The sequence below is a fragment of the Mastigoproctus giganteus genome, chromosome 14 (assembly GCF_048544385.1).
Source record: "Mastigoproctus giganteus isolate SK-2022 chromosome 14, ASM4854438v1, whole genome shotgun sequence".
In the NCBI taxonomy this organism is placed as follows: domain Eukaryota; kingdom Metazoa; phylum Arthropoda; class Arachnida; order Uropygi; family Thelyphonidae; genus Mastigoproctus; species Mastigoproctus giganteus.
Genome location: NC_143588.1, coordinates 48,664,075 through 48,952,432, shown reverse-complemented (window position 1 = coordinate 48,952,432; position 288,358 = coordinate 48,664,075). Strand labels below are relative to the sequence as shown.

Here is a 288,358-nt window from a genome sequence, read left to right as displayed (position 1 = left end):
TAATTTTGCTTTAAACTTGGTGAGATTCACTACCTCCAATACTTTTGATGGCGACGTTCGACAACCACTGCCCATAAGTGAACTGCATGAGATCCAATATTCTGTTATTCCCTGATATATTTTTGTCCCCTGATTCGTACCTCACCCACGAAGAAGAACAGATCTTCCTCATTCATTTTACTGAATCCCTGCAGTGCGTTATACTGTACACCTCAGATCTCTCCTTAGATGTTGTCCGGTTGTCAAACTTTGCAGTTCACACTTTCTAAACTATTCTTCATATGCGCATCGCTTTGCATTCATTACCAATCTGGTCATCCTTCTCTGACGCCTATCCAGAAGTTCCATATTTCTTTTTAGGTGCTGTCTCCACACCTGGGTACAATATTCCAGGAATCCGGAATCAGGGCTTCCAATTGAAACTTACAAAAATGGACAGTAGAATAAAAGTTAACGCTTATACTTAATATTAGCCTCCTTTCATCCTCCGTTTGTCACTCTGTCAACTGAAGAGCGAATTACCATTAATGTCAATTGTACTGATGTAATACCAGCGACGCATTTAGATCAATCAGGGACCTAAAATACTGTGAGATTTCGGAGCTTCCCCTGTTAGAAAATTTAGTGTACTTATTTAAAATTTAAACTTATTCCAAATATATTATTATTATTATTATTATTGGCCATATGGTGCAAGAAAGCCTGAGGCTTATGCTGCACCAGCCAAAAAAAATTCCCGAGTTACCTTGAGCGAGAGAGAGAGAGAGAGAAGTAGAAAGGAATCACCAAGAAGAGAAGAACGATGATATCCAGCTCAGGACCCTGGGTGTGTCAAGCCCATGCTCACCAGATGTGAGCCCCTGGGGTTATATACTAAGTTTAAACCAATTTAAACTTAGTGTACTTTTTTAACTTATTTAAAATTTAAATAATAAATATAGAGTATTTAAAATTATATTTCAGATTAATGCTTTACTGCACATAACTATGGATTACGAAAAAAGGTGTCGTTTTGATATTTAGATTAGATCGTAGTGCTGGGTCAATAAAATTCTGAAAAAAATATTTCAACCTTTTTGGGGTGGGACTCAAAATTCTTCACTAATTCACTTGTTCGTACGTTTTGAACCTTGAAATGATGTATGTGCCTGGACATTTTACTGCAGTACTGGTGTATCGGCTGTCAATATCGTTTCAGTGACATGTAGTTACAACTCTGATCAATGACTCGAGCCACTCACGCACAAGCCATCAGTATGCCATTTAATTTGCGATTAAACTTTTCATCGAAAATTAAAATAAATGAATTTTTAATATGGTATAACTTTATTCAGCAGCACAGTGGATATAATCAACCTCCTACTCGTCCTGAGTATGAAAGGCTCGAATTTAAAGCTCGTCATTGAAGTGAAGATTTTTTTCCCCTTTTTTTTTTTTTTTTTTTTACAGCGTCCTCAGTTTCGAAAACTCGGGTTTTTGGTCCAGCAAACTGCAAGTCGACTGAAGATTACACAGAGAATAGTATTCAAACACAATATACTGACGCCTCATAGCCTTAGTTGCTTTCGCGCTAACCAACGACTTTATTCAGCTTTTTCGTTTTCTTTTTTTTTTCCCCTTTGGGACACCTAACTTTACTGTGCGGGTGGCGTTAAGAATTTTATTCACTTAAAAAAATAAATTAAATAAAGTAACGAATAAATAAAACATTTAAAATAAAATCATTGTCTGGATTACTACAAGATTTAATTACACCAATAATAAAATACATGGAATGATTATCATACACAAATAAAATATGAAATCATTAATTAGTAGTTTAATTTTGCGCTATAGAAAAAATATCTACCAAGTAAAAAAAAAAAAAAAAAGAAAGAAAAAAGAAAGAAAGAAAAAGTAGCGTGTTAATTTGGTGGGTACCAGGACCCGGAAGTTCAGCTCCCAGGAGGAGCTAAATTACTTTTATTTCGTTATTTATTTTTAAGCAATCTTCTGAATACGAGGTCAATTATAGGCAGGAAACTCCTTTTTTCATTTCAGCTACACCCACGTGACGTCAGCCATTTCCAGCTAAAGCAGCATCATATATGAAATAAGCAATATTGGTGAACGATTAAATAAAACTTAGTTTTCAATAACTTTAAATTTTAAAAAATTCTCGTAAATAAGCTGGAATAAAAAAAAAAACCCTTGTTAATCTAGAAAATAGAGTTTAATTGTGAAATTAATCGAATAAAATTGAATAAAAACCTATTTACAGTAGAAATAAAATTATTTTCTTAACAGGCGAAACCTTTTCTTTGGTTTTTTCGAGTAGTTGCTCGGTTCGTTACTCTCAGTAATGAGAGTTAAGTTTTTCCACCAGTAAACAGAAAAGAAACACTAAATATTATGATGAGGTTTTTATATATATGGTCTTTCATAACATGTAGACCGTACTTTCAGGATCGACTCAGGACCTGAAAACAATGGAAAACGTTTATAGAGATGTGTATAAATCTGAAGGGTTACAAAGCTACTGCTGGCTGTTTGAATTTCAAAAAAGTGGCTATGGAACTTTCAATAGTAGTAGTCGTAGTGGCAAATGATGCAAGAAAGTAAGCGCATTTAGTATCATCCAAAAAAAAAAAAAAAACAACTGTACACTTTTCCATCCATATCCTCCAAGAATTTGATAAGTTCTTCCTTCAATTTATTAAAACCATCCACTTCCACAACAACAGATGGAAGCCTGTACCAGCAATCAACCACCTGCTGGCTGAAGGCAAACTTCAGCGCATCTGTTCTGCAACCATCCTTCCTCAACTTGAATTTATGCCCTCTCATGTGTGTAATCTCAGCAAGAGGAAGAATGCCATTCAAGGCCTTAAACACCCCAGTCAGCTCATCCTGTAGGTGCCTAGTCTCCAGAAGCTGCAATTTGCAGACCTTTCTAGGTAAGAGCACCCTTTTGTTCCATTCATCAATTCTGCACCAGTTCCAGCAGATCTAAAGTGAGGCCTCCAAATATGCTAGAATGAAACATTTTAACGTTTAAAATGTATTTAATTTATTTTTATATACTCACCTGACACAGCATTATTGTCACCGGCTTTGAAACCTGCGCACGCGCAATTTCTCACTCAGTGACCTTGAATTGGTTGGCCATTCTCACTTCTACCTGTCTCTTGCCATAACAAAACTGTTGTTAGCGTGAAATTGCCCATGCAATAAAACACTGAATGCCATTTTCCATTCCTCGTCTGTAATTTGGGTAGACAGTAGGCACTCGTTATAACCTTTCCTACCCCAGAGATTCATGGAATCGAATGGAAATCGAACTAATTCTTTTATAAATACAACGAGACATCGATTATCCGAATATCGATCAACCAGAACTTCCATTTTCTGAATTAAACAAGGAACTAGAAGATGGTGGCACCCACACACACACCCAGGGGCTCACATCTGGTGAGTATGGGCTTGGTACACACAGGGTCCTGAGCTGGATATCATCATTCTTTTCTTTCTTGGTGATTCCCTTCTCTCTCTCTCTCTCTCTCTCTCTCTCTCTCTCTCTCTCTCTCTCTCTCTCTCTCTCTCTCTCTCTCTCTCTCTCAGGGTAACTCAGAAATATTTTTTTGCCTGGTGTAGCAAAAGCCTCAGGCTTCCTTGCACCATATGGCCAATAATGATAATATCCCGCTACTTACAAGTGTATCAGTCTGTTTTTCATCAGTTAAATTATTTTATCAATAAACCGCATTCAACTTACAGCTACACTATTTTATTTAGTAATATGAGGTGTCCACTTTGCTTGTGAAGTGTTTTTATTTTAAGTCCATTGACATCACTGTTTTTTAAATACCGTAGAAATCGTGTTGGCAGTTTCTTCTTCTGTGCTGTAGTTGAATTATGGCATGAAAAAGTGTCTGTTGATCTTCGGCATTTTCCTTGCGTGAAACTCGAAGTAAACCGGAAATTTCATTCTCCTAGTGACTTTTGCTGCACTTGTTGGTATTGTAGTAGGATTTTAGGAGCATCAGTGACTAAGGCCGCATTGTTCCGTGTATTCTGTCTGTAAATAGCATATGTTATGGTCAATTTCTGTTTGCTGGATGAAAAACCCAAACTTTCCCGGCGATAAAACCATGCTACTCTCGCCTGAGACTGACTAACTCAACCACGTTGTGAAAAGACCCATAAAAATTCCTCACGATAACGACGGGACTTGAACTCAGGTCTCTTCCATTCTGCGTGGGGAGAATGGAGATTCTACCAACTGTGCTGCCCACGAGGGCTTAATTTTCGATAATGTATGTGTTAAATTTATGGCCAAATGAACTCGATCACGTTGCATTAGCTGCTGTTTTGAAAAATTTATGAAACGTAGATATATAATACTGTTCCTCAATGACGAAACTGATATTATTGATAAATAATTTTAATGGTACCAGTTGGGGCACCAAATATATAGTAGGGAAATCAAGAATTTCGGACGTTAAAGTGAAATGTGGAATTAGTACACTTTCGTTATTTTTTCTTGATTATCCATAATGATCAATTCCCAGTTAGTACGAATAATCGACTTCCTGCTGTACTACAAACACATTACAATATTTGGATGTATAGTCAGGTTCATCGAAACAAATATGACGCAGCAGGTATGTGTATTTAATTATTCGAATTTCTTGCTGCAACACCCTGATTATAGTTTTTCACAATAATATTGCGTTTCGTGATACCTATTCGAAAAGATTACACGAAAGATAACCTTTGACATTGGTAAGAATTAGAGATATGATGCTGATAACACAAAATTATGTTCATTACTGTCGAGAACGACAGAAAACTGAACTAATGGATCTAAATTATGACTAAAGAGCTACCATGTTTCGTGAATTATTCTCTTTAGCTGCGTTTAATTTTCGATAATGGGTTGTTGCGTAATCTAAGTGATCTTTTGTTCATTACTTCCTGTCTGAAACTTTACATGTATATAATGGAAATTAATGGCAGCGCAATCTTTCCTTGTAAAAGTCTTTCATGTAGAAATGATTTTGTAAGACAGTTGTTACTACTACACGATCTATTTTCATAGACCTACTGGATAACTTTTTCCCTTTTAATTTTATTATTGGGATGGATGGTGCACTTCAGTAAGCAGTTCTCTGAACATTCTCTAACCTTCTTACATTGTGGGGCGCGAAGACTTTTCAAGGGAGCTGCAGTGTGGTGAGAATCACCATCACCATACTAACCACACAATTAGGCATTAGAAAGATGTCTGAATGAGACGTCAGTTTCATTCAGACATCTGAATATACTCCTTTCATAATATGATGTCTGAATATGAAAAGTTGGTCTTTAGGAGTATAAAAGTTATGGTCGAGTGTTGATCTTTAGGAGTATAAAAGTTATGGTCGAGTGTTAGTCTTCAGGAGTATATTCAGTTTCATATTTTTATAATTCATATGAATTATTTATTTATTATTATTTTTTCATATTAGGTCACCTGAATATTTTTATTCATCTGCCGTACATTGTATATTATGTCTGTAAATTGCATGTATTCTATAGTCGATTTACCTGTTTTGCTGGACGAAAAAACCTTGCTATCTACGCCTGAGACCGACTAACTCAGCCACAGAGTGAAAAATGCTCATAAAAATTCATCGCGTCAGTGCCAGGATTCGAACCCGGGCCTTTTCCACACAGTGTGGGGAGGACGGCGACGGTACCACTGTGCTACATGCGCAGACTAATTCATATGAAGTATGAAACTGAATATACTCCTGATGATCAACACTCGACCATAACCAGAACAGAATACACTGGATGACTATTTTATTCTTGAAAATAGTAGGCTATTTTCAAGAAATTGAGCACTCCTTCAATAACAGCATCACATGTTCATACTATGCAGTATGAAACAGGTGTTATATCGAGATACTATATGTGTGCAACTCATTGCGAAGATGGGCAAGATAAAAGACTTAAGTGACTGAACTTGGCATGTTAGTCTGTGCCAGATGTGCCGGTATGGGTATTTTTTAAAACTGGTTTCACGTACGACTGTGTCTTGGTATATTGAGATTGATCCCATAACCAAATAATATCCAGCCAATGGCGATTCTATAGTGTGAAACAGCTGCTCGTTGATGCGAGAGACCAAAGAAGTGTGATAATGCTTGTTCGGGGTAACAAAGAGACTACAGTTCTGCAAGAGTCAAATAGCAATCCAGTACAACAGTGATAACCCATTTCGGAACGCACAGCTCGTTTTTCCTTGCAGTCGATAACCGAATGGGGTTTCACTGATATGAACAAAATACAAGAAGGTACGATTATTGTAGACTCTAAAACACCGGTTCTGGATAGGGGAGGATTAGAAAATGTTGCTTGGTTACAAATCCCGGTTCCTGCTGTTTCACGCTGGTGGTAGAACCAGGATATGCAAAAACAGCACGAGTCCATGGACCCATTCCACCAAGTATCAACGATGCAGGCTGGTGGTGGTGGTGGTGGCGGTGTAATAATGCAACATATCACAAGGTCAGAATTGTACAGAACTGAATCCAGGAGCATAAGAGTAAATTTAGCCTACTGTGGTGGTCTCTCCATTCACCAGATTTCAGTACAACTGAGTGCTTGTGGAACGAGCTCTTTGGAATTATATTTGAAATTATATTCACATGCAAATCGGCCAGTGAACAGACACACCTTTTTATACAAACATAACATATGACTCAATGGCTCATGCAGCCTAAGATGATGATGAACTGTAAAACTAACTAGCAACGAAAACAAAAGAAAATCTGCAAATATACAATTTCTAATAACCGTGGGAAGCAGTTCATTCAGTATGGCCCAGCATATCTAAAATGCCACTCAGTGAATAGTATGTGACGCGTCTCTCAATAGGATCTATTTTCATTCTTTTCGAATCGAATAACGGTAAACAGCCAATCACTCTAGGCTACATTTGTTGTTCGTTCATTCGGTTATGTCGAGTTGTGAAGTTATAGCTCCTTTATGGAAACCAAATTTGTGTTCTCGCTACAGATGCTAAGCACGCTTAAATCTTCTTTTGAAGTTGGAGTTTTTTTTTTTTTTTAAACTGTCCTATTAGGGCTACCCAAATCCGAACTTATAAGCCGTGTATTATGTCAATAAATTGTGTGTTCTATTGTCGATTTGCCTGCTTTGCTGGAACAGAAAACCTGAGTTTCTGTGAAAAGGGACCTTGCTGTCCACTCCTGAAACCTACTCAGCCTATAAAAGTTCCTCCCGTCATTGATGGGTTTTGAATCCGGTGTGAGGAGGACGGCGATTATAATCACTGTTACCTGCTCAGACTGAAGTTTGAGATTGAAGTAACTCTTGACACTCGAATCTCCATTTAATGTTTGTAGATGTGGTTGTTGGGATGACGTAATTTTCCTCTTTAAGGATCACCATCTCCCTTCGTATGTGTTCTTGGTATACCAGGACGTTTCTAGACATATACCTGCATTATTATTTTGTCTTTTGTCTTTGATTCTTTTGTCCTTGTCTGCAGTTGACTTTACTAAGTTCAAAGGGAATGAAGTTTCACATAATGACAAATGACTATATGGTATCAGAAAATCAAATTATTTCTTACTCCACGGTTCTGGAGGTTCCTGTGAAAGCGATGTTTCTGAGATCGGATGCTAAGCTCTTGATAGTGTTATGAAGTTTTCATTCATTCATTGATAGTGATATCTGGTGTCAAATGATAGTTGGGGGGCTCCAATCAGTTCTTTCAAGAAGGTGCAGTATTACTTTTTTTATGAATTTGGTTGAGAAATTATCTTTAGACGATGTGGGGTACTGTTCAGAACAGCCCGTGCTTGTGGGAAATTGTTCGGTGTGGAATGCTGTTCGGTCATAATCCGAAAGATTGAGAAAGATTGGGGGAGAGAGGTTGACTTGAGGAAGGTTTTGAAAAACTACATTCAATTTCTGTTGACTTCTTGTAGGAGCGTCTCGAGTTGGTTCAGGCCTAAATCCCCATGGTTGTTGTCCGTTTCTAATTTAGATTCCGTATCTTTCTTTAATATCCAGATTTCACGTCCATTAAAATCTGACCTATCTAACATTACATTACCTGAGTTGGAAGTCTACTTTTCTCTTGCATATTAGATCCCTCCCTTAATTCGTAGTGTTGCGTTTACTTTCTCAATTGCGCATTTCATTTCTTTTGTGTGATTAATATCAACATGGAAGCGCTTCCACACCTCGATCCAAAACTATAGCGTATTTACATTTTCCTGGCTTCTGCACATGGTCTTTGTCTTCCTGACATTTTACCGCGAGTTCTCTGACTTTACTGCGTTCTTTTCGATTTTTAATAAATTCTTGTCATCTGTTATAGCATAATGGTTTCGCCACTTGGCCCTCGTTTTGAGAGCGTTGGGTTCGAAATCCTGTCATAGACTGCAGAAAATTTTAAAGACTTCTTTAATTGGGAGAAAACTTTTAAAGACCTCTGAGGCTGCGCGAGTAAGATTTACATAAATAATTACCAGTTTTTTTAGCTCGCATAACATGCAAATCGGCCAGTGGACATACACACTTTTATACAGACATAACATATGGCTCATTGTAGCCTAAGATGATGATGAACTGTGAAAGTGACTAGCAACGAAAACAAAATAAGTTTGTAGACCTTATTTTTCTGTGGATTTAAGGTTATTGTTTATTTTTATGTTTACAGGTATCCCTCCAGTTTTTGTAATTAATGTTTTCTTAAAAACTGTCAAAAATACTTATCTCGGAAATGAATTTTTCTATAGAAAATGAGGTAACGTGGTTGAGTTACATTCCGCATCAGACTCATGGATTTTTATTCGCACATTTACTTATTTATTTGCAATTTTCACTTGGATTCTAAACCTGTTTTCCAGTCCATTGCATAACACTTTTCTCTGCCATTCTCACAACTTTTGGTTTATGAAATGCGACCTTACTCTCCCATTTATAATCAGAAATACTTTGTCATTTTTATTCTACCTCACTTTCTCTACTCTTCACTAATCTGTTCTTTGATCTAATATTCGCCCTTATAGCTGTGATATTAGCTGAATACTTTCTCTCCAGGTGGTTAAATGTTAAATCACACGCTTGAACTCTTTATTGCATCATCTTGACAAGAACTTTACGAACAAATTGAAATCATGTCTCTTACTGTTCGCTAGCAATTCAGAGCTCTCCAGTATTTTGTGTTCCCTTGAACGTTGGCCAAAGTGACTTCTGCATCTGCATTTCAAGGGCGACTTCAACTCAAGACTGCCAGAACCGCTCCGTTTCTCCAATCTAAACTTTACAGAATTAGTATGTTTGATTCTTCATTCGTCAGTATCTAAGTCAAGCTAGCCACTATTTTTGATTTGACTGTAATGTCTGACTTCGTGACAAGGCATACAGAAAAAAGAATTTTTTTAGACCCGCTTATATTAAACATAACTTCAGCAATTGTTTTTTCACAATACAGTAAACTCTCTAAAATCTGGCAATCGGGTATTGAGAGCAACCGGATTTTAGGGGTATACTTAGTGATTGAGCAGTTTTAAGGAAGCATATTTCAATGAATATTAATCACTAACAACTGAACTTATTTAACTGTAAACACTTATAATGAATATCTTGTCCTTTCAACATTTTTATGACTATTAGGATTTAAACAGCATGCATAATGTAAAATAATAGTCTTAATTGTCCTAACGGAACAAACAAAATAAAGTTATTCTTTGAAAGTAGTAGTGTACTAGTTGCCCTGATACTGCACTACGTTTACATCGAACTTCTTTACAACTGCTTTGCCTGCTATCTAATGAGGGACCAGCTAGTCCTGAAACAGGCTGTCATATGCAGTTTCATGTTTCAAATGTAAGCCAATTAGACCATCTCGAAAAAAGGTTAACTGCACTGCTTTCAAATCTGTTTGAGAGTAGTGCAATACCAGAGTAACTCGTTGCAAAGGCAGGTTTGTTCTGCTCTGAGAATTTAAGCTGCATTATCTTTGCATATTAAATCCTGCTGGCTACAAAAACAGATTAAAAGACAAGATAGTCCTGCAAGCGTCTTATAAAGACAGAAATGTCATCTTTTTTTCACAGCTTTTTAAAGACGAATGCAATCGTTGATACGAGTGATGCGATCTGGCACTATTTTAAAATCGGAAAGATTCTGAACAGTGCCTGTTTTATATGTTACTAGAATTCCCGTGGCGAATATTTCGCCAGAACTGTTTCTGAGAAATAAAGATTAATATCTAAGTAAATACAAAAACCTTTCCCTTGGTTCACTTCGCAGCTAGCTAAAGTGTCAGTGGGACGGACTCTGGTAAAAATGCAATTTGATAATCTTTTACATGTATGACTATATAGTCTTTTAAAAAATTACAATTATTGCACAAAAGTTATCTGGACCTGGAAACTGCCACATAAAGTCGTCCATGAGCAAAAACGCCAACTTTGTTGAAAGTCTGGCCCTGAGATTTGATGATTGTGATGACAAAAGCTGAGAAATTGTATTCTCTTTAAAGTAAACGTCAACTTAGTTTCACTGGGAAATAAACCAATTCTCGGGATTTGAAAATCCTTCGGAAAATTTCTTAGATTTTTTTTCCCTCTCAATTTTACTGCTAATATAAGCTATTACAAAAGGAATCAGGTCAAAAGCTTGTTTAGAATTTGAGTTATTTAAGTTCAAAGAGCGTTTTGGACAGAGGGACATAAGAAAATTATTATACAGATTGCTTGTTCTAATACGAAATAAATCCCTCCCCCCTAGCTTGTCTGTGCCAGGGTATTGCCCCCATCTTGCTTGGTTGGCAGTAAATGGTTTTATTATAAGGTTTTAAATTGGAACACACTTATAATCAAATCATTTAATATGTTATGTACATGTTGTATGTATTATATACGAGGAAGTATTAAAAAGTTCGTACCCTTACCTAGAAATAATAGCCCTAGAAAGGTGAAACTTCACAGGAACTTTAATCCTTTTCTATGTACTTTACATGTGTAGTAACACATTTCTCCCATCTATGAATCAGTTGTTAATGCCTTGATCATAGAAGTCCGCACATTTTGCCGGAAACCACTGTAAACGATTCCCCTTCATTGATGACTTCCTGAGACGAATCAAAGCGGTGTCCACGCAACGGTTTCTTCATTTATAGAAACAAGAAGTCTGACGGTGCTAGGTCAAAAGAATAGGGTGCTGCAGTAGTTCGAAGCCGCACTGAGCAACAAAGTCGGTGGTGGCAACGGCCGTGTGAGCCGGTGCATTGTCTGACAGAAGACAGACACCTTTAGTTAACATTCCACGCATTTTCTCCTTCAAAGCATCGCGTAACCTTTTCAAAAGATTTCTGTAGTATTCTCCGGTAAGTGTGGAACCACGAGATAGGTAATCTGTCAGGATAACCTTTTTTCTCTCCCAAAACACGAACAACATCACCTTCTTCGCAGATAGAGTGATCTCTGCCTTTTTGGGAAGTGGGAAGGAGGTGTGCTTCCACTGCTTTTACATGTCTTTAGTCTCTGGATTATATTGGTACATCCAACAGTCGTCATTTGTCACCAACCGATAAAAAGTTCTCAACATCTGCATTACACAAATCTAACAGTTGGCGATAACATTGCATTCCACATTGCTTCTGCAAAGGCGTCAGCAATAGACCTTAGACATGTGCAGATGGTCATGTAAAATGAGCCTGCGCGAGTAGCACAGTGGTATCGTCATCGTCCTCCCCACACCGGGTGGAAAAGGCCCGTGTTCGAATCTTGTTGATGACGCGAGGAACTTTAATGAGCTTTTTTCACTCCGTGGCTGAGTTAGTCGGTCTCAGGAATAGATAGCCAAGGTTTCCCCCAGGAACTGGGGTTTTTTGTTCAGCAAAACAGACAAATCAACCAAAGAACATACGCAATTAACAGACATAAGACACACAGCACGGCACATGAATTTCATTATTCGGGTGGCCTAAAAATAAAAGTTTTTGGTCATGTAAAAATGCTGTGGGCAGACCCATAACTAATTCCCACTGCATTTACGATGAAATGAATTGTCACACGTCTGTCAATCAGCACCAACTGCTCAACCTTTGCAACCGTCTCACTGTCTGTGGATGTTGATGGCCTCCCTTCTCTTGGCTCGTCAAAGACACTTGTATGATCGCACTGGAACTCCCGTTTCCACTTTTTTAAAGTGTCATAGGACAGACAATTCTGCCCATACACAGCTTTCATTTCTTCGTCAATTTCCTGAGCTTTCTTGCCCTGCAAATGCAGGACCTTGATCACTGCTCGATACTCCACTTTGTCAACCATAGCGTCCTTCCTCAGATTCTGGGCTCCACCTCTGGTGTGCGATCACCTATGGGAATGAAATTTCACATGTTAGTTACTAAATATGTAGACAACTTATATTAAAAACGGCATCTTCCTACTGATGTTTTATCTAGGTCAGGTTACAAACTTTTTGATGTCCCCTCATACAGTAATAACTAATGCTGCGAAAATAATAGTTGCATTTTCAATAGTAATGACTGGAAACTCAACGCACTTAAATATCATAATTAATATAAATACAGATTAATAACTGAAAAAATGGATAAAATCGCAGTGTGTGCGCGCACGCGCACTTCATTATGTCGAAATCCCACTGATGCTTGAACTTTGAGCAGATGCTGACTATCCTGTGGATGCGCAGCTGATCACACCGTTTCTTATTACTATTAATGCTGTGGGCAGTTTAATTTTTTTTAAACCTACTGTTCTATGCAAAATGTGCAATTTCTAACATTTTTATTAGATTGCGTACAGCATAATTATACGAGAGAGGTTCAAAAAAGATTTGTATTCATCCAGAAGTAGTGATAGAAAGATGAAATTTTTTTTTTTTTTTTTTTTTTTTTGATACCTTTAAACCTACATAGCAACCACACAAATTTTGGTTTCGATCTGACAATTCATTTTTTTTTTATTTGCGTGAATGAAGTGAAGTGTCACAATGGATAAAGTGGAATACAGATCAGTGATTCGGTTTCCTCTTTCTGCAAAGGGAAAACACCCAAAACAATCCAAGAAGAAATGGTCGCTGTTTGTGGAGAAGACAATGGCCAATGACTTTTACCCTCGTTAAAATGTTGTTGCTCATTGGTATAAACAACTGAAATGTGGAAGAACCTCGGTGCATGATGAACAAATCCCAGGACGCCAAGCAATCGCTGTAACAGAAAAGAGAATGAAAAATTTAGGCATTGATCCTGGAAAATCGCCGTATTATCGTCGAAGAACTAATTGCAGAGCTCCAAACTAGTGTAGTGTTTGTGGAGAACATCATCTATCAATGGTTGTATGTGTATAATGTCTGCTAGATGGGTTTCCAGACTTCTTACCCCTTACCAGAAGAAGGAAAGGGTAAATGTGCACACGAAGTGTGTCGATGTGCCAGGAAATATTGCCACATCCTACTTATTCCACCGACCTTTCACCCTTAGATTTCTTCTTTTTTCGTGGAAAACACTTTGCTGCTGATGATGAGGTGATTTCTGCTGCCGAGTCATGGTCTGAAGGGCATTCAAAGTGCTTCTACAAAACCGGCCTATGGAAGTATGTTGAGAGGTGGCAAAAATATGTCGTTTTGTCTGGTGATTACGTTGAAAAATAGGCTCGCTAATTGTCACTCGTTTGGAGAGATCTGAATTCGAATCCCACTATGGGCTGGTAGGATTCTTCATTCGATCTGAAGGAATATGATTTCCTCCCATAATTCTGAGTTATTCAGCCCGTACAATGTACAAATCGACCGAAGAACACACTTATACAAACATAAATGAACAATGGTACCCTGTCAACTGGCGTACTATGAAGAAAGTATTGGGTTTCAAAAAATCAATAAACAATTTTTGCAGCTCTATCGATACCTTTAAAGGTCCTGGTGCCAGTTCGATCACAGATTTGCTTAACTCGGAAACCTTTAATCGACGATGATTATAACAAAAATGTTCATAATCGTTATCTTTGTTCTTCATCTTTATATCTTATTGTATGTTAACTACGAAGCTTATTTTTTTTTCATCCCTAAATGCTTCCAGGAATGCTGACGTTTGTTGCATTCAACCTTGAGGATTCACCAATCCTAAGTAAGAAGGAATACTAAGTAGAAAATCAGCAGAAGGAAAATTACTGTTATCTCTAGCCTGAGCAATTGTCTTACAAATGGAATAATGACTTACTAACGATATGGCTCATTGAGAATAGTATCAGCGGTAATTTACATGCGTGACCATTTACGAGTAATATCAAACATGCTTTGCAAACTCCCATTGGAGGAATAAAAATCTTCGGGGTGTATTTATTCGTGTTTTTGCCTGACTAAATTCTTCATATTTAGTGTGTATAGAATTGATTGTGTAGATGTCTAATTTCAGAAACGTGAACAGCTCTTCTAATACATAATTTTCAGATGGCATTGATCACTCCGGTAAGTTGTTCAACTCGAAATTCGTGTCCGTATATTTTTTGTACTATTCAGTCTTTATTACTTTACACTCTTTTCTTACCCTTGCTGACATGCAAGGTGATTTCATATAAAATCGTTTTTTATGGCACATTAGATAGCGATTCTCTTCTCTTACATCGTTGAAAAGGCTGTAGTTCGATTCCCATTGTCAACCAAGATCGAGAAATCTTTCCTGTGTTTCAACCTGGTTAGTCTTTGTCAGGTTATCTTTTTTTTTCTTTTCTCAGGATTTTCGTACTACTGTATAAAGGAGGCAAACCGACCATAGAATGAACGCTTTTTACAGACATAATATACCGATGCTTTCGGGTCTTAGGCGCCTTTGCCAACCTTCTAGAAAACTGAACCCAATCTTATTAAATTGCTGTTGCATAGGGAAGCCTCGTTTGATTTCCAATAGTTCATCGAAATGAAGTTTATCATAGAATGCGTACACAATATGGTAAAGTTGTTTATCTTCGAAACGGGTTTAAATATGAACAGTTGAGAAATGTTTTTTTCAAGTGTAGCCGAGGAAAATCGGCCTAGTATATTGGCTGGAAAGACAAACCATAATGTAATTCAATGTGTGTTATGTCAATTTATTCAGAAACAACCCGTGAACTTGGATGAAATTTGTGAAAAACAGAATTAGCCAGCAATTCGAAAAGGCGTGGTTCTCTAAAAACAGAAATTATTTTCTAGAGGAACAACGCTCGCCATTTACAGAACGACAACAGAATGCTACCGCGAGTTGAAATTCGATGCGTTTCCTTCCTCATCCTTTTTACAGATCTTGTACCTTTTGATTTTCACAGGTATGAGCCATAAGAGCCCTTTTCAGAAGTGAGGAATGAAATACAATGAATATTTTTGTTCCTGCATAATAGAAAAAGGAATATTCTTTTTGCTACAGAATAGACAACACCAGAATACTACAGGGAGTTGAAATTCGAGTTTCCTTCCTCATACTTTTTACAATTTTGATATTGCACGTTTTGATTTTCACAAGCTTGAGCCATAAGAACCCTTTTCAGAAGTCATGAAGAATAAAATACGATGTAAAAGGAGCATCAGCAACCTTGGTTGCTGATGCTCCTTTTAGTTATATTTCCTGTGTAGTTTGCAGCAACAAGAATATTCATCAAAGTTTGAGATACAATTAAGGGAATAAAGTTCAAGAATGATTGGAGAATCTTTTTATACACTGAAAATTGTGGTCATATTTCTACGACAGTACATATTTACCAACCTTTCTGGTAAATTCAGGGCTTTAACGAGTTTTATAGATTTTGATTATATATATTACACCCATACTAATAAGAATAATTAGACAGATGATTTGTTATACGTCTATTCCGCTGTGTTAGCCACATCTGGTATTTTAATTTTGTGTTTATCTAATCGAATCTGTTTATTGTGTTACTGGGATATAACTAATTTAGTGTATTTTAATTAATTATAAAGTTAATTCATTAACAGTATTTATGTAAATTTGCTAACAAAAGGCTATGGCAAAAGAAAGTGTGTTCTTATAAAAAATATTTTTAACAATAATATCTCATATCCTGAGGTAGTTACAGTGAATTGTTTTGGTGGTTCAGTACAAATAAGCACCAAAGCAATTCATGAAAGCAATTCAGCTACTTAATTATAATGCGTGCCACTACCCAAACAGCCATATCGATAGTTATCATCCTATCATAGAGTTCGATTTTGTGTTATACTGGAAGAATTCTCTATAAATGTACCTTCATTGGATACGTTGCCTGTGCACTTACCATAAACAACCTATACCAAACCTCTCATCAGTTGGTAATTGGACATTTCATCAGTGTAGCACTTGAAAAGCCGTAAATGGATTATTTAAATAGTAAATTAAATAATCCATTTACGAAGTCTGTTCAAAAGGAGTATTTGGTATATACTCAATGTTCTAGATTGAGACAACAGAGCGTACTACCACAAAGTGTATAACGTGTTTAAACATGTCTCATCCTTACCTCCACGCCGTAAGTCTGTTATTGTGAAGCAATAATGAATATGTATTTTCGGAACTCGTGTTTCTAAATGTCGGAGTGCACTGAGAGTGTGAGTTAAATTCTACTTTAAAATTGGAAAAACTGCAATATAAAAAATTTAATCTTCATTATAAAAATTTGAATATATGAATTTTTATATGAACATTATATGAACATATATGAACATTTGCGCAGGCTTCTGTGGGACAATTTGATTTTTCAAAATTGTAAGTAAATAACCTCTCCAGTAGCTTCAGCAGAGTGGGTGCGATAAAGGTAGGTCTTAAATGGCTTAGGAGTTTTGGTTGCTTTGTTTTTGGTAGTTGCCTCAGAGAGTACCTATTCCACAGTGGTGGAAAATAACTGTGAGAGAGAACTGCAGTAAAGATGGAGCAGCGAGTCCAAAATAAATTGGCTAAGGCACTTGACAATGAACTGTGGTACTTTACCCACTCCTGCTGTATCATTAGCCCTGGTGATATTAATAGCCGCAGTTAAGTGTTTCCTAGGGCTAAGTACTGAGGAAAGGGAATCTGTTAAAAAGCCATTTTCAGGGAATATCAGTTCCCCCTTCTGTTGCGGATAGGCGAGAGAATCTATTCATTCAGGAGGATATATTTGAACAGCCAGGTCCATGCCAGATTTGGAGCAGGGCGGTTTCCCTCTTATGAAGATCTCGTTAAGATGTCGCTTATTGGCCAGTGATTTTTGCCTGAGATGCCTGTTGAATATAGCACGAGCTCTTGAACAGAGCCAGATCGCCTCCATTGTTCATGCAGTTCTCGCTTGAGCTATAAACTCTTATTCAGTGTTGGAGTCCACCAGGCTCGTGAACGTGAGGTGATTTTAGATGTTTTGGACTCGACATACTCAGCAACCGATCAGCCAACTGGCCATTAAAAAATGTCACGTTCCACGTCACACTGCTCCAACACTATCTAGGAGATAATCAGATCATCTGTGCATTTGTTGATATTCAGAAACTTTGGTGAGATAACCACATTACTTAGTTATTTCTGGGTTGGGAAGTTGAAGTCTGGAGTCTGTAGCTGAAGAAGAGGGACTGAGATTGGCTGATGGTCTGACTACAATAGAATAGAATCTTTAATTCTAGTATGACCTACATACAATTATTCCCGTCACGGCATGGTGGTGCCAGGGGTTTACAATATATATATACATCATACAGACAACAGAGATACATACATAAGAGATACACATACAAAAGCGATACACATACAAAGAGATCTATATGAGAGAACATCGAAACTATTGCAGGCAAAAGTACAGTTCTAAATTTTTAGTTCAGCGAGGATTCCTTTTCTGTATTTTGTGTTGTTGGCCACTTCTTGGAGGTCACCGTCGATCGCTTGCAGGGAGGGCAGCATTTTCTTTGGCAGGAATCTGTCGGTTAGTGCTAGCCAGTTATGGTTTGCTAGTAGATGTACTGAAGACCGGAGATAAGAGGGAGGAATGCGCCAAGAGCAGTGATCCCAGAAATTCGGCTCTGTAATTTTACCCGTGGCCATTTTGTCTGTGAATAGCAGCCTTCTTTCTCCGATCGGAGCCTGCGCAGTTGAAGGGTATCAGCTAACTCTGTTGCGCTGACAGCTGGAGGAAGGCAGTATCAGGAGGGCTGTCAAATGCAGACGGTACTGATGCAAGAATGACGTCAAGTGTTTTCACCTCTGGTTGGGTTATCATTCATAAGCTCGACTCCCAGGGGATCAATGTTTTTTTTTTAGCAAGGTTGACAGGAGGTTGGTTAAATGGGGAGAGAGGTTAAAATCACTAGATTGAAATGAAATGCAAATAGATGAAGCTGGTTGATGAGTCAGTTATGTTATTGTACATTCGTATGAATTTCTTTATTCTGAATTTCTGCACACGCTTGAATTACTTTTATCAGTGCATTGTATGTGTTACATCAAATAAAGATAAAGATTATACGTACTGTATTCTGTTTTGCCGATTTTAATTTCACAATAACAAAATTTTAATTTTAATTTTGAATATGAAACGCTTCAACATGGATTGTTTTGATTATTTTTTCTGTTTATTTTCTAGATATTTCTGGTAGGATGCTTATTTTTGCAAAGTTCTGCAGAAACGGAAGATAACTTCGAGGGAATTGGAAATTTAGGATCAAAGCACCAAAACATTGCCCTTTATAGCAATGGTTATTACAGATATGGTGGCGGCGGTGGTGGTGGTGGTGGCCGTAGTGGGGTAAGAAGTAGAGATAGAGACTTTGCAGGAAATAATGGTGGTGGTGGATTTCAAGGAAACTTCGGAGGAGGCGAAGACTTTCCAGTAAGGTCCTTCTTAACAGAGAACAATAATGGAGGTAGAGCAGTACATCTTCGGCCCCTTGCTGGAAGTGAACCAGGTGGCAGTGTTAATTTTGGAAACTTTGGTAGTGGAGTAGGAGGTGGAAGACCAGTTACAGACGGACTAGATGTCAGTGGTAGAAGAGGAAGTGCAGGATTCAGTGGCAGTAGTGCAGGATTTGGTGGCAGTAGTGGTGGATTTGATAGAGGTAATGGCGGAGGATTTGCTTGGGGCAGTCGTGGCGGATTTGATAGAGGTAATGGCGGAGGATTTGATGGGGGCAGTCGTGGTGGATTTGATAGAGTTAATGGCGGAGGATTTGGAGGAGGCAGGCGTAGTAGATTTGGAGGAGGTGGTAACGGGGGATTCGATGATTTTGGAGGTGATAATGGGGGGTTCGATGATTTTGGAGGTGGAGGAGGAGGAGGGGGAGGGTATGGCCGCTAATTTCAAATGCAATTTTATCACAAAATATTAAAAAAGTAGTTACCGAAAACGTAACCAGCAGCTTCCTATAGCAGTAAGCTAACTAAGCATCTCTTGGTGTTTTATAATTTGAAGATATGTAATCACGCCACAGTTATTTTTAATGAACTTCATTCAGCACATTGAAGGTTAAGCGAAAGTCACATCGTGCTCAGCAACAAAGGGAATTTAATCGCCGATTCGAATCAGATTAAGGGACTTAATTCTATTGGAATTGCAGTCATGCCCAAGTCAAACATTAACATATTGTTATATGTGAGAAATTTTAATATTCCATTCAAAAATAAAAATAAAATCCAAGAAGCAAAGAAAGAAACAAATAAATAATAAAAGTCCAAACCTTCATTAGGTTTATTTAAAGTATATAAGTGTGTTATTTTTATTTTTAAAAAAAATCCATTTCATCGTGCAGTTTTAACCGTAGAGGATATCCAGAAACAAATGAATTGCTATAAAAAAGGACATAAATATATGAATATTGTTTTATGTTAATAAATTAAGATTATTTTTCTTTTTGTTAACTCATTCTTCATTTGCGAAGCCATTTTCATTGTAAATTACGGTATAGGGCAAAAGCCGACCACGCAAATTTTCAAAATTTTCTGAATTTTTTTTTTTTTTTTTTGAAACATGGAAAAATTTTACTTCTAAGTAAATTTGAGCCCTAATTTATTTATTTCGCATCAGATTTTTATTTATTTATTTCGCACCAGGTTACTCAAATACCTCAGATTTAACTAACCATTCCTTAAATTTGAACACACTCCCAACCACCTAAAAGTTTGGAATCACAGCGTATGACAACAGTTGTAATTTTTTTTTTAATTAGCTATGACAATATAAAGATTAATATATATATATAAAAACGCACTACAAAGTATTTTAAGATTTTATATTAAGTGTTAAAATGTTTACAGGAAAAAAAAATTAATAAAAAAGTTTTAACATTAATATTAACAACTATACTAATTTTTCATAAAAATATTCTCCACGAGATTTTCTCACTGCTTTATAAAATCGTGGCATTCTGACGATTAATTTTATAATAGTGTCATGACTAACATTATTCCAAGCGATCTGCAAGGTTAGTATAATTTTTATGAAGATGGGAAGACGACGTTCTAGATCAGGGGTCGGCAACCTTTTATGGGCGAAGAGCCATTTTTGATTTAATTAAAAAAAAAGGAAAACAGTCCGAAGAGCTGCACAGGTGCAGCTCTTCGGACTGCTTTTAAATAATATTTAAAAAAATATATATTTTTTTAAATATTATTTATTAATACTGAAAAAAAAATGTAAAAAACATCCAATTAAGTACGAATTAATGTGAATTTTGCTGATGAACTTCTTGAGAGAGTCAACATCAGGCGAGTATGCCGTAATTTTCATCTTTAAACATGCTGAGAGACTTGCATTGTTCAGACGGTTTCTTGATTTATTTTTACTATAGTTCATGTTCGAAAATATTTGCTTGCGGAAATATATAGCTTGTCGTACATATAGGCTAAAAGTTGAAGAGCCGCAGGTTGCCGACCCCTGGTCTAGATAATCCCATAAAAACCCTAATGGGTTTAAGTCAGGCGATTGGGGTGGCCACACCATAATTTGCAATACCCCTCCTGTTGTTTAGTTGCTAGAAAGCAGTAGTAATAATAGTAATGGCAAATGATGCAAGAAAGCAAGCGTATATAGCATCGGCCAGAAAAAAAAAAAAAAAAAAAAAAAGCACAGTTCACAATCCGCACCCTCCAAGAATTTAACAGATGGAAGCCTGTTCCAACAATCAACCACCCGCTGGCTGAAGGCAAACTTCCGCACATCTATCCTGCAACAACCATCCTTCCTCAACTTGAATTTATGCTCTCTCATGTGTGTAGTCTCAACAAATGGAAGAATATCATTAACATTTAGCTTCGGGAGTTACTTTCAAACAGACACGGGACATAGACACCCAATCTATTCAAGGCTTTAAACAACTCAGTCAGATCTCCCTGCCGGTGCTTAGTCTCGAGATGCTGAAATTTGCATAACTTAAGCCTTTCTAGGGACGATCCACTCACCAATCTGGTTGCCCTTCTCTGCACCCGTTCCATCAGATCTACATCTTTTCTAAATTGAGGGCTCCAAACTTGCATACAGTACTCAAGGTGTGGCCTACCCACGGCCTTATACAAATGGATAATCACCTCTCTGCTAGCAAAGTTTCTATATATCATTGGCAAAACCTCATGGCAACATGTCCCTGCACAGGTTAGAGCTGTGCTTCGGGTCATTGTCTTGTGGTAATATCAAATTTCTTCCACAAAGTCGAAGGATATTGCATTATGTTCAACAATGTTTTTATAACCGTCTTTTCTTAAAATTCCTTCAATTCTGATGGTCATCCACTCTACAAAAACAGAATCAACCTCAGCTCATGATGGAACCACAACCCTGCTTGATTGTAGCTACTAATAAAACTATTACTACTAATACTGCTAATTAGCCACTAAACAATGTGGCATTAATCAGTTGATCGTCTCACATAAACTCTACGCTTCGTCCCAGAAATTTCAAATTTGGTTCATCCGTCCACAGTAGTTTTTCCACCCTTCAACTGTTCAATGTTGATGGATCTTAGGCCAAACCAACAGTTGTTTTCAGACCGCTACATGACCATGAAGTCCTGCTTGTTTAAGACGAGGTGAGATTCATTTTCAATTTTTAGTGGATGTAGACGCGGGAGTTTCTCTGTTCCTGTTGAACTTATCTCGGATTTCAGTTGCGGCAAGTTTTTTTTTTTTTTTTTCCCGATTATTCATAATGAAAAATCCCCGGTTAGCTCGAATAATTGGTTTCTTGATGTATTACAAACACATTACAATATTTCGACTTATAGTCATCGAAATAGGTACCAGTAAATTGAAAATGAATCTTCCTTTAATTTCGCAATTTTCAGTAATTTTTACTTTTTTCTAAAAAACTTCTAACATCGGATTAACTCAAAAGCACTGAAATGGCAGGTCTCTATGATTCTTATCCTCAACAGATGAATGCAGTCATTTATTTCTAAGCAACGAACAGCACAAAGTTGAATTTTTTAAATTTTACTTTATATCGTCTGCAATTGCTGCAACTAATCACAAAAATCAGATGGCGTTAGTAGGTATTCCATCCGATAGGCTTCACCGAATGCTTTAGCTTTACTGTTATTGTCGATGCCTTCACATAAAAAAAAAAAGTTTTAATATCTGTTACTCTATGTCTCTTAGGCTTTTTTCCTTTTAATATTGAGTTGTTTAGTAGTGTAATATATTCACAGGCGAGGGAACATCTAAATGACGTTTAATCTTCAGTATTTCAGGTGATTATTTTTTCTTTATCATTTCAGTGGCTGTTGATATTGATTTTGTTAAACGACGTTGTTATACTAAGTGGCATAAAACATGATAGCAATATTTTATTGCTGGCATGCATGCTAGCAGTAAAATATCGCCTTCATTTATGCCAGTTCTCATTACAGCATGCCATTTCTTCATTAGTGATAGTTTTTTAATTACAGTTTTTTAAAACCATTATGGAGTTTAAAAATGTGACTAACCAGGCATTCAATTTATTTTGGAGAAATTTGAGACGCTTGAAGTTCTTGGTAGTTTCGTATGATAGATATTGCATATCGTATACTATATTGATATGTGGATAATATCCATTTTAACAGTTTATAACGATGGTCTGTTGCTAAAAATACATAATTATTAACGTGTAATGCATAGCAATTATTTTTAAAAATATTTTTTATGTTCTAAATCCAATACCTTTAAAATCTATACCCCCCACCTATTAGCATTGCATTACGATCTAGTTGCATTTAGATTTTAATGAAAAAATAAAATATAAAATAAACGTACAATATTCAGTACGCCCTAGTTTGAACAACTAACTTGTGCCTTTCTGTTATACTATGCAGCAAATGTGCTGATTGAAAGGCAGATTATAATGGTACCGTTAATCGTGAGATCTCAACTTAGTAATTTAATAGAGTTTTTTTTAAAACGAATTATTAGAACTGCACACATTGAAACAAAACTTTTTAAAATTATAGATTTTGGAAACTATACTTCAAACTATATAATGTTTTATCTATGTATTCCATATTGTCTTAAAAGTTTAGTCTCTAGAGCAAAGTTTCCGTTATCCCCCCCCCCCTATATTTCTCCTTCAACCCATGCACGGTACTAAGTACTATAGGTTTTGATACCTTTCGTGTTTGGGGTTTTCATAAAAAAAAAAAAACTAGTACAATACCAAGAACTCGTTACGAAAGTCTAAAATCAGTCATAAAAATGGTGGGTTAATATCAAACATTTTATAGTAAAGAAAAAACAACGGACCGCCCAAGTTCACTTTGTGTTTCTATCTAATTATTCACTCCATAATGTGAATAACCGTGAGCCGCCTATTGTTTTCTCCTTAATAAAAGGTAATAAAGTAGGAGGTAAAGATATTTTAGCAACTTTATAACAAACTGACTTCCTTTAGTCCTTTGGGGAATAGCAGCAAGGGCAGATATCACGCATACAAGAATATGTTTTTGGGGTAATTTTAATGGGTAGATACCACCATTCCCTTCCATGCCAGATCCATCCTTTGTGATCCCTGTTTTTTCATACCTAAAATGCAATGCATACTATTTATTACATTTAACAGATAAATTCTCATATCGTATGGTTTTAGATTTTTTACTTTCGTGTATTGTCGTTGACTTTTATTAATTTGGTAAGCAGCGATATCTATGACTATCCGCTCTCTTCTGCCGACAGAAATACGCTGCTCTATAAGATACACCTGTGAGCCAAAACATTGTGACCCCCTACCTAATACCCTGTTGGGTAGCCTTTCGCCGTGATAACCGCTTGCCCCCGACATGGCATCGACTCCACGAGACCGCGGAAGCTATCCTCGGGTATCCTGGGCCAGCTGGGCAGAAAGACGTCCTGGAATTCAGCAACGGAGCGAGGCACTGGTGTGAAACTGGTGAATGCTGTGTATGCTTGTTCATGATCCTCGAATCATTCCTGCACAGTGCGGACCATGTGACACGGGGTGTTGTCTTCTTGAAAGAGTCCAGTGTCATCTGGATACACGGTCACCACGTAGCGCAAAATTTCCGAAACAGTGCCGAAGGAGGATCTGGAGGTGGGATTATGTTCAATAGAGATGAGGAGGGGACATCCATGACCCAGTGATATCCATGAAAATATTCCCTAAACCATGATGCCATCCCCACCGTTCACCTGTCGCCGTTGAATACGCTCTCCTCCATCGGCATGATGGAGCTGGAAACTCGATTTATCAGACTAGGCGACTCTTTTCCAGTTATCCGGTGTCCAGGAACAATGCTCCCGTACCCACTGCAGGCCGAGTTGTCGATGACAGTCGGCCAACATGGGCACACGATCGGGTCGCCTATTCCGTAGTCCTATTCGTAAGATCGTCTGCGGTTGGTGTACTCAGAAACGTTTCCCTGTGATCCGTGGTGGTAGTCTGCAGTTAATTGAGAATCGTGTCTGTTGTACTGGACAGCACATGGCAACTGCTTTCATCTTAACTGTCAACCAGTGTCCTTCCATCCCAGCATGTTGAGTGATTGTGTGGTCTTCTTGGACAATTCCGTTACACTTTCATTATGGCGGCCCTTGAACAGCCGACAATGTCTTCGGTTGCTGAGATTCTGGCCCCCCGCCTTCCTAGCGCCGCAAATCATTACCCGTTCAAACTCTATCAGCGCCTTCTTTTTCCACATCGCTTCGTGCGGAATTGACAGGCACTGCTGTGCCGTCACTATATATGCTGCACCCGTCGGTGACGGCACTCAGGTGCTGTGAAATGCATCCGCCGGTGGAGACAGGGGTAGTCATAATGTTTTGGCTCATGTGTGTATATGTGTGTGTGTGTGTGCAGGGCCTAAATTGAGGATATGAGGTCCCTAGGCAAAAGTGTTTAATGTTTTTGGATTAATAACAATAATGATAACTGGATAGGTTTTGGTGCCGTTTTGTGAAGTCATGGCGCCAATGGCGCATTCAAAAAGTCATCTTGTCAATAATTCTTGCTTGAAACTGCTTTTTAAATTACTGATTCATACTATTCTGCTCTAAAATGAGGCGGCTGTTTGTTCAATACCATACAGTTGAATACTTGTTATTTGATAATTAATATTTCACAAAACAAAAATTAACTTGCGAAAAATCAAACAGAGAAAGGTGACTAATTAGGAGAATATATTAGTTACTTAGAGACTCAGTTATATTGCAAAATAAGATGTTTATTCAATTATTCCCAATGATTTGAAACAACTAATACTCTAGAAAACATAAAATATAAAAATTCAACGCAAAAAAATGACAAAAACGAAAATATACCATCTTTGTAAAACAGGTTCCCAACCCGTGGGTTCCGACCCCATTAGGTGTCGCAGAAGAAGTTTGAGGGGTCGCGAGAAAGTGAGAAATAAGACATACTTTTTTATCATATCACTCGACATTGTAGTTACTAAAATGTCGACAATGTAATTGGCAAAATACCTTCGAGACCCCATTGTAGCTTTTAAAATGACACGCGTTACGATTTTGGCTGTGTCCATTGCCATTTACGCCCCCCCCCTTCAAAGTACTGGCCGTAGGCACATGCATAGTTTGTATAGGCCTAAGATAGGCCATTGTGTGTGTGTGTGTGTGTGTGTGTGTGTGTGTGTGTGTGTGTGTGTGTGTGTGTGTGTGTGTGTGTGTTTTAAGCAACTGTGGCTATGAGGCGTCAGTATATCGTTTTTAAATTATCGTTTTTATTATGCTGTTGATTCACCTGTTTGCTGGACGAATAACCCGAGCTTCTGGAAGATAAAACCATGCGACCCTCTTTTGAGACTAACTAACTCAGCCACATTGTGAAAAAAGGCCCATAAAAATTTCTCGCATTATTGACAGAATCCATTCCCCGCCTTTTCTGGCGCCTCCGTAGCCAGGTGGGAAGGAGCAGCAGTGCGTAGCCCACGCTTCTTGATTAGACCGGGGTTCGAGCCAGTCACCACCAAATACGGAGGATGCGGAAAGGTCATACATACAAGTGTATTTGTAAGTTATTGGCGGCTTCCAGGGTTTCCCCTATATCCGCCGTTTGTTAGGCTTTTCGCCAAGTTGGTACAGGTCAGTGAATGACCACCGCATATCCCGGAGCAATATGGCCTTAGTTGCTAATGCTCCTAAAAACCAAAACAACAACAACCGCCTTTTCCGCCTGTTGTAGGGAAGATGGTGATTATTTCCCCTGTGGTACCGCGAGATTTCTGCTCTGAGATCTCTTTTTCGAACGCAATGGATCCGTTATGCAAGAAAATATCACGGGAATTTGAAAAGTCCGTGGCCTGAGTACGAAGAATTTATTTGAGGAGTCTGATAATATGTTACGTTTCAACGTAGTCCCCTTTGGCGTCAGTACACTTTGCTACCAATGCTGCAATGCGTTGATCCCAACTGCAAGCTTAGGAAAATGGATGCCAGCCAGGTAATTTTTCAAATTAGGAAATAGGTGAAAGTGCGATGGTGCTAGATCTGGTAAATCTAAAGGAGGGGATGAATTAAGGTTTCAAAGTCACACTCATGCAGTGCGGTCATGGCAGTGATAAACTTGTCAGCAAGCGCCTGGTCCTCATGGAACAAAACCAGGCGACTTTGCTGTTTTTCCAACGTTTGTCTTTGCTGTAGCAACTGATACTACAGCTGACTGAAGACAAATTGGGATAACCTGACCCAGCCAAACAACGATGGTGGATGCAGCGCCTGGCTGACAGTGATTAGCCACCAGCTGAGACAAATAAGGAACCAATCTCCCCAAAGAAAACACCCGAAGCAGGAATAAGAAAATACAAGGACGAGGCTAGCCCCATAAATGTATCCAACTAGAAATGTCCAAACAAAGTGCAGCTTAGCTGCCAAATGCCATATGGCGACCTGAGGAGGGCACCCTAGCCCCCTTTATCTTTGAATTACATTTCCGTGGGGGTGGGAGGGGACTTTATTTTTTCCCTTCTGGTGGGGCATGCCCACTGAAACCTGGGTCAGTCTTCTTTATTGGCCCCATACTTCTGCCTTTCTTCCCCCCCCCCAGTCTTCAGTCTCCCTCTCGTTTCCATCTATACGCTAGCGAAAGCCCCACACACCTAAATTTAAGCATGCCCAAATCAAATTAAAAAGAAATTTAATTTTTTTTTTTTTTTGGGTCCTAACCACCAAAATCTCAGGAAATTACGCGGCAGGACCTGCCAGAGTAACCAAGTCTACTGGGTACCTGGTCTGCCTCCACGGGGCGAAAGTGGGGCAACGTTGGGCCTCAGCAGGGGTCCAGCGTCTAAACGACCAGATGAACAATGGTACACGACATCACAAAAATACAAATCCCACACACTTAAATCTCTAGCATTCCCAGCAAACTGGTACACCCACAATGAAAGCAACGCGGAGATGGGGGAAATCCCTGGTGCCACTAGACATTAATACACTGTCACTTTCACCCCAGGTGCCTTTCTTATGTTTAACTTCAACAATTTCTCCTCCATTTTGCTCTCAGTTATTACAAAATCATTAAGCACCCTGTTACAGTTTGATAAACTTCTGGCATTTTCCTCCCTTAATAACTCCTCATGTGTGAATGTAGATGCAAAATACACATTCAGATTATCAGCTATCTGAGCAGGATCATTGCAAGAAATTTGCAATTTTTTTTCGGCCGTGTTTACACTTTGAAACCACCGGAATATTGTTACTTATCTTAACGCATCACCGAATGCTGTTTCCAAAATTGCATTTCTGAAGACGTTTTTCTGAGTTTAATCCAAAACTACAAATACGCCTTGTTCTTCGGAATGTGACATTTCATACTGTGAAACAAGGCTACGTACACCGATGAGCCAAAATATTATGACCACCTACTTAATATGATGTTGGTCCTCCAGTGCAGCCAAAACAGCTCGTACCCGGCGAGGCATGGACGCTACAAGATTTCTGAATGTGTCTTGTGTTATCTGGTACCAACACGTAACCAGCAGATCCTTTAACTCCTGTAGGGTCTGTGGTTGAGATGCCGCAGATCGGAATTACTGTTCCAACACAAACCACAGATGCTCGATGGGATTGATGTTTGCGGAATTTGGAGGCCAGGGCAATACCTGGAAGTCTTTCTCATGTTCCGCGAACCAGTCTCGAACAATCCGGGCGGTATGGCATGGCGCATTATCCTACTGAAAGACGGCACCGCCAGAGGGAAAGATCGTTGCCATGAAATGGTGTACCTGGTCAGCAATGATGTTTAGCTATGTATGTATGTACAGGGTTGTTAAAATTAAAGTATCCCTATGTAGAGGGCTCTGGAGCGAGTTCTAAGGCTCGTACTGAAGAGAAATTTGGACAAGAGGTACAATAAAGAATGCGCTCGCCATTTATTGGGAAAAAAAGTAGCTATAAAATTTGTCACTGTATGGCGCTAACTATCTTAGTTACGATTATACAAATAACTTACGTTATTTGCATAATCGTAAGTTATTGCCACAGCGCCACTACTCAGCTCTACTGTACTGTATAAAAGCAAAGCAGTCTCTTCAAAATCATACAGTAGATGCTTGCCTGCACTACAGCAGCAATGCCAACAGCGTTGCACGAAAAGGCGCTATTAGTGAAGCTGTACTATCAGAAAAGCAACAATTCAGCTGCGGCTATCAGAGAATTCCGGCGTCAGAAGCGCATAAGGCCCACGTGGACCTATGACTGTGCTGTCCGCAAAATGATTGCGAAATTTTAAGCGACAGGACATCTTGGTGTTCAACCAGGTAGAGGTCGAAAACGAGTAGACTCCTCTCCTCTCATGTTGAAGATGTGGCTATGGCTGTCGTGGATTTATCAAGTCAATCTCCATGTGGTAGCGCAAGTGTACCAGCTGCTTCTGCAGGGCTAGTAATGCGTCAGGTGTTGCGGTACTATCCTCACAAGATGCACATGCTACAGCAGTTAAAGCATGATGATGCAGATATTCGTTTCACATACGCACTTCAGATTCTGGCGCGAATGGCAGTGGATATCACTTAGCCATGGAAAATCCTTTGGAGTGATGAAGCCCACTTCTGCTTAAATGGACAAGTCAATACGCACAGCTGTCGGATTTCGGCAACAGAAAACCCTCGAGTTATCCAAGAGGTCCCGTTGAATTCTCCAAAAGTGACAGTGTGGTGTAGATTTAAGGCCACGTTCATGATTGGCCATATTTTTTTGAACAGGTAACACCGACTGAAACCCGCACCTGTTCCATCACTGGACAGCGATATTATAAAATTTTGGCAAATTTCGCAATACCAGAGCTGCAACAACGTGGGTGCTTTCAGGATACCATATTCATGCAAGATGGTGCGCCACCCCACATCCACCGTTGTATCCAAAGATTGCTAAGGCAATACTTTACAGACGAACGGGTCACCAGCCATTGTTTCCAGACACCTTCGCTACCCCGACCACCGGACCTCACCCCATACGACTTCTGGTTGTGCGGTTTTTTGAAGAACCAGGAGTATCGGGAAGGATGTCAAACACTGGCAGATCTGAAGGACAGCATTGGACTTCATGTGCTGGCTATTCCAGGTGACATGTTACGTTCTACTGTAGAAAATGCTGTTCTTCGAATGGAAACTGTTGTTGGCCAAAATGGAGGACACATTGAACAATTGTAGCGCTGTTCAAGTGATTTGTATTGTCACAACGCTATATAGTGACAAATTTTGTAACTATTTTTTTTTCAATAAATGGGGAGTGCATTCTTTATTGTACCTGTTTTCCAAATTTCTCTTCAGTACGAGCCTTAGAACTCGCTCCAGAGCCCTCTATATAGAGATACTTTAATTTTAACAACCTGTATATTCGTGTCGTTGGGTGGCTCCCAGACTTTCGTCTATCTACACTTGTTTAATCTGTGGGGAAAAGAAATCGCAATATATCGGCCTGAATGTGTAGGTGTATGTATGTTAGTGAAGTGTAGTGTAGTGAAGTGTGTTGTTATGTCAGGAGACTCTACCACCAGGGAGCAGCCAGCCGATTAGCAAATGCTCCCTGGTACCCATCCCTAACATATAAAGTCAGGCCTCGGTCTATTAGTTCTATCAGTGGAATCATGAACTATAATCCCGCACCCACCAGAGGTAGTGCAAGACTGGTGGGTGCCAGCAATCCTGCTCCCAGGCTGCCCTGACCTGGAAGCCAGAAAAAAAAAAATACATAAATAAATAATAAATAAATAAAATAAAATAAAACAAAAATAGAGAAAAAAATAATAAAATAAAAAAAAATACATACAATGAAAATAAAGAAAAAATAGAGAAAAAAATAATAATAAAATAAAAAAAATAAATACAATGAAAATAAAGAAAAACTAGAGAAAAAAATAATAATAAAATTTAAAAAAATAAATACAATGAAAATTAAAAATAAATATAATATAAAAAATAATAAAAAAATAAAAATATATAAAATAAATGAATAAAAAAATAATAAATAATAATAATAAATCCTGCACCAGGCAAGGGAGGTCAAGTCAAAGTATTTTATTATTTTTTGGCGGCCTCCAGGGTTTCCCCATTAGGGAGGTAGGTGGTAGATGTCAGAGTGCCTGGCACATGGATGACTGGACTCAGGATATCCCGGCAGAACATCACCCAAAGCATGACACCACTGCCACCAGCTTGTTTTCGTCTTACAGTGCATCCAGGCACCATAACTTCCCCAGGTAAATGACGCACACGTACCCGGCCGTCCACATGGTACAACAGGAAACGTGATTCATCGGACCAGACGACCTTCTTTCAATCACTCAAGGTCCAGTTTCGATGCTTGCGTACCCATTGTAGGCGCTGTCGCCGGTGAACCGTGGTTAGCATGGGCACTCGGAGCGGCCTGCGTTTACGCAGCTCCATTTTCAGTAGGGTTCGATGTACTGTGTGTTGTGACACATTACTCCCGTCACCAGCATTCCAATTACCCTCGAGTTGCGCCACAGTCGCCTTTCTGTTGCCACGTGCCATCCGGGAGCACCTTCGCTCACCTCGAGCATCGATGAGCCGTGGTCTTCCAACACCTCGCCGGCGGTTTGTGGGTTTTCCCTCCTCGGACCACTTTCGGTAGGTACTAACCACGGCTGACCGCAAGCATCCCACCAGCCGTGCTGTTTCGGATATGCTCTGACCCAGTCATCTGGCCATTAAAATTTGACCTTTGTCAAACTTGCTTAAGTCCGCTGCCTTTCTCATCTGAAGAACAAGAATAACACTGATTAACGGAGCTCGGTATCAGGTGTTTTTTTTTTTTTTTAAATACCGTGTCCCGACCCGCGCATGCCCCGTAGTTCACCTGCAGTTGCTTCGATTTGCATAACGACGCGCTGGTCATAATGTTTTGGCTCATCGGTGTATATCGTTTTACTAAACGCGTATAACAGATGACTGAAACAGGTGGCGCAAAGGCGTTTCTATCCCACTCGCTTGAATAAATACACCAGTGTCAGAACGTTTGATAGGCATTCGTATATTAAAACGTTGACCCGGTTTTCGTTTGAAATAAATATGGCAACTTTCTTAACGAACTGTCGACTTCATAAATCGTTCATTGCTCTCCAGTGGCTCGTGGTATTGGGAAATAAAGATGTGGAAAGCGTCTTATGCTTAATGCAGTGCATTACGAGCGTCGATCACAAAACGATTTCGACATTTTTAATGTAACTTATAATCCACCAATAAGAAAGAACGCAGCAAAAGTGTTTTTATGCGTTGCGGTAATTTAATTTTCCTCAGTGACCATCATTAATACAAAAATTTATCACACAGTGATTTAAAATATATTCCAAACATATAAATAATTTGTAAATACGTTATACAGATCCGTAATGAAATTATTAAAACTAAGGCAGGAATAGTACATAATCTGGATACATTGCCAACATTTCATCTCCCCACCTGCAAAAAAAGCAAAGAAAATTATTAGCGGTCTTCATCATGATAGTCTTTTAATTAAAGTTTTTATTTTAAAAAAAAAATCTAATCGTTTCAGTGCTTCGTGCATTCTAACTTTAAATTACAGGGTGATCAAAAAGTTACTGTGTACTCTTATCTCAAACGATAAAATTGCCTCATTCTAGGGATTATTACAACTGGCCTAGATGACTTTTGATGTGTGCAGTGTCCTTTTGCCGCATACAGATTTGCAAACAAGATAAGACGTGTACATGGTTGTCTACGAGCAAGTGGGATTCATTTTCAATATCTCTTTTAACTAAGTATGGGAATATATTTGTTAAGATTTTAGTAAGTGCACAGTGACTTTTCGATTATCGTTTACAATCGAAGTGCACTGCTGTGAGAAAAATCAAACAAGTATAGACGAAAATTATTGGCTAATCAGGTTGGCTATCTATGGCTAATCTAGAGAAATTAAATAGAAATAAAAAAAAATTTAGTGCGAATTTATTGAACTGATTATTTCGAAATTTCTTTCCGTCTTTTTATTATTTGGAAAGTTATTAAAATATTTATTTTATTTTATTATTAACTACCACCGTGCTTGACTTTAGGCACTAAGCAAGGTGACACCATTTATTTATTTTTTTCAGTTGATCATCTCACATAAAATCTGCGCTTGGATTCAGAAATTTCAAATTTCTATTCGTCCGTCCGCATCAATATTGGACATCTTTCAGTTGTCCAATGTTGATGGCTCTTACTCCAAGCCAACGGTTTCTTTCGATTTTTTGGTTTTAATATGGGTTTTCGGACTGCTATACGACCATGAAGTCCTGCTTGTTTAATAAGAAGTTTTACAGTGGATGTAGAAACGGGAGTTTCTCTGTTTCTATTGAACTCAGTCCGGATTTCAGGTGCAGTAAGTCGTCGATTGCGTTTAGAAATCAATGTTATGGTCTTATCTTGTGCTTCCATGGTTACGTGCGGTCGTCCTGATCGTGCACTCTCCTTGTGTCGTCGAATGGTAGTTTTTACTACTTGAAATGCAACACCTCGTTTTTTTGCCAATACTTCTCATGGAATATCTTTCTTTATACAGAGTTATAACAGCACTCCTTTTTTTTCAACGCTCACTTCCATATTTCTTGCCATGTTTATCACGAAACACACCCAAAACATGCACCAAACACTCTTTCTGAATGACGGGTGTTCGATTTTATAAGTTACAGCTCTTATTCCTCAATTTATATTATAGCAAAATACTCTAGAATCACATACAATCTTCTATAATATTGAAACAATATCCCACTTTCTAAAATGTTCTAGAATAATCATGGCTACGTTCGGAAATCTTCTATAATGCTCCCCCACATTTAGCAGTCTTCTACACCTTTCTGGAATATTCTCGAATAATCTAGAAATGTTTTAAATATTATTTCAGGTTTTTGATTTTCATTCATGGAAGAAAATATTTTAATAAAAATTGGTAAGCAAGTTTACCAATTTTTTACCAATTGCCTTAAAATTACTCGAAATAAAAGCATTTCAAACATTCCTTGACTATGTTGGCTTACTCATGGTGGGTGGGCAGGTACCCTGTTGTTGTTGCAATAGTGACAACCCGGTTATGAAGTATAACTCCACAATATGAGAGATGCTCGATGGTGTGCGTGGTTTAATCTAAAAATATTTATTGATTAAATGTCAAGAAATATCACCGATGAGTAAAGCCAACAATACCACCGGTGAGTAAGCCAACAAGCTTCGAAACGGTGCACCTGGGTGGTGGTATCCGCCGAGAATAAGTAACATTAGTCTTCACTGGTGAAGCGTTGCTTATTCAAAGCAATGCATTACCTCGGCAACTCGTTTATCTTCCGTAGCATTAGTACGTAGTGGGAAGGCAAATGAGCCACCTGTGTTTTTCTCCCGACTTTAATTGTAAACTCCTCTGACTTAGGGGTTGTGCCGGATTATAAACAGAACTTTTAATTTTAAATTCATTTCTTTGGTTGGTATTAATATTGAATGGCATTTATTTAAATATAGGTCTGAAAGCTCTCAGTGCGTCTTGTTAATTTTTTACTTGCAATGGTCTTACCCCAACCATATCATGTAAAAAAAAAGTCAATACAAACAAGAAGAAAATGAACACCTTATCTTCCTTTGTAAGACTCCGTAAGTCGGCTAAATCTCATTGAAATACAGTACATGTTGAAGACCCAGCTCTTTCGTGAGGTTATGGAGAAAATCTTTTAGTGTTTTCTGTTCTTATAATTTGTGAATTATGGACCAACGTTGAAGAGACATATCAGTATTTTACAAGAATAGTGATTCATTTACAAATTGTTTTCAATGCGACTTTCATTTATTAAAATCTGTCTTTATACGCATGAAGATTTAGTTCAGAACTAAATAGTAGTTTTAGTTATTTAGTTCAAACGAAAGACGAACTTGTATCTGAAAAGATATTGTTCAGACTACTATTTATTATTCATTTGTTCATTTGAGGTTATAAACTGGACTGAGTGACTTTATTTTCGCCATTAATTAATGTATCCTGGAAATCACAAGATGAAACTTTAACCAGAATAACGCATGCATTTAAAAATTAAGCGTGTTGGGTTAATTAACCACAATACAATGTAATGTTATTTTGAAAAAGAATTTTTTTAAACTAATTAAAATGGTCATTTAAAGAATATCAGAAAAAAAAAAAGTATACGTTCTTGTTTATACTCCCGTTCGACCACTAGGTCAGTAGAGTTTACAATAAATCATCGATACAAACATTAATCGTATTTAGCAGTCACGGGCTTCAACCCCGGTTCACTCAAAAAATGCTCCTGATTTTTTTTATTGTATATACTTACACAAAAACTTTTAAAAATCAAATAAATATAAAAAACGTACTGACAATATATTCATGGAATAATATATTAAATTTTTGAAATTATTGTGATAAATTACTTACGTTCAAAAAACTGAAACCGTAACTTGACCTGCGAACCGCTATCTGTGACTCTACTCGCGTGTTTCCGTGGGTACTCGACCAGGTGAAGGACCCTAAACCGAGTCGTCTTAGTACAGCTGGTATTTACTGGCGTAAGACACAACACATGTCCACACGTCCACATCTCGTATTTACTGACGATGACAAGAGCCTTTGTTCTCAGTATGTGAATGTATCTCCTAAATACTATCCATCCCAAATTTATTCTTCTCTTGCCTTCAAAAAATTTTTTTGAAGAATTTATTCTTCTATTGACTTTAAAGAGCCTTTAATTTTCAAGAAAAATATCTTCAGGTAAAACGTCAGGAGAAGTATCTCGAAGGCAATTTCAAAGTCAGCAAAGAGTTTACAACTTTCCAGGATAACACTGTAGGGAGATGACAGTCAGCCTACTTGCTCTTTCTCAAACTCCCAGGGGCCGCAGAATGTCAACATCAAAGCAATGTGTATATGGAAAGCTTCCGGAAAGGGGAATCTATGCAAAAAGAGCCCATGGTTTTCTTTTTTTCTCCTGTGAAAGAGAGGACGAAAGAAACTGACTTGGCACAGGCAGCACTATTTTTAGAACCAGAAGTTTTCTTACCTGGTGAGAATGCAAAGCACTCTCTTATATCGGAGAAAATAGACACTATTTGTAGTAGTGGTCCTGTGAGGCATCGTGATGAATGGCTGCGCTGATCACATCTCTGATGATACAAGGCGCAGTTTAACTGCTCACCGATAAGATCCGTTAGCCTTATGTGAGACTTTTCAGAAGTGCCATCACCCAGAATTCATTTTTTAATGGACGATAATGCTCTTCCTGTGAAAGCGAAGCTTTCAGAGTGAAGGTGTTCTTCATTCCAGCCAGATCTTCTGAATCTGATTGACCACGTCTGGGGTACTTTAGTGGGACTAATTAGTTCATATTGACCCCGACCCCCGAATCCTCCCTGCACTAAGATCTACTCTTGTAGCGAAGTGGAATTTATTACCACAAAATATTTGCATCAACCATGTAAACACACGAGAGCTCGTTGTGAAAATTGTTTGTCTTTCCGGTGTTTTATATTTAATCCCTGAATTATGCTGGGTTGGAAATCAGTTTGGGCAGCCATGAAAATAGATTTTTTTTTTCTTTTAAACTCAGTATATAGTGGAGTCTAATTATACTCTTCCTACCAGAGATAATACAATTTCATCAAGTAAACAGGTTTCTTGATATCTCAGATTCTGTGGCTACGATTTAACTTTTGGACCGCAGTGTAGGGTGTGTCGTACATATTTACGTTACGTGCAACCTTAAAATCTTACAGTAATGTGCAGTGTCGTATGGAGCTGATCGTTGCACCAGCTTTCATAACGTTCTCGACATAAACAACATAAATTTGAATATTAATTTCAACTAGTTTAACATTTACGGTCCACAGAAATCGAACTCCTTGCGCCTTTTGCTGCGAAGGACTAGTAGTTAGTTGCTTTATATGTCAGGTCGCAGCCTGAATAGTGCTTTCACCTAAATCGCCATTTTTTAAATTTTTTTATTATATTTATTATATAATAAATAAATTAATAATGCATAATAAATACAGTATTAATAAATAATAAATTATTTATTATATTATTATTACTTATTATATTAAAAGACGCTAGCCAAACGAACTGCTTGTAAAAAGTATCTGTTATCTGTACTTAATAAACTTAATAATCTATCTTAATACATAACATTCTACTCTAGTGTAGTAGTAATAGAGGCAATGTGATGCAAGAAAGCAACCTATTCAAGGCCTTATACACCTCAATCAGATCACCTCGTAGATGCCTTGTCTCCAGCCGCTGCAATTTGCAGAACTTAAGCCTCCCTTGGTAAGAGGACCCCTTCGTTCCCCTCACCAATCTTGTTGCCCTTCTCTGTACACGCTCAAGCAAATCTGCATCCTTCCTAAAATGAGGCCTCCAGACCTGTACGCAGTACTCAAGGCCTAGCTTGACCATTGCCTTATACAAAGAGATAATCACCTCCTTTTCCCTGCTAGCAAAATTCCTGTATATGATTGACAATACCCAATGACCTGCTCTTTTGCCACCTGTCTGCATTGCTCAGAAAACTTCCTAGCTGACTGCACAATTACTTCCAGGTATTTTTCATTTTCTACCACCCTAAGTGTAGTACCACACAGTTGGTACGTATCTCTGGGGTTACTTCTACCCATATGCAGTACTTTGCATTTGTCAAGGTTAAACTTCAGTTGCCACTTCTCAGCCCATCTACCCAAAATTTCTAGACCATGTGGCAGTAGCACACTGCCATTACTGTCATTAACAACCCTGCCAACCTTTGTATCATCTGCAAACTTTGACATTAAGCCTGATATACCTTCATCAATATCATTGATAAATATACAAAACAGCAGTGGGCCCAACACCGAACCCTGTGGGACTCCAAGAATAACATTAATCCACGAAGAGCAAGTGTCCATTGATTACCACTCAAGCACCCTTTTATCCATTGTAGCAATTTACCCTTAATACCATTCTGCTCCAATTTGTACAGTAGTCTTCCATGCGCAACAGTGTAAAAAGCTTTCCTTAACGCTGATCCCAAAAGTTAAATTTTTTTTCTTTTGAAGATTAAAGTAAAAAAATGATAATTAAACAAGTTTTAGTATTGAAAGTTAGGATCGTGTTATAAGCATTTCCCATTGCTTTTCAAAAGTTAATGTCAGTCATCGAGACCAATTGTTTCGACTATCTTTTAACAGATCCTGCGCTATATTTTGCTATTTTTAACAAGCTGATAGCTTCCTTTTTTTTTTTTTTTTTTTTGTTTGCTGACCATAACCTCAAACACGCAAAAGCTCTATGAGCGGTTTGGCTTATCTCGAATGAGTCATACGCAGTTTCACTGACATTTTGTTTACATTGCATAAAATGAATGGTTCTTGTTTGATTCTCTCAGCTTTCTGAACATTAGCGTCAGTATTGTATCACGCACTAGAATGTGATCAACAAACTGTAGTCTAGTCTAACAACATTTAAATGTTTACTAGTCGAGAATTACATTTAATGGCATTGTCTGCTTAATTGCCTACTGGGCAATGTTTATCAAGAGCTGATTTCCGATGCAGGAAAGAGAATATCTTATCCTCCATCTAGAGAGTGTCTACATCTTTTTGGTCCCGGTCACGAAACACAAGGTCGGAATGGTTCTTGTAAAGGTCTATTTTTGGAGCAGTGAATTACTTTCTGATATAACGTTTATGGCTAAAAAAGAGGTTAATATCGACGAATATGAATTATTCCTTCAGTAGCATGGTAAACTAAATTAAGTGGAATTGGCTCACTGTACCCAGCGTGGGGACAAAGTCTACCTTATTTCTTTCAAGAAATAATTACAGATACTACTCATGCATTTCGTGGTATTTTCTGTACCCACTTTATCAGGAATTGGGTTGTTAAAATGGAATATTATTGAGCATTATGATGAAGTCTTATTATCATTTCGGAAACCGAAATGATAATGAGAATTCATAAGTCCGACTCTATTATTTTGGTTGGAAAGTATAACAAGAGAATTAACACTACTGTGCCTTAATTACAATGACATTTAGAAAAGATGTACTTATTTTAGAGTAATTGGGTAACGCAATATTTCGAAAACAGAGATACCTACCTACTCATTTCCGACCATATCATGGGGTGTTTTGGACCCTTAGCCCAAGGAGTAGTTAGATTCTCTTTACCCAAGTACTTACGATATCTACCATATACTTGATTTTCAGATACCGGATATTGAAATATATCGTAAATTTCTGAAAAGATAAAAAACATACTTATAAAAAGATCTATATGCATTTAATATTTAATTTATTTTTTCTTCAAATACAATTAACCAAAAACATTTTTATGGTTCCTTTAAGTTTTACTAAATAAACTTCGCGACTTTTTTTTTCCCTCGTACATGTTCGTATTCTATTGATACATCCACTGTCCTTTCTTTCCACGATCCATAACCAAGTCGACCTTTATCACTTTCAACCATTGTTCTAAATGGAGGACTGTTATGAAGAGTCCATGCATATAGTGTTTTATAATGTGCAGCTGGTATGCCCAGTGGAAGGCTCGCGGAGCACGGGAAACACACCATCAGTTCATTTGTGTTCCGTGAAAATGTTACCCATGTATTCGAACTACAGAAGGACATGCATACGCAGTTCTCTTCAAAGTATGTAGACTGCAGTGTGCAGCTTTGGAATGTATGCGAACATAAATATTGGCGAATTCTGTATATATCAGAAAATTGTAGGAATACCATTTTGGTAATCCTTACTCCACTAACCCCCAGTGTTGTCAACCCTTGACAACCCTTGACAACCCCCAGTGTTGTCAAGGGTTGTGCTTTTGGCAATAAATTGAAATTAATAATAGACTTGCCTTGCTATTCCACTACTTTCAAACAACCTCTTTGAAAGGTTAACTGGCCATTTTTTTTTTTTTTTTTTAATGTGAAACTGCTATGACTACTTATTTCAGGATTAACTGGTCCCTGATTGTAGGCCACCTGCTATATGCAGGTGGTCACTGACAGAGCTGGGCCAAGGCTTGTGTGATATGCCCATATTGCACTGCAATATGAGCGCGGAGCATGATAGGGGCGCGCTAGACTTAGACGTCCGCGCCTGCTGCCGGCACCGCTAAGCTGGTAACGCAACATTATATTTATAGAACTTTTAAAAAAGATAATACGTTTTTAGCTGGACATGCCTGGACATATATTCAAAGTAAATATCATGTCTTAATAGGTATTAAATTTTAACATCATGTAAAATTTTAAATGAAGTACCCTATTTTAAATAGATATCCAAGGAAAGATTATGTGATTTGGCCCTATGGTCTATCGAACACGAAGTATTAGATGAAATTGATGTAGATAAAATAATAAGAATGTTTGCTTCTGCATAAACCAGAAAAGTGTAAATTTTTTTATAATTTTGTATTTTGTTGATTTTATTGCACTGTGTTTTTCTTATCGTTAGTAATACATACGTTAGTAATACTTTGTAGTAAAAATGTAATTTGCATGTTCTTCCTTACAGTGAAGTCAGTATACAAAATTTTTATTGGAGAATTAGGTGTTGGGAGCCGATTTTTTTTTTTTTTTTTGTACACGAATGCCAAATACCACGGATCTGTCCTGTGTACTGACAATACGCAGAAAAAACAGGTGTAAAGAATCATTCTATGTTTCGTCTGTATACGAAATCAGTTTCAAAGTTGTAATATAGTTAAAACTATCTGTTGAAAGTAGTGCAATGCCAGGGCAGCTCGTTACAAAGGCAAGTTTGTTCTGCTGTGATAGCTAAGATAATAAATAAATAAATTTTCTGTTTATACTCCAGGACGACCAAACGGTCAGAGGAGTTCACAAGATAGACATATCACAAGAAACAGCACCGTATTCAGCAGTCACGGGCTTGAACCCCGGTCACTCAAGGCACGTGTACTTATGCACCTGCACGCCTGACCACTAGGCTACGGCAGCCTATCATTGCATTATCCACGCAGCAGTCGCGCGTTATATGGGTCCAAGGCAAAATGGAATTTGGGGGCCCCATCTAAAGAAAAAGGGGGGTCCCATCAACATTAAATATTGAGTGACAGAAGAACACTGAGTTCTGTCACTCAGTGTTTCAATATTATTTCTGCCACGGTTCAGCTCTCCGTGTTCTTCTGTCACTCATTAAATAATGTTCTTACACTCGTTCATTTAGGTTTCTTACACTCATTAAAATCAAAAACTGCCAAATTATTCCGCTGCACCTCAGTTCTACTTGGGCATTCACTCAAGACTGGTTGATAAGATCGTGGCTACCTGCTACTGTACTGCTTTAAGCATAATGGCGCCGGTTACATACAAGGCAGTCTTTTTTTTTTTTTTTTTTTTTCAATTAACTCAACTATTTAAGGAAGAACTAAATATAAAATTTCATCAAAATAGGTAAAACCATTTTTGAAAAAAACGTAATTGTCAAATTAATCTTCAAGTAAAGTTCACTGACCTTGGCAGGTAGAAGGTTCAGTTTCCGATAAAAAAAAACACTCAAAAATATTAGTAAAATACAGCAATGAGTTTTTAAAACAGTGATTTTGCACCCTCTCTGATCTGGGCCCTAGGCAGATGTTTTTTTTTTTTTTTTTTTTTTTTTTTGCCTATAGGATAATGCGCTACTACTACGCAGTTTAAATCCTGCTCCTAAAAACAAATGAAAGGACATGATAGTTGTCATAAAGATTTTACTGATGTAAATAATCTGTAGTGCCTTATTTCTAGATGTAAAAGTCTAGTAAAATATTACTATAGAGTTGAAGAATTATTCAAGCTGGTCACCTACCTTTCCGTTCACTCACAAGTCTTCTTCTCTCATAAGTGAAAGATCTTGGGTAATATTTGTTGAGCCGACTGACTTTACAATATTGAGGAAGGGTATCCTCTGGATCCGGATAATCAAGAACTCTCGGTTCTTCGTCTTTGTAAACATTTTTGGTCAGTGCATTCTGCTTGAAAATATTTTGATAACCAGCATATGTGAGACCGAAAAACGTCATTTTTCAAATAGATCCTTACAAGTTTTCTCGCGACTGTGGATTATACGTTTTCGTTGACCCATTCAAACAGCTGCCACGAATCAAGTAACGGTTTTCAGGGACTATCTGGGGAACTTAAACAATGGCTTGCGTGTGATGCAGTATTGACTAGTTGTAAGTATAACAGTGATAAAAGTGCTGTGCGTGTCACGTGTGCGTGTTTCCTCTTGACATATCGTGAGGGGGGGGGGGGTAGTAGATGAAAAATTTCTCTTCCAGCTGCTATTTTTATTTGGCGCTTGACAGTAAAGCCTAATGTAGCTTATATATTGTGTGTTTAGCAGTAATCAGAAAGAGAGAGGATTTTGAATATTTCTGGCCTGACGTAGCCCAGTGGTCAGGAGCGAGAGTGCATAGCACGCGTTCCTTGAGTGGACCGGGGTTCAAGCCCGTGACTACTAAATACGATAAATATTTGTATTGACGATTTATTGTAAACTCTACTGACTTGGTTTTCGTGCCGGAGTATAAACAGAAAATTTATTTTAATCACATTTTACAAATTGAATAAGAAGTATCGGAAAGTGTTTAGCTAAATATATATGCATGTAAATAAATCTACGAATTACATAATTTACACATAAATGACATTCAGAATATATAGAAGCAAAAATGTCTTGTGTTGGATCACCTGTTTATTTATAGTGAGAGTTGAGGAAGGGAGCCAAATGTAATCTATAAACACAGACCGTACGAGAAACTGTCCATTTTCGAACCCACTCATCGCCCCCAGTAGTTGGTAGGGTCCTGACTGACAAATTTTGGTGGCTCCCAAAAATTTTGGACCCATCTGAATTATTTGTCATGTGATGGCTATCGTTTTCGATGACGAAAATTTGCTGTTGGCCCCGGGCAACAATTGCCTCTCGGCTGCCTGAGCAAGTCCGTCCCTGGTAGTTTGCGTCTGTGGTTCCCATCACAATATCGAAGTTATTGGGTTACACTATTACTAATTGCTATTATAAATTTCTGACGTAAACAGGATAGAGTAATTCTTCCCTGGATATTTTGAACAGTTTCCTTTCAATCCAGTTCAGTCAGCTCATAAACCAATATTTTAAACTTAGGTGGTGCTTCAGATGCGAGGTGGACAGTGTATGACATAATGACCGAAGCATATACCTTGCATCCGAAGTAAAGGCATACACCTTTGTAATCACTGGAATGAATAGTAAATCAGGATTATTAACACAATTTTGAGATATTAAATAGCGTACTATTTCTGCAGCACACACCAAACAGAAACGAAACAAAGATCTAAATTAACGAAGAAAAGACAGTAAGATTGCCGGCAAGGTATGATTTACATATTTTTGACCAATCAGTGCTCGTAAGGAATTTTTTGATCCAATGATTTAATTGACCATTTTGGCGTTTTATTAGTCAATAGCTACTTGTGACAATCTTCAAGTCCAGTCTGTGTGAGATACGACAATTTCTTTTTTGAAAAAAAATTACAAACATAATTTTTCAGACAAAAAATTGCGTAATATCTTTGTAATTAGGGTGTACACTAAATACCCTAAACTCACCTAGCTTTACACCAAGGATATCAGTGTTCTGCAGTGTAATTAATTGTATGCACTGTAATTAATTAAACCGTATATACAAATAATTATTTTCATTTCGCTGTACGTGCCCCACAATGTACAGAAATGTTTTGCATATTTATCCAGACCGTGCAGGCAGCACAGTATAAGAAGACTGGGTTCAAACCATATACAGCTAGAATGAATTTGTATGAGGTTTTTTTTTTTCCTTTTCACGCCGAGGTCAAAGTTAGAGACACGTGTATAGAACTTTGTTGTGTTCTGTTAGCAGGTTCCATAAGTGACATATTTTTTTTAAAAAAATTATTAAATTCCCCTTGGGGAGACACGGTATGCTAAAAACAAAACAAAACAAAACAAAAAAAGGCTTCTGTAATAGCAGTATATGGTGTAATTTCACGTCATGCGTGATGAGGTGAAAATATTGGCGTTTACTTTGCGTGTTAACCTTCAAAAGTAGCCAATATCAAACCAACTTCATGCTATGATATTGGATAATCCACTGATAATTAAGTCCTGTAAAAATTAAATTATTTGAAATTTCTTTAAGTAAAAAATAAATAACTTATTTGTAACTTTAATTAACTGCTACTAGCATATCGAAGTAACACAAATGAAAAAAAAAAAAAAACACAAAGTCCTTTTTATTTTTAGTTGATCAAATAAAAAGGATCAAGTTCGCCATATTGATGTTGATTAAGAAACTAATTACGAAATGCCGTTCAGGTAATTTTAATTTTCGCTCTGTCAGTAATGACAGCCAAAATGGTTGGTTGAACTATTACTTTTAGTCTGTTGCCTCAGCTAATAGAGTTCGTTTCGTAACACAGTATAATGTTGGCAGTAGTTTGCTTCTGTAGTAAGAGGCCATCGTACTGTACCTTTGTTGAAGTTGCCCTTCCTTGCAAAATACAGACCGCAGCAATCACAAAACAACAAACTGGTAGTTCAGTCTCATAAGCCACAGATGGATTTCTTAGTTGCTCTGGCGACCGTGTGTGTTAAGCCCTAGTTATTTCGGTCGAAAAACGCAGCATAAAAAAAAAAAATGCTTTCTGAATTTTAATAAACACTGAAATTTCCAAAAATTTCACGGAACTTCTATAATAACAGAATGAACATTAATAATTCGTTTTTATAAATTAAACAAATTAACAATAAAAATAAACACAAAATTTTTCAAAAAGCAATCACCAATTTTTTTGATAGTTAACGTACAGCCTATAAAATTTCGACTGGTCCTCCACTGGCTGAAAGAACAATCAGAAGTTCAGACCTTTTGTTGTGTATTATACTTTTACACATGTGTTTCATTTTTCAGAACTAGGTGGACGTTTTGTTAAGATAGAGCCAATTCCCAGTAATAGCAATATAAGCGGTCACAATAGTTCTAGATCCAGGAGGGCGGCGTGCATTTCTGGCTTCTCTTATCTTTCGCTTCCGGCCCTGTACACAATGAACCGCACAGATTTATACTTTTTACGGAACGAAAAAAGCTCTGCTACCTTTGTTTTTCTGCCTCCATAGCCGAGTGGTTTAGGATCAGGAGTGCAGTAGTACACGCTCTTTGAGTAGACCGGGGTGCAAGCCTCTGACTGCTAAATACGGTCGATCTGCCAACCCACACTGGACCAGCGTGACAGATCATGGTCCATTTCCCTCAACATGAATTGTTTAAACAAGCTTGCATCCTGCAGTGGATTGATAATGGCTGCTGCTTACCTTACCTCTGTTTTGAGTCGGCTAGCTACAGCCGAACAACCGAAATTCAAGAGGCCTCTAAGAATTCCTCACGTGGTAAAAGGCTTTACATTGATTCATTGAATATTTAACTTTCGACAAGAGTCTTTCCTTTCGAAACTTCATTCATAATTCAATATGTACGTGGTTACGGTGAATTTGTAAACCCTTCTAGCATGAGCATGTAGAGAAGAAAGTTACTGTATTAACAGTGAAAATTATTTATGTATCTAACTGCACCTAGATGGCAGCACTGACTAGTCAATTTCTCCTATTGCGCAACTTCCATTTTTTACAGTACTGCATTTTCACAGTTTTCACATTTCCTGCAGTTCCGGATTATTATTATTATTATTAGCCATATGGTGCAAGGAAGCCTGAGGCTTATGCTGCACCAGCCAAAAAAAAATTTCTGAGTAACCTTGAGAGAGAGAGAGAGAGAGAAGTAGAAGGAAATCGCCAAGAAAGAGAAGAATGATGATATCCAGCTCAGGACCCTGGGTGTGCCAAGCCCATGCTCACCAGTTGTGACCCCCTGGGGTTAAATATGAGAAATTCCTAGTGTATTCCTGAAGATAAACTCGAAATATTCGCAACTGAAAAATTAATAGTGTATTTGTGGACAAAAACTAATATATATAATTAGTTTTTATGCTACATAGCGCTACATGATGCTATTTAAAGAAATGATAAAATTTAGCGTATTCAATAATCATAAATAATAATCTTCATAAATCGTCTTAATTATGAGATCGTATATTATTGTGCACATACTTATCCGGCCCAAAACTCAGAGTTTGAAACGTTTACTGAACAACCAGCGAATTGTACAAATTTTTTAAGTTAAAAATTATACTTGATGTTCTTGTTTCTGTAATGATATCAAATTATCTTATTTGTATTATATATATTTATGGAAAAAAAGATTCTTCGAATACATCTATGATGTGATTCATTACAAAATGTGATACGTCTATGCTGTGATTCATTACACAAAATGACGCGAGCGGTTCCCAAACTGTGCGCTGCAGCGTATTCACAAGGGCGCCGAGGGATATTTTAAATTTTCGAGGGAAACACAGTGATACTCGACGTCTGTCGAACACCGTTCGAACTACTAGCTCGAGGTAGTTCACAGTTTCAACGTTACTTATTAAGTTGTTTTGACCTAACTGTTCAATAAACGGAACCGTTAGGTTTCCTTTGGTCTGGGGCGCCGTGAAAAAATTACTGAGACACCAAGGGCGCTGTGAACCGAGAAAGTTTGGGAAGCTCTGTATTAGGCTGTTGTTGTTACTCTTTTTCCACTCTTTTTGAATCACCGCTGTTGACTCGCTAGTCAAAAAGAAAAAAAAAAAATTGAGAAATCCCTGTACATGTATTTTATTTTGTTGGGAAATCTCCGTGTTACGTTCTGTGCTATTGAACTCGTGCTTGTTGAAAATCTAGATTTCAAAGTTTTGGATAGCGCACCAGGCCATCCAAAAGATTTAAGTAATCCACACGTTGACGTTATGTTTCTGCCACCACAGTTGTACTGGGTTAATACAACTTCTTTCATTCAGCCATTAGATCAAGGCATTATATCCACCTTAAGACTCATTACATCAGAAAATCGTTACAAAAAAAATTGATTCCGAATCTATTGAAGTAATGGAGGCATGGAAACATTTCTCAATTGTGGGCTGTATCAGAATCGTAGCTTTATCGCTGAAAGAAGTAAAACCGTCAACGTTAAATGCGTGTGGAAAATGTATGGCCAGACTTTCGGGAAATATGGTCGAACGGGCAGTAAATGTAATCGGTGCGATAGTAGAAATTGCTACGTCGGTAGGAGGGGAAAGTCTTGATGATATGACTATTGAAGCTCTCGTGGGTAGCACAGTTGATAAAATCGCCCTCCTCCCCATACCGGGTGGAAAAGACCCGAGTTCGAATCCAGTCGATGACGGGAAAAAAATTGATGGGTTTTTTCCACAACGTGGCTGAGTTAGTCGGGCGAGGGTAGCATGGTTTTTTCTCCCGAAAACTAGGGTTTTTCGTCCAGCAAAACAGAAAATCGACTACACAACACACGCAATTTATAGACAATATACACAGAGTAACACGGCATTAGTCGCCGATGCTCCTAAAAAAATACAAAAAAGATATGATTAGCGAAGACGTTCAAGAATTACTGGTAGAAAAAGAGGCTGGCGAAGCGGATTTGGCAGAAATGGCATCGGAGGTAAAACCAAATCAATTCAGAGGATAATAGCGCAGATGAACATTCCAAATTTTACACTAAAAAGCATACGGGAAGGCATAAAGTTAGCCGGGCAATTAGAATCTTATTTTTTGAATGCAGATTCATGAACCAAAGGAGCGCAAAATTCAAAAGGGAGCTTCAAAAATGCTTAGTTCCATTCGATGAAATTCAGAAAGATTTATCAAGCAAAAGCAAACAAATCCAGATCACTGATTTTATAAAGAGAGCAGAAGATACATGAAATCTAGAATGGTGTATTTGTGTTAGTTTTGTTAACATTTTTGTAACGAAATAGTGTATTTTCGTTAGCTTTTGGAACGTAACCCCCTTTTTGTACTTTTTCTTAGTCCTGTATAACACGGTTTCGCACAACACGACATTTTATGGGAAATTAACTACCGTGTTATACGAGGGTTACTTGTATTATTAGTAATTGATAACAAGATAATGTAGTTTAGTCTAAAAGACATTTGTTGGCTAAAGTCTGAGAGTATGAAGAAATTTATTTATGCATGGGTTAATGCACACACATCATTTATACTACCCAGATAGTTTTAATGCATCATTTTAATTATATCTCATATTGTGAATACCTTCACAACGAGTTGCCATGGTATTGCAACGAAAGGAGCAACAAATAACGCTTCACCTATGGAGAAGACTATTGTTACTTATTCTCGGCGGATACCACCAATCAGACGGCATCGTTTCGAAGCTTATTGGTATTTGTGTGGGAATTTCTATTATCCACTTGTCCCTATTTGACTTAGAAAGCAAAAAGTAGAGGAAAGTAATGTAGTAGGAGAGGAGGAAGAAAAGAAACGGTGTAGAAGAATGAAAGGGATAGTAACTCCTTCAGCTCACACCACTCATAACTCCTCGGATAAGCAACGCTTTCCCAGTAGGGATGACGTTTGTTACCTATTCTCGGAAACTCCGTGCAGCAGCAGCAGCAGCATCAGGTGGCCGTTTCGAACCTTATTGTCTACTCATCGGTGGGTGGGTGGGTGGGCAAGTACCCTGTTGTTGCAATAGTGACAACCCAGTTATGAAGTATAACTCCACAGTATGAGAGATGTTTGTGGTGTGCAAGAAAATGTAGTTAATTTAAAAAATAAATTTGAATGAGCCTGTACTGTTTACATACTTAAATTGTTAAAAACCCGAACAAACAATAGCTTTGTAATGTTCAAAATTGGTTACATGCTTATGATTTTTTTTTTTTTTTTTCTTAATTTGTACCCTGGCATACACTCAAGAATTTTTGCATATACATTTGAAACACTGCATATCTTATTTTGCTATTGAGTAAAATCGACGTATGCAATTTATTTGAAATATGATTTTCAAATAAACTCACTTCAAAATTAATTTTGCTTTCTAGTAAGGTAAGGAACAACTGTCTGTATGAGCGAAAGATAAGAGTGCGAATTCATGATGTCAGTTGGATATTTTGTTTATGAGATATTAGGCGCTATTCGCGAGATTTTTAAATATAATTTTACATATTTCTTAATAATAGAAGACATTTTTTAAAGATGTGAATTTTTCAAGCCCATATTTCTCTGTGATTTCACAGTTAGGTGCAAAGATACCTGTGTTGTCAGCTTTTAGTTTAAGCGGGAAATATCGGCCGGTGATAACGTGATGCGGCCTCTTGTAGCCGGTAGAATACGTATTTTTAATGAGCACGCTAATTATTTATTTATAAAAGAAATATAGATATTATTATTATTGAAGTCAAAGCTCAGTATTCAAATTTTCTGACGATTTAATTTTTTTGTAGTATAGTGAGTCAAACTAAGACGAACGGGCACTTACCCAGGATGCATAAAAAACAGGGCTGCAAAAAAAAAATAATAATAATAATAAATAAATAAATAAATAAAATAAAAATAATTTAAAATATATATAAACCTACTATTTAAAAATAACAGATAAATAAATATATATATAAGTGAGTGAGTGACACGTATTTTATTAGTTTATATTTATTTATGGGGGGGGGGGGAGTCTAGGGATTGAAAATTTTTTATTCTGTTAAGATGCTTGAATACCTAGCTCTGTAGCCAGTGGCTGATGGTCGGATCTTTTTAACCCCTGGGGCTCACATCTGGTGAGTATGAGCTTAGCACACCCAGGGTCCTGAACTGGATATCATCATCCTTTTCTTTGTTGGCGATTCCTCTCTCTCTCTCTCTCTCTCTCTCTCTCTCTCTCTCTCTCTCTCTCAGGGTAACTCGGGAATTTTTTTTTTTTTTTTTTGGCTGGTGCAGCATAAGCCTCAGGCTTCCTTGCACCATATGGCTAATAATAATAATAATAATAATAATAATTTACACAAGTCATTGCGTGTTGTAGAACGTCAACACAGGCTTTTTTTTTAAATAACTTACCGGAAGAGGTCCTCAAGCAACAGCGCCAAACAGCCTGCACAATGTCTTGAGGTGGCAGCCGTATTTTCAAGGTCACAGACTACTGTGAAAAAATCGCCAGAAATGAAAACTACCCCCTCACTCCATAGTCTGCAAGAATTCATATACTGTACTGTATTTTACTCATATTCAGTACTGTATATAAATATGAGTTAGTATTCATACATTTTACTCATATATTTTACTATAATCCACTTCTAACAAAACTGATACGACTAAATTTTTATAAATGACAGAAATTTTGTTGTGGTCATTTGAACTACAAAAAATGTCGCTTGAAACTACAAAAAAAAATCTTTTGAAACTACAAAAACTGTCATTTGAAACTGGAAATATTGATAGTTGTCAATAAATACACAAATTGTCAATATCACAATAAAAAAAAGTGATCTTCCAATATCACCTTATTTGATAAAAAAATTTTTGTTGTATATCCTTTTCAATACGCAAAAAATTCCAAAAAAGTATTATTGTTATTACAAATTAAAATTAATTAACGCTAATATCTAACCACTTTTGAATACGCATTTCGTATGCTAAATGCAGCTGTTTCAGTTCTCTGTGAACATTTTCAGACTGTGGTAGCTACGTGTGTGGCCACGCATGTAGTTGTTAGTCTCACAAGACGCACTCAAAATCAGTTCACTGCTACTGTTTACTAGGGCCTTGATGTATTTATTCTAATATCTAGGGCCTTGAGTATTTTATCTAATATATAAGGGAATTATACCTTAGATATTTTATCTGATATCTAAGGAAATTAGAATATATCTAAGAGAATATTTTAAGTGAAAACTTAATCATATTTAGATAAGTGCTTCTTACGAATGTGAATAAAAGTTCCATTAAAAGCATATTAATATGTGGTGTGTGAAAGGAGTAATTTGGAATAACTTGTCAATAGTCAGACAGCAAAATATGGGGCAATGAAAATCCTCACGTTTTTCACGAGACTTTAACGGCACACCACACCACACTCAAACATATTCAGTTTGGGTATGGTAAAGTGTGTTTAGGATCAAACAGCACCGGGGGTTTCCTCTATATACGCGTAGTTTAAAATGTCTTGTGATACAGTTCGCTGTAAAGGCCTGAGATTTAAAAGTGTGTGCATCTTGTGGTGTGTGGTGTCGTGAACCGTTGCGGTTACGACTGCCAGGGCACCCTGCAATGAGATAAAGACGGCCCTATGTTAAATAGCGCAATAAACTGGCATGTTGAACGTAAAATCTTTGGCACCATACCAGTGGTCGACATGGTGATGGGGATGGTCGTTACTTGTTCCATATGCCACGTCTCTTGCGGTCAAGCAAGTGAAAGTTAAGAAATTCCCAGGAATGGATATGCTGGAGAGTACCTTTATTGTGCGTCTCGCGAAGATTAAGCCCCGTATATTTTACAACTTTTCAATAAATGTTTAGATGCTGGAACTTTCCCGGATTTGTGGAAGACTGCCCTTATCAAGCTGATTATGAAACCAGACAAGCCCCCCTCAGGACCCAAGGTCTTATCGGCCTATGGCCTTATTGGTAAGCAATTAGAACGTTTAATTGCCCTGCGATTAAACAACTTATTATTGGAACGGGGACTAATTGCTCCCAATCAATACGGATTCACTCCTGGAAGGTCCTGCAAGGGCGTCCCTGTTGACTTAATTTCTTCTGTTGAACACTGCAGTTTCAAGTATACTCTTGCTATCTTTATTGACTTCGAGGGGTGCTTTTGATTCCCTTTGGTGGGAAAATTCCCATCGAACATTTGCGTCATGCTGAAAGTTCCCAGCAACTTTATCTTCTAAGTAAGAGCTATTTTTCTAACAGATTTATCACCTTCAGATCTAAGTACAGGCAAATTTTGTGTCAGGGCTTTCGAGGGTGTTCTCAAGGCTCCATTTTGGGACCATTTTTCTGGAACTTTGTTTTGCAAGGTTGGATTAGCCGAACCTTTGACAACGTGAAGATCATCGCATATGTGGATGATTTTACAGACCTTGTTAGTGGCACTTCAAGATTTTCAATTGAAATATCTGCTGAGAAAGTTTTATCTGATCTTCAACAATGGACAGTTGAAAATAAGTTAAAAATTAGTCCTACCAAGACAAAAATTATGGTCATTGGCTCTAAATTGGACGTTCTTCGACCACCAAGAGTTAAAATAAACAATACACAAATACATTTAGTAACGGAAATTAAAATCTTGGGAATAGCTATTGATAGCAGGTTAAATTTTCTCCCTCATTTATCCAATCTGCAAACTAAGATTAGAAATTTCACCGCCGCTCTTGTCAGAGTTTCTAGAACTGAGTGGGGTCTTTCTAGAAGATCTTTAAGAATTTACTATTACTGTGTTTCTCGCTATGGTTGCCAATGCTGCTGGCGCTTTGTTCCATAGGGCGGTAAAATTGATGTCAATCCTGCGTACAATGTTACTTTACATTTTGAAGATTTGTCGAACGGTTTCAACACCTTCTTTGCAGGTTTTAGCTGGGACGTTACCACTCGAACTCTATGTAATTTTCAGAGGCTTATGTTATTGCCTGAAACGTCAGATTCCCACTCAGATCCTTGGAATTTTTATTAACACTCAAGTCGATGTTAAAGCTGAACAACAAAGAATTTGGCAAGAGTTGATCAATTTGTGGCAGAGTAGGTGGAATAGCACAACACTGGGCAGTGTAACACATAATTTTTTTTCCTGAAGTTGACACTCTTATGGATAAAAAAACCTACAGTCTGGTTTAGTCTTGACTTGTTTACCTCCTATTTGTTATCAGCACATGGGTCATTAAATCAGAAACTGTTTGAATTTTGCTTATCTATTACGGAACTCTGTCATTGCGGAACTCTAATTATCTATTACGGAACTCTGTCATCACTGGCTTGAATCCTGTCGATGACGCGAGGAATTTTAATAGGCTTTTTTCACTCTGTGGCTGAGTTAGTCGGTCTCAGGCGTAAATAGCAAGGTTCCCCCCAGATATTGGGGGATTTTAGTCCAGCAAAACAGGCAAATCGACCAGAGAACACACGCAATTTACGGATAACCCTAGTATAATATATATTTTTTTGTCATTAGGATTGGAACCTAATTTTGTATCAAATGCCACCAGTTACCGCTCCCTTCAGGATTTTGCTAAGGCAGCCTTCAAAAAAAAAAAAAAGGCTTGCAATTCTTTCTGCAATTATTGCACCTGCGAATGTTTCAAATTGAGCTCAAGATTCTTCGCCTTCACTGCAATGACGTCCATTTTCTCAACAAGATCTACAATTTTGGACTTGTGCTGTTTTTTTTTTTTTTTTTTTTTTTTGCAGCAAATGTCTTACAACTACAACTCGATTTAACGATGAAAATTTCTGTGCTCCTGAAATTGCTCAGCTGACTGTTAATTGATGTTGACCCTCCCTTCTGCGGGGTTTGCCTGTGTCGTCTATCCTACTTCAGTTATACAAACATTTAGGACAATAATCTGAGCCCTCGGAAATCAGGGGTTGTAGGGGCCTCGGATTTCTGCAGCTGCAGATCGCATTGTGTTTTTAATGGAAAGATCGCTTAGCATCTTTCCATCTGGCAAAAATCCACTTTCTTTATTTGTTTACCCTGGTGTGGTTTAAGATGCTGACAGAGAGAATGCGACATGCTAATAACACTTAACAAAATTTATTATAAACAAAAAAAAAGCCATGTATACAGTCTACTTTCACAGTCTGCGTGGGTAGCACAGTGGTATCATCACCACACTGGGTGGAAAAGGCCCGGGTTCGAATCCCGTCGATGACGCGAGGAACTTTAATTGGCTTTTTTCACTCTGTGGCTGAGTTAGTCGGTCTCAGGCGTAGATAGCAAAGTTTTTTTGCCCGAAAAACTGGGGTTTTTCGTCCAGCAAATAGACAAATCGACCATAGAACACATGCAATTAACAGACATAAGACACAGCACAGCAGACGAATTTAATTATTCGGATGGCCTAAATATAATAGTCTACTTTCACACAATAATAGTACAATGAGTAAAGTGTGCATCAATTCTAAGTGCAACCATATGCTAACAGTAGGACATAGTTAGAGTTACAAAATTCAATGGTCTCGCGATTTCATGCGATTGTACATTTTATCTGGCACCTCCGTAGCCAGGAGCGGCAGTGCGTAGCACACACTTCTTGATTTGACCAGGGTTCGAACCCGTGACCACCAAATATGGAGAATGAAAAAGTTGGGGAATGACCACCGCATATCCCTGGAGCAATATGACCTTAGTTGCTAATGCTTCTAAAAACTAAATAACAACAACATTTTATCTTTCGAAAGAAATCCTGTCCCTTGCTTCTAACATCCTCTAAACAATACTAGAACGTAAACTATGATACACCTTATTGAATTAGTACTAATTACCACATATAAAAGAGAATAAGAAAGGAAGCAGTGAGTTTAATGTGAATTTGGCTGTTTCACACATATTCATTGATACGTAAGAATAGTCTGCTTACCAGGTTAAGTTGGTTTGCCCTGGAGCTTGTTACAAGGCTTCCTTCTATAGTGGAGTGGACTGTGGTCTTCTCTGGCCATCCCAATCATATCTCTTCAGCCCAAACGGATGGTGCGGACAGCTACTGACGAGGCTTGGGCGAGAAGCCGGTGGTGACTTCGTCAACGACGGCGACCAGCATCGATGTCCGCAGGGATCCACTAGACGACAGTGAACTGACAGCAATTATGTTGATGGTGGTGAAGATCTTCTGAGGAACATGGGAGCGATTTGACCGGAACCAGTAGAGCCTTCGGTGGACCCCTTTTGGACTCATTTTGGGCCCTTTTTATATTCTGTGCTCTCCTTTGTCTTCTAGAGCAAAACGCTCTCATTGGCATTCCTGCCCAAGACGGTCCAGGAATGACTCATGCTTACAAAAGGGTCCCTCTGTCTCTGGTTAACTTATTTAGGCGTCTTGGTGTTGGAGGTATTAATGAATAAAAAACGCCCACCTACTTTTTCACGCTGGCTTCCCTTCTTGCCAACCTCCACGACTTCCGGTCTGTTACCCCGGTCGTAAAATCTTTTGGGTATCGCGGTTGGCGAAGGGGGCTTGACCTACTACATTCTTTCAGTGTAGATTAATTGATGCAATTCTAGATGTAACCCTAGATAACATTTTCGCTGACTCATCGTATCCCATGTTCGACATATGCTGTGAATGTACTGGCCTTTGGCTCGGGTGCCGTGATAGTCTTCGGGGAAGTTTTACATTACTTCTTATCAGATATAGGGGAAGAAACTAGTTAGAGCGAGAGGTTTTCACGTTCCCTGGGATGCAAACTTCGCCTAGCTACAATGGAAATATTTTCTTTATTCTTTCAACTTGCAATAGATACCCAATAGTTACATGACTCAGACTTCATGTTATTCTGTTACAATATTAATAACTGAGTATTAGTATAGATTGGTTATAATTACAGGGAAAGTAAAAACTCTCGGGCTAACACTGACTGTGACTTTGTTATTGGTGATTGACTGACTGTGACTTTGCTTCTGATGATTGCAGGACTTAACTGGATGTCACATTTAACCTAAGCTGTTTATAACCCCAGGGGCTCACATCTGGTGAGTATGGGCTTGGTACACCCAGGGTCCTGAGCTGGATATCATCATTCTTCTCTTTCTTGGTGATTACCTTCTACTTTTGTCTCTCTCTTAGGGTAACTCGGGAATTTTTTTTTTGGCTAGTGCAGCATAAGCCTCAGGCTTCCTTGCACCATATAGCTAATAATAATAATAATAATAATAATAATAATAATAATAATAAGGTTTGTGCCTGCTTCTGTGCTAAAATGCTTGTTTAAAGTTTTGTCGGTTAAATGGTACTGACCTGGTTTTTTTTTTTTTTTTGTTGGGGATTATTATCCTTAATTATTTTCTTTTATCTTGTATATAAACTTTAAAAAATTTAACGAGATTACTTGCTTTGTTTACTTTGAAAACCTCAGCACCGCGATGTTCATCAGGTTGGTAGTCTTTTTGAGTATTTCGATTATGGTTATCGGTTATGCTCATCACTTACCGAAAGGAAACCAAAACAAAGATTTTATTTTTGGATTTCTAAGGCACCTTAGCTTCTAATACGTTTTCTAATCTTTTATCTCTATATTCCTGGATGATCATGGAGATTAGAGGATGCTCAGGAGCTAGGTTCTCGTCCTCCATTCCATGAATAACCTAATTTTGGTGAAACGGAAGCTGCTATTAGCAAGTCAAATCCAAGTGATCCTGAGTAGAACAAAGATGTGTGCTGTACGTATTTTTCCCACACATCGTTGTACTCAATGCATTCGAAATAAAAAAAAAAAAAACGGAGATCAGAGGAGTGTACAGTTAGTCGTTTACAAGGATAATACTATAGGTGACAAACGTGAAACTGTACATAACCGTTCGTGTATGTAGGGCCGGTTCTTGGGTTCAGGACTTTATGTCAAGAATGTTGGCCCCGCTTGATTCTACCTGCCATGACTGAGGATGCTTTTGTTGCGACCCTTTTCGGTTAGGAACCGTGGTGCAGTATACCCCTAACTGCCGAGGACCGACCTGGAAAATTAAGGTAACACATTTTTTCTCTCGATGATGTTTAATAAAACAAAGTTCAAATTACACAGCAAGAAATAAATGAACATGCACTACTTCTCTACAAAGGCTCCAGTTTTATTGATGCACTTGTTCCAATGATGGATCAGTTTATCAATACCAGTACTGAAGAAGTCCGTGCCCACACGCAGTAACCAACATCACACCGCCTGATGAACTTCCTCATCCGTGGTGAAATGCGTTCCTGAAAGGTGTTTTTCCAAAGGGCCGAACAAATGGAAGTCTGAAGGCGCTAGGTCTGGTCTGTATGGGGGATGTGACCAATGGCGTATTCAGGTATCGTCGTAAGGAGGGGCATGGTGACCAGGGTTTCGAGTTTGTTTTTAGAACGCCTTCTGCCTTCTTTTTCTTTAATTTCAAAATTTTGGTTAGGGGGGAATATGTCCCTTCTGCCCGCTCCTGAATACGCCTCTGGATGTGACAGAGTTTCACAACGCTTACAGCGCAACACTCACGAGTGCTGTGGGTAGTGTGTGGAGTTGAGTTGTCGTGCAACAAAATCACGCCGCTTATCAGGAGTCCTGGTCGTTTGCATCGAATGTTGGCTTTCAATTTTTCCAACGTTGCATAGTAAAGCTGTATGTTGATTGTACCTCCCTTCGGTAAGAAATCCACCAACAGAACGCCTTGGCGATCCCAGAACACTGTGGCCATGACTTTTCAGACACTGGGAACAGTTTTAAATTTTTTTGCGCACAGGAGATTGTGGATGTTTCCAGGTTACGGAGTCTTGTTTGCTCTCCGCAGTAAAGTGATGAACCCACGTTTCGTCTGCTGTGACTATGCGAGCGAGAAAATCCTCTCCTTCGTAGCTGTATCGCAACAGGTTCTCCAGACATCCCCATACGTTTGCTTTGTCCTCCTCTGACAACTTTCGGGACACCCAGCAGCAGCACACCTTTCGAAAGCCAAGAACATCGTGAACAGTCGACTTACTCACGTTCACGTTCACTATTTGTGCAATTTCACTTGCCTGTTTTCAAGAACGATGCCTTTAATGCGCGAAATGTTGTCTTCTGTCTTGCACGATGAAGGCCTGCCCTCCCGATGTCGATCTTCAATGTCAACATGGCCCACTTTAAATTCATTGCACCAAAAACACACCTACTTCTTTGTCATCACCTTTTCGCCATACACAGCAACCAGTTCACGGTGAATGTCACCTGATGAAGAGCCTTTTGCTTGCAAAAAGCGAATAACTTCACGAACACCTGTTTTGGACACGGTAGCCGCCATTTTGCAACTGGAATCTGCTGTGAGACGCAACACTGCATTGGCAGTCTTTTTGAACGCTATTAACGGGTCGATCTGTCCACCGTGGTTCATCTCATTCCGTTTCACCATTATTAAGAAAACAAAATGTGTTACTTACTTTTGACAACATTTCGCGCATTACTGGCATCGTTCTTGAAAGATTTCAGTGCTCTGTCGAGTTTCCGGATAGCGCCAAGTAGTGTATCTGATATAGAATTATTCGAAGTACATGTAAGTAAAATTTCAGATGTCTATCTCATGGGAAAGGCTGGAAATTCCTAGATCGAATCTACCGTTGTTTTTATGGTAGTGACTAATGGTCAGTCACAAGATTGACATTAGAGAGGCTGTATTGTCACTCTCGATGATCTGCCGCCTTGAATTTCCATATTTATTTACTGGTCTGTGGACTCTCCTTGAATAAAAAGACTGTGGACTTTCTTCTGAGACCATTTTGACGATATTTCTTGAAACGTACCCCTAACGATGTACCTGCCTTTGTTCTCCGCCATATTGGACAGTGTTACGATATCGTAACTTCCAAGACCTATAACTTTGTAACCCCATCAAGATAAATCATTATTGAACACCAGTGAAACCAGCATCTAGCAGAAATCGCTTTTCTGAATCGGAATCATCAGTATTCCCAAAAAGGTCTGTCCTCCCGCCCCGTGCTACGTCAACGGAGCTTAGTATTCAACTTCAAACTCCCATAACTAATCAACTACTTAACGAATTCCAACAATAAACACCTCTAAACACTCGTCAGGACTTCCCTTAAGATAAAAGCATCCATATTTATACCAATCCGCCTTACTCTCAAAATTTCACCATGGACAATGTAATCTGACAGACCTAATCACTACCCTGGAAAAAGGGTTTTCCACATATTAATTGAGCTATAGCTTTTCACTAGGAACTGCTGGGCAAGAAATAACCATCCCAACAGGATCAGCAGCATATAAGTATACCTCCCAGTGCCATATATGCACCCAAGAGACTTTTCGTTCAATTTTCTTTCAAAAAGATTCGTTACACCAAACTCCCACACTATTCCTATGTGGATGTGTGACAGCTACAACTGCTGATTCTCTGTAACTACACCACCCACAGACTTAGGACAGGTCTCAAAAGCATCGTTTGTTACCTTTGACAGGAACCCATTTTCCTTAGAGACAAATTTATCTACAAAAATCGGATGCAAAATGTGTCAGTATCTGTGTTGCAGCAACCACCTCCAAGAGGGAGTCTTAGTTTACCCCTCACCTTCATCCAACTACTTTTCTGGACAAGAATTAAGACCTTCCAGGATCAGCTTGATCTTCTTTTTCCATTAAGACCATCTATACCCTTTTAGGACCACGCCATCAAAATTGATAATAAAAAAGACTTGTCCCTGAAACTTCATCAGTTTTTATCCCCTTTTGAGGACTTTCAAAGAACATAAAATAATAACCAAATATCTCAGCCCTAAAAGTAAACCATGGGTCCAACCATTATCCAACTCTCTTCTGGAAACCACACCTATAACAAAAACAAAATGGAACACTCAAAGTTCAGGGGCCTTGGCAATAGGCCCGCAGACAGTGCAACGTCAGATAAGGGAAGACTGATGATGCAGGTTGACAGGTTGGATCATCAGAAATTCCCAGATCTAGAAGAACTGAGGGAAATTATTGATCAAGAAAGAGAGGCAAACCATACCCCACCAGCAAATGAAACACAAGAATGCTCCCAACTGCCAGGACAAAATCTGTGTGCAGTTGATGACTCCAGCCAGGTGCACACCTGCAGTAGCAAAGCAGAAGATACAATAACCAAAAATAACAATTACATTAATAAAGAAGATATAACTGACTCCCTAACATCTATAAATGAATCCACAGCACAGCTTAAACGTGACATGGTGGCCTATATCACCCATGAGGCAAATAACAACAATGTCTGCCATAAACTTTATTATGGATAAATGGACTGAAATAGAAGCCAACAACAACAACTCTCATAATAGAAAATGAGAAATTAAAAGTAAGAGCAGAAAAACTCAGAAAACAAGTTCTCTACCAAGAATGCTATTTTCAAGCTCCATCGAACTCCTCTAAGAAGACATATGCAACTGGAACTTTGCAACAAGGGTTGAACAGTGTGAAGTGCAAAAGTTACTCTAACTCTGTTGCTTCACCACAACTTGCAGAAGACAGCTTTATTCTAAGACAACCTAGATCAAATGAACAACATCAAACTTCCCAGACAACTCCAAAGCAAAATGTGTTGATCATACGTGCCACAAATAATTGCAAAATGTAATCAAGTAATGAAATCAAAAACACAGTTGCAAAAATAGAGAGAGAAGAGTACAGAAATGTTAAAATAGGATCTTTACGCACAATTAAGAATAAAGGCATTGTTCAGGAAACCACTAGTTCTGATGATCTAGACAAAAAATTGCATCTTCTGAGACATTTATCAAACAAGGTCTCTCTCTCTCTCCCTCTCTCTAGAGCCAAGCCGGAGATGAATGATCCCATGCTACTTGTGTATGATGTTCCCAAAGAATTATCAAAAGATGATATCATATCTGACATATACCATAAGAACCTACAGAATTTTGACTTCGAATTTGATGACGTCAAAGAATCCATAAATCTCAGGTTTAACACAGGATTTAAAGCCAACTCAACAAATTGGGTCATTGGCTTTCCTGCAAGATTTCTAAAACGTCTTTTTGACAGGACATACTTTATCTTGAGTATCAAGACCATAAGTATCGTCTGTTTACAATAGTGAACAAGTGATTTAGATGTCTGGCTTTTGGTCATTCATCCCCAACTGTAATAAAAAAGTTGTGTCGTGTGGTCATTGTGCCATGGGAGGACATGTATACGCAGATTGCCCTCAAAAACAGGATAAACCAAAATGCATCAACTGCAAGAGGCGTCATAAGGATTACGATCACTCTGTAATCTCTAATATATTCTGGATCACTTCGTGTCCAGAATACATTAGAGAGCTGGAACAGGCTAAAATAAGAACCATTAATTAGTAACTTCGACCAGACCTCTGCCTTTAATGCAACTTTCCCTACCATGAGGATATTACCATACTGCAAGTGAATGCTAATCGCTCCAGGAATGTCACAGATGAATTCCGAATTGCCATCACTGGCAATTCGGAATGACTTGCTCTGCTTACAACCCTATTTCTGAATGAATTCCTATGACTTGCTCTGCTTACAACCCTATTTCTGAATGAATTCCTATGACTTGCTCTGCTTAAACCCTATTTTTCCAGAAGTCTCCACGGACACAACTCAAAATTAATGGATTTCTCAATCTCTGCCCGGATCATACATGATGACGCAGAACATCCAAAATATGTAATGGTGGCATTTAATATCTCACTTGATATAACAGCGTCATTGAAAAACTATGCCTATCACCAATCATTATAGCTACATACTACAATGCCAAGTCTCCATTATGGGTTAGTACCTCCACTGACCACGGAGGAGGACAACTGGTGAACTTCATACCGGCGCATAACCTGCACATCCTAAACAAATCCAATCAACCCAGTGCCTTCTTCACAATAAATGGCGAGTCTAACATCGACCTGACTCTCATAACTGTAAGCATCCGTCCTCCCCACACCGGGTGGAAAAGGCCTGGGTTCGAATCCCGTCGATGACGCGAGGAACTTTAATGGGCTTTTTTTCACTCCATGGCTGAGTTAGTCGGTCTCAGGCGTAGATAGCAAGGTTTTTCTCCCCAGTAACTGGGGTTTTTTCGTCCAGCAAAACAGGCAAATCGACTATAGAACATACGCAATTTACAGACACAAATACGGGTTAATGTATTTAATTACGGGCAACCCTAAAACAATAATAATAATAACTGTAAGCATCACTAACAAAATATCAAACTGGACTGTGATTGAGGGTCTAACATATAGTGACCACCGTGCAATTTCATTTAAAATAACCACAAATTTACAAAATCGGAGGTTACCTCCACAAGACTTTGCTCTAAAGCATATAAAATGGCCACTATTCTCGGAATCAGTTAAACATGACTTCCGTGATGAAATTTTAGATTCATTTAATCAGCTTAATGCCAAAGAACAAGCCTTCTATAACCAAACTACCTTACTACGAGCAAATGAATGCTCGACTGAGAGAATAGCTCCAAAGAAATCATTTGTTCCCTGGTGGAATCCCCAGCTAACAGTTTTAAGAAGACGTGTCACAGGGCAAGGAAATTGTATTAAAGACGACGCTCTTGGCCTCCCAATGAAGTACAAAGACTCAGAAATGAATACAGAACCATAAAACATGAGTATAATCTCGAAATCTCAAAGCGAAAAACGCTACCTGGCAGTCTTTCGTCTCCACTGTGTGCAACTCGAACCCGTGGGGACTACTCTATAAACTTAGCAGAGATAAAGTGCCAACCAATGATATATTCACAACTCCATACTAACTAATGACTCTGAAACCACGACCTGGCATGATACTGTCACAATGATTCTGGATAAACTTTTCCCTCACAACAGACTCTCCCACTTAATCCATAACAAGAACCCTCAAGCTTCAATACTCCTCCACTGTGGATACTGACCTGTTTACTCAACAAGAGCTTCAAACAGCTTTAAATAAAATCAATTTCCTGGACCGGAATTGCTGGAGAATACTGTCATTAAGAAGTTCGGGCAAACTTATCTTAAAATCTCTTCAACAAATGTCTTCTCTGTAGTACTTTTCCTCGTCTCCGGAAGAATGCATTAGTCAAACTACTAAGAAAACTCAACAAGCCCCCCCCCCCCCATCATACCCTAGAACCTTCCACCCCATTTCTCTCCTACTGAGTTTGGGAAAACTCTACGAACGACTATTCGCCCCAAGAATCGATGATCTCTTCCAAGCTCAAGACATCTTTTCACCTCACCAGTATGGATTCGTTAAGTCCTGTGAAGATGCCCTTCTTGCGTTAAAAAAATTACATTTACATATTTATTTCATTTTTAATTAAATTTTATTATTTTTTAAAAATTAAATTTTATTATTATTTTTTAAATCAAATTTTATTATTATTTTTTAAATCAAATTTTATTATTATTTTTTTTAATTATGATTTTATTTATTTATTGTTTCTCTATGAAGGTACCCTAATTTTGGGTAGCTGTGGGCGCGGGATTTGCTGGCACCCACTGGTATAGCACTACCTCCGTGGGTGCGGGACTTCGCCCTCTTCAGGACAGACAAAGATTGTAATGGTCTATCTCCACTTGGCTAGGGACATATCTAGTTGTGGCCCACCTCCTCGTGGTGTAGACAGGCAACGGGCACGCTTTCCAGGAGATCGCTTGCCCGGTGACAAAGAGGTCAGAAATAACTAAACATCACAACACATAATATACAACATAACACTACACGTTTCTGGCCGTTCTACAGAGTTTTGTATCATCACAGAGTAACATGGCAGAATGAACTGCCATACATGTCTTACCTTACTTTTCGGAAATTCCTCATATGTATATCGGATAAACGATATCACTACGGAATGTAAATATCACTGGATGTACAGTTAACAGAGCGCTAGTTGTATACAGGATTTATCTGTACCAGAAAGAAATTCTTGCAACATAGAATTTGTTTTTATTTGCGTTAGCATATACACTGAAAGGAGAGCATTCATGGGATACTTGGTTTTAGACAACGCAACGCTGTCGCTAGTGGACGGATCGGCCACTTGGCAGGTTGTCGTTGGTTTAGGGATTTATTAGGCGCATCGGCAACTATGGCCATAGTGCACCAGCTAGGCAGGTATATCGGTACACTGCATTCACATAGAGTCGTAGACGGTAATTCGATGTCAGAGTGGATAAACGTCGTGAGTTAATCGACTTTGAAGAGAGATGATAGTGGGTGCTCGACGCATGGGTCACTCTATCGCGGAAGTGGTATACAAATTGCACTATTCCTGTTCGACATTATCAAGAATATATCGGGAATATGCCATTTCCAGAATAACATCTCATCGTGGACAGTGCTGTGGGCAGAGAAAGGCAGTGGATGGACGTGGCTGTCGAAATCTGTCTCGAATTGTTTCAGCCAACCGGAGAGAGCGTAGTGTGTTTAGTGTCAAACCCCCATCTCCGTGTAGCTGTGGGTGTGAAACAGGACACTGTCAATGCGAGAGGTTTAAAGGTGTATGGCTTTTGTATATGTGTCGTGTACCGTTGTTCCTGTGGCCATTTAGCCGCTGGGCCCCTAATGGGACCCAACGTTGTCCACACTCTGCCCTGTGGAGGCAGACCAGGTACACCAGTATTATAATTATTTACTCTGGCAGGTCCTTCCACCTAATTTCCTGAGATTTCAGTGGCTAGGACCTAAAAAAAAAAAAAAAAAAAAAGCCGGAGAGCGACAGTGGCACAAATCACCGCCAACAGAAACTTCTCCACAAGACCATCAAGCGATCATTAGCCGCAGTAGGTTACAGGAACCATTGACCCACTAGAGTCCCATTGCTAACACCACGACGTAGTACTCTATGATTCAACTGGACGAAAGAACATCGACACTGTTCCTTGGGTGATTGGAGACAGGTTTCCTAATAGTAATAATTATTATTTATTATTATTATTTTTAATGTGTATCACAGAGGCTATTCGCATACCTTATATTGTAGCTGAAGCACTACATTTTGCATTTGTTGACTTGCATTGGATGGAGGAATGAATGAGCAGTGTGGCGGATGCGCAGAAACGAAATGTACTCAGCTTGCACAAAAAAGTGTTTATTTTTTGCTCTTTTTTGTTATAAATTATGAATTATTGCTAATTGCTAACGCGCCTGTAATGTAACGTTCTGCGTACATTAATTAACTTGTTTTGTTTTTAATTAGAAGAGAAAGTGGCTGTGTTTTCGTAACTCAAAAATTGCTAAAAAAACCACTATTTTATGGAATAGGCTACATATCTGGATTCTCTGTTGCAGCCAGTCATCAGTGGATCGAGAGATTGAACAAAACGGCTACATGAAATCAGTATTACTTTTATAGAACAAACAAATGAGTAAAAAAAATTTCCAATTTATATTTTTGCAACTTTAATGAAATTTGAAGTAGCTCAATAAATGTCTTTTTAAAGAGCCAGAAATAACATTTTGTGGGGAGGGGGGGTTATTTAATGATGATATTACTTTTATATTTTAAACCTCCTTTTTGTTTACGTTTTATTTTTAGACCTTTATTTGTTTTTATTTATTATCTTATTATTAGAGATATAGACCTTGTTTTTAATCTATCCCTTGGCTATTTCTTTCCCCCTTTTCCTTGGAACCATAAAGGCTCTTGTTGTTATTTTCTTTATTCCTTTAAACAGGGGGGTCCTCAATTTCCTTCCAAGGCCCACATGCTACCTGCTGCATAATATATATTATCCATTAATTTTATCAGAAGATCCAAGTTCTAAGGACTTTATTTTATTATTTTTCTCTTTACTCTAGCTTCCCTAGCTTGGATAGTTCGTACCACTAATTGTTAATAGTTGGTGTCAATATCACACATAAAGCTCATGATAAAAACAAACTATATTTATTTACTTATCTATTTGTACAAGAATTATTTACACCTTTATAATTATTCATAATATCAAAATTTTACAACACAGTAATTATCATCACACATGAAATGGTGTCCTCCTTTAATTACTCTCCTTAAGCCATCTATAAACTTCCACTATGTTTCAATAAAAATCTAAAATTTCTATCCTATACTCTTTTATATGATCAAATATATATATCCCCTTTCAACATATTCTGAATAACACCAATAATTTGTTTCATTCTTTCTTACATACTTTAAGGAGGAAATTTCTATCGAATACAATTAACTCCATTATTAGCAATTAGACAATTCCAGAAACCCACTGTTTTACTTTTAACACATTTCTTTAAAATTTCTCATCAATACCTCTAGTCACAGATGAGTAACATTCACTCACTCTCTCTCTATTTCTATAATATCTTTTTCCTATCTTTACAAATTAGTATTCTACACGTTACAATACTTCTAAAACTGTCCTGTCCAATTTTCTCCCATGGATTTCTTTACAACCCTGTTCTCGTTAGTAACATTCACTAAGCTGACTTACTTGGTATCATTTTTTTCTACCACCTGGGTAAGTTTCCGATCCTTTAGGTCTTCCTGCGATGTCTTCCCTGATCAGCTGGGCTTACGGCTCTTTTCTGTCTCCACGTTGACTTTCCCACACTCAGGACTTCCTCCAGGTCATTCTGCCTTTCGCTATTATCTGCACCCACTAAACTATCATGATCTAACTTTCCGTACGCGTTTCCCCGCACTCCAAAAATATCTTTCCGCCACTCTTTCGCACCTCCGGGATTCTCCTCCGGATCTTTCCCTTCCAGGCTTCGGGACTCTGACTCTCGGGCTCTCGCTCCGTCTTCTTCCTGCGTCCGAGTTTTGTTTCCAACTCTCCCTTATTTTTCGACCAATCATTAGTTCTCTATCCATCTTCATCTCTAATTTCATTCACTTATTTTTTTTTCTCATCGTCTCGACCCGCACCTGGTAGGTCAAACTCCCTTCTTTGTGTTGACAACATCCGGGCTCTAACCAATCTCAAAAACTATCTTTGGGATTGCCCGCAACCACTTACCTCTTCCTTCACGATTCCTTCCAAGACACAGTCTGTGAAATTGGTGAGAGTGCCTCCCGTGTCGGCCTGTTTGTACTTTGTTTATAGCTCGAACACGGATAACTCTCTGATCTGGGTCTTCCTTTTGGATGGAGATGGAACCACTTTAGGGGTGTGGGCGTTCTTTTGTCCCCCGTTACCGTCAGCAGCCACAGCCCTATTTTTTCTGTAGGCACGAACTGCGTCAAACTGGCCTACCCATTGTATCACAGTCTGGTCAGCGTCCCTCCTGCTGCTACGCTAATCTCTCACTTTCGAAGAGTAAACAGACCAGCAATTCTGCTGAGTGCTTGACTGTTTTTAACTTAGTTATTTATTAAAATTTGATAATCTATAAATTCTAAAAATAAATGTAAGAATAGTTCTTACAATTTGACAAAAACGTCTTCAGAAGTCGAGTTGTTACATGTTCGCGGACGGTCGTAAACGGACATGTTTGTATTTGTTCTGATTCTGATTTATGCGTTGACAAAAATGCTTAAAATGAATTGAGATAAAGAAACCCACATAGCCGCACGTGTATCTGTGTGGAGTGTAATTCAATTCTACTCCTTTCAGTGGATGTTGAAGATATGAACTTAATCAGGAATAAGTTGCATTGAAAATTCAGTAAACCAAATTTCTACAAAAAGCAACCAGACTAAAATATAGGAAATATGTGCAATATGTTGTCGGTATACAGTATACAAAACATAAGTGGAAACGATATGCTCAATAAAAAAAAAATAAATAAAAAAAAAATCGTGTTCCTTGTACAATTGGGATTCAACAAGCTTGTAAATGTGACCTTGTAAACTTGTGATTAAAAAAAAAAAACTATGGTACGAGTGTAACCTTGTTGTCAGACGTCAAATGGGTTATGCTTTGAATGTTCTGGACAGCCTTGTACTTTTTTCTTTTTTTTTGCCCTTTGGGCAATAAGAATTGCCTTCTCGAGTTCTAGCTATGAGTTACAAAAGAGATTATAGAAACGGTTTGTGTACAAGGCAAGTAATGATGTCATTCATCTTCTTATTAGCATAATACATTAATTTATTTTTATTTTTGTTTTATTTGCAAATAAAACAGTGACTCCTGGTGGCTAGAGTTGTCCGTTCACTAATCCAACACAATTGTCTTATGCGCGCAGAACAAGCATGTTTGATATGTTTTAACTTTTTTTTTTATATGCTATTCTAAGAAATGTAACTATATGCAAAATAACTAACTAAAGAATTGATTTGATTATCTTGAATTCTTCAAGGATTAAATTGAATCCTTGAAGAATTATTTCAAGAAGAATTGAATAATACTCACAGTCTTTGATATTTGTATTTTGTTAGCTGAATAATCAATTTCACACTATCTGCCTGAAGTGCACCCAGATGAGAGAATGTTAAAGAGAGAGAGAGAGAGAGAGAGAGAGAGGTCATAAAACTCTATTAGCATTCTCCTACTTATTCCTGCAAACAGGAGAATACAAAGTTCAAACGCAACATTTGTGCATTTAGCAGGGAAGGTGCGGGTAAGGAGGAAAAGCAGAGAGCATATGTTAATATAACAAAATCAACCCAGATAAGATCTGGGAATAGAAAAAGGAATTTAACCGCCCGTGGCGAGGACCTGTGTAAACTAATAGATTGACCAATGCCTAGGTAAAGTCAAACTAATGCTATTTCATGCAAACATATTGTCTACAAGCACAACCACATCAGTAGTATATGAAGTATACGTATAAAGTTTATGTAGTATATGTATATGTAGAAGTAATGAAGAGGAACGAGAGGGATTTCCATTCCCATCCCTTGGCTCGTAGAGGAAATACATTCTCTGAAATACATTCACGTTTTTGAACATGTTTTAACTCTCTAAAATTGGAATTCGATTATACGAATATTTTTCATTCCTCAGTATTAGCGGTGGATACGTTGCTGGAAATCATGGAGAATATTTAGATCAAATCTGTATGAAAAAAGGAGGTGGGAGCGATTATGTGGGCCTTTCTGACAGAAATCAAGGAAAAAAATTATGAACAACGAGAATTAACAAGTAATACTGTATATGCACTGTGCCGCCACTTTATTAGGTACACCTACCTAGTAGCTTGTTTAGCCTCCTTTAGCCTTCAAAACAGCCTGAATGGAGTACCATGCAGACATGAGTGTAGTAGTAGTGGCGTGTGATGCAAGAAAGCAAGTGTATGAGCTTATGCAGCATCAGCCAAAAAAAAAAAAAAAACACACCATTCCCTCCAAATGCCTGTCCAGTTCCTCCTTAAGTTTATTCAACCTATCAACCTCCACAACGACAGATGGAAGTTTGTTCCAAAAATTAACCACCCGCTGGCTAAAGGCAAATTTCCGCACATCTATTCTATATCTGTCCTTTCTTAATTTGAATTTGTGTCCCCCCTTAGGTTCGTAATCTGAACAAGTGGAAGGATCCCATCAGAATTCAGCGTGCTCAACCCATTAAAGGCCTTAAACACCTCAATCAGATCACCGGGCAGGTGTCTAGTCTCCAGCCACTGCAATTTGCAGAACTTAAGCCTCTCTTGGTAAGAGGATCCCTTCATTCCCCTCACCAATCTTGTTGACCTTCTCTGTACACGCTCAAGTAAATCTACATCCTTCCTAAAATGATGCCTCCAGACCTGTACACAGTACTCAAGGCGCGGCCTGACCATTGCCTTATACAGAGAGACAATCACCTCCTTCTCCCTGCTAGCAAAATTCCTATATATCATTAACAAAACCCCATGACCTGCCCTTGCAGCCTGTCTGCATTGCTCCGAAAATTTCATATCTGACTGCAAAATTACTCCCAGGTCTTTTTCATTTTCTACCACCGTAAGTGTAGTACCACTCAGTTGGCACGTTTCTCTGCGGTTACTTCTACCCCTATGCAGTACTTTGCATTTGTCAAGGTTAAACTTCAGTTGCCACTTCTTAGCCCATCTGCCCAAATTATCTAGATCCTGTTGCAGTAGCACACTGCCATTTAGGCAGTGTCCTATCATTTAGGAAGGTGACTTACAAGAGGGTTTTTTTTTTTATTTTATGGAAACTCCAAGTACGAGCGGTATTAGAACCTATAGTACTTACTACCGTGCATTGGTAGAAGGTTGAGAATATAAAAGTAGATACTAGTTGACAATACACTTGAATTTCTGTAAATTGAAATTTTTAGGAAATACGTATGACAGGGGGTTGTTCCAGAAAACAGAAATTGAAGGAATAAAAGTGGCACATGTTCGGCTTGGTTTGGAAGAAAGAGCAGGAATTGTAGAGGCAAATTCAGAAGAACAGTACCCATGGGAGTATCTATAGAATAGGCATGCAGCAGAAACAGAACATCTATGAGACAGAGTGGAGAGACTTTAGTAGAGATGAGTCATTAATTAACCTATCTGCCCTCTTATGAATGAAATCTAGAAGCCAGAGTGAGAGAGGTTTTGGAGGCATCGCCCCAGATGTGCTGGAGACGTGCAAATGTGACCTTAATTCACAAACGAGGATCAAAGGGCAACACAAGTAATTATAGATCTGTTAGTTTAACTTCTCTTCCAGGAAAATTAATGGAGGCACTGGTTAAAGAAGCACAGCAGGATCATCTAGACAAGACTTCAGTTATACCTCGGACACAGCATGGTTTTGTTAAGGGAAAGTCTTGCCTGACCAATTTGATTGGATACTATGATGGGGTCACAAAGGAACTGGATGCAGGGAATAACTTTGATATCATATATTTGGATCTTAGAAAGGTTTTTGATACTGTTGCACATGGAAGACTGCTGAACAAATTGGAGCAGTGTGGCATTGGAGGCAAATTGCTGCTACGGGTAAAGGGATGGTTGAGTGGGAGAAGACAGAGAGTGGTAATCAATGGACACTGCTCATCGTGGACTAATGTTATTAGTAGAGTCCCCCAGGATTCAGTATTGGGTTCATTGTTGTTTTCTGTATTTATAAATGATATTGAGGATGGTATATCAAGCTTAATGTCCAAGTTTGCAGACGATACGAAGGTTGGCAGGGTTATTAAGGACACTAATGACAGTACGCTGCTGCAACAGGATCTAGAAAAGTTGAGCAGATGGGCTGAGAGGTGGCAAATGAAGTTTAACATTGAGAAATGTAAAGTACTTCATATGGGAAGCAGTAACCCCAGAGTAACGTATTAACTTTGTGGTACTACACTGACAGTGATAGAGAACGAAAAGGACTTTGGGGTAATTGTGCAGTCAGATATGAAGTTTTCTGAGCAGTGCAGACGGTCTGCAAGAGTAGTTCATAGTGTCTTGTCAATGATATACAGGAATTTTTCTAGCAGGGATAAGAAGGTGATTATCCCCTTATATAAGGCAATGGTCAGACCACACCTTGAGTACTGTATACAGGTTTGGAGGCCTCATTTTAAGAATGATGTAGAGCTGTTCGAACGAGTACAGAGAAGGGCAACAAGATTAGTGAATGGAACAAAGGGTTGCTCTTACGAAGAAAGGCTTAAATTTTGCAAATTACAGTGTCTGGAGACTAGGCACCTGCGAGGTGATCTGATTGAGGTGTATAAAGCCTAGAATGGTCTGAGCATGCTGAATGATGATGGAATTCTTCTTCTTGCTCAGAATAATCATTTGAGACAGCATAAATTCAAATTGAGGAAAGACAGATGTAGGATAGATGTCCGGAAGTTTGCCTTTAGCCAGCGGGTGGTTGGTTGGTGGAACAGACTTCCATCCTTTGTTGTGGGAGTTGATAGTCTAAAGAAATTTAAGGCTAAGCTGGACAGGTACTTGGAACGAATGGAGGGGCGAAATGGGAGCGTGTTTTTTTTTTTTTTTTTTTATTTTATTGGCTGATGCTGCATAGTCTTGCTTTTTTGCATCATATGCCTCTACTAATGATAATGCTAATGTGGAAACAATATTCCATGGTAGGGTGGATTCGCAATTTGTACAGACTGAACAGCTATTTGAAGGAAAATTAACGCCGCGTGCAAAAGAGTTTTTTAGATGCAGAGGAAGCAATATACAGTATTTTTGATGTGCTTATGCAAAGAGAGATTAGAAGTCATGATTATCCCTAATAGAGATATATGATCTTGTCTAGAAATCTCATTGTCATTAAAGATAAGCATAAGAGCAGAAAGATCTTTTTTGCGAGATATAAGACAGGACTGAGTTTTAGATGGATTGAAATCAACTAAGTTATCTTTGCTTCACTGGAATATTACCTGGAGACCAGCAATTAAGGAATCGGTAGTGGATATTCGAGAAGTTGAGTCCGTTTGTGCAGGACAAGGTTTCTCAAATTGGAAGGTGGAATGCAATGTGCTATCATCAGAATAACTATGGATAGCATTTCCAGTCAATGAAAGATGGTCTTTATTATACAAGAAGAAAAGAGTGGAAGAAAGAAATGAACCTTGGGGAACACCTGCATTACTGAATAAGTTAGAAGACCGCCCGCATCACCAGTAGTGAACGGTCACAGAGCCTTTAAAATGCTTTTCAAAAGAATTTGAAATGTCAAAAGAAACTGCTAGAGTTTCACCAAGCTTTTTCATTGAAATTGTCCACAGATGGGTAACATGGCAAGTACCGGTGGATCAACATTGAGGGAATTCATACTGGTAATCATCCTTGATCAGATGGAAGAGCTCTAGATAGTTTTAGAGTTGACAATTAATAGATTTCTTTAGAAAGAGTAGAAGTAAATGCAATGGGACGATAATTAGATGGGAGGGATTTGTCACTCTCTTGAGGAACTGGTGGCTGGCTCGATAACGAAAATTTCAAAGCTGAAGGGAAAAATACCTGTGGAATAAGAAAGTGTACGCTGAGAGACAGAAATCATGGGATACCTACCTAGTAACGGGTAGGCCCACCTTCGCCGGGATAAAGGCAGTCACATGGCGAGGTATTGAGCCCACTAGTTCATGAAAGCAATCCACGGGTATTTCCATCCACGCATGTTGCACCGCTATCCATAATTCCGTCGCATTCCTGGGTGGAGGATCCAAAGCTCGAATGGACCTTTCCACAGCATCCCAAAGATGCACCACAGGGTTCATGTCCGGTGAACAGGGAGGCCATTCCATGCTAAAATCTGTGGAATGTTCTTGTCACCACAGCTCTGTGGGGAGGTGCATTTCCCTGTGGTTGCACGATGACCATGAAGGGATGCAGATGGTCTGTAAGGATGGACAAGTAACCTGTACTGTTCAGAGATGCATCTAGACGTACCGTAGGTGGTAGATGACTTTCATCAACCGGTGAAATACCACCACTTTGCTTATTGGAGGCTTGAAGTGGTGAAACCCATGTTTAGTCTCTAGAGCAAAGTTTCCGGCATTCCCCTCCCCCCATACTCTCCTTCAACCCATGCACAGTACAAAGTACTATTGGTTTTGATATCTTTCGTGTTTGGGGTTTTCATAAAAAAAAAAGAGGTCCCAACGTATGCCAATTGAGCACACTCCAGTCCATTGCCGACCATCCACATGTCGACATGACGGGTAGGTACATAGCTTCGTGCGGTTTCCACCAGATATGCACCCTCCAGCCCGCTCGAATTAACTGGAAACGGGACTCGTCTCCAATCATCCAAGGTCCAGTGTTGATGTTCTTTCGTGCAGCTGAGGCGTAGAGTCCTGTGTTGTGTTGTTAGCAATGGGACTCTGGTGGATCAGCAGTACCCATAACCTATTGTGGCTAATGATTGTCTAATGTCTTGGTGGAAATGTTTCTGACACCTCCCTCGATGAAGTCGGTGGTGATTTGTGCCACTGTCGCTCTCTGGTTGGCTGAAACAATGCGACACAGATGTCGACGATCACGTGCAGCCATCACCTTTCTCTGCTCACAGTAGTGTCCACGATGAGATATTCCTGAAATGACGTATTCCCGACAATCTCGATACTGTCGAACGGGAATAGTGCAATTTCCATATCACCACAGCAATAGAGTTACACATGCGTCGGTAACTATCATCCCTCATTCAATATCGGTTAACTCACGACATTTGTCCATACTGACATTGAATTACTGTCTACGTGAATGCAGTGATATAGTATACCTATATACTGCCAGCTAGTGAGTTCGTCCACTAGCGAGATGGGTGACAGTCTAGCGTTGCCCGGGAACCAGCTGCCCCACGAATTCTGTCCTTTCAATGTAAAATGGCAACACAGAACAGGAGTAAGCTGAAAGGCACAGATTTTGAGAACAAGTGTAAAAATATCATCAGGACCTAGCATTTTTTTTTTGGGGTCAAGACTGTTCAAAATATTTCTTTCATCCTTTTTGACTGAAAACCACTGAGACATTGAATGGAGTGTATTGAGAATGGTAGGTGTTGGTTTCCCAAGATCATCAATACACGAGTTAGAAGAACAGGAGGATGCTAGCAGGGCAGCTTTATCGCTGGCTGAAGTGACAAGAGAACAATGTCGTTTTGACAGCAACGTTAATAGAGAGGACTAAAAGTTGCAGCCAATAGCTTTGGCAAGAGACCAGAATGCCCAACTATCATTTGGATAAGAAACAAATTTTCTACTGTTATCCTGTTCGAAATCTAGTTTCGACTGATTAATAACTGCTTTCAATTTTTTTACCTTTGGCGTAGGCAGAAAATGAATTTGGAAATTTGGATACAAGCCAATTGCGATATGCAACATTCTTATCTTGAACTGTCTTAGCACATTTATTGGAAAACCAAGGTTTGGACAAAGGACGAGATTTTAAGTTGGAGTTTGGAATAAAGATTTCATCCGTACAAGAATAATTTCACTGATATAATCTGAGCAAACATTGACGCCAGAACATTTAAAACAGTAATCAATCAAGGAAAAGATGAGAAGAAATCTTGCCAACAGCCCAATTTGCATTCTTGTATTGCCAAATAACATGAGGTTGAGAATTACTATGAGAGAACTGCTCCATTGGAGAAGAGAAGGGGTTCTCAACTATTTTGAGTTGGTGCGCCTCACGGGATGGATTTCTTTGGTGTTTTTGTGTAACTTAGGTGCCAACATCGGGAACAGTTGAAGGGTTCTTCCCGTGTTGAAAGTAGGTTGTCTTTGAGTAATTAATTAATTTGGGTGGTTTGTTAATTAATTTTTTTTCTTATATGATAACAGGAATAGCTACCTAAATATATAACGTGCTGTAGTTTCAGCATTATTAAATTCTCACTGTTTAAGGGTGAATTATACAACAGACGTGTTTGTGTATTTGCTCAAACTATGCTGTTTTAATGCTAGTCAATTTTCAAATTTTATTTCTTGGAAATTTAAATTAGTAAATCAGATTAGTAATAACTCATCTGATTAGTTATTTAGTAAATCTAATCTGATTTACTGTTACTAATCTGATTTACTAACGAAATAACTGATTAGTAAATCAGTTATTTCGGTATTCTAATAATATGAGATTTCTCTGAAGAGAAATCTCTTTTACTTTTATGAAAAGTAAAAAAAAAAAAAAAAAAACTTACACTGGTTAGTTAAAAACAAATATTCTTGAATTATTGGTTGTCTCCTAGAATTGAGAGTTTTTAGTCGATTTTAAGAGTTATTATAAGATTTTCGTTATAAGATTTTCGGGATGAACAGAATGGGCAATCAACACTGTCAATGAACTTAGTAGAGGCATATGATGCAAGAAAGCAAGCTTATGCAGCATCAGCCAAAAAAAAAAACTTCCACTTCACCCCTCCGTTCGTCCGAAATACCTGTCCAGCTGAGCCTTAAATTTATTTAGGCTATCAACTTCCACAACAAGGGATGGAAGTCTGTTCCAACAACCAACTACCCACTGGCTAAAGGCAAATTTCCGCACATCTATCCTACATCTGTCTTTCCTGAATTTGAATTTATGCCCTTTGAGCAAGAGGAAGAATCCCATCAGCATTGAACATGCTCAAACCATTCAACGCTTTATACACCTCTATCAGATCACCTCGCCGGTGCCTAGTCTCCAGACACTGCAACCTGCAAAACTTAAGCCTTTCCTCGTAAGAGCAACCCTTTGTTCCATTCACCAATCTTGCCCTTCTCTGTACTCGTTCCAGCAGCTCTGCATCCTTCTTGAAATGAGGCCTCCAGACCTGTATACAGTACTCAAGGTGTGGCCTGACCATTGCTTTATTTTAGGAAGCATCCATAATATTTGTTAATAACAACAGTTGCTGTATACAATTTTTTTTATTTCATATTTATTTAACTCATGTAGTGAGTGCATAATTTGTAATAATAATTATTATCAAAATATAAAGAATGTACAGTATATCTATAGAGACACAGTGTGTCATAATTTGCCTATGTGTGTGCGCGGGCGCGTGTGTGTGGTGTTCTTCGAGCATGCGTGTTGTGTAGCAAAAGACGCTTCCCGCTTCTTTACTGAATACGCGTGCGCGGGCTTTGTGTCGGGGGTTATTGTTGTATTTTTACTTTTGTGGCGTAAATAATCAGCTATTTATTGTTTATTGTGTCAAATCGAAAACTTCGGATAATATAACCTTCATAGCACACCGTGTTATCAAGTAAGTATTCTCAGAATCTTATGAAGCTTTTTTTGATTTATAATTGTATGATATTCATCCTGATGGAAGCCTAGGCATATATATCGCATCCATTTCAGAGTTTTACGAACGACTCTTAGAACTCTTTCGAGATAGCGATATTGGGAGTGAAAAAGCACATCTTAATATTTCTTGTTTTTTTTTTTTTTTTTTTGTGGTTAGTTTGTATTATCATTTTGAGGTAGTTATTCCAAGTTTTTCTTTTGAACTTGATATACCAAATTTACACAATTTTAAGTACGAGTGAATATATATATATATTGCCCTTTCTATCGGTTTGTTTTGAATCGACATTTTCCATATATTTCTCGGGACCCAAATTATTTAGAATATATATATGCTTATGCCATTACTTTTCAGAAAGTTCAGAACGTTGTTTAATTATACATTGCAAATGAAAGGGGGTTAATTTTTCTGGGAAGCTATCCGCGAGTTGGAAATATAATCGTGTACTTTTTAAGCCTAACGTGATACTGCATTTGGCATTATTGCCATGGTGTTATGATGCGATAATACCCAATGACCAGTTTCATGCGCTGTACCTTTCTTATATTACAATTATGGGTTCGGATAAATGCTCTTACAGTACTTATAAAAGTCATATTTTTGATGGATTTCAAATTCTAAACTGATAATATGATTCTACTTTAGCCACTTTATTACCTTCGTTATCCAAGTTCATTGTCAAATTTTTTATGATCTTATCTTATAGTTTTGCATTCAAAACGCTAATTTTACCAAAATCGTTTCGATGAAAAACATTAATTAATACTGCAGGAATTGCCTTCCATCAGCTGTGCCACGTGTGTGTAATGGTACTTGTATTATATAGATGCACTTATTTATTTAGTAATTCAAAGTTAGAATATAATGAAGTCTTCACAGAGGAAACCATTTTGTGAATCATTTTCAGACGTGGTTTAGATATGACATGACATTAGTACAGAACATTTTATTTACTTGATGAAAAGATCACTTCTTTGCATTAAACATGTTTATTTTGCAAATTTAACTTAACATTAAAAGAACAAAAGTAGAATTTATTGAATTGTGATAATAAAGGACATGTGAACTGTGACTTGTTTCCATATATTGCTTTCTGAAATACAGTATTAAGCTTTTGGTTATCAGTATTCTAGCATCGTATACTAGAATTCTTCACTTATAATGATAGGCATCTGTCTTAATGCTTTCTCCATATGAAGAAAGAATGCACGAAGTAAGCATAATTTTTCCATAAGAAATAACACAAATGTTTGTGTTTGCCTTTTGTAGTATATTTTTTAATTTTCTACGTTTGAGAGGCTTATTTTAAAATGTGCATTATGTAAAAGATGAACTTACATTGTTTTTTGCTCACAGAACTGCCCATATCGTTTTCTGGATAATTATCACAGGATTGTTATTTTTTTTTGATCCAGTAAATAATTGGTGCTCTTCTGTTAATCAATGAAAAACCTGGATATGCCTCCCTCCTCCCACACCTTGAATTATCATCTGTAGTAGACTTAATCATTACTTTACAATAACAGTAATAAAAGTGACATAATAGCAATATTGTATTTGCCATACATAGTTATGAAATTGAAATGCGTAAACTTAGGATAATTTTTTAAATTTGTGTGCAAGGCTGATGTAGTGTTAACAAGAAACTGCTACACAAGAATTGAATGTAGCAGTATGGATATTGCAGAAATTAATTACATAATTCTGAATATATGAAATGACAGGATCAATTTACTTGCTGAAGACTTGCATAATAAAGTTTCTTGCATGACAAAAAGTCTTCAGACTTTTGTGGCTGCAGTTCCATAGGTGATATGTGTCAGATTTGTTTACCATTCATGGTTTTGTTGAGTGGCACAGATAAATAGTAAAGTTGGATATAATGTACATGTGATTTATACAGTAAAAAAAAAATGAAATAAGTAAAACTAGTCATTATTTTTAGTAATTACTAGTCTGATAGAAACAACTAGGTCAGTGTTTTAAATTAGTACAGAAACATCCTGGGAGAAAGAGCAGAAATTAAAGTATGCCGTATATCACACCATATGTATCCAGTGCCTTGAACCACCAAAAAATTTTCAAGAAATACATCTTTTGCTTGTTAAAAGATGTAATGGCACATCTTGCAGTCTGAAAAAACATTCCTAATAGAAAAACTTCAGAATATGAAAGTACATTTATATAAGGAATTACTGCATTATACTTAACTTTCTTATTAATCCTAAAGTTACTATACAGAACATTATTTAAATTTGAACTTGAGTTTGGCATCTTTCATATTCAGAATTTAATTGTCGTTGGATATTTAAGTGCTATCCTGATGGGTGCCTACCTGTTTACTGATGATGTCCGAGTAGTCATTTACTTCTGTAGGTAGTTACTAGGTACTGGGGCTGCTCTTCAACACTGTGGAATAGACAATGATTCAAATCATGTAAAGATGGATTTTTATGCCTTTTTTTTTTTTTTTTGGTCACGGAAGAATGTCTCAGGCAAGGGTTGCACAGTAATGGTTATGTTCAAGATAAGAAGTTAGTCGCATGTTGGGGGATGAAGAAGTATACTAAAACAGTCTTAGGGAACAGCCGTTATGCAGAAACCCATTCTCCTCTAGTCACAGGATGAGGTTAAAATACTTATGCTTTTAATTAAATTTATATGCTTCCCAAACCAGGTGATATTACTCAAGCTCATGCTGTGATATAGGATGGCCTGTTGATAATTAAACTCTTAAAATTGAGATTTTTATCTATATTTTTAATTGATTAATTAAAATATAGATAAATTATATATTATTATAAATTATATATAAATTATAAATATGAATTATTATAAATTATATATAGATTATAAATATGAATTATATATATATATATATATAGATATAGGTAAATTAATTACCAGTTTATCGAATCAACAGAAATCAGAAAAATGCAAAAGATGATGAATTACTGATTTTCTCCCTTGGTTATGAACGTCGGACTTATGACCACCATGCATGCAAACGAGAGTTTATAAGATAAACAGCTTATTTTCATTAACAAATGAATTATTTTCAATATTAATTTATTTTCCCCCATTTAAATACAGATGGATAAATTCCGTCAACACTGTGTTCTAAGTAAATCTGTAATCTGACATATCTTATGTTTGTTGAAAGTCCTGTTGATATATGGCAAGATGCAGCTCACCGTGATCCTAAAACAAAAGTCATAGTTCACCACAACTCTTACTAAATTGGCTTATAAAAACTAGTTGGCAAGTCACATTTCTTAGTCTCCAGATATGACTGGATTTGTTGAGCCTTTGTCTTGGTTGCTTTGGCACAAAAATATGTAGTGCAAAAATAAGTAGTGACATTTAAAATGACTGTCCAGTTGAAGTGGGATTTGAATTGTAATCCAATTTCTAATTCACTTGAACAGCAATTTCAACTTTTGATTCTACAGAATTCAGATTAAATTTGAAATGGGAACATAGAAATAGTTTCATATATTCAACGGTTGTTATTATTAACAGCCATATGGTGCAAGGAAGCCTGAGGCTTATGCTGCACCAGGAAAAAAAAAAAAAAAAAAAATTCTGAATTACCCAGAGAGAGAGAGAGAGAGAGAGAGAGAGAGAGAGAGATGTAGAAGGAAATCACCAAGAAGGAGAAGAATGGTGATATCCAGCTCAGGCCCTGGGTGTGCCAAGCACATACTCACCAGATGTGAGCCCCCGGGGTTAATTTTTTAACAGTTGCTGCTATGGTTACAACATAATGAATGCATATATTCTGGGACTTCATTTCTTAAGTACTAAAACTGTTGATAACTTAAAAAATTATCGACTTTCACAAAAAAATACATAGAAACAGAAATTTTACATTAAGCCGATTCAGTAACAAGGCAGTCATTAGCATGAGTAGAGGCATATGATGCAAGAAAGCAAGCTTATATAGCATCAGCCAAAAAAAACCTTCCCATTTCACCCATCCATTCACTCCAAATGTTTATCTAGTTCTGTCTTGAACTTATTTAAGTTGTTGACTACAACAGATGGAAGTTTATTCTAACTATCAACCACCCAGTGGCTAAAGGCAAATTTCTGCACATCTATTCTACAACTCTTACCTCAGTTTGAATTTATGTCCCCTCAGGTGAGTAATCTGAGCAAGAGGAAGAATCCCATCAGCATTGAGCTTGCTCAAACCATTCAAAGTCTTATACACCTCAATCAGATCACCTGGTAGATTAACTGAAGACTTGAAGGACTCTGCAAGGCTTTAGGGGGGAAATTTCTATCAGCATGTCCCACACTTGTAGGTAGAAGGAATTTGTTTTGTAGAGACGGGATACATTTAAACAAAGGTGGTGCAAAAGTTTTTGCCAGTATTATTGAGGATGCCTTAAAGGTTCAGGGAAACTGCTAGTTAGGGGGGCGGTAATACTGACACGCATTTATCTGATAATATTGGTCAAAGTAACTCTTGCGCATATCTCAAGAGTTCTTATCTGTTACCCCAACTGGACATATTATCTAGATGTTCTGGGGGCAGAAACGTTTCAAGTGAGCAGTAGCTAATGCCAGGGAAATGAGCCTAAAAAACTTCAAGGGTTGTGTTAGGGTTGTTAAATATACAAGAACAGTAAGTCTTAATTGTTTATATAGTAATGTTAGAAGTGTCGTCAATAAAATGAGCGAATTCGAACTACTGGTAAAACAAGTAACGCGGACATAATAGGGCGTACGGAGACGTGGTGCCACCCGGAAATTGGGGATGATGAGTTTCAGTATGGCTTGTATAATGTATTTAGGAAGGATAGGGTAGATAGAAGGGGTGGTGGGGTAATGCTTCTTATCAGAAGCAGTCTGAATGCGACGATAGCTTTCCCGGATTCAGACGTTTCACATGCTAGTATAGAATCTGTATGGTGCGAGATATTTGGAAACAAAGGTGTGTGTGTATGTATATATATATATATATATATATTTTTTTTTTTTTTTTTTTTATGTAAACCCCAAACACGAGAGGTATTAGAACCTATAGTACTTGTTCTCGTGCTTGAGTTGGAGGTTGAGAAGACGAAAGAAGATATTTGTTGACATTGGACTTGAGCTTCTGTAGACTAATTTTCAGGAAATATGTATAAAGGAAGGTTGTTCCAGAAAACGGCAGTTGAATGAATAAACGAGGAAGATGAAAAGTAAGTTCTGTGAGTTTGAAGTTGGACAGTAAATGGATGTTTGCTGGTGGCGGCTCGTGTTCGGACTGTTTTGAAAGAGAGAACAGGAATTATAGAAGCCAGTTCAGAAGAACAGTGCCCATGGAAGTATGTAGAAGAGGCATGTAGCAGAAACAGTACGCCTATGAGACAGCAAGTGGAGAGACTCTGTTAGAGATGAATCATTAATTAACCTAACTGCCTTCTTCTGAATGGAATCAAGAAACCCGAGAGAGATTTTGGGCACCACCCCAGATGTGGGAACAATATTCCATGGCAGGGCGGATTTGCGATTTATACAGAGTGAGCAGCTGTTTGGAAGAAAAGTAATGCCGAGAGCGAAAGAGAAAACCCAGTTTTTTAGATGCAGAGTAAGCAGTATTTGTAATGTGCTTGTACCAAGAGAGATTAGAAGTCAGAGTAATCCCCAAAAGAGATATATCATTTTGCCTAGAAATCGGTGTGTCACTAAAGATAAGCATAGCAGCAGAAGAATCCTTTTTGGGAGATATAAGACAAGGCTGAGTTTTAGAAGGGTTGAAATCAACTAAATTGTCTTTGCCCACTGGAGAATTACCTGAAGATCGGCATTTAAGGAATTGGAAGCAGATTTTCGAGAAGTTTAAGCTGATTGAGCAGGGCAAGGTTTCTCAAAATGGAAAGTAAAATGCAATGTGCTATCATCGGCAAAACTGTGGATAGGATTTCCAGTCAATGGAAGGAGGTCATTAATATACAAGAGGAAAAGAGTGGGGGAATGAACTGAACTTTGGGGGACACCGGCATTAGTAGAGAAGTTAGAAGACAGAGAACCATCACCCTCAGTGAGCGATCAGAGAGAAAACTGGATAACCAATTACTAAAAACAGTTGGCAAACCATAAGATGGAAGCTTGTTTAGAAGACCTTTATGCCAAACACGATCGAAAGCCTCTTGAGATGTCAAGAGCAACTACTTGTGTTTCACCGAATCTTTCCATTGAATTAGTCCATAAATGAGTAACATAAGCCAGAATATCACCAGTGGATCGATACTGAAGGAATCCATACTGGCGATCGTTGATCAGACGGAAAGTTTCTAGGTAGTTTAAGAGTTGGCAGTTACCGTATTTCCCTATGTATAAGACTTACCTTTTTTCGAAAAATTTGGGGTCAAAAAACTGGGTGCATCTTATACAGTGGTTTTAGATTTTTTTACTTGCATTTCGCGCTTGTTGTCTTTGCACTCATTGTTTCGCACTTGTTACCAGTATATTACGTTTTGCCACGTTCTGCTCAGAAAAGATTTTTATACAGTGCTGAATTCAAGTTATGAGGAGTTGTATGAATTTTATGATGAATAAAACTTGAGTTCAATAACTTTATGTAATACATTTCTTTTCAAATTTCGGGCCCCAAAATTAAGGTGCGTCTTATACATGGGGAAATACGGTAATCGATTTCTCCATTACTTTAGAAAGAGTAGAAGTAATTGCAATGGGACGTTAATTGGATGGGAGGGATTTGTCACCCTTTTTAGGAACTGGCTGGATATGAGCAAATTTGCAAGCAGAAGGAAAAATACCTTTGGAATAAGAAAGTGAAAAAAGACAGCAAAGAATAGGAGTAAGTTCAGGAGCACAGGTTTTGAGAACAAGTGGAGAAATACCATCGGGACCTGGAGCTTTCTTAGCATCAAGATTCATCAAAAATCCTTCTGACATTCTTTTGACGGAAGACCACAGGAGGCATTGAATGGAGCATGTTGGAAATGGTGGGAGGTGTTTTACCAAGATCATTAATACATGAGTTGGAAGGAAAATGGGATGCTAGCAGGCTGAAGTGACAACAGAACCATCTGGTTTGAGCAGAGGTGGAAGCAGAAATGGGCAAAAGTTGCGGCCAATAGCTTTGGCAAGAGGCCAGAATGCTCGGCTACCATTAGAGCAAGAAGCAAATTTTCTACTCTTAGACTGTTCAAACTCTAGTTTGGACTGATTAATAACTGTTTTGCAATTGTTGCAAGCAGTTGAAAATGAAACTGAAGCTTCAAACTGAAAATGAAACTGAAGAATTAGAAACAAGCCAATTACAATATGCAACATTCTTCTCTTGAACAGCCTTATCAGGCGCGACCATAGCCAGGTGGGAAGGAGCAGCAGTGCGTAGCATACGCTTCTTGATTAGGCCCCGGGTGCCAAGCGATTGTGATCAAGCGTTTTCTCTGTGCTTAAAGAGTCATTATCTAAAAGCAATTTAAAGTTATATTAAGTTCCTGTCCTTAAGAAATTTATTTTTTAATATCAGCTACTGTCACAAAAAGTACTTGTACAGAGCATGAAAGAAAAGCTACCTTTCTTCTTTTTTTTTCATATTTCCTTTACTAACACTTACTACTCTATGCTTGGTCACACTGGGCACTGCTCCTGCCTCCCCGTGGCGCAGCCGGAAATCTTGGCAGAAAAGCTAATCTGCCAAGGGCTAAAAGGAGCAAACGTGGATCAACATGCCTTTCCGCCTCTCGAGCCGACAAATTCTTAGCCAGAGTTAGACAATGAGCGTAAAACGTCACAACCCAAGAGGTTGAAAACCACTTCCTCAGCGACAAATTGTCCTGCATTTCTAATAATGCACTCTCTTGGAGATCAGCCTCTCAGTAAGCTCTCTCCGTTTGTTATCCAAAAACACCTGGAAAGTCTGGCAGGATCTCCTAAGACAGTCAAGAGACTGCAATCAGGTGACCTACTAGTGGAGACAATAAACCATGGTCATTCGCAGAAACTACTAAACCTTGCCAACTTTGCTGGAATTCCAGTAAAGGTTTCTCCCCATGAAACCCTAAATACATCCAAAGGGGTTATATCCAGCTGGGATCTTTTGAATGTCACGGAGGAGGAGATAATGCAAGAACTTGAAGGAGATAATGCAAGACCAAAATGTCATTGCAGTCAAAAGGATTATGACTAAAAAAGACAATACACTTACACCTACAAGGAACATTATTCTCACTTTCAGTACGCCAAATATATCAACATCGATAAAAGCAGGCTATCTACTTTGTCGCATTAGACCCTACATTCCTAATCCATTGAGATGTTTTAAGTGCCAAAAGTATGGCCACTCTCAAATGGCATGCAGAGGAAATCAAGTTTGCCCCAATTGTGGGTCCTCTGAACACACTCAAAGTGATTGCTCAGAAAAAGAAATGGCCTGCCCCAACTGTAAAGGCAATCATCCTGCTTATTCCAGGTCATGCGAAAAATGGAAAACTGAAAAGAAAATTGTGACAATATAAGATTGAAAATAAAGTAAGTTTTCAAGAAGCAAGGAAAGTAATTGCTCCCAGTATGACTAAGCTTTCAACGCCAGTATTGCGCAAAAGTATCAATCAGTGGGCACCCAAACCGATGTTACAGTACCTTCAAACACTTTAATCTCTGACTGGGCTCGGGCTGTTCTCTCTCAGCAACAGTCCAATACCCATAAGCAGTTGAACCAGGCAAATAATACAGCAATTATAGTACCAGCAACATCTCCTTCGCTCCCCCCCCCCCAGTGATTGCTTCTACATCGAATAATCGGAGCTCACACTTAAAAAAGAATATCCAAGAAACATCTGTGGATACATTCGACTCGTCTAGACAAGAACCTATCTTAGAAATACATGCGGAAGAAGAAATAGACACCGGTCGACCATTCTTCTCTAAAAAAGACAAACCAAAGCCTGAACGTCACAAGCCAGGCACATTAAAAAAACAGTCAGATACAGCTTCTACTAAACACCAGTAATGCCTTATATTCTACAATGGAATTGCAGAAGATTTCGTAGCAACCTTAATGATATTCAAGTCCTAATTAACCGCTACTCTCCAGTTGGTTTCTGTCTACAGGAAACCTATCTAACTCCACAAATTTCCACCAACATAAAGAACTATGCCATCAATCGACAAGATCGTAATACTTCAAATGCTGCCCATGGAGGTGTGGCCATCTTCATCAGCTCAAAGATCCTGATCAAACAAATAGTTTTGCAAACTGATATTGAAGTTGTTGCCGTACGTTTGATAACCCAGATTGCATTAACACTAGCATCAGTCTATCTCCCACCAAGTCATACCTTCTCTTACCGAGATCTTGAAAACCTGCTAATGCAATTACCACCCCCTGTCTGTCTGTTGGGTGATTTCAATAGCCACCATCCCTTATGGGGATCAACAAAAGTAGATACACATGGCCGCCTAATTGAAACTTTTCTAGACAAGCAAAACCTTACTGTTCTTAATACTGGTGCACCCACTCACATACAATTACCAACTGGACAAACTTCTGCAATTGATCTATCAATATGTTCCCCGATTCTGTTTCCAATCATAGAATGGTCTGGTTTAGATGACCCCTTGGGCAGTGATCATTTTCCGATTATTTGTGATCTGCTCACTGCACAACCACCATTAGTCAAACCCTGCAGGAAATGGAAGTTCTCTCAAGCCAACTGAGTCAAATTTCCATCTTTTGTCACCCTGCATGAGCAATATATACGTACACAGTCAATAGATGAAGCCACAGATTATATCATTTCACACCTACTATCTGCAGCTTAGTGTTCAATTCCATTGTTGAATCCTCGGTCCCGACAGCACCTTAACTGTTGGTGGAATGAAGACTGCACAAAAGCAAAGAAGTTAAAAAATAAAGCATGGAATTTATTTCGTAGATCACCAACCACGGCTAATCTTATCAATTACAAGAAGCTAAGAGCGCAAGCACGTCTCATCCAAAGGCAAGCCAAGAAGAATTCTTGGATTCGTTTTACATCTACCATAAACAGAAACACTAACTCCAGGTTAATATGGAAGAAAATCAGACAGATTTCTGGAAAATTCCCTACAACCTCTTCACCAATTCTTTCATGGAATGGGCAGGAACTCTCTGCTCCTGAGGACATAGCAAATGCTTTGGGCAAAACGTTTGCTAAAGTTTCAGCGGCCTCAACTTAGTCTGCAGATTTTCAGAAAATAAAGACAAAGACCAAAGAAAGAGCCATAAACTTTTGAACCTCAGTTTTCCTTCCATATAACCAGCCTCTTCAATACCACGAACTTCTACATGCCATGAAAACGACACACAACGGTGCCGCTGGGCCAGATGGAATATCTTATATCATGTTACAAAACCTTGGTGACAAAAATTTACAAATACTACTGGTCTACTATAACAGAATATTTATGGAAAACATTTATCCCAGCTCTTGGCATCATGCCACAGATCTTGCCTTTTTGAAACCTGGAAAAGACCCTACAAGGCCATACAATTACCGACCAATTTCCCTCTCCAGTTGCCTCGGTAAATTACTTGAAAAAATTATTCATAATCGACTTGTTTGGACCATCGAAACACAACACCTAATGAGTAATAATCAGCATGGCTTTCGTAAGAACAGGTCCTCCTTAGATCTCATGATCAAGGCAGAGTCTGCACGCAATGCCTTTGTAAAAAAATGAACATCTCGTTTTGGTTTCCATAGACATAGAGAAGGCATTTGACACTACCTGGCATTATGGCATTCTCAGCGACCTCCATGCCCTTGGTCTACGGGGCAACCTTCCTATATTCATCAGAAACTTTCTCCAGAATTGTTCGATTCCACAACTCGCTTTCTATGACATTTTTACAGGAAGAAGGAGTGCCACAAGGTTCTATATTGAGTGCAACCCTCTTTGTCCTTAAAATTGATTCTATAACAAAAGAACTTCCAAATGCAGTTGAGACCTATCTTTATGCGGATGATCTCTCCATTTCTTGCCATTCTCAGAATAGGAGATCCATTAGACCGGGGTTCGAGCCTGTCACCGCCAAATACGGAGGATGCGGAAAGGTCAGGGAATGACCACCACACATCCCGGAGCAATATGGCCTTAGTTGCTAATGCTCCTAAAAAAAAACCAAAATAACAATAATGAGATCCATTGAACGCCAACTGCAGTTATCCTTGAATAAGGTCCAAAGGTGGGCAGGACTCAGTGGCTATTGTCTATCTCAGCAGAAAACTGTTGCAATCCGCTTTTGTAATCAACGAAAAATGCATACAGATCCTGAACTTCAGATGTCAAATTTTACTATTTCAGTGACCAACAATATCAGATTCTTGGGATTAATCCTTGACAGAAAATTAAATTTCTTTGAGCACATTAAATCGCTGCATACTTCTTGCCTCAAAAAACTGAACATACTCAGAGCTTTATCTGCAATGTCTTGGGGAGCAGACCGTATATCTTTGCTTCTGTTATATAGAGCATTGATCAGATCCCGTTTGGATTATGGTGCTCCAATCTACGATTCTGCCCGAAAGAGTACACTACGCTGGTTGTACCCTATACAGCATAGTGCATTGCGGATTGCCCTTGGCGCATTCAGGACATCTCCTACCCATAGTTTATATATTGAAGCACATGAGCCCCCTCTTTGTCTCCGCAGGAAAATACTACTTCTTAAGTATGCAGCCCAAATACAAAGTTGCTGTCAGCATCCTATTGGGCCATATCTCTTTAATCCACCACTGCAAAACCTTTATAGAAATAAACCCAGTAAAATAAGACTGGCAGGCTTACGCCTAATTGAAATAACACAGAGTTGGAATATTCCTAATGTCAACAGGCTAGACGTAGTGAAATGCTTTCACCCACCTTGGACACCTCCACAATTAACTTGTGATACTTACCTTCAAAAATGGGGAAAGAATCTTCTACCGTCACTCAACGTGAAACAACTCCATGCAAGCCATATTCAGAAATATGCTAGTTTATTGCCAATATATACTGGTGGCTCCAAATCACATTCAGCCATTGGAGCAGCAGCAGTATTTCCCCTCTACAATCATTTCTGCTTCCTTTCCACCTGAGTATAGCAGCTTCTCTGCAGAACTTTATGCAATAAAGTTAGCTTTAGAAAACCCGAATCTCTACCCATCTCTAAAATATATTGTATACACTGACTCTCTAAGCTCAATTACAGCAATACAAAACTTTTCTTACAAGGTTCATCTTATTTTAAACCAAATCAGAAGTCTTATTAAAAATTGAGGAACGTCATCAATCAGTGACCTTTTGCTGGATCCCAGCCCATTCGGGGATAAAAGGGATGAACTTCTCTTTTATCCCCGATACTTCCCATTCAGTGAACTGTCAGCCAGTTCACTGAATGAACTGGTTGACAAAACTGCCAAAAATCCATCAACTTATGATTTAACGCTTGCTCCTATTCCAATCTACGACTATAATTATATCATACAAACAACATGTCTTGCACTGTGGAAAGAGTTATGGCACACCCAAACCAATAATAAACTTTCTCAGTTGAAACAGGATCCACAGCTTTGGCGCTCTAGCACCAAAACAGTACGAAGAGAAGAAGTAGTGCTTGCACGCGCACGGATAGGACATACATATCTGACTCACCTTAATCTACTTATAGGAGAGGATCCTCCTCAATGTCCACACTATTCCTTGCACTTATCAGTCAAACACATTCTCATTGACTGCCCTCACTTATGATCAGGACAGAATATCCATCCTCCTTTCCCTAAAAAATCTTCCGGAACCAAAGACATTAAAACATATTATTGGTGACGATGCAAACATCAATGAATTCTTCTCTTTTTTGAAAAAAAATTGGCATGTATCATAAATTCTAAAACATCACTCTAATAAAACATAAATTGATTATATCTGAAATTTGATTTTTATCATTTTCCTATGAATAGGCGCAATAGAAAACGGAAGCCAGCTGGTGTTGTGAACATTAAAATCATCAAGGAAAATTACCTCACTGTTAGGAAAGTTGGACTGGAGAAAGTCAAGTTGCAAAGAGAGGAAGTCAAAGAGGTCCAAGTGATTAGTGGAGTTGGGAGAACGGTAGAGACAACAGATGAATTTGACACAATGAGGTAGAGAGATTTTAAGTCAGAGAAGATCAAAGAGAGGAGATTCCAAATTGCCAAGTCCCTGACAGGGAATATCAGAATGGACATATGCACAAGTACCACCTTTGAGGTGAAAGGAATCATACAGCGAATAATTTGGGCATCTGAGATTCTGTCAGAAAAAGTACATGGGGTTTGGCAGACTGCAAGTGGAAATGGACATCGTTGAGATTATAATTGAGACCACGTATATTTGTGAAATGAATTAGGAAGTCCTTGGGAGGTTTAGATCTTTTGCAGATAAGCTTGCTCTATTAGTTTGACAATTAACAATTTTGACAATTTGACAATTGTTAATTCATGGTGTATTCAATAGTAAGAAAAATTGGGGGACACATGCTGTATGAAGTAATGAAATTTTTGGATATGGCATACACATGGTAAGAATATACCCAGATCCTTGACATAATGTGGCCTCGACAATGCTCCCCGCATACACACTACTCGGACCCCCTCCAATCACTATCTGGCAGAGTAGAGGTAGCAAGATTATACACTAGCTGATCAAGAAGCCTCCTAGAGATTTACCAATAGGTTCGGTCCAGTGTACTAACTAGCGGCCGGCCTGCAAACACTGTTTTAGAGCTGTACCCTCAAAATGTAAGAAATATTGGATCTAACCACGATGTTCATTATAACCTCAAGAGTCATCAATCATACTGCATGATGGAAGAGATAGGGAAGTGTTGACCGGAACTTAGCTCTAGAGACTAAACATGGGTTCCACCACTTCAAGCCTCCAATAAGTGTAGGTGGTAGATGACTTTCATCAACCGGTGAAATACCACCACTTTGCTTATTGGAGGCTTGAAGTGGTGAAACCCATGTTTAGTCTCTAGAGCAAAGTTTCCGGCATCACCCCTCCCCCCATACTTCTCCTTCAACCCATGCACGGTACTAAGTACTATAGGTTTTGATACCTTTCGTGTTTGGGGTTTTCATAAAAGAAAAAAAGAAAAAAAAAAGCAAAGTGGTGGTATTGTACCGTTTGATGAGAGTCATCTACCACCTAGTACTTCCTGGTAACACAGAGGGGCGGCATTCCTCCATGTGGTGTGAGCGCCACACCTTGACCCCTACTTACGTTGGTTCACACCTGGATGGTCACCCACCATGTACTCGTGCATGGAGGTTATATCCAGGATTGCTAACTGTCCCACCATCGTGAAGGTACAAGCAGTGGATTTGGCTATCATAGACCGTATGATAGCCAAATCCAGACTTCGCCGAAATTGGGCCCACTTGACTTGAGTGTCACCCGAATATCAGTTCCATCAGCGTTTTAGACTCCCAGGTAGCAAGTACATCTTGTCTGGCATATCTGAGAGAATGTCTGTGACAACCTCAAGGATATAATGTGAGTAGGAGTAATCTACAGACCAGGTGATTGTGAAGATTATGACGAAAGCCTCTACATGCAAATGGAATGGGCAAGTAAGCGTTAATGTCTTATTATGGGTGATTTCAATTTGCCTCTAATTGATTGGAGTAAATGGGAAGGAAACTCGACATGGGGAACAAAATTTTTAAATCAACTAGATGACTGTTATTTGTATCAACATGTCAGGGAAAGTACTAGAGAAAAGAATATCCTAGACCTCATCATCACCCATGAATCAGATGACATAACAAGGCTGACAGTAGAGGAACCAGTAGCAGGAAGTGATCATGGAGTTCTGTGGTGGATGATGATGAGAGAGGTAGCAGTAGTAAAAGGCAAAGGAATGGGTGTTAATTTCAGAAAAGGAAATTATGATGCCTTAAGGTATTACATGGCCTCTATTCACTGAATAGAGGCCATGTAATACCTTAAGTGCGATAAGTTTAGATATCGCACAGAGAATGAATACAATTGAACTGTGGTATGCTTTTAAAACATTAATCACAGATGCCTTGAATGCGTATTTACATTAAAAAAAATACTCCACGAGGAGGGTTCCAAGTTGGATGAATAGTGAAGTTGCCACATTACTTGAGCAGAAAAAGGTGGCATGGGAAGGTTACAGAGCAATAAAAAGTACTGAAGCCTATAACAGCTACAAAATGATCTGTAATACAGCCACAGAAAAGGTTCAACAGGCAAAGGCAGTTTATGAGAAATCACTAGCAAACAGAGCAAAGAGGGGGAATAAGGAATTCTTCACATATATAGAAATGCCAAGAGCAGGACAAACCAGATCAGACCTTTACGTAAGGGAAAGGGAATAGTATTAAATACACCAGCTGCCGTTGCAGATGAACTCAACAGTTATTTTGCATTGATATTTACAAATGTAAAACCTTTTGTGGCAATGGGAAATTGTGGGAGTGAAGTTGAAAAATATGTAATTAATGATATTGAAATTTCACAAGATTATTTAATGAAAAAACTTTCGAGCCCACAGGCCAGTAAGGCTCTTGGTGTTGATGGAATATACCCTATAATCTTAAGGGAGGCGGCAAGTGAGTGCATTGAACCATTGAGGCTAATTATGCGAGCATCACTAGACTCTGGGGAGATTCCCTTGGATTGGAAATGTGCTAATGTATCTCCCATACATAAGGGAGGCTCTAAGAGTGAAGTGGGAAATTATCGACCTGTCAGTCTGACTTCAGTGGTAGGAAAAATCATGGAGGCAATGATCAAGGGTGGAATTCAGGATCATTTGAATCGAATTGAAATTCTCGAGGATACTCAGCATGGTTTTGTAAAGGGAAAATCATGTTTAACAAATCTGGTTCGCTATTTTGAAAGGGTCACTCACGAGTTGGATTTAGGGAATAATTTCAAAGCTTTTGACTCAGTCCCACATGAGTGGTTGCTTTATAAGCTGGAACAGGTTGGAATCACTGGGAAAATTCTTAGATGGATAGCAGAATGGCTTCAGGGCAGGAGGCAGTGGGCTGTGATAAATGGCTATTCCTCAGATTGGGTTGATGTAAGAAGTGGGGTTCCCCAAGGATCAGTATTAGGACCACTGTTGTTTTTAATTTTCATAAACGACATCGATGAAGGGATAGAGGGCGTGATGTCTAAATTTGCAGATGATGTTAAAATTGGTAGAGTAGTTAATGATCACTGTCAAGCTAAGCTTCTTCAGAGAGACCTCGATAGACTTCAGGAATGGTCAGAAAAATGGCAGCTATGCTTTAATCCAACAAAGTGTAAGGTATTACACTTGGAAAACAGTAATCCCAAAATAACTTATTCACTTGGTGGAGTTCAACTAAACCCAGTACTGGAGGAAAGGGACTTGGGTGTTACGATACGGTCAGGCATGAAATTCTCTGAGCATTGTAAACAGGTTGCAAGGAAGGCCCATGGTGTCCTATCGATGATCTATCAAACTTTTGCAAGTAGAGTCCCTATCTCTATAGGGACGTGATAATCCCATTATATAAGGCTTTTGTTAGACCACACTTGGAATACTGTGTTCAAGTATGGAGACCACACCTAAAGAAAGACATCGAGCTTCTTGAAAGGGTGCAAATACGGGTAACTCACCTGGTGAGATCGGCAAAAGGGCGTCCTTGTGAAGAAAGACTTTGAATATGTGGGTTGCAAAGTTTGAAAATTAGACACCTTAGAGGAGATTTAATTGAGGTATTTAAGGCTCTGAGAGGCATCAGTAAAATGAATGAGGACGAAATTTTCAAGATTATAAATGATGCTAGAACTAGGAGACATAAATTCAAGTTACGGGGGGGGGGGGGGAATATTTAGATTGGACTGCAGGAAGTTTTATTTTAGCGTGCGAGTTATAAATTACTGTAATAAGTTGCCTACATGGGTGGTAGAGGCTGACAGTTTGGAGAAATTCAAAGGTTATCTGGATAGTACCTTCGGGTGAGGGAAATGCATAGGATGATAGGTTTAATTTCCTTTTCTTTTATTAATTATTATTATTATTATTTTTTTTTTATCATTGTTTTATTCAGGGTGTTTTTTTTTTTTTTTTTTTTTCTTGACTGGTGCAGCATAAGCCATAGGCTTTCTTGCACCATGCGACCATTACTAATACTAATACCAATACCTCGCAGGTGCCTAGTCAGCAGACACTCTAATTTGCAAATCTTAATCCTTTCTCCGGAAGAGCAACCCTTTGTTCCACTCGCCAATCTCTTTGCTCTTATCTGTACTTGTTCCAACAGCTCTATGTCCTTCCTAAAATGAGGCCTCCAGACTTGGATGCAGTACCCAAGGTGTGGTCCGACGACCATTGCCTTACACAAGAGAATAATCACCTCCTTATCTCTGCTAGCAAAGTTCCTGTATATGATTACAAGACACCATGAATTACTCCTGTTGCCTATCTGCACTGTTCAGAAAACTCCATATGAGATTGCACGATTACTCTCAGGTCCTTTTCATTTTCCACTACCCTGAGTGTAGTACCACCCAGTTGGTATGTTAATGCTACCCATATGTAGCACTTTACATTTGTCAATGTTAAACTTCACTTACCACCTCAGCCTATCTGCTCAACTATTCTAGATCCTGTTGCAGTGGTATACTGTCATTAACAACCCTGCCAACCTTTGCATCATCTGCAAACTTAGACATTAACCCTGATATACCTTCATCAATATCATTGATATATACAGAAAACAACATTGGGCCCGTCACCAAACCCTGGGAAATCTACTAATAACATTGGTCCACAAAGAGTAGTGTCCATTGATTACCACTCTCTGTCTTTTCCCACCCAACCATCCTTTTAACCATTGTAGCAACTTGCCCTTACTTCAATACTGCTCCAGTTTGTACAGTAGTCGTCCATGTGCAACAGTATCAAAAGCTTTCCTAAAATCCAAGTATATGATATCAAAATAATTTTTTGCATCCAGTTACTTTGTGACCATATCATGGTATCCAATCAGATTTGTTAGACAAGACTTCCTCTTAATAAACCCATGTTGTGTCTGAACTATAACTGCAGTCTTGTCTAGATGATCCTGCATTGCCTCTTTAACCAATGATTCCATTATTTTCCCCAGAACAGAAGTTAAACTAACAGGTCTGTAATTACTCATGTCACCCTTTGTAAATTGGGGACACATTTGTACATCTCCAGTCCATGGGGACCACCCCTGAATCCAAGGAAGCTTTTGCTTACTTCCTTTGCTTCCTCCTTCCCATCCACCTCAGGTATCTTTCTTATGTTCAATTTCAACAATTTATCCTCCACTTTTCTCTCAGTTATTACAAAATCATTTAGCTCCTTGCCAGAGTTTGATAAGCTTCTGGCCTCCACTTCCCTGTAGACTTCCTGATGTGTAAATGTAGATGCAGAATACTCATTCAGTTTGTCAGCTACCTCAGCAGGTTAATCAACAATCGAACCGTCAATGTCAATTGGACCAATCTGATTCATTCCCTTCTTTCTAGAGCAGCAGTTACCAATCAGTGGTTTACGAACCCTCAGGGGATTAAAAAAGTGTTCCAAAGGGATCGCACTAAAAATTCTGTAATGGTGTCTGGTTAGATTTACATAAGTATAATTTTGTAAACTACAAAATAGTAAAGAATTTCCAACAAAAGAAACCACATCTCCCACAATTCCTTATAATTATTTTACTATTTTAGAGTATATTGTGTTAATTAAATGTTTTCCAAGACCGTTGTTATGTATAGATACTTAATAATAATTTTATGTTATTGCACAATATCGCTTATAAAAATGTACTGGAAATATTTTATAATAAAAATTCAGAACTATTATATGATTTCAGAGAATATAGGCTTAGTGGTTCACAATAAAAATATTATGTTAAAAGGAGTTCCCAAAAGGTTGGGAACTGCTGTTTTTCTTTGCATCCTTTGCTAAAGATTTCTCATGATCTGCCTTTGCTTGCCTAGCCTTCTTTGTGACTTGGTTACAGACTAGCTTATACAGTATTTACCATAGATTCATTCATTCTACAACTATCTCAGTATAATCAAATATACTTACTTACTTAGCAGAATGTTTTCATAGTCTTTATCCTATATTTCCAATAAGATTTCAGTACATAGTTGTTTGTTTAATATTAAATTAAAAAAGGATAAAGGCAAAAATTTTTATATGAATGTCTTCAGGCAAGAAAGAGTAACAAACCATGGGTCTTGTTCAAGTTACACAACAGCAAAAATCTTGACCAGATTATTAAACCATATTATAACTTCAAGGACTTAGACATTGAAACAGAGAAACTGCAATGAAGAAAATGATTGTCTGCAGAAAATAAATATAATATTGTATTTATTTATTGTTGGTCGTAGCAAATGATCCAAGGAACCAAGCTTATATAGCATTAGCCAAAGAGGGAAAGATGTCAGCCTCATCCCACCCCATCTGTCCATCTCCTATAATGATATGTATAATTCTTCTTTAAAGGAAGAATAATGCCAAACTGGTTTTTCTGAAATAGGGGAGAAATAATAAGATAAAGGCATTTAATTTATCTGAAAAAATTGCAAACAATAACCTTTTTGGGAAACAGCAACAAACCTATAAAGCTCATAGCAAAAAGTTGAGATTTGAAAATTAATTTCAAATAATGTGGCAGATATAGCTATATATGCAGGAATGACTAATATGATTAATATATACACTGTGCGGCACTGATTAGCATAAATTAGAGATTTAATTAATTAAAGGAATGTAACAAGAAGTCTTGTTTTGAAACACTGGTTCCTTCAGCTGTGGGGAATTAGTGTAGATATACAATAATGAACATCTTAAGTTGCCTAAAACATAGAAGAAATATTGCATACATTGTTGTCGTTGCTGTTGTCAAGGTCTTGGACACATCAGAACAAATTATGGGGGGTAGTCCATGGGTACCTCCCCTGAGTCCAAGGAAGCTCTCATAATTATGGCTAAGGGTTTGCTTACTTCCTTTGCCGCTTCCTTTAATATAACTGGATAGATCCCATCCACCCCAGGTACCTTTTTTTATATTTATCTTCACCTCCACTTTGCTCTTAGTTATTAAAAAATCATTTAACTCGCTACCATAGTTTAATACACCTGTTATTCCCCTCCCTGAATAACTCCTCATGTGTAAATGTAGATGCAAAATACTCATTCGGTTTTTAGCTACCTGAGCAGGATCATCAACAGTTGAACCATCAATATCAAGTGGACCAAACTGATTTATCCCCTTCCTTCTAGAGTTTACATAAGAAAATAATTTTTTTGCTGTTTTTCTTTGCCAAAGATTTCTTGTAATCTGCCTTTTGCTTGCCTAACCTCCTTTATGACTTGATTACAGACCAGCTTATACACTGATGAGCCAAAACATTATGACCAGCGAGTCGTTATGCAAATCGAAGCAACTGCAGTTGAACTACAGTGTGGGTCGGAACATGGTATAAAAAAACACATGATACTGAGCTCCGTTAATCAGTGTTACTCTTTTTCTTTAGATGGGAAAGGCAGCAAACTTAAGCAAGTTTGACAAAGGCCAAATTGTAATGGCCAGAGTATATCCAAAACGGCACGGCTGGTGGGATGCTCACGGTCAGCCGTGGTTAGTACCTACTGAAAGCAGTCCGAGGACCCCCTCCTCGGACTGCTTTCAGTAGGTACTAACCTCATTTTGTGAACATAAGAAAAACCCATGAACTGCCAGTGAGGTTTTGGATGACTACGACTCATCAATGCTTGAGTTAACCGAAGGCTCTCCTGGATGGTATATGGCAACAGAAGGGCAACTGTGGCGCAACTCGAGAATAATTGGAATGCTGGTGACGGGAGTAATGTGTCACAACACACACAGTACATCGAACCCTGCTGAAAATGGGGCTGTGTAGCCGCAGGCCGCTCCAAGTTCCTATGGTTCACTGGAGACAGTGCCTACAATGGGAATGCGAGCATCGAAACTGGACCTTGAGTGATTGGAAGAAGGTCGTCTAGTCTGATGAATTGCATTTCCTATTGCACCATGTGAATGGCTGGGTACACGTGCATCGTTTACTTAGGGAAGTGATGGCACATGGATGCACTGTGAGACAAAAACAAGCCGGTGGCTGCAGTATTGTGCTTAGGGCGATGTTCTGCTGGGATACCCTGGGTCTAGTCATCCATGTGCCAGGCATTCTGATGTCTACCACCTACCTAAGCATCATTACTGACCAGGTACACCCTTCCATGGCAACGGTCTTCCCCTCTGGTGATGCCATCTTTCAGCAGGATAATGTGCCATGCTACACCGCCCGGATTGTTCGAGACTGATTCGTGGAACATGAGCAAGACTTACAGGTATTGCTCTGGCCTCCAAATTCCCCAGACATCGATCCCATTGAGCATCTATGGTTTGTGTTGGAACAGCAACTGCAATCTGCTGCGACATCTCAACTATGGATCTTACAGGAGTTAAAGGATCTGCTGGTTACGTGTTGGTACCAGATACCACAAGACACATTTAGAAACCATGCCTCGCTGGGTACGAGTTGATTTGGCTGCACGTGGAGGACCAACATCATATTAGGTAGGTCGTCATAATGTTTTGGCTCATCGGTGTATCTTACATAGCCTTCTGTGCTACCTATTAATTTATATGTATCCCATGCATTTTTCTTCTCTTCCACATGTCTGATTAGTTCATCTGACATCCGGTTATTCAGGATTGGGGAATAGTAAATCTATATCTGTGTGTTTGTTGGCAGTTTTTTCCATAGTCTTTCTGTATGCAGAAAACTTCTAGGTAGTCCCTCCTTTTTTGGTTGTGGGTGATGTGTAAGGCCTTGCCGGCAGAGATTTGGAAGGCATGGCCTTCTGGTATATAATGGAATACTGTATAACTTTGTGCTAGGTTGCCTCATTTTGTGTGATAAAGGTATTTGTAAGTTTTTTTCTCTAGTTATGAGCATTTGCAATACCTATGTAATACTTGTTAGAGTCAAGATTTTAAACTACTCTCTGAATAACCCAAAACTTCTATTAACAAAATACCCAATACCCAGAAACCACTATTAACAAAACCATTAAAAGGACCATTAATTACTTCTGAGCAACCCTACCCAAGACCCAGCCTCTTCAGATAGACCCTGATTTGTTTTTGCTTCTTATCCAGGTATAAGAGAAACCCTTAATAGAACTGATTATGTCAGATTTAGAGGTAACGAAAACATTAAGGAAATCCTTGTCTCCTTCCCTCACCTAATGAGAGATGAGTAAAAATAGCAAACTGTTTCGTAGACACCTAATGAGTAAAAATCGCAAACTGTTTCTTATGTTTCTGTTACAAATTTGTCCATTTATTGCATAATGCTTTTTTGCATACTCAAAGTGAGTAAAATTTTGTATTTTCTAACACATTTTGTAATGGTTATTTAAATATTTGTTTTTTTTATAAAAATATTTCTTTACTTAACACTTGCAGTGAACACTTTACATTCAACACAACATTCTTGCTATGTTTTCCAGTCTATATGCATGTTTACTTTTACGAAAGTAATGGCTAATTGTTTTCCTATGGATTAATAATGTTTTTAATTCTACGCTAACAAGTATTTCAGTTTTCTGTTTTTTCAAGGTGTTTCTCCACACACAGACATAAATACAGTATATCTATGTTCCCACATTACATATGCACATGTTGTACCAAGGTCATTCCTTGTGTTGTAAAGCAGTTGGGGATAGTCTGCAGTCAGTTGCATTTTTTTAAAATCAAGAATGCCAAACGCATAAGATAAAACATGTTTTAAAAATTTTATTTTTACCTAGTGATGTCACAAAAACGGACAACTCTCAGAGAACAAGTCGCTGTTGTCAAGAGCTTGGTCAGTAAGCTGTCACAAAATGGAACAGCAAAGAAGTATGGAATATCACAAGTGTCGCAAATGAAAACAAATCAGGAGGCAATCATGAATCAATTTATAAGAAATGCTAATCTGAGGGAAAAATGACAAAGAGAATTAACAGAGATGTCGACGAAGTGATATTTTATTGATATATCCAAGCCCATGCTCTTAGCACTTCAGTTTCTGGGCCACTCCTCCTCCTTGAAAAACAAAGCTTTAGCTAATCAAATAATGAAAAGCATTATTTGATAATAAAAAACATCAAATAATGAAAAGCAAAGTGCCGACAAGAAGGCACTTTTGCTTTTCAGCAGAGCATTGCATAGCCAATGGGAACTACAAAGCAAGACGACATTTATAAAGCCAAGGTGAGCAAAGAAAGAAAGAATAATAACCCTTGTTGTGTGCAAATGGACTAATGGATAAGAGAAAGCTGCTCATCATCGGTAAATCAGCCAACCCAGTATGCCTATGTGGAGTGCAGTCGGTACCCGTGAAATAGGCGTCCAACTGCAGCACCTGGATGAGCTCTTCTATAATTTTCCCAGTGTCACATTTAGCATTACATGTCTAGGGTTAACTTTTCAGGACTGACCCTAGACATGTGTTGCTAAACGTGCCACTATGAAAATTACATATATTTTGCAGCGTCACTAAATTATAGGCAATTCTCTTCCAGTTCAAACTATAGATTGTATGGAAAAGTGTTTTTTAGGTGTATTAACATATATATGTGTAAAGTGCCTATTGTCTTCACCATGTTCATCCATCTGTTTATAATAACTCAACTCTCATGGATGGATTTCCATGAAACTTTATATTTGGCTCTTTCAGAAAGATTTGTTGAATCATTCCAAATTTTAACAAAAAAAATTAAGCCTGTAATAGAAATCTGGCAATTATTATTACTTTTCATCCATATATTACATTGCAGCTGAAGTCCAGGGTTGTTTGTTATCATGGATTGATTGGAGGAATAAATGGGCAATATGGCAGAGGTGTAGAAACAAAAATGTTCTTGGTTTGTGCATAACAATTGTTTTTTCCTTGGTTTTTTTTTTTTTTTTTTTTGTTATAAATCATGAATTATTACTATTTGCTAATGTGCCTAAAATGAAAAACACTGCATATGTTAACTATTTTGTTTCCATTGTAAAAACAACAAAACCTGTTATAGATTTGACCACTATGCACTGTGTTCACTATAAAAAGGACCATCTCTGGGATTGGAGTGTTTGCTTGTTGTGATCATATTCGATATAAAAGCTTAAAACTGTAGCCCTAACTTAAGTAACCAAGACCAGTCAGATTTGTTTTAAAACCTTGCCTAAAGATAAAGTACTTTTAATTCAGCTTTCCTACAAAAATGCTGATAACATTATTGCAGCGCTTTGATTGTATAAAAGTGCTGCAGTAACACTAAAATCTCTGTCTTGTTTGAGGACACTGTTAAATATCATAAATTGCCTCAAAGGCCACCCTACTCCTTAGCCTAGAAGCAGTGGTGTATTCGGGCCGGAATGCACCAGAACGATGTTATGGTACTTTTTTCTAAATGTTTGTTTATTAAACTACACGGTCCACCATTAGAATTATGGAATCCAAATTTTTGTGTCCGAACTTGGTTGCAGTCTCATCATTCTGCTGTTGACCAACAAACAAAAAGGGCAGTCACACAAGAATATGTAATCGATCCTGTATGGGAATTTCTATGATTCTTCTGAACAGTATTTTTTATATTTTGGAGTTTTTGCTTTCATTTTTTTCTTTTCTGATTTTTAAAAATTTTTTGTCTTTGTTTTTTACTTTTGAAATTTTTATTTAATAGTTATAAATAAATACTGAACAAATATTCTAATCTTTGACTTATTTATTTTGTGAAATGAAATGAAAAGTGTAGGTAACTATTTGTAGTTAATCGACGAGCATTCCAGTACTATTTTTTTTTTAGCAGTACACCTCTGCCTAGAAGTGGTTGTCCATCAGCATTACAAGAAACAATTCAAAGATTGATAAGGTATAACAACAATCCTGATCAAATTCTAGTACTCACCATACATCTCATGTTACTGGTATTCTCTAGAGCATAGTACATAAAATCTTCAAGGTAGACCTCCACCTGTTTCCTATAAAATCAAACATTTGCATCAGTTTGAACCACAAGACTATCGAAGTCATTGTTATTTTGGCTGCTGGATTTTGGCAAGTTTACACAGGATCCAGAATGATTATTTAACATTAGATGGACAAGGGAACTGTACCTTGATGGATATTTGATAGGCATGAATCGTTGTGTTTGGGCTAGATAAAATCCTTGTGCATTTTAAGGAGTTGCTCCATGCATTAAAGGTTACAATATGGTGTGGCTTTGGCACGTCATCATTGGTCCCATTTTCTTTGAAGCCGTTAAAATCAAAACATGCTCAAGTAACAGCACGTGATCTTTTAGCCTATTGCAGGCCACAATTAATCCAGACATCAATGAACATGGTTTACATGGAAGCAAAATTTTTATCCAGGATGTTGCTAAGCCCTATCAGTAATGTCAAACAGCTCCTACAAGAAACTTTCACAGAAGAGCAAATTATCAGTTGCCAGTTCCCACATCCCTGGCCTGCTTAACCCACTAATTCCAACAAACTTTTTGTTGTGGGGATATGTGAGACTACATGTTTACAGAGATAGAGAACATTGTTAGAAAATTTTGAAGGCAGCTGTGGAGAACAGCTATTAATTTTTTAAAGTAGGGAAGGACTTCACTTTGTAATATGAAACAGAAAATAATAATGCAACAAGCAGTAAAGTGGTATAAATACAAAGGGTACTAGGAAAGTTTTGCAATATGACGCAACAATGAATCACAGGCAGCTGCTTGTTGCTGCATGTTGAGACATGTTCATACGTGCATAGTAGCCGCCGCGCCAAGTCGATGGGCTCAGTTATTCATTAGTAGTGAGAGTGTAAAGTGCTTGCGATGGCATCGTGGTCACGAAATGAGATAAGGACAGTTTTGCGGTATAATTTTGTGCGTGGTTTAACCATAGACCAGTGCTTAGAAGAAATGACTCTTGCACTAGATGATGATTGTCCACATCGTACAACGATATTCAGGTGGTATAGAGAATTCCAAAGGGGAAATTTCACTCTGGAGGATTCTGAGAGGCCAGGAAGGCCACGAACGTCAGTTACGGAGGAAAACGTTACTGCTGTGAGGAAAATGCTTGACGAAAACAGGCGAGTGACCTACCAACAGATAGAGGATACTTTGGGCCTAAATGCACCAGCAATTCATTCGATTCTGCAAGATCATTTGCACGTGAAGAAACTTTGTTCTCTCTGGGTGCCACATCAACTGACTGAAGAGCAGATGATACGACGTGTGACTTGGTGCCGGGAGATGTTAAAAAAGTTTGATAAGGGACAATCTCGGTATGTGAACAACATCGTGACAGGTGACGAGACTTGGCTGTACTATTACGATCTGCCGACCAAGGCTCAAAACAAAGTTTGGGTCTTTGATGATGACGACACACCCATAATTGTCAGAAAATCCCGATCTATAAAGAAGAAAATGATAGCTGTATTTTTCAAATTGAGTGAAATTGTGGAACGTGTCGTTTTGGACACGCAGAAGACAGTCACAGCTGAGTGGTATACTGAACAATGCCTGCCTAAAGTCATTGGATCTATGAAGAACCTGCGGCCAAAGTCAAGAATGGACACCTGGTACCTCCATCATGATAATGCTCCAGCTTACCGCGCCAAAGCCTGCACCGAATATTTGACCACGACAGGACTGAAACTTCTTGAGCACCCTCTCTACAGTCCAGACCTTGCTCCCTGCGACTTTGCACTGTTCCCGCATGTGAAAATGAAGCTAAAAGGGAGGCGGTTTTCCAGTGATGAGGACCTTCTACGGGCTTGGGACAACGAGTGTGCTTTACTCCCTAGTGAAACTTGGCAGAACTGGTTTAAAGATTAGTTTCGGAGGATGGAGAGGTGTATTGAATGTAGAGGAAATTACTTTGAAAAAATTAAATAAACAAAGCTGTATTGCAAAACTTTCCTAGTACCCTTTGTACATGTGTGTGTGCATGCATGTATAAGATAATGCTTATTTTTGGTAAATATTTAATGTTTTTTCAAGGCACTGTATACATCCTATACATCATTGTGATTTTTCTGTTGTATCTTGATGAATACATGTATTCTGTTTATTGAGAATTTAACTGTAGCCCCCCCCCCCTTTCTACTTAAAAATGTACAAAATGCTCAGCCAGCCCAAAAGGTTGGACACTACTGGTGTGGAAAATGGAGTAAGCATCCGTCATTGAATTATTATGTAGAAGACTAATAATGTATATAAAAAAATTAGAGGCACAATGATTGTAATTGACAATCGTAATTACAATTGTATACAATTGCAAGCACACTTTGAAATGCAAACAATTCATAAAAACATAATGTTATATACAAAGTAAAGATCCCAGTATCAGTTTAAATTGGGAAAAATGGCTAAAAACGCTATCTAATAAACTACCTTAACTTCATTGTACAGTGTGGTGTTACTTGCATAAGTAGATCAGTAAAAAGCTATTCCTTACTATCTGAGCACGTCGGACCAGATTTCTAAAATCCTCCGCATAAAATGCGTACAGTTTCCCTGGTAGGAGCTTACATTCTCTGGTTTCGAATGTAAGACTTCCATCGCCCCTCTCTTACATAGTGGAGTAGTATACCGCGTAACTTGCAATGATTGTGGCAGTTGCTGCTATATAGGGGAGAGCTCTAGATGCCTTCAGGATTGCCTTGCAGAATGTGGCAGATCAATCTGCCTAGGTGACACTGACCACTCGGCAATCGCAGAACATTTCTGGTCAACACATCATGACCTTAACCCCAGACCTCATTGTGAAGCTATCGACCAATCATGACACTTCCATCACTGCCTTTGGCTAGAATCGTTGAACATATCATGCTGTCCAAAAGCCTTTAATCGCTGCAAGGGTACGAGGCTACACCCTATCTTGAAACTCGACAAGCGCTGGCAGCAAACCCATACTCGTCCGTGCACCAACAACGAGTGCTAATCTAGTGAATAATGTTCAGTCACACAGCCATATGCTCATTAGAGCACACGCAACTCACTTGGTATTTATTTTATTTTAATTCTATCTCTGACATCTATATTTTGTTAGTATTTTGTATACGTATTTTGCTGAAGAAGGTGTTCGTTTACCATGAAACCTCAATACTTAGTTATTAAAAATTTTGTTACGGGATATGCTATATTGTTACTCTTTAGATCAGTAAATGTGCTTCAGTAGTAGTAGTGGCATATGATGCAAGAAATCAAGTTTATAAAGCATCAGCCAAAAAAAAAAAACCTTCCCACACTTCCCACATCACCTGTTCATCCCTACAATAATTTGTGTAGTTGTTACTTGAATTTATTTAAACTACTGACTTAACAACATATGGAAGTTTGCTCCAAGGAACAGCTACCTGCTGGCTGAAGGCAAACCTCCACAATCTTATAACCATCCGTGAATTTGAATTTATACAACTTCGTGTGTAGTATGAGCAAGAGGAGGAATGCCATCAGCATTGAGCTTGCTCTATCCATTCAAAACTTGAAACCTCAGGCAGATCTTTTGCAAGTGCCTGGTCTCCAGACGCTGCAGTTTGCAGAAATGAAACCTTTCTTATTATGACACCAAGTTGCTCTCGCCAATCTCATCTTTCTCTGCACCCATTTCAGCAGATCTATATCCTTCCTAAAATGAAGCTTCCAGACCTGTATGCAGTCCTTTTATATATGTGCTAGCCATTGCCTTGTAGAGTGGGATAATCATCTCCTTATCTTTACTAGCAAAGGTATTAAATATCATTAACAAAACCCCATGAGCTGTTCTATCAGCCTCTCTCTGCATTGCTCAGAGAAGGTCACATGACTGCACAATTCCTTCAGGTCCTTTACATTTTCCATCTACCCTGAGAGTAGTACCACCCTGTTGGTGCATTAATCTGGAATTACTGCTACCCATGTGTAGTACCTTGCATTTTTCTGTGTTCAATTTCAACTACCATTTCTCAGCCCATCTGTTAATTTTTTTTGGTCTTGTTGGCAGTAGCTTACCGTAATAACTGTCATTAACCACCCTGCCAGCACTTTATATCATCTGTAGACTTAGACATTAAGCCTGATATACCTTCATCAGTATCATTAATAAATATAGAAAACAACAGTGGACCTACCACTGAACCCTGTGGGACTTCATTAATGACCTCTCTCTCTTCCCACTGAACCATCACTTTATCTCTAGCAGCAGCTTGCCCTTAATGCCTACTGCTCCAGTTTTTCTGGCATTCGTATCGAAAGCTTTCCTGAAATCCAAATGCATGATGTCAAAATTATTTTTTGCTTCCAGTTCCTTTGTTACTGCATCATAGTGTCCAATAAGATTGGTCAGACAAGATCACCCCTTAACAAATCCATGCTGTGATTGCAGTATAATTGCATTCCTGTCTAGATGGTCTTGTATTACTTCTTTAACCAGATACTCCATTATTTCCCCTGGAATAGAAGTTAACTGCCAGATCTGTGGTTATTATCCATGCCACTAAATAGTAGAGATAATGTTTAAAAGATGAGAGACAGATGACTGGGCCTTGGATGAACTACCTGTATTTCTCATCACAATAAAGGTTGTTGTTTATAAATGGTTGCATGGGTTGGTTTTCACCACTTGATCATAAATAGATTTTTTCATCAAGCATATTATTTTTCTTAATTTCTTATGAAATCTAGTTCTGTATTATTTCAAATAAAAATAATTTAAAAAATAAAAAGAGGGGGGAAAGGGGACATTTCTGGGATCTAGGACATCTCAGTGGCAGCCATTTTTGTGCTGCCCAACTTAGCGCTAAGTGCAATATTTATTTATTAATGTAAGTTTTAACCTTAACATAAAATTTTATTCAAATTAATTTAAAATAATATAATGTAATTTTAAAAATTTATAAAAATAAGATCACATAGGAATTCAATATTTGTGAGACATAATAGATGGGGCTTAATTATAGTTAAGGTATGTAAAGATGTAGGATTAAACAAGAAAATTAGTTGTTGACATTCTTCGGTCTGATTAGGTTAAATTAACAAATTTATATATGTGTTTATTTAAAAATTATAGCATTTACACTTTAAGCCAAAAATATTAGCTCAACGTGGAAAAGTTAGCCTTGATGGTTATTAGTATGTATTTGATATAGTCGCTGTATTACTGGTTAAAGAAGGAATCAGTACTGTAAATGCCTGAATTCTCTCCCTGTTAATGCCACCTTTTGTGTATCCATCTGCCTGTTTTTCAGTTATGACTCTGAAAGGCCTTACGGGATGATTTATGCATATTTATGTTTGTATTTCAGATAATTTCCTTATACTGTTTTAAAATAATAATTATTAATTTTGTTTATATCATACTACCTTTTCTGTTAGTTCTGGCTTCCTCTGTAATGGACATGTCCTTTCATTTTTAACTGTTTTGTTGTGGTGCATTAATAATTCTTATTTGTTCTGTTCTTTTTGTTCAGAGAGGAAATTCTATTGAAAAATGTTTTTTTAAATGCTTGAGATAACAAGTTGCACAAATTTCATCAATTGGCAGTACATCATTTTCAGTTTTAAATTGAAAATGGATGGCTATAGGTTAGATGTGTATAAATTTGATTTCTGTCAGAAATTTGCTGGAATAAACTTCCATCTGGTGTTGAAGTGGATAATTTGCATAAATTTAAGGAAGCATTAGGCAAATTATTGGCTGATGCTCTGTAAGGGTTTGCTTCCTTGAATTAATCGTTAGATTAATAATAATAATAATGTTTTGTAGTATCAATTCTGTCAATTTCAGTTTAAAACCTACCAGAAGCTGTTATCAAGGAAGAAGGAATTGACATAGAGATGCAACTGACAAGTGCAGAGGAAACTTGAAATGTAATGGATTATTTCTAATTGTGCTTGGCATTTTAAACAATTCCTCACAGCAATGCTGAGTGTGAGAGAATATTCAACCAGGTCAAAGAAAAAGAAAAACTCAGTTTATATCATATCTCAGTTTAATAACTGCTGACAGCCAAGTCTAGACAGAAAGTACCTTTGTCATAAACAAAGCTTTGGCTCAATCCTTTTCAAGAGGGCAAAGTTTGTAACAATATCTTTGAAGCAATCATAATCAGTTGGTGGTGTCTAACAGAAAATCCAAACAAATCCACAGACAAAAAAATCCTAAGTATGTTAGTGTTTGAAAGCATGTGCTATACTGGCAAACAATTAAAAAATTGTGACATTAAATTTCAAAACCAAAGCGAGATTTTTAAAAAAAATCCTACTTTCTTGAGACTCAAAGGCTGGCAGCCATGCCATGGGCACTGTTCCAGCAGGCCTTTGAATTTGTCTGGGCTCTCAGTCCAACTACCCGTAGAAGCAGATTTTAAAATTAACTTGTTACCAGGTTTTGCCCATATATTCAGTCTCTTCTCATATGGGTATCCATTAGCAAATCTTTTTAGGTGCAATGCCCGTCTTTGAACCTTTGGCTTTTTGTTATTTTATTTTGTTTATTTTATTATTTATTTTTTTTTAACACTGAAAGATAATGCATATGCTTAGTAAGATTCACAATCCAAAGTGCTCAAAACTTTAAAAAATGTGCATATACAATAAAATCTCATTACAACTACTATTTTAATGAAAATTTCACTCTACAGAAAATATTTGCAGTTGCTGGGCAATTTTCCTTAACTTATTGCAGTTCAGCATTATTTTAATTATCCTTCCCATACAGTCCAGCTCTATCAACTGAAAAAATGACTAGTTGAAATGTGATGTTCAAAAATTATTTATTTTTGGGATTACGTTATATATAAAACAACATGACAAAACATAAGTTAAAAAGTGTTTAAAAGTTCTAATGCAATATTTCTTTCCGGAAGAAAATATTCCTTCCATCTAGATAATTTATAATGTTTTTAGTTTTAGAGCTCGTACTTTGAATTCTGTTTGTCCTTTTTTTTTGGTTGGTTTTGAAGAGATGCAACGTTCAAAATATTTACAAAAATTTCTTCCAGCTGAATACAGTTTTGGAGAATTTAATTTTATCTTTCTATTCTTCAGACCAATATTTCTTTATATCTGTTATTTCATTTAGTACTATATTGATAATAACTCCAGAACACACCTTTAGTTCATATAATGAAACCTAACTCAGTCATGTCATATGGAACAGTTGGAAGTCTTACTTGTAAGTTTTCTTTCCCCCCCCCCCCCCACACACACAATTTTTTCAGAAAGGTTAAATTTCTCAATTTTGCCATCAGAAAGGCTTTTACTAGGTCTTGACAGCATGTATAAATACTTCATTGTAATAGAGCGTATTAGTTACTTTGTGACTTCTAAACAAAAAAAAAAAAAAAAACCACTCTGTTTTCACAATTGAATATAAACATTAATGAAATTTAGTTTTATATATTTTGTACAAAGCATAAAGGAATGGCAGTACGGCAGAATAACAAATTTTATATTTAGAAATGTCGACAGTCGTGCTGGTTTCTATATTGGTCTTGCGGACAGGAAAATAGAAAGGAAAAACCCCACTGCCTGCTGTTAACAATTGAACGTATATATGTATACGTAGATTTAGTTTTTCAGATTCTTTATATGAAATGTAAATAGATGATAGTACAATAATTGTGCCAGCACAATTTGGGAAAAATTTTGTAGTCAGAAACTGCAACAGGCATGCTGGATGTGACATCGGACTGCCAAGGGGTTAATACACAATGTGGAAATTGGAAAACGAGACATGCTATGCTATGAGATGAGTGCTGGTGCTGCCATCTACTAGAAGTAAACATGAAATTAAAGAGCGATTCTTCTTTGAGCATTGCAGCGAAGATCAGCAGAAATTGCTGCCATTTCAAAACATATGTGAGTTGAACTGGACATCTCTCCTCTGTATTGTCGAGGGAAAATGGAACAAAGAGCAAACATCAAGTTTTGTCTTTGGCTGGGCAGAAGTGCTATGGAAGTTTTTAAAGGAGGAATCAAGTGTATGTAGAGAATTCTGTCTTGTGCACATGTTTGGGTGGCAGAAACATTTTGTCCATGGAAGAGAAACACTGGATGACAACAAAACATCTGGGCCCATCAGAAACAGTTTGAATGCCAGAGTTGATGGAAAAGGTGTGGGAAATCATTACCAATGACTGGTGTACAACGCTCTAAATGATTTCAGAGGATCAGTGCTTTAATGAAGAAACTAGTTGACAAATAGCTCAGGATGTGAAGAAAATGAAGGTCTGTGCTTGGTTTGTTCCACATTTGTTAACAGATGTTTAACGACATGCATGAGTTGAACACTGCATAGAGCTCATTGAGGGCACTGAAAGCAAACCCAACTTCCTGAATTCGATCTTTATGGGTTACTAGACATGTTTTCAGTACAACACTGTAACAAAATGCAAACTGCCATTGCTTGTTTTGTTGAGAAAATCATGACTTTGTCATGATTTTCCCTATAAAGAACTGGCAGTGACATTTTCTAAGGAAAACCCAGTGCTTTTTTTATTTTACTTAAGTTCAAATCAAAGTAAGGATAATAAATAAGGAACCATGAGGAGAGAGAAGACTTGTTTTTGCACCAAATCAGCAATGACTATCAGCCACATTCATCCCAAGCAGCATTAGAATGAACACAGTTTACAGATGGGTTATTTTGCTAAGCCACAGTTTCAGATGGAGAAACATGCAATCTCCTCCTGATGACGCTTGGCCATGGTGAAAAAAATTCTACCCATATTGATGGTTTTTTTTTTTTTTAATGAGAACCACAAGCATAAGGAGTATTGTGGAGCCTGTAGTACTTCGTACTGTGCATGGTTTGAATATTGAGAAGATGAAAGAAGATACTTGTTGACATTAGACTTGAATTTCTCTGGATTGTAATTTTCAGTAAATATATATGGAGAGGTTGTTCCAGAAAATGAAGTTGAATGAATAAATGAAGAAGAAGCAAAGTCGGTTCTGTGAGTTTGAAGTTAGACAGTAAAAGGATGTTGACTGGTTGTGGCATGGGTTCGGACTAGTTTGGAAGTGAGAACAGGATTTATAGAAGCCAATTCAGAAGAATGGTGCCCGTAGAAGTAGAAAAGGCATGCAGCAAAAACATAATCAATGAGACTTTGTTAGAGATGAGTTATTAATTAACCAAACTGCCCTCTTTTGAATGGAATCTATAAGCCTGAGAGAGGTTTTGGCGGCACCACCGTAAATCTGGGAACAATATTCCACAATAGGGCAGATTTGTGATTTGTACGAAGTGAACAGCTGTTTGGAAGAAAAGTAATGCAAAAGAGAAAACTCTTTTGCATTACTTTTTTTAGATGGCAGTGGTTGAATCAACTGATGATTGGGATTCAGTCAGAGAATATGTGTGGTTTGGCAGACTAAGTGGAAATGGATATCATTGAGATTGGAACTGAGATTGCATATATTTGTAAAATGAACAAGGAAATGTTTGTGAGGTTTAGATCTTTTTGCAGATAAGTTTGATCTGTTAATTTGACAATTCATGATGTATTCAGTAGTGAGAAAAGGTGTTCAATTGTAAGCAGAGTAGAGGTAGCAAGATTGTACACTAGCTGATCCAGAAGCCTCGTAAAGAGTTCCCAATAGGTTGAGTTCAGTGGACTATCTAGCTGCCTGCCTGCCTGAAAACACCATTTTAGAGCCTTGCCCTCCAAATGTAAGGAAGATTGGTTCTCGCCAGGATGTCCATTGTAACCTCAAAAGACAACAGTCGTACTGCATGATGGAAGAGATGGGGGGTTCAAACTCGGGCCTTTTCTGCTGAGTATGGTAGAACAGTACTTTAATTTCTGTCCACCTTGTGTTTTCAAGACCTGCTTTTGAAACATTACCTTACGTGGCCCACTTGTTTTTTTGAGGGGTAGAATTTCCTCCTTTGATTTTACTGTACTGTAATCTGAAATAGAACATTCACATTGCACTAAAGTTGAAATTTTATATGAATAATTTAATTTTTTGTAATAAAATTAAACATTAAAAATGAAAAAAAATTAACTTAAATTAATAAGTTACATTTACCATATTGTATTTCTTATAAATATTCTTTCAGTATGATGTTCCCTATACAAATATTCTTTGCTTAGTTGTTTTACTTACTTATTTATTGATTTTAAAGTTAGTAATGAGTGATCTGGAACTTATTTGAATAAATTATGGCCCCAAAAAATAATTCGGAGATTAAATAAAATTCATACACATTAATTACTGTGTTTGACTTTTGATTATATGGATCATTCTGTTCTCATTGAAGACCAAGTTTTAAGTACCCAGCACTAAGGCTTGTGCTTACATTCAACCTAAAGGTAAATACCATTATTTACAGTACAGGCAACCCCTGTATAATACTGTACTTCTAAAACACGATTTCACTCTAACACAATTTATAAATTGTGGCAATCCTCACACAGCATGGTTAGAGGATTTTGGTAAACCTCGCATAACAGGGTATTTTTGAGCTTTTGTGTGGAGAAAACTCCACTAGTATGTGGGATTTTTCAACATTTCCACTCTTTTTGAATCCCCGCTGTTAACTCACTAGTCAAAACAAAAATTATTGGGAAATTTCCGTGTTACTTTCTGTGCTATAGAACGTGTGCTTGTTGAACTTTTGGAAAAATCTAGATTTCAAAGTTGTATTACTATTGGATAGCACACCAGGCCATCCAAAAAGATTTGTCATCCAAACATTGAAGTTATGTTTCTACCACCACAGTTGTACTAGGTTAATACAACTTCTTTCATTCGGCTATAAGATCATGGCATTATATCCACCTTTAAAACTCATTACATCAGAAAATCATTACAGTGGATTTTAGAAAAAAAATTGATTCCAAATCTATTGACGTAATGGAGGCATGGAAACATTTCTCAATTGTGGACTGTATCAGAATCATAGCTTTATTGCTGAAAGAAGTAAAAGCGTCAGTGTTAAATGCGTGTGGAAAAATGTATGGCCAAAGTCAGTTCATTCAAGAAATATGGTCGAACAGGCAGAAAATGGAATTGGTATGATAGTAGAACTTGCTATCATTGGGAGGGGAAGGTTTTGATGATATGACTATTGAAGTTCTCGTGAGTAGCACAGTTGATAGAATGGCCACCACTTCACTCAAGACACGAGTTTGAATCCCGTTGATGATGGGAGGAATTTTTTATGGGTATTTTTTCACAATGTGGCTGAGTTGGTTGAGTGTAGCATGGTTTTTTTTCTCCCAGAAACTCTGGGTTTTTTGGGCAGCAAAACAGAAAATCTACCTCAGGACACGCAATTTATAGACAATAAACACAGAGTAACAGGGCCTTGGTCGCCAATGCTTCTAAAAAAATTTTAAAAAAGATATGATTACTGGTAGAAAACGAGGCTGGTGAACTGATTTGATGGAAATGGCATTGGAGGTAAAGATTCAGACCAAATCAATTCAGAGGATGATAGCAGATGAAAATTCTAAACTTCCAAGTTTTACACTAAAAAGCATACTAGAAGGCATAATGTTAGCCGAACAATTAGAATCTTATTTTTTGGATGCAGATTTTTGAATGAAAGGAGCCCAAAGTTCAAAAGGGGGTTTCAAAAATGTTTAGTTCCGTACGATGAAATTCACAAAGATTTATCAAGCAAAAGCAAACAAACCCAGGTTACTGATTTTTTAAAGAGAGCAGAAGATACACGAAATCTAGAATGGCGTATTTTTGTTAATGAAATAGTATTTCAAGTTCAAATAGCAAAGCTTAGTAAACGGTACTCACCTTAGATAATCTGCAGTTGTTACTTGAGGTTTAAGAGGTTTTGAATAATTTAGAGTTTAAATGAGTTAATTAGTAAGGATACAGAATTAAAAATTAAAAACTGAATTAAAATATGCTCAAGGAAGTAGAAAAATATATGAAACCGGTTTGGCTTCAATGGTTTCATATATTTTAATCAGTTAATTGGCTTCACCGGTTTCACATATTTTAATCAATTAATTCTTCAATGACAACCAGGGACAGAGTTGTGCACATCTACTTCCTTGAGCATATTTTAATTCTGTTTTTAATTTTTAATTCTGTATCCTTACTAATTAACTCATTTAAACTCTAATTTATTCAAAACCTCTTAAACCCCAAAATTATTCATCCATCCTACCTCAAGTAACAATTTCAGATTATCTAAGGTGAGTACCGTTTAATAAGCTTTGCTATTTGAACTTGAGTCCAATCATATCGGTACTTTAAGAAATCCTATAACTTATCTAATTGTCTTAATAGTATTTTTGTTAGCTTTTGGAATGTAACCCCCATTGTACTTTTTTCTTAGTCCCGCATAACACGGTTTTGCACAACATGACATTTTATAGGAATCTAACTACCATGTTATACGAGGATTACCTGTATTTATCCAGACCGAGTTACCAATATCTTTTTTAAGTTATATAGCGCCACCTGAACAGGTCAATCCACTATAATTTAAAAATCTGTATGCCATTGGACAATAGTTTTGAAGTTACTGGTTTCTCATCAGCTTGCAGGCACTCTGTTAGTGAATGTGTGCCAAACTCTGAATAATGTGTGTGGGTGTCCAACCTTTTTTAGCTACCAGCTAAAACGTATAAAATGAAGGTTGCAGGCCACGAGATTGAACCCTTAATGCTCATTTTGCATTTTTCTTTCAACAACATTTATATTTATTTATTATTATTTTTTTATCTACAATAATTGAATCAAAAATCCAACATTTATTTATTCTTATTGCATAGTTGTAATAATATTGTTAAATGTATGTAGGAAAACAAATAGAAGCAATACAAATAAATCGAATATTTCTAAAAATGGATATTTTCAAAAGTCATTTTTGTAACATGCTAGTTTTAACCTGGCAGTAACCGCACCTCCTTCTGTAACACAAGTGATATCTCATCACCTGAGAGGCTCAGATTTTAATTTTACATTTGTAAAAAGTTTTGAGTTTTTCAGATTGTGCTTGGAGTGTACTAATGCTGGACCAGTAGATTGTAATGCTTAGTAATCTTATTTCTTAATTTTTTAAATAAATAAAAATTTTACAAATGTTACGTTTTTTGGCCAATAAAATGCTCATTTGGTTAATGAAAAAAAAAGGTTAAATTCTACTAAATTTTCAGAAAAATGTTCCTGTCATAAAATAGAAACATGAAAAAATTAATATCTGCGAAATTAAGTTTGTGGAGGCAAAAATTGCAGAAAACTTCGGCATTACTCCAACACAACAAGTTAAGCCAATATTTATGAAAAAAATAACATGAATTTCTGTTAATGCTGCCTGTCTATGTAACAAATATTATAAACATGAAATCATTCATATACTTTTTTTTTTTTTTTTTTTTTTTTCTCCAAGGTTCCTTTCACTACATGAAAATTCCTTGGAGTTAGCTGATTTACTGTTTGTGGCTACAAACTACTGGATTTTCTCTTATTTTCCATGAGAATACCCACATAGGCAAGTGGTGAACTTTGAGAAGCTTTTGGATAGTGGAAAATGTGCAGTGTTTCATTACATAATGAAATGTACTTGGCCGGACACAGTGGAGTAACGTAAACAATATTGCGTTGCCTCACAGGACCATTCAGCTTATATAAAGTGGACAACAATATAAATGGACAAAGAATGCAGCACATATAAGACTAAAGATGCTATTCAGAAGGTATAAAAAGTAACAACTGATAATCCCCAACCAGTGAGTTACCAGGATTAAATATTTTCCCACCAGCCCTGTCAGGTGATGTGATACTACTGCTAGGTTAAATTTGTTTAGAGGGGGAGCATAAAAGTTAGAGCTGTATATATGGCTGTACCGTATACAGTATAGGGGAAATGGGCTGTATATAGTCCACAGTTTGGAACCGCCTAAGTCTCAGCAAACAGCCAATTATGGAAGTAAAACTCTCATTTAAATACAACTATTATGTATGCATTTAACCACCAGAACTGGACTAAGCAGTAATAGAATGGAATTTTACTATGGTGGAGTGATTCATGTTTCTGAGAAAGTTCATTGTAACAAGTTCTTATTATGTAACAGCAGATCACAAAATTCAAAATGTCTCTGTATGACCACATGATCTGTATGAGAAAGGTATGTAGGATAAGCTTGAAAATAAATTATCCCAAAAAACTTCTTTTTTTTTTTTTTTAATGAAGCATTTTTCACCTTCATAATGAGTTGCTTCTATATTGCAACTTCAGATAATTGACATTTTTCTGTCTCCTTGAACTAGTGCAGTAATATATTAACTTGTGATAGTGAAAAGTACAAAGTGGTTGAAAGATATATTTTTTTTTTTTAGTGTAATTTAATTTCTGAATATCTTTTTTTTTTTTCTGTAACAGTGCTGAGAATTTTGATAGACTAATATTAAAAACTAGAAATGTGTGCAGTTTTGCAGTTGCTATGTTTTCTAACTGCTTCACTAGTAGTGCAATATGATGGTGCAAGGAAGCAACACTTGTACAGTAGAAGTGGGGAGAACTCTTAATTTGCTTATTTCTTCCAATAAATTGTTCAAGCTTTCCTTGAATATATTCAGATGACCCATTTCCACAATACTAGGTGGATTACTCCCTGTCTGGGAGCAAATTTTTAAACATTTATTCACCATTGCAATTTTTCAGTTTGTTTATCCCTCTTCCCCTATATGTGTAAGCATGAGCATTTAGTTTACTTATCCTTTTAAAGCCTTATACAGCAGACTCTCGATTAACCGGGACACTTCAAAACTCCAAATAAATAAAAAAAAAATCAACCAGAAATCAAAAATTCAAGTAATAACTAGAATAGGTATAAACAGGTATTTTGCAAGTCCTAAATAAGCGACAAGCGGCATTATAAGTCGTCATTGGGAGTTTAGTGTATCTATTATCTTGCAATCTCCGCTGTCTTCACATCCACCGCTCAAAAAAAAAAAAAAAAAGAAAAGGAGAAACCAAATGTTTAGTTTGTTTTAGTACGTTGCGTCGATTGTTGTGTTCCGTTGCCAGTGCAAAAGGGCAAATTTTATTTATTTATAAGGACGTTATTTGTCAGGGATGTCGGATTTTTTTTTTTTTTTTTTTTTTTTTTTTTGTTTAGAAATCATGAAAATGATGGGTAAGTGCAAAAGAGTTGTGTTTTCAGTTAAATAAAAACTTGAAATTATTCAAAAGTTTGAAAACGGTGCATCTGTTAAATCGCTAAGGAATCATAATAAGGATGTATCAAAATGGCCAAATATTAACAAGTATCGTGCGGAATTCAAATTAGTCAATAATAATATAGTAGCAATATGTTGTTAATCATTCCTGAGTTACGTAAAACTCAATGAAGTAATAAGTCCTGGAACGTATGTTGGGGACTTTTGTATTTCTGGATTAAATGGGAAATCGATTATCCAGGATTTGTTTTTCACCATCTATCCTGGAAAATCGAGAGTCTACTGTACTTTGTAATTTATAGAACCTCAGTCTTTCTTGGTAAATATCCTTTTGTATCCTCCATCTAATCTTATTGTACTTCTCTGGATCCCTTCCAAACATTTATATCCTTGTTTCAAACCTTTTTGCAGTTTTCTAGATGTGGCCTAACCATTGCCTATAATACAAGAGCTGATTATATAATAGATTAAGTAGCTCCTTGTTCCTGCTGGCAACAGGAACAGAACCTGAGATCTGTTCTGGCAGCCTTTTTGCTCCTCTCAGATAATTTCATGTCAGACTGTACAATTCTCCTAAGTCTTTTTCAAACTGCCTTCAGTTTGGTGCTACCCAAGTGGTGTGTCATTCCAGGATCACTGCTACAAATGCAGTGCAATGCAACAGTTCTTTGACAACCATGGAGGTTATGTTCTTGCCTTGAAAAGTACCATTCTTGACAAAACAGCATTTGATCAGACTAAGATCCCATACAAAATAGGGTGACTGGGGTAGAACAATAAATATGCCAATAAAATAGATGGAAGGGGCAGGAAGCCTAGTAAACTTTACTTTCCCTTTATACAATATAAAAGATGAGGAGGTTTCTGATACGGCAAGAAAAAAAATAAAAGATAAAAACAATGTTATGGAGAAAGATGTAAGTAAATACATTCACAGAATGTCAGTTGTCCTTCTAGATTTCACTTTTATTTGGTGAGGCAAAATGTGGAAACCCATAAAACGTTACTAGAACAAGTCGAATTACTGAAACATTGAGAAATGGAAAGGTTGGTAGCGGTAATCCCAGATTAACATATCAACTGTGTGGTACTACACTCAGGATAGTGGAACATGAAAAAAGGTTTTGTATAGTTAGATATGAAGTTCTCTGAGCACTGCAAACAGGCTGCTAGAGCAACTCACTGGATTTTGTCAATGATATACAGGAATTTTGCTAGCAGGGGTGAGGAGGTGATTATCCTTTGTATAATGCAGTGGTTAAGCCACATCGTGAGTGCTGCACACAGGTCTGAAAGCCACGTTTTAGGAAGGGTGTGGATTTGTTGGAATGGATGCAGAGCAGGGTAACAAGATTGGTGACAGAACAAAAGGGGTGCTCTTACCAATCAAGCCTTCAGTTCTGCAGATTGCAGCAGTTAGAGACTAGGCACCTCTGGGGCAATCTAATTTAGATCTTCATGTTTTGGGATGGATTGAGTAAGCTCAGTGCTGATGGCATACTTCCTCTTGCCCAGATTACATGAGGGAGTATAAATTCATATTGAGCATGGTTGCAGGATAGATGTGCAGAAATTTCTTTCAGCCAATGGGTTTTTGGAACAAACTTTCATCTGTTGTTCTGGAAGTGGATAGTTTAAATAAATTCAAGGAAGAAGTGGATAAACTATTGGAGGGGATGAGCAGATGATGTGGGAAGTTTTTTTTAATGCTTTATTATAAGTTTGCTTTCTTGTGTCATTTGCTAATACTAATACCAAGTCCAATATATTTGGGGGGGGGGGGGGGGGGGGGAGAGAACATATTAGCCAAAAGATAAATCTACGGAGTGGCAAGTATTTCTCCTGGTAATATTAGGTTATTGTTTATAATTAAATCGACATATAGATAAACATTAATCACATAAATAAATTTGAAAGCTTTTAATTTGTTCATAGTTTTGAACATCAGTGGACTGTCTAATATCATAGTTTTAGTTTGTTGGCTGCTTTCAAAAAAGTGGTGCCTCCGTAGCCAGGTGGGAAGGAGCAGCAATGCGTAGCACATGCTTCTTGATTAGACCGGGGTTCGAGCCCATCACCACCAAATAGGTGGATGTGGAAAGGTCAGGGAATGACCACCGCATATTCCCGGAGAAATATGGCCTTAGTTGCTAATGCTCCTAAAAACCAAATAACAACAACAGCTTTCAAAAGTTGTTAGGTTGCACAAATTAAATGGGATATTTTTACCTCATCATGCAACTTTAGGAGAAGAGTTTACCATTAATGGATGTACCAGAATATGTTTTTTTCAGTGTGTTTTTTATTGCCTGGCAAATAATATTTTGCAAGTGGCACTTAGATCTTGAACAGATTTGTTAGGCCTCACCTAAAGGGCTGTTCATATGAAACAGACATGTTTAGGAATAAATGGCTCTGAGATCTGTTGTTTAAAAGCAAGCATCTGTGGTAACAAACCATTGAGACATCACTTGAATGAATTGACCTATAAGCTGGTGACATGTCACCAACTGAGATAGGTCATTTTGTATCTTGTCCAGTGCTTGGAACTTACTCAAAAGATTGAACTAGTTCCCACCCAGTGTTAAAAATATTAACTATTTCAAGTTCTGATTCCTCTGTAAAGAATTTTCTGATTGCTTCCTTGCATCGTTTGCTAATATTAATATGCTTGGCCCTACTTGTTTATGTGCAGCTGGATTTTTGATTTTGTTTTTTTCCCCCTAGGACACTATTTCAGATGTCTGTTATTTATTTCTCTTTGCATTGTACTCTCAGAAATTGACAGGTTTCAAACAAGGCAAGAGCTGTTTGCAGCAGTTATTGCCTTGTTTGAAATCATTTTTCAGAACCAGTTCGTTGCCAATCTCAATCACTTAGCACAGATTTTTAACCATAATTATGCTACTTATTTCTGGTTGATTTTGACTAACCATTCCTTAACCCATTCATAATCACTTCTGCGATTGTTATAAGTGTAGTGTGCCTAGGTGGAAAGGATCTGAAAAGGTGAGCCAACAGAAAACTCAGTAGCGTGCCAGCATTATGAAAATTTCATAACTTTTTTTGGTTAGTAATACTATCTAATTAGCAAAACCAGAATTTCTTATTAATGATCACAGTAGTTACTATTATTTTTTAAAGTCAGTTTATTAGATTTCGTTCTTGTCCTTTTTCAAATTGATGCTGGCATTTCAAAGTTTATTATGAAGCTTGCACTAAAATTATGTTCCTTAATTTTGTTATTAAGCCTAATACATAAACCTATTCGTTATGAATGGTTTGCACTTTTTTTTTTCTTTTTTCTTTGTCTTGTGCGTAAGATAAGGTGAATGCTGAAAGTTTTTCAGTTTGACATCATTTTTGAAAGTTTATAACACAGCAGCCAATATATAAATAAATTTTCTGTGAGGAATGCCCACTTCGGTTTTCTTTGTGCTCAAAGCCAGGTAGTGTTCCTTTTCTAAAGATTATTGTTGTGTATCTCACTCCTTGAAAATGTGAGCAATCACTGTGTTAAAATAACAATTTTTAGTAAAAATGATAATTTCTGTAACTGATTATTTGAAAGAAGAAAATGAGGATTTCTTCTGGCATCGGATGTATTGGGAATAAATGAAAATTCATTATTAATTTAAATTTTTTTTTTTTTTTCCCCCTGACTAAGAGTGCGTTTTGGATATATATGCATTACAGATGGATGTGTATAAATTGATTTTTCCAAATTGTATCACCAATTCATTCATCTATTGCCGATAACTTAGCTGAGCAGTTTGTCTACTGCTGCCACACGTTAGCTGTGGCTGGTATGCAAACCACAGACACTTGAGAAGTCTAGCAAATGAGGTAGCTCTTTCTGAAGTGAGATTTGGGGAGGGACCCACTTGTTTATGCTGAGAATAAACTAAAGGCTTGGTGCCATTTCATGTGTGAGCCAACATTTTTCCTGTTTTTGTTATAACTAACAGATTTGTGGAATTTTCAATTAAGAAATGAAAGAAAACATTTTTGTTAAAGTTATTGGGAGTTTCAGCTGTGTGGACTAAATACACAAAGAGCATGACATTGCCGAATTCCTGTTTTTGGGTCTAATGATTTAGTACCCAAAAACAGGAATGGACTACTTTTGGACTGCTTATGATTACTAGACCCCCATGGGCTACTCATGATTTAATGTAAAAACTTATTACTGTTCTTTCTGAAACACCAGCAGATTTAGCCACTTATTTAACAGGATGTGCTTCACACCCACCAAATAAATGCTATCATTCCTTTTTGCCATTCACTAACATCTTTTTTGCACCTAATCTTGTGGTGGAAACACTTGATTCCTCAATCACAGCTAGTATATTTATAAAGAGAGAGAACAGATTAATCTTATACTCTATTTCTTGCTTTTTGCATCTAGAAGATTAAGACTTGAATGCCACAAGTGACAAATTTTTTGTGTGGTCTGTGAGGTTTACTGATCATTCGTGCACTGTGCTCAGAAGTGATTAAGGCACGGTGGGTACATTATCCATACCCATGTGGTTCACGGTATGGAAACTGTAGCATGTTACCTACCTTAATCAGTTATTCATTGTCTATACTTGCCCACCAGTCATAAAGGATATCTGTTGTGCATTTATAATCATTGTTCTGTCATATACCAACTGTTTATTCCAAACATTAGTGTTTTATTTGAACTTATAATTTTGGATTGATCATTTCAAATTTTTGTTCTGACTGAAGGATATTAGAAATTCTACTTGGTAGCTGGTGTAAAAATTTATCTTAATGCAATTTATCACATTAAATAATGTTAAGAGTATATTAATAGTTAACCATTGTGAGACACTTTGTATCTGTCTTTACAGTTTAGCAGGGCTTGAGACCCACCTCACACATTGCTTACCCGTTTAAGCTCTGAGAAAGACACTTCTCGTTGTTATTGCACCACAACCTACATTTGAAATAAGTGGCCTGAGGAACTCAAATGTGATTTTACCTTGCAGCTGCCTGACAGATGATTAGACTGCTTTGTTAAACACCCCATTTTCTGTTTGCTTTGTTCCAGAGGGAGAACTATACAACAGTTATGGAAAAAAACAGTAATCTATATATTTAATACGGATGCTGTTTTCTTTACTCCATCTGTGTGAACGATAGGCTCAACCGCTTGGGCTGGAAGTGGTCTTAAATTGAAGATATTTCTTCCTAGGTGTGCACAAAGTTGTTAATATTTAAAAATTTCGAATTGTTTTATTATACGGAACGCGCCAGTTTTGTACTACAAACAAGAATAGTTCAACATTCACTTCATAGATGGAGTCACAGGAAGTTGTTATTTGGTTTTTAGGAGCATTAGCAACTAAGGCCATATTGCTCCGGGGATATGCGGTGGTCATTCCCTGACCATTCCGTATTTGGTGGTCATGGGCTCAAACCCCGGTCTAATCAAGAAGCATGTGCTACACACTGCTGCACCTGGCTATGGAGGCACCTGAATCACAGGAAGATGTTGACTGTTAAACAAACAGTTGTCTAAGTTGATAAGGCATTTTTTTCTGATTAACAATTTGCACATTCACACAATCATGTGCTTTTTTTCCGGGGAGAAAAAAATAATAATAAAACTGCTACCAATTGTGAAATTATTTACTAGTGCTGTCTACCTTAAAAGAAAGAACTAATCTTTAGGCCTCCATCACAGATCACTATATATCCCCATGTTGCACACGTGAGCTCATACACTGAGCTCACACACGTGAGCTCATACATGTTATTGTTATCAACTTCGAGTTTGTTTTTTGTTTTGAGGTTATTTAATGTAAGTAATTTAAGGATTTAGAAGTATGTCACAGTCAAAATGCTACTCTGACTGGTTGTGTTGAACGTACTTTGTGGCAAAGGAGAAACAGTCTTTTTGTATTTCTGCAGATGCATTCAGGATCATTTTGAAAGATCCTGAATGCATCAGTATATACATTTACACGTATATACTGATATTACATGGGTGCTACATTTCTTTAGGACAGCTAGAGAAAAACTGCTACCAATTGCAAAATTTTTGCAATGGGTACAGCTAACTGTAGCGATTGCGCATGATAGGCCTAACTGATTTGGTCTAAAATTGAAGATATTTCTTCCTAGGTGTGCAGAAACATGGGAAAATATAAAAATTCTGAATACTAAAAAATCCAAATAGTTTTATTTTACATTTAACAGACCAATTTTCTCTACTAGCACTGCCTACCTTAAAAGAAAGAATAGTTTTATTTTACAAAAATAAGAAATAAGAAAGGATTTGACACATACTGGCTTACCTGCTCACAACCAAACACAGACTACATTTCCTTCGGACAGCTAGAGAAAAACTCTGCTACCAGTTGCGAAATATTTTCCAGGGGTACTGCTAGTACAGATATAATAAAGCATAATTTTCGATTATTGATAAGAAAAAAAAACTTGTATAACGAATAAATTTTTAAATTTATAAAAATATTTATACTGTACTCCCAATTAAATTACTCAAATCATGCTTTTAATCTGATAAATCTTTTAAGGATATATCACAAGTGATACAGGTATTCAAATAATAACAAATGAGAACATTGGAGGTTTTTTTTTTTTTTTTAATCTAGGTTGAGAGGAGAAATGTAATGATATGGATAATAAAATTAAAAGGGGAAGGGATATAGTCAACCTTCTGAAGGTCACTTTGCCTTCTTCATCTGGGTTTGGGGTTGAATTTCAGGTTTACAAGGCATAGTCCCATCTGACCTATATGAGGTTCGTGAGTACTTTTAAATCTCATCCCCCCATCACTTTCAGTTTGACATATATCATAGCATTTTGCAGTTATTGTGAACAGGCTTAAAACTGGAATAATGTATGGATGGCTAACTAACATTTTTTGTTTGCAAAGTTATGCAAAGCTACAAATAGAAATGAAAATGTGTTTCTGTTTACTAATTGATTATACTTCATTCAGTGCCATACAAATGTTTTGGAATTGGATCTGCCTTATTGATTCAGTTTTGGGCTGCAAACTCTGCATGTTTCTTATCAATAAATGCAGTAATAGCAAGTTTGTACTGTGCAGCACACTCTCCCACCCGATCTCTCTCAAATTAAATTATTTTAAGAACAGTTTTCAAAAGTCACTGACTGGGATTTGGGCCTCTCATTCAGCTTAATGGCTGTGGTTTTCATTGGCCTGTTCATTACATTGTAATATAGATGTGATTGCAAATACATTGTGACACCAGTCATCACTTTAGTATTATGAGTGGTTCATCTGGGATCTTTTATAATGCACTTGTCATTCCTTGCAATGTCAATGTCTATTCATTGTTATCTTCTTTTTCATTATATACTAATCTGTATATTTTGTAAACATTTGTGTGCAGTAATTATTTTTTGTCATTTGATGAGGATAGCCTGTGCACTGTTCACTTAATAATCATCCATTTATTTAAAACAGAAAAGCCTAGTCAAAGTGTACAGGCAATCAGTGTGGAGGCAGCTCTGAGTACGCATTTCCATCGTCCCATTAGGAATATGTTCTCAGTGATTGGTGTAATTCGTATACAAATTTCAGAGTGAAAACATGCAATCATTGAAAGAACTTTCTCACTTCAGTATCTGCTTTTCAGTGGTGTGTTTTTTTTTTTTTTAGAACCTATTTGTATTAGAACCTATAGTACTTAGTACTGTGCTTGGGTTGGAGGTTGAGAAAATGAAAGAAGATATTTGTTGACATTAGACTTGAACTTCTGTAGACTGTAATTTTTGGGAAATACGTACGAAGGAAGGTTGTTCCAGAAAACGGCAGTTGAATGAATAAACGAGGAAGATGAAAAGTTGGTTCTGTGAGTTTGAAGTTGGACAGTAAATGGATGTTGGCGGGTGGCAGCACGTGTTCGGACTGTTTTTAAAGCGAGAGCTGGAATTATAGAAGCCAATTGAGAAGAAGTGTCCATGAAAGTATCCGTAGGAAAGGCATGCAGCAGAAACAGTACATATATGAGACAGCGAGTGGAGAGACTGTTGAGAGGAGTCATTAATTAACCTAACTGCCCTCTTCTGAATGAAATTTGGAAGCCTGAGCGAGGTTTTGAAATGGGAAATGGGGAATGGGAAATTTGAAAATGGGGGCACTGCCCTGATGTGTGAACAATATTCCATGGTAGGGTGGATTTGCAATTTGTACAGGGTGAACAGCTGTTTGGAAGAAAAGTAATGCCGAGAGTGAAAGAGAGAACCACGTTTTTTAGATGCAGAGGAAGCAATATTTGTAATTGTGCTTGTGCCAAGAGAGATTAGAAGTCAGGGTAATCCCCAAAAGAGATATATCATTTTGTTTACAAATTGGAGTGTCACCAAAGATAAGCATAAGAGCAGAAGAATCCTTTTTATGAGATATAAGACAAGACTGAGTTTTAGAAGGATTCAAATCAACTAAGTTGTCTTTGCCCCACTGGAGAATTACCTGAAGATCGGCATTTAAGGAATTGGTAGCAGATATTTGAGAAGTTGAAACTGATTGAGCAGGGCAACTTTCCCAAAATGGAAAGTGGAATGCAATGTGCTATCATGAGCAAAACTATGGATAGAATTTCCAGTTAATGGAAGAAGGTCATTAATATACAAGAGGAAAAGAGTGGGTGAAAGAACTGAACCTTGGGGGGCACCAACATTAGTAGAAAAGTTAGAAGACAGAGAGCCATCTACCATCACCCTCAGTGAGCGATCAGAGAGAAAACTGGATAACCAATTACTAAAAACAGTTGGCAAACCATAAGATGGAAGCTTATTTAGGACACCTTTATGCCAAACACGATCGAAAGCCTTTGAGATGTCATGAGCAACTGCTTGTTTCACCGAACTTTTCCATTGAATTATGTCCATAAATGATAACATAAGCCAGAATATCACCAGTGGATTGACACTGACAGAATCCATACTGTCGATCATCGATCAGACGGAAGGTGTCTTGGTAGTTTAAGAGTTGGCAGTTAATTGATTTCTCCATTACTTTAGAAAGAGTAGAAGTAATTTCAATGGGACGATAATTGGCTGGGAGGGATTTGTCACCCTTTTTAGGAACTGGCTGGATATGAAAAAATTTCCAAGCCGAAGGGAAAACGCCTTTGGAATAAGTAAGTGAAAAAAGGTGGCAAAGAACAGGAGTAATTTCAGGAGCACAGGTTTTGAGACAAGTGAAGAAATACGATCAGAACCTGGAGCTTTTTTAGCATTAAGATTTGTCGAAATCCTTCTGACATCCTATTGACAGAAGACCACAGGAGGCATTGAATGCAGCTTGCATTGTGGGAGTTGTTTTCCCAAGATCATTAATACATGAGTTAGAAGAAAAATGGGATGCTAGCAGGTCAGCTTTATCCTTGGCCGAAGTGACAACAGAACCATCTGGTTTTGACAGAGGTGGGAGCAGAGATGGACAAGAGGTGGATGTCACGGCTAATAGCTTTGGCAAGACACCAGAATGCTCAGCTGCCATTATGGCAAGAAGCAAGTTTTCTAATCTTAGCTTGTTCAAAATCTAGTTTGGACTGATTAATAACTGCTTTACAATTGTTGTGAGCTTTGGTGTAGGCAGAAAATGAAACTGAAGAATTGGAAATAAGCCAATTACGATATGCAACGTTCTTCTCTTGAACAGCCTTAGCACATTTATTGCAAAACCAAGGTTTAGAAGTGGAACATGGAATAAAGGATTCCATTCCTACAAGAATAATTCACTGACACGATCTGAGCAAACGTTGACATCAGAAGTTTTGAAACAGTAATCCAACCAAGTAAAGAAGAAAAGAAATCTCGCAGGTCATCCCATTTTGCATTCTTGTAGTGCCAAACAATACAAGGTTGGGAATAGTCATGAGATAAAGGCTCCATTGAAGAAGAGACAATCACGAAGTTGTGATCTGAGGTGCCTAAAGGACCACTCACTTCGACTGTGTACTTAGAAGGGTTGTTTGTGAGAAAAAGATCAAGTGCGTTGGCTGCATGGTTAGGATTGTCCGGTATCCTTGTAGGTAAATGAACAATCTGTGCAAGGTCATTAGTAATTGCAAAAGCCTCAGCATCTCGACCAGCTGGGATTGGTGTGACTAGAAAACGGAAGCCAGCTGGAGTTGTGAACATTAAAATCACCAAGGAAAATTACCTTACTGTTAAGAAAGTTGGATTGGAGAAAGTCAAATTGCAAAGAGAAGTCAAAAGAGCTCCAAGTGATTAGTGGAGTTGGGAGAACGGTAGAGACAACAGATGAATCTGACACAATGAGCTAGAGAGATTTTACACCAGAGAAGATCAAAAAGAGGAGATTCCAAACTACCAAGTCTCTGACAGGGAATATTGGAACGGACATGGGCACAAGTACCATCTTTGAGTGAATCGTATAGCGAATAATTTGGGCAACTGAGATTGGGGAGTAGTTGAATCAATCGATAACTGAGATTCTGTCAGAAAAAGTACATGGGGTTTGGCAGACTGCAAGTGGAAATGGATATCGTTGAGATTAGAATTGAGACCATGTATATGTGTGAAACGAAGTAGGAAGTGTTTGGGAGGTTTAGATATTTTTGCAGATAAGCTTGATCTGTTAGTTTGATAATTCATGGTATATTCAATAGCAAGAAAAAAGGGGTGGGGCATGCTGTATGAAGTAATGAAATTTTTGGATATGGCATATACATGGTAAGAATATACCCAGATCCTTGACATAACGTGGCCTCGACAATTCCTCCCTCCGCATACATATTACTTGGACTATCTGCCAGAGTAGAGGTAGCAAGGTTAGCAAGGTAGAGGTCCTAAAAAGTTACCAATTTGCCTGCCTGCGAACATCGCTTTAGAGCTGTACCCTCGAAATGTAAGGTAGATTGGATCTCGATTGGATGCTATAACTATCTGTAATATATGGAAGGGAGCCATCAGTGTACTTTCTGAAAAGAAAAGCCAGATATACTGATTTTAAAGTACAGGCTAGCTGGAGGATGGAAGAAGAAAAAGCTGGTTATGTCTGTCATTTGCTGGATGTCTGGTAACCCTAGTAATGGTGTCTTTTTAACATTCCTATCATATAGTTCTTAATGTTATTTTAGTTTCTTTCCAATTTATCAAAATATGAAAAGCAAGAAACCATTCATATTATGAGAAAATAGGGCTGTACACTTAATTCCACAGATTTGAAGTAGATTCGGCTCTTTGCACGACTAAAGTCTAGTCATTTTACTATTTTCTAGTCTGAAATATATTTATGAGAATATTTCTCATTAATTTTTATTCTGGTTAATGATACTCTTAATATCATAGGCATAATACAAGGAATCACTGAGTGAAGACTTTTAATACAGGGAAAAATCTAACAACACATGAAAGTGATTGAGCAAGAGTATATTTGTCACAGGGCTGGAAATGAATAGTTGAATGAAAACCATAAAATACAGGGGATTGTTAGTTTTGGATTTTATAAACCATAAAATGAATAGAATTTTGTTTTCAGCTCTTGTTAAATGTATCCCTTTTCAGTCATGCATACATAACGTGCTATTTTAACAAGCATTTTTTTTTTTTTTTTTTTTATCTAATTGATGGGCTGTTCTGTTGTAAATTGATATTTATAACAACCAAATATTTGCCCTCTTTTCAGTAACCACTAAATATAGAGGGAGCTCAACTACCAGAACAAATGGAACTTTTATTGCAAAACTGAGTAACTCTGAGCATGATTAACCACTGTTGAGCAAAACTAGGGTTTTCTTTATTTTATGGCTCTAATACTAGGCCTCCGTAGTTCTCTGTAGCACACTCTCTTTAAGTAGAATGGGGTTCAAGCCTGTGACTGCTAAATATGGTAAATCTGTCAACCCGCACTGGACCATCATGGCAGATTATGGTACATTTCCCCCAACATGATTAGCTGAGGAGTCTTCCATGCTGCAGTTTACCTCTACTTTTTTTTTTTACTAGAACACTTCTAGTGTTCTAGTAAAAAAAACAACTATACTTAATAAAACAACTATACTTAATCATGCAAATTTGAGAAGTTTGCATAATTTAGCTTAGTGGTGGTTAAATTTTCTCCCCTTGTTTTAGCTGTAAGGTAGTGTAACCATTTAAAAAAAAAAAAAGTTGGAAGAAATGGTTGTGCATTGCTTACAGGTGCTTTCATGTAGTTACTCTGTAAAAACCGTAAAATTTGGATGGTAGAAAAAGTTGTAAGCATTAACTTTGTGAATTCCTAGCTGCTGTGTGGTAACTGTCAGCACCAGCACAGCAGCTGCTGGGTTAAACCAATGTTACTGCTGTTGGATTGCTTTTGTAGCATCCAGACAGCTTCACTGGATGCACTGCAAGAGTGTTTGAGCCATACTGGTGATTTGATTTCAAAAAATCAAGAAAATTCATTCTGGGTGTTGAATGGCAGGTTTTAATTAAAGAGTATGATATTACAGATTTTAAAATTGTGCAGCATAACAGAAAGGTTAATTGCCACTTAGGCAAATTTAAAATTTTTGAAATTGTCACTATATCAAGTTAAATTTTTCTTAAATGCATTTCATTAGTACAGTCAAACTTGGTTATAACGAGCACAGAAATAATGAGATCATGGCTGTAAAGAGCAAAAAGCCATAATGATTTTAATTTACACATATTCTCATACAATCACTCACTGTTATAACAAGCGTACTACACGGATGTACCGTACAAATTGTGGTAACTATGCAAACATTCTTAATTGCTCCGGTAATCGAAAAAACTCAATTCTTGGAATAGATAGAAATGAACAGGGCGACTTAGCTTTATGATTAGCGGCTGGTTTATGACCTTGTCCTCCTGGGGATGGGGGCTATACAATATTGCATTGGCGTTCTGTTTGTAGCATTATCGTATTTACAGATTGTCTTACATTCACTGAACCATAAATTTATTTCAGGACTTCTACTGTGAGTGGAAATTATTCATTATCGCAGGAATATACAGTGGAACCTCTGTATTTATCACAAAAAAGTCACCCACCACATGGTCATCCTAGCCTCGTGCAATCGCCCACGCAGTCTGCCTTATGCGATCGTTCAGTGCTTTGAAGGTTTTGGGTCAGAGCCTGTTTATGAAATTGTGTCTCTGGCCAGGTCCACGGGATTGGAGGTTGATAGTGAGGATGTAAGGGAATTGGTGGAGGACCATGGAAGGGAGCTTGCCACAGAAGAACTGTTGGACCTTCATAAAGAACAGGAAGATGCATTGGAGAAAATTTCATCAGAGGAGGAAGGATCGGATAAAGGCATCATCCCAACTGCTGACATTAAGGAAATGCTGTCCAATTAGGCCAAAACACAGAGTATGGTTGAGAAGTGGCCGAACATTGCCATAGTTAATCATAATATAAATTCATTTAATGATAATGTGATTGGCTACTTTCAGAAAATTTTAAAGAAACAGACATTTGACAAGTTTGCTAAATCGAGTGCTAGTGAATCGTTGGGAAAGGGACAAAAAAGACATCGATCACAAGAATTGGAGTTAACTGATGTTTTAATGAAGATGACTCCCTTTCTAAACAATAATTCCTTTCCTCCTCTTTAGCTTCTGCCATCATCACTCCTCAGTAATGGTAATGCCTCTGGTTAAATTTTTATTTATGTATCGGATTCGGGGCTGGGAACAGATTATTCCAATTTTAGTTAATTCCTATGGAAAAAATTGATTCTATATTCATCTGATTCAGTATTCATCCGTCCCTCAGGAACGGATGAATACTGAATATAAAGGTTCCACTGTAGTTCTAAACAACGACACACCAAAAGATGTGAGGCTCAGTTTGTTGCAGTCCCCCTCCAAAGTAGTGCACATAAAGCTACACATTTCACATTTGCTGCATTTGAGAGCATATCACATCCATTTCTGTGTATGCATGAATCATGGCCTACCAATTGTACTTCTAGGGTCTTTTACTGTAATTGGTTTAGGGACTTAGTTTATAACAACATCCAAGTGTTAAAACATTTTTTCTGTTGATGCATAGTTTCATTCAAGTGGCTATGTTAATAGTCAGAATGATTGATTATGGAGTTTGGATAATCCTGATATGTGTCATGAATGTCCATTGCATTTGATTGAAATTGGTGTTTGGGGGTGCAATCTCACAGTGCAGGATTTTCAGTCCAATATTCTTTGGGGATACTGTTGTTGTTATATGGTTTTTAGGAGCATTAGCAACTAAGGCCATATTGCTCTGGTTGGGGACACTGTGACACAACATTATCAAAACATTTTAATGCAGTTTATTGCTTTGCTTAAGGTCGATGAGAGCTATTCCTAGTTACAGCAAAAAGGAGTCTCTTGCCATACCGTGTGGATGACCATGAAATTATTGCAAAAAATTTTTTTGGAGAACAGTCGATTTCACGGGGCTTAGGGGCCCCTCTAGGTCTCCTGAGCTATTTCCACCAGATTTTTTTCTATGGGCCCATCTCAAAGGACTTGTTTACGACAGTAACCATCACCATAGAACAACTGAGAATGAACATCTCAGAGGCTATTGCAAGAATATGATGAAACGAGTGAATGCTGAATTCAGCAGAATGATGAGCACTTCCAGCATCTTTTTTGTGAACTGTTTAAGTAATTATTTCGTTGTGTTTTACATATTTGGTTATTTTTGTGTATTAATAGGAAATTTTAGATTTCAATCTAAAATGTATGATTTCAGATTGCACTTAATTTGAATATGATTATTGATTTGTAATACACTTTTTTCAAAAAGTGGATTGCTAGTGGGAATTTTTTAGAACAAAAAAAATAGAAATCATTTTTTGTTATTTTGTAATGATTATTTGCATTTGTATGACTATTTTAAAATAAAATGAATTTATAATTTGTTATCTTTATCTGGTATAATGAATTAATTTGTGTAATTCAGTTATAGTGAGATTTAACATGTATTTGTTTACACTATATTTTTGGTGATGTTTAAGCAAAATAAGCATATATTCAAAATTATGCTCCTCTGAAAGAAAAAACAGTGCTAGAATTTGTAAAAATATAATTATGATGTTTTATCTTGACTGTTTACATAATAACCAAATGCAAAAAAGATTTTATTACTGAAGGGTAGAAAGATATTGGGAAACTTGAATGCTAAACTTTTGTGCGAATACAGTTTTAACCTTCCATCACTCATACCTAAATGCTTGTGTTGGTATCTGTGAGATACTTTTTGTTTAAATTGATTTTTACTTTTGCCGAATTGAAACTGATATTCTGTTAATTATTATTGCTAAACTCATTTACAAAATATCTGACAGAAATAAGGGAGAGAAACCAATAATGATAATGTTTTTGCTATGTTTTTTAGAATTTATGGTCATTCATCCCCCAAATTGAAACACACACACACACCTGGTAGATGCCACATGAATAATTGATTTTATCATTTGTTCACATTCAGCTACCCATATGGCAAAACGAAAGCTATCCGATCTCTTGCCGAGACCGGATAGCTTTCGTTGACTAGAAAATGATGGTCACTTTTGCTCTCCTGGCACCTATTAAATGGCAAAAAAAAAAAAAAAAAAAACCTCAATTCATAGTATATTGAAATGAAAACAAAAAATACTGTATAGTCATTTACAATACATTGTATTGTAAATGACTATACATTATTTTTTGTATTGTAAAAGTCATTTACAATACAAATGAGAGACATTACATATGGGTCCGGTGGCTTTAATTTCAGGAAAAATGTGGATCTGCTGGAATGGGCGTAGAAAAGGGCAACAAGATTAGTGAGGGGAACAAAAGGTTTCACTTACCTAGAAGGACTTCAGTTCCCCAAATTGCTGTTTGAAGACTAAGCACCTGCAAGGTGTGATCTGATTGAGGTGTTTAAGGCTATGAATGGATTGAGCAAACTCAGTTCTGATGGAACTCTTCCTCTTGCTCAAACTACATACATATATAGTTTGAGCGCATAAATTCAAATTGAGGAAGGATGGTTGTGGGTTTGATGTGTGAAAGTTGCCTTCAGCATGAGGATGGTTGATTGTTGAAATAGGTTTTCATCTGTTGTGGAAGTGGATGGTTTGAATAAATTCAGAGGACTAGACAAATTCTTGAAGGGTATGTATGGGTGAAGAGGTGTTTTTTTTTTTTTTTTTTTTTTTTGGCTGAAGCTATATCATTTGCCACTATTAATACTAATAGTATTAAATAATTTCTTTCGTGGCATTAAACTTGCTTCTGGATGAAAATGCTGAATTTTCTGATATAAAAAGTGGTATTGTGGAACATTTACAGTTGATTTCAGTAGCTACTTCCTGAAAGATTGTGACTAAATATACCTGGCTGCACAGCCCATTTAACATTGTTTAAAATTTGGCTGATGACATTTCAAACATTTCTGGCCTTCAAGAGCAGCTTATCCAGATCCAAAATGATGAGACACTGCTAACTACAATTTTTCATCACTTGCCATCATAACAACTAAGCTTGAAAACCGACTGCAATCAGAGCATGACAAAAGATGTAGCCTTTCAAATACACAACCGAAGTTTGAAGGACTGAAAAGTCAAGGTTTGCATTAATATGCCATAACGGTTTTAATTTTGTGATGTTTTTCTTATATTTGTGCTTTTGAAAAACTGCTGTTTGGTAAAACTGATTTTTAATCATATTTTAATATTTTTTAAACCACCCAATTTTCCAAATTAGTGATTTTTAATAGCAATAACATACTTAATTTGTAGACATCAGTGAAATATTTAAAGGAAATACATTATTAATTTAAAATTGAACTGTGGGGGAACAAAGCTGATCCCATACTTAATCTGGATCCCAGCTGGAAAAAAATTAAGAATCTCTGATCTAGATAGACCAAGTTCTTGAGTTACTTTTCCTGTAGACTTCCATGGACTATGCTATATTGCAACTCAGAGGGTTTAATATTTCTTTACAATGAATGCCAAAGAATGGCATTCATTGAAACTGAGCATCAGGATTCATAAATTTTTAACATTAATAAAAAAAATTAAAGTTTAATATGTAAAATAAACTATAATATGTCATTGTTACTGGTACCACCTTTGTCTTTATTAGAGACTTCATGGTGCAAGGTTAGATGAAGGCCATAATCTACTGGTGTATCTCCCAGTATGTATAAGGAAAGTCCTCATACATTCATATAATAAACCATGTTGGTTATCACTAACATGGTTTTGTCTTGTTTGTTTTTTTACATTAATTCTTGATATATTACATGGATATATCCCATTGTACAAATCATGACTGCCTTTGAGACAGTGAGATAGCAAGTGTTTTGGAATAGAATATCATTTCACTTGTATTTTTAAGATGCAATATTAGGTTAAAAACATTTGAGAACTGGAAGTGAAACAAATGCATTCCCTGATTTGTTCATCATGAAGCAATTCACAGTTTTGAAAGATTGGGGAATTTTTGGCACTTATCTCACAGTAACTGCAGCTATTGAAGGTGAGTATGAATGATTGCAACATTCATTCATTTGTTGAATGTATCTGCATATGCTGAATAAATGCACTGAATCACATTTTTAAAGAATTAATATATTTAGGGTACAAAAAAAATTCAAAATAATTCGGTTGAATTTTTGTGATATTATACTGTCATAAAAGTTTGTACAACTAATTCACATACTTCATTGATATACATCAATAAAGAAATAGCAGTTGTTGGTTCTTAAAGGCTACTTGAAGTTGAAAGACAAATGTAGGCTTTCATTACAAACTTGCTAATTTAATTTCTTTTGAGGATAGCTTTATTAATTTTTAATGGTTAAGATTACAGTAAACCCCCGCTATTTGCGGGGGTTACGTTCCTGAGAAATATCGCGAATACTGAGTTATGGCTCCCATAGTAATAAAGGGGTTCCGTTCCAAAGTATGAAATATATAAGAAAAACTAGTCTAAAATTTTGTCTATATATGAATTATATGTACCTTCATAATATGACTGTGTACATAGACAGTACATAGTGAAATGCAAGCATGTGGTATCGAAATGAAAATAAGAAACAATTTAATATTAAATGTAATATGCCTTTGCTAGCAAAAAAAACTTATCCCGCCAGTACTATCACCAGTTTCGGTGAAGTGTTGATAAAGGAGTTTTGCCTTTTCACGAATGATGAGTGAACTTAACGGAATTTTATTTTGAGTTCGGTCTTCTATCCACAGGTTTAAAAAATTTTCCATTTTTTCTAATTTAACATTACGAGTTACGGAGCAAATTTTTGAAGCAATTAGCGCGTTTTCACGGACACTACGGCGGATTTTTTCTTCCGATTTTTTGATTGATTGTACCGTTGACTCATTGATTTTATGTTTTGCCACTAAGGAGACACTTTCACCATTAGAAATTTTATCTAATAACTCAATTTTATTCGCTAACGTCATCACCTTCTTTGATATTTTCACATTTCTCTTGTTATTCATAGCCATATTTTTGTAGGGGTTCGAAAGAACTTGTCCACAATAAAGTCACTTTCTTCCGTTGACACACTCGAAAAAGTCTGTTTTACACTGCCAAACGGTAGATTTATCATTTTTGTAAGCATATCAATTTATAAATTGATATGCTTACAATTTATATCAATTTATAAATTGATAAATTTATTCAATTTATAAGCATATAAATTAAAAGCAAACAACGAAACCTTCCATGACAAGCGCATAACACATATTGAACAAGGATTAGCGAGAAACATTCACGCTCGCAATTTTGTCACCCCTCTCCCCCCACCCACCCACCGAGGGCTGTTTTGACCGGAAAAGATAATTTTAGCCACGCCCATGTTTTTTTATGGCGGAAAATATTCACGGCGCTTTAAAATTCACTTTTTTTTTTTTTTAGGTTTCATTTTATATTAAATCGGCGATTGCGAATACAGATACTGCGAATAGCAGGGGTTTACTATATTTTTTCATTTACATAGTGCCATAAAGAATTTTTTTACTGTTAAACTAAACTTTTCCAATTAAAAAATAATGATGGAGATTGAAAGTGAAGATCGTACTGGTGTTATACTAAAATTTAAACTGCTGTAATTCTAATAGATATCTCTCTATACATTAAAATAGTTTTCCTCATATTTATTCAAGCCAGTGGGAGACGAGGGTGGGACAATTGCATCACTTATTCGAGCCAGTGGGAGAAGAGGGCAGAGCAACGTCACTACAAATGTGCAGGTAAATAATCACGTCTTCCATTGAAAGACAACTGCCTCCATAATGTTCACCAACCTCGTGCACGTGCTTCACTGTCTAATACATGACCAGGACCACGCCTGTCATCATTTGACATTCCATTGTAATGTCAGCTGATGAAGAGACCCGGTATAGTTTGTAAATATTTTAGTCCCGGTCTGTCTTTCGGATGCAACAGTATTATGGAACCCAAACCAAAAGGCCTTTTCCTACGTGACCTATCTAAACACAGGTATTTAATTACATAGTGATGTTTATTTGATCTTGAGAATGCTGCATGGTGGCGTAGCCAATGGGAGAAGAGGGATATGGGTCACATGTGGGCAGAGCAATTACGTCATTACAAATGCACAGGTAAATAATTACATTGGTCATTTCCTGATTAGATATCAATCAGTGCATTTCGACAGGTGAATCTTTTACATAGAAAAAATTCGACTTACTCCATCATGCTTGCTACATTTTATGTAGAAAAGCGTGCATGGGAGTTGGTGAGAAAGCCCCCTAGTAAAAATTAATGTTTTTCAGTTTTTGGCATAGAAAAACACACCAGGCATACCAGCTAGAAGATTAATTGGTTGCGAGCATAGGATGCTTTCTGAAACTTCATTATATCAATAAAATAGCATTTAAATGCATTCACAGCCATTATTTATAGTATATCTCTAATATTCTATAAAAAATAATTCTAGAAAAGTATCTGATGGGTGAGGCTATCATATAGGACAACAGTGACCCTACTGTGTATTAGGTTTTTCAAATTAAAATCTGTTTTGTAACTACCTGTGTGTGTTTGTCCAGTTACTTTTGTTATTTAGTGTACAATAGATTTTGTCATTGTAAATATTTTTGCAGGCAGTGTATATTAACTTGAATTGTCATGAAAGGGGGAGAGATTCTTTGTATTATACGTAAAGTATAAAATTTCACCTGGGGCACATTAGAGTTATGTATTAAATTTAGAATTAACTTTTGTATTTGAGATCTAAATATCACTTTATATATTAGGCATAATAAGTTGGAAAAAATATATATACAAAGTACGCTAAGAAAGGCCCAGGAATGATTTTAAAAGCAAGTTAAAATTTAACATGCAATTATTTAGCCTTTCCCTTTTTAAAGTAGTTGAAGAGCTATACATGATGTTCTCTTCTGCTGCAATTGAAAACATTTCTGGAACTTGTTTACTGGTATCAGTTTAAGTTCCATTGACACACACTGCTGGACTTCCTCTAAAGACCACAAAAAATGTCACTTTTAGTAAAGTTAGTAGTAATTAGTAGTTGCAAATGATACAAGGATGCAAGCTTCTACTGAATCAACAAAAAAAAACCACCTTATCTGTGCATCCCTTCTAACAGTTTGTCTAATTAATTCTTCCTTAATTTTATTGAAACTATTCACTTCCACAACACTAAATGAAATTTTGTTTCAGCAATAAATTAATTTGGCTGAAAGTATATTTTTGCACATCTATCACGAATAATCCTTTACCAACTTAAATTTGCCCCCTTATATGGGCGAGTTAGAATTAGGTTTACGCACTTAACAATCCACATAATTTGTGAATCTGATAAATGTGACATATGTGACAATGACAAATGTGCATATGTGACAGTGCCCCCCACTGTCACATATGCATAAATGACTTTCTTCCTCCACCACACTCCAGTGTTCAACGGTGCACAAGTCACTTGAAATTCTGTATGTTTCCTGCTACTTTGTTATCCACAGCTTTTGAGCACACACCTATTCCTTCAGGTATTCCTGTGCAAAAAAATCTAAGGGACTGAAGTCCACAGACATTGGAGGATATTCAAATGCACTTCCTGTGAACCTAGCCCTTGTTCATGAAATTCCCTGTCCAGATAGTCGCAGACAGCAATATGAAAATTTGTGAGGCATCCTATTTGGTTGATAAAACACCATTATCTGAAAACATGCTTCTGATAATGGGTACATTAACATTTTAAGAAACTCTCTTCAGTAACAGTGCCATTGAATCTGTAAAGTCCGTTAATTCCTTGAGAAGAGATCATCCACACGGTTATCTCTGGCAAGTTAACATCTTTCTGCAGGGTGAGATGAGGATTTTCATTGGTCCAGTATGCACAATTGTGATGATACAAATATCCATTTAGTTTGAATGTGGCTTTGTCTCAGCATACAGTTGAATCCTCAAAAAGCACAGATTCCACTGTTATGAATATCTCTCACAAAAGTCCATTTGTTGATCTGGAACATCTTGCAGCAACTGAGGATTAAAAGGCTTCAAATTTGTCCTTTAAGATTTTTATAACATTCGATTCATTTGTGGTTTTCATGAATACAGTCTTGCTGACATTCCCCGTAGAATGTCAGCAAGACTTTCTTGAATCAAGAATCTGTTATGCATGAACAAACATTTTGTTCATGTACTTTTGCCATATTGCCTGTTTATTTCTCTAATCAGTGCACAGCAACAAATGTAATATCCATGCTTCAGTTGTAATAAACAGTACATGGATGGGTTATGTGATATGTATGAAAGAGAGAAATGATAATTTCTTAATTTCTATTGGACTGATTTTAATGAAATTTGGGAACAAACCATTCTAAAAAGAACCAAGTATAAAAAATTCCACGAAATCCATCCGCTGAGAATTACATGCGGACAGAAGGACCAAGAAATAATAATTGCCAGATTTATCTTGGTCCAGTGTTAATTAAATTCTGAATGGTCCGACAAGCCTTTCTGAAACAGCAAAATGTAAAATTTTATGAAAATCCATCCACTCGGAATTGAGTTATTACTTGTGGATGGACAGACAGACATAGTGAAGATAATTAGCACTTGGTGCATATATGCGAATATACCGAATGACGATGCAATCAGCACTTAATTTACTCAATCCATTTAAAGTCTTACATACTTCGATAAGTCTGTTTCGCAGGTACCTAATTTTAAGGTGCTGCAGTTTTCAGAGTTAATTTTTTTGGTAAGAGTACTTCCTTTCCCCCATCTCCTGACTGATCTTGTTGCTCTTACCCATTCTAACAGATCCACATCCCCTTTAAAATGAGGCTTCCAGACCTGTGGATGGTACTCAGGATGTGGCCTAACCATGGTCTTATACAATGGGATAATCACCTTGTACATGCTGACAAAATTACTGTATACCACTGACAGAACCCCATTAGCTGTTCTAGCAGCCTTTCTGCACCACTCAGAGGCATTCACGTTGGACTACATTTTCCATCACCTTGAGTGTACTATCTTCCAATTGGTATTATAGTAATCCCATTCTGGGATTACTATGCAAAGTACTGCACATGGGTAGCATATTTGTGAATGTGAAATTTAACTTCTGCCCATCTGCCTAATTTTTCCAAATCTTATTACAGTAGCATGCCCTGATTACTGTCATTAACCCCACCTTCTCTACCTTTGTATCATCTGCAACGTTAGACAATAAGCTTGATATTCCTTCATTAATATTGTTAATAAATATTGAAAGCAGTAATGGACTGGACACTGCCCATTAATAAATGCACCCTGTCTTATGCCATCCAGCCAGTTCTTTATCATAGCAATAAATTGCCCTTAATGCCACACTTCTCCAATTAGTACAGCAGTTTTTCAAGTGGAACAGTGTCAAAAGCTTAACTGAAAATGATGTATGATGGTGTAGTAGTATTAGTAGCAGCAGCATGTGATGCAAGAAAGCAGTGTTATGAGCTTATGCAGCATCAGCCAAAAAAAAAAAAAAAAAATTCACACAACCGTTCCCTCTAAATATTTGTCCGGTTCCTCCTTAAATTTATTTAACCCGTAAACTTCCACAATGACAGATGGAAGTTTGTTTCAGCAATTAACCACCTGCTGGTAGAGGCAAATTTCTGCACATGTATTCTATATCTGTCTTTCCTTAATTTGAATTTATGCCCCCTTAGGTTCATAATCTGAACAAGTGGAAGAATCCCATCAGAATTTAGCGTGCTCAACCCATTCAAGGCCTTATACACCTCAATCAGATCACTGCGCAGATGCCTAGACTCCAGCCGTTGCAATTTGCAGAATTTAAGCCTCTCTTGGTAAGAGGATCCCTTCACTCCCCTCACCAATCTTGTTGCCCTTCTCTGTACCCACTCAAGAAAATCTACATCCTTCCTAAAATGAGGCCTCCAGACCTGTATGCAGTACTCAAGGTGTGCCCTTATACAGAGGGACAATCACCTCCTTTTCCCTGCTAGCAAAATTCCTATATTGACAAAACCCCATGACCTGCCTGTCTGCATTGCTCAGAAAACTTTATATCTGACTACACAATTACTCCCAGGTCTTTTTCATTTTCTACCACATTAAGTGTAGTACCACGCAGTTGGTACGTTTTTCTGGGGTTACTTCTACCCATATGCAGTACTTTGCATTTGTCAAGGTTAAACTTCGGTTGCCACTTCTCAGCCTATCTACCCAAATTTTCTAGATCCTGTTGCAGTAGCACACTGCCATTACTGTCATTAACAACCCTGCTAACCTTTGTATCATCTGTAAACTTTGACACTAAGCCTGATATACCTTCATCAATATCATTGATAAATATACAAAACAACAGTGGACCCAACACCGAACCCTGTGGGACTCCACTAATAACATTAGTCCACAAAGAGCAGCACCCGTTGATTTCCATCCTCTGTCTTCTCCCACTCAACCATCCTTTTATCCATTGTAGCAATTTACCCTTAATACCATTCTGCTCCAATTTGTACATTAGTCTTCCATGCGCAACAGTGTGAAAAGCTTTCCTGAAATCCAAGTATATGGTATCAAAATTATTTTTTGCATCCAGTTCCTTTGTAACCACATCATAATAACCAATCAAATTTGTCAGACAAGACTTTCCTTTAATAAACCCATGCTGTGTCTGAATTATTTCTGCAGTCTTGGCTAGGCGAGTCATTACGCCTATAACACACTCCTACTCTTATTTTTGCTTTCGCAGTGCTTATGTCACACTAAACTGACTGAACGGTGCACTGTTCATCGATATCAACTGGATGTACTTCTTTTGATTTTATGCTTTTCTTATTTAACAGCATAACACCTCCTATCCTATCTATCCTTTCTGTACACATTGTACTCTCCAAATTCCAATTCTGCATTCCTAATATCTGTGTGACACCACATCTCTGATATCCCACACTTCAAATTCATCAAATTTATTTACTATACTTCTAGCATTGATATACATGCACCTATTCTTATTCTTAGTTATCCTAACACATCCCATATACCCACCTGTTTCATGATGACTGCCATCAGTCCCTGAAACCCTCAGCACCCCTCGCTCCAGGCTGCTGCTTATTCTAATAGAAAGTAGTGCAAGAAACACCTTCACCTCTGCCTGCAGCTACTTTTAACCTTTTAGTCTGTGAATCCCCCCCCTCCAAGCTAGTAGTTTTCCGACCCACCTAACACTGCCCCGATAGCATCAGCAAATATTCTTGCACCATTTCTATTTAAGTGTATCCCATCCCTGTACAAGCAGTCTCTCCTGTTAACAAGCACAGACCATGCTGAAAAAAATTCTACCCCTTGAGCCTTGCACATTCCCTCCAGGGCCAAATTGGTTGACAAGGCTCTCATCGTGTACTCCCTCCTATCGTGTCTGAGCTGAATTGCAGACACTTTCAAATTTAACCCTAACTCGCAACGTTTTTTCAACATTGAACTGTACTTGTTAAGTAAATCTGCAGATCTCCTACTCTTAATGTCATTGGTGCCAACATGTACAACAATATCACCTTTTGTGCCCTTAAAAAATGATATATGCTTTACAATGTCATAACTTTTGCCCCTGGCAGACGTACCCTGGTCCTATTCCATCTATCCTTTTTACAAAATATATTCCCCGTCTCCCTGACAAATAGTCACGAACTGTAACTAACTCCTGTGGGACCAGCGCATTCTCCCTTGGAGATTGCTGCTGTGTTGCCTGATCCCCAGGAATGAGCTCTGGTGTTGAGTTGGGCAGCTGAGAGCTTGACGGGCCCCTCATTAATTTCTTTGAGAGCATCTAACTCTACACCTCTTGCTCTCATAGACGCCCATTAGAATGCTGAGTTGACGCCTAATTTCTAGAGACTCTGCACCTGGCACACACAAAGACATCCTCATTGGCTAGATCATGTTCTGTTCCAGAGAGTTTGGCAAACATTTCACAAGTTGCACATTTTTTAAGACTGGGGTGTGTTGGAGAATCGTGCCCCCCCCCCCCCCAGTTCTCCCCCGAGTCACAGCACTCCTGCCACTCTGTGCCCGATACTTTGCTGCTCTAGTCTGGGGCATGATGATATGTCATTATTTTTTGCATCCAGTTCATAGTAGCTAATTAGTTTGGTCAGACAAGCTCTCACCATAACAAATCTATACTTTTCTATAATGAACACTCTTATACCATGTGAATATAAATTTTTTTTATTGTACTGGTGGTTGGTGGAAAGAACTCTGGCACTATTGAACTTCCACATGTCTCTGCACTGGGAAGCATTCAATTTTGGATTTTTATATTCTTTAATTCTGTAACTAAGTGTTCTGTATGACTTCCCTATGTATGTACTCCCACAGTGGCAGTCTAATGTCTACCTTTCCATGAAATAGGGCCTTTGGAATTGTTGGGATAGTTAGACGGGTGATTTTGTATCCGTTTTATGAATGACGAACCCTTGAAGAAAGTGCTGATGCCATATTTCCTTGATTCTTTTTCTGTCTTTACACTAATGTTTGGCATATATGGTATGCAGATGGTGGGTCTTGAAGCTGTCATTTATTGTTTTCTTAATGATATGCAGAGGTTATCTGTTTCTTAGGGTTAGTCTGGTTATAGATTCTATTTCCTTTTGGAGGTTTTCATTATTGCATAACAGGTATGACATTAAGATGAAAGATTTCAACACTCCGATTTTAGTTGATTTAGGATGGCACAATTCAGTTTTTCAGTAAGCTGAATTGGATTATCAGTAGTTAGGACATTCATATAATGGGCCTATGTGTTAATTCCTTTCCTTTTAGCACAGAATTCTTTTTCTTAGCCAAAAACTTCTCACAATTTTCCTTGGCTTGCCTGACTCTTGTTAACTTTTTGCAGAATAATTTATAGTTATTGTAAGCTTCTGTGTTAAGTGATTAAAAAAGCAATAGGAAGAATTCCATCAGCATTGGGTTTACTGAATCCATTCAAAGCCTTAAACACCCAAATCAGATCTCTTTGCAGGTGTGTAGTCCCCAGATACTGTAGTTTGTAAAACTGAAGCGTTTTCCTTGTAGGTGCAACCTTTTGACCCCTTCACTAATCATGCTGCTTCTCTCTGCATTCATTCCAACAGATCCACATCCTTCCTAAAATGAGGTTTCCAGATCTGTATGCAGTACTTAAGATGGGGCCTAATCATCGCTTTATATAACAGGATAACCACCTTCTTATCCCTGCTGGCAGAATTCCTTTATGTCGTTGACAGAACTCTGAACTTCCCTGGCAACCTGTCTGCACTGCTCAGAGTTCTTCATATTCTGACTCTACTATTGTCCTCAGGTCTTTTCCATTTTCCACTACCCTGAGTATGGCACCACACAGTTCATATGTTAATGTGGGATTACTTTATAGCAGTAATACCAGATTAACCATATTGCAGTACATTGCATTTGTCACTATTAAACTTCAGTTGTCACATAATTTTTACATCAGCATACACTGATTATTGTCATTAACCACCCTGCCAACCTTCTATCATTTGCGTGCTTTGACATTAACCGTAATATACCTTCATCAGTATCATTCATCTAATAACTTTAATCTGAGAAGAGCAGTGCCCATTCATAGCAGTAAATTGCCCACAATGCTACTATTTGTACAAAAATTTCAAGTATCAAAAGATTTTCCAAAATATAAGTACAATCGGACCTCTATATCATGAAATCGATCATTCCCTTGAAAAAATTCATTGTAAAGAAATATGACCTTTTCAACAATGAAAAATACTGTAAATTCATAAATACAGTAAAAGGTGGGAATGAATAAATTTTGTAACATTTTAAAACAATTTATTAATGCATACATATTACGAAATGACTAATTAAGTAATATCCACAATTTATTAGTACACTTTTAAGAATTATGTCGTAAAATATTTGGTTATTTTTTGTTGTACACTGGATTCTACTGTACACCATTCATAAAAATGCTTGCATTTGTTTAAACTTTAAACACTCAGATATATTTTCTGTTACATTTTCTTCCGACTGGAGGCCTTGATGCAAAGTTTCAAATGCTACCAACAATTGTTTGGAAGGTTTAATATTGCCCTCATTTTCATCTAACTCATTGTCGGTATTGTCACTAGTTCTTTGAATGCTCTCCAAAATGTTGGAGTCACTTGGATATTCGGCTACTATGATATCATTATCAACTCCTAATTCGTCAAGAACAATTTCTCCACTGATCAAACCTCGCTTGGAACTCTTCCCAATATTGCTCAGTGTCTTCTAGTAGTTCATCCCTCTCATCTCTGTTAATTATCATTTTAGCAAAACCTGCATTTGCGAAACAATTCTTAATCATTGTTTCCGTGACATCTTGACTCCACACTTTCACCAACTCTGATATACACATCCTCAAATCTATAACAGAATCTATAGGTTGGTTGGTTTCTATTCTGTTTAATTTTTTTTTCAGTATGCACCTTCCATAGTGCATTTCAAATTCTTGATAATTGTCCATTGGCTGCAGTTAAGACGAATTTTTCAGGATGAAGAAAACAAACTTCACACATGTAAGTTTCGAAATTACCAAGTGAAAGTGGGCAGGGCAGCTGTCAACAATCAACGCGATTTTTCTGTTTTCTTTCATCATCTTTCTATTGAAATTTAAAATCCAATGCTCAAATATTTCGCTTGTCATTCAAAGTTTTTGTTGTAGTTCAAATCTAACGTCTTTACTCCTTTGAAACATCTGGGTTATTTCTTTTGCCTATTACCAAAAACTTCAGTTTTTCATTACCAGCCATATTTGCAACCAAGGGTGTAATTCTCTCCTTACTATTTTTACCATCTAAACATTTATCACCTTTAAAAGTCAGTGTCTTGTTTGGCAAACATTTAAAAAATAGACATGTTTCATCAAAGTTGAATATGTCTTTTAGCTCTTAGTCCTCCATATTGTTTTTTCAAAACTTTCTTTCCAACGGGTATAGTCTTCTTCTATTGCAACTCCACTTTCATCAGAAATAACTTTTTCGAGCAAGTCATGACACTCTTTAAATTTTTCCAGCCAACCAGAACTGGCTTGGAATGTTTTGTGCCCGAGAAAAGATGCATACTCCATAGCCTTTTCTTTTATTAATAGCCCTGATATCGGTACGTTTTGGTCTCAAATCAACTTCATCCACTTAAAAACTGCTTCATCTACATCTTTCCAAAGGCATAATTTTGCACACTTCCAACTGGGTCACATTTCCTCAAACAGTTTGAGAATCGAAACAGGGTTTTTCAGAATTGGCAGGTACATCAAATTTTAAATCGATTTATTTATTTTTTTTTTTTTTAACGCCGATATCTACACTTCCACTTTTTCACACCACACTCAAGGATTTCCTCTTAGACACTGTAAGGTTACTTTGCACAGCAATTAAAACAAAGCTGAAATTAGGGACCACTTGTAGGTACCATGTAAACAAAGATAGGTGAAAGTGTGGATGACTCATTTCTTCGAAACAACAGATGAATTTCTGAGATAAAGGAAAATCACTCTCTCCTAATTTTCTAATAGGATGCTTACAATAGGAAATAGGTTGACCAGAGGCATATGCCTTAATCTTTACCAATGGCGGTGGACAGCTGAGCTGTGGGAATTCTCGGCATAGTAGTGTATAAGTTGTATAGGTTTTACTTTTTAGCCATTGCTGACCCACTGCTGGGCAAAGGCCTCTGCCAAACTTTTCCATCTTTTTCTATCCTGTGCTGTGGTTGGCCAGTTTCCTCCTGCAGGGTTTTACAGGCACCATTAAATTGTAAAATGTTTTAGCTCTTAATTCATGGAATTAAAGCCTATTAAAAGCTAAAGGGATTAATTCTTAATCCTTTTAGCTCTTAATTTGTGCTTTCTACAGCGTCAGCTCTATTGCCTAAAGGTCAGAGGTGCGAACAATGCGTACCCAAGTCTCTCAAAATCAGTTTGTTGTATGGAAATTTTCTCTGTTATACGAAAACTATTTTCAATGTAATGACCAAGGGGAAATCGAAAAATTTCACTACATAGAACATTTCGCTATATGGAAGTTTGTTAAAGAGAGGTCCGACTGACTGTATATGATGTCAGAATTATTTTTGCATCTAGTTCCTTTATTTCTGCATCGTAATATTCAATCAGATCAGTTAGACTAGGTTGCTCCTTCACAAATCTGTGCTGTGACTGTAGTATAACTGCTTTGCTGTCTTCATGGCCCTGCAATACTTCTTTACCCAGTAACTATTGTTTTCCCTGGAACAGAATTCAAGCTAACAGGTCTTTACTTGCTCATGTCATTCTTTGATTCCTCTTTGTGAATTTGTGGATACATTTGCACATCTGCAGTCCAGTGGTACGCCCTTGATTACCAGGGTGTGCTCATAATTATTGCTAATGGTTTACTTACCTCCTTTGCTGCCTCCCTTAAATATAATTGAATAGAGTCCATTCTTCCCGGGTGCCATTTTTATATTTAATTTCAACAATTTCTCTTCCACTTTCCTTCTAGTTTCTTCACAAAATCATTTAGCTCCCTGTTAGAATGTGATACTTTGGGCATCCACATCCCTAAAAAATTTCTCTTGTAAATGTAGATGAAAAATACCTATTCAGTTTGTCAGCAAGGGGAGCAGGATCATCAGTTAACCCTTTCATATCCAGTGGAGTAGGATTCCTCCCCTAAGTTAATTACCCCCTGCAGTTTTATCTGTTGCGAGTCTCACAAATTCATCTGATGTCCATTAGCATTAGTAGAGGCATTTGATGCAAGAAAGCAAGCTTATGCAGCATCAGCCAAAAAAAAAAAAAAAAAAGTAACATAAATAAATAAAAATAACCACTTCCACTTCACCCCTCTGTTCGTTCGAAATACCTGTCCAGCTGAGCCTTAAACTTATTTAGGCTATCAACTTCCACGACAAGGGATGGAAGTCTGTTCCACCCACCAACCACCCGCTGGCTAAAGGCAAATTTCCGCACATCTATCCTACATCTGTCTTTCCTCAATTTGAATTTATGCCCTCTCGGGTGATTTTTCTGAGCTAGAGGAAGAATCCCATCAGCATTGAGCATGCTCAAACCATTCAAGGCTTTGTACACCTCTATCAGATCACCCCGCTGGTGCCTAGTTTCCAGACACTGTAATTTGCAAAACTTAAGCCTTTCTTCGTAAGAGAACCCCTTTGTCCCATTCACCAATCTAGTTGCCCTTCTCTGTACTCGTTCCAGCAGCTCTACATCCTTCCTGAAATGAGGCCTCCAGGCCTGTATACAGTACTCTAGGTGTGGCCTGACCATTGCCTTATACAAGGGAATAATCACCTCCTTATCCCTGCTAGAAAAATTCCTATATATCATTGACAATACACCATGAGCTACTCTTGCAGCTCGTCTGCACTGCTCAGAGAACTTCATATCTGCCTGCACCACCACCCCCAGGTCCCTTTCATTCTCTACCACTGTCAGTGTAGTACCACAGAGTTGATACGCTGCTCTGGGGTTGCTGTTTCCCATATGTAGTACTTTACATTTGTCAATGTTAAACTTCATTTGCCACCTCGAAGCCCATCTGCTCAACCTTTCCAAATCCTGTTGCAGCAGCATAGTGTCAGTAGTGTCCTTGACAACCCTGCCAACCTTCGTATCGTCTGCAAACTTGGACATTAAGCCTGATATACCATCATCAATATCATTTATAAATACAGAAAACAATAAAGGCCCCAATACTGAACCCTGAGGGACTCCACTAATAACATTAGTCCACGATGAGCAGTGTCCATTGATTACCACTCTCTGTCTTCTCCCCCTCAACCACCCCTTTATCCATAGCAGCAACTTGCCTCCAATGCCACACTGCTCCAATTTGTGCAGCAGTCTTCCATGTGCAACAGTATCAAAAGCCTTTCTAAGATCCAAGTATATAATATCAAAGTTATTCCCTGCATCCAGTTCTTTTGTGACTGCATCATAGTATCCAATCAAATTGGTCAGGCAAGACTTCCCCTTAACAAAACCATGCTGTGTCCTAGCTATAACTGAAGTCTTGTCTAGATGATCCTGCAGTGCTTCTTTCACCAGTGCCTCCATTAATTTTCCGGGAACAGAAGTTAAACTCACAGGTCTATAATTACTTGTGTCAGCCTTTGATCCCCCTTTGTGAATTGGGGTCACATTTGCACATCTCCAGTCAATGGGTACCTCCCCTGAGTCCAAGGAAGCTCTCATAATTATGGCCAAGGGTTTGCTTACCTCCTTTGCTGCCTCCTTTAATATAACTGGATAGATCCCATCCACCCCAGGTGCCTTTCTTGTGTTTATCTTCAACAATTTCTCCTCCACTTTGCTCTCAGTTATTACAAGATTCTCTAGCTTACTGCTAGAATTGAATACACCTCTGGCATTCCCCTCGCTGAATAACTCCTCATGTGTGAATGTCGATGCAAAATATTCATTTAGTTTGTTAGCTACCCGAGCAGGATCATCAACAGTTGACCCATCGATCTCAAGTGGACCAATCTGATTCATCCCCTTCCTTCTAGAGTTTACATAAGTAAAGAACTCTTTGCTGTTTTTCTTCGCATCCCTTGCCAAGGATCTCTCGTAATCTGCCTTCGCCTGCCTAACCTCCTTTGTAACTTGGTTACAGATCAACTTGTATCTATCATAGGCGTCCGTGTCACGTGTTAATTTGTATGTATCCCATGCATTTTTCTTCTCTGCCATATGCCTCATTAGTTCATCTGACAACCATTTAGGCCTAAACCTTGAACAATATTTCTTAGTTGGTATGTAAAGCCTAGTAGCTTCCACGATAAGTTCTTTGAATGCTTCCCATTTTGAATTTGCTGTTGGCAATATCATCAGTTGATCCCACTGTATAGAATTTAAATACTGTCTCAGTCCATTGTAGTCGCCTTTACGAAAGCAATACCCCTTCCCTTTACCCCTAATGGTAGTTACCTCTTTGAGTAACTCCCACTTCAGCACACTGTGATCACTGCCACCAAGTGGTTCATTTATCTGCAGATTCTTAATGCATGAAGAATCACTACTGATAATCAAATCAAGAGTATTACTCCCTCTAGTTGCCTCCCGAACATGCTGATGTAGAAAACAATCATCCAATAAATCCACAAAAGCCTTGCTACTGTGTGAGTGACCAGCCCCCAAATTCCAGTCAATATCTGGGAAATTAAAATCCCCCACTATAAGACTCTCTGATTTACTGGCCCACTCTATTTCTCCGAACAGTTTCTTATTATACTCATCAGAGTCATTAGGCCTATAGCACACTCCTACTCTCAATTTTGATCTCCCAATGCTTATGTCACACCAAACTGACTCGACACTGCACTGTCCAGCGATGTCGACTGGCTTCACTTCCTTGGATTTTATGTGTTTTTTAACTAATAGCATAACCCCTCCTCCCTTCCTATCCTGTCTATCCTTTCTGTAGACATTGTACTCCCCAAATTCCAGTTCTGCATTTCTTATATCTGTGTGACACCACGTCTCTGAAATCCCCACAATATCTGCCTTTGATGTTTTGAGCAATACCTCAAATTCATCAAATTTATTTACTAAACTCCTAGCATTGGTGTACACACAAGTATACATGCACCTGTTCTTTTTCTTAGCTACCCTAACACAACCCATGTGTTTACTTGTACCCCAACGATTCCCAGCAGTCTCTGAAATATCCTGCATCTTATTTTCCAGGCTGCGGCTCATTCCAATAGAAGCAGTGCAAGAATCACTTTCACCTCTGCCAGTGGCTACTGTTAATCTATTAGTCCTTGTATCCCCCCAATCTAGCAGTTTTCCGACCCACCTAACATTGCCTCGATAGCATCAGCAAACATTCTTGCACCCTTTCTATTTAAGTGTATCCCATCCCTGTAGAAGCAGTCTCTCCTGTTAACAAGTACAGACCAGGCTGAAAAAAATTCTACCCCTTGAGCCCTGCACAATCTTTCCAGGGCCGAATTGATTGACAGGGCTCTCATCATATACTCCCTCCTATCGTGTCTGGGCAGAATTGCAGACACTTTCAATTTCAACCCTAATTCACGGCTTTTTTTCATTTAGGGTTAAACTTTGACCAGTATCTCTTAGTTTGCATAAAGAGCTTATAGCTTCTGCAGTTATTTTCCTGAATGCTTTCCATTTAGAATTTGTTGTCATCATCAGTTGGATTCACTGAAGAGAGTTTAAGAAATGTCTAAGATTATTCTACTCACTTTTAGAAATGAAAATTCCTCCTGTTTAGCTTTTACTGGAAGTAGAATGAGTCAACTGCCATCTTAGTGAGTAGGATTCCCCCTCTAAAAGAATCATTTTATGCCCAGAAATTTCCTTGCTGTGCAAGCTGACATATTGGTATCATGAAACTCCTATTCCTTCAATCAGTTCAGGAACATGAATTTAGAGAACAGTTTCTTAGTGGTTGGTTCCTTTGTTTCTTTGGTTTAAAAAAAAAAAAAAAAAAAAATGAGCATGGTCCGTTTGCTTTTCAGTTTCATACTGAAATATCTGTGTGTCATCCCCTGTGTTCATTTTATTCAACAAAATTGGTTCAGCTTGAATTTTGGCTGAAAACATGATGCAAATGGTTGCTTTTTTTTTTTTTTTTTTGCTTTTTTTTTTTTTTTTTTTTTTTGACACAGTCTTTGCCTTGACAATCTTCATTTGTTTAGCATTTTCATCAGTTTTCTCAGTTATCAGATATCCAGTTTGAAAGTGTCATGGTCATTTTCTCCTCCTTGTGCAGTTGTTTAGTCTGCTTACTCATCCCCTTAATACTGACTTCTCCCTAAAAACTATGTAACAAATTTTAACTTTCAGTGGGAAATTTTTTTTCTGTTTAATCAAAAACTTCAGATTTATGCAACATTCCATAAATTTTTCAGACAGTTTTACATTTTTGAAGCGGAAACTATTTTATATATATTGGTAGGTTTGTTATGTTTGTTATTTGGTTTTTAGAAACATTAGCAACTAAGGCCATATTGCTCCGAGATATGCGGAGGTGGTGGTCATTCCCTGACCTTTCCGCATCCTCCGTATTTGGTGGTGACTGGCTCGAACCCCGGTCTAATCAAGAAGCGTGTGCTACGGAGGCACCTTATTGGTAGGCCGCCGTAGCCTAGTAGTCAGGCATGTGGGTGCCTAAATAGATGTGCCTTGAGTGACCGGGGTTCAAGCCCGTGACTATTGAATACAGTGCTGTTTTTTGTATTCAATCTATCATGCGAACTCCTCTGACTGTTTGGTTGTCCCAGAGTATAAACAGAAAATTTATTTATTTATTTATTTATTTATATTGAGAGAGACAGATAAAATAAATTAACAGAATGAATGGTTTATGCAGGCAGAAACAGAGTTCAATTGTTTAGGAAAGAAAACCTCTAACTTTGTTTTGTAATCTGGAATGACTAGATAGTACAAATTGTGTTGTAAATAATGAAATAAAAGAATGCTACTGCTTTGGTTCGAAAAAACGGCGAACAAAGCAGTAGCATTCTTTTATTTCATTATTTAAACAAATTTGTACCTATCTGCTCATTCAGATTACAAAACAAAGTTAGAGGTTTTCTTTCCTAAAAATTGAACTCTGTTTCTGCCTGCATAAACCATTCTTCTGTTAATTTATTTTATCTGTAGTTTTTGACTAACCCTGTGGCTTAGTATTAGTGTCTGTAACTTATTTAGCGATTTTTATGTGAAAAATTAATAACTTTAGATGTGTATTATAATTTGAAAACTAAAATTTCTGTAATTGAAACTTTTTGTTTGGAATGTCCATTGTTACTATCTTATTTGAATGTATGAACATTTGTTAGTTCTAGAATATCTCCTATCACAATTTGAAGCGTGCGTTGGAATAAAGAAAATGGATGCTCATAACAGTAAGTGCTTTAAAAGAAATTTTTAGCGAATGTGAAGTGAATTATTCATTTAAGTAACCCTTGTCTATACGGACATCAAAACACTCTACATTTTCAAAGTTAAACTTGCTGAATATAATTTTCTATCTTATGTTGGAACCGTAATTTCTTTATGCTATCATTATGGTCTTGTTCTCGTTGAAATTGCTAGTTTTAAAGTCATCCTATTTTGTTAAACTGATTTATTTTACTGACTAACCAGCATGGATATGTAATTTTTACATTAACTAAGTTTTGCTACATCTTTAGCACAAGTGCATGTAGAATTATACAACAGTATTGTAATCCTTATTTGCAAACATTTTTTGTGTATACTAAGAAAATGCAGTTTAATAAATTCACTTCAGATTCTTTTACATTACTTCATATATATAAAATGCTCTTGTATCAATTTTGATAACTGCTTTTTATTGAATCTAAAACCTTGTGGGAAAATAATAATTTTCTGTAACTTCAGTGTTCTTCCCATAAGCATTCATTGACACAAAGATCAGGCTTCACAAGTTAATCCTTTCGTATATCATTTACACGCCACAAGTTAATCATTTCGACAGGGACACCCCACCCCCAAAGGTAGCAGATATAGATGAAACAATTGATCTTTTGTAGTGGTCAGTACTTCTAGTTGTCTTTTTTACCCTCTGAATTTTATTCACCTTATTTCAAATGTTTTTCTATTTGTAGTTAATCTTTTTGATCAACTTTCAAAAACATCTTTATAATCAAGTAATATTTTTCTTCTTTACTTTACTTTCATGTATTTAACTGAAACTGTTCACTGTCTCTTATGTTGTTTCTCATTTATAGTGCTTGACTGCACATTTTCAGAATTTTCATATCTAGAATTGTAATGCTAAAAGTACGTTTTATAATTGTAAATATAAATATTACCCTCAATATTTCACTAGAAAGTTCCTTTAATGATATATAACTGCATTTTCTTTTGAGAATAATGAAAGCAGTATCGTCCAATTTTGTATACACTGGAAATGTTTATTCATTCGGCATTAGGTAGTAAGAAAAATATTCTAGGTTTATAAAAATACTGGCTTTAATTTTAGTCTAAAGAAGAGTTATTAAATGTATAAATTTGAGGACATTGTGTTTTTAACCATTTGTAAACATCCTGCATGGCAGTATAGAATGTAGGCTTCCATTACACTGTTCAACAAAAAAATTCTTTGAATTTGTTTCCTTTCTTAAAATAGGCAAACTACTAATTTTGGGTCGAGAAAAACGAAGATGACTTCAGAAATTTTTTATTAGCTCTAGTTTTTGGGATACTTGGTTTTTTTTTTTTTTTTTTTAAGGAGCCTTAGCAACTAAGGCCATATTGTTCCGGGAATATGCGGTGGTCATTCCCTGACCTTTCCACATCCTCCATATTTGGTGGTGACTGGCTCGAACCTCGGTCTAATCAAGAAGCGTGTGCTACGCACTGCTGCTCCTTCCCACCTGGCTACGGAGGCGCCGTTTTGGGATACAGTACTTTCGCTGTTTGTCTAAGAATATAGTAATTTCAGTGGTAGTCGGAGTGAAAAATAATATTAAAACAATCTCATATTTGCATTTTCTTGATACAACATAAATCACAGTTGTTTTTAATTAAAGCATTAAAAAAAAAAACAAGAACACGAGAAAATTGCACAGGAACCGAAAGTACTTTCTCAAAATGTGGTCTATTCACGACAACACCTTCTTTTCGCTTGTATTCCACTTCCAGGACATCTCTTGTTACTGTCCAACAGTAGTCAGCAAGCATAGAAGCATTCCACCTACCCTGATATCTTCTTTCCATTGCTGAAATGTCTTGGTGGAATCGCTCACTGTGCTCGACACTCACTGTACCACAGTTTTCAGGGAAGAAATCCAGATGAGAGTCAAAGTGGATTTTCAGTGACATATTGCAGCCTAATTGATGATACTTTTCAAGAAAGTTGTTCACAGTCTCAACATAGTTTTCAGCTCTTCAGTTTCCCAGGAAGTCATGCACAACACTTTTAAAGGCTTCCCAAACTGCGCTCTCATTATCCTGGAGGACTTTCTCAAAATTTTCATCCTTTAAAAGTTCACAAATTTGCAGACCAAGAGAGATTCCTTCCTTAACCTTAGCATCATTCAGTAGTGGAAATTGTCCTCTCAGGTACTTGAAAGCCTCTCCATCCTGGTTCATCCCTTTAACAAAGTTCTTCATGAGTCCCAGTTTGATGTGTAAAGGGGACAGACGAATTTTGCTTTGATCAACCAGAGGATTGTGCTGGACTTTTTTTTTTTTCTCCCCCAGAAGCGCAGATTTTCGTTTAGAGGCCAGACTTCTCTCTCGTAGTGTGAAGACCTAGCCCGACTGTCCCACTCACACAGGAAACAGCAGTACTTTGTGTATCCCAACTGCATGCTCAGCAGTATTGCAATCACCTTCGGGTCTCCACAGATCTGCCATTGGTAGTCTTTGTACTTCATTGCTTCCAGTATTAATTTCATATTCTCATTCATGCGGACAAGTGTAAAGCGTGTTAGTTGTCTGATGGCACCAGGGATTCCCCCCATCTCCGCGTTGTATTCTTTGTGAGTGCCACAGAACTCTGTGAAGGCCAGATATTTAAAAAGTGTGTGGGGAGTGGTCTGTTGTGTAGTGTTATGTTCAGTTGTTTCTCTGACCATTTAGCAGTTGGGACCCATCGTTGCCCACAGTTTGCCACAAGGAGGCAAGTCAGGCACCCAGTAGATTATTTAAATACTCTGGCAGGCTCCACCACCTAATTTCCAAGGATTTCAATGGCAAGGCCTTGGAGGGGGGGGGGTACACTAGAATTTGGCCAGAAGAGATTCACAAGAAAACTGCAGAATTTAGATGTTCATTTGAATTTGGTGGCATTGTTAAGGGGGAGACTGGGGGGGGCAGAAGGTGTGGACAGCATGGCCTAGAGGAATTGAAGGAAGAGTGTTGCCATTGTGGAGCAAAACAGCTTTTAAACTTAGCTTTGGTGAGTCTATGAATAGCCTCCCCTCCAGTTGTGTGGGTTGTGCTCCACATTCAAAGCTGTCATCAAACCATTGACATCACAGCAGGCAACAAGGTTGTTTTCACTTTTAAAATATGGAGTCAAAGCATTCTGCCTGCTTCTGTACACGGACAACTTGACATTTGGTTGCAGAAGATTCCACTGTTGGAGCCTTGATCGCAGAAGCTCTGCTTTATCTTCAATAGATCTAGGTCTCAAACTAGATCACTTAGTTCACCTTGAGTGATTCTGTGCGACTCACTCGGCAACTCAGGTTCTGGCACAAAATCAGGATCCTGTGATGTTGAAGGCCCAGGTTGACCATCATTCCTCACACTGTCCCCATCTTTATCAGACTCCAAAGTGTACTCTTCTGGAGGGTGAGATACAGGCAGACCATTCTCATGTGCCACTGTTCAGATAGCTGACATGATGTTGAGGCATTCCACAGTCCACTTCCTTTTTTTTTTTTTTTTTTTTGACATGCCGTGCAGAAATAAGTCATTTACATGATTTGAAGGCTCCCTCCAAATCATCGGGATGGCAAAAGGCATTGAACGTTATTCAGTCATCCACGGAGATTTACAGCACGTGTTGCAGCAAATATATTAGCATTAGCATTAGTAGAGGCATATGATGCAAAAAAGCAAGCTTATTCAGCATCAGCCAAAAAAAAAAAAAAAAAAAAAAAAAGCACAACCACTACTCCCATTTCACCCCTCCATTCGTTCTAAATACCTGTCCAACTGAGCCTTAAATTTGTTTAGGCTATCAACTTCAACAACAAGTGATGGAAGTCTATTCCACAAACCAACTGCCCGCTGGCTAAGGGCAAATTTCCGCACATCTATCCGACATCCGTCTTTCCTCAATTTGAATTTATGCCCTCTCAGGTGATTATTCTGAGCAAGAGGAAGAATCCCATCGGCATTGAGCATGCTCAAGCCATTCAAAGCCATATACACCTCTATCAGATCACCTCGCCGATACCTAGTCTCCAGACTCTGTAATTTGCAAAACTTAAGACTTTCTTCGTAAGAGCAACCCTTTGTTCCATTCACTAATCTTGTTGCCCTCCTCTGTACTCGTTCCAGCAGCTCTACATCCTTCTTGAAATGAGGTCTCCAGACCTGTATGCAGTACTCAAGGTGTGGCCTGACCAATGCCTTATACAAGGGAATAATCACATCCCTATCCCTACTAGAAAAATTCCTGTATATCATTGACAAGACACCGTGAGCTACTCTTGCAGCTCGTCTGCACTGCTCAGAGAACTTCATATCTGCCTGCACAATTACCCCCAGGTCCTTTTCATTCTCCACCACTGTCAGTGTAGTACCGCAGAGTTGATACGTTGCTCTGGGGTTACTGTTTCCCGTATGTAGTACTTTACATTTGTCAATGTTAAACTTCATTTGCCACCTCTCAGCCCATCTGTTCAACCTTTCCAGATCCTGTTGCAGCAGCATAGCGTCAGTAGTGTCCTTAACAACCCTGCCAACCTTTGTATCATCTGCAAACTTGGACATTAAACTTGATATCCCATCATCAATATCATTCATAAACACCGAAAACAACAACGGACCCAACACTGAACCCTGAGGAACTCCACTAATAACATTAGTCCACGTTGAGCAGTGTCCATTGATTACCACTCTCTGTCTTCTGCCACTCAACCATCCCTTTATCCATAGCAGCAATTTGCCTCCAATGCCACACTGCTCCAATTTGTGCAGCAGTCTTCCGTGCGTAACAGTATCAAAAGCCTTTCTAAGATCCAAATATATAATATCAAAGTTATTCCCTGCATCCAGTTCTTTTGTGACTACATCATAGTATCCAATCAAATTGGTCAGACAAGACCTGCCCTTAACAAAACCATGCTGCATCTGAGCTATAACTGAATTCTTGTCCAGATGATCCTGCAGTGCTTCTTTAACCAGTGCCTCCATTAATTTTCCTGTGGAACCGAAGTTAAACTAACAGGTCTATAATTACTTGTGTCAGTCTTTGATCCTCCTTTGTGAATTGGGGTTACATTTGCACATCTCCAGCCTATGGGTACCTCCCCTGAGTCCAAAGAAGCTCTCATAATTATGGCTAGGGGTTTGCTTACTTCCTTTGCTGCCTCCTTTAATATAACTGGATAGATCCCATCCACCCCGGGTGCCTTTTTTATGTTTATCCTCAACAATTTCTCCTCCACTTTCCTCTCAGTTATTAGAAAATCATCTAGCTCACTGCCAGTGTTTACTTCACCTACGACATTCCCCTTCCTGAATAACTCCTCATGTGTGAATGTAGATGCAAAATACTCGTTTAGATTGTTAGCCACCTGAGCAGGATCCTCAACTGTTGAACCATCAACATCCAATGGACCAATCTGATTCATCCCTTTCCTTCTTGAGTTTAAATAGGTAAAGAACTCTTTTCTCTTTTTCTTTGCATCCTTTGCCAAGGATTTCTCATAATCTGCCTTTGCCTGCCTAATCTCCTTTGTGACTTGGTTACAGACCAACTTATATCTATCATAGGCTTCCATGTCACCCAATAATTTGTATGTATCCCAGGCATTTTTCTTCTCTGCCATATGTCTCATTAGTTCATCTGACAACCATTTAGGCCTGAACCTTGAACAATATTCCTTGGTTGGTATGTAAAGCCTGGTAGCTTCCAAGATTAGTTCCTTGAATGCTTCCCATTTTGAATTTGCTGTTGGTAACATCATCAGTTGATCCCACTGTATAGAATTTAAATACTGTCTCAGCCCATCATAGTCGCCTTTACGAAAGCAAAAACCCTTCCCTTTACCTCTGATGGTAGTTACCTCCTTGAGTAAATCCCACTTCAGCACACTGTGATCACTGCCACCTAGTGGTTCCTTTTTCTGCATATTCTTAATGCATGAAGAATCACTACTGATAATCAGATCAAGAGTATTACACCCTCTGGTTGCCTCCCAAACATGCTGGTGTAGAAAACAATCATCCAATAAATCCACAAAAGCCTTGCTAGTGTGTGAGTGACCAACCCACAAATTCCAGTCAATATCTGAGAAATTAAAATCTCCCATTATAAGACTCTCTGATTTACTGGCCCATTCTAGTTCCCTGTACAGTATCTTATTATACTCATCAGAGTCATTAGGCCTATAACACACTCCTACTCTCAATTTTGATTTACCCATGCTTATGTCACACCAAACTGACTGGACACTGCCCTGTCCATCGATGTCGACTGGCTTCACTTCCTTCGATTTTATGTGTTTTTTAACTAATAGCATAACCCCTCCTCCCTTCCTATCCTATCTATCCTTTCTGTAGACGTTGTACTCCCCAAATTCCAGTTCTGCATTCCTTATATCTGTGTGGCACCATGTCTCTGATATCCCAACAATATCTGCCTTTGATGTTTTGAGCAATACCTCAAATTCATCAAATTTATTTACTAAACTCCTAGCATTGGTGTACACGCAAATATACATGCACCTGTTTCTATTCTTAGCTACCCTAACACAACCCATGTGTTTACTTGTACCGCAATGACTTCCAGCAGTCTCTGAAATATCCTGCATATTGTTTTTCAGGCTTTTGCTCATTCTAATAGAAGCAGTGCAAAAATCTCTTTCACCTCTGCAAGTGGCTACTGTTAATCTATTTGTCTTTGTCCCCCCCCCCAAGCTAGCAGTTTTCCGACCCACCTAACACTGCCTCGATAGCATCAGCAAATATTCTTGCACCCTTTCTATTTAAGTGTATCCCATCCCTGTAGAAGCAATCTCTCCTGTTAACAAGTACAGTCCAGGCTGAAAAAAATTCTACCCCTTCAGCCTTGCACAATCTTTCCAGGGCCGAATTGATCGACAAGGCTGTCATCATATACTCCCTCCTATCGTGTCTGGGCAGAATTGCAGACACTTTCAAATTCAACCCTACTTCACGGCTTTTTTTCAACAGTGACCTGTACTTGTTAAGTAATTCCGCTGGTCTCCTACTCTTAATATCATTAGTGCCAACGTGTACAACTATATCACCTTTTGTGCCCTTAAAAGATGATATCCGCTCTACAACGTCATCAACATTTGCCCCTGGCAGACATACCCTGGTGCTGTTCCACCTATCCTTTTTACAAAGCATGTTCCCCGTTTCCCTGACAATAGAGTCACCAACAACTACTAGTTCCTGTGGGACCAGCGCATTCTGCCTTGGGGGCTGCCTCTGTGTTGCAAGATGACCAAGCGCAATCTCTGGCGTTGATGTGGGCAGCTGAGAGCTTGATGGGCCCTCAGTTTATTTCCTTCGAGGTCATCCACCCTGTCCTTCAAGGTCTCATATAGGCCCATAACAACGCTGAGTTGTCGCCTAATTTCCTTGCACTCCTTGCATCGTGCACACACAAAGACATCCCCCATGGCAGTATCATGTCCCGTACCCGAATGCTCCGCAAACATCAAGCAAACAGTGCATCTTAAAAGGCTGTGATTCAGAGGGCAACTGCCCCCCTTAGTTCTCCCCTGAGTCACAACACTCCCATTAGCTTGAGCCTTTTGCTTTGCTGCTCTGGTTTGAGTCATGATTTCGATTTAATGTCAATAAAATTACAATTTCAGAACAAAATTAAAACCTTAAACTTGTATCCTAACACAGTTATAACGCTATATTTATTTTTCAGTATCGAGTGTTATCTACGAGTTCCCTTTATATAACTTCCGTATCAAGTTATGTATTAATTATTTGTTACTTTTGTACTCTAAGTCGTTATATATATATATAGTTAAAAGTACGATTTAATTGACAATGAAGTTTAACAAGATTAATAGATTTACTGATTAATTGATAATATTATATTATGCACTATACTATACAAAGCTAATGCTATCGAATTTCGGATATGCCGTATCGTGTTACAATGGCGGTAATTACGAACGGTACTTCTACGGACTCTTTTAAGTATTGATTAACTTCCAAATCTCGCTGTCTCAGTATAGAATAAACTAAGGATCCTGACTAGGTCTATAGCTACTTATAGATAATAATTTGATATAACAATTGGTTAATAAATTGGCTAAATACGGTTAAAAACCTCTCGTTCAACGGAGCTGCAATTTGTAACACGTGGATTTGATACCGTTACCGATACTAAATAATACCCACAAAATCTCTATCGAGTTAAACTTTAAACTAAGTATCGTAACTATGAATATAAAACTACTCTAGAAAATAAGTAAATATGCCAATTTAAGTTAATAAAACAAAAAATAAATCAGAAAAAAACTTCTCTTCTCCAGGAGCTGCAAAATAGCTGCGGCCACACAGGCTACTCTCGAACCCTTGTTTTTTGGGTGCCTAGGGTTTGTCTTCATCCCTCCCCTGCCTTACAGCCAAAATAATGGTAGTAGGCTGTCTTCACAAGTGGAGTCAATTGGCTTTTCTGAGTGGGAAATGTCACATAACCACACAGAATAACAAAAATTGTCAATACTGTTAACACATTTACCTGGCTTTTTGTGTGATTTTTGTCCATAAACCTGAAAAAAAAAAAAAAAAAAAAAGATCATTGCTCATAACATCACTTGCAAGGTAAATGATACACAGAAATAAAAAAAAACATGGCATATCGGTTCGTGTTTCAGTGTTACCAGCCTATCTATTCTCTAGACTGCAAAATTCCCTAGTATTCGCGAATATTCCCCTAAATCATAAGAGGGGCTATATCATGGAACCAAGGGCTAACTAAGGGTTTTAAATGTTATATTTGTTTTTCTCATGCTGAAATTAAGAAGAATTGACTATTTTTAAGCCAGAAACATTTTTAGTGTTGATTAGTTTTATCAGTGCTTGTAAATATACACCATTATATAGATAAAATGAAGCACATCTTAAAGACATTCAGTTATAATACCATTTGATCAAGTATTTCACTTCACTGGCACTTCAATCTGTGTAGAGTGAAATTTGTATTTAATTTCTTAAAGGAATACCACTTCTTCAGTGACTAAATTTCATGACTTGTAGCATCACCTACTGAGGCAGTCCTCAGATTTTAAATTTAATGTTTCAGAAAAGTATTTGAATGTTTGAATTATGCTTGGTGTGTTCTACTCTCTAACCTTTTATGAGTAGCTTGCAATGCTTATTGATTTTATTTCTTTGCTCTTAATAATAATAATTGAAAATTTAGTGGTGGTTGTTTTGGTCTTTAAAAATACTCATTAATGATGTGTGTGCTGTATATAGATATGATTTTTCAGTTTTAAGTTGTGGAAAACTTAAAATAATAAAAATTTCTAATCGCATAAGAAAAATGTGTAGTCAGTAGAAAGAAATGTAAAAATAAATGTAGCATTTCAAAGTGAAGATGATGTAGTGTCATGCATACAGAATGTTTATTCTCATTAGTTATTATGATTAATTTTCTCTTTGGCTATGGTGATTATGAAGACATTATTTAGGAATGTTTTGTGATAACAATACAATGAAAAAATATGGTTATGAAATCCCAAAAAAGAGACATTGTTGATGAAATTGGATAGAGGGGAAAGTAGAAGTAGTGAAAGACTTTGAAAATTGTGCAGTTTTCAGTTGCTACAAGCAGCAGTAATCAATGTTATTCCAAGTTATGTCCTTTTATGGTGACCTTTCCACACAAAAAAATGCACGCACACTAGAGGTTGATGTCATTGCCAGTACTAGAAGGTGATTCTGCTGAGTATAATAGTGAACATTTTTGACCATCTTGAGAGCATGCAGTTTTCCTTTAGAAAACTGTCTGGCACTTAGTGTTAATAAAGGCCCTGTTATGGTAAGTCTAAAAACTGGCATAATGTGGATAATAAAAGAGTGTATTGAGCACTTAGTAGTAAGAGGTAGTCCTTGTCATCTCATCAATTTATGTGCTGAAAAGGAAGTTGCATGTGTTACTCCAAAAGTCAGCAAATATTTGGTGCTCATTTAGTACTGTGTATAAATGAGTGTAAAAGGGAAAGACAGCTTCAGATAGATGCATGCCACTGAGGTGAAGCGATTTATCCTTTACTCTGCATGTGACTACATGATGTAAAGTTTCCACTGGAAAATGGTCTTAAAAATGCTAAGGTAGTAGAAGTTTCAGGTTTACAATTTTTCTGTATAAATTTCTAGTAATTCTCACCATCACTGAAGATAGTCTTTGTTGATAGAACATAGGTTTTAATCACAGCCTTCTCCACACTGGGTAGAAAAGGCCCATGTTTGAATCCTCAATGATGCAAGGAACTTTTATGGGCTTTTTTTCAGTCTGAGTTAGTTGATCTGAGGTGAGGATAGCAAGGATTTCCCTCCTGGAAACTTTTTTTTTTTTTTTTTTTTTCCCCTACCAAACCAAGACAAACTGACCAGAGAACACATGCAGTAATTTACAGACTAGTAGATGAGGTAATTCTTGAGTGTCCCTAATATGACAGGGACACCCCACCCCCAAAGGTAGAAGATATAGATGAAACAATTGATCTTTTGTGGTATCAGATCTGTTAGTGCCTGCATTGAAATATAACACTCACAGCCTTTACTATGTTGTTATGATGGGTCACAATGACATAATTAAGTATTATTAAGAGTATTAGAAGTTAAGTATACATGTAAGTTTTAAACCTAGAAGAAGCTATGATGAAAGAAGAAAGAATTGATTTACTGTGTCCCTCAGTTGGGGAACTGACATATGCAAAAGGAAACTTGACAAATAACAAATTATCTGAAATTGGCAATAGTCTGCATCACTGTGTTGCTTTTCTGTATTGGGGCTTTATAGATCTGTATGGTGACAAGGTTTGGAATTATGTTGACTTGAAAGACATCATTATATGTAAAGAATCAGTGTCCCCAAGGCAGAAAATGGAATGCAGTGATGATGTACACTAGATGGACAGAAATCATTGGATACCGACCTACCTAGTAATGGATCGGCCCACCTTTTGCCCGGATAAGGACAGTCGCATGGCGAGGCATTGAGTCCACTAGTTCACAGAAGCATTGCGTGGGTATTTCATCCATGCTTGCTGCACCGATGTCCATAATTCCATCGCATTCCTGGGTGGAGGATCCAAAGCTTGAATGGACCTTTCCGCAGTGTCACAAAGATGGTCCATGGGGTTCATGTCTCGTGAACGGGAAGGCCATTTCGTAGTGGTAAAATCTGTGGAATGCTCTTCAAACAATGTTCTAGTCACCATGGCTCTATAGGGGTGGGGGGGCGATTGTCCTGCTGGAAGAGTCCATTTCCTGGTGGGTGCATGATGATCATGAAGGGATATAGATGGTCTACAAGGATGGACACATAACCTGGACCATTCAGAGATGTGTCTGGACATACCAGAGATTTCAACATGTGTCAGTTGAACACTTCCCAGATCATTACCAACCATCCACCTGCCCAAACAGTTTCTTTTTGACATGAAGGGTGCATAGCTTCATGCGGTTTCTTCCAGATACACACCCTGCCTTTTGCTCGAAATAACTGGAAATGGGATTAATTGGACCAGGAGACCTGTCTCCAATCATCCAAGGTCTAGTGCCGATGCTGTTTTGCCCAGTTGAGGCATGGGGTGCTGTGTTGTGGTATTAGCAATAAGACTGGTGAGTCAGCGGCTCCCATAACCTATTGCGGCTAATGATCACCTGATGGTCTTGGTGGAGATGTTTCTGGAACCTTCCTCATTGAAGTCAGCAGTGATGTGTGCCACCATTGCTCTCCAGTTGGCTGAAACAGTGCGAGACAAACGTCGACAACCACTACCTTTCTCTACCCACAGCGCTGTCCACGATGAGATGTTATTCCAGAAATGGCGTATTCCTGATACGCTCTTGATACTGTCGAACGAGGATATTGCAATTTCTGTACTATCTCTGCAAAAGAGTGACCCATGGTTCGGGCACCCACTATCATTTCTCTTTCAAAATTGGTTAACTCACGACGTTTATCCATAATGACATTGAATTACCGTCTATGTGAATGCAGTATACCTATATAGCTGCCAAGCAGTGGGTTTGTCCACTAGCGAGTGGAGCGACAGCATCGCATTGCCCAGGAACCAGGTATCCCATGAATTGTGTCCTTTCAGTGTATACTATTATTGTTTCAGTGCCTATAGCAAAATATAATCCCCATTTCTTTTGTTATGTTGTTGTGAAATGGTCATCATTGGGAATTAAATATATACATAAATATTTGTGTTTAATTGGAAATTTTTTCTTTCACACACCACTTGGCTGTTTAATTAGATTCAATACAGTATTCACTGAATGGCATGAGTTTACTAGTAGAGGCCACTTCTCATCTGATATTAGCAACTTAGTAAAATTTATGTATAATGCTGTTGCCCCTGAAATGTGCCCAGGTTAGGAAATGGAATAGTAATGTGTACCGTTATTAGATTATGTCAATGACTGTGTTGAAATGTAAACCCACAACCTTCACTAAATTACCCCATGCATTCATGGGATAATTTAGTGAAGTTGGCGTATTAATAGTTCCTCAGAGTATTGCAGAACAAGGATATTCAGCCAGGTGGGGATTGGATTTCAGTTATCTTTTTAATGAAATTTTGGAAATGCTCTTGACAGCTCCAGACAGTAGGCCCAGCATTTGCATTAGACAGCGAGTGGAGAGACTCTGTTAGAGATGAATCATTAATTAACGTAACTGCCCTCTTCTGAATGAAATCAAAGACCCTAAGAGAGGTTTTGGGGGCCACCACCCCAGATGTGGGAACAATATTCCATGGAAGGGCGGATTTGCGATTTGTACTGAGTGAACTGAATACAGAGTTTAGAAGAAAAGTAACACCGAGAGTGAAAGAGAAAACCATGTTTTTTAGATGCAGAGGAAGCAATATTTGTAATTGTGCTTGTGCCAAGAGATTAGAAGTCAGGGTAATCCCCAAAAGAGATATATCATTTTGTCTAGAAATTGGAGTGTCACTAAAGATAAGCATAGGAGCAGAAGAATCCTTTTTGCGAGATATAAGACAAGACTGAGCTTTAGAAGGATTGAAATCAACTAAGTTGTCTTTTCCCCACTGGAGAATTATCTGGAGATCGGCATTTAAGGAATTGGTAGTGGATATGCGAGAAGTTGAAGCTAATTGAGCAGGGCAACTTTCTCAAAATGGAAAGTGGAATGCAATGTGCTATCATCAGCAAAACTATGGATAGGATTTCCAGTCAATGGAAGAAGGTCATTAATATACAAGAGGAAAAGAACAGGAGAAAGAACTGAACCTTGGGCGACACCAGCATTAGTGGAAAAGTTAGAAGAGAGAGCCATCTACCATCACCCTCAGTGAGCGATCAGAGAGAAAATTGGATAACCAATTACAAAAAACAGTTTGCATACCATAAGATGGAAGCTTGTTTAGGACACCTTTATCCCAAACATGATCGAAAGCCTTTGAGATGTCATGAGCAACTGCTTGTGTTTCACCGAACTTTTCCATTGAATTTGTCCATAAATGAGTAACATAAGCCAGAATATCACCAGTGGATCGCCACTGATGGAATCCATACTGGTGAACGTTGATCAGACGGAAGGTTTCTAGGTAGTTTAAAAGTTAACGATTAATTCATTTCTCCCTTACTTTAGAAAGAGTAATTGGATGGGAAGGATTTGTCACCCTTTTTAGGAACTGGCTGGATATGAGAAAATTTCCAAGCAGAAGGAAAAACACCTTTGGAATAAGAAAGTGAAATAAGGTGGCAAAGAACAGGAGTAAGTTCAGGAGCACAGGTTTTGAGAACAAGTGGAGAAATACCATCGGGACCTGGAGCTTTCTTAGCATCAAGATTCATTGACATCCTTTTGACAGAAGACCACAGGAGGCATTGAATGGAGCGTGTCGGGAATAGTGGGAGGTGTTTTACCAAGATCATTAATACAGGAGTTGGAAGAAAAATGGGATGGGATGCTAGCAAGTCAGCTTTATCCTTGGCTGAAGTGACAACAGAACCAACTGGTTTTGACTGAGGTGGGAGCAGAGTTTGGCAAGAGACCAGAATGCTCGGCTTCCATTAGGGCAAGGAACAAGTTTTCTACTCTTAGCCTGTTCAATATATAGTTTGGACTGATTAATAACTGCTTTACAATTGTTGCGAGCTTTGGTGTAGGCAGAAAATGAAACTGAAAATTTGGAAACAAGCCAATTACGATATGCAACGCTCTTCTCTTGAACAGCTTTAGCAAATTTATTGGAAAACCAAGGTTTATAGATAAAGGATGAGATTTTAAAGTGGAGTGTGGAATAAAGGATTCCATTCCTACAAGAATAATTTCACTGATACGATCTGAGCAAACGTTAGAAGTTTTGAAACAGTAATCCGACCAAGGAAAAGAAGAAAAAAAATCTCTCAGGTCATCCCATTTTGCATTCTTGTAATGCCAAACAACACAAGGTTGGGAATAGCCATGAGATGAAGGCTCCATTGGAGAAGAGACAATCATGAAGTTGTGATCTGAGGTGCCTAAAGGACTTCTCACTTCAACTGTGTTGTTGTTATTTGGTTTTTAGGAGCATTAGGAACTAAGGCCATATTGCTCCGGTGATATGCGGTGGTCATTCTCTGACCTTTCCGTATTTGGTGATCACAGTATGCAATATGAAGTAATGAAATTTTTGGATATGGCATACACATAGTAAGAATATACCCAGATCCTTGACATAATGTGGCTTCAACAATGCTCCCCGCATAAACACTACTCGGACTCCCTCCAGTCGCTATCTGGCAGAGTAGAGGTAGCAAGATTATACACTAGCTGATCCGGAAACCTCCTAAAGAGTTACCAATAGGTTCAGTCCAGTGTACTAACTAGCGGCCTGTCTGCGAATACCGTTTTAGAGCTGTGCCCTTGAAATGTAAGGAAGATTGGATCTCACCATGATGTTCATCATAATCTCAAAAGTCGTCAGTCATACCGAATGATGGAAGAGGTGGGGGAGAGTTGACTGGAACTTAGCTCTGGGGACTAAACATGGGTTCCACCACTTCATGGGTTCTCCAATAAGCAAAGTGGTGGTATTGCATCAGTTGTTGGGAGTCAACTATCACCTAGTATTGCCTGGTAACACAGAGGGGTGGCATTCCTTCATGAGGTATGGACACCACACCTCGACCCCTGCTTACGTTGTTTCACACCTGGATGGTCACTAACAGTGTCCAAGTGCATGGAGATTATACCCAGGGTTACTAACAGTTTCACCATCGTGAAGGTGCAAGCAGAGGATTTGACTGTCACAGTCCATCCGGAATTTGCCGAAATTGGGTCCCTTTGACCTGAATGTCACCCGAATATCAGTTCCATCAATGTTTTAGACTCCCAGGTAGCAAGTACAGCTTGTCTGGCATATCTGAGAGAATGTCTGTGACAACCTAAACAACCAAGTATACAATAATAATGTATTCACGGCGTGGCCCTGAGTACTTGAGTACATTAATAAGAAAACTTCGACAAATAATACAGGATTTGAAGAAAATGAAGGCCTGTGCATAGTTTGTTCCACATTCCTTAGCAGATGGTCAATGACAGGTGCAAGTTGAAACCTGCAGGAGAGAGTGCATTGAGGCAGCTGAAAGCAAACTCAGCTTCCTGAATATGATCTTTATGGGTGACGAGATGTGGTGTTTTCAGTAAAATCCCACAGTGAAGCGACAAAATGTGGAGTGGAAGTTGGGAAACTTTCCCAAAGCCAAAAAAAAAAAAAAATTCATCAAGAAATGCCAAAAATCAAATCCATGCTGATCACTTTGTATGATAGCAAGGGAATTGTGCCCATTGAAGAAAGTGTTACTGCTGCCTACTATAAGCCTGCCAGATTTAGCCCTGTGCAACTTTCCCCAAAGCTCATATGAAAAGATATAGTTTCTGTTCAGGTACAGCATTATTATGTTATTGCATTAGAAGGAAACTATTGCCATTCTACAGTAATTATAGCTACCATTTGGCATTAGACTATTGAAAGTATTTAGGCTGAACAGGACTAATACAAACTAGGGTGCTAACTGTTATAACATACTTAAGAAAGGGAATTGACATCACAGCTAGTAAGCTGAGAGTTACATAAAGCTATGTTTCTCTAACTTTGATTCATTTCTCTTTTGTGTGACTGTATAATGGGTTTGCTACTTGTCACTTGTTTGCAGAGATCTGGATTTGAATTCCATCAGATACTTGGAATGCTTAAAAATGTATTCAATCTGGATTGTAGTTAGCTGAGCTCAGGCAGAGGGAGTTGGATTTTTCCAGTGGTTTATTCTAGGATTTTCTGCCCACACAGCTGTCTATTGCTTAAAGGAGAGAGCAAGGGAAAAGAAAAAATAAAACTTGTCTGAAAAGCTACAACCTTTTTCTGACGTTAATAGATGAGGCTGTTTATTAAAGTGTATGCTTGACTACCTTTCTGTTTGGGAGGTTAGATAAGCAGTGCTTTTTAAATACAGAGTTGTACTATAGTCACATGTGATAAAAGAATAAAATATTCTCCAAAAGAGTTTTGAATTATCCATCCCTGGGTCATGGTTATGGATATATTATACTTAAGCGATATTAAGAGCTACTCTTAGAGTGTAAATTGCTTGTTCTGGTTTTCTGTATTTTGAGATGGCTGTGGGGGGGGCGGTTAAGTTGGTAAGCTCTGCAGAGATGTGATTTTTGTATTTGTGTGTTTTTCTCCCTACCAAAGTTGGATTGACTACTCTCAAAAGAATAGAAAATTGCTATTTTTGTAGCTCTTAACAATAGCAGATAAATGGCTTAACAAATAAATGCTATTGCCAAATAAATCCCAAAAGCACAATCCTGTTTATCCAACCCTCGGTTATTCTGCCACGCTCTGTTTATTTCATCGATAACTTTTTGAGGTCATAATGTGGTTTATCAACAGGAAAATAATAGGTAAATGTTTATTCATAAAAATGTACAAAGTAATGTTGAAATTGCCATGAATACAAAGGAGAAATAGTTAAATTTAGCTTAGAGTGTAAATTGCTTTTTCTGGTTTTCTGTATTTTGAGATGGCTGTGTGTGTGTGGGGGGGGGGGTAAGTTGGTAAGCTCTGCAGAGATGCGATTTTTGTATTTGTGTGTTTTTAAAGGATTTATTTTTTTATTATTTTTTTTTTTAATTAATAAAAGGAGTTTTTAAATAGTATAATAAGATAAAAGATAGTAAAGGATGAGATGAGTAATTACAGACCTGTTAGCTTAACTTCCGTTCCAGGGAAAATTATGGAGTTACTGGTTCAAGAAGCAGTGCAGGTTCATCTAGACAGGCATGTAGTCACATCATGGATTTGTTAAGGAATGATTTTGCCTGACCAACCTGATTGGATTCTATGATGCAGTAACAAAGGAACTGGTTGCAAAAAATAATTTTGACATCATTTCAGAAAAGCTTTTGGCACTGTTCCACATAAAAGACTGCTGTACAAATTGGAGCAGTGTGGCATTAGGGCAAGTTACTGCTACGGATAAGGGGATGGTTGAGTGTGAGAAGACAAAGAGTAGTTATCAGTGGGCATTAAGGAGTGGGAATAAGGAGGTGAGTATCCCAATGTATAAGGCAATGGTTAACTACACTTGAGTAGTTACTGTATACAGTTCTGGAAGCCTCACTTGGTGGATCTTTTGGAATGGATGCATAGAAGAGCAATGCGATTAGTGAGGGGAAACAAGGGGGTGCCCTTTCCAGCAAGGGCTTCAGTTTTGCAAACTGCCATGTCTGGAGACTAGGCACCTGTGAGGAGATCGAATTGAGATGATTAAGGCTTTGAATGGACTAAGTAAGATCACTGCTGATGGCATCTTGCCTCTTTTGTGGACTACACACATGATGGGGCATAAATTCAAATTGAAGAAGTTTGGATTCAGAACAGATGTGCGGAAGTTTGCCTTCAACCAGTGGGTGGTTGATTGTTGGAACAAAGTTCCATCTGGTTGTGTGGAAGTAGGTTTTGAATAAATTCAAGGAATAAGTAGATAAACTATTAGAGGGTATTCAGGGTGATGTAGGAAATATTCTCTCGTTTTGTTTTGGCTGATGCTGTATAAGCTTGCTTTCTTAAATCTATTAATGCTACTACTAAATTAAAATATAATAGTAATATGATAATTGAACTCTCTTAATTCTTCAAACTTGGATTCTCAGATTGTGATAAAACTGGTCTTTATTATGAGGTGCCAAAAAATTGTGTCAAATAAAACTTTGGCGGCAAAAACAGTATGAGAAAAGCAAAGAATGCTAAGCTGTTTTATTTACGGGCAATGTTGCTGGAACATTTAAGCTGATATTAATGATTATAGGAAACTGTAAAGCCAAGAGTGCTTAAAAATTTTATGTATCAATTAAGTAAAATCAATTCTTTTCCAGTAATACAGTACTGTTATCAAATGAGTGCTTTGTACTCAGTTATTTCCAGAATGGATCCTAAAGTGAAGAAATTCCTTAAGAGCTAAAATCTTCCCCAAAAGCTTTCCTTGTGCCTCAACATATCTTTTAAATCTCCAAGAAGGTGATATTAAACATTTTATTTTTCATCCAGATGTCACTGCCCTTTATCAGCCAGCAGATCAATGGGTCTTAGAAAATTTAAAAAGAAGGCATATTTAAATTCATCATTCATATTTTGGAACATTCGCAAGATATGACTGAATCCCTGAAATATATTAATGTCAAAGTTGTCATTTACTGGCTAGAAGAATTGTAAGTCCAAATACAAACCATTACTTTTTCCAAATTCTTGATGGAAGATGTGACTAACCCCAGTTATCAGCATGATAACTGGGGTTAGTCACACTGTTAACTGTTGATAACTGTTAAATTCATTTGACTTTGAGTCAGCTGCCATTTATGATGTCGCAGAAGGTTAATTTTTAAATATATTTCAACATGCAAATAGAAGGTGTGAAAGTGTGACTAAATCTGTTGTTGATAGATTGGCTCACAAAAGATGAAAAATTAAGAAAGAAATTACTACTGATGAAGAAATAAGTTCTAATTGACCAAACATGAGAACCCCATTACCTTGCTAGCTCCTCCAATGTAACCCACGTGGAAAGCTTTGAAGCAGTAGATCACGTATAATGTTTAGAGTAAGAGGAAGATATAGCACTTGCTGAGCTTTTTTAAAAAATTGAATCACAAAAATTTTGACAAAAAAAAACATTGTCAAAAATAAACATCTTTTTACACAAAAAAAAAAAGATAAAATTTAAGCAATTATTCTATTTTTCACTTTTTATTTTTAGTGTTTATTCATATTTTGTTCTGCAAATAATATGTACATACATATAATATTTGATTGATAATATAAATATGTTGATAGTTTAATTTTTAGCACCCATTAACTGAAATAACTTATTTTGCTCTCTGAATTATCTGGCACTATCGCTTATCCAGCAGGTTGTCAGTCCTGTAATAGTTGGATAAACAGGGTTCTACTGTGTATGAAATTCTGAAGAATACCTGTGCATTCTCGCTCTCTCTCGTCAAGCAGGTTTTTTTTTTAAATAAACCTTAGTGGAAATGTGAACTGTGCTAGCTACATTCACATTTAATGCATCAAAATTTATTGCATGGATATTGCCATGTAACAGTTCTTATGCTGACATACAGTTAACAGAGATTTCAAGTAAATATCATGTTTCCATAAAATTTTTGTCTTGCTCACTCACTCATATATAGGATTATACTAGACTTAAACATGCAGTTTCTCATTTTACTGATGAATTATGCTGTTTTTTGATTGTGTAAGAGAATTTCAAATTGTTCTAGAATTTTGAATAAATTTTTTCATCATAGGTTGAAATTGAACTGAACGCAAGTTTGTGTTTAGATTAGTATAACAAAAAGGACAATAATTATTACTACTGTTTCTAGGCGTGAAACCTCATTTTGATGTTTTAATTATAAACATGCCTAAAATATTGGGGGAATAGTTTTTACTTCAATTATAGGCAACACTATTATCCATTCATTCAGAGTATACCACTATGCTTGCAGTTATTCCACAGCTAATTGGCCTGTGATTACACATAAAGCATATTAAATTGTAAGAGAATGGGCCTGTGGCACTGGTTTCCATAGTTTAAGTGAAGAATAATGCAGCAGGGCCAGTGGAGGCAGTAACTAAGATTATTTAGTAAGTTAAAATTAATACAAGAAGCTTTCACGGTGACGAACCCCTTCCTCAGCAAGTAAAAGTAAAAATATAACTTGTGTGTGGAAACAGAAATGCAAACATAATATAAATGTTAAGAATATAATGAATACCAAATAGGCTGTGCGTGATCAGTTCATGTGCGCACTTGGAGAGTGCGCACATGAACACGAGATTGCACAGACATTCATTCACTAGATCAGGCGCTTATTGTTGGTGTATATGGGATTATACACCCCATGCGCGTTTGTCGTGCTTTAAAACTATTGACTCTGAAGACTTCTGGAGCTCTCCCCTATATAGCAACTGCTGCGGTCGTGGCAAGTTATGGGGTGTACAATTCAGCTGCGTAAGAGAGGGGCAATGGGTTTTTTCACGCTCAAGACCAGAGATCGCAAGCTCCTACCAGGAAGTTGTACGCATTTCGTGTGGTACTCACGAGGATCTTAGAAATCTGGTCTGAGGTGCCCAGATAGTAAGGAATATAGGCAGTAGATACACTGTCTTGGGGGGGGGGGGAGATGAGGGCCTTGGGTGAGTTGCAAGCTCTTGTGTTTGTAGCAATCACCTGTCTAACACACGGGCTGGGTATCCACAGTTGGTTAGGTCAGCTTTTACTCTGGAAACCTTGGTGTGCCTGGCTTCCTCTGAGCTGGAATGGCTCCAAACTCGAGCGAGAAGAGCGCGTGTTGTGCTGTTTAGATGACAAGGGGCATTGGCTGACCTGTAGTTAGTGAATTGCCCGGACCACATTGGCATTCGGTATACTGAGGTTTCCAGGTGTGGGCCACTCGTTTCACCAAAACATCCAGGAAAGGAAGGGACCCCTTTGCTTCCGACTATAAAGTGAACTAGATGAAGGAGGATAAGGAGTTGAGGTACTCCAACTGTGCAGTATCTGAACCATGGGGGATGATGGTGAAAATATCAAGATATTTGCACCACATAGTAATTGGTACCAGTAGGTTCAGGAATATGTGTTCCTCTAACTCCTCCATTGCAATGTTAGTGACGACGGAGCTGACAGGGGCGCCCATAGCTGTACAGTGTATCCGTTTGTACAGAGAATCACCAAATGCGATGGGGATCATTATTGACCCACTGGGGGTCAGTCGTATTGAAAGAGGGGTCGAATGGGGGTTGATGGGCAAATTATATAATAATATATGATTTAAAAAATATAACAACAAATATTAGCCTGGTTAATTTCCAGTTTTAGCAATTTGCATACCAAATTTTACCATTAGGTGGCAGAACCATAATCCAGTGAATGACCATTTCTCTTGATACATGTGCATTGTGCCGCTGTTAATGATGATTAACAGCTGCCAGCAATCAACTGACACATATGTCACAGTTTAACCCACAGTATTACCATGATATGCCTATGCTTTAACTGAACAGTTAAGAGCATAGGCATATAACATATTTAAATGCTATTGTCAATTATTTCAAATAATAACATATTGATTTTGATAACATTGAAACACATGGTGTTGTCTTGCAGATAAAGACAAAACATGAAGTGTTGTCTATATCTGCAAGATTATTTAACCTTGTGATTCATTTCTTTGCCTAGCAATGAATCAATACCATGTCTCTTATGTGAGAAAACCTTTCAGAACGATACAATGAAACCATCAAAGATGAAAGACAACCTAGAAAGGATACATCCTAGTGTAAAAGATAAAATTATTTACAACAGGTTCAAAGTCTTTTTTGAAACCTTCAGTTTCTATAAATGCTGAAGGAAGGTTATATAATAATATATCACTCTTAATTGCAATAGCAGGATATTTGCACACAGTTGGGGAGCAGTTTATGCTGTCGTGAGTACGAGAAATTATAAGCTCTGTCATGAAAAGGATCCTGATCCAGTATTAAAAAGCATTCTGCTGAGTAACAATAGAGGTAAATGTCCTGTTGATGAAATGGCTGAAGATATCCAAAAAAAAACCCCTAGTTTCTGAATTGCAGACGACCAAATCTGCTATGCAGTGCCCAAGAAAAAAGGCAATAACAGAATTTCTGTTTGCTGAACAATTAAAGATGTATACAACAGGAGAAGTGAAATTTTTTTTTTTTGAAGAATACCATCTATTCCAGTTTGCAATAGATTGTGCATTGGGTACTCCAACAGTACAATCAAATTGTTTGAAAACCTTTAGGATCTTGTAACTGGTGGCAAGGGAAGCCACCCAGTTGCAATAGTTTGTTTGTCAAGTTCTTGTTGCTGTGGCCAGTAGTGTTGCAACAACTAGATATTCCATATGCAACAGCATGCAGAGTGCTTCAGTTCCTACTTTAGTGTTTTCCTTGGAAGATCTAAGTGCTTTACTGGCTAACTCCACATTATCTAAAACAGTGCACCAACTTCACTGCAATTTCTGATAGAATGAAGATGTATGATATGGCACTGGAACATGGCCACATCATATATGGACTGATTGGGCTCATTTCTGACCAGTAGGCAGTATGAATATAATTTTCCATAATTTTTAATGTGTAGAAGTTGCCTCCACCTCTTATTTAGTAAAGAAATTTACTGTTGTTTCACACTAGACTTCATAATTGGATTATTCTGCAGAGATGTTTTAGCACATGGTTCCATAACACTACCACTGGAAGATTATATGAATGATTATATGATCTTTTACACCGTGTGATTCCTGTCAATCCAGATAGGATTTTTAGATACTATTGTTTTTATGCAGGATGGGGCTTCACCACAGATTGTTTGATCAGTAAGATGGTTGCTTTGGGTTATGTTTGTTGTTTTCCAACTCATTTCTTAGCATTTTATCAATATTTGGCCACCTTGCTATTTGGACCTTAATACTTGAAATACCCCATAACTTCATATTATCAGGGTATCTCTTGGTCAGGATTAACAAAGAAATATTCAGTCTCTGGCTGAATATTGGCCATGACATGCTGCCAACATTTCTTGTGATATACTTTGGGCAGGAGTTGATTATACTCTACTGCACTTTGATCATATTTGCATTCAAATGGCTATCATATTGAGCAGTGTCATCTTCATTACTCATGACTTCCTCATACTGTTATCAGATAAATTGCACAGTGTGGCTGCAGATTCGCCTTAGTGTAATCCCCATACAGGAGTGGGGGTTACACTAGCTTGAATTTTGCAGCCACACTGTCTTTTTTAAATTTCATCTCTGGATGATTTATAGTTTGCCAACTATGGACTGGCAAAGCGATGCACCTTAATCATAACCATCCTGTATATTGTAATTCCCAGTGATTTTAATGTTAGACAAATTATAATATATTCTGTAAGAAGAATAAGTAGAACAGGACCCCTGTAGGTCTTCTTAATGTTATTATAAAACAGTTATCTTTAAAGGGCACAAAGGGTTATACCGTTTATATATGCTAATTGTTTGTTTGTTTTGAGTGGCGCTTAATGACATAAGAGCAGCTAGAGCCTAAATGTGCCTCTCTATGATTTCCTTGTATACTGGACATACAGTTTGGTTTCAGTTTGTAATTTTGAGGTGCCATTTACTAAAGGCTGTGAGTCAGAAGTTAATATGAAAGTACAGGCATCCCTTGTTTAGCACTCTTAATTAGGTCCATAAAAAAAAGAACACTGATGAATCCACATTAAGTGGGAGAGATTTGTCTGTAAAAATACTGTTAATCATTTTAACTGATTGATATGACCAGTGTTCCTGCTGAGTTTAAGGTACCATCCTTGATATAACAATTATAAAATGTTAGCAGAAGCATTAAAACTATACAGTATATGTTCAGAAAATGGAAGAAAACTTACCTTAAATTTCAGACCCTTATATGTATACTGTATTCATATTTATAATAGCAACTTATGATACTCTTAATTTTAATATTACTGTTAAATTGAGTAAACAACAAAAAATAATTTTCAGATCACCAAAAACCAGTAAATATTGTCTAAATCTAGTGCTCTCCTTTGAATCCAGTTCTTTCTGTAAAATTCACCTGTTCAGTTTAGTTTCTGATAAAAAGCTTTTCACCCTCTTTGTTATTAGCACTGGCTTACTCACTTGATTTTTTTGAGCCCATTTGAAAAAGAGAGAGAGAAGTTGAAACTACGTACATAGTAAACTAAAATCAGTTACTCAGACACAAAATGCACATGAACAGTATGTACATAGGAACTGAAGGGAAGCCAAAACTAAACCGAAAGCAACATTGCTGAATAATGCAGTGCTGTTTTCACTTGAAAAGCAGGAGTAGGTTTCAGCTAAAAGCAACTCCCTCTCAGGAAACAACAGTTCCTAAAGAGAAGTTTTTTAAACAACACTTGAATAAATTTTGGTTTATTTAGAACACCCCCCCCCCATGTGGGTTCCCCCTTTTCCATAACACTGTCAAGTGAGTCTATATAAAGTGTATATTTTTGTAATATGTGAGAAACAGTGGAATGTGTCCCAATGAATTTAACGGTTGAGGACAGGAAACTTTTGCCAGTACAAAATAGCTACAAAAATTGAAAAATAACTTTTCTGACAATAAACAGATGGCTCAAAATTTCTCCTTGTCATAAAGTGGAAATGCTTTGCATCATTTCAAATTTGGCAGGCAGTTCAGTTTTTTCTCTTTAATTAGGGTGTCAGTAAAAGTCAATTTAAATTAAGGATCAGCACTTTTAACGCTAGCACCATGAATCAGCAGTTGATTGGAAAACCAAATTGAAGAGCATTAAATTTTTATTATTATTTTATCCCCACAAGGGCTCTCAGGCACGAACACATGCTAATGGGTAACCCACCCAAGCTGTATGGAATGAATAGTACTGTTCCGGAAATACAGAGTGCATCTCTGGTGGAGGGTATCAAAAAATGCAAAGTACTATACTATAGTGAACATGCTCTGAGTGAACCACAGAGAGTCAAGTTGGGGTCAATTATAATTGTTATTTTGCCTGTAATGTTAGGAACATATACCTCAAATTTCTCACTCATTGAGCAAAATATATTTGCCCCAAAACATCATTTTCTTCAAATCTTTCAATTTAGAAAACATTTAATATGAACCTTGTATTTTTCATATAAAAATTGCAATTTTTTTAAAAAACTATATAAAACTATTTAAAAAACTTAAATAACAATTAACAGTTAATTATGTGTAACATTGACCAGCTGCATCGATTGCGACTAGTTTTATTGGCTGGTATTATGCCCACCTTGATCAGCTTCGCAGGTTTCAGCCTTTTCGTGTATTTTTAATCATCACCCTGTCCGTGCAGATGGAACTGAACATGCCTTTAATGAAAAGTGTTTTCTTTAATTTTTCCTTTGAAAATTTAAGAACTCTCTTACTTGACCACTTGACGTACAAAATGTGAAAATTATGTCATGTCATATGTCAAGGGGCTTAGAGGGGAACAGGTATCCTGTGTGTTATCAGACACTCAGCCTAAAACACTGATGGATCCAATATCTCTCTATTACAGAAGATTTAGGAGAAGTCCGGTTTGCCTGCCTCCCTAAAATCCACTCATGCACACCTTCTTGATGGTAAGCCCTGTTACGTTACTTAGGTGGCAACGAACGTGTAGAGTGGTTCTCTTCAAGACGCCTGGTCAGCGTGAAGAGGAAAAGACCAAACCCTCCAGCAATGAGAGCACAACAATACAAATGGCCCTCAGTCCCCAGCAGCTTTCACTCTCCCTCTTACGGTAGCGAGAGGATCAGAGTGGAAGCAGAGGGTGCTAAGAATCTCTGGGTACGACCAGGCTGCCATGCACGGAAATTGAACGTGGCCTGTTATAACGTACGATCACTCATCGGTGAAGACAGGATGTTAGAGCTGGAAAAGGAATTAGAAAATGTGAATTGGAATATCATCGGTTTGGCTGAAACAAGAAGAAGAAATGAATCACTTATAAGTTTATCAAGTGGAAATCTGCTGTACACCAATGGAAACAGTGAAAGGAGTGAAGGTGGAGTTGGGTTTCTGGTCCATAAAGATTTTAAAAACAACATTTTGGAATTCAAAAGTACATCACCAAGGGTGTCAAGACTAATACTCAAGATTTCTAAGAGGTACAAGCTAAAGATTATAATGATTTATGCACCAACATCGAGCCATGATGATGAAGAGGTTGAAGAAATGTACACTGAAATTGAGAGTCTTCTAGATGAGCAGAAAACCCACTACACTATTATTATGGGGGACTTCAATGCTAAGGTTGGAAAAAGGCAAAACAGCGCAGAAAGAGGAACTATAGGAAATTTTGGAATTGGTGAAAGAAATAAAAGAGGTGAAAGACTTGTGGAATTTGCAGAATCTCAAGGAATGTCAGTAATGAACATTTTTTTCAAGAAAAGGGTGAACAGAAAGTGGACATGGAAGAGTCCAAATGGATTAACAACTAATGAAATCGACTTCATCCTCACTAACAGAAGATATATTGTGAATGATGTTACCGTCCTGAATAAGGTAAATGTTGGAAGTGATCACAGAATGGTAAGATGTACACTTGATATAGATGTAGGAAAGGAAAGGAAAAAACTGACTCGAGTAAATAATACAAAGGTCTTTGAAATAACAGAGGAGGAGAAAAAGCAGTATGTACTGGAACTTAAGAACAAGTTTGAGCTTCTGCAGACTGCTCAGGACCAAGATATCGACGAGGAATATTACAACTTTCTGAAAGTGATAAAGCCCAAGAAACCTATAGGGAAACAGAAATCCAAAGGAAAAAAAATTAGTCAAGAAACACTTGTCATGATGAACCAAAGACGACAAATGAAGAGCAAGAAAAACACTGACAGGGAGAAAATTGAGTATACTGAGTTATGCAAAGCCATTAGAAAGAGACTCAGAGAGGACATAAGAAGATTTAACACAAGAAAAGTAGAACAAGCATTAAGGGAAAACAAAGGATTTAAATCAGCAGCCATGAGCAGTAATACAGAAAGACAAATGATACTGAAACTGAAGAATAGAGATGGTGTACTTATAAACAGCAGAGAAGGCATAATTCAAATAGCAGAAGACTACTACAGAGAATTATACAAGGAGCGAGGGAATGATACCAGCAGTGGGGAAGATGGATTGCAAAGTAGCAACACATACAACATACCCGATATTCTTCCTGATGAGGTAGAACATGCATTGAAGAAAATGAAGAATCGGAAAGCCCCGGGGGAAGATGAAGTTACTGTAGAGTTGTTAAAATTGGGAGGAAGAGACATAACACAAAAACTGGCAAGGCTCTTCACAAAGTGCATTAGAAAAGGTGTGATGCCTAAGCAGTGGAATAATGCAATCATAGTTTTGCTGCATAAGAAAGGAGATAAATCAGAAATCGGAAATTATAGACCAATTAGCTTGTTATCCCATATCTACAAGTTGTTCACAAGGGTCATTACTAACAGATTAGAAAGAATACTTGATGAGAATCAACCGAAAGAGCAAGCTGGCTTTAGGACAGGATTCTCAACTATGGATCACCTTCACGTAATATCACAGCTAATGGAGAAAGCAAATGAATATAAAACACCATTATGCCTGGCATTTGTGGATTATGAAAAGGCATTTGACTCCATACAGCATAAGGCAATGTTTCGGGCACTGGAAAGACAAGGCATAGATACTCCATATGTTATGATTTTGAAGAAAATATATGAGAGTGCTACATCCTTTATTAGACTAGACAAAGACAGTAGCAAATTTAAAATCGAGAAAGGAGTTCGACAAGGAGACACAATATCTCCGAAGCTGTTTACTGCTGCCCTTGAGGAAGCTTTCAGAAGATTAGACTGGTCGCAGAAAGGAGTCAATGTGAACGGAGAGTACCTAAACCATTTAAGATTTGCAGATGACATTGTGGTCATAAGCCACGATCCCAAAGAATTAGAGGAAAATCTTAATCAGTTATGCACAGTTAGTAAGGATTTTGGACTAAAGATGAATATGGCTAAAACAAAAGTAATGATGAACAAGTATGCCATGGAAAGGGAAATAATGATTGAAGGAGCAGTAATTGAAAAGGTGGAGTCATATACTTATCTAGGACAAGTTATCAGCTGTAATAATGATAAATGGCTGGAAGTCAAGAGAAGAATAAATTTTGGATGGATAGCATTCAGGAAATATAGTCACATACTGAAGAGCAATATCCCAGTTTGTCTGAAACGTAAAATAATGAATCAATGTATACTCCCCACCATGACTTATGGAAGTGAAACTTGGGCACTCACCAAAAGAATGGAAGAGAAGCTAAGAACTACACAGCGAAGAATGGAACGAATTATATTGGGAATCAGACTGTTAGATAAGAAGAGAAACACATGGATTAGGCAGCAAACTCAAGTAAAGGACATTCTTATCAAAACTAAAGAACTAAAATGGTCTTGGGCAGGACACATAGCTCGAAGGCATGATGACAGATGGACTAAGAAAATAACAGAATGGTACCCAAGAGGAGCTAGAAGAAAACCTGGAAGACAAAGGCGGAGATGGATAGATGAAATTCGTGAGTTTTCGAGTAGTAAATGGATGGCCAGTGCTCAAAACAGAAGGAACTGGAAACTTGCTGGAGAGGCCTTCATCCTGCAGTGGATTGAAAATGGCTGATGATGATGATATGTCAACAGTAGAATCCTGGTTATCCAAGACATTTGGGACCAAGGGTATTTTGGATAGTTGATTGTTTCTGATAATCAATTTCATTCACCTGTAATGAAACCATTCAAATTGGATTGAACTTGCTTTTCTTGATTGTTTAGTTTAAAAGTGTAAGGGTGGATTTAAAAACAAATCTTCAAATTGAGGAGAAAGGGATACTTGGGAATATTTAAGAAAAATTTGGAAATGGCAGGTCATAACAGTTTCAAGTTTATTAATTTATAGTCAGCTGTTCTCTTGGAATATGGTGTCTTTAAAACTTTTTTCCATTTCTAACTGATTACTTACTCGAATTGTTAGTTAGCTAAAAATTGCCATGTACATTAGTTATTTTAAAGAGACTCAAAGTTGTTAACCTTTTTTGCGTCATTGTTGATCTAGTTTTGCAACTAGTTTTATTGGCTGGTATTATGCCCACCTTGATCAGCTTCGCAGGTTTCAGCCTTTTCGTGTATTTTTAATCATCACCCTGTCCGTGCAGATGGAACTGAACATGCCTTTAATGAAAAGTGTTTTCTTTAATTTTTCCTTTGAAAATTTGAGAACTCTCTTACTTTACCACTTGACGTACAAAATGTGAAAATTATGTCATGTCATATGTCAACAGTAGAATCCTGGTTATCCAAGACATTTGGGACCAAGGGTATTTTGGATAGTTGATTGTTTCTGATAATCAATTTCATTCACCTGTAATGAAACCATTCAAATTGGATTGAACTTGCTTTTCTTGATTGTTTAGTTTAAAAGTGTAAGGCTGGATTTAAAAACAAATCTTCAAATTGAGGAGAAAGGGATACTTGGGAATATTTAAGAAAAATTTGGAAATGGCAGGTCATAACAGTTTCAAGTTTATTAATTTATAGTCAGCTGTTCTCTTGGAATATGGTGTCTTTAAAACTTTTTTCCAATTCTAACTGATTACTTACTCGAATTGTTAGTTAGCTAAAAATTGCTATGTACATTAGTTATTTTAAAGAGACTCAAAGTTTAACCTTTTTTGCGTCATTGTTGATCTTAAATAGTTTACCTTTTTTAATCTATGTGTATATATTTTTGAATACTTGCTATTGTTTTGTTTCATATTCAAATAATACAGAAGTATATTTATTTTTTAACAGGTGAGATTGATACTAATAGCAACAAGACAGGTACAGTTTCAATTTTTTTTTTTTTTTTTTTATTAAGTTTACTTCATATAGCTGGCTGGATTGGATTAATACTTTTGCTTACTATTGTATTTAGGAAACCTGTTTGTTTTTGCACTTTGAGTTATTGCAGATCAGCTAAATAATAATTATAATTTAAATATGACTGAAGTATGAAATAGCTTTATTAAGGAACCAGTAAGCATTTTTAATTGCATTCCCTGCTTTCTATGGTATGTAAGAGTTTGCAGAAATTCTTTGGGCAACAAAGAATGCTACTATAATATGAACACAAAAGCATTGTACATTCATCTGGAAGTAAAAACACTTCTAGAATGGTGTAAAAATGTATACTGTTGAATGATGTTTTTAGTGCCTCTCCCAGGCATATGCCCTTAAAAAGCTTATGTTTTCAGTAATTGTGTTGCTCAGAGTAGCATAATAATATGTAGTAATGCTTTAAAATATTTTCATCGTAATGTTTAGCACCAGGGGCATTCCTGGTGAATGTGGCACCCGGTTGCCAATCACAATTTGGTGCCCCCCAAAATATTTATATATTGTATTTTACTTTTATTCATATAATAATTAATAACAAAAGTAATACAATTATAATTATTGACAACAATGTTTACATAATCACAACTAATAAAAAGTATAAATTAAAAATTAATTAGAAAAGAAACAATGAAGTAAATGTTATACATACAAAAGTATTATGTTTATTCTTCTTGATTTCTTATTGAAAAATCATTGACAATTTCAGAATTATTGAAACTGGAAACAGTATCTTTTTCAATACTAATGAGACTCAAAGGTTGTGGAAATAAGCAGGATGTGGCAATATTTCAAACCCAAATTAGTATACACATCTCACTGCAGCATTTGAGGAATGCAAAGGGGCATTATTGTGGAGAAGGCACACGCACCTTTTGACATCTTTCCTGTCTTTTCCTTGTATAACAGCACGGTTTATGAGGAGGTTAGAATAATACTTTGCCTTCACGCTACAACATTTTTTATGGTAATCTGTTAGTATTACACCATGCTGATCCCAAAAAACTAACAGCATCACCATGTCAGTATCTGGTTGCACCGTTGCCTTTGATTGCAGTATATATGTGCATTGACAAACAAACAATAAATATATTTTGCATCAAATTTTTTCACCTGCAAAAAAGGTTTTTAGTGGATGGGAATACCAGAATTACAACTAGTTATAACTGGGAGCTAAATGATTTTGTGACAACTGAGAGGAAATTGGTAAAGAAATTGTTTAAGTTAAAGGTAAATAAGACAGCTGAAGTTGATGGGATCTATACAATTATATTAAGAGGCAGCAAGAGGTAAGCAAACTATCTGACTTAAATTATGAAAGAACACTTGAATTCAAGGGAGGCCCTTATGGATAGGAGTCACACAAACTTCCAAATTCAAAAAGAGTGAAGTGAGTAATTATAGACCTGTAAACTTGATTTTGGGGCCAAGGGTCTTGAGGACAGAGTTTCATCTCATCACTTTTTAGTTCTGGTCCTCACTTTGTTCCAGGAGTAGGGGTACATCATACATAGCCTCTCCTTACCTACGGCCATCCATATAACTGGTGAAGAACCACATCCTTCCCGAGGTGACCCTGTTAGCACAAAACACAGTAGATCTAGGGGAGTAAATCTTGAAAAAAAAAAAAAAAAAAAACAATCCTATGGTGGCTGTTGTTGTTGTTGTTATTTGGTTTTTAGGAGCATTAGCAACTAAGGCCATATTGCTCCGAGGATATGCGGTGGTCAATCCCTGACCTTCCCGCATCCTCCGCATTTGGTGGTGACGGGCTCGGACCCCGGTCTAATCAAGAAGCGTGTGCTATGCACTTTTGCTCCTTCCCACCTGGCTGCGGAGGCCCCTTGGTGGCTGTTGTGCTTAGAGGCTGCGGGTGATGTAGTTCCAAACGACGATTTCTGGGAAACAGGCGAAACCCAGTTGTAACCAGCTTTTCTGCTGTGTCAGTTTCTCTTCCCTAGCATTTCATGGGATCCATGATGTTCAAACTTAAAATTCTCCATACCACTCTGCCTATGATTAAAGTTGGCCTCTTTCAAAATCGGCCATGTGGAAGGCAATGGAATACCACCACATTACCTGATACCACAGAGACTGTAACAAAAAGAACTCCAAAGACTGCTGTAAACCAAATCCTGGGTGTTGCTTTGTGCTCTGCAAAATTAAATTTAAAGAAAGAACATGGTAAATATGGCCACGTGGAAGGTAAAATGTTTAAAAGAAGGCAAGATGGAAATGGACATGTATAAAATTGACATTTTAGGAGCAACCAAAGTCATGGGCAGGACAAGGTCATTTCAACACTAAATGGGTCTTTAGCAGAGGCGAGGCAATATGTCCAAATTATGGATCAAAGGAGCACAATCAATCTAAATACACTGCTACCACTTCTCGTTGCTCAAACTGTAAGGGTAATCACTCAGCTTTCTCTGAAATATGCAAACTATGGAAGCAAGGGGAAAAAAATCTAGAAATATAAAGTTGAGAATAAAGTGACATATTCAGAGGCGAGAAGGCAAATAATGAAAACAGATCCAAAACATACATATGCTACGGCTGCTAAATGATTTCAGTCAATGGGTATTCAAACAGATGTTACAATTCCTCCAAATATGTCTATTGCTAATTGGGCACATTCCATTCTCTCTGCTCCCAAAGCGTCCTTCACAACAAAAAACAGAACAGGCCAATAATACCCCAATTACCATTCCCGTCAATGCATTTCTAACAGCAAAACCAAAAGTTACAGAAACCGTGGTACTAAAACCACCAATTTCAACTAGAATGGATATTGATCAACACAGTGATTCAGATAATGGCATATTAGAACTTTATACGACTGATGAGATGGACATGACATGTCCCTACTTTCCAAAGAAAGACAAAGCAAAATTAGATCAATACGAACAAGTCCCAACTAAAAAGCAGTCAGGAACAAAACAACCAAAAAACCACTTAATGGAAAGAATTCTTCAGTGGAATTGTAGAGGCTTTCTCAATACAAAAGACAATTTACATGACCTCATCGACTGCTATGAACTAGCAGGCATATCCCTACAGGAAACTTATTTAAATGCACAAGTGTGTCCTACCATCAAAAATTACACCGTCTTCAGACGAGATAGGAGTATAACTCACTAGCCCGTGGAGGCATGGTGGTTCTTGTTATAAACAACGTTCCATTGAAACATATCACTCTTCAGACCCTTTTTGAAGTACTGGCAGTGTGCATTGTAATTGGCATCACTCTTACAATGCATCAATATGTATTCCTCCTAGTTTCTCATTCTGTTCAGAAGACCTAGAAAATCTAATAGACCAGCTACCATCAAAGTTTCTTGCGACGACCGACTAACTGGTTAAAAAAATTTATTAAGATAAAAGCATTAAAATACAACAAGATAAAAGAGTTAAAATATATGTAATAAAAGCGTTAAAATATATAGATAGTAGCTTTCGAAGCGAAGTGCCTCTTCATCAACTAGTGTGTGAATGGTGTACTTCAGTATATATTGATAGTTACAATAGCACAAGTCAGCTGGGCAGAATCATGAGTCTGCTGCCGGTAAAGCAGAATTACGTACACATGATGATCGTGTTAAAACAGCTTAACAACAGTGCAAAAAGAACATTGTTAAACTACTACAACCGAATATTCTTAGAAAATACTTACCCAGTCCCCTGGCGTAACTCAATGGTTATAGCCTTTCTGAAGTCCGAAAAGGATCGTAATTTTCCACATAACTACAGGCCAATTTCACTGATTAGTTGTTTAGGCAAAGTCTTGGAAAAAATTGTTCAAAGGCAGCTAACATGATTCCTAGAAACCAACAACTTGCTAAATAGTAATCAGTACGGGTTTTGAAAGAACCATTCTGCATTAGATGTAATGATAAGGGGAGAACATCTGGGCATGATTAATCTCAATATTAAGAAAGCCTTTGATACTACCTGGCGATATGGTGTACTTCAAGATCTTGCTACGGCATAGAACATTTCAAGTCAGATACATGAATAATTTATCCAAATCATTTGAACAAGAGGAGGGTATGCTGCAGGGCTCCATTCTCAGGACAACATTATTTGCTATAACAATTACAAACATTACGTGCAGTATACCAAATACAGTAGAATTGTACATGTTTGCTGGCGGCCTCATTATCGCTTGTCGATCCCAAACCATTAACATCATTGAAAGGCAGCTTCAGATCTCCATAGATTAAAAAATAGAATCATGGGCATTACAGAATGGTTACTACCTGGCAGAAAACAAATCCCTGCAATTCAGGCGCCTCCGTAGCCAGGTGGGCAGGAGCAGCAGTGCGTAGCACACGCTTCTTGATTAGACCGGGGTTCGAGCCCGGCACCACCAAATACGGAGGATGCAGAAAGGTCAGGGAATGACCACCGCATATCCCCAGAGCAATATAGCCTTAGTTGCTAATGCCCCTAAAAACCAAATAACAACAACACCCTGCAACAAGGGTGTTTGCAGCAACAAGGGCTGGATACCAAAGCTCTCTTGCTGCTGGATAACTTATCCATCATCCTGCCAATAACCTAATAAGCAGGGGTGGTAAAATCTGAGTGAGCTACTTACTGAAAAACACCACATCAAAGATACAGCCTCTAGATCAAGGGATTATATCAATGTTTAAAATGAACTTCTGCAAGACTCTGATACAGCAAATAATCACTAGTGAGGATTCCATTCCTCATTTTTAAAGAAGCTGAACTTAAAAAAGTTTTTTACATTGGTGGCAAAGCGTGGTAAACCGCGACAGAAAGGTCTATTTCAGAATGTTGGAGAAACATATTGGGTATGAGTCTGATCTTGGATAACTTCCAAGTAGCCAGTGACAGTGATGTAGAGAATGACTTTGAGGGCTTTATAGAGGAAGATGTCGCTGCTGCTTACCAGTTCTTGGAAGGGTACATCAATTAATAAAGGCCTGACAGATGACATGGCCAGTGCTGAGCAAGTACTGGCATAGTTTGTCGATAGAGAAAGAGGGTCCACAAAAGAATGTAGGGTAGATGGGGACAACAACTGTCCTAAATACGAGCACATGACCGACTCGGAAATAATCGCAAACATTACTGGCGAAAGTCATGATCCTGATGCAACCAAAGACGAGGAGCTAGTGACACCACCTAATATCATGGAGGCACTCGCTGGTTTGCAAACTGGACTTAAATTCCTTGAAACAGAAGAGGTAGATTCCCTTTCAATTTTACAGTTAAAACACCTTATTGAAATAGTTAAAAAGAAAGAGTTGCAACGAAACAGTCACCCCCTCGATTGTCTTTTTTTTTTTTTTTTCTAAATTGAAAGACTTGAAAGTAACGACTAAAATGTGCAAAAGTTTGTTTGCTGATGTCTACTGTATTTCCCCATGTATAAGACACATCTTAATTTTGGAGCCCGAAATTTGAAAAAAAATGTATTACATAAAGTTATTGAACTCAAGTTTTATTCATCATAAAATTCATACAACTCATCACTATCAAAACTCCCATCCATTAGCTTGTCCTCATCTGTGTCTGATGATGAATCACTGTCTTCATATATTGCCTCGTCCTCAGTTCCATCTATGGCATTTGAAATGCCACACTTCTTAAATGACTTGACAACAATCTCAATCTTGATATTATTCCAGGATCTTTTCACCCAGATACAAACTTCTCCTATAGTTGGTTTCTTCACTCTTCCTGCTGGTGTCAAATTGTCCCCAGAAGACTTCATCCATTGGTTCCATTCGTCTCTCATGTCAGCTTTGAAGGGTTTGTTATTGCTGACATCAAGTGGTTGGAGCTGGGATGTCAAGGTATGACGGCAAGTTTTGTTTTTTGCTCTGCAGCAATCTTCTTTGTATTTTTGTTATGTATGCCCTGAACTGATCAAGCACCAATACAGCAGGTTTGCATAAGAGCCCACTTGGTCTCCTGATCCATCCAACCCTTGTCATGAGCGTGGACAATCACTCCTCGGGGAGTCTTCTTTTGGCATTGTTTTGTGTTTGAAAATCAGCATAGGAGGCAGCTTGGTTCCGTCAGCACAAGAAGCTAGAACAACTGTATAATGGCTCTTTTCATGTCCACTTGTCTTCACAGTTACAGTTTTCACCCCCTTCTTATCAACAGTTCTGTTACTTGGGACATCAAATTGAAGGGGGACTTTGTCCATATTTACAATCTGTCCCAACTCAAATTGGTGTCTTCCGACATGGAATGACAAAACGATGAAATTCAAGGACCTTCTGCTCATAGCTTTCAGGCATCTTTTGGGCAAGTCTGGTGCGTGTACGCATGCTTAGTCCATTCCGTTTCATGAACCTGAAGCACCAATTGTGTCCTCCTTTGAAATTAGTAACTTCTTTTTCATCAGCAATTCTTCTTGCCTCATGCTGAACCATCTTTGTGGACACAGGAATTCCAATTGCCCTTTGCTCTTCAATCCATATCTTCAATTCCCTCTCTAAATCAGGCCATTTTGCTGACGTGCTTCTAATGGCCTTCTTCTGCCGTGCCGTTTTCAGTAGGGTTTCTTCTTCCCGTAGCCAGTCTCGGATTGTTTTCTCAGTTGGAGGACCAAACTTACGTTCAGCAGCAAGATTTCCATCCACTTTTGCAAACTGGATCACTTTTAACTTGAATTCAGCACTGTACGAAAATCATTTCTGGGCAGAACGTGGCAAAACGCAACCTAATATACCCGTAACAAGTGCGAAACAATGAGCGCAAAGACAACAAACGCGAAAAGGCGGGAAATGCAAGTTAAAAAAATCTACAAGCACTGTATAAGACGCGCCCAGTTTTTAGACCCCAAATTTTTCGAAAAAAGGTCCATCTTATACATGGGGAAATATGGTACTTAGTAGTTGAAAGAACACAGAGTGCATTGTTTCCTTTTTCTCCTGAATTTTCGACCATTTGTTAATTTCAAAACACAAATGTAATATTTGATACAACCATGTGGAAAAGCAGTTTTTGTGGATATTGATTTGTTTTTATGACAAGAGTTGTATGTTAATCGTGTTTATGTATATTTAACAACATGAATATTGGTTTTTAAAAACTTTATTGCACGATGCATCAATAAAAGATTGAAACAACGCAATTGCACATTATTTCCATTATTATTCTTTGCGTGATTTTTCTTAGACATAGTATTGCAATTATTGCACAAAAAAAGAGACTAGCAAAATTTTAAAGTACATATGAAGTGTGTATGCTGAAAAGTGGCTAGAATTTTCTAACATGATCCTGCATATATCGTGATGTGATTCTTTGGACCCTGAACATCGCATTATAACAGGTTTCTCCTGTATTGATTAATTTCATTTATAATTCCACGATCACTTTATGCTATCTTCATCTATTATGGAATTTTGGTAGTGTATTTATACAAGTGTTTAGGTAATGTGAATATTATTATTATTTATTTATTTTATTTTTTATTTTTTTTTACTTATTTATAGAAAAAATGGCCAAAAAGAAAAGTATCAAAGAAGAGGAAGTGGATAATGAAGAGGAACCAGAAGAATTTACAGTAGAAAAGATTTTAGATAAAAGAATTAATAAAGGGAGAGTGGAATATTTTTTAAAGTGGAAAGGGTATCCTGAGTAAGTAATGTCTTAGTTCTTTTGATCATCATGTTTTTAATAATCTGACATAAATTCTTGAAACATAAACAAATATGCAGAAAAATAATTTGTTAGGCATAGAACAGAGGTACTGTAATGTTTTGCACTCTTATTATGCTATTGGTATCCTATATATATTAAGATGTTCCAGGAAATGAAATACTTTTCTTTGTAATTTCTTGATCTTTTTTGCATGAGTACAGTAGCAGCTAACTGTAACCTTCGAGAAGGTCCTCCATTAACATCATTCTGAAATCATTGTATAAGTATTTATTCCAGTGTTTCTCAACATGTGTGCTGTGGCACATTAGTGTGCCACAAATATGCTTCAGGTGTGCTGCGGAAAATGCAAATAAAAAAAAAATTAATAAATCAATGTTTTATAGTAAAAATTAATTCAAATAAAAAATTTGTTTATTTACGCCACACCGATCCCAGCCCCTTCCAGTGGTCAATGGGATGTCGCATTTTGATTCCTAGTACTAGATCTGCTCACCTTTATTTGGCCATTCTTATCACTTGAGAGTCTCTCCCAGGCACCCTCCAGTTGTATAAGCACAACTTGTAAGCAGCATAGTAAGAAATTTCCTTTGTGTTTTTATCTCTAAAACGTCATATTCAGTTAATTCTTATAGAACAGGTATTTTCAGTTAACTGTATTAGTACATTCTAGAAGCAACTTTAATTTTTTTTGAAATTATTAGTGATGGATAAATTTTTAGTGAAAGGAAATCAGAAGAGGCATCTTGATAACAACGAGCTTGGAGAAAAATAACAAAAACAAAAATGAGCAATCATCAAAATCAAAAAAGAAGGAAACATTATCGTAAATATGATGATAAAAATTTGGGGATGGGATTTTTTTATACCAGTACTCAAGATTGTCCTCTACCTTTATGTGTGGTATGTGGTTTAATATTGTCAAATGAATCAATGGTGCAGGGTAAATTGCGGTGTCGTTTTTCTACAAAACACGAGAATTTATCGTCCAAAACTATGGAATATTTTAAGACTGCAGGCCTCTACTAGAAAACGGCACAGAATTTTATAGTATGGCTAAAATATCTGATAAAGCACCAGAATCCAGCTATTTAGTAGCCGAACTGGTGGCAAAAAAAAGAAGAAATCTCACCTGATTGCAGAAAGTCTGATTTTACCAGTATGTCGGGTAATCGTGACAAGTATTTTGAGAGAGGAAGCTGGGAAAAAAATAATGAGTGCCACTTTCGAACAGCAGAATTAGTAGGCGTGTAAAATAAATGTCTGATGATATCGAAGAACATGTTGTTTAACATATTAATAATTTTGGGCGACTGTTTGCATTGCAAGTAGATAATTCTACAGATATTTATTATTATTGTTGTTGTTGCTGCCCTTACATTATTTTTCCCTGATTGGGGGGGGGGGGGTTCCCTCTTTGTGACGTGTATTGCCACCAAAATACACAGGGTAGTTGTTATGTCTGGTGTTACTGTTGATTGAGGAACTCTGACTAGCCTACAGGTGTTCAGAATTTCGACTTTTTGGAGTTCCTTGTAGTTGTTTCTGAAAGACTTATTGCTGCTAGGCTGTTATGTAGATTTTTTTTTTTTTGTGACGAACTCACTGAAAGAACAACGGGCTAAGATATTTTTGAAATAATGAATAATTATTTACAAAAGTGTGGTATATTTTGCGGAAGTCGTGTGTTGGCATTTGTACCGACGGTGTTCCTGCAATGACAAGAGCACTAAAGGATTTGTAAACAGTAAAATGACACCATTCAAATATTATTACAACACACTGTTTTATATGCAGAGGAGTTCTATTGGTGGAAACCGTCGTACCCGATTTAAAACTTGTACTTAATCAAACAGTTAAAATGGTCAATTATATCAAAACTAGACCACAAAAAAATACGTATTTTCGGAAAATTATGCAAGGAACTGGGGTCTGATCATTTTCTTTAATGATGCATACTGAGGTTTGATGGCTATCAAAAGGAAATGTACTTATGTGTATGGACGAGTTGCGACGAGTTTTTTCACTGGAGCAATCAAAATTTTGTGATTATTTAAGTGATGAAATTTGGTGCCGTAAATTAGCTTTTCTAATTTACGGCACCAAAACGTAAATTAGTTTTATTCACACAGCTTAATAAATTAAATATCAGTATGCCAAGGCTCAGAGGAAAATTTACTCACTTCTACTGACGCCGACCGGGCTAGCCGAGTGGGTAAAGTACCTGCCCGGCAACCCAAAGGTCGCGGGTTCGATTCCCGCCTCGGGCTTGGATCAAAGTACTGCAAAAACCTTGGGAGGTGCAATATGGCCACAGAAGCCGATGCGCCAACAACTACCAAATCAAAAACTTCTACTGACAAGTTGTTCGCCTTTAAAATAACGTTGAGTATATGGAAAAAATAGGTAAATGAAAAAAATTTAGAAATGTTTCCCTTGACTGCCAAAACAAATTATATGAAAATAATTAATGTAATAAGTGAAACATTAGAGCTGTTAAAGACAAAAATTGTTCATTACTTTTCATCCCCTGATACCAAAAAATATTTTTGGGTATTTGTGACCCATTTGCAACAAGAAGCCTTCCGATGTTAGAACTTAATCTGAAAGAGGAAGAAGAATTGACTGAGAACTGTAGTGACCATTCGCTGGAAATTCACTTTAATAACGCTAATATTAACGAATTTTGAGTACAGTAAATCCTCGATTTAACGGACCCCAGTATAAAGGATTTCGGATTTAACGGACTGGACAAATAATAATACAGTAATGTTACATATTAATCTCGACCATATTATTATTATTATTTTTTTTTAGGTTGTACAAAACTTCAGTGTTATTATTAATTTTTAATTAATAATAATTACCTATTTCCATTGTTGTTTTGATAATTACCTACTTTTATTTTTATAATCAAATTCAGGAAATTGTTTTTTTATTCTTTCTGAAAATGTGTTCAAATAGCTGTTTTATCAGATAAGAGATAAGAGCACGTGGTGACTTGCGAGCTGAACGTGACTTGGGACACTAAACTGCAGGTCTACCAACTCGCTTTGTTTCAGTCTCAGTTTCAGCCTGACCTATCGCTTGGTCAGGTTGTATACAGAGTGTTTCTGTGATTTCTGAATTGTGACTTTATTTATTAAATAATTTTGCAATCCTTACAATTTAAAATGGCATAAAGTGATAGAGGAGTTAAAAGAAAGTGTGTGAACTTAAGTGTGGTACAGAAATTAGAACAAGGCGTCTCAGTAGCATATGTTTGCAAAATTTACGGCTTAAAAAAACAAACTGTTTCTGATATCTGTAAATCAAAGGCCGAATTGCAACCTAATTTTATATTGTACAGTACTGTATATTGTATTAAAGCTGGTTTTTTTTTTTTTTTTTTTACATTAAGAACAATAAAAAATGCCCTTGGCACAAAGTGCCAAGAATTAGAAAGATAAGAATAGTAGAAAAAAGGAGTATTGTAGGTTTGTAAAAGGTGAAAGAATGTTAATATCCTAAAAGTAATGATGATTACAGACTAATTAAGACAATTATGGGCCAAATTGCAATGCCAATTAGAGGTGAGGGAACTGTAAAGTAAAATGATTAAACAAATAAAATAAAAATATAAAAAATAGGCGTTAAAGCTCTCATTAGATATGGGTGGGCAGATTTAGTAATAGGTCAAAAACAGGGATGGCAAAAATGCAAAAGCTGATGTCAGCTGAAGTAATGTTGATACATGGTCAGGTTTACCTGACCATGGTGTTGGTATAAGCACTGGGAAAACAAAATTGAGAGTAAGTGTGGTATAGGCTTAATGACTGTGATGAGTATACCAAACAACTATACAGATAAATAGAGTGGACCGGCAAATCAGAATGTTCCATAATGGGGGATTTTAACTGGTGTTGACTGGAATGTGCGTTGGTCACTCACACACTAGCAAGACTTTTGTGGATTTCTTGGATGACCGTTTGCTACAGCAGCATGTTAGCGAGGCAACAAGAGGGAGCAATACTCTTGATCTGGTTAACAGTAGTGATTCTTCATGCACTAAAAATCTGCAGGTAAAAGACCCACTGGGTGGCAGCAATCATAGCTTACTAATGTAGAATTTAATTCAAAGACATAACTACTGTCAAAGGTAAAGGGAAATGCTTTTGTAAGGGTGACTACAGTGATTTCAGTCAGTTCTTAAATTCTGTGCAGTGGGACCAACTGATGATTTTACCAACAGCAAATTCTAAAAGTAATAAAAGAAGGTACGAGGCTTTCATACCAACAAAGGAATACTGTTCAAGGCTTAGACCTAAATGGATGTCAGATGAACTGTTGAGACACATGGCAGAGAAGAAAAGTGCGTATATTGCATATAAATCATCAGGTGATACAAAAGCCTATGGTGGATATAAATTAGTCTGTAATCAAATCACAAAGGGGGTTAGGCAAGCTAAGGCAGATTTTTGCTAGAGAAATCTCTAGCAAAGAATGTAAAGAAAAACAGTAAAGACTTTATGCTTATGGGTTGAATTACATTGAACCACTTGATGTCTGTGGGTTAACCGTTGATGACCCTGCTCAGGTTGCAGACAAACTGAATAGGTATTTTGTATCTACATTCATACATGAGCAATTTTTTTAGGGAAGGAGATGAGAAAAGTTTATCAAACTTTGACGAGAAGCTAAATGATTTCGTGATAACTGAAAGGAAAGTGAAGGAGCAACTAGAAGATGGACATGAAAAGGCACCTGGAGTGGATGGAATCTATCCAATTATATTAAAAGAGGCAGAAAGGGAGGTAAGCAAAGTTTTTGCCATAATTATGAGAGCATTCTTGGGTTCAACGGAAGGCCCTTATGGACTGGAGATATACAAATGTATCCCTAATTCATAAAGGGGGTTTTAAAGCCGACATGAATAATCACAGACATGTTAGCTTAAAGTCTGTTCCAGGGAAAATAATGGAAAATAATGGTTAAAGAAGTAATGCAAGGACTACCAGGAGCAGCATGCAATTTTACTACAATCACAGTATGGATTTGTTAAGGAAGCAGTCTTGTCTGACCAATCTGATAGGTTATTGTGATGCAGTGACTAAGGAACTGGATGCAAAAAATAATTTTGACATCATATACTTGGATTTCTGGAAGGCTTTTGATACTGTTTCACATTAAAGACTGCAGTGCAAACTGGAGCAGTGTGGTATTAAGTGCAAGCTACTGCTATAGATTATGGGATGGTTAAGTATTAGTACAGTGGATTCTGGTTATTTGGGCCACCGGTTAATCGGGGCAGCTGTTTATTTGGGGCAAATCTTAAAAAACAGAACCCAATCGAGAAAATAGCTAAGGTTTACTTTGCTTAATTGGGACAACATGCCGTTTAATCGGGGCAGGAGATTGCAACACTGGAGATTACCCTACGATTGTCTCTGACCGTACCATGTGGGTGGTTCGGTTGGATTTCTGGAGGTCACAACCATAAAATAAAAACAATTAGCAGTCACCTGTTTATTGGGTTTTTCTGTTAGTACAATCTATCATAAACGGATATTAAACTCAATCTTATTGAATTTGCAATAATCCAACAGCTGGAATTCTGTGGGTTATTATGGTGAAATGTGTTTACACTTCCATGAAATCTTCAATCATATAAAAAAATTAATTTTCAGAATCTTCTCTTCATTCCTGTTTTTAAAGCTTCGTAACTTGTTATTCCGTTCTTACTTGCGCATATCGTGTTACTTGCAATTTGTGTGTGCCGTGTTCTTTGTTATCAATTGCTTATTTTTTTACTGTTTTAAATTTTAACCCCCACCCACAAGTGTCGGTGAACAGAAATGTCAACTAGCTAGTGTGTACGTATTACAGTACGTATTAATTATTCCGATTTCCACGTATCATTTAATTTTTTAATTGGTAAGGTAATAAAGGGTAAATTTGTGCTGAATATATCTTTATACTTTTATAACCTGTGGATAATATTCCTCCTATTTTCGCTAATTAAAATTGCTATTTAATAGAATTAAAATTCAATTCAGAAACGTGATCACAATGACTGGCGCTTACTACACATCGTCTAGTGAACGGTACTTTACTATGGTGAGCCCATTGTAACGTGATTTTATTGTACATTGAACCAATTGTAAAGTGGGGGTCCATTGTATTTTTAACTATTTATGTGAAACTTCAGATAATCGGGCCAAAATGCAGTGGTCCCGATGTGGCCTAAATAACTGGAATCGACTGTATTAGCAATGGCCACATGATGCAAGGAAGCCTATGGCTTATGCTGCACCAGCCAAAAAATAAAAAAATAATAATAAATAATAAGAAGGAAATTAAAAAAATATTATTATTTTTTATTTTTTTAGGAGCATTAGCAACTAAGGCCATATTGGTCTGGGGATATGCGGTGGTCATTCTCTGACCTTTGATCCGTATTTGGTGGTCACTGCTCGAACCTCGGTCTAATCAAGAAGCGTGTGCTACGCACTGCTGCTCCTGGCTACAGAGGTGCCATAATAATAATAATTAATAAATAAGAGAAAAGGAAATGGACAACCTAAGCGTTTCCCTCCTCCTAGGTAATTATCCAGCTGACCTTTGAATTTCTCCAAACTGTCAGCCTCTACCACCCATATAGACAACTTATTTCAGTAATTTATAACTCACTGGCTAAAATAAAACTTCCTGCAATCCAGTCTAAACTTTCTCTTCCCCCCCCCCCCCCCCCCAATCATTTATGACTGAAATTTTCATCCTCGTTCATTTTGCCTAATTTCCAAGCTCTGCAACCCGCACATTCGGAGTCTTTTTTCATATGGATGCCCTTTTGCTGATCTCACCAGGCGATTTACCCGTCTCTGAACCCCTTCAAGAAGCACAATGTCTTTCTTTAGGTGCGGTCTTCATACCTGAACATAGTATTCCAAGTGTGGTCTAGCAATAGTTCGATACATCATTGATAGGACACCATGGGCCTTCCTTGCAACCTGTCTACAATGCTCAGAGAACTTAGTCTGACCGTATCATAACACCCAAGTCCCTTTCCTCCACTACTGGCTTTAGTTCAACTCTGCCAGGTGTATAATTTATTTTCTGGTTACTGTTCCCCAGGTGCAATACCTTACACTTTTCTGGATTAAAGCATAGCTGCCATTTTTCTGATCACGCCTGAAGTCTATCTAGGTCATTCTGAAGAAGCTCTGGTTGGCGGAGATCATTAACTACTCTACCAATCTTTACATCATCTGAAAATTTAGACATCACGCCCTCCATCCCTTCATCGATGTCATTTATGAAAATCAAAAACAACAGTGGTCCTAATACTGATTCTTGGGGAACCCCACTTCTTACATCAACACAATCTGAGGAATAACCATTTATCACAACCCTCTGCCTCCTGCACTGAAGCCCTCCAGCTATCCATCTAAGGATTTTCCCTGTGATTCCAACCTGTTCCAGCTTATAACGTAACTGCTCATGTGAGACTGAGTCAACTGCTTTGCTGAAATCCAAATAAACAATGTTTATTTCGATTTCATTTGAAATTATTCCCAAAGTCCAGCTCTTGAGTGATCCTGTTAAAATAGTTAACCAGATTAGTTAAACATGATTTTCCCTTTACAAAACCATGCTGAGTATCCCTCAGAATTCCAATTCTATCTAAATTATCCTGAATTCCAACTTTGATCATTGTCTCCATGATTTTCCCTACTACTGAAGTTAGACTAACCGGCCGGTAATTTCCCACTTCAGTCTTAGAACAGCCCTTATGTACTGGGGATGCATTGGCACTTTTCCAATCCAATGGAATCACTCCCGAGTCCAGTGATGCTCGCATAAATAGCCTCAATAGTTCAATGCACTCATTTGCTGCCTCTCTTAAGATTATAGGGTATATGCCATCAACCCCCAGGAGCCTTACTGGCCTGTAGGCTTGAAAGTTTTTTTTTATTAAATAAACGTGAAATTTCAACATCATTAATTACATTTTTTTCAACTTCACGCCCAGAATTTCTCATTGACGTGAAAGGTTTTTCTTCTGTAAATATTGATGCAAAGTAACTGTTGAGTTCATCTGCAACTTCAGCTGGGGTATCTAATACTATCCCATGTCCATTACATAAGGGTCATCTAGTTTGTTCTTCTCTTCTTTGCATTTATATATGTGAAGAATTCCTTATCCCCCTCCCCTACCCCTCTTTGCCAGCAATTTCTCATAATCTGCCTTTGCCAGCCTAAACTTTTCTGTGGCACTATTAGAGATCAATTTGTAGCTGTTATACGCTTCTGTACTTTTTATTGCTCTGTAACTTTTCCATGCTGTCTTTTTCTGCTGAAGTAATCTGACAACTTCATTATTCATCCAACTTGGAATCCTCCTCGTGGAGTATTTTTTTAATGGTATATACGCATTCAAGGCTTCTGTGATTAACGTTTTAAAGGTATACCATAATTCAATTGTATTCGCTCTCTGTGAGATATATACGCAGTTAATAGTTTGTTGTTTGTTATTTGGTTTTTAGGAGCATTGGCAACTAAGGCCATATTGCTCCGGGGATATGCGGTGCTCATTCCCTGACCTTTCCGCATCCAACGTATTTGGTGGTGACGGGCTTGAACCCCGGTTTAATCAAGAAGCGTGTGCTACGCACTGCTGCTCCTTCCCACCTGGCTACGGAGGCGCCTGCAGTTAATAGTTTACAAACAATTAAGACTTAATGTTCTTGTATAGTTATTTAAGCTTGCTTCCCTGGTATTAGTTGCCTGCTCATTAGAAACGTTTCTGCCCTCAGAACATCTTGCTAATATGTTCTGTTCTGGTAGCAAACAAGAACTCTTGAGGTATGTGCAAGCGTTAATTTGACCAATATTATCAGATAAACGCTTATCTATATTACCCTTGCCCCCCCCCCCCCCAAACTTGCAGTTTCCTTGAATCTTTAGTGTATCCTCAATAATATTGGCAAAAACTCTTGCACCACCTTTGTTTAAATGTATCCCGTTTCTACAAAACAGATTCTTTCTATCTAGAAGTGCGGGCCAAGCTGATAGAAATTTTTCCCCAAAAGCCTTACAGAGCCCTTCAAGTCTTGAGTTAATCAAAAGGCTTTCAGCATATAATCCCTCCTATCGTGCCTGGGCAGAATTGCAGTCACATAGACATTGTGACCTAACTTGCGACATTTCTTCAGCATGGTCCTATATTTGTCTAACAAATCGTCAGATAGTGTATGCTTAATATCATTAGTCCCCACATGAATAATAATATTCTCTTTACCCCCCTTAAAATCTGACAATCTGTTGGTGACATCATTAATAGTTGCTCCTGGCAGACATACCCTTGCTCTAATTCACCTATACTTATTACAAAACATATATCCTGTTTCCCAGACAATGGAGTACCCTAATAAAACTAAGTCCTTTCGAACCAGAATAGTTTGCACCTGGTTATTCTGTTCTGGGGCTTGAATCAGGAGTGCATCACTTGGTAGGTTGGTAGAGTTTATAATATTGAAAAAATGAAACTATTACAGGAAAAGAAAAAACTCACGCCTTTCTATCCATTCTTTCATGAAAACGAAAAACAAAAGTGATCCTAGAACCGACCCTTGAAGGGTCCACTTCTGATGTTACACCAATTTGGAAAATATCCATTAATCACAACCCACTGCCTTCTGCCATGCAGCCACCCAGCAATTCATATTACAATCTTTCCGTTAATCCCAACATGTTCCAGCCTTATATAGAGTTCTTTCGGGGGTAGCGCAGTTGGCAGAATCGCTGTACTCCCCACACCGAGTGGAAAAGACCTGAGTTCAAATCCCGTCGATGAAAGGAGGAATTTTTATGGGCCTTTTTCACAACATGGCTGAGCTAGTTGGACTCAGGAGAGGGTAACGTTTTTTTTTTCTCTCCCAGAAACTCGGGTCTTTCATTCAGCAAACAGAAAATCAACCTCAGCACATACGCAATTTAAAGACAATATAGGCGGAGCAACGTGGTCTTAGTTGCAGATGCTCCTAAAACCCAATAACAACAACAACAAAAAACCTTATATAGTAACCTGTCATGAGGAACTGAGTCAAATGGTTTGCTAAAATCCAAAAAAACCAGGTCGAAATTGTTACCTATGTCTAGTTCATGAGTAACTCTGTCAAAATAGCTTAAGGTTAGTTAACATGGTTTTATCTTAATAAAAGCATGTTATGTGTTCTTCAGCATGCCATTTCTATCTAAATGCCCTTGGATTGCACTCTTAATCATTGTCTCTAAGATCTTCCCTGTCACTGAAGTCAGTCTAACCGATCTGTAGTTACCAACTTCACTCTTAGGGCTGCCTTTATGTATTGGCATATACGTTAAAATAAACTTTACAATATACTAAATAACCTTTGAAATCCTGCTGTACTTCTGTGATCATGCTGTAATCCCCTCTTATCTATGAAGTGGAAAAATACAGAGAGCGGTTATCAATGAGCGCTGCTCCTCATGGACTAATGTTATTAATGGAGTTCCTCAAGGAACTTCACTGCTGGGCCCATTGTTGTTTTCAGTATTTATCAATAATGTCGATGAAGGTATATAAGGCTTAATGTCTTAGTTTGCAGATGATACAGTGGTTGGCAGGGTGGTTAACGACAGTCATCAGGGCAAGCCACTGCAACAAGATCTAGGAAAATTGGTTTGATTGGCCGAGAAATGGCAGTTGAAGTTTAAAATTGACAAATGTAAGGTACTGCATGTGGCAGTAACCCCAGAGTAGCTATCAACTGTGTGGTGCCACAATCAGGGTAGTGGAGAATGAAAAATAAGTGGGAGTAATTATGCAGTCAGACATGAAATTCTCCGATCAGTGCAGATATGCTGCCAGGACAGCTCATTGGGTTTTGTCAATGATATACAGAAACTTCTTTAACAGGAATAAGGTGATTATGCCTTTGTATGTGTCCCTGGTTAGGCTGCATCTTAAGAACTATATACAGGTCTGGAGGCCTCACTTTAAGAAGAATGTAGATATACTGGAATGGGTGCAGAGGGGAATAAAAGGGTAAGAGCAACCCAGAGAGGCTTCAGTTCTGCAAATTGCAGTGTCTTGAGACTAGGCACCTGCAGGAGATCTGATTGAGATGTTAATGCCATTCTTTCACATGCTGAGGCTACACACACAAATTCAAGTTGAGGAAGGATGGCTTCAGGATAGATGTCGGAAGTTTTGCCTTCAGCCAGTGGGTGGTTGATTGTTGGAACATGCTTCCATCTGTTTTTGTGGAAGTGGAAGGGATAACTTATCTCTACCCTCCAAATTCTTGGAGGGTAGAGATAAGTGAACTTACAGTTCACTTATCTCTACCCTCCAAGAATTTGTCTAGTCCTTCCTTGAATAAATTCAAGGAAGGACTAGACAAATTCTTGGAGGGTAGAGATAAGTGAACTGTAAGTTTTTTTTGTTGTTGTTGTTGTTGTTGTTGTTTATGCTATATAAGCTTGCTTTCTTGCATCATTTTCAATTACTACTAGTGCTACTACTAAAATTAAAGTTACGTTTTCTTGAAAAGAAATATGAATACAGTTGTGCCAGTAATTGTTTAAAAAAGCATGAAAGGTTTTTATGTCATTATTGTGATAATTTATTTCCTGTGTATGTTTTGTGTTGTAAGAAGAAATCTGAATTGAATAATGTTCATAAGGGGAACGCAAATTTTTATTTAAGTAGAGTTTGTCTTAGCCATTTTTTGTAACTGCATAATTACACATTGAAAAACCCACTGCTGTTAAATGGAATAAATATATTATATTTTTGTGTTAATGAATATCTCATCTTATCTGTTGCCATGTCTCACCTGTGTCCACCGTGTTTCTGTTTTCTTATTTGTATAATTTCAGCACAGTAATCATAGTGCCTAGCATTAGTTAATATTCATAGAACAGGTATGTTAGAGTAGCTTAACCTAATTCAGTCTTTAGCCTACATTTCTTAAAAAGCAGTGATGGCAGCATTTATTTTCAAGTTATTAGCCAAAGTTCATGGGAGAATTTTTGATGATACACAATTTATATTTCAAAAACTGAATATGCATACCTTAGTTACTTTTGTGTAGCCTTGTTCTTATACTTTTTTTTTTTTTTGTTTTGTTTTGTTTTAGTTCAGAAAACACTTGGGAACCTGAAAGGAATTTGGATTGTCCTGACTTAATATCAGAATTTGAAGAGAATAGAAAAAGGAAAGAAGAAGAAAAAAAGAAAAAAGAAGAGCCAACAGACAAGAAGAAACGATTAAATGGCACAGATGGAAATGGAGGATCTGTAACAAAGAAGAAGCCAAAATATGCTGATGTGAGTATTGATTACTATAGTAAGAATTAAAGACTTATATGTGACACCTACCCAAGCTGAAACTTAGCTGTATTAATTCTGTTGGTATTGCTATTTGCTTACTTGTAATAACAGATAATATTTTTGTAAAGAATACTTGGTTTATTTAGAACCTGTTACCTGTATTCCACTTTGACAATAAAAAAAACTGGTGTTAAGCCTTTTCCCTATTCTGCCACAAAATTTTGACTTGGTGACATTCAACAGTCGTGCTTTGTTTCTTGTTTTTCTCTTAATTTCTCTGAATTTAGGATTGAATCGTATAGTTTCATGTAGTCTTCCCTATAACTCTTCTTTATAGTGTACCTAATAGAGAGGGACATATAAATGTGAAAAGCATCTTTTCCAACATGAAATATGCAAAATCAAAGGCAAAAATTGAGGCTGAAAGGCCATAGCCTCTAAAATAACATAAGCAGTTATTTTGGAGGTTATGTGACACTCTTGGTGTTGGGATTCAAGTTCAAAGTTTACTGCATGTGGTAATGCTACACAGTACAGCACCTTTAAATTTTACTTATGTGTTTGCTTCCTCAAGAATTGCCCGTGGAGTCACAGACATTTAACCTAATTGTAACATGAATTACAGGTACACGTGTAATTTGTTTTGTTTACACTGCTATTACTAATCATACAGAGCACATGATTTCCCAGTGCAGGTGCTGTGCATCTTCTAATTGCTCTTCTATGTAGACACTTAATTTGAGAAAAAATGATAGTTAATATGAATGAGTGAAATACTTTTGAAATTTTTCACACAGCAAAAATCTGTTTCATTTTTGCATGTCATGTGGCTTGATGTATGCGAGCTGTGCATTAAAACAGCCCTGTGTTGTTTATTATGTATAACTGTTTGTACCTTCTAAAGAAAAAGTATCTATATTTTGGGATATTTGTTGTGCAATACTTATAATCCATGTAAAACACTGTGACGTTTCTCACTTAAAGCAGTGCCACCCATTCAGTAAACTTCATAACAGAGTGCTATCTAGAGTATTAATTACAGCTGCACTAGGTGGTCACAGAGCACTTTTGTGAACTTGTGACCCGTCTGATGTACTTTTAGAGCATCCGAGAGTGGGGGGGGGAAAGAATATTCAATATGTTGGTATGACTAGAAAAATGTGTTTCAGTGCAGTCATGAAATTTTTCTTTGGTTTTTGTGGAATTAAATCTGTTTTTAAGATTTAATTCTTTGCAACCAAGTCTACATAAATTAAGTCGCTGTGTGTATGGAAGATTCGAACCATGAAGTTGCTCTAAGTGCTTCTCTCTCATTTTCAATACTGCTTTGGAAGTAGCATTTTCAATACCACTTCGATGTTTCCATGCACACTATGTAAAAATTTTTCATCCACCTCCACATTGAAATCGAATACTTATAATGTACTGAAAATCTGCTTCCCCTTCCCCATTTGTTATGCCCTACTATACTTTAGTATATAGTGTATTAAGCAGTAAATATCTATCCAAAGACATAAATATACCTTCCCTCTTTTTAGCAGGTACTTGCAGCTTGTGTATGTCAAACTGTATAACTATTAATGGTAGAAAAAACAAAATTGCAATTTTTTTTTTTTTTTTTTTTTTTATCACAAGTGAGAAATTTATTGAATTTCTCCACAACATAATTATCTTTTTCATTTTGACTAAATTGATGCATTAACTGCCTATTCATAAAATGTTTACCACCACAACAAAATTGAAATATTGTTAATATTTTAAATGAGAATTAACAAAAATTCTGCATGGTTTTAATTAGAGTATCTGACTAAAAATTTCCCTTGATTAATTAATATCAGCACATTCTGAACTTATATGGATACTTCAATCCTGTTTAAATCAAAACAGGCATGTTTTGGTCCCTTCAGCTTTGCATTAACCTTTTGCTGTAAAAGATGTCTGTGTAACTGGCTCACCACTAATTTAGAATGTGTTGGTTGATATTGTTAAACTGATTAACAATATATTAATAGTATTAAATATTATACTGAATATTAAAGAAATATTAAAACTATATTAAATTTCTCAATATTAATATTATTAAAGTTGTATCATAACAAATGTATTTCATTCACCGTATATTTTTAGGAAAATACTTGAGCCACGAGCCTTCCATATTCGCATGCACAAACATTTTATACATATATAAGAAAAACCACACACACAAAAAACAAAAAAAAATGCGTGCATGCATTTAATTTTTATTAATGGATAAAATGGTTTACGTACTTTTATTTTCTCTGATGTAGTTTGCGTGCTCACTTCCAACAATTCGTGTGGGTTCGCTATCTTTGTGTTACACCAAAGGTGCAGTGCCAACACTAGGGTTAAGAGTTACAGAAAACTTCAAGTTGGGGAGGGGGGGGGGGTAATACATATATATTTATTTTTCTGATATAGGTTGAAGTAATTCTTGACACCTCAAGAGTTCTTGTTTGGAAAGTGGTAGAAAGGAGAGATGTGCTAATAGCAGCAAAATTTTAAATGACTGGTTAGATAAAATGGGAAGTAAAATTTATGAAGAAATTTTGGCCTTATTGAAATACGTAATAATAACCCTTTATTTTCAAGTATGATTAATTATGTAAAATATATACAGTATATAGAAAGGATATTTGTTTGAGACAGCCAAATAAAAGGGTTTACAAGAATGAAAAACTCTTATAGTTTTCCAACTTACACTCAAAAATGTTTTCTGTAAGCATAGAAAGCTCTGCAGTAATTTTCGAACCTGTTCACATCAACAGAAATTTTTAACCAAGGACAAACATAAGAAAGGGCTGGTTTTTTTTTTTTTTTTTTTTTTTTTTTGTGTGTGTGTGTAGCCATTAAAATTTTAAACCATTTGGTTAGTACAGGTAGTTTAAATTCTTGTCACTCACTACAGAATGCACTTTGCCTTCACAATAAGTTGCAATGGTATTGCACTACTTCCAAACAAGTAACATCGCTAAAAAGTTAATCTGTCATTTATTTAAAATAAATATACTACTATGACAGTATATTTATTTAAATATACTATCATATTACTAATACTGATTATTACACTTTAATTACAAGTTTTGGTAATGCAAAATGTAAGAAAGCAAGATTATACAGCCTCGGCCAAAAGAAATATCCACTTATTAGGATTAACCATATTGTGCAACAAAGCCACAAGCTTTCGCTGCACCAGCCAACAGAAAAAAAAAATTAAAATAATAATAATAATGAAATAAAAAATAACAAAATATAAAATCTTCATTTAAAAAATGTATAAAATGTAGATAATAAAATTAACTGTGTTTCTCTCCTCATGTAGGTAACTATCTAGTTGACCTTTCAATTTCAGCCTCATCTACCCCTTGAGATAACTCATTCCTTTTGGTGAGTTACTTTTAACTTACTGGTTGAGAAAACTTCCTACAAAACCAGTCAGTTCTTTTCTTCAGTAATTTGATTTATGGTCACTATTTATGGAATCAAAAGAGTGAAAATTTGGCCTTCCTTTGTTTTACTATCTTCCCTCAGAGCTTTATAGTCCTCAGTCAGGTCCCTTCTAAGGTACCTGGATAATGGATGTCTTTTCTCATAAAGCTACACTTTTGCAGCTCTCACCACATGAGTTGCTTGTCTTGGGATCCTTTCATGTTCAGTGTCTCTTTTTTTTTTTTTTTTTTTTTTTTTTAAGTAAGGTCTCTATGCTTGGAAATAGTATTCCATATACAATCTTACAGTTGCATTATACCAGTGGTTTTCAACTGGGGTGCCGTGTGATTTGGGTTTAAGTTACTTAAACTTATTATTATTTTTTTTTTTTTATGTTTATTTCATTATAAAATGGTGTACATTATCTTTTTAATTTTGTGGTGATTTATAATTGATGTTTAATTAGTACCTCTATATAAAGAATAAAATTATTATATACTGTATATATATATATATATGCACATAGAGATAATCGGATCTAACAGGCAGAAAATTGAGTAGATTGAGTAGGGGTGCCGCAAAATAAAATAAATTGCTAAGGGGTGCTGTTATTAAAAAAAAAGGTTGAAAACCACTGCATTATACAGTGAGATTATGACCTCCCTATCTCTACAGGCTGTTGTCTAATAAATCATTGATAGGATGCCATGGGTTTTCCTGGCTGCCCTCATTGTAACTCCCAAATCTTTCTTCCTCTACTGTTTTTAATTCAACCCCACCAGGTCTGTAAGTTATTTTAGGGTTGCTGTTCCCGAAGTGTAAGACCTTGCATTTTTCTGCATTAAAACATAGCTGCCATTTTTCTGGCCATTCTTTGAAGCCTATTCAAGTCATCCTGAAAGAGTAGTGCTTGGCACTGATCATTAATGACTTTCCCAATCTTTACATTGTCTATAGATTCTGACATTATGCCTCTGTCCCTTCATTTGATTTTGATTATGAAAATCAGTAACAACATTGGTCCTCATTGTTATTTCTGATCCTCGAGGGATTCATTAATCACAATCCTCTGCCTCTTGCATTACAGCCTTCCTGCAATCCATCAGAATCATGCCTGAGATCCCAACATGTTCCACATTATACAGCAACCTCACATGAGAGACAGAATCAAATGTCTTGCCAAAATCCAAGAAAACTGTGTCAACATCACTAACCAGGTTAGCTAAACCTGATTTTCCTTTAACAAAACTTTCAAAATGCCATTTCTGTCTAAATATTACTGGAGTGAATCTTAATCATTGCCTGCAGGATTTTCCCTACCACTGAATTTAGAACTGCCTTTGTGTATTGGAAATATGTCAGCACTTCTCCAGTCCAAAAGAATCTTCCCCAAGTCCAATGATACCCCAATAATTAACTTTAATGGTTCAGTGCACTTTGGCCATTTCTGTCAAAATTACTGGGTATATGGTGTTTGGCATTAACTCCAGAAGTCTTTCTTGAAGTGGCGCCTCCGTAGCCAGGTGGGCAGGAGCAGCAGTGCATTGCACACGCTTCTTGATTAGACCGGGGTTCGAGCCTGTGACCACCAAATACGGAGGATGCGGAAAGGTCAGGGAATGACCATTGCATGTCCCGGAGCAGCATGGCCTTAATTGCTAATGCTCCTAAAAACCAAATAACAAACAAACAAACTTTCTTGAACCCTTTAGGTTCAAATTTTTTTTCCCCCATGTACAGTCATCTCTAATTTCGAATCACTCATTTGATATATCTCAGCCACATTCACATAGCTACTCCTTACCATGACAAGCTTTTTGTCAGTAAAGATCAATTCAAAGTATTAATGAATTCATCAACATCATCTAGGTTGCTCTGATTCAGTTTTTCTTTGTATTCACATATGAAAAATTCCTTTTATTTGTTCTTCACTCTTTGTCCATCCATTCAAATAATTATTCTACTCCTTTAAATTTATCAAACTAACCAGTGTGGAAGTGGATTGAATGAAGTAATAAACAAATTACAAGAAGAAATGGACAAGTGAAGGGCATCCCCTTCTGATGCTGTATAAGCTTGCTTTCTTGCATCATTTTTCCACTACTAATAACTATATTAATTTCTGCACTAATTATGATTTTTTATGAAATGTACAATAAATAGTGTTAAAAAAATGAGAGGTGTAGGTCTAATGTTGATGTGTTGTATTGGATGCTGAATTTGAATGTGGCAAATTTTGAACATCGTATAATATACTTAGATTTCAGAAAAGCTTTTGGTACTGTACGCATAAAAGACTGCTGTACAAATTGGAGCAGTAATTAGGAGCAAGTTACTATGGATAAAGGGATGGCTGAGAGGGAGAAGACAGAACAATTATTAGTAGGACACCCCAGGGTTCAGTGTTGGGTCCATTATTGTTTTCAGTATTTATTAATTGTATTGATGAAGGAATGGTAGAGTGGTTAATGACAGTAATTAGGATATGATACTGCATAAGATCTAGAAAAATTAGGCAAATGGGCTGATGTGTGGCATTTGAAGTTTAACATCGACAAATGTAAGGTACTGCATATGGATAGTGTAATCCCAGAATAACATACCCATGGTATGATACGACACTGAAGATAATGGAGGAAAGACTTCTGGGTAATTGTGCAGTAAGACATGAAGTTCTCTGAAAAGTACAAACAGGCCTGCTAGGACACCTTGTAGTTTCTTCAGTGGTATGCAGAAATTTTGCCAGCAGGTATAAGGAGGTGATTGGTTCAAGACGTGGCAATGGTCAGACCACGGGTCTGGAACCCTCATTTTACAATGGGTATTGATATATTACGGCCTCCGTAGCCGAGTGGGCAGGAGCGGGAGTGCAGTAGCACACGCTCTTTGAGTAGACCGGGGTTCAAGCCCCTGACTGCTGAATACGGTCGATCTGCCAACCCGCACTGGACCAGCGTGGCAGATTATGGTCCATTTCCCTCAGCATGAATTGTTGAGGAGGCTTCCACCCTGCAGTGGGTTGATAATGGCTGCACTTTACTTTTTTACTTTATTGATATATTGGAACAGGTGCAAACGAGATTAATGAGAGAGAAAAGGGAATTGGGCTGTTTAAGTCTTTGAATGAGTAAGCTAATTGTTGATGCATAACTGCCAACTCTCCAGATTTATGATGGAGAATTCTTTTTTCCTCTATTTGACCCTTCTGCCTCACCATCATAATATAGGTGGCGACAGTTTTTTCTCTAATTTTAAAAACATTAAAATTGTATTTTTAAAATAAAATATGATTTTAATGTTTTTAAAATTGTATTTAAAAAAAAAATAGCAAATTTCTGTTTATTTTTATTAACAACTTTTAACTGTCAGGTGTGCTGTAAGTAGTCTGCTGAAAAATATAACACTTAATAATAGAGTTGTTCTCTGCTATCTGCAATAATTTCAGAGCATTTGTGTGCTGCAAAATTAATCAACAATGCCTTTCAGTAAGATGCCAAAGAAATATGATGTAATTCAGAGGTCATATATGCAAGATCTTCCATGTATTGTAAAATCTAGAAAAAGGTAACACTTTTTTCTTGCTTACGGTATGTAGATGTGATTTTTCACTTTCAAGTGGCAGAAAAAAATCAATGTTATGAGATATTTGCAAACAAATGAACATAATGACAAGATTTTTTTTTTGTTTGTTTTTGTTTTTTGGTGGTTGTTGGCGCATCGGCTTCTGTGGCCATAATGCACCTCCCAAGGTTTTTGCAGTACTTTGATCCAAGGCCGAGCCGGGATTCGAACCCGCAACCTTTGGGTTGCCAGGCCGGCACTTTACCCACCCGGCTAGCCCGGTCGGCAATGACAAGCACAGAGTGCATAGTGCAAAAAGAGAGGAAAAACATAATCTTCTTTTGTAGTGTGCTGATCATGCAAGCACATTGTTCATCCCTTAAGTAATAAATGTATATATCTCTTTAGTAATAAAATAAAGAAATTGAAAGAAACTTCGTTGCATTGTCAGCATTAGAAGGTGACTACAGGATACGGCATTGGACATCTGAACAACTTGAAAGCACATGGGATTTCTTCAAAAAAAAACTCTGTAGCACTTAGTGTTGATAATGCTTTGGTTATAATAAACTTAAAAACTAGAGTAGTAAGAGTATTAAAGTGGGAGATCAACCGCTAGGTGGTAATAGGCTGCCCTTGTCAACTTATTAAATTTGTGCTGGAAAGAGATCTGCGTATTCTCTGATTGTGGATGAATACTTGATGGAAATCTACTGTTAATCCAGAAATAAGTGCTTAAAGGAAAGATAGATTTAAAGAAATTCAACTGATGCATGCCCCTGAAGTAAAAATGATTTTGAACCCTGTGTATATGTTAGCATTGGTAGAGGCATAAGATGCAAGAAGGCAAGTCATAAATAGCATCAGCCATATAAAAAATAAAAATCTTACCATTTCACTCATCCATTCACTCCAAATGTTTGTCTAGTTCTGCCTTGAATTTATTTAAGCTGTCAACTTCTACAGTGATGAATGGACATTTGTTGCAGCAATCAAGCACCTGCTGGCTAAAGGCAAAGCCAAGACTGCGAAATACATATCAGTTTTAGAGTACAGTAACGTGCATTTTTTCTTCCTTTTATGTTTTCTTTTCTTATATGCCACTCTGGCCACTTCACCCCAGATAAAGTTTTTAATTAAACTAATTGAAAATATATAACTATTTTTCTTCATTCTTCTGAGGATATTATGTGGTTTTTGTAATTTTGGCATATCAGGGATATAATAGCAATATTTTAGTCATTTGCAAGTTACATAATAAATCTTGGAACATATATCGGGGACTTACTGTATTTTTGGATTAGCCGGGAAATTGGTTGTCTGGGATTTTTTTTTTTTTTTTTTCCATCTATCACGGAAAATCAAGTGTCTACTGTATATGATATCAAAATTATTTTTTTCATCTTAGTTCCTTTGTGTCTGCATCATAGTATCCAATACAATTGGTCAGACAAGACTTCCCCTTAACAAACCCATGCTGTGTGAACTATAACTGTAAACTTGTCTAGATGATCCTGCAGTGCTTCTTTAACCGGTGACTACATTATTTTCCCTGGAACAGAAGTTAAACTAACAGGGTTGTAATTACTCAGTCACCTTTTGATTCCCACCCACCCCTTATGAATTGGGGATATGTTGGCACATCTCAAGTCCATGGGGGAACTTCCCCTGAGTCCAAGGATGCTCTCATGATCGTGGCTAACGGATTGCTTACTTCCTTTGCTGCCTCCTTTAATATAACTAGATAGATACCATACACCACAGGTGTCTTACTTATGCTTAACTTCAATTTCTCCTCCACTTTGCTCTCAGTTAGTACATCATTTAGCTCCCTGCTAGTTTGATTAGCTTCTGGCCTCCACTTCCCTACAGACATTCATTATGTGTGAATGTAGATGCAAAATACTCATTCAGTTTGTTAGCTACCTTAGCAGGATCATTAACAATTGAACCATCAGTATCAAGTGGACTGATCTGATTAATCCCCTTCCTTCTGTGTTTGTTTTTTTTTTTTTTTTCATCCTCAGCCCCAAAGATTTCTCATCTGCCTTTGCTTGCCTAACCTCCTTTATGACTTGATTACAGACTAGCTTATATCTACCATAGTCTTCTATGTCACCTGATAATTTATATGTATCTCATGCATTTTTCTTCTCTGCCATGGGTCTCATTAGTTCATCTGCCATCCATTTAGGCCTAAAGTTTTAACAGTATTTCTTAGTTAGGACAAAAAGCCTAGTAGCTTCCAAGATTACTTCCTTCAATGATTCCCATTTAGAATTTGCTGTTGGTAACATCATAAGTTGGTTCCATTTATAGAATTTAAAAACTGCCTGAGACCACTGTAGTCACCTTTATGAAAACAAAATTCCCTTGCTTTTACCTCTGATGGTAGTTACATAATAAGTCCCACATCAGCACACTGTGATCACTGCCACCGAGTGGTTCCTTTATCTGCAGATTCTTAATGCATGAAGAATCACTGCTGATAATCAGATCAAGATTATTAATCCCTGTAGTTTTCTCAAACATGCTGCTGAAGAAAACAATCGTCCAATAAATCCAAAAGCCTTGCTAGTGTGTGAATGACCAACTCACGAGTTCCAGTCAGTATCCGGGAAGTTAAAATCTCCCATTATGAGACAATCTGTTTTACTGGCCCACTCTATTTCTCTGTACAGTTGATACGTCTGTTTAAAGAAGCGGTTGAAAGTTGTGTGTAAAGCCAAATGAGCACCTTCCAGAGTTATCAAATTGAAAAGCACAATAAGTGATAACTAGTGAGTCGTACTGACTCGTGTTCAAATGCAGTTCATCATCCAAGTGTTTTCAAAGTTAAAGTGAATTCAGCAGGCGTAACTTCTCAGGTGATAACTTCTGGTAAAAGTGGTCTTATGCAGTCCTAGCAAACTGATTATACAGACACGTCATCCTCGCTCGTGCAAAAGTCTGCTCACGTTTCTCTCCTCTGGGATGAATGAATTAATTTGCTTGTTTCTTTTAAATGTTATGCCAATATTTGAAAATCCGAACATAAGTCTTCAATTCACCATACCTCACATCCATGTACTGAGGTGTTACTCCTAGCTACATTGAAGAATGCTGAAACAAATCTTGTCACTACTGGCAAAACATTAAGGATAAACTAAAACTTATTAAAAGCACGGTAAAAATAAAATACAATATACGTAAGGATAGTTGTGAAATATATACAGAAAAATGCTAAAAGTGATGAAAGTATTGAAAGCAACAAAAACAATATACACATTAAGTATCTTTCGGAGTTACTGTTTTTGTAAAATAATAGGTTCCAGATGTGCCCCTTTATCAACTTAGAAGACGAGTAGTATGACAGAACATCATTATATTCTGCAGAGAAGCAACATGTATGCATATGCTACAAGAAACCAATGCAAATCATGAGGTGTGGGGGATATACAAGTCATTAGCTGTCAGACTCTGAAAAAGTAGACCAGGGTACATTATAAGCCCTTTAATTCATCATTAGAGCCCTTTCTTTCATAAATTGAATTGAAATTGTGACAGTCACAATATTCAATGAAATCTTTTTTTTTTTTTTATATATAACCTTGGGAAAATTAGGCTTAAGTAGTAAAGCAAAGTTTCTAAATTTCCTTTGTGCAATTCTTGAGTTAAATTTTAAATTTATCAATTTTGTCTTAAATTTAGTTTAAAAATTCTTTCAATTCCACTTTTAGGAAGATAAGCCCAGAGGGTTTGATCGTGGACTTGAGCCAGAAAGAATTATTGGTGCCACAGACTCCAGTGGAGAACTTATGTTCCTAATCAAATGGTGAGATTTTGATTTCATTGAATGTTGCCATCATAATTACTCATAGTGTATATGCGCTGGTAATGGTAGTTCTTTAGTTTTCAGCATTTGATTTTGGCTCAGATAGTTGTATAAACGCTGTCTTGTCCCTTGGCTATTGCATTCATTCTTTGATTGTTTTCATGACATAACTGTGAGATATTCATGTACATAGCTGATAAATTTGCACAGAAGGTTTCTAGAAATGGTATGTCTTTTACAGTTCCATGGAAGGGTTACTTTTGGATTTCATTCAAGTTTGTCTTATAGTCAGATAAGGATATATTGAATTTATTGATTTGGACTTCAAAGCCTCTGTTTAGTGGGGAATACATTTTCTAATGGGAATTCCATTAGAAAAAGAAAGTGAGGTTTAGAAGAAACTGACAGGAATGTGAAGCACAATGGGAAATTTTAGATATGATCTAAAATCAGCTGCAGCTGGATAAATCCAACTTGACAAAATTGTGTTTTCAGCAGTGACCCCAACATGCCACTACCATGCATTGCTACATTTATAGGCTGAAAATGTACTTGTAGCGTTATTATTTGTCAGCTAGTGAGAGCTGGTGTAGCTAGACTACTTTAATGATGTTTTTACCTTCCTGAGAATGATAAACAAATATCATCTGATCTGAATCCTCTTATTCAGTATACCAAACCTGTACCAAATAAGACTGTAATAGGTGCATTATGCCCTTAGTAGCCCTTGCACCAATAAATCCAACAACAAGCTAGACAGACTACTGTCAAAGTGTTGTGTTGACTCCACTGTGGCCTCTCATTTAGCCATTTACTTTGTGCTTTGCTCCAAAAGAGAAAAGGAAAAATAACATGGTAACCATTGGTATTTCACATATTATGACCCCTAGCAGGCATTGTAATAATCTATAACATCTTGTTTTTTAGGCTGCTGCATTTTTCAATAGAAGCATTGCAAGAATTGCTTGTCTGCAGCTGCTGTTAATCTCAGTCATATGCATAGACTGAGGAATCTGTGTATTCTCTCCCCCAAACTAGTTTTCAACCCACTTAACACTATATGAACATAACATCAGAGAATAGTTTGCTATAACTGTTCAGTTAGTCACACGCATGTACACACACGTGCGTGCATGCAATAGTGGCCAATACTTTAATATCTATCATTGAAGATAAAGAAATAGATATTTTGCAGTATCAGAGCACTTCTGAGTATGCAAAAGAATATTCATCCAGGTTGTGGGGGGGGGGGATCTTTTGATTTCCTTCAGAAGCTTTCAGAGTGTTTTTGACATTCCTGAAGAGGGCCAAGGCTATATCTTTCTTGAAGCAGTCAATAACTAGCAATAATTATTATTAGTTGGTATTTAACAGACAAACCAATCCACAGACTGCGGTGGCATTTTAATATGTGTATGTTATCAGTGAAATTTAATGTCTACTTAGTGTGGGTCTTAGCATTTTTGCTGCTGGAATGCAAATATGCATCCATTATTCAATTACAGTCAGTAAAGGGCGCCTCCATAGCCAGGTGGGCAGGAGTAGCAGTGCATAGCACATGCTTCTTGATTAGACCGGGGTTCGAGCCTGTGAGCCACCAAATGCGGAGGATGCGGAAAGGTCAGGGAGTGACCACCGCATATCCCCAGAGCAATATGGCCATAGTTGCTAATTCTCCTAAATAACAACAACAGTTAGTAAATGAATGTTGTAAAAGGAAAGGCACATGAATTGAACAACTGAGTGATATCCAAACACTGATATTGAACCATATGCTATTGCATTACTACTGTGATTTTGCTTAGCATCAGTTGCACTGTTTAGAGAGTGTCCTATAAAAGCTGCATACTTGGTTCAGTTTCATATGTTCTTTGCTTTTGTTGATGTTATTTTATCTAGTTTAGCCTTTTCCTCAAGAAAGGGTAAAAAAAATTTTGAAGATTGTGCTTGCCGAATTTTAATTCTTTTAGTTCCAATAAAATTTTGTGGAAGAACTCTTCCTATAAAATTTTACCCTAAAGGTTGTTATAATGAATCTACATTCTGTGGATATTAGAACTGGAAAGGAACAGGGATGGACAGTACCTTGAAGCTGATGACACTGAATGAATCAGCTCTTTGTAATATGTCATCTGATACTGAATAGATTTCTATTCAAATGATGTGGATTCTGCACTTGTTGATGTTAGAACACTACAAACAGCAGATGCCAGCATTGCTTGGAGTGATGATTCTTCACAGATTCATCTCCATTTACTAAAAAGCCTGACTACTTGTTCTAGTGCCCCAAGTCACACATAAAGGACCCTAACAAATATAAACGGCAGCGAATGAGTTAAAAAATCTGTTTTCGCCCACAAAAAGTTTATTTTATTATTATTATTTTTTTTTTTTTTTTAGTCTAATTTTACTCGGGTTACAGTTAGCCAATCTCCAGCTTTTCAAAACTCAAAAGGGAGCACTCATGTTGTATTCTCTGTGAAGATTCAAAGTTCAGTAGTTGTTTGCATGTGCTCCTTATTCCCAGTTCTAGGTATGTTGATAACCTCCTGCCTCTTCCTCCCCCTCCCCCACTCACATATAACTAAACAGTCACATGGGCTTTGAAGTACAGCATAAATTCAAACATGTGCCCTACTGCATCCTTGCACTAACCACTTGGCTACAGGCCTATAACCTATGGGAAATGCCCTAAGCCATATACGACGCCTCTGTAGCCAGGTGGGCAGGAGCAGCAGTGTGTAACACATGCTTCTTGATTAGACTGGGGTTCAAACCCGTGACCACCAAATATGGAGGATGCGGAAAGGTCAGGGAATGACCACCACATATCCTCGGAGCAATATGGCCTTAGTTGCTAATGCTCCTAAAAACCAAATAATAATAACAACAACAACAAGCCATATACAATTATTGTGAAACATGGAAAATTTTAAATTATTTTTATAAGAATAAAAATAATTTAAAATTTAGAACATAAGTATAGCGAATGTAATTTTAATGTGTAGTTCTAGAAGGGAGAATGTTTTTCACATTAGGTAAGATATGAACATAATCTCTGTCTTTGTTGATAGTGATCCTAAACAGTAATAAACATCTTTTTAGTTAAATTACCAGGAAAGTTAAAAGTGCATTCACAGTTTATGGACAAATATATCCAAGGTCATGTTTCATACACTTAACTAGAAGTAGTATTGTGAATTATGGCATAGTTGAAAATATCATAGTAGCTGCACACATGCTGATTGAGCAGTGTACCAATGTTGAAATTTCTGTGTTATGAGAAAAAGAAAATCTGATATGCCTATACAGCAGACTCTTGATTTACCAGGATCGGATTAACTGGGACACTTCAAGACTCCAAATTTAAAAAAAAATAAAAATAATCATAAAATTCAAGTAATAATTTGAATAGGTATAAACAGATGTTTTGCATGTCGTAAATAAGCGACAAGAAGTGGCATTATAAGTCGCCATTGGGAGATTAATGTACCTATTATTTTGCAACCCCCGCTGTCTTCACATCCGCCACTCAAAAAAGAGAGAGAGAAAGAGAACAAATGTTTAGTATGTTTTAGTGCGTCGTGTTGATTGTTGTGTTCCGTTGCGCCACAAAAAGACAAATTTTGTTTTGTTATTTATGTCAGGGATGTCAATTTTTTTGTTTGTTTGTTTAGAGATCGCGAAATTGATGGGTAAACACAAAAGAGTTGCACTTTCGGTTAAACAAAATCTTGAAATTATTCAAACAAAGGTTTGAAAACAGTGCATCTGTTGAATCTCTAACGAACCATTATAATGTTGGTGACCAAACCATACGCGACATTGTTAAAAAATAAAGGGAAGCTATTAGGTTTAAAATCAACATCGCAAAAATTAAAGGGCAGCATTGTACTGGACATATGAGTAGTACGTGGTAAGTTTTTTTTATCTATTGCCATATTTTTTACTTAGGTTGCTGAACATTTTTCGATACAGTAAGTCCCCCAAAAATAAAATAATAAAATAAGCAATCAATAACGACGATCACAGCACACAAATTGCACAAGTGAGATACGGAGTAACAAGCAAAAAAATAGGAAAGAAGATTCTTACAATTTATTTATGGTTTTTTATATATATATATGAACTGAAGATTTCAGTGAAGGGGACATACATTTCACCATAATAACTTAAAAATCCACAGAATTCCAGCTATCTGTATTTTCGCAAATGCATTAATATCGAGTTTACTACCCCTTTATAATTATATGCATGAAAAGGAAAGCCCAATAACACGGAAAGTGAAAATTGTTTTATGGTAATGACCTCCAGAAATGTGCTTTAGTAAAATGTGAGCTCACGCAGGGTGATATAGTGAGTTTTCGCCTTAACCCTGTGGGAGTTCTTTACAGAAAATTTCATTTTGATTGTTATCATGGTGCCGACTAAGAGAATAAGTGACAGCAGTACTAGTAAATGTACCAAGAAAAGGAAAGCGGTGATTTGGATCAGAAAATTAAACTAATAAGAATGTATGAAAATGGTCAAACATTAACAAGTGTCACTCTGAATTCAGATTTGTCAATAATAATATAGTAGTAATATGTTATTGGTCATTCCCGAGTTGCGTAAAACTCAACGAACTAAGAAGTCCTAGAACGTATATCTCTTACATATGTCAGGGACTTCTGTATTTTTGGATTAACCGGGAAATCGATTATCCAGGATTTGTCTCTTACATATGTCAGGGACTTCTGTATTCTTGGATTAACCGGGAAATCGATTATCCAGGATTTGTTTTTTACTATCTATCCCGGAAAATTGAGACTCTACTGTATTATGATAGCAGGAGAGGATTTGGAGAAGCATAACATGTACACAAGTTTGCAAGCTTATAATAGTTAAAGCTGCTATGACAAATTCACTAAATATGGTAACAGAATGGTTTCCTGGAATGTTTTAAACAATTCACAATTTTTCGGAAAAAATGCACCTTGAAGGAAATGTTGTTTAAAGGGGCAGTATTTCTCATTTTTAGGGGAGGGGTTATCAGTATGGGATATTATTTTAATGTTCTGAAATAATAAACATCAGTTAAAACTGAATTTACATAAAACTGATTAAACATATCCAATTACAGAGCTGAGGAACAGAAAATTATCACCTAGGATCAGTGGTGCAGCATGTGTAAACTGGCATGGAAACAATACAGTTGAATTAACAAGGCAAAGTTGAACCAATATACAGAATTAATGCTTTTTTTTTTTTTTCCCCTGAAGCAAACATGTTTTACCATAATGATAGTTTTAATTGTTCAATTTGTTATAGCCACTCTTAACATTAGGTTAAAATTATATAATAAGTAAAAGCATTTGCTCTGCATTAAAGAAATGGTTTAATATAGTGAGAGTATGCAAAAATCCTGACTCGTTTGTTTTTAAACGTTTTGCTATCTTCAGAGCAAAGTAGGAATGAAAATGATGGAAAGAACTACAGACATAATCATAGTATTGTGTCACACATGATTATTGAAGTGCTAATTGGAAGTTTCCTTTTTCCACAAGGCTGGCTGATCTGCAGAGTCACAAAGGTGATCTGGTGACATAGTGTCTGCTTCTGAGATCACAAACTACTGACACTACTGTTGTGTGCACCAAGAAGGAAGGTCTGCTCTAGATCAGAGAAAAGGCCCATAGTGATGAAAGGTGTGGTACTGTCAAGATGTGCTAAGAACTGGTCCTATCATATTTTTCCTACAACAGTTTCTTCACTAGGTCCCCACAAATGAGTTCAACCACTTCCAACCCACAACAGACTATCCTTCTCAGCACAGACAACAATAAAATGGCTTCCTCCATCAAAAGACATTAGCCAGTTTGTAAACCCAACATTTGTGATCCTGGAAGTAGACACTGTGTCACCTTACTCCCTCTATAGATGGCTGTACATGAAAAGGAAAAGGCACTTCCAAATGTATAACACTTCATTGATCACTTATCATATACAGTCAGTCCTCATATAACACGGTACTTGTGTTCCTGGAAGCAATCATGCAATATAAATAACAGGCCATATGGGAAAAATAGGGTCAGGTGCTGACCACCCAAGATTGAACACACATTTGTAACCAAAACATTACCAAACAATAAATAATTATAATAAAATATGTATTTTATTACGATTATTGCTTAATAAAATATTGCCAATGCTTTGCTTTTATCATAAGCTAACTTGTTCCTGATCTGTTCTCTGTTTGATCTTCTATCCAAACAGATGATGCAAAGTACTGCATATGGCTAGCAGTAACCCCAGACTAATGTACCAACTGTGTGGTACTACATTCAGGGTAGTGGAGAATGAAAAGGACCCGAGGGTAATTGTGCAGTCAGATACAGAGTTTTCTGGGCAGTGCAGACAGGCTGCAAGGGCAGCTCATGGTGTCTTGTCAAGGATATACAGAAATTTTGCTAGCAGGGATAAGGAGGTGATTGTCCCTCTGTATAAGGCAATGGTCAGCCACACCTTGAGTACTGCGTACAGATCTGGAGGCCTCATTTTAGGAAGGATGTAGATTTGCTTGAGTGTGTACAGAGAAGGGCAACAAGATTGGTGAGGGGAATGGAGGGATCCTCTTACCAAGAGAGGCTTAAATTCTGCAAATTGCAGCAGCTAGAGACTATGCACCTGTGAGGTGATCCGATTGAGGTGTATAAGGCCTTGAATGGGTTGAGCACGCTGAATTCTGATGGGATTCTTCCACTTGTTCAGCTTACGAACCTAAGGGGGGCATAAATTCAAATTGAAGAAAGCCAGATGTAGAATAAATGTGCGGAAATTTGCCTTTAGCCACGGGTGGTTAATTGCTGGAACAAACTTCCATCTGTCGTCGTGGAAGTTGATAGGTTAAATAAATTTAAGGAGGAACTGGACAAACATTAAGAGAGAATTGTGTTGTGTTTTTTTTTTTTTTTTTTTTTTTTGGCTGATGCTGCATAAGCTCATACACTTGCTTTCTTGCATCATATGCCACTACTATTACTATTACATTCCATCACTTCCAATTCTTTGTCTTGATCTAATGGATTTTGTTATACCTTCAGTTGTTCCTGCTATAAAAGTTGCTTTTATTTTCTCTGCATTCTTTCTAATTGTTCTTAATGTTGCCTCATTTAGGCATGTAGCACGTACAATATTATGTTCTTTCATTCCACTCAAAGCATTTCATTATTTTATATTTTTCCTCTAATGATATTGCTTTTATTTTTCTCTCTATACCTGTAGTATCTTCACCAGGATGCTATCTTTTCACATTCTTTTCAAGTATTTTTCTCATTATTAGGGAATAAAGCACAATTACAGTATAAAAAAGAGCAAAAATGAAGAAGCATGCTTGATACACATAAACAAAGCAGCACTTGTGTAGCAACTGAATAAACAACGCAGTGAAGGCAGAGACACTTATCACCTCACGCAAGCTCACATTTTACTAAAGCACATTTCTGGAGATCACTACCATAAAACATTAAAAAAACAATTTGCAGTTTCCGGCTTATTAGGTGTTCCTGCTAGTTGAATCTGTTATAAACGGGTAGTAAACTCGATCTAATTGCATTTGAGATAATACCGATAGCTGGAATTCTGTGGGTTTTTACGTTATTCTAGTGAAATGTGTTTCCCCTTCAATGAAATCTTCTCTTCATTCCTATTGTGTTGCTTTCAGTTGGGGTGATTCCACTGTGTTCGACTGCCATTTCTTGTAAACACAAAGGCAAATTGTGCATAAGCAAATTCATGTAGTGTAAACATGTGTTATACAAGTTCCTAATTTTCCTTGTTCTTCCTTCAGTAACAAATTCCACTGAAGGTCGACAGAACATTCCATCAGAAATGAGTCTGGATTTTTGCATAATTGTAATGGGTAACCTCTTTTGTAAACTCATCACACTGAATTGTTTCTTGAAGACAGTAAGGTCTTTCTTTCCCTTTTTACATAATAGCTCTGTAAGAAATTCACTGTCCTGTTTCCTCTGACATGCTGCCAGTTTTCTTCAGTTATTTTATTTTTTGTATGACTTTTTGGTATCCAGTTTTCACGTTGAAAAATCATTTTGGTCATAACTGATAACTGCTTTCTGTAGAGTTATAAACATTCAGTGTGAAATGAAATTACATGCTGTTAATTTTTCCAGAAAGTTTAGTTCTGTAATTGGTTGGTTGTGCTATCACTTTTAATTGTGTATACAGCAATACCTCGCTTAGCATGGGTTTTGTTATAACACGGTTTTCAGTTAAGTTTAAATCGAAAATTTACTGTACATTCAATAGCCTAGACACATACTCACTCTACATATATGCTGTGTTGCCGTGGCCTAGGTAAGCGTACCTACAGGGTGCAGAGAAACTCTACCGACAAGCTTGAACAGGTGATAGAGGGTACCAAATAAAATATTTTTGTCAAGTAAACATAGGTCGTAAATGAGTCATTATAGCAGCAGAAGCTATTAAAGGGTTGTAAAAATCAAACAACACATTCAGTAATTTAATGTTGTTTAATGCATACAAATCATTTGCTGTTGCACACAAAATATAAAAAACAATCTGTAACACAGTGCTCAAACGTACGACTACCATCAACATTAATATATGTATGCATTGAGAGGTCCTCGGAGTGGTGCGTATCTGCCGCTAATAGCATAAATGCATGATGTCATTTTATGTTCAGTACGGGTACAGACATGGAAATGGAAGAGATGCTCGCAGGATTTATCAAGAATGCTTCCTGGGCAGAAGGTTGCCTCACCACACAACATTTGCTGCAATACACCAAAGATTGTGGGATAATGACTCTTTCGGTATGAATATGCATGATATTGAACGTCGACACACTGCTAGGACACCCTGGTTTGAGGAACAGATTTTGCAGATCTTCGCTAATACTCCTTCTACCAGCACAAGTGCCATTGCATGCCGATTGGGTGTGCAGCTTTGTTTGGTGTGGGATATGGTGCATGAAGCCAGACTACATCCTTTCCGATGCCAGCAACTGCATGCACTTGCTGACTTTGGGAGAACTCGACACCGTGTCGAGTTCTCCCACTGGTTTTTACAGGAAATCAACTTGCAGTCTGATTTTGCCAATAATGTGCTTTACACTGATGAGGCATGTTTCACCCAAGAGGGATTGTTCAACAGCTGCAACAGTCATGTGTGGGCAGAGAATAATCCCCATGCAATGGTTGAACATGGCTACCAACACAGGTTTAGCGTCAGTGTATGGGCTGGCATTGTGGGAAACGTTTTAATTGGACCATACATGTTGCCTGCACATTTAGATGGACGACTATGCGTTTTCTAGAGCAAACACTTCTAGAGTTGTTGGATGATGTTCCTCTGATTGTCCGAGCACAAATGTGGTTGCAACATGATGGTGCACCACCACATTTTCACAGATGTGTACGCGCACACTTACACGCAACCTTTCCAGGCAGATGGATTGGTCAGGTTGGACCTGTAGCCTGGCCAGCAAGGTCACCTGATCTGACTTGTTTGGACTTTTTCTCTTTTGGGGATACATGAAGACTTGTGTATGAAATGCCAGTGGAGGAACTTATAGCATGGATTGTCGCAGCAAGCGCAGAGAAACAAGACGGTCCTAGGAACTTCCAATGCCTATAGCATTCAATGATGCGTTGTTGTGAGTTATGCATTGACATCATGGTCACCAGTTTGAGCACTTCTTATGAATTGTTTTTTTTGATTTTGTGTGCAACAGCAAATGATTTGTATGCATTAAATGACATTAAATTACTGAATGTGTTGTTTTGATTTTTACAACCCTTTAATAGCTTCTGCTGCTATAACAACTCATTTACGATCTATGTTTACTTAACAAAAAATGTTTCTTTTGCTACCATCTATCACCTGTTCAAGTTTGTCGGTAGAGTTTCTCTGCACCCTGTATATGCTGCATGACAACTCTATTGTCTCACATGCACTAGTGTTCACTATTCTTAATTCCATCCTGACAAGACGACGTGATAGCTTTTCATTTCACAATTTATTTTTTACCCTTTAAATACTAAATGATGGGTCAAAAAATAAAGTAATGAAAGCAGTGGCATTACTAAACGTTAACTGGCTTACATCAGAAAAAAAAAAAAACTTGATATTATGAAGTGCCATGAAGATGGTGCATCATATGCTAAAATTTCTCAGGGAAAATGGAATGAATGAAGCATCAGTGCAAATGATTATTCAATAGAAGGAACAATATAAAGAGCAGGGAATTTCTACAGCATCTTACATGATGAAAGTGATAAATAAACAAAGAAGTTTGCTATTGCTTAATATGGATAGATTTTAATCAAAAGATAATTCCTTTCATTCAAAACATCATTCAAGTGAAAGCTATGAACCTTTATAACACACTGAAGAAAAAATAAGAAAATGAAAAGGAGGAGACTAAAGAAATATATACAGGCAGTTGTGGTTGATTTTTCTGCTTTAAAAACAGTATTGGGATTCACAATGTTTGTATCTCACGTGAAAGTGCAAACAAAGGTGCTGCTGTGCTTTCCAGTTTCAATTTCCCAGTGAATTGAAAGACATCATTGAAGGTGGCTACAAGGATAAACAAATTTTCAACATCAATAAAACTGGACTGTTCTGGAAAAAAATGCCCTCACGAACTTTTTTAGCTGAAAATGAAACGGTCCAACCTTGATATAAAGCATCAGGCGATCGTTTAACACTTTTGTTGGGATGGAAACTCATCTGAGGATTTTAAATTGAAGCTTCCACTCGTGTTCAGAGCAGAAAACCCAAGAGCTGTAAAGGGTTGCATAAAAAGTACATTGCCCATAATTTGCCGACCCAATAAGAAAGCATGGATTACAAGAGAATTTTTTTACAAAATGGTTCACAAATTATTTTTGTCTGACATTTGAACATTACTGCAAAGATGAAGGGGAGCTCAAAATTTTGTTACTTTTAGACAATGCACCAGGCCATCCACCTGAAATTTCTTATCTCAATGAAAATGTAAAAATATGCTTTCTTCCACCTAACACAATGTCTCTCTTACAACCCATGGATCAAGGCGTAATTGCCACATTCAAGGCATATTATCTGCAACGAACTTTTTCTCAAGTGATTGAAGCTTCAGCAGGAGTGGGATCATTATCTTTACATTTTGGAAAAGTTATAACATCAGAAATTCAATCGAAAATATATCTGCATCTTTGCTAGAAATCACTTTTTTTAAATTTCAAATCCTTTTAATTGACTATCAAGTGCAAATTGTTTATAGATTTATTATAATTTATTTATAGGCTGTTTCTTTGGTACACATTCAATTAAAACCTATTATAATTACACCTGAATCAGCACGGTTTCACATAACACGGAACAGTTTCGGTACCAATCAATGCTATGCGGGTATTGCTGTACTTTTTTCTATATGGAAATTAATTATTTTTTTAAAAAAAATTAATTCAAAGTACAGCAGAAGGATTTTTTTTTTTTTTTTTTTTTTTTCTCCCCAAATACGTTCTGCTGTACTTTGAATATAAATTTAGATTACACTAAAATTATATTTTAGTGTAATCTAAATTGAGGTTCCCCCCACACACACAATAATTAAACCACTTATAAGAATGTTTCTATAGGCAAAAGTACTTTACCTTTAATACGTTTGCTGCCTCAATGCATATATCTGCAAAACAGCACTAGATGTGTCATAATGCATATGAGTGGTCATTCTTAAGCAAAACCAACGAGTGTCATAAATGTAAAGACACGCAAAATTAACAACTATACAGTATTGGCACGCAATAAAACAGTTTTATTTAATTTTTTTGCTTGTGTTGATGTTACTTTATGTACGTGGATAAACATTTTTATAATATTTTAAAGTTTTGTTCTGATTTACGGTTCATTTTGTAAATAAGTACAGTAGAACCTAACTAAATGGTTTCCATCTGTCACCAAATGGTCACCTTTGTAGGACCAGTTTTTTTTTTTCCGGAATTGTCTTGATAGTCTTCTGATTCCCAAATCTAATGCATATTTGTGATAGAGTAGGAAGCTGGCGGGAAAGAAAATAACAGGGAACAAAGTCATTACCATGTTTCTCAGAACTCAGTTGAAAGATACTGATTTAAACACATCTCAGTAAAACTGTCCTTCCCCGAATAGTAAACAGAAAACAAGGGTAATCGTTTCCTAGCTGGCTGTTTAGAGCTAATTCGTCGAAGTTCTTCCTCCCCTTCCACTGTGACTTAGTTTTTAGTCAGTATGTATTCCATTAGAGCTGTTCGCGGTCACATAGTGTTTCTTAATTTAAGTTTCTAAGTGTGTTCGAGTGACTTCAGTCATGTCTGCTAAACATACTCATAAAAGTCTGGATTTGCTGAAAGAATAGGAAATTTTACGTCTTCGTAAAGGTGAAAGTGCATCAAAACTCTCAGAAATGTATGGTGTCCCACGTACCACGATTAATAATATAAAAAAGAATGGGGACAAAATTGAAGAATTTATATACAAAACAGAGGCTGGTGGTGGAAACGTTTCGAAAAGGAAAAGGAAAAGGCTGACTGCAGTGACACTCAACAAATTGGACAAAGCCATGTTTATATGGTTTTCACAGCAACAGTTCCAAGGGATTCCATTAAGTGGACCAATTATCATTGAAAAGCCGCTCCAAATGAATCAAAAATTGAACGGTGACCCAAATTTTAAAGCAAGTCAAGGTTGGCTCCATAGGTTTAAGGAGCGGCAGAGTATTTGGCATCTACGGATTAAAGGAGAGAAGACGAGTGCTAACAGTGAAATCCTAGTGCATTTATCATGAAAAACTAAGTGCCCGTATTAGTGATCTTGAATTGTGCGCAGAACAGGTGTATAATTGTGACAAGTCAGGATTATACTGGAAAGCACTTCCTCAAAAAACACTCGCATCTGGGTCAGAATCTTCAGCCCCAGGATTTAATGAAAGGAAAGAGCAGGTAACAATTCTTGTTTGTTCCAATGCTAGTGGGGGCCACAAAATGACATTAGCAGTAATCGGCAAGGCAAAAAAACCACGTGCTTTTAAGAACATGAATTATAATGCCTGGATGAACAAAGAAATTTAAGCAATAGTTTACAGAAGAATTTTGTCCCCAAGTTCTTTCTTACCTTAAAACAAAAAACCTCCCAGAAAAAGCCCTTTTGATAATGGACAATTCTCCTGCCCATCCCCTTAATGATTTAGAAGAATTTTCATCTCGTAACAACATTCATTGCATATTTCTTCCAGCTAATACAACTAGCCTATTACAGCCAATGGACCAGGGCATTATTGAGAGTTTTAAGAGGCGGTATAGAAAATTATTTTTACAGAACTTGGCACTATGTGAAAGCAATTTAGAGGTAGAACAGTTCTGGAAGGAATATACTATAAAGGATGCTATCTATAATGCAGCTGATGCATTGCAAAGTGTTCCTGGAAATATGCTAAAATCTGCCTGGAATAAGCTCTGGCCATCTCAAACAGTACAACCTGACTATGCAGAACAAGATTCTGGTCTCACATTACCAGTTTTAATCGAAATTTGCAGATCCTTGCCAATATTCAAAAACTTAAATGAAGACTATATCAAAAATTGGTGTGATATAGATGCAACAGATGTAGGTTACAAAATTTTTACAGATAATGAAATTGTCTCCTATGTTTCTGTGGGATCTACTGAAGAAGTAGATGAAGAAGACGACAGGCCCACAAAATCTACCATTTCCCATGAGGAAGCCAGTCAATCTCTGACAGATATAATCAATTGGTATGAACGCCAAGAAGAAGCAGAAATGCCAAAAATAATTTTACTACGACAAATACCTTCAGGGGCTCACATCTGGTGAGTATGGGCATGGGCACACCCAGGGTCTTGAGCTGGATATCATCATTCTTCTCTTTCTTGGTGATTCTCTCACACACACACAAGGTAATTCAGTTTTTTTTTTTTTTTTTTTTTTGCCTGGTGCAGCATAAGCCTCAGGCTTCCTTTGCACCATAAGGCTAATAATAATAATAAATTTATAACTTGGTTACTGAAAAACACCGACAATACCAAAAACACAAAAATAACATTTTTTTTTAAACAAATAAATTATGTATGTACAACTTCAAATTACTATAATGTAAATTAAGTTTTTTTTTTTTTTTTTTATTAAGTCAAAAGTGTTCTTAAATATACATGTATGTAATTTTTTTACGGTTACAAATTGACTTTTTATTTACTCCCTCACTAAATGGTCTATTTCACTAATTGGTCACCCCTCTGGTCCCGAAGGTGACCAATTAATGAGGTTCTATTGTATTTGCTTTTAGCAATGTATTCCAAAATATTAATTTTCAACCATTATTGTGTAAGAATTGTTTGGAGTGCTGATTGTTTTTTTTTTTTTTTTTTCCAACAAGCCAAAAATTACGACAGACTGAATGAGTTCTCACACTTAGTGGCAGTGGACATGTTAAACAGCACAGTAGAACTTCGATTGTCCGTCACTCAACTCCACTACACTGTAATGCATTGTGATATTGGTGCCATGTGTCACTCAGTCTTTGTATACAACTCACTGTATACGGTTGTACTTTTATAACCACTTCTTTCACATTTTAATAATTTTTATTTAGTAAACCCATTGAAATGACAGAGAATCGTAAATGAGTACTATTGGAAAAAATATAATAAACAGTTTTTTTTTTAACTCCACACGATGCTAGTGCTCACAGTGATGGACAGTTGACTGAGCAGCTCCGTATGGCAGTGCGCTGCAGGACCATATTCATTTGGTTGAGTCCATTCTTTGTTTTTGATGCGAGATAGGGGCGGCCATTGATAATTGGTGACCTCTGTAATGCACGGAGGGGAGAATGGTAGGCTGATGACATCAGCCACTCCCTCCTGAATTACGTCCCCAGCTGCTGTTCTTGTAAATGTTGCAAAATGTGGATTGTGTAGGCAAGAAGTGAATTGTATTGTGAAGTTTCATATTTTTTTGCGATTTTTCTCATTTTATTTATTTTATGCCCTTCTGTTTTATGTTTTATTGGCATTTGTGTTTTACAAACATGTCTGACGGTCCAGTGTGGCAATTTTTGAAGACAAGGTGTGAGGTGGAAAAGGAGGATTCTAGGCCTAGGCCTATGGACAGTTCTCATAAGGTTAGTGATGAAGAATTAAATCTTCTGGGTCATTTCACCACACTAGTGTGACAAGGAATGCAAAAAAAGTTCATCTTTACAATAAAAGTTACTTATCAATGGGTTTTACATTGGCTGGTAATCAAAGTTGCCCTATTCCATTGTGCTTCATCTGTGGCAATCAACTTATAAATGTAGCAGTGGCTCCAGAAAAACTGAAAAGACACTAAACTACAAATCATGGCCATTTGACAACTACAGGTGCCGATTATTTTAAACAGTTGTTGGAATCTCAAAACAGATTAAAGTAAAAGTCGCATTTAGTGAAGAAAAGGCTCAGGAAGCAAGTTATTTAGTAGCAGAACTTATTGCCCAGAAAAAGGAAAAGCCACACCACAGTTGGTGAGAACCTAATTAATGCCAGCATGTAAAATTATAGTGAGTAAAATGCTAGGACAAGATGCAGTACGAGAAATCAGAAAGATTTCACTCTCAAACAGTACAGTAAGTTGATGATATATCACATGATGCTGAAGAGGTTTTGTGTAATAAATAGAAAAACAACAGCTTTTCTATCCAGGTTGATGAGTCAACAGATTTAACCAATAGATGTTAAGCTGTAATGTTTGTAAGATTGGTAAATGATGGTGAAATTCAAAAAAAAAAACTTTTTCTGCTGCAGAGCTGCCCAAAACAAGCAAAGGTCAAGATATATTTAATGTTTTGTCTGCATATCTGGAAACAAGAGTTCTGTCTTGGATGAACTGTATTGGCATCTGTACTGATGGTGCCCCATCAATGGTTGGCTCCTTGAGAGATAGTTGGTGGGGGGAATCCTGCCGTCACAACACACTGCTTTCTTCACAGAGGCGCTGGTGTCAAAAACTCGTGGAGATGAAATGATGGTGCAAAAAACAACCATGGGTTTCACATTAAAGAGGTAAATTTCATTCTTTATTTTTAGTTTCAAAAATGCTACAAAATGATGGATGATGCTACAAAAACGGTTAACTTTTTTAAACAGAGTTCATTCAAGAATGTTTAAAAAAATTATGTGAAAACCTGGACAAAGAGCACATAAATCTCCTGCTACATACAGAAATCTGGTGGCTTAGCAGATGAAGAGTTTTTAAAGGATGTTTGAGCTGATAGGTGAATTGCAGTACTTTAAAGAAAATAGTAGGCCAGATTTTGCAGAGTGCTTTGAAGATGAAGAATGGCTGCAGAAACTGGCCTACTTAGCAGACATTTTTCATCACATTAACCAGTTGAAGAAGTCTTTGCAAGGTGCCTCAGTAGCCAGGTGGGCAGGAGCAGCAGTGCAGAGCACACGCTTCTTGATTAGACCAGGGTTTGAGCCAGTGACCACCAAATACGGAGGATGCGGAAAGGTCAGGGAATGACCACCGCATATCCCCGAAGCAATATGGCCTTAGTTGCTAATGCTCCTAAAAACCAAATAACAAACAAACAAGTTTTTGCAAGGTCTTGGAGAAAATGACTTTTGACTTCAAGTGACAAGATTCTTGGATTTAATGGGAAAGTGAATCTTTGGAAAAATCATGTTGCAAAAGGAAATCTTTAAATGTTTCCAATACTGCTTGGGCTTGAGAGTGAGGAAGGATATCAGCAAGTTTCAAGTTTTATTGAAAACCTCCTGGAAGAACTGCAGAACAAAATTGAACAGTATTTTCCCTCCCTTTCAACAAAAGTGTATGACTGGGTGAGGGACCCTTTCTCTGAATCTTCTGCTCTGCCCCGAGAACTTGACTTTGTGAGCTGCAGTCTGATTGTACACCTTTTTCTTGTTTAACAAGCATCAAGAGCAAGGACAGAAAGACTCATTTCAGTTGAAGATGAAATCCATGTCTGCTTATCTCAAGTTCAATCCTGAATTTGAGTAATTTCTGCAACAAAAAACAACCATGGGTTTCACATTAAAGAGGTAAATTTCATTCTTTATTTTTAGTTTCAAAAATAACACTTTATGCATATATAGCCCCATAAAAGAGATCAAGAAACCAGCACATGTGTATAATAATTTTGTAACTGCTATGCCTATATTTGAGCCTGATCATGTCACTCAGTAAGAAAATGTTTTTTCAAAGTCTTGTATAAAATTCTCTTAGGCTATATTTTTATTCATATTGCTTTGGCTTATGGTTTTAGTAGCTTTACTATTAAAAATTGTCATTAAATTTTCATGTTGTAAATAACATTAATTAAAATCAATATAGAGTAGGGCCCCAAAATCAGATGGTAATTTGTTCCACAAAACCCATTGTATATTGAAAATATTGTAGGTTGAAACGAGTAATACATTGATTTCCTGTAATTATTTATTATCATCTGTTTATTCCTCTTTGAGACACCCATTAACAGCATGTATCTAGAGAGTGTGGTCACATTATTTCAATATTTACCTGAACTTATTTACGAAATTTGAAGATGAAAAAACACAGAGCATGAAGTTAATAAATTAATTATTAAGTAGTTTTAATTAATTACTAAGTAATTGTTAAGAAGTAAATATTGTTATATTAATTATTAAATGAACATTCTTGTTATATTTGTACCTGCCGGTACACATTACCAAAGATTTTTGTCCTATACATTTTGTCTGTACATACTTTCTCCAGATCTATGTTTAAATCATTAAAATACTTCACAGTATTTGCTGGGAAGAATCTCTCCCCAGTCGACTCCAACCGAGTCAATTCGCACTTGAGACTTGGTTCTTCCCCATTTATTCTCTGATTAATTCGTTTTAAACTCTTGGCAGGCAATCCAACAACACATAAAATAGGTATTTTTTACATATTATACTTGATTTTTCATTAAAAATGAGTGTTTTATGAAGATTATTTAAAAAATAGTTATAAAACATCTTTAAAAAAAAATAGCATTTACCTTAGACTTGAAGTGCAGGGCTGTGCTGAAATAAGTGATGTGGTGGTGGAATTAGATCAGATGTCAGGTGTCTTTTGCTGCTACTAGCAGAGAAACTGTCCAAAATGGACTGGTTTTGACAATTTTTTTGTAGCTTTCTGAAGTAAGAAATGACTTCGTCTTCCATTTTGCACATCATGAGTTCAGTGTTTTTTTACCACTTCTCTTAAACGCTCCCAACAAGAAATGACCGTCTTCGGCTGACACTTTTTGGGTGTCCTCTTCCTCTCCAGTATTACTCTTCGTAATTTCCTCCAACTCTTGTAGCTTCTCTGTCGTTAACAACCGCCCATGAGTGTCAATAAGGTCCTCCACATCCTCTTCATCAACCTCCAGTCCCATTGATTTACCAAGAGTGACAATATCATTTGTCAAAGCACGATCATCTTCAAATCGGTCAAAGTTATGGATGATTAAAGGCCAGATGTTTTTCGAGGTTGAATTTAAGCATCTGGTGGAAACATCATTCCAAGAACTTACAATTAGCCTCACACGGTCTAGGACATTGAACTTCGACTTCCAAAAATCTTTGAAGGTGACAGCATTTTCAACAGAGGTCACTGCAAAGCAATTTGCAAACCTTTCCTTGGTATAGATTTTCTTGAAATTTGCAATCACTTGCTGGTCCAGTGGTTGAAGAAGAGGAGTGGTGTTGGGTGGCAAAAATTTGACTTGAACAAAGTCAAATTGTGCTTCAATAGATTGAACACGGTTGGGATTATGGCCTTGGCCCTAGCACATTAGCCAACAGGAGCCTTATTTTTCTCAAAATAACTCTTCGCTTAAAGGAACAGAAAACTTCAAGCACCCATTCATTGAAGACATATCTTGTAACCCAGGCCTTCTTATTACTGTGCCAAAACACTCTTAGCATGCATTTGTTTTGACATTTTGTTGTTTAAATACTCTGGGGACGTTAGAGTGATACACCAGCAAAGGCTTCAGCTTAAAATCTCCAGAGGCATTGGCACCCAATGGGAGAGTGGGTATTCGCTTCCAGAAGAGGCCGGTTTCATATAATTAACAAAAATACACTGGGCAAGTGCATCAAACAGAAGATAAAGAAACTATTTGAAGCACTGTAACATGCAATAATGTTGTGTTGAACAATAAGAAAGACACTGATTGGTTGAGAATAATCATACCAATGATGTTCTGCGTGCCATGCGTCTGAAAATTTCCGCCAATGCATCGTTCCAGCTATATCAGAAAGCCATCGGTTACTGCAAATATCATCGGTCCTTAAAATAAAAGATCGTATGGAAGGTAAATCAGTTCCTGAGAATATTGGAAGTCGAGGGCCACACTGTACAACCTTTATTTAAATTAAATCCCATTTTGATTTAAATCAGTTATTTAACAGAGATTTACTATGCTTGCCTTATGAATTTTTAAAACTTATGAAAAGGAAAGAAAGATTAATTTCAAGAAAGTTAAGCTAAGCTTAACTACATTTTTTTCCCAAGAAAGTTTGGCTAAAAAGTAATTTTAAATAGGAAAAAAAAAAAACTACTCTTCCACATACCATACCTCATTAGTATCTTGGCGCCTCCGTAGCCAGGTGGGAAGGAGCAGCAGTGCGTAGCACACGCTTCTTGATTAGACCGGGGTTCGAGCCCGTCACCACCAAATACGGAGGATGCGGAAAGGTCAGGGAATGACCACCGCATATCCCGGAGCAATATGGCCTTAGTTGCTAATGCTCCTAAAAAAACCAAAATAACAAAAAAACAAAATTAGTATCTTGTATAGTAGAAATTTGTGATAAGACTTTTAGGCCTACTGGAATAAGGTAAAAAAATCAAGTAGGAAATTTTAAAAAAGGGAAAAATTGGAGTTTCCTCTACCTACACTACTGACTTGCATTAGAGTTGATATCCTTTGTGGAGGAGGGGGGAGCACAAAAAAAGAGTAGGCTAATAAGTTGGCCAAAATAAACAGATCCACAGAAAAATATCATTCTCTACTCAAAAGAGCATTGACAATTATTATTGGATTATTATTTCTACAACTTACTGATCACACTAACGAGCTGTAGATATAATAATTTTTATGCAGGGGTTCCCTGAGACCTTAAAATTATTTTAAGGTTCCTCCACAGTAAAAAGATTGAGAAAGACTGCTCTAGAGTATTTAGTCTTCTTTTTTAGGTTCCGTATGGATAAATACAAATAAATGAATTTTACTGTATCTATTAGGCCGCCGTAGTCTGGTGGTCAGGCGTGCGGGTGCATAAGTACATGTGCCTTGAGTGACCGGGGGTTCAAACCCATGACTGCTGAATACGGTGCTGTTTCTTGTATTCTGTCTATCTTGTGAACTCCTCTGACCGTTTGGTCGTCCCGGAGTATAAACAGAAAATTTATTTATTTTTATTTATTTATTTGTTTTAAAACCATTCCCTAAATGTGTATTGCTTAGCAAATTGTGAAACTCAGGAACTGAATAACCGAGTGAAATGAGTTGTTGAGCTGCTGATCTTGTTCCTGAATAGCAATTAGACCATCCAATAACTGGGGGGGGGGGGGAATCTGTCATTGGAGCATTGTGAAGTCTTATGGTTCTGAGGTGAAATTTTCCCAATGCACAATCAGCTCTAATGTGCTGCTTTAGTAAATTACCAATATAAGGTCTAAATTGGTCAATTCTTAGATGGTTTGGCATATTCACTATTTTTCTAAATATAGCTGAAAAGTGGGTGGTGCTGGATTTTGAGCTGTGATTGTATTTTATAGTATGATTGACTCAGACTTTACAAGTAATAAGATGATTGTAGTATAATGAAAGATAAAAGCATTGGTTGACCATTATGAATACTGATTGGTACACTTGGTGAAATTGGTACGCTTATTGTTGAAACCTGTACAGTGTAATGTCTCATTAATTTACTTTATATTAGACTTCTGTTGTAAAGGTAGTTTTCTATTTAGTTTCCCTTTTTTTTTTTTTTTATATATATGAAAATTGCATTATTTAAAGCTTAAAGCTTTACTTTGCTTTATATTTTTTGGAAAATTTTCCTGCCTAAAAAAGAAAAAAAATAGCATTTACAGAAATAATAAATATTTTGAAAGATTTTATTATTATTATGTTTTCTTTATCAGGAAAGGAAGTGATGAGGCTGACTTGGTACCATCTCGAATAGCCAATGTAAAATGCCCCCAGGTTGTAATCAAGTTCTATGAAGAAAGATTAACATGGCATTCTGCCTCAAGTCATGATGAGGAGGAAGAGAAAGCTCAGAAGCAGTAATCTGCATAAACCCATCTTTCATACTACATGTTTGTTCAATTCCATTAATCATTGCTTTCCATGGTGTATCCCATGTTGCTGCAGTGCATTTTATATTTTCTGGAAATTCCTACCAGTGCAGTTTATATTCATTCTTTTCTTTTATTGAAAGACTTGTGACATTGAAATTAGTTTAAACTTCGTATTAAGCTTATTTTGAAAGATGTCAAAATTTTATTCATTCCAAGTCTTGAAAAGATGTTCTTGCTGTGTAAAATATTAGTTTCATTCCATTAACCGTTTGAAAATAAAATAAAAAAAAAAATCTTTAAAAAAAAAAAAAAAGTAAAAAATGTAAGTTTTTTTGTCGCTTCTCATGTTATGTGACTGACGTCTTATGCATTGTTAGTGCTACACTAGGAGTGTAAAACAAACAAAAAAAAAAAAAAAGAGGTGTTTCCTCTGTATAGCTGGAAGCATTGTCTGCCTTCTCTCCTTCTTAGCTTGTTAGAAAGCACATTCACTTCCCCCGCCCACCTAATGCAAAGTAGCATTGTGTATTTAGTATTCTTAGACGACTGCCAATCAAGAATATATTCAACAAAATCCGTATTCATATAATCTTCATCAACTTCATCTGCCAAATAAGGGTACTCTTAAGGTTGGAATGGCTTTGGTAGTTTTATTTTATTTTTCTCACTTCTGTTGCATCGTGGAGAATATCCTAATAATAGTCCTTTTTTTTATATATATAAAAGTGTTTAGTTAAAAGTGATTGTGTGTAAAAAAGAAAGTAACCCAAATCCCTTTGGGTAGAACCTATGATTCATGTATATTAAACTGTCATCACCTGGAAAACACCTGCTTTTAAAGACTGAGAAGTGTTGTTAATATTTTTGTGTATGTTATTAGGAAGTGGACAATGGTGCTTTCAGCTCACTAGTTGTTAATTTTATTCTTCATCTCATAATCCTTTCCACATTTTAAATAGTATTTTCACATCGTCTTGTGCGTGTCTCAAACTTCATCACCTACGAAAAGGATAGAAGAATATGTTGTTGTCATATCAGTTCATCCGGGTCATGTTCAGTTAGTAAAGCAGTAAGGAATTGGTACTTTTTTGTATCTTGTTAATGACTGCATTTTGTATATATATATATATGACCTTTAAGGTAATCATTGTTGCTAAAGCAATAAAGAAATCATATTAAAACATCAACCCTGCAGTTCATTAAAGTTCACAAAGATCATAATTACTCATTATCCATCCCACCTGCTTTTTAAGATATTTTGCTTGGATTACTCATCTAAAAAAAAAGTCTTCCACCAGAAACGTTACATATTTAAGTTATCAGAAGCGTGATCAAATTATTTCTTAATAAACATCTTCAGTTGATAAGGGAGCAGCAATTAAGGGTATCCAAGTAGAGATATCCATAACTTAGAAACTTAAAATCTATGCCTGTTCTTAAAAAGATTCAGAGAAGCATAATGAATTAATCATATCAAAACACATCTTTCAAATTTCAATGCAATTTAATATAATTAAATAATTTTAAAGGAATAAGAAGGTTTAGACTTTTGATTAATAGAAAAAGGGCTTTTACCAAGCAAATAGTCATACTGCATTAGCAACAATGATTTATTTTTTTGGGCCTTTTAGATATATATCACATATAAGATACAGAAGACTAGCAAGTTACTGTTGCACAGATTTACTAATTTTGTTTTGCTGTGCCCTCAGACACATTTTTATTCTGCAATGCTATAACTGTTCATCATTACATGTTGTAACTAGTATTCAACTTCACAAAATTTTAGTAGTTATATTTTTGAAGTAGTGTTAGTTTTCTGTACTGTGTTTTTTGAGAAATGAATGTTTTGCAAATAAAAATTGGTTTCTTTGGGCATTTGGGAGTGTCATTTAGATTTTATTTTATCTTTTATTTTTAATAGTTCTGTACAAATCTTTAAATTGAAGGGTTGGAACATAAATACAGGTAATGTTTCTGAATGCAAACAAACAAATCTCTCTTTCTAGGCTGGTTTTTTTTTTTTTTTATTTTAAGTAATATTTACACTACTGTAGTATATTTATACATGCTGTCTACTATGAATTGTGGAGACTGATGGAGTTAGGGTGAAAGAAGTGTGTGTGTGTGTGTGTGTGTGTGTGTGTGTGTGTGTGTGTGTGTGTGTGTGTGTGTGTGTGTGTGTGTGTGTGTGTGTGTGTGTGTGTGTGTTGTAAACAGTGTATAATACACATTTTTTTATGTTTGTTGAATGAATAATTCTGTTCCTGGAAGTGGTGAGTTGGAAGCCCTGCCAATTTAACCACTGTCTTAAAATGAAGACTAAAGTGATTGAGTTAGTAAGTGATTGGAATAAGGAATTTTATTCCAATATGAAGCACTGAAATAATATGATAATAGATACTATTCTCTCTCTCCACTGATGGCTTGAGCTTATGCTCACTTTAGAATAAGAAAAATAAATGCAGAGTAGCATATATTATCTTTATTTCATTGCCTGCAATGGACCAATGCAGCCCAGTATTCTAATGTAGTAAAATACATTTGTAACTTTCGTTGCTCATTTTATTGGTTAAAGTATTCCTCCATACAGATATTCCTCAATATGTTATTCACTGTTCAACACCTAACTGCAAATTGAGGCCCCTCTGATAAGAGACCGTTACGTCTAAAAACAGACTGTAATGGTAGCGTAAGCTTTTAATTGAATAGCGGATTGCCTTTTGGTGATACTATTCAATTTAAAAATGAAATTAGTCATTTTAGATAGACTTGTGGATAATTATGCCATTTCTGAAATGAGCACAAGTGGGAACTTTGTTGTTATGCCAGTAGCAACAAAGGGGGGGGAGCAAAGCATCCCCATAAAAAGTGACAAAAAATAAAATGCAAAGTAACATCTGTTATAAAACTAAGTGATTGAAATTTAGCTTATAGTGCAGTAAGGCACCTCCGTGGGCAGGAGCAGCAGTGCGTAGCACAGGCTTCTTGATTAGACCGGGGTTCGAGCCCATGACCACCAAATACAGAGGATGCGGAAAGGTCAGGGAATGACCACCACATATCCCCGGAGCAATATGGCCTTAGTTGCTAATGCTCCTAAAAACCAAATAACAAACATATAGTGCAGTAAATAGTTACTGTTCACCCACTATTCCTTACACTAGTGCAAAAATGATAAATTAAATTTCTGCTTACTTCACTTTTGGGCTCAGTCCTCTTATGGAAATAACCTAGGCTGGCTTTCAAGACAGTTAACTGCACGTTGTAGATAGACTTACAGATAAGTCCTTTACATTAAGGTAAAGGCAAAATTTATATAATGAAATATAGATAATACTCAGTGGTGTAGAAAGATTAGTTACAAGATTAATTAAATAATCCTAGAAGCAAAAGAATAATGAAAGTTTTATTTGGGTCTGTAGTTCAGTCAACAGAACATAAACATGACATTTGGAATGATTTGTATTAAAATCCTGTCAAAGACTGGTTGAAATTTATATATATATATATATATATTTTTTTTTTTTTTTTTTTTATCAGAAAACTGTTTCAGCAAACGAAACAGACCTTTATTTTATAAACAACACAGGATACTCCTCCAGTATAGCGACGGTGACTTGCGAGGTATAGTTACCTCGCAAGTCACCGTCAGCTCCCACCTGGAACAGTTCAGACTTATCACTGAACCTCTAATTCTGATGGAGCACAGTGCTCGCTGAATTAAAAATGATGAAAAATGAGATATTTCAGTATTTTTTTTTATGTAGTTTTAATCTGTTTTCAGAAAGAATTTGGTAATTTTTGTATACTTTTAACACATCACAGCCAGATTACAAGTTACTATCAGCTCCGATTGACTGAGCACACGTGACGCTCACTATATCTGCCGGTCTAATACTGGCCATGTACTACGTACTCGCAGTAATATATATATATATATATATATATATTTTTTTTTTATTATTATTATTATTTTATTTATTTTTTTTTTTTCTCTCTCTCTTATTCTGGGAAAATAGCTATTTCAATGCATTTTCAGAAAGAATAAAAACAAACTTCCTGACTATAAGAATGCTCCTAATAAAAGTAGGTAATTATAAAAACAATAAGATGCAACAGCCACTTCCTGAAAATTGTTTTTAATTCTTTCTGAAAATGTGTTGAAATAGCTATTTTCTCAGAATACAGATAAGAGAAAAAAAAAAAAAAAAAAATATATATATATATATATATATATATATATATATATAATTACGAATAATAAAATTAAAATTAAGTAGAGAAATTGGATTTGAATTTGAATAGCGATAATATGAATTAGCGAAAATATGAATTATGGATCAGGGACACTGCAAGAGCAAAGGTACCCTACAACCATAATGTATATATAAAATTATTTTTATTGTTATTGTGTAGAGTGTAGTAGGTATATATCTATAATTTAACTAGTGCTAATAATGAAAATACCATGTACCCTGGGAGCGATATATGTTGATTAAAGGGGGGGGGGGAAGAAAGGAAAAGAAAAGTGTAACGTTATAAACAAGAAGAAACAAAGTGCGAATTTTGAAAAAACAAAATGCAAATTTTTTTTGAAAAGAACGACCAAGGTAGAAATAGCATTGCAGTATCTTTCATAATTTATGTGTCTTCTTCAGAGGTCATCCACCCAAATTATGAAAAAGAACAGCAATACTCTTACTTCTACTGCAATGCTATTTCTACCTTGGTCGTTCTTTTCAAAATTTGCATTTTGTTTTTTCAAAATTCTCACTTTGTTTCTTCTTGTTTATAACGTTACACTTTTCTTTTCCTTTCTTTCCCCCCCCCCCCCCTTTAATCAACATATATCGCTCCCAGGGTACACGGTATTTTCATTATTAGCACTAGTTAAATTATAGATATATACCTACTACATACTACATTCTACACATAAAAATAATTTTATATATATATTACTGCAAGTGCATAATACATTGCCAGTACATAGACCAGCTGATAGTAACTTGCGATCTGGCTGTGATGCATTAAAAGTATACAAAAATTACTGAAAATGTAGAAAATTACCAAATTGTTTCTGAAAACAGATTAAAAGTATATGCCACACATGCTCCATCAGAATACGATTGACAACAGGTTGGAGCTAACGGTAACTTGCGAGGTAACCGTCACACATGATGCTATACCAGAGGTTTACCCAACAGCTTCTTGTTAAATAGCATATAGATGTTTTGATACAAAAGCAGTGTATGGAAGTTTAAGAGATTTTGCAAAATTAAGTTCCAAACATTTGAACAACAAAAGATGAAAAAAAGAGAGTAAGAATAAAATTTTCTAATCGGTCAAAATGTAAAAGGAACTTTTAAAATATTGAAGACAGCAGTTCCTGACAAAGTTAATAAATAAAACCAGGGGGAAATTTATTTTGCAGCTAATAAATGTAATGACACGAGAGATAGTGACTGAGAATTTCTCAAAAGTACAGCAATTTGTTATGTTTGCTTTACAGCATAAGCTGTATTTTTATCATTTCTCATGCAAACATACCTGATGGCTTTGTGCATTCTTTTTAATCTTAACAAAAGACTAAGTTAGTTCCTAGTTTCTCAAAACTTAACTCTAAACCCACACAGACACTACTACTAATGGCTAGTCCCACTAGTGCATTTCTACCAATGGTGATTCTTACTGTACACACAAAATCGAGAGATAGGATTTGTGGAATGTCACAGATTGAATACTATTGATAATGTTAGGTGAGGTATTCCTATAGTTTTAAGAAAAAGAGCCTGTGGTTTTTGGAAGTAGTGTTGTGTTTTTCATGTTGGGAAACAGATTTTTTTCTTTTTATATCACTGTTAAAGAGAATTGAATTTCAGGTTCTCGTGCAAATTCAGATAAGTATCACCATACTGTCTCATTTAATGTCTTTGCACATCTACAGTTTTGAGAACCATTGCACTGTTGCTTTAGCAAGTTTTCTGATACATATTTTGAAGAAAATGAATTTTGTGCAGAAAATAATCTGCTAATTTTCATTGACATGGAGAGTGTGCACAAAAGAGGAGAAACCCAAAAAAATTGATTACTCTGCAACTACTACCAAACTATTGCATAACAGAATCCAACAGTCAAATGTATGAAAATAAATTGTACAACTCTTGAAAAAATATTTCAACATTGACTGGTCAAAATATATTGCCATACAAAAAAATTTCCTGTGATTTTAGTCAGGGCAGTTTAAGAACCCAAGGCAAAACAACCCACAGTTATCACTAATTTCATATGCAATTATTGCATTAAAGTTAAGAGTTTCTGGTAAAAACTGATAACTGTGAAGCAATAACCAAAAATTATTCTTTTGGTAGACAGTGGATGAACTATAAAAATAATTGGTATTTGAATATTCACGAACATTATAATAATGACAATTGCGACAATTTGGGTTTAAATTCTATATATGAAAGCAGTTCAACAGAAAAAATTCCAACTCAAAACTTGTGGTTTCCTCCCTATTATTTCTATGTACTTTGTATAAATACCACACTTTAATGTGGACGATTAAAAATCCTGCATTTAGTGATTACTTCTGTGTTTATTAAACATAGTTAAATTAAAACAAAAACATCAGAAACTGCAATATTTATTCAGTTTTACATTTAACATTACATGAGCACACGGGAGGGAAAAAATCAAAAGAGAACAAGTTTGCAACATAGTCATTGTTTTTAATCTTATATCAAATTTTACACAACCTTTCATGAATATATTAGAACAGCCAGCCACATAATTTAAAATTGCTATAATTAATTAAAACTGCATTAAGGTTCACTTAACATTGATTCTGTAGAAACAGGTTTCTCAGCATCATGGAAAGCTAAACAAAAAATCTTTGGATTAAAATTTTGCAGTCACCAAAATATTGATTACAATTTCAAAAGAAACTTATTACCACTAAGACTGCAATAAAGACTACTTTAACTTAGCAAAATAAAAATTTTTGTTAATTAAAAATGTCAAATGCAAAGAATAATGAAACCATCATAATCAACAAATTTGTGCACTGTTTTATAAGAAACTAATCCATTTAACTTGGTATGCTGCTGGGTAAGATTTTGGATATTGCCCTGCATGTAGGTTTTTTTATAGTACCAATTCCTAACATTTACCAGCAGAATTAAATTTTTAAAAATATTTAATTTCAGAAATAAAGGTATAAGAAGTAATAACCAATAAAGGAAAAACAGTTATTTAAAAATAAGACTTGGCAATACTTTTATGTACAATACTTGAATTTTAGTTCAGTTTTGTTATTAGCAACATCTCGCTGGAATTTATTGCTCTCTAAAACCTCTTGATAGATGTTCCTTGATGGAGGCCTGAGTCTGCCTTGTTTGGTAATAAATGTTATGAGTTACACATTTAGTATACTCCTACAACACTGCAAATTAGTCTTTATTGGGTGGTATACTAGGATATACCAGTCTTTATCGGGTGGTATACTGTGATTTTGACTTGTCTGATATTAGTGATCCAAATAGATTAGAGAATTCTGTAGAGGTTTGTTATCAAGATTTAATTTTTTTTTTTTCCAGTGGTTAGTTAATTTTATTAGCAAATTTCCTTTCCAGTGAGATATCTTTTTCTCTCTTCTATATCACTTAGTTCAATTTCTGCCAGAAGAAATGGGGAATGCTTACATCTGGATATACCTGAAGTAATAAAAAGCACACAACCCTCTTTTATGCATTACACTACTATTTCAACTGCTGTCATGCTTATAATATCCTGGTTTACAACTAAATTCCTAATTGAACTTTTCGAATGATAAGTGATTGATCTTTGTAGATGCAAAACTTGAGACATTGAGGCTAGTATTTTGAATACATTCAAGGGCAGTTATGAAAATGTGCAAGGTGTTGCTATTAAATAACTAAAACTGTTGCAATAAAATAAATATAAAGAAATATTTTGTACCTTACACATTATCACATTTAAAATTGCCTTGGGCTGCACACTGTTCCATGCATTTCTTCCAAGCACAGAAGCATTTGTGGACATATCTTCTGTAAACCCATTTAACACTTCAGTCATTGTTTTCTGAATGTTCAGTGTACTGAAAATGTGTTCCCTTAACCCTAGTACACTTTACAGTTTAGAGAAGATAAAAAAAAAAAAATCACAAGAGGCCGGCTAGGTCTGACGAGTAGGATGTACATTCACACACACGGATTTGTTTTTTGGCTAGAAACTGGTGAACAGAGGGCGCTGTCTTGATGGAGCATCCGACTACCTTTCCATAATTCAGGTCTTTTTTCATGCAGCCTTGTCAGAACTTCAGTATAGTGTGTTTGATTTGACAGTCTGATATGGTGGGACATATTCAGCCATAATTCCTTTAATATTGAAGAAAATAAGAGCATGGTTTTCATTTATGATTTTGACATTCGTGCTCTTTTTGGTCTTGGGGGGGTTGTTTTTATTTCATTGACTGTCTTTTAGTTAGTTCGTGAATCGTACTGGAACAGCCAACTTTCATTTGCAAGTTATAGCACTCAGAAAGTCAGGATTTTATTCAGTTTTTTTTTTTTTTTTTTAACATCTTCACAAACTGGAATTCTTCTCAACCTTTGATCTTAATCTAAAATTTTTGGTGCCATCTTTGCTCATGTCTAAAGAGGAATTTCAATTCCTCTCCTCTTTTTCATTCTAATGCTTAAACAACAATCACTGGTAATCAATATACTTAGCCAGTCCACATTTTGATCAGTTTTCATGGATACTGGACAGCCTGGTCATTTACTGTTTTCCACATTCTCTCTCCTCCTTTTATACCATTCAAACATGAACTCTTGACATACCAACTCATAACTTTCTGTTAGTTGTATAATAGATTTCCACGAACGACACCAACTTCAGTTCAGTAAAATCTCAATTTAATTGAGATTTTACTGAACTTGAAATGAGTTTAAAATTATCAACTTATTCATTTCATAAAAAAGAAGAAAAATTTTTTTTTTTATCAAAAACCATTAAGAACTGCTGCTAAATAATAATTAAAGCAAAGGAGAACTTAAAAAAAACTGGATGATTACAATTTTAGAAATGTAGTACATATAAAATCAGTTTCTTCAATTATTTGGAGAATTCAAATATTTTCAAACTGAAACTCTTGAGTTTGATATGACAACGCACAAGGTGTGCCAAATAATGCACGGGAATGAATGTCAGAGTGACGACAAGGTGAAATTCAGCAACTCGTTCAGTTGTGGTAATCTTATATCAGGATTATCTACAATGATATGGCTGCAGTTTTATCACAGAAATTTTCTCTCTGTGCACCACACTTGGTCATGTAAGTGAAAATTCTGTTCCAGTTTATTCAAGTTCTTTTTATCCTATGAGGATAACAACTAAAAATTTTAAGAACATATCAAAATAAATCAGATATAGTGAAATCCTGTATTCATGTTATCGGTATTTGCATATTTTTTCCTTTCTTTTTTGTTTGTATCATTTATTTCCAATAATTTCTAAGTGTGCTTTTCCCATTAAATATAGGCGCCTCCGTAGCCAGGTGGGAAGAAGCAGCAGTGCGTAGCACACGCTTCTTGATTAGACCGGGGTTCGAGCCCGTCACCACCAAATACGGAGGATGCGGAATGCTCAGGGAATGACCACCGCATATCCCGGAGCAATATGGCCTTAGTTGCTAATGCTCCTAAAAACCAAATAACTAACTAACTAACTAACCCATTAAATATACTTTAAAAATCAAGTCTTCTGCTATTTATTCCCCCCCCTTTTATTATTTGCTATAACAAAATATTAAAATTCAATTAGTATTATAATATCTTATCTTAAATACATTGCCTACAATCCACGTATAATCAATAGTTGTTTATGCAAGTTTGGCCTGTTATTTTTGTGGTATGTATTATATGTTTATCGCCTTACAAGAGAACTGAAATTTATTGCTTTGCAAAATAACTAATGCTTTTGCCTTATTAAAAATTATATGAGGTTGGGAGGAATGGCATGATTTCTGCAGCCGGCAAGGTTTAAAATACATAGTTATGGTTCACAAGAGAACAAACTTTGCCCTTCACAACCAATTGCCCTGGTTTGATGGCATCACTGAAAGGTTAATTTGCCATTTAATAAAATAAATTAATAGACTCAGTATTAAGTATCACCTTGATGCAAGGAAGTAAAGCATATTACAACACTGGAAAATAAAAAAAAACACCATTTCATGTGCCCAATAATCAGAGACATGATGTCACACAGAAGTAAGGAATACAGAACTGGAATTTGGGGAGTACAATGTCTACAGAAAGGATAGACAGGGTAGGAAGGGAGGAGGGGTTATGCTATTAGTTAAGAAACATAAAATCCAAAAGTGAAGTCGGTCGACATCACTGGACAGTGCAGTGTCAAGTCAGTTTGGTGTGACATGAGCATTGGGAGATCAAAATTGAGAGTAGGAGTGTGTTATTATAGGCCTAATGACTGGTGAGTATAATAAGAAACTGTACAGGGAAATAGAGTGGGCCAGTAAATCAGAGAGTTATAATGGGGGATTTTAATTTCCCAGATATTGACTGGAATTTGTGGGTTGGTTACTCACACACTAGCAAGGCTTTTGTGGATTTACTGGATGATTGTTTTCTACATCAGCATGTTCGAGAGGCAACTAGAGGGAGTAATACTCTTGATCTGATTATCAGTAGTGATTCCTGAAAATTCAGCAGTTTCCTCTGAATTTTCATGTTGTGCTTCTCGTTCAGCAGCATCAAAATTAGCCTTTCATGCTGTTAATGAAAAACATACTTTTTTTATTTAATGAGGCCAAAATACTTAGTGTCCAACATAATTATACAAGACTATTAATTGCAGAAACCATCAAAATTAAATTACATGAGAATTCTATTAATGTTTGCCGGCCACATCTCCAATTCATGGTCTTTTACGTGCATGCACGAAAACAAATAATCCCTATTTAAGTTTCATGCTCACACCTATTCAGTAATTTTCATTCCTGTGATCACAACAAATGGTCAAAAAGCGGTGTCAGCTTCAGGAAGGAAAATCGTTTTGCGATTTTTTCGTTAAATTCTTTTAATTAATTTTTTACTGTAATGTAAGTTTTTTGATTTTAATTGTTTTCGTTTTAATTTCTGGGAGTATCATACGGAAGCATTCTACATATCATATTGAGGTAAACTTCTCTTATTCTTTTACAAATATTGATGTCAACATAGAACATATTGAGCTTTACAGCTTTTGTTCCTACTATAAAATTTTAATAAAGTTTTGGTCACATATGGTTGGTGTATTCCATTGCAGTTAGTATGGATCATAATTTTCCCAACCTCAGTGGCCTATTTGAAGAACGTGATCAGGATGACAGTGCATAACAACAGAAGCACAGGGATAAGACCGTAACGCTGATTTCTAAACATAATCAACAACCTAAAATCAGAGCTGGGTTTAATAGGAATGTAGAAATTCCAAATTCCCGTGTCTACATCCACTATAAAACTTTGTCAAGTTGTACAAGTTTACTGATTTTTTAGCAAAATGTCCTCCACGAGATTTTATCACTGCTTTACAGAGGCATGATATTTTGGCAATTAATTTTATAATAGTGCCTTGGCTAACATTATCCCAAGCGATCTGCAAGGTTCCCATAAATTTTGTGAAGATGAGCAGACTTCACAGACTTGATGATCTACAAGATCCCATAAAAGTTCTATTTGGTTTCAGTCATGCAATTGGGGCGGCCACACTCATGGCCATATAGCAGTCTGAAAATCCTTATTAAAACTGGAAAATTGAAAGAAACTGATGGCTTGGGCTAAGAGCCGTCAATATTGGAAAAGTGGAAAATCGTACTGTGGATGTATGAATCCATCGAAATTTTTGGATCCAAGTGTAGAGTTTATATGAGACTATCAACTAAAAAAAAAAAAAATGGTGCCACATTGTTTAGTGCCTACAGTCAAGCACAGTGGTGGTTCCATCATGATCTGGCATTGCTTCTGTTTTTCTGGAGTGGGTGGCATCATCAGAATTGAAGGAATTTTAAGAAAAGAAGGATATAAAAACACTTGAACATAATGCAATATCCTCTGGACTTTTAACTTGTGGAAGAAATTTTTATTTCAAGACAATACCTGAAGCACACCTCTACAACTTTCTAGCAACTAAATAACAGGAAAGGTTATTGTAAATTATGATGTGGCCACCCCAGTTGCCTGACTGAAACCTAACAGAGCTTTTGTGGGATTGTGTAGACTAGTAAGTCCAAGGGTAGTCCAGATAAGGTTATAGTTCCACCCCCCCCCCCCCAATTAAAATTGATTTTTTTTTTTTTTACTGCTTTATTCAGCCCCCTGAAAAATCCTGGGCCCATCCCTGATAAAAGATCATAGCATTAACTATGCAGGCTGCAGAAACACACGAAAGGAGGATATTTTCCACTGAATAAAAATGCATTTTTTGGTCAGGTGGATTTCCATGTCAGAACATGCTGATCTGGAAAACAATTTGGTTTGCTAATTTTCATATTAAATATAATTGTAAAATATTATGTCAAGATTGAGAAAAGTGCATATCTGTGTGGACCTGTGGCTAAGAAAATAAAGTATGCTGAAACACTACTTTAGCCAACCCAGAAAATCCTGGGACTGCCCCTGATTGAATAAGAGCCCCAAGTAAGAGAAATTAGATGTGGCTTTTAAAAGAATGGTTTTTATGTTAGAGTTACTATTCCTGTAGTGCTGTTCTTAAGGAGAAGGCCTTATACATTGACAAAAGGATGGGAATAATATATTTTAAAGCTTCAAATGGTTGGAGAGATCGATTTAAGGATCAATTCTGTATAAAGAATATTGTGTGGAGAAAGCAAATGTATGTATGTGGAGGCTGCATCATGCTTGAGGAAAGCCACCTACCAAATTCGGACAATTGACACCGCGTTGCCTGATGAAGTTAAAGCATCACCGGGAAAACTATGAAAAAGAGGACAAGTGAGAAGGTTATTTTTGCAGTACCATCATTCATACAGGGATGCACTGTCTGCTACTGAACTCAAAATGTTCAAAGTTTTGATTACTGCTGAGTTAAGAAAACAGGGTATGGCATAAAGTTAGAAGCAAAAAGTGTAGACAAGGGGAAATATTGGACTTATTTTTGTTGTAAATCCTTTTTGTTTTAAATGGAAGTATCAGTTTTTTCAGATTCTGATTATAATGATTTTAGTGTTTCTGGTATACTGTATTGTTAAAATCTGAAAATACAGTATGTGTATTCCTAAAAAGCAAATATATGATTTAACTCTTGTTTAAATTGTTTTTCAGCTCTGATTGTTTTCACTGTAAGTTTTTGTTCTGCTCTGAAAATGCCATTTGCAGTTTCATGGGATTTATGTTACTTGAAATTGATACCCACTGGGTGTTTCTTCAGATTTCTAAAAAGGAAATAATGACTTGAGGATCAGGTCTGTAGGCTAGCTGTTTTAACTGCACTATAAATTAAATATCAGGTGGCAAAATGCATATTTTATATTAAAATACAACTATAGCATTGTTTATCCAGTAGAGTATTGCTTTTAAACATTAGCTTACTTACTCTAAACATTTTTCTGTTTGTATATTCTATTAGACATCAACTGATTTTGATTGTTCCAAGAAAAATTAAGACTTCACCCTCTTGAAGAAATACTGAGTCAGAGTTTTGTACATAGCAATGCCCCTGCTCTCTAGACTTGCCTAATCAAGGGCATTTTCAAAGCTTTAGAAAGAGAAAATCTGAACTCGGTTTTGTTTTTTCTGACTTCACTGAAAATTCTCTTACTGCTATAGTGAAAATTTTAAAATAACTTATCTAAAGCTTCCTTGTGCACTTATAAGCTCCCCAATCAAGGATCACTGTGTGACCTTAGCAGCAGAAATGCCTATGACTAAGACAGAATCATTCTGGCTTAGTTTGGTTGGTTTATTCTGCTTTGGTAATCAATTTCCAAAATGGATGTGGAAGATCTGAAATCTGTTGGAAAAAATTGGTACATTCTTCAACATATCTAGAAGTAATGACCTCGGTACATGAGGTACATTGGATTGAAGAGCTGTGTTTGGATTTTCAAACGTTGGCATAACATTTAAAACAAAAGTAAATTCCTTTATTCAAGCCTGAAGAGAGAAACATGACAGATTTTCTTCATGGGTGATGATAACGTTTAGGATTGCTTTTACCAGTTTGCAATTCAGAAGTTCTTTTTTCTGAGTTCATCAATTTGTCTTCTTTCAAATTTTGGATCATGAGTCAGTGCCATTCACTAATAATTGCTTGTTTTACTTTTCAATTTAGTAATTAAAAAGTGCTCATATTGCCTTTATCTTTCTTTTTTGGCACTTCTTTCTTGATAGTAGTAAATCTCCATCATATTAATCCACTTTAACAGGAAGGCAGGCAAATCCCTTTTCAGCACAAATTAATAGATGGTAAGGACAACCTATCCCCACCAAATGCTCAATCTCCTCTTTTAATACTCTTGTTACCTGTTTTCAGGCCTACCATAATGGGTACATTATCAACTCTTAAGTGCTAGACAGATTTTTGAAAGAGTCTCAAATGCTTTTGGGTTGTTCAGAAGATGTCCAATGTTGTACCTCATAGTCACTTTTCAATGCTGACACAGAGCGAGCAAGCTACTTTCAATTCACTGATTATTTTTTTTTTTTTACAAAAGGCCATCATGATGGGAAATGCCGACCGGGCTAGCCGAGTGGGTAAAGTACCTGCCCGGCAACCCAAAGGTCGCGGGTTCGATTCCCGCCTCGGGCTTGGATCAAAGTACTGCAAAAACCGTGGGAGGTGCAATATGGCCACAGAAGCCGATGCGCCAACAACTACCAAATCAAAAAAAAAAAAAAAAAAAAAATGATGGGAAATAGCTTGGAATTGCTGATTACTGCCATCTATAATAATTGAAAATGGCCCATTTTCAGAGCCCTCACTATCTGTTCTTTCCCTGTCTAAGCAATTTCACTAACAGTGCTTGCTGATTTTGTACTTCCACAACTTTTTTTTTTTTTTGCTATTTTGCTATCAGGAAACATATTTCTGAAAAACAAGCTTGCATGATCATCACATCTCAGAGAACTAAATAAAAGATACAAATAAACTTTCGGCACATATAACATCACTGTCACCAGGAAATGAAACAGCTATTTTTGCATTTCTTTCTATGCTGTCTTTATATTCATCTGTTTGCAAAGTCTGATCAGATCGTCTTTCCCACTGCTTTAAATTGAAAAATCACATCTCCATATGGTACACAAGACAGATTTTGCAATACTTGGAAAATCTTATATATCTTACTTTTTTACTACTTTACACTTTACTAATACACTTTACATTACTGTATTTCTTTGGCACCTCACTCAAAGACAGTTAATTAGCTTTTCACCACAAAAGTACATAAAGAGCAATGCTATGGCACATTTCTATTTTGCAATGTAGATTACAACAGCATACCTGATAGCAAATTTGTTAATGAAAATAAGCAAAAATTCACAAAAAATAATCCAATTTTAAGTTTTATTTTTGTGATCAGAGAAAACTCATATAAGTTTTCACAAAAAGATGGAGAAACTCTTTGTCATCAACTATATTACAATAACGGGACAGAGAAGGGTCAAACTGAGGGAAAAAAAGGATATTGTCCACTGTAAATCTAGAGCAGAGTTTCTCAAATTGTGTTCTGTGAAAAATCGTAATTAATAATTAAAATAAATAAATTTTGCATATTTGTAGCATACACCACTTAATATCATTATAATAATTTTATTTTTGGTTATTAATATACTGGCATAGACCGCGGAACACTTTATTTTGGCGGGCTTTGCATAGAGGTAATGATACCTACAAAAAGGTAGCAAAGTGATCTAGTGCCATTTGTTATTAGTATTTTGAAATATTATTATTAAAATAAATAACCATGAATTTGTGGTTGAAAAAAGGAATTTTAAAATGAGAAGCAAAGTACTTCTAGTAGTGCAACTTTGGTCAATGAAAACGAACACAATATTGTCACACTTCAAAGCGAGGATGAAAAACCCAGCGTTTTGTTCCCCAGAAAAAATTCGAAGTGAAAAAACAGGAACCAACTAATGAAAGACCAAAACGAAAGTATGATGACAGTTATTTGAATTTCAGCTTTACATATATTGGAAATAAAGATGCACAGTGCGGCATATGTAATAAAATATTAGCAGCAATTCTTCGGCTCTTGCTAAACTTGTGTTCCGTGAAAATATTGTGAGATGAAAAGTGTTCCGTGACTAAAAAAGTTTGGGAAATGCTGATCTAGAGAGTCTAAATAACTTAGTTTATTTCCTTTTGTAAAAAATTAATGATGGCCCAATTCTTGAATTTTGTGACAACCTTGTTTTCTTTTAGGTTGGCTATTTTAAATCTCTTGTTCTTCCATACTTCATTGTATTGAGATATAGACCTGTGCAAGTAAAATAAAACACGCAAGTGCAAGTAAGATAAAAACATGCATTGAGATATAGATCTGTGCAAGTAAGATAAAACGATAAGGTAAAACTAGGGTGTTTTTTTATATCAAGCATCTTTACAGTCAAGGTAGAGATAACTTATTAAATGCTCCTTGTACATAAAACCAGTGGTTTGCAACATAGAGAAGTAAGCCGGTACATGTTAGAAATCTGCTAGAATGTGTGTACAGGGGGGCAAAGTGATTAGAGAAGGGAACAAAAGGGTGGTCTTACCAAAGTCAGCAAACTGCAACATCTAGAGGCTAGGCACCTGCAAAGTGATCTTATTGAGATGTTTAAAGCTTCTGAATGGATTGAGAAAGCTCAATGCTGATGGAACAGGTGATAATAACTATTAATATTATATTTACATTATGTTACTTTTTATATAGCATATGGGCCAGAAAGTGGCTTCATGATTTAAACTGTGCAAATTATTTCTCAGTAAACTGATATATGGCCTGCCCTGTATATACCCACTTATCCCCTATTGTGCAAATTGTCACCTAGGTCCTCAACAAGCTGCTTCCATTTGTCCAATACCAGGTCTACTGTTTTCTCCTGCAATTTCCTTCCTTTTCTACATTTTGAAAAAATAATGTTGCCCTGTGTTATTTTATTGTCATTACTGCCTGAGAGCAATATTGGCCCTCCTTGAGGCAGCGAGAGTTTGGGCTTAATCCCTTTAGAAACTACTACTTTTGTCCATGAGTCAACCTAAAGTAACTAATTTCATTTTTAATCGAACAACATCATATAGTAGGCAAATCTGCTATTAATTAAATGTATCGAATCTAAATAAGCAGTCAAGCGATGTTTGGAAGACACGAGGTTGCTAGTTGAGTCTATCTGTTGTCTGATGATGTAACCAAATAGATCCAAAACTGGTAACAACAGTGCCTTTGAGTTTTTAATAAATAATGGATTCACCTACTAAGTGCAGTTATTTGATTAAAAACAAAATTAGTTTAGGTCTCCTTAGTCATTACTAAAGAGCTCTGTCACTCTCACTGGAAGAAAATATTGTCCCCAAGTAGTAAAGACAAAAACATAATGCAGAGTGCCCTTATTTTTTCACACAATTTCAATTCCTGTGTTGAAGTAATGCCCTGCTTCTTTACTTGATTGTCCCTTTTTTTTCCTACCATTGGTCTCCAGTTCACAAAAAACTAGAAAAGATGGAAATCTGTCTTTTCTGTTTTATGAAGTGTAATGTGTTCTCCATGTTTGGTTTAGTGTTGACTACTATTTTGCAAGGTTATTGCATACACTGTTTATCATTGAAATCACCCCACCTAGAAACAATAGACAACAGATTTACCTTAAAATTTGCATGCATAACTGCATGTGGATGCAAATAACTAGCATGATGAGATGATCAGTGCAGTAGAAGGTCCAATAACATGCTTGTTACCATTACTATCTACTTCTTCAATTGGCAGATTAGGAGGGATCATCGCAAACTTTGTACCTAAATTTAACACTCCCTCTTGTTCCTTAGTTAATTGTTTGCTACTCAGATTATATATAAAGTTACTAGTAACATTACCACTTCTAGAATTACGCTCGGCTGTGGAATCCTCCATTAATCTGTTGAATTTGCCTTTGTCTGTAGTTATCTGAAATTCAGACTGCTTTGGCTGACACTACCCTCATAATAAGCAAAAAATGTGCCGGGGTCACACTACCACTTATATTTCTCAAAAACAAACCTTTGCGTCTCCTAGTATAGCTCAAACCACTGTGTAGTTTTCCGAACCAAATGTTCAATACTTTCTTCTGGTACTACTTGGCAGCACTTAACAAACGATCATCTTCAAAGGGCAACTTGATACTAAATCCGTGGGGTACAATCCCATGTGCTTTGGAACGATGCACAAACCTCAAATGTTGTCTCTGCTTGGCTTCTCCTACACCACTTCTGAAATTCTTGGATGTACTGTAACACATGATGGCCATAACACCTAACTAAATCTTCAAATAGGCCTCCGGGGTTGGGAATATTCATAATAATTACACAATACACCAACCGATGCTATAAATAGTGTGATGTTTATTAAAATAATGTTGTAAATAAAATAAAATTCCAATAAAAACTGACTGTACAATATAATATGAATTTAAACTCCAAAGAATTATTTACAATAAAACAATGTAGATGAAACACAGGATGATAAAAGCACTAAAATACCGTAGCTTTCTCCTTTTTCAACAGTGAGGCTTATCGTACGGTACATCCTTAAATATCAGTTTTTATTGGAATTTTATTTTATTTTATTTGCAACATTATTTTAATAAACATCACACTATTTATAGGAACGGTTGGTGTATTGTGTAATTATTATGAATATGAATATTCCCAACCCCAGAGGCCTATTTGAAGATTTAGTTAGGAGTTATGGCCATCATGTGTTACAGTACATCCGAGAATTTCTGAAGTGCGGTGTTTTTTTTTAATGAAAACCCCAAACACGAAAGGTATAAAAACCTATAGTACTTAGTACCGTGCATGGGTTGAAGGAGAACTATGGGGGGAGGGGGGTGCCAGAAACTTTGCTCTAGAGACCAAGCAGAGACAACATTTGAGGTTTACGCATTGTTGCAAAGCACATGGGATTGTACCCTGCGGATTTAGTGTCAAGTTGCCCTTTGAAGATGATCGTTTGTTAAGTGGTACCAGAAGAAAGTATTGAACATTTGGATCGGGAAAACTACACAGTGGTTTGAGGCATACTAGGAGACACAAAGGTTTGTTTATGAGAAATATAAGTGGTAGTGTCAGCCAAAGCAGCCCGAATTTCAGATAGCTACAGACAAAGGCAAATGGGCAAGTTCAACAGATTAATGGAGGCGGCCGAGCGTAATTCTAGAAGTAGTAATGTTACTAGTAACTTTATATATAATCTGAGTAGCAAACAATTAGCTAAGGAACAACAGGGAGTGTTAAATTTAAGTACAAACCATTACTATCCTGGTAATTGTAACAGTATAGAAATGTGAAAGTGCTATAAAAATGTGTAAACATCAGCACGCACACAAAACATTGAGTGAATGACTGTCTAAGAGTGTGCAATGCCTTTAATGTGCGAAAGGCAATATTACATACAACTGACAAAACTCTGAAAGCAGTCAGATCATTAGTTTGTCCAAAGATGGATCATCAAAAGGTAAATCACTATATGTTTCTGTGGGGAAGGATACACCTTAATAGCCGGATGCTTTTAGCACCAGTGGGTACAAGGAGGTACTCAGACATGTAGTCAAGTCAGGGCTGTGTGGTGGCATCAGAAGAATTAATTTCGAAATGAATCACTCTTTCACCACATGGGTAATTCAGAGTTAGTTTATAAATTAAGTGTTTGACCTAATTCCCTGAATTTACTACAACAGTGATTTCTCAGAATTCTTGTTAGATCCCATCATCAGACAATACAGATCTCTTAAGCTCCTTATGCACTGGTATGTCTAAGATTGATCTATCGAGCACTAATAATGGTGGGTTTTTTTTTTTTAGGTGTAGAATTTCAATGGTGACCAGTGCATTTGAAAATTTGGCATCCTCTTAATTATTATTATTATTTTTTTTTCACAATTACAGATTGATACCAAAAAAGTACCACATCTAATAATCAAGTAAGATAAATGTAGATTAAATTGCTAAATAAAACTGGATGAAAATTTATAACTTCCAACTTTTTTACACATCTACAACTTACCCTTAAAAAAGAAGTATATATCCATTTCATTTCATCTCCTATAACCTCGTGCACCACGTCCACTGCTACTTTTATGACCTAAATTTAAATTTTACAGGAAATGAAAGCCTATCATTTACAATTAATTAAAAATTAAATCCTATTTTTTGCAGGATTTAATTACAAAATACAAAATTCATTACTCTTTCTTGAGCATTTCTATTCAAACTTCTAAACATTACTAAACTTCTGATTATTTAGACTAACTGTGGATAGAGGTGAAGACAGGATATTAGAGCTGGAAAAGGAATTAGAAAATGTTAATTGGAATATCATTGGTTTGGCTGAAACAAGAAGAAGAAATGAATCACTTATAAGTTTATCAAGTGGAAATCTGTACACCAATGGAAACAGTGAAAGGAGTGAAGGTGGAGTTGGGTTTCTGGTCCATAAAGATTTTAAAAACAACATTTTGGAATTCAAAAGTACATCACCAAGGGTGTCAAGACTAATACTCAAGATTTCTAAGAGGTACAAGCTAAAGATTATAATGATTTATGCACCAACATCAAGCCATGATGATGAAGAGGTTGAAGAAATGTACACCGAAATTGAGAGTCTTCTAGACGAGCAGGAAACCCACTACACTATTATTATGGGAGACTTCAATGCTAAGGTTGGAAAAAGACAAAACAGCGCAGAAAGAGGAACTATAGGAAATTTTGGAATTGGTGAAAGAAATGAAAGAGGTGAAAGACTTGTGGAATTTGCAGAATCTCAAGGACTGTCAGTAATGAACACTTTTTTCAAGAAAAGGGTGAACAGAAAGTGCACATGGAAAAGTCCGAATGGATTAACTACTAATGAAATCGACTTCATCCTCACTAACAGAAGATATATCGTGAATGATGTTACTGTCCTGAATAAGGTAAATGTTGGAAGTGATCACAGAATGGTAAGATGTACACTTGATATAGATGTAGGAAAGGAAAGGAAAAAACTGACTCGAGAAAATAATAATACAAAGGTCTTTGAGATAACAGAAGAGGAGAAAAAGCAGTATGTACTGGAACTTAAGAACAAGTTTGAGCTTCTGCAGACTGCTCAGGACCAAGATATCAATGAGGAATATTACAACTTTTTGAAAGTGATAAAGTCCAAGAAACCTATAGGGAAAAAGAAATCCAAAGAAGAGAAACACTTGTCATGATGAACCGAAGACGACAAATGAAAAGAAAGAAAAACACTGACAGGGAGAAAATTGAGTATACTGAGTTATGCAAAGCCATTAGAAAGAGACTCAGAGAGGACATAAGAAGATTTAACACAAGAAAAGTAGAACAAGCATTAAGGGAAAACAAGATTTAAATCAGCAGCCATGAGAAGTAATACAGAAAGACAAATGATACTGAAACTGAAGAATAAGAATAGCGATGGTGTACTTATAAACAGCAGAGAAGGCATAATTCAAATAGCAGAAGACTACTATAGAGAATTATACAAGGAGCAGGGGAATGATGCCAGCAGTGGGGAAGATGGATTGCAAAGTAGCAACACATACGACATACCCAGTATTCTTCCTGATGAGGAAGAAAATGAAGAATCAGAAAGCTCCAGGGGAAGATGAAGTTACTGTAGAGTTGTTAAAATTGGGAGGAAGAGACAACACAAAAACTGGCAAGGCTCTTCACAAAGTGCATTAGAAAAGGTGTGACGCCTAAGCAGTGGAATAATGCAATCATAGTTTTGCTGCATAAGAAAGGAGATAAATCAGAAATTGGAAATTATAGACCAATTAGCTTGTTATCCCACATCTACAAGTTGTTAACAAGGATCATTACTAACAGATTAGAAAGTATACTTGATGAGAATCGACCGAAAGAGCAAGCTGGCTTTAGGACAGGATTCTCAACTGTGGATCACCTTCATGTAATATCACAGCTAATGGAGAAAGCAAATGAATATAAAACACCACTATGCCGGGCATTTGTGGATTATGAAAAGGCATTTGACTCCATACAGCATAAGGCAATGTTTCGGGCACTGGAAAGACAAGGCATTGATACCCCATATATTATGATTTTGAAGAAAATATATGAGTGTGCTACCTCCTTTATTGGACTAGACAAAGACAGTAGGAAATTTAAAATTGAGAAAGGAGTTCGACAAAGAGACACAATATCTCTGAAGCTGTTTACTGCTGCCCTTGAGGAAGCTTTCAGAAGATTAGACTGGTCGCAGAAAGGAGTCAATGTGAATGGAGAGTACCTAAACCATTTACGATTTGCAGATGACATTGTGGTCACAAGCCACGATCCCCAAGAATTAGAGGAAAATCTTAATCAGCTATGCACAGTTAGTAAGGATTTTGGACTAAAGATGAATATGGCTAAAACAAAAGTAATGATGAACAAGTATGCCACAGAAAGGGAAATAATGATTGAAGGAGCAGTAATTGAAAAGGTGGAGTCATATACTTATCTGGGACAAGTTATTAGCTGTAATAATGATAAATGGCTGGAAGTCAAGAGAAGAATAAATTTTGGATGGATAGCATTCAGGAAATATAGTCACATACTGAAGATAAATATCCCAGTTTGTCTGAAACGTAAAATAATGAACCAATGTATACTCCCCACCATGACTTATGGAAGTGAAACTTGGGCACTCACCAAAAGAATGGAAGAGAAGCTGAGAACTACACAGCGAAGAATGGAACAAATCATATTGGAAATCAGACTGTTAGATAAGAAGAGAAACACATGGATTAGGCAGCAAAACTGAAGTAAAGGACATTCTTATCAAAACTAAAGAACCAAAATGGTCTTGGGCAGGACACATAGCTCAAAGACATGATGACAGATGGACTAAGAAAATAACAGAATGGTATCCAAGAGGAGCTAGAAGAAAACCTGGAAGACAAAGGCGGAGATGGATAGATGAAATTCATGAGTTTGTGGGTAGTAAATGGATCAAAACAAGAAGGAACTGGAAAGTTGCTGGAGAGGCCTTCATCCTGCAGTGAATTGAAAATGGCTGATGATGATGATGTGGATAGAGGAGGCAAGAATAATAGAAAAACATAAAAAATACAAGATTAGTATATTTAAACTCCTAAACATCAGGCTTTGTTTTGTTGTTTTTGTAGTTTTAATGCTATTAGGACACAATGAAACTATTTTTAAACAATAAACTTTAATAACTAATCACATGCAGATGGTCCCTTCCTAATGACACTGCCCTTTTTCAAAGAAACCAAAAATGTTATGTTGAGTAAAGATCCTGTTTATTGCCATTTCATAATGTCTTTAATTTCTCTTTGAATGTAGAAATATTTTTTGAATTTTTCTTCACGTCCACACTTTACCTATAATTTTTCCCCTTGAAATGCTGTTGCTATTTTATGCTCTACTAGCTGTTTTCTTAACAAGATTAATATCCTCTTCACAATGATTTCACAATACATTCTGACATCCTTTATCTTTGATTCCATCTAAAAAAATTAAAAAACGGCCTTCATTTAATTAATAGTGTTTTCCATCCATTTCTACTGTACTTTTTGTTTTACTTCATCCTGGTATTCCAGAAACATTTGAGATACATATATGATGTTATAATTTTTCATACTGTAGGCCTGATGTACCCAAATGGTTAAAAGTGAGAGTGAGGCAGCATGTGCCATTGCACCCTCACTGCCAACCACATAAGTTCACAATATTTGAGTGGATTGTGGTTAAAGGATATATGACTGCTGAATATGGTTAACAGTTGTATTCATGATTAATTGTAAACTCCTCTGACCTGGTGGTTGTGCTGGAGTATAAACAAGAACCTACCTCATATTGGCCACTGTCTTTTCTTCTCTAAAAAGAATTGTAAAAAAAATTAACTTTTGATACAAACATTTACATCTGAGTATGATCCCCTTAATCATAGGTTGTATGAGAGCTGTAACTACTAGGAGATAAGAAAAGACACTTCACATTGCCATTGTTGCTTGATAAAGTATTATTATTATTATTAATAACATTAGGTGCAAGGAAGCCTGAGGCTTAAGCTGCACCAGCCAGTACCCTGAGAAAGAAGTAGGAGGGAATCACCAAAAAAGAGAATGATGATATCCAGCTCAGGACCCTGAGTGTGCCAAGCTCATACTCACAAGATGTGAGCCCCTGGAATATAAGAAGGATGCACATATTAAGACACTTTATTGTTATATTATTTCTTGTTTGGACATTATTTTTCATTGTCTAGAAAATTCTGGACAGTAATCAAAATTCCTCACGGACGTCCTTAAAAAGAGAGCATGTCCAGAAAAACCAGATGTCTGGTATACCTAGCCATAACACTTAAAATGGATTGACTGAAACACAAAACTAGACGAGTCTGAGAGAGAAATCAAAGGTTAGTTCAGTTTATAGACAAAGTTTCATAAGCCTTAAATAAATTCATCAGATTTTAAAAAAATGAAAAAAAAAAGAGGAAAAATCAAGCACATAATCTGCATAGGAATAATTGGGAGTTGATTGTATAACATTGCATAAAATGAAATTTTTTGAAAGTATTACAACAGAAGTCCTTGTATTGATTCTATAAATCAAGGCTTTTGATAAATTACTATTTAATGAGTGAAGTAGAATTTGCAAAAAATGCAAAATTTCCTTGCTATATTTGAAAATTAACACTTAATTTAATTTTATGCTTAACTTATTGGTGATGGCATGGAACAGTAAAATTCAAGTGTTGGAATGAGATCAAAATTCAGTTCCATCTTACAGTGAAGGCAGTTATAGATACTTCTCATTGAAAAATTTTTCCTGATCAATATGATATTTTTTTAATGTTAAAATATTATGATCATAGCTTGCTTTTTTTTTTTTTTATTTCACGATCAAGTTGCTGAAAAAGCTTGTTACACATTATCCTCGGGGCCAGCTTAGGGCAGTTCACAACGGAGGCAGTCATCCCAGGTGCTATGTGATTGGGGCACTGTGAACCTCAATACTTTTTATAATAAAACTGTTATATATCAAAAATTTGTCAAAATAGTTCATTCTTTCCTTATTATTTCCATTCCAAAACTGCATTGCTGTATTACATACACCAGTTAGATGGCTTTGATATAAACCAAACTGCTGGTATCGTGCAAGTTTTGTCTTATCTTGCAGTTTATGAATACCAATATTTGTCCTAGGCTATTTAGTATTAGCTACATAGTGCAAGGAAGCCACAGACCTTTCCTGCACAAGTAAAAATAAATAAAACAATAATAATAAATAAATATATACATACACTGCCTAACATTAATATTCAACACTTGCATATCTAAAAATAACCTTCATTTACAAGGAAACTAATGTGTGCTGAAAAACCTTTGGCCTTTCTGACAGCCTTTAGTTTCCATGGAACACTCTCCACCAGTTTTTTGTAAATGTCCTTCAGTATTTCCCACCATTCAACTTCAAATAGGTGACCAGTTCAGCTGTTTTTTGGACAGTCTTACCTCATATGCATCCAACAAGATTGAGTTCAGGGCTTTGGACTGGCCAGTCCAATTTTTCAATGCTCATGTCCTCAAACCAGTCGATCAAAATATGAGCACTATGACATGGAGTGTTCTCCTGCTGATACAGATGTGGGCTAATGTGTAGGTAATGCATTATTGTCCAAGACTTCTAGATGGATCTTAGCAGTCATGATTTTGTCCAAAACAACCAATGGTCTCAGGCCAAATCATGAAAAATAGTCCCAGATTTCATTATGTTACACTGCCAAACTTCATTGTTGGAATGATACATTCTGTTCTTCAGGCATCCATCAAACTTGCAGACCGTGTACCATGACTTGCCACTGTAAAGCACAGCTTTCCATTGGTCTATGGTCAGAGAACGGCAAGCCTTACACCAAGATAGATGGCATCTAGCATTATTTGGGGTAATTAGTGGCTTATGGAGAGCTGCACAACCATGGCAACCTGTATCATGCAGCATCTTGTGCACTGTACTGGTTAAACCTCAGTTGTCTGACTGACAGCCTGTATGTGCTGCGGAATCAATCTGTGTTCTGAATGGATAATTCTCTGCAAGACAGGTGCCATCAGCTTTGGAAGTTTACTAGGTCATTTTACGACAGCTTCAGAACCAGTCATTGACGTAGGCCTCTTCAGTGCTGTTGAAATATCACACAGACTAACCACTTATGCAGTACCCTATTACCGTTCTGTACTGGAAGTCTGTTAACTCCATCAATCGTAGCATCTTGAATTCACAATCATACTATATCTCTTCAAAAGCCTGCAAGTATATTTATAGCTGTATCTGACACATGGTGTTTGTGTAGGAAGTGACCAACTATCAAGGGAGGGGTGTCTGGGTACTAATAGTAGGGCAGTGTATATTCAATAGGTCTTGCTGTTTGGAGACCATGTACAAGAGAGGGGACAAAACAGGAAACTTCCAAGTGTTCCAATCTGCCCCTGCCAACCATTATCAGAACTGAATTCTATTTAGGTTTGTTATAATTCAAGATCTAGAAAAAGACAGAATTATTTTGGTTGGACATAGTAATGAGTTAACATTAATATTATTAATGTTAGCTCATTAATATTTTTGGAATTATGTTTATGATCCAACTTTAATTATAATTATGATTCAGTATTACCTTTTGACTGAGCCTTATAATATCATGTTTAATATAATATTATATTATAGTATAAATTCTTTTAAATTCCTTATCAATTCTCCATGAAGTATTCAGTAAACATATGTTTCATTTATGTTTTGAAAAGTGATGAACAGAATCTTTTGAGTACCATTTAGATGAGCAATTATTCACTACTGTTCAAATATTTATCCCTTTACCAAGCAGGCCATTTCAGAAATTCTTTTCTGAAAGCTTGCTACTTGTCTATTTTCATTTGATAATGATGCAGTTAACAGGATTCCATTGACACAATTTGCCACTCCGTACTGACTAATCTTAAATAACAGAAAAAATTTCCCTATAAAACATCATTTTAATTATCCCAAGATAAATAAACATATCTTATCATGTTAACCATTAGGAAAAACTTACCTCCATAAGGTCCTCTTCCTTGTGAAAATCTGCTTCCAGTACTACTACCACTGTTACTTGCACTCCTTAATGGACCTCCACTATAACTGTTACTATAACTGGATCCAAACTCTCCGGCCCACGAACTACTAGCAAGATTACCTGTAAATAAATTCATTTTTTTTTTTTTTAAATCTTTATAGCTCTGGTCTTAAATCACTCTAATTTACTATAGGGACTGACTGGTAATATTTGTCTTTCCTATTTTATTTTCAGTTTATTTCATTTTAGTTTTAGGTTGGCTTGGTACACCGGAGCAGAATCGTACCTTACCATGTGTGGTCTCAAAAACACAGCAGAAATTTGCTGTATTTGTAACATGGTTTAGTGTTGCCATTTTTCATAAGCTTTAGTCTTGTTTGTGTCCACTTTTACTAAAGATTTATTTCAACATACTGCAGAGAAATCATCTGCCTCAAAGACTGCAAGAAATTTATCAGAAATGAATTGTTTTTAAATGAATTTCTATATAGTAAAACCTCATAACTCTGATATCCTTTGGGACATAGAACATACCAGATATTTGAAAGTTACGTATGCATTGTATAAATATATAGGAGTAATTCATATTGCAAATGTATTCTATACTTGGCAAGCTCAACAGAACTAGACAAACATTTGGAGCGAGTGGATGGGTGAAATTAGGGTTTTTTTGGCTGATGCTATATAAGCTTGCTTTCTTGCATCATGTGCCTTTGCTAATGCTAAGCTCAGGTGAGCCAATCCCATAATTTAATGAAGTCATATGATCAGAGACGATAATTGATTTTATTGATTCAAGGAGAGCATAATATAATAAGCAAATAATAAAAATATTGTTGTTAAACACAATCAAATATTTTTATTAGATAATACAGCAGCTCTGATCCTTAATTTCCACAGAGTGATAGCTACCAGCATTAAGCCATAATGCAGACAGCTTTTTAATATGAGGTATAAACAGTGCGATATGATTTTAGCAATCAAATTGCTTTAAAATCTAAGTCCAATCAGACTATTTCCCCTCTGCCCTCAGAGAAACATTCAAAAAAAAATACTGTGGGTTTTTAACAGTTCCAGATTTTTGAATGCCATATTTATGAGTTAGTAGTAGTAGTAATGACAAATGATGCAAGAAGGCAAGCTTATATAGCATCAGCCAAAAAAAAAAAAAAAAAAACTACACAGTTCACCAATCTGTACTCTCCAAGAATTTGTCTAGCTCTGCTTTAAATTTATTCAGCCCATCAACTTCCACAACAACAGATGGAAGCCTGCTCCAACAATCAACCACCCGCTGGCTGAAGGCAAACTTCTGGACATCTATTCTGCAACCATCCTTCCTCAACTTGAATTTATGTCCCCTCATGTGTGTAGTCTCAGCAAGTGGAAGAATGCCATTAATATTCAGCTTACTCGATCCATCCAAGGCTTTAAACACCTCAACCAGATCTCCGCGCAGGTGCCTAGTCTCGAGACACTGCCGTTTGCAGAACTAAAATCTTTCTAGGTAAGAGTGCCCCTTTGTCCCTTTACTAGTCTGGTTGTCCTCTGCACCCATTCCAGCAGATTATATCCTTCCTAAAGTGAAGCCTCCAGACCTGTATACAGTACTCAAGATGCAGCCTAACCGTGACCTTACACAAAGGGATAATTACCTCCTTATCCCTGCAAGCAAAGTTTCTGTATATCATTGACAAAACCCCATGAGATGTGCAAATGTATCTCCAATTCACAAAGGGGGATCAAAGGGTGACACGAGTAATCACTGACCTGTTAGTTTAATTTCTGTTCCCGGGACAATAGTGGAGTCTGGTTAAAGAAACATTGCACAATCATCTAGACAAAACTGCAGTAATAATTCACACATGGCATGTGTCTGTTAAGGGGAAGTCTTGTCTGACCAATTTTATTGGATACTATGAAGTGGTCACAAAGGAACTGGATGCAAAAAATAATTTTTATATCATATACAGTGGACCCCTGCTTTACGATTGGTTCATTGTATGATCAGATCACTTTACGATGGATTCTCCATAACTAAATACTGTTCACTATGCAATATGCAGTAAACACCAGTCACTGTTATCATGTTTGTAAATTGAATTTTAATTCTATTAAATGGCAATTCTAATTAGCAAAAATAGGAGGAATATTATCCACAGGCTATAAAAGTAAAGATATATTAAGCACAAATTTACACTTTATTACCTTACCAATTAACAAATTTATGCTTTCATACATAGCTTAATTAATACTGTAATATATACAGTACATATTAACTAATTGATATTTCTGTTCACTAATATTTTTTTTGGGTTGTAAAATTTAAAACAGTAAAAAAGATAATAACAAAGAACACCCATGCACAAATTGCAAAAGTGAGATACGAAGTAACAAGTTTATGAAGCCAAAAAAATAGGAATGAAGAGAAGATTCTGAAAATTTATTTCTGTTTTTTATATGATTGAAAATTTCAGTAAAGGTGAAACTCATTTCACCATACTAACATAAAAACCCACACCAACTATTGGTATTATCACAGATGAAATAAGATCAAGTTGCCTCTGTAGCCGAGTGGTCAGGAGCAGGAGTGCTGTAGCACGCACTCTTTGAGTAGACCGGGGTTCAAGCCCCTGACTGCTGAATACGGTCGATCTGCCAAAACGCACTGGACCAGCGTGGCAGATTATGGTCCATTTCCCTCAGCATGAATTGTTGAGGAGGCTTCCATCCTGCAGTGGGTTGATAATGGCTGCACTTTACTTTTTTTTTTTAATACCCATTTGTAATAGACTGCACTAACAGAAAAGCCCAATAAATTGGAAACTGCAAATTGTTTTTATTGTTTTGTGGTAGCGATCTCCAGAAATGTGCTTTACAAAAATATCACAAAGATATTCAAAACTGATTCTTATAATCAAAAACCCCAGGGGCTCACATCTGGTGAGTATGGGCTTGGCACACCCAGGATCCTCAGCTGGATATCATCATTTTTCTCTTTCTTGATGATTCCCTTCTACTTTTCTCTCTCTCTCTCTCTCAGGGTAATTCAGAAATTTTTTTTTTTTTTTTTTTTTTTTTTTGGTTGGTGCAGTATAAGCCTCAGGCTTCCTTGCACTCTATGGCTAATAATAATAATAATAATGATGATGAAAGTGTAGTACATTTTAATGATTTGAATTGTTTTTTTGAAATTTGATTTGATTTGATAAAGTACTTTTTTTTTTTTTTTTTTTTTTGTCCTCGCCTTTTCCCATTATTATATTGGGATCAGCGTTTTTTTTTTTTTTTTTTTTTAATGTTTTGGCATGCAATTTTTACGGCCGGATGCCCTTCCTGATGCCAACCCTCACCCTTTATCCGGGCTGGGAATAGGCGGTGGTCATTCTCTGACCTACCACATCCTCCATATTTGGTGGATACGGGCTCGAACCTCGGTCTAATCAAAAAGCGTGCGCTATGCACTACTGCTCCTGTCTACGGAGGCGCCATTGATTTGATAAAGCACTAAGACTGATTATACTAAACAGTGATCATATTAACCAGTGCCTACTTATTTCAATTTATGATTGTCTCCTGCCGGACCATGTGGTCCTGCCTCTCAGACAATAGCAGCATTTGTAAACTTGTCCGTAATAAAATTTACCTTTGAGAGAGATAAATAGCGTAGTTATATAGCAGAAATTTCAACATCCAAGGTCTTGGAATGAATTACCAAACAACAGTGTATTATTGGATTCACATTATGGTATTTTCATGATACAATGGTGTCTGGAACAGATTAATATCGTAAAATGGGGGGTCCACTGTATTTGGATTTCAGGAAAACTTTTGATACTGCTGCATATGGAGGACTACTGTACAAATTGGAGAAATATGGAATTAAGGGTAAGTTGTTACAATAGATAAAAGGATGGTTGAGTGGGAAAAAATAAAGAGTGGTAATCAATGGACACTGCTCTTCATGGACTAATGTTATTAGTGTAGTCCCCCGGGGTTCTGTGTTGGGCCCATTGTTGTTTTTTTTATATTTATCAATGATACTGATGAAGGTATATCAGGCTTAGAATGTCTAAGTGTGCAGATGATACAAAGGTTGGTAGGGTTGTTAATGGCAGAAATGACAGTATGCTACTGCAACAGGATCTAGAAAAGTGGGCTAAGAACTGAACTGAAGTTTAACATTGACAAATGCAAAGTACTGCATGTGGGTCTCAGTAACCCCAGAGAAATGTAGCAACTGTGTGGTACTACATTCAGGGTAGTGGAGAATGAAAAACACCTGGGGGTAATTGTGCAGTCAGATATGAAGTTTTCTGAGCCTTGCAGACAGGCTGCCAGAACAGGTCATGGAATCCTGTCAATGATATACAGTCAATCCTTGTATAACACGATAGATGTGTTCCAAGAAACCCTCATGCAATATAAATAACAGCCCTTATGGGAAAAATAGGATTAGATGCCAACCACCCAAGACTGAACACGCATTTGTAATCAAAACATTACCAAACACAATAAATACAGGCAGTTCTGACTTTACCAATTCCCGGGTTTACTAGTTTTTTCTCCCAAGTATCAACAAAATCTAAAATATGAACATTAATTGCAAAAAATGAATGTTAAACATTCATAAATACTGCATCCAAACCATGTGCGTAGCTATACAATACAGTGTACCCTGCTTTACGATATTAATCAGTTCCAGAGACACCATCATATCGTGAAAATATCGTAATCCCAGTAACACATTGTTTTTTGGTAATTGATTTCAAGATCTCGGAAGTTGAAATTTTCGCTGTATAACTAAGTATTTATCTCTCTAAAATTTCATTTTTAAGGTCACAAGCGTGACCTTAAGGCCATATAAAAGGTCATGAGTGTGGTTTGTAAATTGTATTAGTTACCAATTCAAATCATTAAAATGCACTACACTTTCACCGTTATAAGAATCAATTTTGAACGCCTTTGTGACATTTTTCTAAAGCACGTTTCTGGAGGTCACTGCCATAAAACAATAAAAACAATTTGCACTTTCCGGTTTATTTGGCTTTTCTGTTAGTGCATCTAATTATAAACGGGTAGTAAACTCGATCTTATTGCATTTGCAATAATACCGATAGCCGAAATACTGTGGGTTTTTACGTTATGGTCAAATGGGTTTCCCTTTACTGAAATCTTTAATCGTATAAAAAACAAATAAATTTTCAGAATCTTCTCTTCATTCCTTTTTTCTAAAGCTTCGTAAATTTGTTACTCCACGCGAATCATGTTAGTTGCAATTTGTCTGTGCAGCTAAAAAATGCTTATGCATATGCAATCGTGGAATTTATAATTAAAAGAGAAGATTATCTTGGAAACAAATGCCTCTTGAAGCATTTCTGAAGAAGACGACTCCTTATGCAACAAATCAACGAGTGCCGAGCCAACAGTGAGTGATCAACGAGTGTGCATTTAGTCGATGATGATGAAGAATAAACATTCTTTAACATTTGTAAGTCTTAAATAATTTCTCTATTATTATAATTTGCTTGATTTTACAGGCTGTTTTCATTTCTTTGGATAAATCAATCATTGTTTAAACATAAACTAATTTCACTGTTGAGAATGTAACCCCTATAACATTATGTCTATGGGAAATAAATTCCCGCTTTACAAGCGCGTGCTAGAAACGAATTAACTCATAAAGTCAAGAACTACCTGTAATCATAATAAAACACTTATGCAGTTGAAAAATGTAAAATTAATAATTTAATCATTTAAATGTAGATTCCTATCTTCAAAATAAATGAAGACAGCTTGAGAGAAAGGGTTGAAGCAGCGGAATTATGGGAAAAGTGGCAGCAGGTTGTCATCATTACCGGAACTGGGAGGTGGAGAAGATGCAGATGAGGACTTTGGACGAAATACGGTAATGCCAGAACTACAGGGCTGTGGCTCATTTTCTGTCTCTTTCTTTGGTGTTTTCATAAAAAAAGATATCTAGTTTCTGTTGTTTTGCTATCATCCATCTTTCACAAAGCAGCTGTTTATATGGCTTCAAAGCAGATCGAATTGTATGAAGTGTTCTGCTTCTTTCTGCATTGTAATCATTATCTTCTAGCCACTCCATATTTTTCTCAAATGAATTCAAAACTGAAGATAACTCTGAAGTAGAAAGCTGTTTTATGGTGGCTTGCAGGCATTCATCGTCATCATCCTCCCCACCATCCACCTGCCCTCCAGCAACAAGTTGTTGCAGTTCTTCATGAGACTGAAGCAACTCTTCTAAGTCTTCTTCCAATTTCTCAAAGCCAACCTGCATTGCAAGGGCAACACAATGCACCTTAACTTTAGGAAGCTCCTTTATGGGAACAAAGCCTTTAAAATCACAAATAAAATCTGGTAAAAGAGGCCACCAAGCACCATGTAAGCATTCTTGTCACTTCGTTCCAAGCCTCCACAATTATGCAAATTGCATTCTTTAAGTTGAATCGCTTCCAGAAGTCCATAATTATTGGTGAATTTTCAGCCACTTGCTGCCATCAACATCTTAAATGTGCATCTTGTGTAATAGTACTTAAAAGCAGCAATTACTATTTTGTTCAAGTGGTTGGATAAGAGATGTTGTGTTGGGGATTTTGATGTTTGGTAACAGTTCAGCAAGGGCTGGTGGGCAACTTGGTGCATTGTCCAAAACAATTAAAATTTTAAAATCCAAATTTTTCTTTTTGCAGTAGCTTCGAAACACATTCTCAAACACATCTAGTAGAAGATCAGTGAAGATCTGCTGTCATCCACCCTCTTCTGCTATTCCTAAAGTAAACACCCAGAGTACACCTTACGATTCCTTTTAACACTCGTGGATTGGCTGCATGATAAACAACAACAGGCTTCAGTTTCAAGTTGCCACTTGCATTTTCTCCTAACATAACAGTCAATCTATCCTTAGGCGCCTTGAAGCCTGGAGCTCGTGCTTCCTCTCTTGAGATATATGTTCATGATGCCATTTTTTTCCAATACAGTCTGGTTTCGTCAAAGTTGAAAATTTAATCCAGTGTATAGCCCTCTTCCTCAATTAGTTTTTTCAATATTGGCAGAAATACCTTCGCTGCTTCTTCATTTCCACTTGCAGCTTCAACTGACAATTTCATATTATGTAAAGCGTGACATTTCCTGAAATTATTAAACCAATCACTACTGGCAGTAAAAAGGGGCACTTCTTGAGGGTTTTCAGCTTTATTTCTGAGTTCTTCAAATATTGCCAATGCTTTTGCTTTTATTGTAAGCAAACTTGTTCCTGATCTCTTCTTTGTTTGATTTTCTATCCAAATAGATACGACATTCCATCTCTTCCAATTCTTTGTGCCTTGATCTAATTGATTTTGCTACACTTTGAGTTGCTCCTGCTATGAAAGTTGCTTTTATTTTCTCTGCTTTCTTTCTAATTGTTCTCAGAGTTGCCGCATTTAGGCCTGTAGCACGCACAATATCACGTTCTTTCATTCCGCTCAAAGCATTTCACAATTTCATATTTTTCTTCTATCGATATTGCTTTTCTTTTTCTTTCTGAACCTGTAGTATCTTCACCAGGATGCTTCCTTTTCACACTTTTTTCAAGTATTTTACTCATTTTTAGGGAATAGAGCACAAGGAACAAAAATGAGGAGGCAAGCTTGATACACATAAACAGCACAGCGCACAAGTAGCAACTGAATAAACAATGAAGTGTCATGTAAAAACTGAATAAACAATGAAGTAAAGGCAGAAACACACTATGCTCACATTTTACTTGCTTATGTTTTACTAAAGCACATTCCTGGATGTCACTACCACAAAAAAATAAAAACAATTTGCAGTTTCTGGTTTATTGGGGGTTTATTACTTGACTCACAAATGCAATTAGATCGACTTTGCTACCCGTTTATAACAGATTAACTGCTAGTGAAATATGTTATAAACGGGTAGTCAAGTTGATCTAATTGCATTTGTGACGATAGCTGGAATTCTCTGGTTTTTACTTTATTATGTGAAATGTGTTTCCCCTTCCATGGAATCTTCAATAATATAAAAAAACAAATAAATTTTCAGAATCTTCTCTTCATTCCGACTGTGTTGCGTTCAGTTGGGGTGATTCCACCATGTTCGACTGCTATTTCTTGTAAACATTCGGTTTGTGCTATATGTGACATTGTTTCTCTATTTATAAATCGTGTATGATCTGGTAAAATTATGGTAAATTATTATGGTAAAATGTTTTCCCCTTCACTGAAATCTTGAATCATATAAAACACACAAATAAATTTTCAGAATCTTCTCTTCATCCCTATTTACTTATTACAATGGTGAAGGGAAAGGGACCAACAGAAAGTGCAAGTGATGGCAGTGCTAGGAAATTAAACAAAATTAATTTAGAAATGAAGATGATTAATAAGTATGAAGCAGGACAAAGTTTGTCAACTATTGCACGGGAATTAGGTCTCGTTGCCTCAACAGTGAATACTATTTTAAAGGACAGTGTGCATAAAAAAGAACATGTTAAAGGATCAACGCATTTAAGATCAACAGCAATCACAAAACAGTGTTCAGATGCTATATCGAAGATGGAAAAGCTATTAATATGGATGGAAAATCAGATTCAGAAGCGAGTGCCCTGAGTCTAATGGCCATTAGATTCATTTGACCATTTGAAAAAGAAAGAAATATTTATGAAAACATTAGCATTACAGCGAACCCCAAGCCAAGTTCATGGCAAGCAATGGGTGGTTTAATAGGTCCAAGCATCGTGCTGGTTTCCAACACATTAAAGTATGCAGTGAAGTCACCAGGATTGATTCTGCAGCTGTAGAGAAATTTTGTAGTGTGTTGGAAAAAACATAAACATAAAAAATATAAATAAAACTAAATCTCCACAGCCCTCAACTTCCACAGTGGCATACTTATCAGCTGAAAAGTTAATTCTGGCAATGATGCTTGAAAGGCAAAACTTGCTGACATTATGCCTGTCTCCTCTCTTTTTGTAATTTTGTACACTTTTGTTAATTTTTCCTGTGCATGAGATAAAAAATTTGAGTAAATAATTTTATTTACATGTTCATCGAACATTTATTTTTTGCTTCGATCAAATTCAGCATGCATAGCTGTGAGTGCTGCATAAACATTTAGGGAAATTCGACTTACGTAGATTTCTGCAGAACGCAACCCTTACATAAGCCGGGGAGTGGCTGTATATAAAGTGGCAATATATAAATGCCAATAATAATAATAAAAAATAAAAAATAAATTATTATACTTAAAACATTAGGGAGAGGTTAATTTTACTGTGATCTGGTATAAAGGGCCTACTGGTCCGACAGACAGTAACTTAATGATTTATACAATAAGACTGCAATGTATGTGGTTACTGTAAAAAAGTAAATGGCTGAATACATTGTTTTGAAGTTACTTATATGCATATTTCTGAAAATAGCTGAACATTCTTGGATGTGAGGAAGAGGCATAAAACAACTGCACCACACTAGAAGCAGATCAACAAAACACAGTAGATGGGTCAAGGCACTGAGCTTCCGATGGGGGGGGGTCATCATAGGTGGCATATTAATAGAGTGTTAGATGTTACAATTCTGGGAGTAATGTCCCAGTTTCCCCCACCAAAAAAAATTCTAAGGATGCTCATTTGTTCCAATTTTCATGTGAAGCTATTTTTCTGAACGAAATATGCAATGTTGTAATTGTAATATATAATTTTGTTCATTTAGTATGGCAATTAAAATTATTGTAACAGTTAAATATTAGTTGTATAGTTTAATAAATAATTATCAAGTAATTTACAAGTAATATTGTCAAAGTGCAAGGAAATTGTAATAAACAGGCCTACCCATGTTGATTAACAACCACACCGAACCAGCTGTTGGTTCCTCTGAATTTTTTTTCACCTCTGTGGTGATAGATCTAGCAGTATTGTAGTTTCCTCATTGCAAAAATTTACACTGCAGGCAAAGGCATGTCAACCCATCGCAATGCTTGGATTCAGTCAGCAAATGCTGTTGCTAATTAAGCAAAAAGGGCATGGTAAAACTAATATTCTGTTTTCTCTGAGAGCTGACACCTGGATGCATTATCCTCCGTGTTAACATGGGCTATGGTTACACAACCCTGGTTTTAATTCTTCAGAACCAATCAATTATTTTTTTTAACGAAACAGCATTTCAAAGAAGAATTAAAGTGCTTTCAAGCTTTTCTCATCCCTTGCACCCCAGCTGGTGAATAACATTTGGCATTGGCAATAAATATGTTCACATGGCATCTGTGAAACAGCATTTTTGTTATAATTATAAAAATTTAATTTTTAACATTTTTGCTGAATTTAAAATGGTGTTCTATTAATTATGATTTGCTAAACTGAACTGCAAAATATCAAACAAATATAACTGAGAAGCCAACAGTAATAATAATAATATTGTTATTGTATTTCTTAAAATTTTTCAAGGTCACATCCCTGAATATCTGTGTTTTTGCCATCTGTTCACAGTGTTTTGTTTCTATAAAGCTGGTGTATTATAGATGCCATGAGAGTATGGAGTTGAGTACAAGAAGCACATTGCAAATTCTATCACTTGCTTGGCATCTGTTAAAATGTCAAAGAAAAACTGATTTCTGGTAATTCACAGTACATAAAAACAAAAACAGAAAATACTGTGTAATCATTTAGAGCAGTGGTTTTCAACTGGGGTGCCGCAAGAACGTTCCAAGGGTGCCATGTAATTTGGGTTTAAGTTTCTTAATTTTTTTTTGAAATTTTATAAATTTATTCCATTATAAAAAGGTGTACAATATCCATTGTACCGTATATTTTTAATTTTGTGGTGATCTATAATTGAAGGTTATTTAGTACCTCTATATAAAGAATAAATTTGTTTTATAAGTATATATAATTTGTATTATGAATTATAATTTTGTTTATAATTATACTATTATAATAACTGTCATATAACATATATTTTTAAATATTATATATATATATATATATATATACACACACACACACACACACACACACACACACACACACACACACACACACACACACACACACACACAGATTATTAAAAGGTCAAAAACCACTGTGTTGGCTATTTCTTTTGGCCTAGGGGCGCCGTGAAAAAATTACTGGGACATTAAGGGTGCCGTGAACAGAGAAAGTTTGGTAACCTCTGATTTAGAGAATAGTGGTGAGGAAAGGTACAGATAGGATTTGATTTTGATAGTTCTTATAGAGCTAAAGGAAACATGGGATAGTCACAGATTATTGCGTGACACTGCTGTGCATGAGAACACGAGTTACATAAGTGATAAATAACAATACACTGGTAAGAAAAGAAAAAGCTGAATATGAGAAATCGCTGGCAAAAAAAGCTAAGAATGATAAGGAGTACTTATCTTCATTCATAAAGACAATCCAACTAGAATTGCAGATGAGCTCAACTGGTATTTTGCATCCATTTCTATAACTGACTTCTGTAGTGGGTACGTTGGCGAAGGTAAAGAAAGCCTGCACGAGAAGCATGCAAAAGTTTGATGAAATTTACCGGTTAAACTACTTTGCCATAACGGCATTTGTATTGTTGCTCGCTCGGTAAACAGACAGTGGGTATTATCGGTCAAGAGTAGAAATTGAATCCCATGGGAGATTGAAACCCTCCCGAAGTGGAGGGGGTAACCTGACCTTTTTTGTTTAGAATCACTGGTGGACTAGGCGCCTCCATAGCCAGGTGGGAAGGAGCGGCAGTGCGTAGCACACGCTTCTTGATTAGACCGGGGTTCGAGCCCGTCACCACCAAATATGGAGGATGTGGAAAGGTCAGGAATGACCACCACATATTCCCGGAGCAATATGGCCTTAGTTGCTAATGCTCCTAAAAACCAAATACCAAATAACAAATAACCAACTGGTGGACTACTGGATAAATTGTTTATTAAGGAAAAAAAAAAAAAAAAGGCAAAGGAAGGCCACACGAGAAGCACGGCAATTTTCGAAAAAGTCTACCGGTGAAACTACGTTATGAACATTTTTTTACGACACCTGAACTTCCAATATGATTCTGTTCGTGATTCAATTAGCGATTCTAAAGAAAAAAGGTCAGGTTACCCCCTCCACTTCGGGAGGGTTTCAAGCTCCCGTGGGATTCAACTTCTACTCCAGACCGATAACGCCCACCATCTGTTTACCGAGCGAGCAACAATACAAATGCCGTTACGGCAAAGTACTTTTACTGGTAAATTTCATCGAACTTTTGCGTGCTTCTCGTGCAGGCTTTCTGGAATTGGTGATTGAAGATGCAATCCTTAATCACCAATGTGTCATATCGTATCTCAAATGGTGTCACCAAATTTTGGAATCATAAAAGCACTATTTTCACTGTGTATGCTAATAAGACCAAGAAGGCTCAGGAACAATAGAAAAATACTAATCATTGACAATATAATATTTTATTATAATACCAATAATATAACAGGGAACTCACTGCCAGCAGGGAAAAAGACGTTACTTATAAAATTATGATAAGACCTCGTTTGGAATACTGTATTCAGGTCTGAAGGCCTCACCTAAAAAAAAAAAGACATGGAACTTATACAGAGTCAAAAGAAGGGTAACTAGATTGGTTGGGGATGCTAAAGATTGTTCCCATGAGGAACATCTTAGAAGATGTGGACTGTAAAACCTAGCCACCTCAAGGGTGACTTAACAGAGGTGCTTAAGACACTTAAAGGAATAAATAGACTGAATACAGGATATATTTTCACCTTGCAAGTGAACAAGAATTTTTCAATCACTGGAATAAGTTGCCTCTCAAGGTAGAAGAGTGTAGAAGGTTCAAGGTGGAATTAAGACTGTTAATTTTTAGAAACAGTCAAATTGTGATTGACTCGGGGATTTTTTTTTCATTCATGCAGAATAAGTTTGCTTCTTTGAATCATTTGGCATGCTTAATACTAATACTAATTTTAAATGTGATGTTTTATATATATAAGGAAAACAAACCTTGACTGAAACTGTGACTTCCAAAACCAACTTCATTTTGTTTCCAATTACTCTGGCCACCACTGTACCCATCACTAAACAATCCACCCTGTGAATATCCAACAAATGCAAAGCCTATTGATAGACAAGAGTAATTAATTTTTAGATTTACTAAAAATAATATTTTATGTATTGCCATATAATGAATGAAATTTCAAGTGACATCAATAAATTTTTAAGAGATTTGTTTATACTTAATTTTATTTATCAGTGTTATACTGTTATACTTGTGTAAATATGGCAAAAGAAATATTAATATTTTATTTTTATTTGAATAAATCTTAACTGTAGTTTTACAGATTGAATTGTTTGTAACAAGATTTTTAACCTACTAATTATGGCAACATTCTTTTAAGCAAACCAAATCTTCAACTCCCTTATTTCCACAAGTTTCCTTCTTCATTTGGGACTATATATTTTGTGTTTCTAATTTATGAGTATTAAGATAAATTGCTATTCTCCAAATATCTTTTGAAAACCACTGGATGCAGAATTTAACCAACTTCAATTAGCAAAGTACTGCTATCATTAAATGTCTTTATAAATATAAATATCAATAAATACTTAAATATCAAGGGGTAGAATTTTTTTCAGCCTGGTCTGTATTTGTTAACAGAAGAGACTGCTTCTACAGGGATAGGATACACTTAAATAGAAAGGGTGCAAGAATATTTGCTAATGCTATCGAGGCAGTGTTAGGTGGGTTGGAAAACGGCTAGCTTGGGTGGGATACAAGGACTAATAGATTAACAGTAGCTACTGGCAGAGGTGAAAGTGATTCTTGCACTGCTTCTACTGGAATGAGCAGCAGCCTGGAAAACAAGATGCAGGGTATTTCAGAGACTGCTGGGAGTCATTGCAGTACAAGTAAACACATGGGTTGTGTTAGGGTAGCTAAGAATAGGAACAGGTGTATGTATACTTGTATGTACACCAATGCTAGGAGTTTGGTAAATAAATTTGATGAATTTGAGGTATTGTTCAAAACATCAAAGGCAGATATTGTTGGGATATCACAGACATGGTGGAACACAGATATAAGGAATGCAGAACTGGAATTTGGGGAGTACAATGTGTACAGAAAGGATAGACAGGATGGGAAGGGAGGAGGGGTTATGCTGTTAGTTAAGAAACACATAAAATCCAAGGAGGTGAAGCCAGTCAACATTGCTGGACAGTGCAGTGTCAAGTCAGTTTGGTGTGACATGAGCATTGGGAGATCAAAATTGAGAGTAGGAGTGTGTTATAGGCCTAATGACTCTGATGAGTATAATAAGAAACTGTACAGGGAAATATAGTGGACCAGTATATCAGAGACTCTTATAATGGGGGATTTTCATTTCCCAGGTATTGACTGGAATTTGTGGATTGGTCACTCACACACTAGCAAGGCTTTTGTGGATTTATTGGATGATTGTTTTCTACATCAGCATGTTCGGGAGGCAACTAGAGGCAGTAATACTCTTGATCTGATTATCAGTAGTGATTCTTCATGCATTAAGAATCTGTAGATAAAGGAACCACTAGGTGGCAGTGATCACAGTGTGCTGAAGTGTGATTTACTCGAAGTAACTACCATCAGGGATAAAGGGGAGGGTTTTTGCTTTCGCAAAGGCGACTATGGTGGTCTGAGACAGTATTTAAATTCTATACAGTGGAACCAACTGATGATGTTACCAACAGCAAATTCAAAATGGAAAGCATTCAAAGAATTAATCATGGAAGCTACTAGGCTTTACATACCAACTAAGAAATACTGTTCAAGGTTTAGGCCTAAATGGATGTCAGATGAACTAATGAGACATATGGCAGCGAAGAAAAATGCATGGGATACGTATAAATTAATGGGTGACATGGAAGCCTATGATAGATATATGCTGGTCTGTAACCAAGTCACAATGGAGATTAGGCAGGCAAATGCAGATTATGAGAAATCTTTGGCAAAGGATGCAAAGAGTTCTTTACCTATGTAAACTCTAGAAGAAAAGGGATGAGTGAGATTGGTCCACTAGATATTGATGGTTCAACTGTTGATGATCCTGCTCAGGTGGCTAACAAACTAAATGAGTATTTTGCATCTACATTCACACATGAGGAGTTAGTTAGAGAGGAGAATGCTAGAGGTGAATTGAACTCTGGCAGTGAGCTAGATGATATTGTAATAACTGAGAGGAAAGTGGAGGAGAAATTGTTGAAGATAAACATAAAAAAAAGGCACCAAGGGTGGATGGGATTAGCATTAGCATTAGCATTAGTAGAGGCATATGATGCAAGAAAGCAAGCTTATTCAGCATCAGCCAAAAAAAAAAAAACCCCACTCCCATTTCACCCCTCCGTTCGTTTGAAATACCTGTCCAGTTGAGCTTTAAATTTGTTTAGGCTATCAACTTCAACAACAAGTGATGGAAGTCGGTTCCACCAACCAACCACCCGCTGGCCAAAGGCAAATTTCTGCACATCTATCCGACATCCATCCTTCCTCAATTTGAATTTATGCCCTCTGAGGTGATTATTCTGAGCAAGATGAAGAATCCCATTGGCATTGAGCATGCTCAAACCATTCAAAGCCTTATACACCTCTATCAGATCACCTCACCGGTGCCTAGTCTCCAGACTCTGTAATTTGCAAAACTTAAGCCTTTCTTCGTAAGAGCAACCCTTTGTTCCATTCACTAATCTTGTTGCCCTTCTCTGTACCCGTTCCAGCAGTTCTACATCCTTCTTGAAATGAGGCCTCCAGACCTGTACACAGTACTCAAGATGTGGCCTAACCATTGCCTTATACAAGGGAATAATCACCTCCTTATCCCTGCTAGAAAAATTCCTGTATATCATTGACAAGACACCATGAGCTACTCTTGCAGCTCGTCTGCACTACTCAGAGAACTTCATATCTGCCTGCACAATTACCCCCAGGTCCTTTTCATTCTCCACCACTGTCAGTGTAGTACCGCAGAGTTGATACGTTGCTCTGGGGTTACTGTTTCCCATATGTAGTACTTTACATTTGTCAATGTTAAACTTCATTTGCCACCTCTCAGCCCATCTGTTCAACCTTTCCAGATCCTGTTGCAGCAGCATAGCGTCAGTAGTGTCCTTAACAACCCTGCCAACCTTTGTATCATCTGCAAACTTGGACATTAAACTTGATATCCCATCATCAATATCATTCATTAACACCGAAAACAACAACAGACCCAACACTGAACCCTGAGGAACTCCACTAATAACATTAGTCCACGTTGAGCAGTGTCCATTGATTACCACTCTCTGTCTTCTGCCACTCAACCATCCCCTTATCCATAGCAGCAATTTGCCTCCAATGCCACACTGCTCCAATTTGTGCAGCAGTCTTCCATGTGCAACAGTATCAAAAGCCTTTCTAAGATCCAAATATATAATATCAAAGTTATTCCCTGCATCCAGTTCTTTTGTGACTACATCATAGTATCCAATCAAATTGGTCAGGCAAGACCTGCCCTTAACAAAGCCATGCTGCGTCTGAGCTATAACTGAATTCTTGTCTAGATGATCCTGCAATGCTTCTTTAACCAGTGCCTCCATTAACTTACCTGGAACAGAAGTTAAACTAACAGGTCTATAATTACTTGTGTCAGCCTTTGATCCTCCTTTGTGAATTGGGGATCTATCCAGTTATATTAAAGGAGGCAGCAAAGGAAGTAAACCAACCCTTAGCCATAATTATGAGAGCTTCTTTGACTCAGGGGAGGTACCCATGGACTGGAGATGTACAAATGTGACCCCAATTCACAAAGGAGGATCAAAAGGTGACACAAGTAATTAGAGACCTGTTAGTTTAACTTCTGTTCCAGGAAACTTAATGGAGGCACTGGTTAAAGAAACACTCAGGACCATCTAAACAAGACTTTAGTTATAGCTCGGACACAGCATGGATTTGTTAAGGGAAAGTCTTGCCTGACCAATATGACTGGATACTATGATGTGGTCACAAAGGAACTGGATGCAGGGAATAACTTTGATATCCTATATTTGGATCTTAGAAAGGCTTTTGATACTGTTGCACATGGAAGACTGCTGAACAAATTGGAGCAGTGTGGCACTGGAGGCAAATTGCTGCTATGTATAAAGGGATGGTTGAGGGGGAGAAGACAGAGAGTGGTAATCAATGGACACTGCTCAACGTGGACTAATGTTATTAGTGGAGTCCCTCAGGGTTCAGTTTTGGGTCTATTATTGTTTTCTCTATTTATAAATGATATTGATGATGGTATATCAAGCTTAATGTCCAAGTTTGCAGACGATACGAAGGTAGGCAGGGTTGTTAAGGGCACTAATGACAGTACGCTGCTGCAACAGGATCTAGAAAAGTTGAGCAGATGGGCTGAGAGGTGGCAAATGAAGTTTAACGTTGGCAAATGTAAAGTACTACATATGGGAAGCAGTAACCCCAGAGCAACGTATCAACTCTGTGGTACTACACTGACAGTGGTAGAGAACGAAAAGGACCTGGGGGTAATTGTGCAGGCAGATATGAAGTTTTCTGAGAAGTGCAGACGGTCTGCAAGAGTAGCTCATGGTGTCTTGTCAATGATATACAGGAATTTTTCTAGCAGGGATAAGGAGGTGATTAATCCCTTGTATAAGGCAATGGTCAGGCTACACCTTGAGTACTGTATACAGGTCTGGAGGCCTCATATTAAGCGGGATGTAGAGCTGTTGGAACGTGTACAGAGAAGGGCAACAAGATTAGTGAATGGAACAAAGGTTTGCTCTTACGAAGAAAGGCTTAAATTTTGCAAATTACAGTGTCTGGAGACTAAGCACCTGCGAGGTGATCTGATTGAGGTGTATAAAGCCTTGAATGGTTTGAGCATGCTCAGTGCTGATGGAATTCTTCCTCTTGCTTAGAATAATCATCCGAGAGGGCATAAATTCAAATTGAGGAAAGACAGTTGTAGGATAGATGTGCGGAAGTTTGCTTTTAGCCAGCAGGTAGTTGGTTGGCAGAACAGACTTCCATCCTTTTTTGTGGAAGTTGATAGCCTAAATAAATTTAAGGCTAAGCTGGACAAGTATTTGGAACGAACGGAGGGGTGAAATAGAAGCAGTTTTTTTTTTTTTGGCTGATACTGCATAAGCTTGCTTTCTTGCATCATATGCTTCTGCTAATGCTAATCTCATACTGTTCCACATGAAAGACTTCTGTACAAAGTGAAACAGCACAGAAGTCTTTCGTGTGGAATAGTATATGACTTCTGTACAAACTGGAACAGCAAAGCATAAGACACAACTGCTGTCAATAAAGGAATGGTTGAGTGGCAGAAGAAAGAGAGTGGTCATTAATGGCCAGTGAGGGACCATTTTGTGGACATTAATCCATGAAGTGGAGCCCCTCAGGGTTCAGTGCTGTGCCCTTTACTTCTATATCAAGTTTTGTATCAAAATTTTCTGATTATACAAAGGTTGGTAGTGATGGTTAATGACAGAATAAGGTAGATAAAATAAGCACTTATGTTGAAAAGTGGCAACTGATCTTTAACACTGATAAATGCAAAATATTGCATTTTTTTGTAGCATTAATCCTAGAACAACATATTAATTGGGTGGTACCATACTCAAGATAGTGGAGATAAAAAAAAAAAAAAAAGAAAAAAAAAAAGAACTAGAGTTAATTGCACAGTCTGACATGAAGTTCTCTGAGCAGTGCAGACAAACAATGGTTAGGCCACGTCTTGAGTACTGTATACAGGTCAGGAAGCTTCATTTCAGGAAAAATGTAGATCTATAGATCAAGTAGAAATTAGGAACCTGTGGAGAGACCTAAGGCTTTAAATGGATTGAATAAAAAAATGCTGATGGCATTCTTATCTTTCTCGGATAATGCAAAAAAGGAGACAAATTTAAATTAAAAAATGACGGTTGCCAGATATATGTGCAAATATTTGTTTTCAGTCACAGAGTAAGTGACTAAAAGCAAATATTTGCACATATATCTGGCAACCATCATTTTTGGAACATACCTCCATTTGATGCTGTGAAATAAACGTAAGGAAGGATTAGATAAATTACTAAGAGGATTAACAAATTATATTTTTTTTGTGTCTGATGCTGCATAAGCTTCCTTGCATCGATTGCAAATGATGCTTCCTTGTGTTATTTGCTATTAGTAATGCAAGTACTAATACTAACATACAGTATACACACTCAGTCTTCAGTGATTGAACACAATGCCTTCATCCATTACATGACAAATGATGAATTTTTGGATAATAAAACCCATTTTCTAATATGAACTATATCATAAATGTTGCCCAAGAGTCAAGATACCCTACAACTTTTGTGACCATATTTTCTTGGAGAAAATAAAGGACAAACTTAAAAAAATAAAGGGAAAATCTGAAATAGGTTCATAAGGATAAAAAATTTTAAAAAAATTGTTTATTTTTATTACTTTGTTTTGCAAAGAAAAGTTCAAGAGCATAACTAAGAAAAACTTTACAAAAATATTTAACAAAATGCATATTCTAATAAAAATATCTAACATAAAATAATATATGTAAATTTATTTAAAAAAGACAACTCGATTTTCATATTTTTTGCATGAATCTACTTTTTTTAAAATATGATGCTCATCTTTTTAAAAGTCATAAAACTGCATACAACTCATATCAAAATTGCATTTAGTATAAATGCATACTTCCACTGTTTCAACATTTAGTTGTGTTTTCTCACTGGTCCACATATTATTACAGAAAATATTCTCTCAGTAGGCGCATTTTATCCCGGGAGACATAGGCAAAATTCTACGATTTTTAAAATACTGTATTTTTAAAAGATATTTGTTTATCAATAAAATATCCAAATATTTCAATCCATTTATGATGGCAGGTAATTTCCTCATTTGTCACCACTCTTCGGGTTTTTCCTTTAGTAACAATTTTTAACACAACAAACTTCAATGAATAATTCACCATCGTCAATATTCAATTTTCTTTTATTTGAAATAAAAGAAACGCTCTCCTCAACCTTCGTTCACAATGGAATTTCTCGCAAAAGGATCCATTCAAATACTTCCATTTCTACGAAGGCACTGATTGAAAAATGATTGAATTGATCCCTTAAATAATTTTACATCAACGTCGTTTTGTTTTTCTTCTAATTCTGAAATGATTTTCTTAATACTCATTGATAAAAATTCTTGATGTTTTCCTTCACTCAACTTTAATTTCAATTCATTTAAATTGACAAAAGTTTCAAACAGAAATACCTTGAGATTCAATCTTTAGAATATGTTTATGAAAAGTTTGAAGCTTGACTGTGAACGAAGAATAACCATGATTCAGCCAACAGATCGTTAAAAAAGTTTTTGAGAACTGTTAGTTGTCTGACGGCACTGGGGGTTTCTGTGGGACATCTTTCTTCTTCTATAAAATACAATTTTAGCAGCTTAAAAAGTTTCAAAATCCTTTCTAAAGCTGGTAGAAGAGTCAGCCATCTAGTTTTGCTGTAACCTAGTAGTTTTTTATACTGAACATGTATATCATCACATATTTCCTTAAATTTTTAAATTATAATTGTGTAGATATAAAAGTAGGAATAAATTTTCACTAATGCAACTTCAATATCAACTGGGAGGCATTCTACTCTAATACTAATGCAGTTATTGCATATGTGACCGCACAAATTGACACCAATCAACTTACTGCCAAAGGTTCTTTGAATTTTATGGAAAACGTTTTCGCCTTTTCTTTGGGGACCACCAAAATTACAATTGGTACTGTCCACACATAAAGCAATTAATTTTTCAGTAGTTTAATATCTGTCCAGCGTTGATGCAAGCTGTTATGGCAGAATTTTCACCTGGTAGTTGCTTTACACACAAAACCTTAACTTTAACACCTTGGTTTGGTAAAAAATACCTTACAAGAATCATGCACAACTTTATATTACCATGATTAGAACAGTCTGAATAAATGGTAACATAATTTACTTTAGATAAATCAGCTTTGACTAAAGTAACAGAGTATGGACTGGAAACATTTCGAACAATAACTTCCATTTTTGTCCTACCACAAGAATACTTTTCATCAAAACACTTTTTCATTAATTCTGAAGTGCAATCATTTGAATGAAATGAATAGTTATGTCGCACTGAGTGATAACACCAAGTTGCTTCTTTATGGGCCAAGTGTTTCACTTTTTTATCAAAAGTTTTGCTTCTGAAGAATAAGGTTATCAGTTTACTTGATGAAGCCCTAACATCAGCTTCTTTACGTATTGCTGCTTTGCCACTATTTCCAATACTAAAATTAGCTGAACATTTCTCACACCTGAACATAACTTTCCGCACTAGCTTTTTTCATGAAAGGAAACTCTTCTTGCAACTTTTCGTTGAAAACACATTTTCTTTTAGGTGCCACGGGGATAAAAAATAAAAATTAATTTAATCAAATCTTGTGATACGAGTTCATGTATCGCATTCCAAAAGTACCTAATTATACATTAGCAGCACTATTACCCCAAATCCTAATTGCTTAAGCCTTGAATGTACTTTTTACAATAGCAAAAGCGGAATATATATTTTCAGCAGCAGATAACTAGCGCGAAAGCCTTTTCCATGCGAAGCATACTCGCTACATCAGGTCTTCCCAAAAACACTCGCGTTATAATAGTTATACTAAAAAACACTAACGCATTTTAAGTGGGCCATGACGTTATGAGAAGCAAGTATTAGAAAAAGATTTCGTGCAATCAGACGGTGTATTAAGTGGTTCCATTCACACAATAAAAATTAAATGACTAAATGAAAATAAAGGACAAAAGTGGGTTTTCGAAAAATAAATAAATCTAAAGGATAGCTTCCTGAAATAAAAGACTATCCTTTATAATAAAGGATGTCTGGTCACCATACCTATAATCCAAATATATAGGTTATCTTCATCTAAATAATCCAAAAAAATTGTAATAAACTGATTATGTTTTAAACACAGTACTATATTTATCATTTTTAATTATTCATTCAGTTCAAATCACAAACATTTTAAATACATAAAATAGCATATATATTGTACTTATGGTTATTATTTTCTTTTTTAATAAACATTACAAAAGAAAAATCATCAGGTGCAGATTGGAATTTGATTTTATACCATGCTTAAAAATTCAAAAATGCAGTACAGTAAAACAGTACTGTAATGTGCAAATAATTATCAAAAATGGGCATTGATTTTTCTGTACCTTGTCTTCTTTCATCATGCATTTGATGGGGTTAAAATTATTGAGATAAGCTAGAAGGTGAGTGCAAATTTTCAAGATCAGAGTGCAGGGCATTTTTTTAGTGATTCAGAAGACAGCTTGATGAGGCCTTTCAGACAGGTGCATATCCAGCATTACCAGCTATGTAGAGAAATTTACAAGCTCTTCTGCCTGAAAATTTCTCTTCAGAACAACGCTCAAGGTTAGGTTCATCCTTTTGCAAAAGTGTCATGGCAGCTTCTAAATGTTGGAACACATCACTCAACACTTTTTTTGTCAATGCTTTGACAAGCAGAGTCACTTTAACAGTTTGGAAATTTTCAGCTCTTCCAACTGCAAAAGGCCCTCAGTAAGTTCTTTTGAATGAGATTTCAGCAGCTCACTGTTAATTCCAAGATGGATTCCCTATTCATCTCAACAATAGCTGTAGTCGCCTCTTCAAGTGTCTCTAGGAAACACAGGAAACAGGGCGGCTGCGATCCTATGTGCCGCCAGTAAGCGAAATCAAATTTGCCGCTCCAAAATATTTGTGATTAAAAAATAAAATAAGGCATAAATAATTATTAATTTATTGAAAAAAAATAATAATTACAACATATCTCACATATAATGTAATGAAACAACAAACAAAAATAACTAAATCATTCTGGAATTCTGAAAATAAACTTTAAATTCTAAATCGCAATAATAAAATAAAAGGAAAATTATAAGGTTAAAAAAATTATACAAATTTATGTTTCCTTGCTTTAAGAGATGCAAATTTATTAATTATTTCATTTATGTTTATTTGTTCCAAAAGATCATTTTCTATTGAAATTATTGCAAAATTAGAGAGTCATTGCTGAGACATGGTCAATCGTAAATAATTTTTGATTAATTTTAATTTTGAAAAATTCCATTCACCTGAGGCAACTGAAAGTGGTAAAGTTAGAAAAATTCTTAATGCAACTGCTACGTTTGGAAAAGTATCTGTAAAATCGTTTGTAAAAATATATTGTAACTTCAAATGGAGTAATATTGTCTTTAATATAAATTTGAAGTATTCTTAAGTTCTTCAGATAATGCTAAACCATCAATATCACTTAGCTTAATATGTAAATCTTTTCAATGATGTTATAAATCATCATGTGACCATTTTTTAAATTCAGAAATAGTTAAGTCTCCCGTAATCAGTTGTCTCTCGCAATCCATTCGTTATGTGGAAATTTTCTTTTCTATGGAAACTATTTTAAATGTAATTACCAAGGGGAATTCAAAAAATATCACTAAATAGAAAATTTTGCTATAAAGAAGTTTGTTAAACAGAGGTCCCACTTGTATAGGTAAAAAAAAATTTTGCCGCCCTCCTGAACTGCCGCTAGTAAGCAATGCTTACCTCGCCTACCCACTTGTGGCGCCCCTGACAGGGAATTAAGAACAAGTGATATCACACACCATTGAGGTCATAACACACCCTTGCTCTCAATTCCAAGTCCTGCCAACATTCTTGGTGAAAATGTTGATGCCCCTTCAAAATCCTTTCAAAGTTGGGTGCTCTTCCTTCTTGATTTCTCTGATAACTTGAACAAAGTTCACCTCACAGAATGGACTTTAAATGATACAGTTATTTCCTGTGAACTGATCTTGTCCATAAGCCAAAGGATTGCAGATACCAGAGGAAGAAACACCACTTTTACACTGTGGTTCAAATCATTTGGAAACACAGAATGTGAACCTTTTTCAGCCTGTATGCCAAAATTAAGCTGAAACAAAAGCAAAGCAAAATTATAACAATTTTAGTGTGCCATAGGGAAAAAAATCAAAAACCGATTAAAATTAGTAGTCTTTATTGATAGGATGATAATGATAACTGAGTTTCTATTGAGAACTTTTTTGCTGCACAATTTTGTGCACATTTACACTTATGTTTTTCACTATTAGATATGGCTGACAGACCATTTTCTTCAAATAAAAATACTTCTTTTATAGTATAAATTATTTATGATTGGCTGAAAACCCATATTTTTTACTCTGTAGAAAGATGAAATTTGGGGTTTACCATACAAATTGGTTATCGAGAAGATCCATCCTGGGGATCTTTTTTTTCTGTCTGTCTTGGTAATTCAGAAACTTTGGATTGGTGTGAATCTATCAATGCTGTTTTAGATGGTATTATTCACGAGGATCTCCCATCTCTGGAAGATTCGGCTCAGACTGTTATGCAGCTGGAGCACTTAGCATACCAAGGTTCTAGTCAGGAAGATTCATTTTCATATGATGAAATTGAAACTGCAATTCTTTTCATGAAGGATGGAAAGTGTCCTGGTCTGAATTTGTTGGAAGTAACTGTTCTTAAGCGAGTTTGGCAGGTTTGTCCTCAAATTATTTCAAATTTACTTAATACTTGCTTGGTTGATGGAGTTTTCCCTTTGCCCTGGAAGCAGGTGTGTTTGAAGCTAATCCTTAAAAGCCATAATAAACCCCCAAATGACCCTTCCTCTTATAGACCTATTGCTCTATTGTTGATCCTGGGAAAAACTTTAGAGAAATTAATTATATTCCGATTCCAAAAATATTATCTGGACAAAGGTTTGAATGCATAAAATCAATTCGGATTTACATGTGGAAAACCAACTGTTTATGCTATTTGTTTGGTTTTAAATTCTATCCAGAATTCTGATTCAAAGTATGTCTTCGGCCTCTTTGTGGACTTCAAAGGGGCCTTTGACACCGTATGGTGGCAAAGTGTCCTGGCGAGGTTCAGGGAGGCCGAGGTATCTGCTCCTATCTACCACCTGCTTGTGGATTACTTTAGTGATCAAAAAATTTTTATTTCTTCAGGATTTCGTTCTGTCTCAAGGTCTATTGCTAGAGGCTGTCCTCAGGGCTCCATTCTGGGCCTGTGTGCTGGAATGTGGTCCTTGATGGGTGGCTTTCTATGGATCGAGACAACATCCTTCAAGTTACTTATGCTGATGACCTTATTTTCTTAATTTTTGGCAATGCTAGATTAGATCTGGAAAACAGGGCAAATGAAATCTTAGAGGATCTTAATATATGGTGTTCTACTCACAAACTAAAGATCTCTATTGATAAGACAAAGCAGATGCTGTTGATGAGGAATCTAAGTTTGAACAGACTTAATATTAAACTGAACAGGAAAACAATTAAAATAACAAGAACTTATAAATACCGTGGCATCGTTTTGGATGACTGGCTTAATTTCGTTAGCTATGCTAAACTTATTTTGCAGAAAATTAAAACCTTAACTTGTAAAATTATTAAGTTAACTAGAAACTTGTATGGTATTAAGTCTTCTACTCTTAGTTTGTATTACACATGTATTTTTATACCAATTATCTGCTATGTTGCTGGGGCTTGGGGCTCTAAAGTTGTAAACTGCATGGTTAAAGGTATGTCACACAGGCGTAGCATTTCTTTTTATCGGCTACCAGCAGATTTTGTAGAACTATCTTCGGTAGCATTACAGGTATTATGTCACTGACTCCCAATAAAATATGAGATAATGTTACATTACCTTCTATATACTCATGCAACGTATACTTAGATCTAAGAATCCAACTACTCCTAGACCTCCACACTACATCACTTCAGCCAGAAACCAAGTTATTGGAATCTAATGATGCCTTCCATGCACTGACCAGTTATGCCAACGAGGTCTTTCGTCGTCGCTGGCATCACCTACAACTCCCGAACACTACTCCTGGATAACCTCCTCTAGACAGCAACTGATACCCAGCACCGGAAACTTCCAGACATGAAACTGCAAATTGCGGCCAGCCCTGTCGATGCCACTCCGTGATTCTCCATTGTGACGATCCTGGACTCTTTAATTTGAACTTTACCTATCCTCTTCTTCCTACCCACAGTCCTTCTCCAGGACTCCCTCTTCCTGCTCCTTTTCGCCTGGTAGGGATGCCAATGCTCTGTCATCCCCTGCTATCTTCCCTGTCTTCCACTTTCCTGTCTCTTCTCTGCTCTTTCCTTGGCCCTCCCCACTCTCGCTCCTGCAAGAGTGTGGACGGCCTGCCAGATGTCTTTTACTCCCTGGTCCGGCTCCTCGTGCCAGTGGACGGATGCTGAGAGGCTCCTTCCTGGTGATCCCACCTCCCAGTAACGAAGAGGCCAGTCAAACAACACAAACAACACACTACTCACACATAACCCACACTGACTGGCTTTGCTATGTTAACAGAGTATTTAACGCGGATTTGTGGGAAACCACGGGAACCGCATAACAATAACACTATGTCCACTATTACCTTCTATATGATCTCATCGAGCCTGAAATATTGAAGAAAACAGTGGAATTTCAGCCACAATTACTCCTCACATTATACAATAGATGCTTAGAAACTGGCCTCTTCCCAACTACATGGAAAATAGCTAACCTAAAATTAATACTAAAAAATCCTACACAGAATCCAGAAAACCCCGAGGCCTATCGACCGATTGCACTGCTCCCAGTGGCCAGCAAGCTGTTTGAAAGATTGCTCCATAAAAGAATAACAAATCACTATGAAACAGCAGGCCTCCAATCCGCAAACCAGTATGGCTTCAGACCGGGGACCTCAACTGTGGATGCACTGGGGAACCTGCTCAAGATAGTGCAGGACTGCAGACAAAAATACTTGCTGCTCATC

The 288,358-nt window shown here is 36.8% G+C and overlaps 2 protein-coding genes across 3 annotated transcripts; both read left to right on the top strand.

The window, feature by feature from the left end:
• Window positions 1–14,403: 14,403 nt before the first annotated feature.
• LOC150075126 (uncharacterized) lies at window positions 14,404–19,609 on the top strand. The gene is made up of 2 exons (XM_090389187.1): window positions 14,404–14,499; window positions 18,606–19,609. Exons 1-2 carry the CDS (start codon window positions 14,482–14,484, stop codon window positions 19,314–19,316), a joined length of 729 nt encoding a protein of 242 aa, XP_090245313.1. The 5' UTR covers window positions 14,404–14,481; the 3' UTR covers window positions 19,317–19,609.
• A 56,359-nt stretch (window positions 19,610–75,968) lies between these two features.
• LOC150075125 (chromobox protein homolog 3-like) lies at window positions 75,969–234,772 on the top strand. 2 transcript variants are annotated; one of them, XM_090389248.1, is made up of 8 exons: window positions 75,969–76,112; window positions 114,593–115,331; window positions 151,744–151,809; window positions 181,794–181,823; window positions 189,359–189,503; window positions 201,671–201,860; window positions 212,591–212,685; window positions 233,902–234,772. In XM_090389248.1, exons 3-8 carry the CDS (start codon window positions 151,794–151,796, stop codon window positions 234,047–234,049), a joined length of 624 nt encoding a protein of 207 aa, XP_090245374.1. In that variant the 5' UTR covers window positions 75,969–76,112; window positions 114,593–115,331; window positions 151,744–151,793; the 3' UTR covers window positions 234,050–234,772. The 2 variants fall into 2 exon arrangements, with proteins under 2 accessions (XP_090245374.1, XP_090245372.1); XM_090389246.1 differs by lacking the exon at window positions 114,593–115,331.
• Window positions 234,773–288,358: the final 53,586 nt, after the last annotated feature.

Bases quoted from the DNA above. Each gene is read 5' to 3' on its own strand.
- LOC150075125 (XM_090389246.1), top strand. The intron at 201,861-212,590 runs GTGAGTATTGAT...TTCCACTTTTAG, and splicing joins AGAAGCCAAAATATGCTGAT to GAAGATAAGCCCAGAGGGTT. The intron at 212,686-233,901 runs GTGAGATTTTGA...TTTCTTTATCAG, and splicing joins CTTATGTTCCTAATCAAATG to GAAAGGAAGTGATGAGGCTG.